This window comes from Ranitomeya variabilis, chromosome 3 (genome assembly GCF_051348905.1).
Source record: "Ranitomeya variabilis isolate aRanVar5 chromosome 3, aRanVar5.hap1, whole genome shotgun sequence".
In the NCBI taxonomy this organism is placed as follows: Eukaryota; Metazoa; Chordata; class Amphibia; order Anura; family Dendrobatidae; genus Ranitomeya; species Ranitomeya variabilis.
This window is the reverse complement of record NC_135234.1, coordinates 164,268,431-164,500,658: the sequence shown is the minus strand read 5'-3', so window position 1 is coordinate 164,500,658 and position 232,228 is coordinate 164,268,431. Positions and strand designations below refer to the sequence as shown.

General features: G+C 43.5%; 2 protein-coding genes across 2 annotated transcripts; both read left to right on the top strand.

The window, feature by feature from the left end:
- Window positions 1–8,658: 8,658 nt before the first annotated feature.
- Window positions 8,659–182,587, top strand: LOC143815527 (amine oxidase [flavin-containing] B-like). The gene is made up of 15 exons (XM_077294813.1): window positions 8,659–8,972; window positions 80,323–80,417; window positions 111,525–111,662; window positions 148,595–148,699; window positions 149,033–149,124; window positions 152,563–152,704; window positions 154,489–154,638; window positions 158,187–158,346; window positions 158,911–159,007; window positions 167,392–167,445; window positions 170,997–171,054; window positions 173,711–173,808; window positions 174,728–174,839; window positions 179,170–179,232; window positions 182,426–182,587. Exons 1-15 carry the CDS (start codon window positions 8,927–8,929, stop codon window positions 182,576–182,578), a joined length of 1,563 nt encoding a protein of 520 aa, XP_077150928.1. The 5' UTR covers window positions 8,659–8,926; the 3' UTR covers window positions 182,579–182,587.
- LOC143817238 (uncharacterized) lies at window positions 30,636–34,122 on the top strand. The gene is made up of 6 exons (XM_077298467.1): window positions 30,636–31,211; window positions 31,294–31,362; window positions 31,558–31,750; window positions 31,911–32,067; window positions 32,188–33,148; window positions 34,111–34,122. The coding sequence occupies exons 1-6, from the start codon at window positions 31,140–31,142 to the stop codon at window positions 34,120–34,122; spliced, it is 1,464 nt and encodes a 487-aa protein (XP_077154582.1). The 5' UTR covers window positions 30,636–31,139.
- Window positions 182,588–232,228: the final 49,641 nt, after the last annotated feature.

The following is a 232,228-nucleotide window of genomic DNA, read 5'->3' as shown; positions in this document are numbered from 1 at the left end:
AGATAGAAGAGAGATCAAGAGTATCTGCAATCTTGGACCTAATTCTTACCAACAGGGAGGAAATGGTTCATGAAGTAAAGGTGGCTGGGAATTTAAGAGGCAGCGATCATGCTATCCTCGAATTTTGGATTGCAAGAAAAGGAAAACCAGCTAAGACTTTAAGGTTGGACCTCAGAAAGGCAGATTTTATTGGACTCAGAAAGAGGGTAGGGAAAGTCCAATTGCTGGATGTTCTGAAGGACAGAAATGTCCAAGAGGCATGGTGGATTTTGCTAAATGAAATTCTCACTGCACAATTGGTAACAATCCCAAAAAGAAAGAAGAATTAGAAGCATTTAAAGAGACCCCAGTGGATGAATAGAGAACTTAATCACTTGTTAAAAAGGAAAAAAAGAAATGTATATCAAATGGAAAGAGGGGGACATATCTAAAATAGAATATAATTCTGTTTACAGTGAATGCAGGGCAAGCGTTAGAAGAACTAAAGCCAGTTATAAAGTAAGGCTTGCAAGTGAGACCAAAAGCAGTACAAAAAGATTTTGGAGGAACATCAAAAGCAAGAGAAAAGTCAAAGATGCTATAGGATTTTTACAGGATGAAAAGGGTGAAGTGGTCAAAAATGATGTTTAGAAGGCCAACCTTTGAAATTCCTATTTTGCATCTGTGTTCTGTAAGAAAGAAATTGAAACATCGACTGATCTTCACGGGGTCATCGAAGGAATAAAATAACCCACACTATCTATAAACAGAGAGATGGTGAGGGAATAGCTAGCTAATTTAAATCTCCTGGTCCAGATAAATTACATCCCAAGGTACTGAAAGATTTAGCAGAGGAAATTGTAGAACCACTAGCCAGAATCTTTGAAAAATCCTGGAGAACAGGAGAAGTCCCAGAAGATTGGAGAAGGGGAAATGTTGTCCCTATTTTCAAAAATTAAAACAGGAATGGAGCCAGGAAATTAAAGGGCCAGTGAGCCTTACTTCTATACCAGGAAAGATCTTTGAACAAATTAATAAGCATGTATCTTCAGTAAGTACATGGATAGGAATACAGTAATTAACCAGAGCCAGCATAGGTTTGTAGCAAACAAGTGATGCCAGACTAATCTAATTTCCTTTTATGATGGGATCACCAACTGGGTGGCTCAGAGAAATGTGGTAGATATAGTATATCTTGACTTAAGAAAAGCAATTGATGATTTTTTATTTGATTGTATCTCATACTATCCTTATTGAAAAATTGACCAAGTATGGGATTGACAAGGCTATGGTTAGGTGGATTCATAACTGGCTTAGTGATCATACTCAAAGAGTGGAAAAAAATGGTTGCACATCCAATTGGAAAAGTATTTCAAGTAGGGTACCACAAGGCTCTGTCCTGGCCTCAGTGTTGTTCAAAATTTCTATAAATTATCTAGATAAGGGAACTGAAGGTAAACTAATCAAATCTGCCAACAATGCAAAGCTATGAGTGATAGCTAACACTAGACAAGACCGAGAAAGGGTTCAGAAGGCTCTAGGAAAGTTTGAACAATGAGCAGCGACTAATAGAATAGTATTCAACAGGGAAAAATGCAAGATTCTACATCTGGGCAAAAATGAAAATTACATCTATAGAATGGGAGGAATAGAACTAAGCAACACCACGTGAAAAAGGCTTGGTTATACTAAAAGATCACAGACTACACATGAGTCAACAGTGTCATGCAGCAGCAAAAAAGGCAAACACAGTACTAGGATGTATTAAGAGAAGCATACAGGCTAGATAACATATAGTAATTATCCCCCTCTACTCCTTCTTAGTCAGGCCTCATCTGGAATACTTTATCCAGTTCTGGGCACCACGTTTTTAAAAAGATATTGAAAAACTGGAGCAAGTTCAGAAAAGAGCTACCAGGATGGTGAGTGGACTGCAAAGTATGTCATATGAGGAACAGATAAAGGATTTGGGAATGTTTAGCTTGCAAAAAAGAAGGCTAAAAGGAGACTTTATAGCTGTCTACAAATAGCTGAAGGGATGTCACAGTGTAAAGGGATCATCATTATTCTCATTTGCACATGGAAACATGAGAAGCAATGGAATTAAACTGAAAGGGAGAAGATACAGATATTAGAAAAAAAGTTTTGACAGTGAGATGATCAATGAGTGAAACAGGCTGCCCTGAGAAGTCGCAAGTTCTCCTTCAATGGAAGTCTTCAAACAGAGGCTGGATAGACATCTATCTGAGGTGGTTTAGTGAATCCTGCTTTGAGCAGGGAGTTGGACACGATGATCCTGGAGGTCTCTTCCATCTCTAACATTCTATGATTCTATGTCCGCTGTTCTGCCACTGTTATTTAATGCAAAGACAAAAATTAACCATTACACTCATTAGGGGTGCACATAGAAGTCATGGGCTCCATAGCAGAAGTATAATACACCCCCATAGTCCTCTATATAGTATAATGCATCCCATAGTCCTCGATATAATATACTGCACAGCTGATAGTCATCCACGTAGTATAATACATAGTCATCCATATTAGTAAAATACACATCCCATCAGGGGCGGACATACCGCCGGTTCAACCGGTGCAACTGCACCGGGGCCCAGAGTGGGAGGGGGCCCCGACGGAGATACAAAGCAATGAGGTGAATGACAGCCAGCGGCAGTATTATTGCTAACAGGAGAAGCAGGGGGCCCGCTCTGCTGTGCACATGTGATATGACGGTCAAAAGGGGCCCCCTTCCTGACCTCACCTGTAAGCATACATTTCGCTGCTGTCCGGCTGTCACTGGTGCTTCGCGGTGACAGCAGATGCAGGAAGAGAGGAGGGAGAGGGTCCCTCAGTGAGTCACTGAAGATGCGGCTCTGCTTGTGACTGCTGCTGTTGCACGTGCGCACTCTTCCCAGAGCCTCAGTGATCGGCAGGACTGGGATACACATGAAAATATGGGGAGGGGGAATCACTACTCTAGGTAGGTGAAGGGCCGGCCCGCCGGGAGTCTGTAAGGCTGAGAGCAGTGGACAGGCTCCATGTCTCCCCTGCTCATTTCCTGGGTTCTTCTGGGACGGACCAGCTCCCTGCAACTGCACTCTCTGTAGGTACACATTCCATGTGATGTATGTTGGTCTGTCTAGTGTGTGTGTGTATGTACTGCTGTGTGTATACTGCTCTGTGTGTATATAGGGCTAGTGTTTGTGTGTATACTGCTGTGTGCGTGTATATAGGGCTAGTGTGTGTGTGTGTACTGCTGTGTGTGTATATAGGGCTAGTGTGTGTGTATACTGCTGTGTGTGTATACTGCTGTGTGCGTGTATATAGGGCTAGTGTGTGTGTGTATACTGCTGTGTGTGTGTATATAGAGCTAGTGTGTGTGTATACTGCTGTGTGTGTGTATATAGGGCTAGTGTGTGTGTGTGTGTGTGTGTGTGTGTACTGCTGTGTGTGTATATAGGGCTAGTGTGTGTGTATACTGCTGTGTGTGTATACTGCTGTGTGTGTATATAGGGCTAGTGTGTGTGTGTGTGTGTGTGTGTACTGCTGTCTGCGTGTATATAGGGCTAGTGTGTGTGTGTATACTGCTGTGTGCGTGTATATAGGGCTAGTGCGTGTATATAGGGCTAGTGTGTGTGTATACTGCTGTGTGTATATAGGGCTAGTGTGTGTGTGTGTGCTGCTATGTATATAGGGCTAGTGCGTGTGTGTGTGTATCTTCTGCTGTGTATACGCATATGTTATGATAGGCATTTTATACACAGTGTACATGCATGAGGGGGGCCTCGACGTGTTTCCTGCACAGGGGCCCATTGCTGCTTGTGTCCGCCCCTGCATCCCATATCCTCCATATAATACAATGCACATCCCATAGTCATAGAAATATCATGCTCACCACATAGAAAAAATCCCAGAAAAACAACCACGACAGAAAATGTGATCATATAAGCATCAATTTATTAGATATCATTAATTTAAAACATACAATGTAAAAAATAAAGAGCAATAAAATATATATGTATAAAATATACAAGTGCCTGTAGCTATCTGGCTGCCGTATTAAATAATTCAAATATCCATAAGGTCATTAGGAATTGCCCATTTAGGAAGTAAAAAACATGTGCATAATTATATCAAGATAGTAACCACAATGTGCAAAATAAATATGGACCTTTACTTCCTAAATGGGCAATTCCTAATGACCTTATGGATATTTGAATTATTTAATACGGCAGCCAGATAGCTACAGGCACTTGTATATTTTATACATATATATTTTATTGCTCTTTATTTTTTACATTGTATGTTTTAAATTAATGATATCTAATAAATTGATGCTTATATGATCACATTTTCTGTCGTGGTTGTTTTTCTGGGATTTTTTCTATGTGGTGAGCATGATATTTCTTAGTAATTGTAGTGCCATACTACACCTCTAACACACTGGTGTTTCTGGGGGTCCTTACTTTACAGATCTTATATATTAGAATTTTAATAGTAATTTTTTTACACCCTGTCAACATTAGTGTGTTTTATTAAACATCCCATAGTCATGCATATAGTATAATGCACGGCTCATAGTCATCCATAAAGTACAATGCTCCCCATAGTCTGAGGAGGCACATTCAGTTGACGTTTCTGTTGGTGTCTGCGGGCCTCTGCCCCGCCAGGCCCAGTCGCAGCAGTGACTGCTATGACCACAGTCGTTACACCAATGCTAATACTGTAATAAAGTGTTAAATAATGTAAGTTATTTTATTTAAAAAAAAACATTCATGGCACTGTCCCTCTGACCATTTTGTTAAAGACATGGATCCCATGTAGGTCAAACTTCGTCCACCTAATCCAATGTTGACCTTACTAGAAACCTGTAAAAAGTAAAAACACAAAAACAATGAGATGAATGAAAGAAATCTCTTATATTTACTTTCATATGCTTTGTCCTAACATGGAAACTGCAGCAAAACAAAAGGTTCAGATTGCAGTACAGTCATCAATGTAAGTGCGGGAAGTGCTGCAGGTGCACAACACTCCTCAGAACATAACCACATACACCAAACAAGAAATAAAAGGACCATGAACAAATGCCATCTCCATAATAGCCTTCCAAAATATGTTAGTACACACTAAAAAAAAATGACAACACACAAGTAAACCATCTGTACACCGTGAATGGACCCACAATCCATCACTGACCCAATAATGCAACAGAACGCCAAATATAATAATAAAATAACAGGTCAGTATAGAAATAAGTACAATACAATAAATAGAACACTTGGGTAGGTGATTTTGATTTGTAACTTGGATCAAAAATTGACGTGCATAAGTAATTATTTTCAGATGTGGACACATGGTCTGCAAAAAACTCAGTGGTGTGAACAACTTCATAGTACATATATAAACTATATTCCGTCTGTGAAAAACGTGGATACATTCATAATGGACGTCTGAATGAGGTCTTAAGTGGGGACCACAGAAAGCTTTCATGTATCGCTGTCCCTGTTTTCTCAGGGGTGGTGCGTCTAACTGAAGGTTTCACCATAAATAATGTTTATGGACATAGTAATAACGTGCACAATTTTCACATCAAGTGAATAATAGCCCGCTGTTATTCTCCCCTAGTACACCTTGGTCTCATGGTGAACTGCACGTGGAATCAGCGCTTACAAGCAGGTACAGTACAAGCGCTAGATTTTTATCACATGCAGTATTTCTTATAATTACAGTGCAATACGAAAATTCCACTTTGTGTCAATTCTTTGTGTCAATTTTCTCTGAGGATTTAACCCTTTGCATTGCCTAGGGTAAAATGCGCAGTAAAATCTGCAAGTAATAAATGCGGTTATTATACTAATCAAAGTAGGATATGTGTTATGTTTTATTTTTCTTCCAAAAGTGATGAAAAAGCATATTTACTGTTATGGGTCCATGATCTAACTGCAAAAATAATTGATTGCACATGTACCAAAAAAAACTCATGTGTGAAAGAGCTCTTAATGATGGAGATTGTGGATGGGAGAGGGCCCTTATCCAATTATTATGGCTTTATTAGTATAGAAACTGAACATTTTTAACTCTCCAGCTCTATAGACTTCCTATGGAAAGTTTTTTTTACCACTTATAAGGTCATAACTGATTTAGGGCCCAGAGTTCAATCCACACAGCTGTCAGTAAATGTGAATGCGTACATGGGTATAGGGAGTATGAATGCTTATACTCATTTACAATGCATGTATAGCTGTCAGTGCGAGTTTGGGGGCCCTCATTCAGAAACGTAAGATGGGTGTTGTGGGATGGGAGCCCTTAGTCACTCATAACTGAGAGGTCCCTCCTCTACCACCCATATCACCCCTTACTGAATAACATTACACATGAGTATTAGTACTCACACAGTGTACACAATAAACACATGTACTCAATAAATACTTTCACTTTACACACAAAACCCCCCTGAGTTGCTGAGTGCAGGATAAAAGCCTCTACTTGTGTAGATGCAGCCTGCAGACCCCCCCCCCCTCTCTCTGCCCTTACAGCATGGAAGACAGAAGTGTGTATGAGTGGAAGGAAGGCGGTTTTAAGGCGGCACAGAGAGTTTATTAAGGTAGTACTGCAGAACTCAATATACACTGCTCAAAAAAATAAAGGGAACACTTAAATAACAGAATATAACTCCAAGTAAATCAAACTTCTGTGAAATCAAACTGTCCACTTAGGAAGCCACACTGTTTGACAATCAATTTCACATGCTGTTGTGCAAATGGAATAGACAACAGATGGAAACTATTGGTAATTATTATTATTTGCCACGGGTGCCCTGTGCTCTTCACAGATGAAAGCAGGTTCACACTGAGCACATATGACAGACGTGACAGTCTGGAGGTGCCGTGGAGAGTGATCTGCTGCCTGCAACATCATTCAGTAGGTCCTGCAAGATAAGGGCATGGAAGCTGTGGACTGACCCGCCCGTTCCCCAGACCTGAATCCGATTGAACACATCTGGGACATCGTGTCTCGCACCATCCACCAAAGTCACATGGCACCACAGACTGTCCAGGAGTTAGCGGATGCTTTAGTCTAGGTCTGGGAGGAGATCCCTCAGGAGACCATCTGCCACCTCATCAGGAGCATGCCAAGGCATTGTAGGGAGGTCATACAGGCACGTGGAGGCCACACACACTACTGAGCATCATTTCCTTGTCTTGAGGCATTTCCACTGAAGTTGGATCAGCCTGTAACTTCGTTTTCCACTTTGATTTTGATCATCATTCCAACTCCAGACCTCTGTGGGATATTAGTTATGATTTATGTTGATAATTTTTAGGTTTTATTGTTCTCAACACATTTCACTATGTAATGAATAAATATTTACAACTGGAATATTTCATTCAGTGAAAGCTAGGATGTGAGATTTTATAGTTCCCTTTATTTTTTTGAACAGTGTATATGTCAATACAACCTAAAGGTACCATCACATTAAGCGACGCTGCAGCGATATAGACAACGAGCCGATCGCTGCAGCGTCGCTGTTTAGGTCGCTAGGAGACGTCAGACACCGGCAACAGCAGAACGATGCAGGAGCGATCCAGTGACGTACTTATCGTTCTTGCTGGTTGTTCGCTCCAGTTCGCTCCATGAAGAAACATTGCTGGCATCGTTGCTTTTGCTGTCAAACACGACGATACACGCCGATCTGACGACCAAATAAAGTTCTGGACTTCTAGGTCCGACCAGCGATATCACAGCGGGATCCAGATCGCTGCTGCGTGTCAAACACAACGATATCGCTATCCAGGACGCTGCAACGTCACGGATCGTTGTCGTTCTCGCTGCAAAGTCGCTTAGTGTGAAGGTACCTTTAATTTTTGCTCCAGATTTCAGCTAAATTGTCTACATTCAGGATTCAGGAGCAAGTGGGAGGGTCCACCAGAGGAACGTTGGGTTCTCTGCAGGGCCAGTCTGACATTGGTGATATGTAATGGCCACTCTCTGCTCTCCTGATCTCACTGCAGAACTGCGTGTGATTATGCCTGACATAACTGCAGATTCCTCCCATCTTTCATCTCACAGGCAGACAAGGCTGCAATATTGTTGTAATACAGCGGAGCTTAGAGAGCTGCACAAAATGTGTTTGCAAGAAGACAAAGTTTAGTTCTATTGTTCTGTGTTAGTTACTTGTCCCACACTGTTAATGTCCTCTTTTACTTACAATAAACCCTGGGGCAGATTTTCATAGAAGAGTGTCCGGCCCCTAGTTCTGAACAGCTCATAAACATGTAAGAAAAATGTGAATTTCTTTGGATTAAACATCGAATCGCAGATATCAAGGCATCATTTTATTTAGCTTCCTATGACCTGCATGTCCGTATAGACAGCTTTGGAGGGTTGATCCTACTGACAGATTCCCTTAAAAACATTGCATGCTTAGACCATGTTTGGTCAATGCAAAATATTTACTCGCGGTTTTGTCTTTGTCCTTTATGCTAATTGCGCTGCATTAATCTATTAATCTAATCAGAATTATGTCTCCCTCTCAGTTGCTATAGCATTTTGTGGTTGTCAGGTAACACACACTGATTTATCACCTTGCTTTATTGCTGTCTTTTTGTGATGTGATATATTTCGGTTTCACCACTTGAGGGAGTTTGTGGCTACAGATTTGATTAGCTAAATAGATTGCACATAAAGCAGGATGATCTTTGTTGTGCACAAGAGCTCGGAGCTTCCAGGTTTTTATACTAAGAGGATCATTTCAGTTTCTCCATCATTGAGGGAGAAGGAGGAGTCCAGAGGAGACACACTGATAAGAATAAAACCACCTCCTGGAACACAGAACTGCTGACAGCTGACAGGGGGAGATCCTTGCCAGCTTCACTCATCCTGAGCATTAGTTTAGCTGCAAAAGGAACAGAAGAATCAGATCCGGTAGAAAATAACAATTTGCAACATGAGCAACAAATACGACGTGGTCGTCATTGGAGCGGGCATTTCAGGTGCGTAACAGACACACTTCATCTTGTATCAACATAATATTTTGGTTCAATAAATTGTGTCACTTGTTAGACCAAGTTTAGCACTATCGCCTTTGTTGGTCCTTTATAAATAGATCCATGACGAAGATACATAGTAAATATTCCTCTGTTGTCAATTCAAATACTGAGCTTTCTTTTCTTTACACATTGCTTAATCCACTGTGATCCTGTAGAAACTATCTTTGTAATCCGTCTAGGCTGCAGGGCTCAACCTGACAAAGAACATCAGTGTAGTGAGATTATTGTTCATTTGCAATACATGGGATTTTAAAGAAGGTGCCACTATTCATTATTCAGGATTGTGGGTGCTACAATGATTATCACAGATGTCTAGAAATGTAATTCCACAGTTTAACAAGATCATTTTGTAATCTGTATGGGTGAGATTTGTGGAAACAGATCACACTGTACTAATTCAACAGCGTTGGGCCTCGCCATTGTGAATAATGAGATATGGTTAAAATATGGTAAGTTTACAAAAGGGACAAGAATGGGCGCAGAAGAACTAAGTTGAGCAATAGAATGGGTACAAAACATACTATATGTAGCAACAAGTTGTAGGTAGCATTCAATATGTATGATTAGCTTTGTGGTAGGGTGGAGTCACTCCTTAGAGATCAGTGCTAGAACATGCACTGCTATTCTTAAAAGTAGCCATTCACATTAGAGTAATATCAACCAAACCCGCAGATATTAGAAGGTCCCACCAACCGTCTAATGTGTACGAGTGTGACCTCTGGCAGCATATGTTGGGGGAAAGAAAAGATTTGGCTGTTGGATTTTAATAGGTTCAATCTTTTTTGTGTTCAGAGGAAATAAGGAGAGGCTTAGTCCCCTTTCTCTATTGCTGTATGAAATGTATGCTTAGATTTAGTTTTTTAAACCCTTTTCAAACCTTATGTTTGCGGTCAAAGGTGTGTATGTTGGAGAAACTCTATTAAAATAATTAATTCCCTTTTTGTAATATAAAAGGAAAAGATGATCCTTCAAGACTAGCATTTCTTATCCATTTCTTATATTTGAGTACCGTAATTTGTGCAAAATTTAATGAGATGCACAAGTGTCACGCTCTGGATGGGTAAGTCCGGCGGACGACACAACATACACAAACAACGGGATGGAAAAAGGGAGAGGAAGGCCCTAACAGTAGGGAGCGAGAGATGGGGCACCTCCTAACTACAACCTGTGCCTATCCCTAAGCTCCCCAAACGCCCTATGTGAGTCCTCCCCCCCTCCACCATCATGTGCCTAAACCCTAGCTGTCACCTCATGATACCCTGGCTAGTGCACTGGCCAGCAAGGACACTACCCTCACTGCAGATAGTATCAACACAGGGGAAATGACAAACATGAGACAGACAAGGAAGTGAAAACGATACTTAGCTCTGCTGCCAAGCTCCAAACAGCAGAGGATACAGAACCAGGAACCCAAACTCCACAGTAGCAGCAGATACACTGCTAGCACCAGAGATCAACAAACTTCTAGGCTGATCTTCATAGAATAACTCTATTACCAACAGTCAGCTGATGCATCATGTGATGATTTAAAGAATGGTGGGAGTGGCCACCACCCACACCAGCTGACTAGCAACAAAGCAGCTGCCAGCAAGGAAACTGACATTAACCTTTACTGGTCTAAAAGGAAAAAAGGTTTAAATTATAGCAGAACCAGAGCTGCCACAAATCCAAAAATGAATCATGATAATAAGCCTCTAAAATAATTTTTCTCACCTTTGATTTGTCATAAACCAAAATCTATGCCAATTATTAACTGGAATAGATTTCTATTATCATTTACATCAATTTATAGCATAAACTAAAATAAATATGTTGGGCCTTTGTTTGCCACATCCCTCCCATTATGCCTTGACCGTTTTCTTAGAAAAGTGGTTGGGCCAGCATAAAAACACAAAAAGTCGCACTTTTTTGGAAGAACTATGAATTGTGCAATAAATGATGACTTTTATATTCCAGAAAACTGGCATAAAGTGCTTGATAAATGCCCACAAAAGTCTTGGAATAAAAGTATCCATGTACTTTAGCAATAGCTCCTGCTTCTTCCATTAACTTGCATAATTGAGAGTACAAGTGTTTTCAGTTGGGAGAGTAGAGAAGGCCACTACCATGCACTTCTGCCAGCAGCTGATGTATTGGGAGAATTTAAGGACTGATGTATATAACGTGCTTGATCTTTCTCTCCCCAGAAAGTTTGAAGGCTCCCATACACATTTTATGGTTGGTTGGTCCTTCCGAAATTGGCTAGTTTGTTTGTCTTTTTTTCTTAAGTGCATGAGAGTTAAAGGGTTATTCTCGTGTTGCAAAATAGGAAGAGAACAATGGACAGTGAGAAGTTAATCAAGTTTGAAATCTACTCTCTATTTCTATCTGTCTCTGTTCTTATGTTATCCCAATTTTCTTTTTTTTGTTTATTGCTTGTTGCCTAGGTTACCAGCCTCTGCTGCTGACTGTGAGTGATGGATGAACATATACAGAGCTTACAAGCTCTTTTCAGCTGAGTTTATAACCACTAACCTGATGATGGCAGGGATCTCTGAAGCAAATGGTTATCTTATGATCCTCGCCATGTTCAGTCTCACTGTGCTTCTCATGCTGCATATTCAAGATTGATTCATATAGATGTGATTGACAGGTGTCTGACTATATAGACGAGATGAAGAGACCTGTCAGTCATCTGCCCCAGCATTGGGAAGAGCTGGCTGGGGTCAGAGCTGGATTAGTCTGGTCTCCAACTATTGTCCCTGGTCGGCTCTTCAAAGAATATTTTCTCTCTGCCATTTTAGAGAATAATATACCAGACTGCTGCCAGCGGTTTGGGCAGCATGAATCAAATAACAGGTTCCCTTTAACCCCTTAGGGACAGAGCCAATTTGGTACTTAATGACCGAGCCAATTTTTACAATTTTGACCACTGTCAATTTAAGAGGTTATAACTCTGGAACGCTTTAACGGATCCCACTGATTTTTCAAGACATATTGTACTTCATGGTAGTGGTAACATTTATCGATATTACTTGCGATTATTTATGAAAAAAATGGAAATATGGCGAAAATATTTTAAATTTTTCAATTTTCAATCTTTGAATTTTTATGCCCTTAAATCAGAGAGATATGTCACACAAAATAGTTAATAAATAACATTTCCCACATGTCTACTTTACATCAGCACAATTTTGTAAACAATTTTTTTTTTGTTAGGAAGTTATAAGGGTTAAAAGTTGACCAGCGATTTCTCATTTTTACAACAAAATTTACAAAACCATTTTTTTAAGGGACCATCTCACATTTTAAGTCACTTTGAGGGGTGTACATGAGAGAAAATACCCAAACTTGACACCACTCTAAAAACTACACCCCTCAAGGCGCTCAAAACCACATTCAAGAAGTTTATTAACCCTAGATGTGCTTCACAGCAACTGAAACAATGTGGAAGGAAAAAATGAACATTTAACTTTTTTTTGCAAACATTTTACTTCAGAACTCATTTTTTTTCACAAAATGTGTTGTGCAATTTCTCCTGAGTACGTCAATACCCCATATGTGGGGGTAAACCACTGTTTGGGCGCATGGCAGGACTTGGAAGAGAAGGAGCGCCGTTTGACTTTTTCACTGCAGAATTGGCTGGAATTGAGATCGGACGCCATGTCGCGTTTGGAGAGCCCCTGATGTGCCTAAACAGTAGAAACCCCTGACAAGTGACACCATTTTGGAAATTAGACCCCTTAAGGAACTTATCTAGATGTGTAGTGAGCACTTTAAACCCCCAGGTGCTTCACAGAAGTTTATAACATAGAGCCGTGAAAATAAAAAATCACATTTTTTCTAAAAAAAAATGATCTTTTTGCCCCCCAATTTTTTTTTCACAAGGGTAACAGGAGAAATTTGACCTGAAAAGTTGTTGTGCAATTTGTCCTGAGTATGCTGATACCCCATATGTGGGGGTAAACTACAGTTTGGGCGCATGGCAGAGCTTGGAAGAGAAGGAGTTCCGTTTGACTTTTTCAATGCAGAATTGGCTGGAATTGAGATGGACGCCATGTCGCGTTTGGAGAGTCCCTGATGTGACTAAACAGTGGAAACTCCAAGTGACCCCATTTTGGAAACTAAATCCATTAAGGAACTTATCTAGATGTGTGGTGAGCACTTTGAACCCCCAAGTGCTTCACAGAAATTTATAACATAGAGCTGTGAAAATAAAAAATCCTTTTTTTTCCTCAAAAATGATTTTTTAGCTCACAATTTTTTATTTTCTCAAGGGTAACAGGAGAAATTGGACCCCAAAATTTGTTGTCCAGTTTGTCCTGAGTATGCTGATACCCTTTATGTGGGGGGACCACTGTTTGGGCACACATCGGGGCTCGGAAGGGAAGTAGTGACGTTTTAAAATGCAGACTTTGATGGAATGGTCTGCGGGCTTCATGTGGAATTTGCAGAGCTCCTGATGTGCCTAAACAGTAGAAACCCCCACAAGTGACTGCATTTTGGAAACTAGACCCCCCAAATAGCTTATCTAGATGTGTGTTGAGTACTATGAACCCCCAGCTGCTTCACAGAAGTTTATAATGTAGAGCCATGAAAATATAAAAAAAATATTTTTTCCACAAAATTATATTTTCACCCCCAGATTTTTACTTTCACAAGGGTAACAGGAGAAATTGGACCACAAAATTTATTGTGCAATTTATCCTGAGTACGCTGATTCCTCATATGTGCAGGGACCACTGATTGGGCGCATGGCAGAGCTCGGAAGGTGTGCCGTTTTGGAATGCAGACTTTGATGGAATCTTCTGCGGGTGTCACATTGCGTTTGCAGAGCCCCTGATGTACCTAAACAGTAGAAACCCCCACAAGTGACCCCATTTTGGAAACTAGACCCCGCAAGGAACTTATCTAGTTGTGTGGTGAGTACTTTGAACACCCAAGTGCTTCACAGAAGTTTATAATGCAGAGTCATGAAAATGTATATCTTTTTTTCCCACAAAAATGATTTTTTTATCCCCCAATTTTTTATTTTCCCAAGGGTAACAGGAGAAATTGGATGACAAAATTTGTTGTCCAATTTGTTCTGAGTACGCTGATACCCCATATGTGGGGGGACCACTGTTTGGGCACACATCAGGGCTCGGAAGGGAAGTAGTGACGTTTTAAAATGCAGACTTTGATGGAATGGTCTGCGGGTGTCATGTTGCATTTTCAGAGCCCCTGATGTACCTAAACAGTAGAAACCCCCCACAAGTGACCCTATTTTGGAAACTAGACCCCCCAAGGAACTTATCTAGATATGTGGTGAGCATTTTGAACGTCCAAGTGCTTCACAGACGTTTGACGCAGAGCCATGAAAATAAAAAATCATTTTTTTACCACAAAAATGATTTTTTTGCCCCCAAATTTTTTTATTTTCACAAGGGTATCAGGAGAAAATGGACCTCAAAAGTTGTTGTCCAATCAGTCCTGAGTAAGCTGATACCCCATATGTGGGGGTAAACCACTGTTTGGGCGCACGGAAGAGCTCAGAAGGGAGCACCAATTTACTTTTTGAACGCAAAATTGGCTGTCGGGTTTGGGGACCCCCTGATGTACCTAACAGTGGAAACCCCCCAATTCTAACTCCAACCATAACCCCAACACACCCCTAATGCTAATCCCAACCCAATCCATAACACTAATCAAAACCCTAACCCCAAAACACCCCTAACCCTAACCCTATGGCATAACCCTAATCACAACCCTAATGCCAAAACACCCCTAACCCTAATCCCAACCCTAACCCTAATTAAATCCCTAAGCCCAACACACCCCTAATCATAATCTCAACCCTAGCCTCAAACTTAACCCTAACCTAAACCTTAACCCTAATCCCAAACCTAACCCTAATCCCAAATGTAACCCTAATGCCAACCTTAAACCTAATACCAACCCTAACCCTAATCAAATCCCTAAGCCCAACACACCCCTAATCATAATCTCAACCCTAGCCTCAAACTTAACCCTAACCTAAACCTTAACCGTAATCCCAAACCTAACCCTAATCCCAAATGTAACCCTAATGCCAACCTTAAACCTAATACCAACCCTAACCCTAATCCAAACCCTAATCCCAACTCTAATCCCCACTTTAGCCCCAAACCTAACCCTAACTTTAGCCCCAACCCCAACTTTAGCCCCAACCCTAACCCTAACTTTAGCCCCAACCCTAGCCCTAACCCTAACTTTAGCACCAACCCTAACCCTAACTTTAGCCCTTACCCTAACTTTAGCCACAACCCTAACTGTAACTTTAGCCCTAGCCCTAACCTTAGCCCTAGCCCTAACCCTAACCCTAGCCATAACCCTAGCCCTAACCCTAACCCTAACCCTAATTGGAAAATAGAAATACCTACTTTTTTTATTTTATCATTTTTTCTTAACTAAGGGGGTGATAAAGGGGGGGTTATTTACTATTTTTTTATTTTGATCACTGTGATAGGATCTCACAGTGGCCAAAATAAAACAAGAGGAAGAATCTTCCTCTGCCGGCCTGCACATCACAGCGGGTGCAATGCGCATGCACCCGCCATTTGCTTCCCGGAGAAAGAAGCCGGCGGCCAGGAGAGGACGCAGGGGGACCCAGGGACACCAGTAAGTATGATGGTGTCCCTGAATCCCCCTATTTCTCTGTCCTCTGATGTGCGATCACATCAGAGGACAGAGAATGACAGCTTTTTTTTGCATTCACCGGTAAACGGTTAATTAAAAACAAACCCCGATCATGTTCTTTGGGGTCTCAGCTACCCTCGGCAGCCGAGACCCCAAAGATCTGCCGAGTGCCGCCGGTGGGCGCACTACGCATGCGCCCGCCATTTTTCACCGAAAAAAGATGGTGGCGCCCATCGGGAGCCACGAGGAGCATCGGGGTAGATGGGTGAATATCGGGGGGCTATCGGGGACCCCATTTCTCTGTCCTCTGATGTGTAATCACATCAGAGGACAGAGAAATTAAATGGGAAATCACTTTTTTTGCAGCCGCCGGTAAATGGTTAATTACCGGCGGTCGCAACCCGGGGTCCGTAAAAAAAACCAGAATCATGTTCTCTGGGGTCTCGGCTATCCTAGGCAACCGAGACCCCAGAGAAAATCTGACTCTGGGGGGCGCTATTCACTTTTTCCATAGCGCCATTAATTAACAGCGCTGTGGTTTAAGTACCCTTAACTGCCGCCGTTAAAAGGCGTATCGGCGATCGTTAATGGATTAAACTATTTTTTATGTTTTCATTGAAGATATTAGATGGTTTCCCACAGGCCAAATTTTCATAGGGAAACCCTCAAACTATAAAAAAAATCATACATAGGATTAATGTATTTTAATTGGTGAATGGTTTTGTTCACATCACTATTGACACTCCCATCAGAGCTATACTTTGCAAGGATTTTCTACCCTATACATTCGATGGAAGGTTCTGATACCACTTGTAAGATAGCGCTTACTGCGTGTCTTGGGGGACACTCGCTTGGCACGGAATTCAAGCACTCAGGCATGGTTTCACTTAAGCAGGCGATCCGGTTTATTTGAATCCAGCAAAACCAGATGGAGTACAGTCTGTTTCATTACATCCACGAAACATTTTAAGATATCAGTCAGTTCATATAGCAGATACACCTCTCTGCCTTTCGTACAACCCCTTTGTCTGAGGTTACTTTCCAGGAGCTCCTGCTCCACACACTGACCTCCTGTCAGTCCTCTCTCCTGGAGAACTGCCTTATGGGGATCACTGTCCTTGTGACCCGGGCACTCATGACAGTCCAGGCCCACCGAAGGTCAGTAGCTCCACAACACAGTGCCGTCACTGACTCTGCACACAGACCACTCTGAGGTGTCCAGCCTGGACACACATGGAAGTCTGTCCACACTGGCAGACTCACAAACACTCACATGTGCCATACACATCTCAATTAGGTAGCCTGTAACCACACCCACAGGTGAGGTAACCTCACATGCGCTGGTCACATGACCATGACATCACTGCAGGTGCTCAAACTCCTGCAGGGAAAAGGGTACAGTGAGCACCCCCACTCAAAGGTGAGGTATATGGGTAGCCAGACCCTCCCTTCTCTCATAGCTACCCGCAACCCAGACCCAGGTGCACTAAACAACATCTTTAGTGCTCACGTGCACTAAAGACTCCGGGTTGCATCACAGGGAGCATCCATCCCTGTGACACATACCTCCCATTAACCACGCAACCACCAGTCACACCGCACACTGTAAATTGTAGATGTATGGAGTAACGTTTCTCCTTGTAGAGAGTGACATGCCTGGATAAGGAAAACTATAGGCCATTCAACGCTCCTCTGGGAAATTAAATATGTTAATTGTCTCTTCAGAGAGGAAGAGAACTTGAACTAGATCCCAGTCAGAGGCCACTCTTACAGCCAAATCAGATCTCATGCTTTGCACTGAGGAGGGGCAACACCCCAAAACATATGTGTGCAAATTAAGATTCTGGTTTGGCTTTTATCCTAAGTCATAATGCCAGGCTCATGACTTTTAGGATTGCTATTTCCAATAGTTGGCAATAGAGATCAAGTCCTCCACCTATCTGAACAGACAATTTGAATTTAAATTGTAGACATATTATAGTGGTGGGTATTTCTAATCACTACCAAGTTTTAACCCCTTTCTGACCTTGGACAGGATAGTACGTCCGAGGGCAGATCCCTTGCTTTGATGCGGGCTCCGGTGGTGAGCCCGCATCAAAGCCGGGACATGTCAGCTGTTTTGAACAGCTGACATGTGCCTGCAATAGCGGCAGGTGGAATCGCGATTCATCCCCCGCTATTAACTAGTGAAATGCTGCTGTCAAACACTGACAGCGGCATTTAACTACCGCTTCCGGCCATCGGGCCAGAAATGAGCGCATCGCTGACCCCTTCACGTGATCGGGGGTCAGCGATGCGTCGGCATAACAATCATAGGTCTCCGTAAGAACTCTATGGTTGTTGATGCCGGATTGCTATGAGGGCCACCCTGTGGTCGGCACTCATAGCAATGCAAGAATTCAGCTACATATGAGCGATCTGAGCTTCGCTCCTATGTAGCAGAGCCAATCGAGTTGTGCCAGCTTCTAGCCTCCCATGGAGGCTATTGAAGCATGGCAAAAGTAAAAAAATAAATAAATAAATAAAATAAAAGTTTAAATCACCCCCCTTTCGCCCCATTCAAAATAAAACAATAAAAAAATCAAATATACACATATTTGGTATTGCTGCATTCAGAATTGCCCGATCTATCAATAAAAAAAGGATTAACCTGATCGCTAAACGGCGTCGCGAGAAAAAAATTCGAAATGCCAGAATTACTTTTTTTGGTCGCCATAACATTGCAATAAAATGCCATAACGGGCGATCAAAAGAATGTATCTGCACCAGAATGGTATCATTAAAAAAATCAGCTTGGCGCACAAAAAATAAGCCCTCACCCGACCCCAGATCACGAAAAATGGAGACGCTACCAGTATCGGAAAATGGCACATTTTTTTTTTTTTTTTAGCAAAGTTTGGAATTTTTTTTCACCACTTAGATAAAAAAGAACCTAGACATGTGTGGTGTCTATGAACTCATAATGACCTGGAGAATCAAAATGGCAGGTCAGTTTTAGCATTTAGTGAACCTAGCGAAAAAGCCAAACAAAAAACAAGGGTGGGATTGCACTTTCTTTTGCAATTTCACCGCACTTGGAATTTTTTCACATTTTCTAGTACATGACATGCTAAAACCAATGATGTTGTTCAAAAGTACCACAAAAATAATCCCTCACATGGCTATATTGATGGAAAAATAAAAAAGTTATGGCTCTGGGAAGGACGGGAGCAAAAAGAAAAACGAAAAAACTAAAATACCCCGGGTCATGAAGGGGTTAAAACTGGTGCTGGATGCCTCTGGAAAGAATAGCACAGTATACTACATAGACTTTCAGTACTTGCCTATAAGATGTAACTTTTTATCATATGATGGGTAAATATAACCCTAGTGAGATGCTAGAAAATGTTCCTATGTGTACCACAATAGTAGGGCCTGTTCCATCTACCGTAATGCATTTGACAAAGGGAGGTACATAACCCATTTCCCTATTTAGACCAACCCAAAATAAAATTTAACATGGTCTTTGCATTGCATAGTAAGCAGGAAAAAAATAGTGTTCAAATTGCTTTTTTTCCCAATCTACCACAAGAAGCAGTTAATAAAGTGAATCAATAAGCTGAATGTACTCCTACATAGTACCACTGAAAAATTATACTTGCATCTCAAAAAACACACCATCATATTTAACTATTTAAACAGAAAATTTTAAGTACTTATATCTACATATTGTGCAGCCGATAATAACAACTTTTTAATTCCCAAACATAACTTGGAAACAAGCAAATCTTGACTATAACAGGCTGGTGCAAATAGTTAGAGTCCTTTTCCAGCCACCTGCTATGTTGGAAACTGCAACATGGTAATATTCGACAGGTAATACTACCTTAGGTTGGAACTTGAATACTTTCTAATGAAACAGATTTAAGATGTCAAACTGCTTTGATACTTGGGCACATGGGTGGACACTCAGCAAACTCAACTTTAGTGACGAGTGCCAGGCAGCTGCTGCCAAGGTTAATAAAAATAAAGGAATGCTTTAATAGAGGCATAGATGCTCATGACGAGAACATAGTTTTGGCTCTATACAAGTCACTATTGCGGTTACACCTAAAATACAGTGTACAATATTGGTCTCTGGTGTATAAAAAGGTCTGAGCTAAGCTAGAGCGAGTGCAGAGAAGAGCAACCAAGGTCATTAAGGGTGATGGAGGACTGCAGTACCAAGACAGGTTATTAAACTTGGGGTTAATCAGTTGGGGAAAAAACAAAGGCTTAGGGGCGCTCTTATTAACATGTACAGATATATGAGGCTATAGTACAGAAATGTTTCTAATGATGTTTACACACCTAGGCCTGTAATGGTGACAAGGGGGCATCCTCTACATCTAGAGAAAAGAAGGTTTAAGGATAATCACAGACACAGAGTCTTTACTGTAAGAGCTGTAAAATTATAAAACTCTCTGCCATATGATATTGTATTGGTTGATGCAGTACTAAATTTCTAGAAGGGCCTGGATGCCTTTTTTGAAAAATCTAATATTACTGGTTATGGGTACTAGATTCTATGATGGGGTTTTGATCCTGGGAACTAGTTTGATTGCTGTATGTTGAGTCGGTAAGGAATTTTTCCCCTAATAAGGAGATATTTGTGTCTGCCCCATGGGGTTTTTGGATAAAAAAAACTCATTGGATCAACATGTTAGGCTATAGGTTGAACTCAATGGACTTAAGTCTACCTTCAAACTTAAAAACTATGAAACTATGAAACCTTAGCTCTTTAAATGCCAATAATGATTATATCATAGATGCTGGACCAATTTGCCTCAATCAGCGGAAAATTCTTTCCACCCTTCTTTTTTAATTAAATTTTACTATGGCCATGTTGAATTGAGTATAGAAAGTATAAAAATATATGTGCAAAGAGCAATATTTTCAAAACTAGAAAAGAATTTTCTCAACAGAAAATAATTCCCTCATTTCAACTTAAATTTTGCACATACAAAAATATAAAAATGGTTTGAACTTCGATAAAATTGCCCCATCCGTGGCCTGATTCACAGAACTCTATTTTTAAATGATCTTCGACAAAGCCATTTTAAACCAGATTCACATGTAAAAACTATGGTGCATTTTTTTTTTTACAGAATTTAAAATAGTGTCAAAAATCCCCACAGTCGCAGAATGTAAAACCCAACCTTATGAGATCGCAAGGAAAGAAATAGAAATCTGATAAAGTGGGGCAAAGTGCAATGTATTTGTAAATAAATGCTCATTCAGACAAGTATCTTATACATACGTGCGCTGTCCCCTTTATAATCAGATATCACATGGACTGCATACTAACAGCTGTTATTGATTAGGACTGTTCAGGTGACACTTTTTCACATGGACCATAAGTTATTTTTTTCCATTTTTTCCAATGATACTCGCCTATTCAAGAAGAATGCACACAAAAAAATCAGTTGCCATACTGATCATCAAAACTGCATCTAATTTTAAAGGAAACATTGCAATTTTTATCATAGGAATCGTATTTGATCCTGTAATTTTTTAACATGTGGATATAAATGGAAAACAGATGTCATATTGATGTAAAAAAATGGATAACATATAGATGACAATACGGATGAAATCACCCATTTTTACTGGCTGAAAATCAAATGATTATTTTATGTGCTCGTCTGAGCCTAGCCTAAAGCTGCTGGTAGAGAATAGCATAGTGATTAACAGAAATCCATACCATCAATAGAGTGAGTAAGAAGAAGAATAGGTTAGTTGTGATTTAGGTTCACGTTGCTATTAAAGCAAAAACAGCATGGATGATTTTCCAGGTCAGTTATAAATAGTATAAAAATAATGAGCCAAGCTCTTAGGAAACTCCTATAAGGAGATCAGTATGCTGCAAATCAGGGATTCACAATCCTTTCTATAACACCAAAGCCATGTTTAGGAATATTTCTGACTGTGCACGTGTCTATTAGGATTACTGTGAAAGTCCATAATTAACCTGTATGTGGTTACGTAGGGAATGATTCACAACACATATGCATTACTATCATTTTCACTTAAAGAGAACCTGTCAAGTTCCCCATGACTCCAACCTAGCAGCATTCACCTATGTATGAGCAAATTCCCTGTCTAATGAGCCCTGTATAATGTTACTGAGTGAAGACAAGGTATAAAGCATTTATAATGTCCCCCTTTCCTATGCTTATGAGGGCTCTGACTAGTCGATGGGGCATTAGTTGCCCCAGACTAGTCATCCCTCTTTCCATACTATCACGCCCCTGTGGGTGTGACAATGGTATCATTTTTCACTTACGTATTTTATATGGATTTGTAAAGGTGGCCTAATATTGTGCTGTTATATGTCTTTGTAACCTTATTGCTAGACTGTCAGGCTGTAAAATGTAGCTTTTCCAACAAACCTAGTTAGTCACAGAAGTTGACACTTGAAATGTTTTGTTTCCCAGCTCACAGCTTCAAAGAAAAATAAGTACCAGCACCTGAATGAGTTTATTACTACCATTGGTGAAAGTCTTACAATGTCAAATGTTGTGAATTCTGCTCTTGGGCTCCCTCTGGTGGTTATAAGTGGTAGCGCTTCTGTCTTTGGATCGCAGCACTCATCAGGGGTGTCCACTTATTGCAATTCTGACTGTGCTATTTAGTCTTGCTTGACCCTTTAGTTAGTGCCAGTTGTCCATTGTTTCCTGGAGGATTCACTTCCCTGCCTGGTCTCTCTTGCTTGCTGTTCATTTCAACAAAGATAAGTTCTGGCTTTGTTTTTTGCAGTCCACATGCTGTGGGCCTGATCGTTCAAGTTATTTTCCATGTTTTGTCTTGTCCAGCTTGGTCTGTATAAGGATTTGTTCAGCCAAGCTGGTATCTCTGGAGATGCAGATTTACCCTCCATGTCTTCAGTTAGATGTGGAGATTTTGTATTTTCTGTGGTGGATATTTTCTAGTGTTTTAATACTGACCGCATAGTACTCTGTCCTATCCTTTCTATTTAGCTAGTAGTGGCCTCTTTTGCTAAATTCTGATTTCAGTCTGCGTATGTTATTTCCCTCTCCTCTCACAGTCAATATTTGTGGGGGGCTGTCTATCCTTTGGGGATTTTCTCTGAGGCAAGATAGTTTCCCCTTTTCTATCTCTAGGGGTAATTAGTCCTCCGGCTGTGTCGAGATGTCTAGGGAGTGAAAGGTACATTCCACGGCTACTTCTAGTTGCGGTGTTAAGTTCAGGGTCTGCGGTCAGTACAGGTACCACCTTCTCCAGAGTACGTCTCATGCTGCTCTTAGGCCACCAGATCATAACACTCGAGTATCTGGGTGCTCGGATGTGCTCGTCCTTTGGCAAGCATTAGCTGATGCTCGAAACTGAAACTGGAATCCTCACTCCATATGTTTGGCGCCTGTTACACAGCCAAGAAGCATGCGGGGATTGCCTGCAAGTCACTGTAATTCCGTAACCATCTTGGTAGTGGCATTACTGTTATTGGCTGGCCGTATGACATCATCAGGGATTATAAATGGACAGTCACACTAATGCCATTGCACAGCTCAAGCATTAATTCCCTCTTATTCGAGGGAATGAATGCTTGTCCAGGCCTGTGTGTGCACAGTTGAAACAGTTGAACGAATCAGAGTCCTCTAGCGTTGAAACTTGTGCTGGTTTTGAATCATCATACTAACAGTATTTGTAAGGGCTGAATCTTTGCTTTGCTGTTTGTGTCAGATACATTCTGGAGAGGAACAGTTGCAAGAGCAGGGAGAGTGGCAGAATATAGTCTCTAGTCAGGGACTAGGGTTTGCAGTCCGTTACTAAATATATATCTGCTTAATATGACCACATCTTTTTCTTTTTGGGTGAAAAAATTGACTACATTTTCAGCCATAGAATATTACTTACTTTGTGGTACATTTCTGTGCTACATAACACTCAAAAAAAGCATTGAACATTTTTTTGGATTCAATTACTTGCCATAGAGTATTACGAGCTCTGTGAAACTCATCGATGGTATATAGCACTTCACAAAAGTGTCGACAAATTTTTCTAGATTTAATTACTCACCTATAGAGTATTACATGCTTTGTTGTATATTGCTGTTGTATATAACACACCAAAAAAGCATGTTTTTCTGGATTCAATTACTCATCCCTATGGTATTAAATGATCTGTGGTACATTACAGTGGCATATAACACTACAAAAAAGCATTGTTAATTTTTGGGATTCAATTACTCATTCATAGAGTATTACGTGTTTTGTGGTACATTTTGGTGGCATACAACACACCAAAAAAAGAGTGAAATGTTTTTTCTGGATTCAATTACTTACCCATGAAGTATTACGTGCTTCATGGTAAATTTGTGTACTATATAACACTCCAAAAAAGAGTTGAACATTTTTCTGGATTCAATTAGTCATCCATAGATTATTAGGAACATTGTTTTATATTTCAGTGGTATATAACACTCCAAAAAAAACATTGAAAAATTTGTCTGTTTCAATTAGACACCCATAGAATATTAGATGCTTTCCGTTACATTTCCGCGCTATAAAACAACACTACAAAAAAGCATTGAAAAAGAAGTTTGGATTCAATTACTCATACATAGAGTATTAGTATTAGGAATATTGGGTGCTTTCTGTGACATTATGGTGATATGTAACACTCCAAAAAAGCGTTAAATTTTTTTTCTGGATTCAGTTAGTCATCCATAAAGTATTTGGTGCTTTCTGTGACATTATGGTGGTATATAAAACTCCAAAAAAAAGCATTGAAAAATGTGTCTGGATAAAATTACTCATCCATAGAGTTTTACTTGCTATTCATTAAATTTTGGTGGTATATAAAACTCAAAAAAAGCGTTGAAAAATTTCTCTGGATTCAATTACTTATCCATATAGTTTTACCTGTTTTGTGTTCTATATCTGTGGTATATAACCCTCCAAAAAAAAGTGTTTATTTTTTTATGGATTTAATTATTTATCCATACAGTTTAACATGGTTCTTGTTACATTATGGTGGTATATAACACTCCCAAAAACCCTTCAAAATTTTATTATGCATTTAATTATTCATCCATACAGTTTAACATGGTTTTTGTAGTTATTGTTGCATTATGTTGCTATAAAAAACTCTCAAAAATCCTTCCAAAATTTTTATGGATTTAGTTAGGCATACATACAGTTTAACGTGCTTTGTTTAAAATTATGGTGGATAAAATTTTTATAAACTGATTGGTCTGCTACAGTTCACAAAATATTTTTGCTAAAAAATATTGACTTTTGTTATACATACTGTAGAACCTGCTTTGTGTGAAGTTTCAATGGTTTAAAATAAAAAAGCAAAATTGACCTGCTACAGGTGTACAAATTTGGTTATTCAAAAATTGACAATTGTTATATATACTGTAGAACCTGCTTTGTGTGAAATTTTGCTGGTTTGAAATAAAAGACAAAATTGACCTGATACAGGTATACAAATTTGGCTGTTTAAAAATTGACCATTGTCATATATACTATAGAATTTGGTTTGTGTGTAATTTAATTGGTTTGAAATAAAAACCAAAATTGGCCTGCTACAGGTGTAAAAATGTGGTTACTCTGTACTCGGTCCGCAGCCGCCACTAGTTCTCCTGGTTTGACATCCCTGCCTTGTACACTATGTGTCCAGGTCCAAGGATCATTATCCGTGTCCTTACCAACATACTTATTGGGATTGTCCACTTAGAGATCAACATGTTGTCAGGAATGTTACATTTCACTGACAGCACATTGGGTGAACATTGTGGAGGCTGGAGACGAGTCCTACCCTCGGCACATGTGCTACCGATGCCGAGGACTGATGGCCCTACTTCTATCAGGGTTTCCTCCCCCTCCTACACCAGTTCCTGCACTCCCTCCTGCTCCTCCTCATCCTCCATCTCCAACATGCTATCTCAGAGCACAGATCAGCTGGAAAGTCTGCAAGACTGCCTCAGCAAAGCAGCAACAGACTCTGCTGAAGCTAATTTGTCTAGGAGACAAACTGTACAATCCAGCACAGTTATGAAAAGGAATAATAGACCAGACAGTTCTGTGGCTCTTGCCGCTGAACCTACAACCAGTCATGGTCATGCTTGATAATGGCCATAACCCGGTGGCAGCTGGGAAGCTTAGCAAGCTCACACACATACAAGTACTATGCTTGGCCCACATGCTCAACTTGGTAGTTCATCAGTTTCTGAAAACCTTCCCATATTTGCCAGAGCTTCTGGTCAATGTCTGCCATATCAGAGTCCCTTTCCGCAAGTCAGGTACAGCTTCTGCCGCCATGGCAGTGCTGCAGCAGCGTATACAAATGCCAGGTCACTGACTGTTATGCAACATCACCACGCACTGGAACTCCACACTGCATATGCTGGTACGTAGTGTTGAGCGATACCTTCCGATATTTGAAAGTATCGGTATCGGATTGGATGGGCCGATATCCAAAAAATATCGGATATCGCTGATACCGATACCCGATACCAATACAAGTCAATGGGACACAAATATCGGAAGTGATCCTGGATGGTTCCCAGGGTCTGAAGGAGAGGAAACTCTCCTTCAGGCCCTGGGATCCATATTCATGTAAAAAATAAAGAATACAAATAAAAAATATGGATATACTCACCCTCGGACGGCCCCTGGCTGTCACCGCTGCAAGCGTCTGCCTCCGTTCCTAAGAATGCAGAGTGAAAGACCTTCGATGACGTCGCGGCTTGTGATTGGTCACGTGACCGCTCATGTGACCGCTCACGCGACCAATCACAAGCCGCGACGTCATCGCAGGTCCTACACTCACTGCATTCTTAGGAACGGAGGCTGCCGGTTGCACGGCTGAGGTCCGGGTCCGTCGGAGGGGTGAGTATATCCATATTTTTTATTTTTATTCTTTATTTTTTACATGAATATGGATCCCAGGGCCTGAAGGAGAGTCTCCTCTCCTCCAGACCCTGGGAACCATACGCACCACACATGCCTGGGAACTTATAGGAACTTCCGATTCCGATTTCCGATATCACAAAAATATCGGAACTCGGTATCGGAATTCCGATACAGCGAATATTGGCCGATACCCGATATTTGCAGTATCAGAATGCTCAACACTACTGGTAAGCATTTGTAAGCAGCAGAGACCAGTTGTGGAATACCATCTCCAACATGCTCAGCGGTATTCTGGTCAGCCTCTGTACATAATAACTGAAGAGTGGGCATGGATGTCTGCCATTTGTGCAGTTCTCCAAGACTTTGAGGACTCCATAAACATGGTGAGCAGTGATGATGCCATCATTAGCGCAACAATCCCACTTTTGTACCTACTTAAACAGTCGCTGCTGACAATTAAACATGAAGCTTTGCATGCAGACCAGGTGGAGATGGAGGAAGACATGAGAAAGGGACATGCTACCCAGCCCAGCCTCATCTCATTTGCTCAGCGCGGATTGGGTAACAATGAGAAGGTGAAGGCTGAGGCGGAGGAGGAACAGGAGTTGATTGTTAGCGTAACAGAGGCTCGTATCCACACAAGCTTAGTCCTCTCTCTCCTATGTGGATGTGCTGAGGAGGGGAATGAGGAGGTATAGATGATGGAGGAGGAGGTTTAGGAGATGGAGAGTAGTCATCATGCAGAGACAGGGAAGTCTGGCTATAAGGACCTTGGCACACATGGCTAATTTTTTTATGTACCGCTGCCTTTCCCATGACCCTCACATTACATTCATCTTGGCCAAAAAAAAGTAATGGTTGTTGACCGTGCTAGACCCACGGTACAAGAAAAACCTTGCATCTTTCTTTCATGAGACACAGAGGTCTACTAAAATGGTGCTATAGCAGAAGGCTATCATGCAAAACAAGTTTTAAAAATTCACATGAGACAATGCTGGCAGCAAGGGGCAAGCATCCTTGTCCAATCAAGAAGCAGAGGAGAGGGAGACACAAAGCACAGGTCAGATACACTGTGAAAGGCCTGGGCCAATTTTATTACACTATCCCAGTGTCCAGGCACACACTGTAGCAGGGATTTTGGCCCACTCCTCCATACAGATCTTCCTCAGATCTTTCAGGTTTCAGGGCTGTTGCTGGACAACATTGAGTTTCAGCTCCCTCCAAAGATTTTCTATTGGGTTCGGGTGTGGAAACTGTCTAGGCCGCATCAGGATCTTGAAATGCTTCTTACAGAGCCATTCTTTAGTAGCCCTGGCTGTGTGTTTCAAATCATTGTCATGCTGGAAGACCCAGCCACAACCCATATTCAATGTTGTTACTGAGGGAATGAGAGTGTTGGCCAAAATCTTGTGACATATGACTCCATCCATCTTCCCTTCAATACGGTGTAGTCATCCAGTCCCCTTTGTAGGAAAGCACCCCCAAAGTATGTTTCCCCCACCATGTTTCATGGTAAGGACAGTGTTCTTGGCGTTGTACTCATCCTTCTTCTTCCTCCAATCACGGTGAAAGGAGATGATACCAAAAAGTTATTTTTTTATCTCTTCTGATCACATGACCTTCTTTCATGCCTCCTCTGGATCATCCAGATGCTCACTGGTGAACTTTAAATGGGCCTGGGCATGTGCTGATACACATGTGCCAGTGCACAACCTTATATGCCTGTAATCAATGCACGTTCCAGAATAGTTAGAGCGGCACTTACTGTTATGTGCCCGAAGTCGCTGGTAATGAAGCTGGCTGAGCTGAGTCCACGGATGGGGAGCGTCCTCCCTTACTCCGGAACTAGCTCCTGGATTCCCCTCTGTAAGAGCCGGCAGTTTGCCTCGGCCTAAGGCGCCGCCATGTAGCAGTGTGGTGTGTGGGTGGCGTGGTTAGCGGTGACGTCACCTGCCCGTGAAAGACGGGCATGTACAAGGGCCAAATACCGACGCGTTTCGAGGGTACCGTCCCTCTTTCTCAAGGTTATAAGAGCGTGGCAAACCGCCGGCTCTAACAGAGGGGAATCCAGGAGCTAGTTCCGGTGTAAGGGAGGATGCTCCCCATCCGTGGACTCAGCTCAGCCAGCTTCATTACCAGCGACTTCGGGCACATAACAGTAAGTGCCGCTCTAACTATTCTGGAACGTGCAGTGATTACAGGCATATAAGGTTGTGCACCGCCACATGTGTATCAGCGCGGCAGCCCGCTTTTTCACTTACATTTTATACATTTGTTTGGGCAGATTTGCACAGCCTATCTGCCAGGGTGCCAGCGGCTTTTACATTATAGTGACACAGTACAGCGCCAGTGTGTTCTTTGTTTTTACACAGGGCCTGGGCATGTGCTGGCATGAGCAGGGGGACTTTGCGCACCCTGCAGGATTTTAATCCATCACAATGTTCCCAGCTCTCTTCAGGTCATTGACCAGGGCCTCCCAAGTAGTTCTGGTCTGATTACTGACCTTTCTCAAAATCATCCTTACTCCATGGGGCGAGATCTTGCATGGAGCCCCAGATTGAGGAATATTGACAGTCACCTTGTGTTGCTTCCATTTTCTAATAATTGTGCCAACAGTTGTTGTTTTCTCTACAAGTTGCTTGCTTATTGACCCATCCCAGCCTTGTGCAGGTCTACAATTTTGTCCCTGGTGTCCTTAGACACTTATTTGGTCATGGCCATGTTAGAGAGATTGGAGTATGATTGATTGAGTGGGTGGACAGGGTTCTTTTATATAGGTAACGAGTTCAAACAGGTGCAATTAATACAGGTAATGAGTACAGAGTAGGAGGGCTTCTTAAAGAAAAACTAACAGGTCTGTGAGAGCCAGAATTCTTGCTGGTTGGAAAGTGATAAAATACTTATTTCATGCAATAAAATGACATTTAATTAGTTAAAAATCATGCAATGTGATTTTCTGTTTTTTATTATTACATACTGTCTCTCACAGTGGAAGTGTACCTACAATAAAAATATTATTATCTTTAGATGTAGCCAAGGGGAAGGCACTTGTGCAGATTTCATCGAGTGCCATATTTTTCACAGAGCCAGGGCAGTTAAACATTACAGTTAAACAAGGTAGGAGACAGGTAAGCCATGTAAGACATTTAAACAAACTTGTGCCCCGTTCACTTGTACAGGGAAATGTATTCACCTTATGTATTTGTATCATTTATAGTCTAGCTGATGCAGTCACTCATATATACTGGCCCTCACACTTTTTCTACAGTCTGAAACTGCACAGATTCCTTACTCTCACCATACAACACAAGAGACGCTCTCACAAATCAGTTAACTATCTGTTCACCCTCTCTATTCTCCTTCTAGTTGCAGGAGATATCTCCCCTAACCCAAGCCCTTTTTGTAATAGTAACTTTAACTTTTTCCCTGTTACACTCAGAAATCCTACAAATATCATAAATATTCATTGCATGCCATCCATAACCTTTAACTCTTCCCCCTGGAACTCATGATCAGTGTGTAATTAACACTCCAACATCCATGACTTTTTTCTTTTAAACTCCCTTAACTTTCTGTCTCTTACTGAAACCTGGATCCAGCAGTCGATCACCACCTCCGCTGCTATCACATATTGTTGCCTATATTTTTCTCATACCCTGACACCTAACAGTAGACAAGGTGGAGCTGTTAGGCTGCTCCTTTCAGCAAAATGCACTTTTGAGGTCATCCCCCAAGTACCCTCACTTATCTTCCCTTCATTTGAGGTCAACACTGTCAGACTTTTCCAGCCCTTCTCCCAACAAGTGGCAGTTGTGTATTAACCTCCAGACCCCTCCCATCTGTTCCTTGATCATCTTGCCACCTGGCTTCAACACTTTCTATACATTTGGCATCCTCAGTCTCATCATGGGGAACTTTAACTTCCTTATTGATGATTCCCTCTCTCCATCTGCCACTCATCTTTTATCTCTAAGGCTGCTTTCACACTTGCGTTTTTGAACGCTGCGTTTTTTACCAAAAAAACGCATGCGTTTTTTTCCCCTATATTTAACATTGAAAACGCATGCGTTTTTTGGTGTACGCGTTTGCATGCGTTTGTGAACGCATGCGTTTTTTAACTGCATGCGTTCATTTTATAAAATGCAACTTGTAGTATTTTGAGGGGCGTTTTTTTTTCCTAAAAAAACGCATGCGTTTACATGCGTTTTTTTTGGACAAAAAAATGCATTGGAGTCAATGGAGACGCATGCGTTTTTTTTGACATGCGTTTGCATGCGTTTGCATGCGTTTTTTTGACGCATGCGTTTTTTTTGGCACCACTGAATTAACTGTAGATAAAGATGTCTAGACACTGATAAGACTCTCCCATAGCAGCAAGGTTATAAAGGGAAGGTGGGGGGAAGTTTCTGGTCACTTCTCATCAGACTCCAAAGAAGACAGCACCCTGCCCGTACGCATTCTTGGACAAGACACAGAGCAATGTGAGTATATCCTAGCCAATGCATTCATTTTCAATTTTTTGGATCTACATCTCCTAATTTCTTCTATTTTTTTTCTTTCAACACGCATCAGAATGTCTTCTCCGGTTTCCTCGTCTGATGAGGAGTTCCAGCCACGTCAATCAGAAGTGGATCACGTGAGCGAGGTATGTTTTTTGTACGTCAGCTTGGTAAGTATTGACTGTCACATCGACACATGAGGCAATTTTTTTTTTTTTAATTTTATAGAGCACTTCAACAGAGGGACAGAGAGGTACTGAGCAGCGGAGTCAAGGTCCAGGTGGAAGACGGCAGCGGGTATGTATACCAGGCAGACTGTCCTTATTGTAATATTCTTTTAACTTCCTTTCTGTACCCTTGTTTTTCTATACATATTTCTTATATCATCCTTTTCTGAAAGTTGTCTTTCATATTCCTGCCCTTTCTCATCTTCGTGTCTTATTTTTTACAAATGTGGTTGAGCAAACTTAAATGATTTTGTTTTAATTTTAGGTTTCACAACGGGACGACGACCGGATTGATAATGACCTGCTGATCAGTCTGGTCCAGGAGCGAGTCCCGTTGTGGGACAGCCGGGATAAACAGCACGCCGTCAATAGTGTTCTCCGTCGTTTGTGGAGTGAGGTGGCCCAAGCGTTGTGGGATGGCTGGGAGAATTCCACGCCACGGGTCCGTAATGCATTTGGTAAGTATTGCACGGTAGTGTGAAGCAACAGACCTTGGCCATGCTCTCTTGACTGTGTGTGATGAAAGAAACTTTTCGTAGTTTCTGTCATCACACACAGTCACAAGAGCACGGCCAAAAGTTCTTATTCTGACCATTATATTTTATTGTTATTTCACAGTGGAAAAAGTAAGGACACGTTGGCGTTCCATGAAGGACCGCTTCAACTGTGACCTACGTGCAGAGAAGACTGCAGCTAGTGGTTCCGGAGCAAGGCACCGGCTCTACAAATACCACCGTGTGTTGGCCTTCCTGAGACCGGTCCTTCTCATGAGAACGTAAGTATTTCTCACATGCCTCCGGTTGTATTGCATTGACATAATCTGTCACTTTTAATTCCACAGGATGTACCGTCTTGTTGTAGTTTGGTATTAATTTTCTGTTTTGTTTTTTCACAGCACACACTGCACGACTGTCGCCACAGGTGCTGGAGCGGTCCTTCAGCCGGAAGCCACGGACCCGTCCCAGCCATCCAGCAGCGCAGCACCAGGTGGGTCTTCCACACTCACTGGAGACCAGGGGGCTGGCCCATCAGGTCTTCCCCTTTCGCAGTCCTCTTTCGCTGCACCCATTTTGGCGGGCTCATCCCGGCAGCGACAGAGGGCTTCGGATAGGTCCCTCATGCCCGAGTTTTTACACTTGAGCTCGGTTTTACATGATGCTATCAAGGCTTTAGGTGACAGAATGGATGCGAACCATAATCTCTTAAATTGCCGCATCCAGGATGTCGCCAAAAGCGTTGATCAATTGAAAGCCGACCTCAATAAGCCAGCTCAGCATTTTTTCAATCAAATCCTAGAGGGCATGTCGGAACACCTTAGCCCTGATCTCCAGCTGAGTGTGATGCAGGCCTGCAATGTTGCTTTTGTGCAGGCTATGCAGCAGAGTCAGAGTCGTAATGTGGCGGCCTATCCAACTGTGCCGTCACTGTCACAAGTAAACACTATTCCTACCTCTGCTGCATACCACTGCACGGCCACCTCTATTCCCTCTACAGGTGTACTCCACTACAGCGCCAACACGATGACGAGTGCTGTTGGACATCCCACCGCCACCACCGTGACGACCGCTGCTCCGGCTTGGACCTCCTCCGCTGACACCACGAGGACGCAGGACCCTGGCATGGCTTATCGGGCCGGCACCCTCCCGATGCAGCAGGACCCATCCATGCAATATCGGACCGGCCCACCCCAGATGCAGCAGGACCGAGGCCTGGCATACCGGACCGGACCCACCCCGATGCAGCAGGACCGAGGCGTTGCATACCGGACCGGACCCACCCCGATGCAGCAGGACCGAGGCGTTGCATACCGGACCGGACCCACCCCGATGCAGCAGGACCGAGGCGTTGCTTTCCTGGCAGGACACCCCTCGATGCAGCAGGACCCATCCATGGCGTATCGCACCGGGCCCCCCATGATGCAGCACGACCAAGCCATACCTTTCCAGGCAGGACCCACCCTGATGCAGCAGGACACATCCATGGCTTTATGTTCCCCCCCACCAGCAATGCAGCAGGACACTGTTATGGGATTTGTTTCCCCCCCCCCCCCAACGAGGCACCAGGATCCTGGAAGGGTTTTTGTTTCCCCACCCCCAACGAGGCACCAGGACCCAGGCGTGAGTTTATCTTTCCCCCCATTGGACTCAGACATTGCCGAGCGCTCCACAATGGAGACTGACTGTGTGGAGCCGGGTCCTGACGTGTCTCCCGCCCACACTGTACAACATAGCCCAAGAAGACTTCCCCCAACCCGGAAAACCCAACGTAAAACTGGCAAAACGCATAAAAAACAAAAAACTTTGATTATTCCTCCCCCATCACCTACCGATGTGTCTCAACATTCCAGTGTGTCTCAAGCCCCTCATGTTTTAAGCCCCATCCCCGAACTTCCAGACCCTTCAAGTTTTGTTGCCCATTCTCCTGCCACCTCTGCCTCCTCCATGGTGAGCCAGGCTTCAGTTCTGAATACCCCCCAGTTACGTTACTCAACCCCAAGCCGGCGTGGTTCAACCCGGCGCGGTACCAAAAAATAAATTTGTTTTTTTTTTCCTCAATAAAAAAAAAGTTTATTTGAAAAAATTATGTTTGGTTTATTGTGTCTATCACCTCTCTCAATACACACCAATAAACTTCATCACACACTTATTCTTTTGGCCTACACATATCTCCAGTAGTATAAAATACAAGACAACATCTATATGTGTTTCTTTAGTATACAGATATGAGTTGGCCAAAAAAATAGTATTTATTTCCATACTCTTTTATTTTTGTACCTAGTGTAGTGTCACTGTACAAAGAGAAAATGGTGGAAATCAAGTTCAGAAATTAACTGAAACGGTCATATGTCAAAATATATACCTGACCGATTAAGTTGATTACTGCCTTGTATATTCACCATATTCTATATAGCTCATTATGTGACAATGGTTGTCAAACAGATGGGACAAGTGTTCTCACACTCTACATATCTATGCTCACCAGGCCAGGTGTAAGAAATTGTGAATTCATGATCATGTATATGTTTATCATGAATTTATTATTGCTTACACTTGACTTGATGGATATAGAGACCGTGACAGTCTTGACGCAATGACGTCAACAATATTAGAATTAATAAATAAAAATAATTAAAAATTTTGTACCATTATTATAAGTATGGGGCCCGTGGTTTATATCATTCTTTGAAAACCAAAATAGGGAGTGCAACATAGGTAAATTACGATGAAAAATTTAAAATTTATTACCTCAACAACTATCACCCACTCCTGGTTTTGGATTACAAAATATGATATACATATCTACTGCCCATCTTTGGTCAACCTTTGTTTAGACAGGAAAAAGATATTAGACATGGTGAACACAAAAAAGTTTATTAATTAGAAAAATGTTTATCAGTGTTTAATAATTGGTAAACATAAACATACAACAGGACATTTAAACAACATTGTCCTGCCATGACACACGTCCAATATCGGACACAAAATAGGCCGCAAATTGGTCCCGCATAAGACCAACGGCTGCAGTTGACCGCATCGGGTGATGCTGAAAATCAGGCAATGGGTGTGCAACAGGTTCATCAAGTTCAATGTGGGGTCGCTCCTTAGCCATTATATAATTGTGTAGCACCACACAGGCTTTGACCACCTCGTCCACTGTTTCCACTTTTAGATTGATGGCTGTTGCAAGAATGCGCCATTTAGCAACAAGAATGCCAAAGCTGCACTCTACGGTTCTTCTGGCCCTGGTCAGTCTGTAGTTGAATATTCTTCTAGTGTGGTCCAAGTCCCTACTAGAATAGGGCTTCAGGAGATTTTCACACATTTGGAAGGCCTCATCCCCAACCATAACAAATGGCAGCGGTGGGCCTTGAGTGTTGGGGAGAGGCTGTGGAGGGGGAAAATTAAAATTGTTGCCATACAACCGACGGCCCATATCCGAGCTCTTGAAGGTTTGGGAATCATTGCCACGGCCAAAAGCTCCAATATCCACGGCGATGAAGCGACACTCCGCATCCGCTATTGCCATAAGCACTACCGAAAAATATTTTTTATAATTATAAAACTCAGATCCGGTTCTGGCCGGTTTGACAATGCGGATGTGCTTTCCATCCACCGCCCCTAAACAGTTTGGGAAATCACACACGTTCAAAAATGTAGTTGAAATTTCCCGCCACATGTCCACGGTGGGTACGGGTATAAACTCCTCACGGAGTGCATTCCATAACGCACGACAGGTGTCCACAACAATTCCGGAGAGGGTTGAGATTCCAAGGCGATATTGGAAGTGCAGGGAAGATAAACTCTCTCCTGTGGCAAGAAATCTAGAAGAAAAAGAAACAAAAACAAAAAAAATTAAAAATCGGTTCTAATGGTGTGTTTTAAAAAAAAATAAATAATAAAAAAAAAAAAACATAGAAAACATGTCATAACAACAAAGTTGACGGTCATTGGTTTAGTTTAGGAACGTACCGTAATGTCACTAACAGACGTTCCTCAGGTGGAATCGCTCTACGGAGCCGTGTGTCCTGTCGCCTTATGGATCCTTCAACACGAGCCAGTAAATCCCGGAAAGAATCTTGAGACATTCTGGTATAATCCTGGAATTTCTCCGGGTTGGCATTCAGCTCCGCATAGAGCGTGTGATATGCTCCACGGCTCTCACGCACTTCAATGATGGGGTGCCTCCAAAAACGCCGACGCTGTCTCCTTCTCCATCTTTGGCGGTTTCGGTCTTGCTCCCAAGCAAAAACACAGGCAATGAAAATCTTGAAGCTGAACTCCAGTTTGAAATAAAAGTTATCCATAGAAAGATCCATCGTGACACCGGAAACAGTAGCAAGCTCTGAAAATTTCTGTTCCCCTAGGGTCAATATATTGAGAGACAATCATATACGCCCTCTCTATTCCCATTGGTTGTGTCTGGGGTTTTTTTTATTTATTTTTTTTTTTTTTTGGAAAAATGTTAAAAAAACGCAAACGCATGCAAAAACGCATGTAAACGCGTGTAAACGCTGCGTTTTTTGGACACACGCGTTTAACGCATGCGTCAAAAAAACGCAGCGTTTACATGCGTTTACATGCGTTTTTGCACCATGCGTTTTTTTAAAAAAACGCATGCGTTCAAAAACGCAAGTGTGAAACCAGCCTAACCTCCACGCTCAACGTTTCACAGCATACTAATTCTCCTACGAATGAAGACGGGAATATGCTGGATCTGATCTTCTCTTGACTCTACTTGGTGCATGAATTTATTAACTCCCATCTCCCACTCTCTGACAACAACCTTTTTCATTCTCTGTCAGGAACTGTCAACCACACTTACCACACTTATAGGAATATATGTGCCATTAATACCTAGAAACCTATGAAGGATTTGCAGTCATAATTGGCCCCAATCTCTTCCCTTACATGTGCTGATTCTGCTCTGAAACATTATAATAAAACACTGAAGCTGCACCTTCTACACATAGAACAGCTCGGCACAGATGGCGCCAACCCTGGCATACACTGTAAGTATGTTTTCGCTAGAAGTGCCCCAGGTGCGCCGAACGTCTGTGGAGAAAATCCAATCTGGCTGAAGATTTTATTCATTATAAGTTTATGCATAAAACATACAACCCTTTACCTCTCCAAACAAGCTTACTTCAACACCCTCATCACCTCACTATCCAACAACCCTTATTGACTCTTTGACACTTTTCATTCCCTACTCAGTCCAGTTCAGGCACCAACAACCAACCTCAGTGCTGATTATCTGGCCAATTATTTCAAAGAAAATATTCACCATATCTGACAGAACATATTCTCCCAATTCCCTAACATCATGTGGTCTCTTCCCTCCTATACTTCATCTAGATCACTTTCTGTCTTTGAACCCGTCACGGAAGAAAAGGTTACAAAGCTTATACCTCAAAAACATCTTTAGAATTTGACCTTTCCTTACATTTAACTCTGTAAAAACTCTTACTGTTATTCATTCTCATCTTGACTACTGCAGCTTTCTACTAATCGGTCTCCCTCTTACTAAACTCTCCCCTCTCCAATCCATCCTAAATGCAGCAGTCATTTGCAATGGTTTCCCATCCGCTATAGCATCCAATATAAATTTATCGCTCTTATGCACAAAGCTTTCCACAATTCTGCACCACCCTACATCTACTCCCTCATCTCTGTCTATCACCCTACCCGTGCCCTCCATTTCACTAATGACTAGTGTTGAGCATTCCAATACCGCAAGTATCGGGTATCGGCCGATATTTGCTGTATCGGAATTCCGATACCGAGATCCGATACTTTTGTGGTATCGGGTATCGGTATCGAAACAATATTAATGTGTAAAATAAAGAATTAAAATAAAAAATATTGCTATACTCACCTCTCCGACGCAGCCTGCACCTTACCGAGGGAACCGGCAGCGTTGTTTGCTTAAAATTCGCGCTTTAACTTCCTTACGTGAAGTCCCGGCTTGTGATTGGTCGCGCGCCGCCCATGTGGCCGCGACGCGACCAATCACAGCAAGCCGTGACGTAATTTCAGGTCCTTCAGGATTTTAAAATTACGTTCCGGCTTTGTGATTGGTCGCGTCGCGGTCACATGGGCGACGCGACCAATCACAAGCCGTGACGTCACGGGAGGCAGGACACGCGCGCATTTTAAAATGCGCGCGTGTCCAGCCTCCCGTGACATCACGGCTTGTGATTGGTCGCGTCGCCCATGTGACCGCGACGCGACCAATCACAAAGCCGGAACGTAATTTTAAAATCCTGAAGGACCTGAAATTACGTCACGGCTTGCTGTGATTGGTCGCGTCGCGGCCTCATGGGCGGCGCGCGACCAATCACAAGCCGGGACTTCACGTAAGGAAGTTAAAGCGCGAATTTTAAGCAAACAACGCTGCCGGTTCCCTCGGTAAGGTGCAGGCTGCGTCGGAGAGGTGAGTATAGCAATATTTTTTATTTTAATTCTTTATTTTACACATTAATATGGTTCCCAGGGCCTGAAGGAGAGTTTCCTCTCCTTCAGACCCTGGGAACCATCAGGAATACCGTCCGATACATGAGTCCCATTGACTTGTATTGGTATCGGGTATCGGTATCGGATTAGATCCGATACTTTGCCGGTATCGGCCGATACTTTCCGATACCGATACTTTCAAGTATCGGACGGTATCGCTCAACACTACTAATGACCTAAGACTAACATCCTGAATAATCCGAACTCCTATCTCCAAGACATTTTGCCAGCTGCCCTACCTAGGCAAATTTGATTAATTCAAAATACCCAGTTTTAATCGTACCCTAAAACACACTTAATAACAATCTTTATTTTTATATAGTGCTAACATATGCCGCAGCGCTTTACAGTTTACACACATTATCATCACTGTCCCCGATGGGGCTCACAATCAATATTCCCTATCAGTATGTCTTTGGAACTTTTTAAGACTGGCCTATAGCCACACCTCACTTATATAACTATTCCAGTTGTGCCCTTCCTAAATTTCCTAAATCAAGTTATGCAAATTGCCTCTGCTGAAAAAAAGAGGACTTAACTCTATAGCGCCACCTATTGGAAGTAGCGATCCTACAAGTCACAATCAACCCTTTAACGAGTCGTGCAATATGACTTAGGATAAAAGCCAAATCAGTATCTCAATTCGCAGACACGGTGTTTCGGGCTGTTGGCCCTCGTCAGTGCGAAGCATGAGAACTGATTTGGCTAGGTGAGAGGCTCTGGACTGGGGTCTAAGGGGTAACGTTTCTCCTTATGGAGAGTGACATACCAGATGGCTTGTCAAGGTAAGGAGGCTTATTCGCCGTGCAATGCTCCTCTGGGAATTTAAATATGCAAATTGCCTCTGCTGAAAAAAAGAGGACTTAACTCTAAATCAAGTTCACATTCATTTAGAAACAGCAATACTAATGTTTTAACTCAGGAAGAGTTCAGAAATCAATATTTTGTGGAATAACCATGATTTTTAATCACAGCTTTCATGCGTCTTGGCATGGTTTCCACCAGTCTTTCACACTGCTTCTGGAGCAAAAATTTAAGAACTTCTTCTTTGCTTGATAGCTTGTGACTATCCATCATCCTCTTGATTACATTCTAGAGGCTTTCAATGGGGTTTAGGTCTGGAGATTGGGCTACCCATGACAGGGTTTTGATGTGGTGGTCTCTTATTTTTTGCCAGAGCTGTATATGCTCGCCACTGGCACTTGGGAATTGTCAGTGATAGCTCTACTTCCTGGTTTGGTGGTGAAAAAGAAAGTTCAGTAATTGGAGGTGGTGGTTGGAGAGTTTTTCTGAAGATTGCTGAGTGGAGTTGGTTTGTGTTTTGTTTCCTTATCCTCTCACATTTGGTTTCCCCTTCCTATAACTCCTCTGTTTCCCACTCTGTAGTTTTGTGAGAGTATTTGTATGATTGTAGTTTTCTTGCATCCCTGTCTATTAACTCTGTCTGGCTGGTTAGTGTTTTCCTGTACACTTGATCTCCTTACCTCCCCGACTGAGGGAAGATCAGATAAGGGTTAAGTTAGGAGAATAGATAGGTATGAGGACCCGGCGTCTCCACCTTCAGGAGTAATCTGAGGGATAGGGATAGACTAAGGTGCCCCTAGTTCAAGGGATTGGGTAGATTCCCACAGTCCATTGACACTCCATTTTTCAAACTGTTACCATTTTGCTGCAATGAGAACTTTTATTTTATATTTTACTTTTATTTTGCACAGCTTGTTTCCACGGAGCTTGGCGATCAGTGCCTGCCCAGACCCTACCCAAATGTGCACATTACTTACTTTGATTTCTAAGCAGAAGTCAAATAATACCTTCTCTCTCTATTCCTGATAGAGCTGCTGTTATAAATCTTGCAAACATACCAGCCCTCACTGTTGGCTAATTTCAGAGCATTTCTCTTAATCTAGAGTCTCACATTCCTTAATTGTGTTCTTGTTCAATTGTGATGTTTTTTATATGCAAATATAGTGGTAAGAGTGCAGACCAACAATGGCTGAATACGTTATAGCAGAACTTATACTGAGCTTTACAGTTCTACTAATATTGCAGTTCTGCAAGTCACTGTATCTGTCACTCAAGAAGAAGTTCACAACCTACCAGAAACCCAAAAGTAAGGAGACTGCAGAATTGTGAGTTGCTCCAGAGATAATTTGAGAATACCCTTTTTAAGAATAGAGTGAAAGTGTATGAGACTGTTAGTTGGGAGGCCACATAGATGGATATTGTTGTAGTATATTGTTGCAGGAGATGATGAGGGCATTTACTAACATTCCTACCATTTTAGTTGATTTGGGGTTGAGAAAATAAAAGATTCTGGAAATACTTTGGAGTTGGAGATGGCAGGAGTTGGCAAAGGGTGGTTTGAAGAATAGCGCAGTGGCAAGGGTTACACCTAGATAGTGGACTTGTGATACAGAAAGTAGTGTGATATTATTTATTGTAATAAATCTGGTATGAGGCTTCAGGGACATTGAGGAACGATGATGAGTTCAATTTTTTCCAGATTGAGTTTTAGAAAGCAAGATGAGAAGAAGGAGACTATAGTTGATATACTCTATGAGATTCTGGACACTAGAGAAGTAAATTTGAGCATATAGGTTGAACTGAAAACTGTTGGACGTTATGAGATGTCCCAGGCCAAATGTATAAATAGACAAGAGGTCTCAGGACAAAGCCTTGAGGGACACCAGCAGCAAGAGGGCAGGAAGAGGATATAGTATGAGAATGGGAGAAACCATATGTGTGTTGGTTGCATGTGTGAAAGAGGAGGGAAAGACACCATAGGTTAATAAGTTGAAGAATTGGGTTAGGGATGCAATAAGCATGGTGATGAGTTTAAGGAGTTGGTTGGATGGGATAGGGTTAAGTTCACAAGGAGTGATGTGTGACTTGCAGAGAAAATGAGCAATATTTTCTTCAGTAATGGTGGGAGGGAAGGTTATGGGGGAAGGGCATTGGTCCGTTATACAGTAGGGTTGTGAGTGTTGTACTTTAGTTTTCTATTCTGTGATATATCTTATTTTTTAAATGTGAGGAAGAGTATTCTGGTAAAACGAGGGATGTAGGAAAAGGCAATGGAGAATAGAGAAGGGAATTAAAAGTGTTGAAAAAGTTTGGAATTGTGGGATAGAAAATATATGAATGTTGTGAAGCATTCCTGTTTAGCAGAGGTGAAGGATGATTTGAATTTGAAAATTGCTTGTTTGAATGTAATGAAGTTTTCCTGTGAGTGGGTTTTCTTCCTCTTGCTACTCTACAACTCTGGATGCCTGTCCTCACTCTTTTATGAGGCTAGCGTGCCAGGATTGTCTATTGATTCTTCCCATTCTATTATGCGTAAGAGTAGATACTCAGTAAATGGCTGATGCAAATGAGGCATTGCACAAAACTGTGGCTGTGCCTGCATTGTGGAGTGCAGATATGCCTGACAGTAAAATAGAGTTAGAGAGTGTATGAATGTATAGGCATGAAAAGTTTCCACAGTGTTGTGCTAATTGGTGGACTTAAGGGTCAGTTAATGAAAATGTGAGTAGAAGGTGGTCAGAAAGAGGGAGGGACAAGGTTATAAGATTAGAAAAGGCACAGAGACAGGTGAAGATGAGATCTAGTGCATATCTTTTTGTATGGGTGGCTGTGGAGGATCATTGTGTAAAACCAAAGGTCGAAGAGAGTGACAAGACTAGAGGCTGATGACTGGTGGGTCAGTGGGGATATTAAAATCACCCATGACAGTGGTGGGAAAGTCAGGAGAGAGAAAGTGTAACATTGAGGTGGTGAAGTGGTCGATAAAATCGGTGTCAGATCCTTGGAGTCAGTAAGTCCTTTGAAGTTTGAAGGGATCATAGATGTGATCAGGGTGAGCTTCCAAAGAAGGTAGAGTAATGGGAAGTAGAAGTGTGATTGGTTAGACAGGGGACGACCATATTTGACAGCATGCTTATTGACAGTGGAGCAATAACTGTAAGGGCATATGTTAGCATATTGAAATGGTGAATTTATGGAATAATTATTAAAAGGGAGGGTTCAGTTAGCCTTAGATAGTAGGTTTTACCTATTATTCGTTTGTAGTACATTTCTGCTATATTTTTCATGTACACTTAACAGAGTTGCACTCTGATTTTGCTCTGAATTGCAGCATCTTCTAGGTTTCCGTTTCCACTGTGGAGGCAAACACTGTGGAATCACACAATCTTTAACATTAATGCTTTCCATATATGCAAAAACATGTGAGACAGCTAACCATGCTGGTCCATGCTATAAATCAGAGCATAACTGAAAAGAAAAAGATTTTGAAAAATGATTAGTCAATATTCTTCACACTCCTGTACTACAGTTATTTTTCTGAAAGTATACATAAAGCACAGCATTATTTAAAAGAAATTAAGAAGGTTTTCAAAAATATCAGACAATGATTTAAAAAGAAGAAATATGTGTGTAGTTTGAGGAACTTTTGTTTTGCCATATTCTCAATTTTTTTATTTTACAAGGCAATACTACTACATGAAAAAAATGAATGTTTTCCCAGGCTTTCCTATTTCTATGAACTATGCTTGAGTGAGCACACTGTGTAGATTACAGTCAGGATCCTGACCTTTAACAATTCCTAGAAATCTTAGCAACTGGGATGTATATATTTACCTTTTCATCCACACTGCTGTTTGCTTTGCATCTATACAATTTTGTCAGCCTCTGATAGTGCAGGTGAAGTGAGTGAAAAAGCAAAGCATGCAACTAATAAAGCCTAATATTAGTCAGATAGCAATTTATTTATTTTTTACCAGCAACTAGCAGGCAAAAACATTGGTGGAAATTTATCAAGCCAAATTTGCCCAAATTCTGGTGAAATTTCCAATTTCACAGCTTGAACCATATTTGCATGTATTTTATATACTTTTTATTTCTCGCCTCACAAGTCGGCTTGGCCTCATTGTAAAAAAATAATATTGTCTAATTTGCAACAAAAATTGGGCCAAAATTGCACACATTTCTGGTATAACTGTCATGATCTCTGCAGGCAGAGATCATAGCAAGCCTATAGAGGGACAAGCTCTCGGAAGATGGAACTATACTGACCATGAACTAAGCCTGCCGCGCAACTAGAAATAGCCAGGTAGCATTTCCTATTTATCGCTAGATGCCCAGCTCTGGCCTAAGACCTAAATAGCTAGCAGAGGGAAATATAAGACCTGGCTCACCTCTAGAGAAATATTCCCAAGAAGACAGTAGCCCCCCACATATAATGACGGTGAGTTCAGATGAAACAACAAACGCAGCAGGAAAATAGTCTTAGCAAATTTGAGGTCCGCTTACTAGATAGCAGAAGACAGATAGTATACTTTCATGGTCAGCAGAAAAACACTAACAAAACACCATCCAGAGATTACCTTAAACTCTGGCATTAACTCATAACGCCAGAGTAGCAATCCCTGATCCACGAGAGCTTTCCAGACACAGTAACAAAACTTCAGCTGTGAACTGGAACAAATAGGCAAAACAAAACATGGACAAAAGTCCAACTTATCTAGTAGTTGTCAGAAGCAGGAACAAGCACTGAGAGGCATCAGATAACATTGTTGACCGGCAAGAAACCACCAGAGAAATGAGCTTAAATAGCGACACCCACTACTGATGGAATCAGGTGAAACAGGAAAGAGGATGACAAGTCCAATTCCACAAGCGGCCACCGGGGGAGCCCAGAATCCAAATTCACAACAGTACCCCCCCCTCAAGGAGGGGGCACCGAACCCTCACCAGATCCACCAGGGCGACCAGGATGAGCCCTATGGAAGGCACGAACAAGATCAGAAGCATGAACATCAGATGCATTGACCCAAGAATTATCCTCCTGGCCGTAACCCTTCCAGTTGACCAGATACTGGAGTTTCCGTCTGGAAACACGAGAGTCCAAAATTTTCTCCACAACGTACTCCAACTCACCCTCAACCAACACCGGAGCAGGAGGCTCAACTGAAGGTACAACAGGTACCTCATACCTGCGCAATAACGACCGATGAAAAACGGTATGAATGGAAAAGGACGCAGGGAGGTCCAAACGGAAAGAAACAGGATTAAGGATCTCCAATATTCTATAAGGGCCGATGAACCGAGGTTTAAACTTAGGAGAAGAGACCCTCATAGGGACAAAACGAGAAGACAACCACACTAAATCTCCAACACAAAGCCGAGAACCAACACGACGATGACGGTTGGCAAAACGCTGAGTCTTCTCCTGGGACAACTTCAAATTGTCCATAACCTGCCCCCAGATGTGATGCAATCTCTCCACCACCGCATCCACTCCAGGACAATCCGAGGATTCCACCTGACCGGAGGAAAATCGAGGATGAAACCCCGAATTACAGAAAAACGGGGACACCAAGGTGGAAGAACTGGCCCGATTATTGAGGGCGAACTCTGCCAATGGCAAAAAAGCAACCCAATCATCCTGGTCAGCAGAGACAAAACACCTCAGATATGTCTCAAGGGTCTGATTAGTCCGCTCGGTCTGGCCATTAGTCTGAGGGTGAAAAGCAGATGAAAAAGACAAATCTATGCCCATCCTAGCACAGAATGCCCGCCAAAATCTAGACACAAATTGGGTACCTCTGTCAGAAACAATATTCTCAGGAATACCGTGCAATCGGACAACATTCTGAAAAAACAGAGGAACCAACTCAGAAGAAGAAGGCAACTTGGGCAGAGGAACCAAATGGACCATTTTAGAGAAACGGTCACAGACCACCCAGATGACAGACATCTTCTGGGAAACAGGCAGATCTGAAATAAAATCCATCGAGATGTGTGTCCAAGGCCTCTTAGGAATAGGCAAGGGCAACAGCAGTCCGCTAGCCCGAGAACTACAAGACTTGGCCCGAGCACAAACGTCACATGACTGCACAAAGACTCGCACATCTCGTGACAGAGAAGGCCACCAGAAGGATCTTGCCACCAAATCCCTGGTACCAAAAATTCCGGGATGACCTGCCAATGCAGAAGAATGTACCTCAGAGATGACTCTGCTGGTCCAATCATCCGGAACAAACAGTCTATCAGGCGGACAACGATCCGGTCTATCCGCCTGAAACTCTTGCAAGGACCGCCGCAGATCAGGAGAAACGGCCGACAAAATTACTCCCTCCCTAAGGATACCTGTGGGTTCAGAATTACCAGGAGAGTCCGGGTCAAAACTCCTAGAAAGGGCATCTGCCTTAACATTCTTAGAACCCGGTAGGTATGACACCACAAAATTAAAGCGAGAAAAAAATAAAGACCAGCGCGCCTGTCTAGGATTCAGGCGTCTGGCAGTCTCAAGATAAATCAAATTTTTGTGGTCAGTCAATACCACCACCTGATGCCTAGCCCCCTCGAGCCAATGGCGCCACTCCTCAAACGCCCACTTCATGGCCAAAAGCTCCCGATTCCCAACATCATAATTCCGCTCTGCGGGCGAAAATTTGCGAGAAAAGAAAGCACAAGGCCTAATGACGGAGCAGTCGGAACCTTTCTGCGACAACACTGCCCCAGCTCCGATCTCCGAAGCGTCAACCTCAACCTGAAAAGGCAGATTCACATCAGGCTGACGCAACACAGGGGCAGAGGCAAAACGGCGCTTAAGCTCCTGAAAGGCCTCTACAGCATGAGGGGACCAATTAGCAACATCAGCGCCTTGTCTGGTCAAATCAGTCAGTGGTTTAACGACATCCGAAAAACCAGCAATAAATCGGCGGTAAAAGTTGGCAAAGCCCAAAAATCTCTGAAGACCCCTAAGAGAGGAGGGCTGAGTCCAGTCACAAATAGCTTGCACCTTGACGGGATCCATCTCAATGGAAGAGGGAGAAAAAATATACCCCAAAAAGGAAATTTTCTGGACTCCAAAAACGCACTTAGACCCCTTCACACATAAAGAATTAGACCGCAGAACCTGAAAAACTCTCCTGACCTGCTGGACATGAGAGTCCCAGTCATCAGAAAAAATCAGAATATCATCCAGATATATTATCATAAATTTATCCAGAAAATCGCGGAAAATATCATGCATAAAAGACTGGAAAACTGAAGGGGCATTAGAAAGACCAAAAGGCATGACCAAATACTCAAAGTGGCCCTCGGGCGTATTAAATGCGGTCTTCCACTCATCCCCCTGCCTGATCCGCACCAAATTATACGCCCCACGAAGATCAATTTTAGAGAACCACCTAGCACCCTCTATACGAGCAAACAAATCAGTAAGCAATGGCAATGGGTATTGATACTTAACAGTGATCTTATTCAGAAGCCGATAATCAATACATGGTCTCAAAGAGCCGTCTTTTTTTGAGACAAAGAAAAACCCAGCTCCCAAGGGAGAAGAAGATGGACGAATATGTCCCTTTTCCAAAGACTCCTTTATATATTCCCGCATAGCAGCATGTTCCGGCACAGACAAATTAAACAAACGACCCTTTGGATATTTACAACCCGGTATCAAATCTATGGCACAATCGCACTCACGGTGCGGAGGTAACGACCCAAGCCTGGGTTCGTCAAAGACGTCTTGATAATCAGAAAGGAACTCAGGGACTTCAGAGGGAATAGACGACGAAATAGAAACTAAAGGTACGTCCCCATGAATACCCTTACATCCCCAGCTCAACACAGACATTGCTCTCCAGTCCAAGACTGGGTTGTGAGACTGCAACCATGGCAATCCCAGTACCACATCGTCATGTAAATTATACAGTACCAGGAAACGAATAATCTCCTGGTGATCCGGATTGATACGCATGGTTACTTGTGTCCAGTATTGTGGTTTATTATTAGCCAATGGGGTGGAGTCAATCCCCTTCAGAGGAATAAGAGTCTCCAAAGGCTCTAAATCAAAACCACAACGATTGGCAAAGGACCAATCCATAAGACTCAGAGCGGCGCCAGAGTCAACATAGGCGTCCGTGGCAATGGATGACAAAGAGCAAATCAGGGTTACAGACAAAATAAACTTAGACTGAATGGTGCCAATGGAAACAGACTTATCAAGCTTCTTTGTACGCCTAGAGCATGCCGATATAACATGAGTAGAATCCCCACAATAGAAACACAATCCATTCTTCCGTCTAAAATTCTGTCGCTCGCTCCTGGACAGAATTCTATCACACTGCATACTTTCTGGCGTCTTTTCCATAGACACCGCCAGATGGTGCACCGGTTTGCGCTCCCGCAGACGCCTATCAATCTGAATAGCCATTGTCATGGACTCATTCAGACCTGCAGGCAAAGGGAACCCCACCATAACATCCTTAACGGCATCAGAGAGACCTTCTCTGAAAGTTGCCGCCAAGGCGCACTCATTCCACTGAGTAAGCACAGACCATTTACGGAATTTTTGGCAGAAAACTTCAACTTCGTCTTGCCCCTGAGATAGTGCCATCAAAGTTTTTTCTGCCTGAAGTTCCAAATGAGGTTCCTCATAAAGCAAGCCCAAGGCCAGAAAAAACGCATCCACATCGCGTAACGCAGGATCCCCTGCTGGCAATGAGAAGGCCCAATCTTGAGGGTCACCCCTGAGCAAGGAAATCACAATCCTAACCTGCTGAGCAGGGTCTCCAGCTAAACGAGACTTCAGGGACAAATAAAGCTTACAATTATTTCGGAAATTCTGGAAGCTAGCTCTATTCCCTGTGAAGAACTCCGGCAAAGGAATTCTCGGCTCAGATACCGGAGCATGTACCACAAAATCTTGTAAATTTTGTACTTTCGTGATGAGATTATTCAAACCCGCAGTTACACTCTGGAGATCCATTATTGTCAGGTGCACACAGAGCATACAGAGATTAGGAGGAGGGAGAGAAAAAAGACTGCAGCAAGGCAGACTGGAGGAAAAAAAAAAAAAAAAAAAAAAAAATTCCAGCAGACTTCTTATCACTCTCCTTTCTCAACCTGGGTCTTTAACACTTTATGGGCCGGTCAAACTGTCATGATCTCTGCAGGCAGAGATCATAGCAAGCCTATAGAGGGACAAGCTCTCGGAAGATGGAACTATACTGACCATGAACTAAGCCTGCCGCGCAACTAGAAATAGCCAGGTAGCATTTCCTATTTATCGCTAGATGCCCAGCTCTGGCCTAAGACCTAAATAGCTAGCAGAGGGAAATATAAGACCTGGCTCACCTCTAGAGAAATATTCCCAAGAAGACAGTAGCCCCCCACATATAATGACGGTGAGTTCAGATGAAACAACAAACGCAGCAGGAAAATAGTCTTAGCAAATTTGAGGTCCGCTTACTAGATAGCAGAAGACAGATAGTATACTTTCATGGTCAGCAGAAAAACACTAACAAAACACCATCCAGAGATTACCTTAAACTCTGGCATTAACTCATAACGCCAGAGTAGCAATCCCTGATCCACGAGAGCTTTCCAGACACAGTAACAAAACTTCAGCTGTGAACTGGAACAAATAGGCAAAACAAAACATGGACAAAAGTCCAACTTATCTAGTAGTTGTCAGAAGCAGGAACAAGCACTGAGAGGCATCAGATAACATTGTTGACCGGCAAGAAACCACCAGAGAAATGAGCTTAAATAGCGACACCCACTACTGATGGAATCAGGTGAAACAGGAAAGAGGATGACAAGTCCAATTCCACAAGCGGCCACCGGGGGAGCCCAGAATCCAAATTCACAACATATAACGTAAGCCAACTGATAGGTGGTGTAAACGTAGTTCACCACAGGGATCTCAACGCTCCGGACCCGCAGCTCTCACTGGGACCATGTCCCCTCCTCGTGCTTTGCTGGACTGTTGTATACAATACCAATAGCTCTCTCTAGGAGCCCCTACAAAAAAAAATGTTTTCTACTGCGGTGTCTCCTTCCTATAACTACGGTAACTCTACTTCAAGCGAGGTTTGATAAAGACCCACTACGGGGTCGAAGCGTTACCTCAACACTCTAATGTTACTGTGGTGACCTCAATAAATTTTGTCTATGTTATGCATCTGAAAACCCATATTTTGAGTGCAGCTGTTTTTTCAATTTTATTATTTATCTTGCTTAGATGCACAGTCAACGCAAGATAAATTGCACCGTTCTATGTATAGCATGCGGTGATTCCGCATGTGTTCCATGAACACATGCGGAATCATCGCGCGTAGAAAAGCCGGCAGAGCTTTGGACGTAGCGGGGATCCGCTGCGTACAAAGCACTGCCGGTACGTCATGTGGAAACATGGCCTAAGATGATGTCTATGTTATGCATCTGAAAACCCATTTCTTTAGTGCAGCTGTTTTTTCAATTTTATGATTTAACTGGATCTACTCCAGGTTCAGCCTGCACCTGTCCTATTTTATCAGAGTGCACACCATTTCCCTATAATTATAATTACGCAAGATAAATAGACATGCTATAAAGACATATGTGCATAAACACAGATTTGCCACCTGCGTTTTTGTACTCATAGTGGAGATGGGATTTTATAAAATCCCCTCCACTATGCTGTAACATCTGAATGCTGCGGCTGTATGCAGCGTCCAATACGCCACGTGGAAACATACCCTTAAATGTCATTTGTTGTTTAAACAAACTGCATAAATCAATGTTATAAAGAAACTTTGTAATACATATTAACAGAGAAATCTGCTTCTTTCTGCACTTATGAGCCACTTTTTCTGCCTAATGAACAATTATCATCCATTCTAAAAAAAACTTCTCCAATCTGTCATGATCAAAGCAAGACAAATTGACAACACAGTTAGTTGTCAGATTAGACAAACTATTGTATTTTATGTGGAGAGGAAAGGGGCTGAGGAGCGAGATCTCTCAGCACAGTGAAGAGACCAGGCAGACAGAGGAGACTCTGGCAGATGGAGCTGCACCTTGAAGTATAGTTTTAGCTCAATGCAGAGATGGATTCACAGCTACACAGCAAACAAGAATTTCCATGTTGGCACTGCTGCTTCTGTCTCACGCTACAGAGAAAGAAGAGTATGAATCCTTCTCTCTATGTAGTGGGTATGGAACACATCATTAAATAGAGTTCAAAATTGGAGCTAGAATGTGCAGAGGTGAAGCTAGCATATTCTTAAAGTTGAACACATATAATCAGAGGGATATACTCAGATCAGCATTTATAATAACAAAAGGTCCACTGGACTAAAAGTAGAAGCTGAACACTTCATACAAAAAGGAAAATGAGGACCAAGGAAGCAAACATAAATCAAAAAGATGTACTTTATTATTACATATGGTTGGACATAAAGGTAAAAAACATAATGACAGGACATTTACAACCATAGAAGGTGAAGGAACACAGCCAAATAAATACAGTACGTAGAGCTAGTTATAGACATGGAAATAATTACTAAGTGAACAAACCTGAATCAGTACAAATTATGCAATAATTAGATCATATATTAGAAACCACAATGAGCAGCAATAAAGTGCATAGTCAGTAGGGCATGGAGCTAAATATAACCTACTATAGGCAATAATGATAATTGAGTATAAATTCCAAAATTAAGCCAATGTGTCAGGTGTAAAAAAAGGTGGTAATTTGGAACAAGACAGGGTCTCTTTGTAAAAGACAGCACTAAAGGAACCCTATATTGTCAGGAGCATGAATCAACATTTGAAGCATATCATAGAATCAAAGATGCATAGAATGTTAGAGTTTGAAGAAAACTCCAGAGTCATCGTGTCCAACCCCCTCCTCAATGCAGGATTCACTAAACCTTCTCAGACACACTTCTGTCCAGCCTCTGTTTGAAGACTTCTATTGAAGGAGAACTCACCACCTTGGCAGCCTGTTCCACTCATTGATCGCCCTCACTGTCAAAAAGATTTTTCTAATGTCTAATCTGTATCTTCTCCCTTTCAGTTTCATTCCATTGCTTCTCGTGTTTCCATGGCAGATGAGAATAAAGATGATTCCTCTATACCAGAGGTGTAGCTAGGGGTTCAGCCCAGGGGGGGTGAGACATCAGCGTGGGCCCCTAACCTCTGATTACAACTAGGGTGATGCACCCTAATAGTGGACGTAGGAGAACCTCAGCAGATGATCCTGCTTCAACTAAAAAAAAAACATCGCCACAAGACCAATACTGATATTACCACCATATTGTGACCATATAGGGGTAGATACCAGTCCTACAAAGCATACAAGTGATTACAGCACAGTTACAGATGGTGACTTACCACTGACGTTCTTTCTGATGGAATCGTTCACTTTTCCCGTCTTTTCCATCTGGCCCAGACCGACATGGCGACTTCTTCCACCCAGGACTCAGCTGCAGAAATTACAACAAAGACACGTTTCACTTCTCATATTCCAGCCATCACCATCTATTCCCAACCTGCACAAACTCCTCATCCTGCATGTAGCCTGATACTGAGCCGCTGCCGTATGTGTCCCTATTACTGCACCTGCTGTGTGATACAAATGCAATGCTCCTCATACTGCCTCACATAGTAATGCCACCACTGTGCCCTTACATAGTACAAAGTCTCCTTTGTGCTCTCACAGTAGCCCCAAACTCTTTACAGGCCCCCACAGTAGTCCCCACACTGTATATAGGCCCTACACTGTATGATGGCCCGACAGCAGCCTTCAAACTATATAGTGACCCCTGCATTAGCTCCCACACTGTATAATGACTCCTGCCTTAGGTCCCATGCTGTGTAACGGCCTCCACATTACCTACCACACTTTATAATGACCCCTCCATTAGCTTCCACACTGTATAATGACCCCCGCATTAGTGTCCATGCTGTATAATGACCCCCGCATTAGCTTCCACACTGCATAATGGAACCCGCTGTAGCTCCCACTCCTTGGATTCTGGTCACTTTCTGTCCCTCTCTGTGGGCTGATACTTGCACAGCCCTGAAATATATGACAAAGACCTAAATTGAAGAAACTGCCAGTGGGTGTGTATAGAGGCCATCATATGGGTATAGCTCCCTGAATGTGTCCAGGTAACCCTAAAGGAATACTCTTGTCTGGACAAGACCCCAAAGAGGGAGACGGAAATGAGGGAACCAGAAAAAAGAGGGGGAGGTAGAATATTACCAATCTAAAGAAAAAAGTACACCCCCTGGCTCTTCTGTTCCTCTTTCCTCTTCTCCCCCTTGGGGATCTTGTGGTCTAGACTGAGTATATGTAAATGGACCCGCACCCATTTACCCATACACACACTGTATACGCCGTACGCACCACACACCCACTGTATACACCGTACGCACCACACACACTGTATATGCCGTACGCACCACACACACACCGTATACACCGTACGCACCACACACACACCGTATACGCCGTATGCACCACACACTCACTGTATACGCCACACGCACCACACATCCACACACACTGTATACGCCGTACGCACCACACACACAAACACACTTTATACACCGTACACACCACACGCACAGTATACGCCATACGCAACACACACTGTATACACCGTATGCACTACACACACAAACACACACTGTATACGCCGTATGCACCACACACACAAACACAAACTGTATATGCCGTATGTACCACACACACACAGTATACGCCATACGCACCACACCCACACACACTGTATACGCCGTAGGCAGTGCACACACACACACTTTATACTCATCCTCTTGTGCGGTACCACCAGCGGAACACCGTTGTAAACATGCCACTGCCGGGATCAGCCGAATGACTCACTGACCGCCGCCATCTTTGTACAAGAGGAGCGCTTAGCACATGGGGTAGACAGGTCAAAGAAGAGAGCACAGACGAGGGAAAGAGAGAGTGGATAGGTGGGTGAGCACATGGGGGGGAGAGATTCTCAACGCTGCAAAGCCTGCCCCCATCGTGACATTACCGCCCTCCAAATGCGATAGCATCGGGTCTCCATATAGTAAATATATATTCATCCTCAAATTTTTTAATAAAAGGTTTTACCTTTTATTTCTCATATTTCGTGTTTTTTATTTTTCGTGTTTACCACCTTAGATTTACTGATATGAAATCCTGCAGACACTGGTCTGATAGGATCCTGACCCAGGCTACAGGATAGAACTTATATATGGGTTGGGGTCTTATCAAACCAGTGTCTTTGTGTATGTGTATATACAGTATATATATATATATATATATATACACTGACAAGACTGGTCAGTAATGTGCACTCATGGACGTGACCCTGGCTGCAGAACCCCACACATGAGGATATTTGACTCTTTCCCATATACGGTATATATAGGAAAGAGACATACCGTATATCCTCATCTGTGGGGTCCTGCAGCCAGGGTCACGTCCATGAGTGCACATTACTGACCAGCCGCCATAAATCTTCAGTGCCTTAGAAACTGCAGATACAGCACAGGAATCCTGCTGGGTCTTATCAGGAGAGCAGCAGAGTAGAGTAGTAGTGGGAGCTGTACTTTCACCACTGTGTCCTGCTCCTCTCTCACTGGAAAAAGATGCTCCTTCCTGTCTGCCCTGCAGCAGACATGCGTGCAATGTGGGCGTGTCTTCAGTATACTGGAGGCAGGCAGCTGTCAGGTACAGTGCTGGCACTCAGCGTGTATCAGCATGGGGGGGTGCTTTGGGGAATATATTCCTCTCTCTTCAGCCACTGCCCGCGGTAGTGCAGGGAGATCATGTCTCCCTCTTCTCTACCACGGAGCTTACAGTAACTATATCGGCGGGCTGTGAATGCTGATATAATTAAGTGTAGCATAGCTCTGGGTGGGCCCCTGTGAACGGTGGGCCCGGGTGACTGCACCCTCTGCCCCCCTGGTAGCTACACTACTGCTCTATACTGTGATATCCCTTCAGATATTTGTAGACAAACTGTGCTGTGCAAAAAGTAAAAAAGTATGTGCGAAGAAAAGCAAGACAAGAAAATCCAGTTACATGAAGAAGTGAAGCAAAATATAGTCAAATATGAGTAATGGTGAAGGTTCAATAAGGTCCAAAATGTACAAATTAATGATGTGATACCAACCTGAACTCTCCATGTCCTAGAAAATGCTGTCAATATGGCCTTGGTGGCATCATCCACCAAGGTCCTTTCATCGTGTATGGAAAGTATTCAGACCCCTTTAAATTTTTCACTCTTTGTTTCATTGCAGCCATTTGGTAACTTCCAAAAAGTAAATTTTTTTCTCATTAATGTACACTTTGCACCCCATCTTGACTGAAAAAAACATAAATGTAGAAATTTTTGCAAATGTATTAAAAAAGAAAAACTGAAATATCACATGGTCATAAGTATTCAGACCCTTTGTCAGACACTCTTATTTAAGTCAAATGCTGTCCATTTCCTTGTAATCCTCCTTGAGATGGTTCTAGTCCTTCATTGGAGTCTAGTTGTGTTTAATTAAACTGATAGTACTTGATTTGGAAAGGCACACACCTGTGTATATAAGACCTCACAGCTCACAGTGCATGTCAGTCCAAATGAGAATCATGAGGTCAAAGGAACTGGCCAAGGAGCTTAGAGACAAAATTGTGGCAAGGCACAGATCTGGCCAAGGTTACAACAGAATTTCTGCAGTACTCAAGGTTCTTAAGAGCACAGTGGCCTCCACCAGAAGTGTTCTTAGACCTGGCCGTCCAGCCAAACTGAGCCATTGTGGAGAAGAGCCTTGGTGAGAGAGGTAAAGAAGAACCCCAAGATCACTGTGGCTGAGATGCAGTAGGGAGATGCGAGCAAGTTCCACAAAGTCAACTATCACTGCAGCCCTCCACCAGTATGACCTTTATGGCAGAGTGGCCCGACGGAAGCCTCTCCTCAGTGCAAGACATATGAAAGCCTGCATATAGTTTGCTAAAAAACACATGGCGGACTCCCAGACTATGAGAAATAAGATTCTCTGGTCTGATGAGGTGAAGATAGACATTTTTGGTGATAATTTTAAGCGGTATGTGTGAAGAAAACCAGGCACTGCTCATCACCTGCCCAATACAATCCCAACAGTGAAACATGGTGGTGGCAGCATCATGCTATGAGGGTGTTTTTCAGCTGCTGGGACAGGATGGCTGGTTGCCATTGAAGGAAACATAAATGCAGCCAAGTACAGAGATATTCTGGATGAAAACTTCTTCCAGAGTGCTCTGGACTTCAGACTTAGCCGAAGGTTCACCTTCCAATAAGACAATGACCCTAAGCACACAGCTAAAATAACAAAGGAGTGGCTTCAGAACCACTTTGTGACCATTCTTGACTGGCCCAGCCAGAGCCCTGACCTAAACCCAATTGAGCATATCTGGAGAAACCTGAAAATGGCTGTCCACCAACATTCACCATCCAACCTGACGGAACTGGAGAGGATCTGCAAGGAAGAATGACAGAGGATCCCCAAATCCAGGTGTGAAAAACTTGTTGCCTCATTCCCAAGAAGACTCATGGCTGTACTAGCTCAAAAGGGTGCTTCTACTCAATACTGAGCAAAGGGTCTGAATACTTATGACCATGTGATATTTCAGTTTTTCTTTTTTAATAAATTTGCAAAAATTTCTACATTTCTGTTTTTTCAGTCAAGATGGGGTGCATAGTGTACATTAATAAGAAAAAAATAAACTTTTTTGAATTTACCAAATGGCTGCAATGAAACAAAGAGTGAAAAATTTAAAGGGGTCTGAATACTTTCTGTACACACTGTACATGGTGAGGGTGCTATGAACCCTACACGATGCATGGACCTTGGTGGATGATGCCACCAAGGCCATATTGACAAGCGTCCATGGTGTTTTCCCAACTGATATTAGTGAAGTGTTCTCCCACAGCCGAGCGCTCAATGCGCTCACATACATAGTGACAGTGGCCATCTTATAAGAGTAAAATGCCCGTAGAGCAGCAAAAAAGAAAACAGATCATGGGATGTCCTATCATTATGTTATTTTACTTTTCTGTATTTTCGGAAAAAAAATCAGGCATTTCAAATGTTGATCCTTTTGTCCTCTCAGCCACCAGAAGTGCCTACATGTGGAGGAGCCAGGACTGATAGCTTGACTGACAACTGAATTATCTATGGTGTATGGGAACCTTACATGCAGACTTATTTGAAGGATGTGATTCAAATAAGTTTGTATGCTAAAATATTAGATTAATTTTACTAATATGTAGTCACAGAGGCAATTTGATGTAAAATTTGCCATAAAATATGATCGATTCATGTTTAAATTATAATGAACATTTTACTATCTCTAAATCAGTGTATACAAGGAAATATGATACCTCTATTATTTTGTGAACTGCCTAAGAGCTAAGAACATTCTGCAAAAAAATAAATATAAAAAATAAAGTTCTGGTTTATGCACTGGCAGATTGATTGCATGGATCCATAGCAAGTGAGACAAAAGCCAAATTTGAGACATTTTCTCTTAGTCCATTAGTTAGGCTACTTCACTTTTCCTTCACATTCACTAGGAGTTGTAGTTTTCACAGTATTTATTTCAACACAATGATGTAATGTCTGATCCTGTCATCGGAATCTCAAGGTAGTGAATCACAGAAGTAAAAAACAACATAGAATTGCCTTTATTAAATGAGCTAAATGTAGCAACCTAAATCCACTCTTATGCTCAATCCTTCTAAGAGCCGTATTTTATACATTGAATTTGACAAGTTATTCCTTCATCAAACCATCTGTTAAAAATGAAATAGTGCTGTGACTTGTATTGTCTAAGAAGAACAACAAAAATTGTAGCTTACTAAAATACCTTTCTGAATTTACAGATGGACTGTATACAAATTTTGTATAACTGTGTATCAAAATTAGGGACACTTGAAACCTACTACTTTTAGAAGATATGAAACTTCCTTTGTAGTTGGAGAGTTGAGTCTCTGTAGTTTAAATTTTTAAAGAAAAAAAGAGGCTATCGACAAGCACAAGCAGTCACTACATGATCACAGGAGCATACATACAAAAAAATGGCACCCTAGTCAAGGAGAAAGCATGATATTCTTGTTCCTTTTTTGTTCTACCATCTCTTTTCCATAAAAGTATAAGGAGCATATTTGAAGGTCATTGTAAAAGGAGGGAGAACAAGTAGAACTGCGAATTTACCTATTGTAATTGGTGGATCATGTGTTATCTGCTGTGTATAGAGGTAATACCTATCATTGTAATCCTGCCTGCTGTGATAAAGAGTCTGCTGAAAATACTTCCTTTAAGGATAGGAAATAAGAGTCTAAAATATTTACAGTGGCAAATGTGAAAATTACAAGATTTCTAATTTTGTTTTTGATATAGATTGATCACAGTATTCCATATATTTATCAATATACTTGCATCATAGCTTGTATTTGCAGAGAATACATTTTTCTTTGGTGGGAACAGTTTTAAGGTACTTTCAATATATTAACTTTTATTGTGTTTTTGTGTGTCTGTGTGCCTGAATTTATTTTCACTGTTCACAATACAAAATAAATACAATGTTAAAGGGGTTGTGAGGAATACTTTTACATTATTGTTATGGACCTGGTGGTTAGGAGCACCCGGAAAGACCTGATGAGTAAACTAGTAATCGGAACAAGCTCTGGGAAAGTGGGAACTCTGCTGACCGCAAACCCTACTCCTATAACACACACACTAGAAATAGCCGTGGAGCGTACCTAACTCTCCCTAGACGCCTCTTCACAGCCTAAGAGCTAACTACCCCTAAAGATAGAAATAGAAGCCTAACCTTGCCTCAGAGAAATTCCCCAAAGGTAAAGGCAGCCCCCCACATATATTGACTGTGAGTTAAGAGGAAAGTCACAAACACAGGAATGAAACAGGTTTTAGCAAAGGAGGCCAGACTTCACTAAATAGTCAGAGGATAGAAAAGGAAACTATGCGGTCAGCACAAAAAACTACAAAAACCACGCAGAGTATGCAAAAAGACCCCCACACCGACTCACGGTGTGGAGGTGCAACACTGCACCCCAGAGCTTCCAGCTAGCAAGGAAATATCATGATAGCAAGCTGGACTAGAATTTAGCAGTACTAAGAAATCTATTCAGGCAGCAGTAACAACAAATGAACTAGCAGGAACTTAGCTTCTGCTGGAGTAGACAGGTCCTCAGAGAAGTCCAAGAGAGATCTGAACCAATACTGATACATTGACAGCTGGCATGAAGTAACGATCTGAGTGGAGTTAAATAGGGAAGCCCGCATAGCAATAAACGAGAGCAGCTGATAAAGCCAACCTCAGTGACCAGCAGTTCCGCTCGAAGCCGCCAGAAGGAGTCCAAGAGCAGAACTAACCAAAGTACCATTCATGACCACAGGAGGGAGTCCGAGAACGGAATTCACAACACATTATATGGTTGCTGACATAAAAAATAACAAGCACACCAATACTCACCCTTCTCAGTTCCAGTGCTGCCCCTTTGCTGCTGATCCAATCTTTGTTGAAAGGCTGCAGTAAAGACATCACAACTACAGCACATATAAATCTTGTTGATAACTTGGCACTCAGGTAAATGTTGTAAGAAGATAATTTTATTGTGTGCAGGCAATCTAAAAATAAAAGATGTTTCGGTCATATAATGACATTCATCATACTTTATAAAATGCTTTGCTGAAGATGACATATAATATATCTACCTCATTTCACTGATCCACCCAGTCAGTGATTCCATCATACAAGTAAATTAAATTAGTCTAGCCTGACTTGTTTGCTACATTAAATTTGTTAAGTGTTCCCTCACCATCTCTCTGTTTATAGATAGTGTGGATTGTTTTATTCCTTCAGTAGCACAGTGAAGATCAGTTAATGTTACAATTACTTTCTTAGAGAAGACAGATGCAAAATTTGAATTCAAAAGTTTGCCCTTCTTAACATCATTTTTGACCACTTTCCCCTTTCCATTCTGTAAAAATCCTATAGCATCTTTGACTTTTCATTTGCTTTTGACATACCACGGAAATGCTTTTTTTATTGCCTTTGGCCTCCCTTGCAAGCCTCACTTTATTACTGGCTTTAAATCTTCTAACGCTTGCCCTGCATTCCCTGCAGAAAGCATTATATTCTATTATATTCTTTTTTAGATATGCCCCACACTTTTCATTTGATATACATTTCTTGTTTCCTTTTTATCAAGTGTTGAAGTTCTGTATTCATCCATCCAGGTCTGTTTAAATGCTTCCAATTCTTACTTCTTTTCAGGATTGCTACGGATTGTGCAGTAAAAATGTCCTTTAGCAAAAACTACCATAATTCTTGGACATTTCGGTTCTTTAGAGAATGAATATGGTATTGGTATTTATATGGTATTTAGAATATTTAGAATGGTGTATTATATGGTATGGTATATACATTTAGAATATGGCAATTAGATTATGATATGCCCTCATCCTTAAGGAGTCATTCTATAAAAATGTTACATTAGTTAACCCCTTCAGTGAACACTGTAAAAAAGGATACTTTTTCATTACACTGCCTAACAAAAAGTGGAATAAAACACGATCAAAAAGACAAATGGAAATAAAAATGGCATTGCTGAAAACACCATCTTGTCCCACAGAAAACAAGCTGTCATATACCTCAGATGGTGGAGAAATAAAAAAGTTATAGCTCTCAGAATACAGTGATGCAAAAACAATTATTTTTCTATAAAATAGATTTTATTGTGTAAAAGCAGCAAAATAGAAAAAAATCGTATAAATGTGATATCGCTGTAATCGTACTGATCCAAAGAATAAAGCTGTCTTATCACTTTTACCACATGCGAACGGCATTAAAAAAACCTTTAAAAACAAATCCTGAATTGCTAGTGTTTGTTAATTCTGCCTCCCAAAAATCTGAATAGAAAGCAATCAAAAAAATGTTATGTGCCTGAAAATGGTACCAATAAAACATCAAGTCATCCCGCAAAAAACAAGTCCTCACATGACTGTTGGCAGAAATATAGAAAAATTATAGGTCTCAAAATATGGAGATGCAGAAAATGTTTTTTGTATATAAAGTATTTTTTAGCGTGTGATAGCAGCCAAACATAAAAAAGAGAGAAATCTGGTATCACTGTAATTGCATCAACCCGAAGAATAAAATAGTCTAATCAATTATACTGCACGGTGAATTGCGTAAAAAAAATCAATAAAACCAATTCTTGACCTGCTGTTGAATTGTTCATTCTGCCTCCCCAAAAATTGCAGTATTGCTTGATTCAATTTACCATGTGCTATGTGCTGAGTGCTTACACCAGGGTTTCCATGTAAATCTCTGAAATATGTGATTCAGACATAAACTCCTGCAAAAGATTCTGTATAATGAGGCAGAAGGAGGCACTGTGGGTGTTGTTTGGCCTATGATCTTACAGTGTGCATCTTTTTAAGAGTGCGTAAAGGCATGGTTGTTGACAGTTTTGTGCAAGTCTGAAAAGAAGGACACCGCAGAACAGAGGCCAGACAGAGTCCAGAGCAACTCTGCTGCCTAATTATAGTGAATGGATCACTTGGGGATTTCATCTAAATCATGTCATTCAGAGATTTAGATGGAAACACCGAAGTGCTCAGCGTAGCGCGCAGGATAAATGTGATTCACAATGTTATGCAAAATGTTCCCAATAAAAGCTTTAATACCCACAAAAAAGAAAAGTCCCCAATCAGGTCCATCATTCTGCAATGGGAATAAAGAAAACCCACATTATTGGTAAAGGCTTTGGAAAAGTGCTATGCCTTCCTTTCTCTAAATGAAAAAAAATAAAATTCAGCAAATTCTCTGCTTCCAAATCCTCCCCTCCCTTCTGAGCCCCAGAGTGTGGCTAAACCACATTTAGTGTCCACATGTTTAGCATTTCTTTAGCGATGAGAGCCTGCTTAGTTTATGGGGTGTGTGTGTCTCTTGTGGGGTTTCCTGCTGTTTTGGCATGTCAGGGGCTCTTCAAATGTGACATGGCAGCCATTACATATTACAGTCAAAATGGCATCCCTTCCCTTCTGAGCTGTGCCGTGCACCCAAACAGTAGTTTTCTACCAATTATGGGGTATCGACATACTTAGAAGAGGTTGTACAACAAATTCTATGGTCCATTTTCTCCTGTTACCCTTGTAAAAATAAAAGAAATTGGGGACGTAATTTTTATTATTTTCATGGCTCAACGTTATAAAATTCTATGAAGCACCTGTGGGTTCAAAGTAATCACCACACCTCTAGATAAGTTCATTGAGGGGTGTAGTTTCCAAAATGGGGTACTTGGGGGGTGTTTTTGTTGCTTATGCACATCATAGGCTCTGCAAACGTAACATGGCATCTGCTATCAGTTCCAGCCAATTGTGCATTGCAAAACTCAAATGGTGGTCCTTCCTTTCCGAGCCCTGCCATGCACCCAAACAGTATTTTTCCACCACATATGGGGTATCGGTGTACTCAGGAGAAATTCTGCAACAATTTGTACAATCCATTTTCTCCTGTTACCCTTGCAAAATTTTGGGCTAAACCAAGTTTTTTTGGGGGGGAAAAGTAACATTTTAATTTTTTCCTTCAATATTACTTTAATTCCTGTGAAGCACTTGAAAGTTTAATAAACTTTTCTAATGTGGTTTTGAGCACTTTGAGGGGTGCAGTTTTTAAAATTGTGTAATTTTTGGGTATTTTCTGTCATATTGGCCCCTCAAAATCACTTTAAATGTGATGTGTCCTAAAAAAATTGGTTTTGTAAATTTTTTGGGAAAAATGAAAAATTGCTGATAAAACGACAAACGACAAAACAGTCTCAGAATCAGTGGGGTCCATTGAAGTGTTCCAGATCACACTGGAACACACTGGTTAGAATTAAAAAAAAATGGCCTGGTCATTAAGGTGAAAACAGGATCTGGCGCAAATGGTTTAAATCACTAATTCTGGCACCTTATATTGCAGTGTGGTGTGTAAAGGGGAATAAAAAAACCAGTGAATTAACAAATTGTAAAAGGTTAAAATAGCAACATAACATTGATTAAGTATAGGTCACAGTAACGATTAAATTATTAGTAAACATAAAAGTCACATTTGTAAACAGTTAAAGCCAGTACTACACAAACCACACAGAAAATACTTAATGAATAATTACTGGTTAAAAATACGAGCCAGAAAAATTATAAAAATTAAATCTCAAATGAAATATAAATACCAGAATAATCACCGACACATAAGGAACGGGACTAAGGAAGTCACAAAAAAATATTGGGCAAAATTAGTAATATTCCAATAATTGTTTGTCTCATGCTCTTACAAGTTTGCTTCCCGCTCTGCATGTGAAGCATAGAGAAAGATGCAGCTGCAGATATCCCTCTATCACTGTATCTACAAGTAGATACGTCTTGGTTTAGCGTTTCCATGGTAACCAATGAGAACCTGGAGCAACAATAGGTTTGTAAGATGATCTAAGCATATGTCAGCAATCAGCCTCCAGCTTCTAACGAGACATATGCTCCACTGTCCTCTTTCAACTAAACATACCCGGGTCATTTGGGGCAGCAATCCCTGATCCATCCACTTTTACAACAACTGAAATCAAATTATTATTATTAATTAATTATTATTGCTGCCAAGATCAAATAAATCCAGTTCTCTACCAAGCCTGGACAAATGTAATGTCACATATAAGTACAGTAAACGTGGGCTGCCAAACAATATTTCTTTGTTACTAAGAAATCAATTATCTTGCACAACATTGGGAATGTCAAGTATTTCTCCAACCACCTTCACTTCAAAGGAATTAAGAAAGTTAGTCACTTTTGTACACAGCTATAAGGGGCACTATATAGTCACCTACCACTTTGATTACACAATGGAATGAAAATGTGAACATTTATAATTTTATGTAAAGGCTGTCTAAGGGCTATAAATTGGACATGGGAAATCCGATTAAATATCAGATTGCACTCAGTCCTGTGTTATTCTATGGAGCAGCTCACATCAGCGATTATTATCTGATGCCAATTCGGCGTTATAAAACAGATGCAGCATGCTACAAGAGGCTGGGAGAATCAGATCACACGCAGCTATACAAGTCTATGGGTGCGTGTGAAACATCGCACTGCAGTCGGATGTCACCCAAGTGCAGTGCAATTGCTGAGGACACCGGCAATGGAGGAGATGGAGAAATTACTTTCTCCGTCTCCTGCACACCTGTGTTGTGATTCTCTCATACGAGAGGATTGGAGCACAGAGCACTGACACTCGGCTTCAGCTCACAGCAAAGTTTGAGCTGAGTGACGCTATATGCTAATGTGACCCCAAACTATGGCAGGCTTCACACTAGCATTCGGTAGGGCTGCGGACAGCAGCCTTCTTCCTCCATGAAGCCCCGTCCACTGCTGTGCCTCTTCCATCAGCTCCGCCTATGTCTGCATGCGTTCTGTGTACCCTATCTTTAACATTGGGTGCAAAGGCCATGCGGATGTATGCGAATGCCTCTGCATGCGTCGTCCTGACGCTGCGCTGACCTGCGTCAAACGCAACATGTTAAGATTTTGTTGCGGTTGGCGCAGCTTCAAAACGACACATGAGGAGGCATCCACATACATCCGCATGGCCTGCGTACCCAATGTTAAAGATAGGGTACGCAGGACGCATGCAGACATAGGCAGAGCTGAAGGAAGAGGCGCAGCATTGGGCAGGACTTCACAGAGGAAGAAGGCTGCCGTCCGCAGCCCTGCCGAACGCTAGTGTGAAGCTAGACTAAGAGTTAGAGTCTCTCCTTGCAGACAGAGCTAAGCTGATATAAAGGGATTGTCCCATAATCAAAGTACATTTTAAGCAATAGATCTTGGAATAATAATAAGTTTCACAAATAGATGAGTTAAAAAATGCTCTTGTGCTGAGATAATCTTATAAATGTGTCCCTGCTGTGTACTGTGTAATGGCCGTGTCTGACCGTGCAGGAACATGGTCTGATCATACCACAGCTCCTGGGCAGGGGAGGAAACAAGAGAGTATACAGACAGGACAGCATGGGGTCACTGCTGCTGGTTTCTGTGATGTAAAAAATTTCTCAGCATGTTTAAAAGCATGTTTGGTTTTTATGCTTAAAGCCATATTTAACCTCACAGAAATAATCAGTTGTGATCCCCGTGCTGTCCTGTCTGTATCTTCTCTTCTGCGTCCTCCCCTGCCCAGAACCAGTGGTATGATCAGACCATGTTCCTGCACAGTCAGACATAGCTATTACACAGTACAGAGCAGGGGAACATTTTTTACCTTATCTAATTGTGGAAATTGTTATTATTCCAAGATCTATTAACTAAAATGTAGTTTTTTCTTGAGATAACCCCTTTAGGGATACTCATAGGCCATATAGCGCTCCCCTGCCAAATTAGCCTCTTGAATAGATTGCCTCATCTTCCTAAACTGGGTAAAACTGCAAAGTGTTTTGTAAAAACAAGCAATTTTCCAGTACACTTGTAACTAAAAAATACTCTCAAGTACAGAATAATATTTAATTTTAATTTTATTCTTCACCTGCCATCCCTACAATTTATCGGCAGTCGTTAGTCTCCTAAGAAATCAGTGCAGCCATTACAAGCTTTTTACTATAAAGTTCGTAAGCGCTGCTCTGAAGTGTTACTGATCTCTAGATCTGGCTAGATTCAGTGCCACTGTCTCTTCCGATACTGCAGAGGCAGAGAGGCCACAGCTTTAAGCATCGGAGAGCGCACAGTTTGAGTAAACCGCACAATCAAGAAACTAGTCCAACCTGTCAATCAATCAGGAGCACAACACAACGGACAAACAAAAATCATTTGTCATTTTTGCACTTTCATTTTTTCCTTCACTTATTTCAAGAGCTATAACTTTTTTTATTTTACCACCTACACAAGTATATGAGCAGGGCCAGACTGGGGTGTCTGAGGCCCATTGGAGGAATTGTCTCTAGTGGCCCACACTACAGCTATGTTATTCATTATCCCCATTATACACTTAGAATATTGTATACAATTCTTGTGCTCCAGTGTTTAAGAAGGACATAGCTGAACTAGAGCGAGAACAGAGAGGAGCGACCAAGGTTCTTTTTGGAATTGGTGAACTGCAATACCAAGATCAGTAGTCAAACTCAAAGCTATTGTCTCAAAAAACAATGGTTTAGGGGCGATCTTATTACAATGTACAAATACATGACAGTACAGAGATCTTTCTAATAATCTTTTTTCACCTAAGCATGTGATGGTGAAAAGGGGGCTACATCTACATCCCCTACATCTATATGAAAGCCCGATTAATCATAATTACAGATTAAGATCCTTTATTATAGGAGCAGTGAGATTATGGAACTCTCTGCCACATGACATTGCAATGGTTGATTCTCTAAAAAAGTTCAAGAAGGATGCCTTTAAAAAATAAATAAATGTATCAATAAAATAATATTACACGTTATGAGTATTAGATTCTGTGATGGGGCTTTGGTCCAGGGAACTAGACTGATTGATGTATGTGGAGTCAGGAAGGAATTTTCCCAATAATATTGATCAATTCTTTTCTTCCATTTGAGATTTTAGCTTCTGCTAGATCAACATGTTAGGTTATAGTTTGAACATGGTGAACTTTTGCCTTCTTTACACCTTAAAGGGAACCTGTCATTTTGTTTTTGTGTTTTAAACTGGCCCGAGTGGGTTGTTATTGATGCCATGTGCATCACTAACATTGTTTTCTAAAAGAAAAGCTCCAAGTATAAAGATGTAAAAACACTTTATATCATTAGTAGATTGCATCACATACCTTTTGCTTCAGTTGTAGGGCTGGCGTCTTTTACCAGTTCAGTCACAGTTAGTCATGGTCCTGTTCACAATTATTCACACCCACCGCAATGTGATTAATTGCGTTGATTGGCCTGATGTCACGACAACGGCCTCGAAAATCCCGCTCATGCGCACTGCCAATCACAATGACAAGGGGCAATATCTCGAAACACTATGTCTGCAAATTGAGATTCTGATTTGACTTTTATCCTAAGCCACATTTCAAGACCCATTAAAGACTTGATAGTGACTCGTAAGATTGCTGCTCCCAACAAGTGGCGCTATAGAGTTCAAGTCCTCTTCCTCTGTGAAGAGGCAATTTGCATATACTGTTACTGTAAGGCACAAAGTTCTAACAGCATTTGCACATTACTGGTCCCTTTTTTGACTTGTACACCCCATTGTTTGTGTGTTTTTCTGATTTCCCATTTAGCTGCGGTCATTTTTCTTAATAAAAGTAATAGTATTTGATAAAACCAAAAGACAGATGTAATAAGGTTGTCGTAAACCATTATTCAATTAAAACAAATCTACAGGTCGCCCCTGGCACTTACTGCTGTGCTTACCATTAGACTTCTATATAAAAATAAAGCATTCCCCCGAGTGCCAATAAATGTAAGAGAAACAAATGTAATTTGATAGATATAAAATTGAATACTGTTGCAACTATTCAATTAATTATCTCCATGTGATCATGTTCTTAATGTTACAGAAAATGCTACAGAATAACGTATAATGGTATCAGGAAAAAAGAGGTAATAGAATGATTATGTGCAAAAATGGGCAAAACCAGAACCTTTTAAATTTTCTATAAATAATGTAGAATTACGGTGGTGCTTGAAAGTTTGTGAACCCGTCAGAATATTCCATATTTCTGCAAAAAGTTTACCTAAATCTATATCATATTTTCACACAAGTCCAAAAACTAGATGAAGAGAACAAAATACAGCAAATGAGAAATGAGTCAAAAATATTAGGCCTTGTTATTTTTTTTAAATGAGGAATATGTTCTAATGATGTCTGTGAGTGTCAAAAGTATGTGAACCTTTGTTTTCATTATCTGGTGTGACTGCTTTTGTGCGATAGGGGGATCTAAACATTTTTGGTAGGTGTTGATTTGTCCTGCACATCAGCTTGAAGGAATCTTAGCCCATTTTTTCATACAAAACAGCTTCTACTCTGATATGTTGGTGATTTTCCCATCATGAACTGCTTCAGATGTATCCACAAGAAGTTGACTTGGCCATTCCAAAACTTTAACTTTCTTCTTTGGTGAAACAACTTGTGTGCTTTAAAGGGAACCTGTCAGCAGTATTGAGCACAGTAACCTACACACAGGTCAGGGCGCGCCATTATACTGATTACAATGATACCTTGGTTGATGAAATCCGTCTTGTGGTTGTTGTGTAATCTTTATTTTCAGTTTTGAGCTAATCATATGCTTGTGCTCCGGGGCGGCCTGTGGGAGGTCTTCATGTGGTGCTCTGATTAGGTATAAATCAGTTCCCTCAGTGACCTGTCCCCGAGTTTACATAATGAATATTACATATACATATAGAAAAAAAACTTTCTGCAGGCCAACGCCAGCCGTGGCACCTGCATTATCACATATTTAATGTGTATATAATTAATATGCATGAGGTTATCATGATGTTACCCGTCAAAAAAAATCCACTTTAAAATGGTGCCCCCCGCGTCTACGCAGTAGCAGCTATCGGTGATCCAATAGCTGCTATTGCACAGGCACCGGCGGTGCCATCTTACTAGGGAAAAAAATGTCCTCCTCCAAGATGGCACCGCTGGTGCCTGCGCAGTTGCAGCTATCAGCGATTGCCAATAGTTGCTATTGCTCAGGCTTTGGAGGCGCCATCTTGGAGGAGCAAGATAGTGCTGCCTGCGCTGTAGCAGCTATCGGATAACCTCTAACCGATAACCTTCTACTGCGCAGGCTCGGCGGGTGCCATTTTCAAATGGATTTTTTTTCGTTTTGGAATATCAGGATAACCTGAAACATATTAATTATATACACAGTACACATGTGATTATGCTGAAGCTCAGGTGTCATTGCTGGTGTTGGCCTGCAGAAAGGTTTTTTTATTTTCAGTATGTACATATAATACTCACTATGTAAACTAGGGGGTAGGTCAGTGAGGGATCAGTGACCTGACAGCAGTCTTCAGTATGAATAGCTAATCAAAGCGGAGCACGAGCAGATCATTAAGTCAAAACTGAAAATAAAGATTAGACAACAACCACAAGATGGATTTCATCAACCAAGGTATCATTTTAATCAGTATAATGGCGCCGACCTGACATTGTCTGTGGGTTACTGTGCACAGTCCTGCTGAAAGGTTCCATTTAAGTCATTGTTTTGCTGCATGACCCATGTTTTCTTGAAATTCAGTTAATTGATATTTTCCTTTAGAATGTGCTGGTATACAGTAATTTAAGTTATCCTGGCGCAGATGCAACAAAACAACCTTAAACTATGATGATGCCACCACTTTGTTTCGCTAATAGTATGACATTTTTATGATGTAATGAATTGTTTTTCTTTTTCCAAACATAACTTTTTGCTATTTGAACCAAAGAACTCAATTGTAGTCCTATCCATCCACAATCTATCTATATAATCGTCTAAGGGGTACTTCCGTCTGTTTGTCTGTCTGTCTGTAACGGAAATCCCGCGGAAATCAGCGACAGGCTTAGTCTGGTCGCGATTTGGCACCTCACTACTCTCCTCCAGTCAGTGCTCCCCTCCCTAATCCCCTCCAGTCAGCGCCAGTGTGTCCCGAACCAACTTTTTACTATTAATGCTGGCTATGCAGCATCAATAGTAAAAAGATATAATGTTAAAAATAATAAAAATAATAAAAAATCATGCTATTCTCACCTTCCGTCGCCTCCGCAGCTTTCCGCTCCTCACGATGCTCTCGGCAGCTTCCATTCCCAGTGATGCATTGCGAAATTACCCAGGGGACCCTGAGGAAGCGTTATTTTGAACGTGAAACGCGCGTCGGGGTACGTGGCCGAGGTTAAGGCAGGACTTATCATCACCATGGGTAATTATTAAATACGCTTTTACATACTGAAGTTGGGGAAAGCAGCAATGATTGTTGTACTATATGTCATGGCGGCCAGTACGAGTACATCCAGCTGTATGGATACGATAAACTGCAGTCCATGGTAACATACTATATACTTGCTAGCTACACCCCACATATGCATGTGTCCTGACCTTCCTTCGGCCTCAGTTTTTCACACCTGTGGATTTAATCACCAATGATTCTAAAAAAAAACATATATTATATTTCTGTATTTTTGGTTTATTTGTTATGTATTGGTGCTATTTTTTGAACGAATAAAATTTTGATTTAATTTTATTGGCTATGTAAACTCGATTTTCTCCGTGATTATCTTACGTACGATGTATTGTATATTATATCTATTATAACACCTGCCTCATGCTTAGGCAGGCTCCTGGCCTCACCATCAAGGTCATAAATATCTGCAATTATGTATATATATATATATATATATATATATATATATATATATATATATACAGTGGGGCAAAAAAGTATTTAGTCAGTCAGCAATAGTGCAAGTTCCACCACTTAAAAAGATGAGAGGCGTCTGTAATTTACATCATAGGTAGACCTCAACTATGGGAGACAAACTGAGAAAAAAAAATCTAGAAAATCACATTGTCTGTTTTTTTATCATTTTATTTGCATATTATTGTGGAAAATAAGTATTTGGTCAGAAACAAAATTTCATCTCAATACTTTGTAATATATCCTTTGTTGGCAATGACAGAGGTCAAACGTTTTCTGTAAGCCTTCACAAGGTTGCCACACACTGTTGTTGGTATGTTGGCCCATTCCTCCATGCAGATCTCCTCTAGAGCAGTGATGTTTTTGGCTTTTCGCTTGGCAACACGGACTTTCAACTCCCTCCAAAGGTTTTCTATAGGGTTGAGATCTGGAGACTGGCTAGGCCACTCCAGGACCTTGAAATGCTTCTTACGAAGCCACTCCTTCGTTGCCCTGGCGGTGTGCTTTGGATCATTGTCATGTTGAAAGACCCAGCCACGTTTCATCTTCAATGCCCTTGCTGATGGAAGGAAGTTTGCACTCAAAATCTCACGATACATGGCCCCATTCATTCTTTCATGTACCCGGATCAGTCGTCCTGGCCCCTTTGCAGAGAAACAGCCCCAAAGCATGATGTTTCCACCACCATGCTTTACAGTAGGTATGGTGTTTGATGGATGCAACTCAGTATTCTTTTTCCTCCAAACACGACAAGTTGTGTTTCTACCAAACAGTTCCAGTTTGGTTTCATCAGACCATAGGACATTCTCCCAAAACTCCTCTGGATCATCCAAATGCTCTCTAGCAAACTTCAGACGGGCTCGGACATGTACTGGCTTAAGCAGTGGGACACATCTGGCACTGCAGGATCTGAGTCCATGGTGGCGTAGTGTGTTACTTATGGTAAGCCTTGTTACATTGGTCCCAGCTCTCTGCAGTTCATTCACTAGGTCCCCCCGCGTGGTTCTGGGATTTTTGCTCACCGTTCTTGTGATCATTCTGACCCCACGGGGTGGCATTTTGCGTGGAGCCCCAGATCGAGGGAGATTATCAGTGGTCTTGAATGTCTTCCATTTTCTAATTATTGCTCCCACTGTTGATTTCTTCACTCCAAGCTGGTTGGCTATTGCAGATTCAGTCTTCCCAGCCTGGTGCAGGGCTACAATTTTGTTTCTGGTGTCCTTTGACAGCTCTTTGGTCTTCACCATAGTGGAGTTTGGAGTCAGACTGTTTGAGGGTGTGCACAGGTGTCTTTTTATACTGATAACAAGTTTAAACAGGTGCCATTACTACAGGTAATGAGTGGAGGAAAGAGGAGACTCTTAAAGAAGAAGTTACAGGTCTGTGAGAGCCAGAAATCTTGATTGTTTGTTTCTGACCAAATACTTATTTTCCACCATAATATGCAAATAAAATGATAAAAAAACAGACAATGTGATTTTCTGGATTTTTTTTTCTCAGTTTGTCTCCCATAGTTGAGGTCTACCTATGATGTAAATTACAGACGCCTCTCATCTTTTTAAGTGGTGGAACTTGCACTATTGCTGACTGACTAAATACTTTTTTGCCCCACTGTATATATATATACAGTATATATATATATATATATATATATATATATATATATATATATAATTTTTTATATGTATGTTCAGACTCTCTGGTGCGTCTCTTTTGAAGACTAGGTAGTAAACTGCATCCATGCATGTGGTGAACATGTGTATGAGAGCATAGTGTGCTGAAAATGTGTGTATGAGTATGACCATGTATGTGGTGATTATGTGTACAAGTGCCTCCATATGTATTACAAATGTACTTGTATGAGTGTGTCCAGTGTATGTGCTTTGTTTTAGTGTGCTTGAGTGCTTCCTTCTGTGTTGTGTATACGTATGCGAGTGCATCCACATGCAGGGTCGGACTGGCCTGGCGGGGTATCGGGGAAATCCCCGGTGGGCCCTTGTCTCTGGAGGCAGGAGAGGAGAAGAAGAAAAAAAAGAGCCTGCAGCTTTTAGAGCCATGGGACCTTTAAAAGTGCAGACAGAGAGAGTGCAGGGGCGCGTGCATGCAGCAGTCATTACCTGAACCGCGGCGTTGCACGTCCCGATAGTAGCTGTCAAGTGTGCGCCCGTCGTCACCGGCGTATGGCGTTAGTGTCATGCGCCACATGCGACGGGTGCACATCAGCCACCGGCCTCTGCTAGGTTGGCGGCCATTTTACTATGTGCATGCCAACCTGCAGAGAGGAGAAGGAGAATGCCGCCCAACACTGGGAGCGCAGGAAGGTAAGAGGAATCTTCTGTCTCTCTCTCTGTCTGTCTCTCCATGAAACCAGGATAAGGTGCCATGATGGATATAGGGGGAGCAGGAAAAAGGACCAGGATGGATATAAGAGGGGTGGCAGGAATGGATGGATATATGGGGGGGCAGGAAAAAAGGACTAGGATGTATATAAGGGGGGTGGCAGGATGGATATATAGGGGCAGGAAAAAAGGACCAGGATGGATATAAGGGGGGGGGTGGCAGGATGGATATATGGGGCAGTAATAAAGGACCAGGATGGCTATAAGGGAGGCGGCAGGATAGATATATGGGGGCAGGAAATAAGAACCAAGATGGATATAAGGGGGCGGCAGGATGGATATATTGGATATATTGGGGGGCAGGAAAAAAGGACCAGGATGAATATATGGGGAGCAGGATAAAAGGACCAAGGTGGATATAAGGGGGGTGGCAGGATGGATATATGGGGGCAGAAAAAAGGATCAGGATGGATATAAGGGGGGCGGACAGATTGATATATGGTAGAGCCAAGATATATATGGGGGCAGGATGGATTTATGGGGCAGGACAAGGGACCAGGATGCATATATATGGGGGACCAGGATGCATATATATGGGGGTTCAGGATGCATATATGGTGGGGCCAGAATGGATATATATGGCGAGCCAGGATGGATATATATTGGGGAGTCAGGTTGGATATACATAGAGGATCCAGGATGGATATACAGTGGGGCAAAAAAGTATTTAGTCAGTCAGCAATAGTGCAAGTTCCACCACTGGAGCCCCAGATCGAGGGAGATTATCAGTGGTCTTGAATGTCTTCCATTTTCTAATTATTGCTCCCACTGTTGATTTCTTCACTCCAAGCTGGTTGGCTATTGCAGATTCAGTCTTCCCAGCCTGGTGCAGGGCTACAATTTTGTTTCTGGTGTCCTTTGACAGCTCTTTGGTCTTCACCATAGTGGAGTTTGGAGTCAGACTGTTTGAGGGTGTGCACAGGTGTCTTTTTATACTGATAACAAGTTTAAACAGGTGCCATTACTACAGGTAATGAGTGGAGGAAAGAGGAGACTCTTAAAGAAGAAGTTACAGGTCTGTGAGAGCCAGAAATCTTGATTGTTTGTTTCTGACCAAATACTTATTTTCCACCATAATATGCAAATAAAATGATAAAAAAACAGACAATGTGATTTTCTGGATTTTTTTGTCTCAGTTTGTCTCCCATATTTGAGGTCTACCTATGATGTAAATTACAGACGCCTCTCATCTTTTTAAGTGGTGGAACTTGCACTATTGCTGACTGACTAAATACTTTTTTGCCCCACTGTGTATGGGAGCCAGGATGGTTATATATGGGGGAGCCAGGATAGTTATATATGGGGGGCCAGGATGGCTAAATGAGGGAGCCAGGATGCATAAATAAGTGGGATCAGGATGGATATATGGGGGGAGTGAGGATGGATGGGAGGCCCGGACAATGGGCCAGGATGGATATATGTGGGCCCAGGAGAGATATATGGGGGGAGACCAAGTTACATATGGGGGCCAGCATAGATAGCTGGGGGGTAGGATGGATATCTGGGGGCCAGGCTGCACAAGGGACATAGGGGGCCAGGCTGGGGCATATTATAAAATAAAGGGGACCAGGCTAGGAGAGATTATTAAATAAAGAGGGCCAGGATGAGGGACATAATTACTGTTTGGGGGCCAGAATGAGGAACATGCTATATTAGCTTATGGTGACAAGTGGGGAGCATAATTTCTTTAGGGTCCAATTAGGAACATTATTACTACTGTAATATAATTTACTTTTTATTATACTGTATTTCATGGAGGGAACAAAATGGGGATACTGTTACTGTGCAGGGTGTCATTTTTTTCTTCATCTGACATAGTGTAGAAGTCAGGGAAAAAGTGGGGAAAGTGTTCTGGAAGCGATCAGCAATTGATGACTGTGTGTTATTTTTTGGAGAGATGAGTTCTGGCTGGAAGAAGTGATGGCAGTCTGTGCTGGCTGAGGAAGAAAAGCAAAGAAGAAGGATTTCAACTAGAGACGTCACCGGTGAGTCAGTGTATTACATGTACACGCACACTATACAATATATACTGTGTACAGAGTTCCTGTGTATAATGTCACTGGTGATCACTGTGTTACCTGTACACTGACACTATATACAGAGCTCCTGTGTAAAATGTCACTGGTGATCACTGTATTACCTGCACACTATACACTATGTACAGAGCTCCTGTGTATAATGTCACCAGTGATCACTGTATTACCTGTACACTGACACTATATACATAGCTCCTATATATAATGTCACTGGTGATCACTGTATTACCTGCACACTATACATTATATACAAAGCTCCTGTGTATAATGTCACTGGTGATCACTGTATTACCTGTACACTATATACTGAGCTCCTGTGTATAATGTCACTGGTGATCACTGAATTACCTGTACACTGATACTGTATACATAGCTCCTATGTTTAATGTCACTGGTGGTCACTGTATTACCTATACACTGACATTATACAGAGCTACTGTGTATAAAGTCACTGGTGATCACTGTATTACCTGTACACTGACACTATATACAGAGCTCTTGTGCATAATGTCACTAATGATCACAGTATTACCTGTACAGTGACATTATACAGAGGTCATGTGTTTAATGTCACTGGTGATCCCTGTATTACCTGTACACTGACACTATATACAGAGCTCCCGTGAATAATGTCACCAGTGATCCCTGTATTACATGTACACTGACAGTATATACAGAGCTCTTGTGTACTTGTGAATAATGTCACTGGTGGTAATAACAGTGTTGTTAGTATTGTAGTTTGTATTCATGATCAGTATTGTAGTATTCAGTCACTATGTGATAGTAATGCGTGGTGGTATTTATCCCCTGTATGTGATATTATTCAGTCACTATGGTGGAATATGTAGTCTAGTTATGGTGTGGCAGTATTTCTCCTTGTATGTGATACACATTTAGCGTTTCCCTCTCCCACACTACCTCCTCACCCCACCCCCTCTCTGTTGGAGTCCCTCAAGGCTCTGTCCTAGGGCCTCTACTTTTTTCCATCTATACCCTTGGCCTAGGACAACTCATAAAGTCCCATGGCTTCCAGTACCACCTATATGCGGACGACACTCAGATCTACCTCTCTGGCTCAGATTTCGCCTCTCTTCTGTCCAGAATCCCAGAGTGTCTGTCAGCCATATCCTCCTTCTTCAACTCTCGCTTCCTAAAACTCAATGTAGACAAAACCAAACTCATCATCCTTTCCTCATTTCGCGTATCCCCCCTACCTGATCTATCTATTATGGTAAACGGCATCATGCTCTCTCCCGCACCTGAAATCCGCTGCCTCGGGGTAACTCTCGATTCTGCCCTGTCCTTCAAACCGCATGTCCAAACTCTTGCCACCTCCTGTCGCCTCCAACTCAAAAATATTGCCAGAATCCGTCTCTTCCTCAGCCCACAATCTGCTAGAACTCTTCTGTATGCCCTCATCATCTCCTGCCTCGATTACTGCAACACCCTCCTCTGTGGCCTCCCCGCTAACTCCCTTGCACCACTTCAGTCTGTCCTCAACTCTGCTGCTCGGCTAATCAACCTCTCTCCTTGCTATTCCCCTGCTTCACCCCTCTGCAAATCCCTCCACTGGCTCCCAATTCCCCAATGAATCCAGTTCAAGCTACTAACACTGATCTACAAAGCCATCCACAACCTGTCCCCTCCCTATATCTCTGAACTAATCTCCCAATATCTTCCCTCACGTAATCTTTGATCCTCCCAAGACCTCCTACTCTCCTCCACACTTATTCGTTTCTCACACAACCACCTCCAAGAATTCTCCCGAATATCCAACATCCTCTGGAATTCCATGCCTCAACACGTCTGATTATCCACCACCCTCGGATTTTTCAGACAGAACCTGGAAACCAATCTCTTCAGGAAAGCCTACAGCCTGCAATAACCATTCTGCCGCCTCACCAACCGCCCGAGCTGCCGCCTCACCAACCACTCGAGCTGCCGTCTCACCAACCACCCAAGCTGCCGCCTCACCAACCACCTGAGCTGCTGCCGCCCCACCAACCACCCGAGCTGCCACGTCACCACCACCAGAGCTGCCGCCTCACCAACCACCCGAGCTGCCGCCTAACCAACCACCCAAGCTGCCGCCTCACCACCACCAGAGCTGCTGTCTCACCACCACCAGTGCTGCAGCACACCGACCTCCTGTCTCTTCCCCATTATCCCAAAGAATGTAAGTCCGCAAGGACAGGGTCCTCTCCCCTCTGTACCAGTCTGTCATTGTAAATTTGTTTACTGTTAACGATATCTATAAACCTGTATGTAACCCCTTTTCACATGTACAGCACCATCAAATTAATGGTGATATATAAATAAGTAATAATAATAATATTACTTGGTGCCTATGTGGTCAGGTTATGGTGTGGTGGTATTTCTTCCCTGTATGGGTATTATTTGTCTTGGTATAGTTGATTGTGTTTAGTGTTGAGCGATACCGTCCGATACTTGAAAGTATCGGTATCGGAAAGTATCGGCCGATACCGGCAAAGTATCGGATCTCGCCGATACCGATACCCGATACCAATACAAGTCAATGGGACTCAAGTATTGGAAGGTATCCCTGATGGTTCCCAGGGTCTGAAGGAGAGGAAACTCTCCTTCAGGCCCTGGGATCCATATGAATGTGTAAAATAAAGAATAAAAATAAAAAATATTGATATACTCACCTCTCCGACGCAGCCTGGACCTTACCGCTGTGAACCGGCAGCCTTCTTTGCTTAAAATCAGCGCGTTCAGTACCTTCCATGACGTCACGGCTTCCTAGAAGGGAATTTAGGACCTGAGGGATGACGTCGCGGCTTGTGTTTGGTCGCGTGGCGGTCACATGAGCGGCACGCGACCAATCAGAAGCCGTGACGTCATGGAAGGTGCTGAACGCGCTCATTTTAAGCAAAGCAGGCTGCCAGTTACTACCAGGGCGCGTCAGAGGGTGAGTATATCCCTATTTTTTATTTTAATTCTTTATTTTTTACATGGATATGGATCCCAGGGCCTGAAGGAGAGTTTCCTCTCCTTCAGACCCTGGGAACCATACACTGGGAACTTCCGATTCCGATTCCCGATACCACTAAAGTATCAGATCTCGGTATCGGAATTCCGATACCGCAAGTATCGGCCGATACCCGATACTTGCGGTATCGGAATGCTCAACACTAATTGTGTTGTATATGGCAGTCATCTGTTCTATTTGATATTAATTAGGAGAAGATTCTTTATTTCCATTAGAGATTGGATACTTGGATTACAGCATCAGAGATGCACTTACAGGGTTTTCTTTTGAAGAACGTAATCTCCTCTCCACAGGAATAGTGATAACGTATTAATTGGTGATGGTGGTGGTGGGGGGTCTGACTGCTGGGGGGTCTGACTGCTTAGACTAGAGTGGTATGTCCGACTTGACCACCGATCCATTAATTCACTCTGTGGCTGCGAGCGCTGCTCTTGTTTTTTTTCTGGAAGCCCCAAAGAAAATGAATGGAGCTGTGGTCAGACATCTGAACTGCTGCTGCATTTTAAAATGGGGATAAGTGTCCTGTCATGGATAAAACGTTCCCATTCTTCCGATTGGTGCAGTTTCTAATGGTCAGACCTAAGTGATCACCTATCCTGTGGAGCCCATGGATCGGTGATAACTTGTTTTAACCATCCCCATCCCAGTTATGGGGGCGCACATTAGATCTGCAGGAGCCACCTTTGTTTTACAGTCGATGCTCCACTATAATGGGGATAACGACTGACAGATATTTACATATAGCTGTCCACATTTGTGGTGAATGTGTGTATGAGTGTATCCGAGTATGGTGAATATGTGTACTAGTGAGTTCACGTGTGATGAATATGAGTGCATCCATGAGACGGGTGTATGTGTATAGAACTGTTTCCATATGTTTGATGAACAATTGTATGCGTTTCAATGATTGGATGAACATGTGTATGAGCACCTACATATAAATAATTTTGGACATTTATAAGGCCTGTGTTTTACAATTGCTGCAAAAGTCTTAAGATATCTGTTCCTTTGATTTCAGCATGGTGGTAGGGGGTAACCTTGTCTCAGGTACTGTTTCTATGTGATAAACTTGGCTCCAATACTGGATATGTATGAATGTTTGTTCTAGTATGTGTATTTTTTAGTAAACTTGGCAGTGTTACTATACCTATGCAGTAAGCTTGGTTCTGTTACCATTCCATAAATAGGTTTGGTCCTGCTAATGTGTCGCTGCAATAAGCTTGCTTCTGTAAGGCTATATTCACATCCTTAGGATTTTCCAATGGCATATTTGAAATGCATTTTTTAAACTATCTGCAATAAATATCCTATGATTGAAACTGGAATTTCAGCTATGGATGTGCCAATGGACCTACACATAAATAAAGTTATAAATGAGTATAATGTTCAGTGCTTTTTAAAGATATTGCTTAAATTACTAATTCACTTAGAGTAGCTAATAATTTAAAAATTCTGTACTGGAAGGGGACTCACACATTCTAAATAGCCTGGGGTCCATTAAGTAATCCACCCCTGCTTAAATTTCTAATGTAAGTGTAGTTGATTTTGTACCTGCCCCTCTACAACAGAACCTTTGTCTACGCTGTATCCCTGGTATCCCTGGGTTCACAAAGCCCCTATCATTTTTGGACTTCTCCAAGCCATTGCAATTGCCTTTCCACTTACTGTACCTCCAAAGGTCCTATGGCAAAGTTACACCATTCTGCTATTTTCCTCTGATCTAGCCACATCTTCTCTCCCAGAAAGCTTTGCCTTTGGCACTTTCCCTAGCCATCTCATTTTCAATACAGTCCCTGCCAGGTTATGCCTTCCCTCTGCCCTTTTTCGAACACCTGCCACTTTCCATTTCCCTAGACATTTATCCTACAGAGTCCTGCCACCTGTGTCTCCAAAAAGTATTTCTGTCCTGTTTCGACAGCTTCCTCTTACCTAATAAAGGCATTTAATGATCCCAAAAGGTCACTGCCAGCTAGTATCTAAACCCTGTCCTCCTCACACAGCCCTGCTACTTTGTGCCGTCCCAGGAGCATTTACCAATGAGTATTCCTCTTGTACATGGAACCCAATAGAGTAAAGAGGGAGATAGTAGGAGCCAAATCTCCTTGGCTGTGTGGGGTCCAGAAATTCCTGATGGTGGCCCTGCATTAGATACCAGCAACATCCAACAAGGTGCACCCCATAATATATTGTTGGCAACAAGTGCTATTTTTCCATTTTTTTCAGCAACTGTTTTCATCTTTATGCAACTGTCATAGATAATTATTTGTGTGTACACTGCAAGTATTCTCGAACTTTTAACTCACTACATTTCTCTCTGCCATTATTCATGTACTGTGTCTCTGGGTGTATATCAGTACTTTAGAGCTTTACCAGCCTATCCTGTTAGTTTCACAGTCTAGATGCCTAAATGCAATAGTATTATGGGGCTGGATAAAAAACTATTTTCTATGTTCTGAAGGTATACTTCTGGGATCGAAAACACGTTACGGGCATGGCTACATAAAACCAGACTATAAATACATTTAAAATCATTCATTAAAAAAACAGTTACAGCTAAATAAATCAGATTTCTAAAATCACATTCTCACAGCGCAAAGAAAGCCCTGCGTGAGCATTACCTAGTTGTCCAACTTCTTTATGTGAATATACAGCAGAATAACTGCTATCATGTAACTATAGGAAATGTGGACGTTGTATTCCTTGTACACAATATTATTGCAAGATATCAGCTGGCTGCTGGAAAGGTCAGTCGTACAGAAAAGCAGGAAATTGATATGGACAGCCAGCATTAAGCATTACTCTGTCAGATAAGGACAATATTTGATTTAGGTAAAGTCATAAAAAGCCACATCAGTGCTGCAGCCCGGTCTGCTCACACTACGTATTTACTTTGCACAACTAATTTACTATAATTTAAAGCTGATGGTAAGCTTTTTAGCTACATTTCATACAGAAGGTTATTTTCTTATCCTCACGCATCTAAAACCAAAGTAACGTTGTTTTTTGGGGGCAGTAATGGTAAACTATAATTTAAAAGAATTTCAGAGAACTTTACTAAAATATACTTGGATTCAATCTTACAAGCAGACTTTGATTCATGCAGCCTGTGGTATAGACAGCATTAATCTAGTGACAGGTTCCCTTTAATATGTACTCACTCAGCCTTCTTTTATGCTCTACTGTACTCATGCCCCTCACCAAATGTTTCTCTGTTACCCACACTGAGTTTAATTTTCAAAAAATAGCAATAAATGCATTAAAAAATAGCAATAAACCCTATTTATTAACCCATCAATCACATAAATGTGTCTATGAATTATGTTTTTTTCTTTCCTAGGTCTCTCGGCAGCTAAAGTGCTTGTAGATTCAGGTCTGAGTGTAGTTGTGCTTGAAGCTCGTGACCGGGTAGGAGGACGAACATTCACTGTAAAGGTAAGTTTGCTAAATATAAATAATGGCAAAGCGAATGGATCTATTAATTGGTTGTATAATGATTGAACGTGCTCGAGTGCTATTAGAGTATCTTCGGCGGGCTCTAATACTATGATCGAGTCACCATGGCTGCCTGTTTGTTAGAACAGTCGAACAGCTGCTAGACATGCAGCCACAGGACTTGAACCTAATATTAGAGCACACCGAAAATACTCAATCAGCACTCGAGCATGCTTGGATAACACCTTATCTGAGCACGTTCGCTCATCACTAGTTTTATTCCATTGGCTTCTAGTACATAAAAATAACAAATACAACTAAAGTTACAGCTATTTGAGTGTTGGCACTGGACCACCACTAGGGTATTGCTGTGTTCGGTAATTTATACACAAGAAGTCAATGGATAAAAGGAAAAAATAAGTTGGACCACGCCTTCAAGAAACTGGTAACTGTTGTTAAGGTGAACTTGACAGCTTATACATGTTGACTAGACCTTGAGCAGCACATATCAAACACTGACTCTTTAATTTCAGCCAGGTATGATTTACTCTGAAATGCTGTGACATTTGAAAGCTGGTCGAGGGCCATGCCATTCAAGGGACTTGTTCAAGAGGCTGGTCACCAGGAGTTTCTTCCCACTTCCCTTGAGTGACAGATGTCTCTCTCTATGTGGGTAGATATGGAGAGATATATCACTCAAGAGGAGCGGAGCAGGGAGAATTCACCAGAGACCAGCCTTTCAGATTAGTCACTAACGCAATATGGTTCCCGGACAGCTTATAAATGTTAGATTTTCCTTGAAATTACTCAGCTAGCTGAAATTATAAAGCCAGTATCTGATACGTGCTGTCCCCTGTCAGGTTCCTTTTAAGTAGTGTAAAAAATGTTAGACGCTAACCAGTACATAGAAATGTAATGGCACAGAAATTAAGACAAACTGATTTTCAAAATCTGTACTACTAGATTAGTGTAGTGTAAAATGATCTTGAAATGAAATTAGTTTTCAAATGCTAAAGAAAATGTCCACCTTACCAAACTCTTGGTTCTCACTTAACTTCAACCCAAGGATAACCCTCATAGATAAAATCTTAAACTGGTTGAGAATTTGTTTTCATATCCTGAAGAATCAGCCTTTAAAAAAAGAGGATCATTTCTAGAGTGATGTATCTGTGACAAGCAACAATTATTTATTGCCGATTCTGCAACATATTGAGATAATTCTATGTAAGGCAGAAACATGAACATAACATAGGATTTCACTACTAAGATTAAAACATTTTTAAATAATCAGTTTTACTACTGTCAAAACCTAATATTAACCTATACAACAAGCACAACTGGTATAATACAGCCTGGTGCAATAAACCATTCCACAAACTACACGTGCAAACACAAGGCCTTGTCAGAATAAAATTGGAAATCATTTTTTGCCAATAGTCCTCTGAAAATGTGTTATGTGATTTCCAAGATGACTAAAATAACCCCCTATTTCTTTGTCCTTAAAGGAGTTGTCTGTTCTAAAACAAAAAATCTGTAGTCACTCTAGGTGACAGCAGAGTTGTGAACCCTCACAAAGTGCGCACTGGACGATGTATAGAATCTCCAGTGTCAGCACCAGGAGCGGCAGTCACATGACCACAAGTATGTGATATGCATACTGCCTGCCAAAATCCGACTAGACTGTTTTGATCTTGGATAATATGTTTGCATTGAGTGTGCCGGAAACAGTCTAGTCCGATTCTGGCTGGGAGTACACATCGAGTATACTTGCCATCATGTGACCACTGTTCATGGCACTGACACTGGAGAATCCTCACAGCACGCAGTGTGTGCTATGTGAAGGTTCACAAGTAGTGTTGAGCATTCCGATACCGCAAGTATCGGGTATCGGCCGATACTAGCGGTATCGGAATTCCGATACCGGGATTCCGATACTTGCCGCGTATCGGATACCGGAATCGGAAGTTCCCAGATTCAAAATGCAGAAATTCAGCCAATGAGAATGATTCCAAGTGTGGGCACATCCTGTTTAGCATGGAGGGCATGAAACTACTGGCAAGGCTGTGATTGGCTGCTGAAATGATGTCATGATGCAGTTTAAAAGTCGCTGGCGCCATTTTGCGATCACTCTGCTGTGAATTCAGTTAGTGACAGGACGCTGTTTGCTGACTGAGGGACAGTTTAGAGATAGCGATTTGCTTCTTTGTGCTTTCCAAAGGCTAATTTAGCAACCGCTGTGTTCACCTACTATTCACCTTCCTTTTGCCTTGTAGCGCTGTTTTCACAGCGATCTGCAAGGTCTCTCTGTGTGTGTGTGTGTGAGTGCAGCCCACTCTCTAGTCTGAGTGCAGCCACATAGGCCATCCATAGCTGGTTGTATTCAGTTCAGGGAGGGTGGTTCATTGCCTCATACTGTCCTTTTTTTTTTTTTTTTTGAAGTAGTGCAGGCTGCTGCACATTTTTTCCAAAAATTCCTATTAGTGTCTTTCCACCCGTCTCCAGCTAATTTGTGGAAAAACACTACATAGGATAAAGTAGAGGAGGGTTTTTGGGCCTTGCAGCGCCGTTTACGGCTGTCTGCACGGTCTCCGTGTGACTGCAGCTCGCCCTGTAGTCTGTGAGCAGCCGTAGCCTGGTTGTCTGCAGCTCAGGGTTTTTCACTGCGTCATACCGCCAAATCAATTTTCTTTTTTTTCAAAGTAGTGTAGTCTGCTGCTAATTTATTTTAAAAAATCCTATTAGTGTCTTTCCACCCGTCTCCAGCTAATTTGTGGAAAAACACTACATAGGATAAAGTAGAGGAGGGTTTTTGGGCCTTGCAGCGCCGTTTACGGCTGTCTGCACGGTCTCCGTGTGACTGCAGCTCGCCCTGTAGTCTGTGAGCAGCCGTAGCCTGGTTGTCTGCAGCTCAGGGTTTTTCACTGCGTCATACCGCCAAATCAATTTTCTTTTTTTTCAAAGTAGTGTAGTCTGCTGCTAATTTATTTTAAAAAATCCTATTAGTGTCTTTCCACCCGTCTCCAGCTAATTTGTGGAAAAACACTACATAGGATAAAGTAGAGGAGGGTTTTTGGGCCTTGCAGCGCCGTTTACGGCTGTCTGCACGGTCTCCGTGTGATTGCAGCTCTATCCGTTGTCAGTTCAGCCCCAAAAAAATAAATAAATAATAAAGTTCACCAAACACACCAGTTACACACCACTTTACATTTGTGTAGGCCACATTAGCTCATATTCAAGTCTAGTCCACACTTTAGAAAATTAGTGTGTCTTATACCTGTTAGGAGGAGTTGCTCAGGAATAAGCACACAAAGCCGTTAGTACTTTTCTGCTTATCTTTATCAGTCAACCAAGATGAAGAAGGCAGTGAGTAAGGCACGTGGGCGTGGGCGTGGGCGCGGAGCAGGGAGGGGACGTGGGGATTCTGTGCCTGCTGCGGGCACCGGTGAGTCATCAGCACCCACTTTCACAAGGGAACAGTCGTTCATGCGCAGCTTTGTCGCCGAGCGCCGTACACCGCTGCTGCGTGAAGACCAAATTGAAGCCGTTGTGGGATGGATGGCAGCTAATGCATCAACTTCCATTAGTGCCACATCCTCTCAGACACAGAGCACGGGAGAGCAGCCATCTGTCTCTTCACCACCTGCAAAATTGCCCAGGCAGACAGAGATCCCAGGACAGGAGCAGTCTCTACTTCTGTTCTCTGAATCATCTCTTGGCTTGGAAACAGGGGGCCAGCCAAGCAGCATTGGAGAAATGGAAGAAGAGGCAGGGTGCAGTGATGCCCAACCGCTTTTTCTGTCTTCCTCTGAAGAGGCGGGTGGGCCAGTGGCTCCGGTCACCACCTCGCAGGCCGCATCAGCTGATGATGACACTCAGGTGCCACTTACTGGTGCGTGCTCTGCTGCTGAGACTACCCAGGAGGAGCAGTTGGGGGCAGAGGGTAGTGTAGATGATGAGGTCCTTGACCCATCTTGGCGTCAGGGACAGGAAGGTGGTGGGAGCAGCTCTGAGGAAGAGATTCCCCGTACGGCCCAAAGAGGGAGAGGGAGGGGGAAGACTGCGGATCCTGCAGCCTCCGCTTTGGCACCCGTAAGGAGCATGTCTCTTCCAAAAGTCAAAAGGGGGGCTCCCAAGACTTGCAGTGCCTGGTCCTTTTTTGACCCAGTTGCAGATGACATTTGCTATGTCAGATGCAAGGTGTGTCATCAAAAAATCAAAAGAGGTCAAAAAGTCGCCAACCTCAATACCTCCAACATGTGGAAACATGTGCGCAACAGGCACCCGGCGGAGTTAGACAAACACACTGAAGAGCTAGGCCAACCAACAGCGGCAGCTACCACCTCTTCAGCTCGTGTTGCCTCTTCCTCTAGCTCACACGCAGCTGGTTCGGCTTCCTCCCAGGATCGCCGTGGAAGAACCTCTGGCCCTGTTGTCCAGAGACCCGCTGTCATTCCACCCGCAGCACCACTTTCCCAGTCATCCACACACTCCCAGCCCAGTCTACAGCCATCGGTAGTACAGGCATGGGAGAAAAGGCGGCCTTTCTCGTCAAACCACCCACGAGCACAGGCTCTGACTGCAGGCATTGCCAAACTTCTGTCACTGGAAATGCTGTCATTCAGGCTGGTGGAGACTGACAGCTTCCGTGACTTGATGTCATTGGCAGTCCCACAGTACAATGTGCCCAGCCGCTTTTACTTCAGCAGGCAAGCCGTCCCTGCCCTGCACAAGCATGTGGAGGGACACATAAAACACGCGCTACTGAACGCCGTCAGTAGCAAGGTCCACCTCACCACCGATGCGTGGACCAGTCAACATGGACAGGGGCGATACCTTTCCCTCACTGCCCATTGGGTTAATGTAGTTGAGCCGGGTACAGACCGTGCGAGTGGCGCAGGACGTGTCCTGCCCACTCCAAGGATTGCAGGAATCCATTCTGTACGCATTGACTCCTCCTCTTACACCAGTTCCTCAGAATCATCGCTGCAGGAGCCGTCACAGTCCACCTCCACATGGACCCGTGATGAACGTGTACCTGTTACGACCGACATGAGCACAGCCGTGGCCAAACGTCAACAGGCCGTCTTGAAATTAATTTTTTTGGGGAATCGTAGCCACACAGCGCAGGAGCTCTGGAATGCCATCAAGCAGGAGAGCGATGTGTGGTTTGAGCCAGCGAATCTCCAGCCAGGCATGGTAGTGTGTGATAATGGCCGAAATCTGGTGGCAGCCCTGGGCCTCGGCAACCTCACTCACATCCCATGTCTGGCACATGTGCTCAATTTGGTCGTGCAGAGTTTTTTGAGGGACTATCCGGATCTTGATGCACTGCTGCACAAGGTCCGCCTAGAGTGTGCTCACTTGCGGCGTTCCAGCACGGCAAAAGCGCGCATTGCGGCTCTGCAGCGCCGACACCGCCTGCCGGAACATCGCATCATATGTGACCTACCTACCAGGTGGAATTCCACGTTACATATGTTGGAGCGGTTGTGTGAGCAGCAGCAAGCTGTAATGGAGTACCAGCTGTATCAGGCGCAAAAAAGTCGCAGTCAGCGCCGTACAGACTTCACAACCACAGAGTGGGCCACTATGAAGGATGTCTGCCAGGTTTTGCGTCCCTTTGATTATTCCACGCGGATGGCGAGTGCAGATGATGCACTAGTCAGCATGACTGTCCCCCTTATCTGCCTGCTTGAAAAATCACTGCAAGCGCTAAGGGATGATGTTGTGGAAGAGGTGGAGGATGAGGATTCACCACTTCCATCATCTTCTGGACAGTCAGCGCCACGTGGTTCCTCACAAACGCGTAGGCAGGGGACAGTTTGTGAGGAGGATGAGGAGGAGTCAATGGAGGAGGAAGACATCCGTCCAGAGGAGGGAGTTACACAATTGTCCAGTACTCAGTGTGTACAGCGAGGGTGGGGTGATGACGAGCGGGCAGAGATCACGCCTCCAGCTGGGGACAGCGTTTCTTGGGCAGTTGGCAGTCTGCAGCACATGGTGGATTACATGCTGCAGTGCCTGAGAAACGACCGCCGCATCGACCACATTCTCAACATGTCTGATTATTGGGTGTTCACCCTCCTCGATCCTCGCTACCGGGACAACGTAGAAAGCCTCATCACACCGTTGAACCGGGAGCGAAAAATGCGGGAGTACCAAGACACACTGGTCAGTTCCATCATCTTCTCCATTCCAACTGAGAGAAGTGCTGCTACTGCATTCCAAAGCAGCTCAGTGCGTCCAGGCAGTGGTGGAGGCTCTGCACAAAGAGGGAGCAGAAGCAGTGCCTCTGCCCAAGGCAAGACCAGTATGGCCCAACTGTGGCACAGTTTTGTGTACCCCCCACAAAAGTCTACACCATCACAGACGGCTCCAGTCAGCAGGAGGCAACGGTTCCGTCAGATGGTGACAGACTACATGTCTTGCCCTCTTGCTGTACTCCCAGACGGCTCTTCCCCTTTCAAGTTTTGGGTCTCAAAGCTGGATACATGGCCAGAGCTAAGCCAGTATGCATTGGAGGTGCTGTCTTGCCCTGCGGCCAGTGTATTATCGGAACGTGTCTTTAGTGCTGCAGGTGGTGTACTAACTGACCGTCGCATGCGACTATCCCCCGATAACGTTGACCGGCTTACTTTTCTGAAAATGAACAAGGCCTGGATCTCGCAGGAATTTGCCACTCCTCCTCCTGATTAAATAATTAGGTCACTGTATACGTTATCCAGGTCTCCTGTTGTGTTCATCTTTCTACCACCTGAACTTAAATTCCTGGGCTCCAACACCGCCAGTTGAGGCTCAGACGTGCCGTCTGCACAGTCAAAACATACGACCCAGTGTTATTGGGTTTCAGTAACGTCAGCTGATCCCCAGCTGTGTAGCCGGCAATGTGTCATGCGACCGCCACGCTGACACAACAACTGAAATGTAAGGGAATCTGTCCCCCCCCCCCCCAAGGCGTTTGTTACTGAAAGAGCCACCTTGTGCAGCAGTAATGCTGCACAAGGAAAAAGGTAGCTATTTTGGTTTTGCTCCTTGCACACGCAAAACTTAACACTTATAAAATGTGTCCACTGATACCGTAAAACCGTCCCGGAGGTGGGACTTTCCTTCGTAATATGACGCAGCACAGCCGTCATTCCTACCCCCCCAGCGCCGCGCCCCGGCTCCTCAGCGTTGTTTGATTCCGTCCCGGAGCCTGCGCTGTTATGTTATCCCGTGGCCAGGCACACTTAGCGCTGCCCGTCTTCTGGCATCATTTGGTGTCAGGCTGGCTGCGCCTGTGCGGCCACGCTGGCCGAGAGCCCGCCTCGCAGTGTCTTCTGATTTAATCCCACTGGGGGCCTGGGATCTATGGACATGCGCAGTGCATATCTGAACCTCCACCTCTCACTCATCTCCCTATGGCTTCTTCAGACTGTTCGGTGTCAGCTGGTCCCTAATAGCATGCCACGGCCGTGACACCGCACAGTCTGAAAAAGAAGCCGTAGGGAGGGGAGTGAGAGGCGAGGATATGCACTGCGCATGGCCATGGATCCCAGGCCCCCAGTGGGATTACATCAGAAGACACTGCGAGGCGGGCTCTCGGCCAGCGCGGCCGCACAGGCGCAGCCAGCCTGACACCAAATGATGTCAGAAGATGGGCAGCGCTAAGTGTGCCTGGCCACGGGATAACATAACAGCGCAGGCTCCGGGACGGAATCAAACAACGCTGAGGAGCCGGGGCACGGCGGCGGGGGGGTAGTAATGATGGCTGTGCTGCGTCATATTACGAAGGAAAGTCCCACCTCCGGGACGGTTTCACGGCTTCAGGGGACACATTTTATAAGTGTTTAGTTCTGTGTTTGCAAGGAGCATGATGAAAAGAGCCACCTTTTCCTTTTGCATCTTTTGTGCTGCACAAGCTGGCTCTTTCAGCTACAAACGCCTTGGGGGGGGGGTTAAAGGTTCCCTTTCGACTTTCTCAGGCTTCGGCCTACATTGTGTTCCTCTGCTTTTCCACCTGCCCCTGGGCTCCAACACCGCTAGTTGCCGTCCAGAAGTGCTGTACGCACAGTCAACAGTCGCTCCTCTGTTATTGGGGTTCAGTAACGTCAGCTGTTCCCCTGCTGTGTGTGTGGCAATCCCTCCTACCTCCTCCAACCTCCTCCAACCTCCTCCTCCTCCACCTGTCCCTGGGCTCCAACACCGCCAGTTGCCGTCCAGAAGTGCTGTACGCACAGTCAACAGTCCCTCCTCTGTTATTGGGGTTCAGTAACGTCAGCTGTTCCCCTGCTGTGTGTGTGGCAATCCCTCCTACCTCCTCCAACCTCCTCCAACCTCCTCCTCCTCCACCTGTCCCTGGGCTCCAACACCGCCAGTTGCCGTCCAGAAGTGCTGTACGCACAGTCAACAGTCCCTCCTCTGTTATTGGGGTTCAGTAACGTCAGCTGTTCCCCTGCTGTGTGTGTGGCAATCCCTCCTACCTCCTCCAACCTCCTCCTCCTCCACCTGTCCCTGGGCTCCAACACTGCCAGTTGCCGTCCAGAAGTGCTGTACGCACAGTCAACAGTCCCTCCTCTGTTATTGGGGTTCAGTAACGTCAGCTGTTCCCCTGCTGTGTGTGTGGCAATCCCTCCTACCTCCTCCAACCTCCTCCTCCTCCACCTGTCCCTGGGCTCCAACACCGCCAGTTGCCGTCCAGAAGTGCTGTACGCACAGTCAACAGTCCCTCCTCTGTTATTGGGGTTCAGTAACGTCAGCTGTTCCCCTGCTGTGTGTGTGGCAATCCCTCCTACCTCCTCCAACCTCCTCCTCCTCCACCTGTCCCTGGGCTCCAACACTGCCAGTTGCCGTCCAGAAGTGCTGTACGCACAGTCAACAGTCCCTCCTCTGTTATTGGGGTTCAGTAACGTCAGCTGTTCCCCTGCTGTGTGTGTGGCAATCCCTCCTACCTCCTCCAACCTCCTCCAACCTCCTCCTCCTCCACCTGTCCCTGGGCTCCAACACCGCCAGTTGCCGTCCAGAAGTGCTGTACGCACAGTCAACAGTCCCTCCTCTGTTATTGGGGTTCAGTAACGTCAGCTGTTCCCCTGCTGTGTGTGTGGCAATCCCTCCTACCTCCTCCAACCTCCTCCTCCTCCACCTGTCCCTGGGCTCCAACACTGCCAGTTGCCGTCCAGAAGTGCTGTACGCACAGTCAACAGTCCCTCCTCTGTTATTGGGGTTCAGTAACGTCAGCTGTTCCCCTGCTGTGTGTGTGGCAATCCCTCCTACCTCCTCCAACCTCCTCCAACCTCCTCCTCCTCCACCTGTCCCTGGGCTCCAACACCGCCAGTTGCCGTCCAGAAGTGCTGTACGCACAGTCAACAGTCCCTCCTCTGTTATTGGGGTTCAGTAACGTCAGCTGTTCCCCTGCTGTGTGTGTGGCAATCCCTCCTACCTCCTCCAACCTCCTCCTCCTCCACCTGTCCCTGGGCTCCAACACTGCCAGTTGCCGTCCAGAAGTGCTGTACGCACAGTCAACAGTCCCTCCTCTGTTATTGGGGTTCAGTAACGTCAGCTGTTCCCCTGCTGTGTGTGTGGCAATCCCTCCTACCTCCTCCAACCTCCTCCTCCTCCACCTGTCCCTGGGCTCCAACACCGCCAGTTGCCGTCCAGAAGTGCTGTACGCACAGAGCCAAACACCTCGCCTATGTGTTAGTGGGGTTCAGCACCGCCAGCTGTTCCCCTGCTGTGTATACGGCAACGTGTACTGCGACCACCACGCAGGCACAACAAGTTAAATTTAAGGGAACCTGTCCCCCCCCCCCCATGCGTTTGTTACTGAAGGAGCCACCTTGTGCAGCAGTAATGATGCAAAGGGAAAAAGTGCCTCTTTTCGTGGTGCTCCTTGCATATGCTGAACCTAACACTTATGAAATGTGTCCCCTCACAGCGTTCAACCGTCCGGTCGGTGGAACTTTCCTTTGTCATGTGACGCAGCACAGCCGTCATTTTTACCCCCTTGTCGCCGTGCGACGCCTCCTCAGCGTTGTTTGAATCTGTCCCGGAGCCTGCGCTGTTAGGTTACCCCTTGGCCATGCACACATTTTGCGCTGCCCGTCTTCTGACATCATTTGCTGTCAGGCTGGCTGCGCCTGTGCGGGTGCGCTGTCCGAGATTCAGCCTCGCGGTGTCGTCTAATGTAATCCCACCGCGGGCCTGGGATCCGTGTCCATGTGCAGTGCATATCCTCGCCTCTCACTCCCCTCCCTACGGCTTCTAAAGACTGTTCGGTGTCAGCTGGTCCCTAATAGCATGCCACGGCCGTGACACCGCACAGTCTTTAGAAGCCGTAGGGAGGGGAGTGAGAGGCGAGGATATGCACTGCGCATGGACACGGATCCCAGGCCCGCGGTGGGATTACATTAGACGACACCGCGAGGCTGAATCTCGGACAGCGCACCCGCACAGGCGCAGCCAGCCTGACAGCAAATGATGTCAGAAGACGGGCAGCGCAAAATGTGTGCATGGCCAAGGGGTAACCTAACAGCGCAGGCTCCGGGACAGATTCAAACAACGCTGAGGAGGCGGCGCACGGCGACAAGGGGGTAAAAATGACGGCTGTGCTGCGTCACATGACAAAGGAAAGTTCCACCGACCGGACGGTTGAACGCTGTGAGGGGACACATTTCATAAGTGTTAGGTTCAGCATCTGCAAGGACCATAATTAAAAGAGCTAAGTTTACCTTTTCCAGCATTAGTGCTGTACACGATGGCTCTTCCAGCTACAAACGCCTGGGGGGGGGGGTTAAAGGTTTCCTTTCAACTTGCTCCAGTGCAGGCTTCGGCCTACACTCCGCTCCCCCTGCTCCTCCTGCTGACCCTGGGCTCTAACACCGCCAGTTGGGGCCCAGATGTGCTGGCTGCACAGAGCCAAACACCTCGCCAATGTGTCAGTGGGGTCCAGCACCGCCAGCTGTTCCCCTGCTGTGTAGCCGGCAACGTGTCCTGCAAAAGCCACGCAGACACAACAGACCCAAAGCTGCCGCCAGTGCAGGCTTCGGCCTACACTCCCCTCCCCCTGCTCCTCCTCCTCCTGCTCCTCCTCCTGCTGACCCTGGGCTCTAACACACCGCCAGTTGGGGCCCAGATGTGCTAGCTGCACAGAGAAAAACACCAGCCAATGTGTCAGTGGGGTCCAGCACCGCCAGCTGTTCCCCTGCTGTGCAGCCGGCAACGTGTCCTGCAAAAGCCACGCAGACACAAGAACTGAAATTGAAGGGAACCTGTCCCCCCTCCCCCAGGCGTTTTTACGTTATCCAGCCACCTTGTACAGCGGTAATGCTGCATGTGTGCAAGGTGGCTCAGAAACGTATTCTCCTCGCACATGTGGAACTGAAAACACGTCTGAAATGTGTCCTCTGTGTGACCATTTAACCGTCCCGGTGGTGTGACTTTCCTTTGTAATGACACGCTGCAACCCCCTTGGTAGCGCTGCCCGTCTTCTGGCATCATTGTTTGGCTGGCTGCGCCTCTGCGGCCGCCCTGACCCACACAACGCCCCTCGGTGTCTTATTTATTGGGACTGCGAGGGTGTGATTCATGGGCAGGATCAGTGCATCAGTTCGCCTGTCCCTCCTCTCCTTCCGCCTTCTTCGGACTGTGCGGCTTCATGGCCGTGGCATGCGATAAGGGATCAGATGACGCCGCACAGTCTGAAGCGGGTGTAAGGACCCGAGTGTGAGAGGCCAACATATGTGCTGCGCCAGGCCCTGAATCCCAGCCCCGCAGTGTTTTAACAATGTTAAGACACTGCGGGGCTGGGATTCATGGTCATCGCGAACCGCACCGGCCGACATTACATGATGCCAGAAGATGGGCAGCGCTAACGGCGCTAGGCCAGGGGATAACACGACAGCGCAGACTCCTGTACAGCAAATAACAACGCTCGGGAGGCTGCACCCAGCACCAAGGTGGGATTCTTGACACCTGTGCTGCGTCTCATTACAAAGGGAACTCGCGCCTCCATTACACAGTTTGACTGTATAAAGGGCTGAATGTTATACGTGTTCCATTCAGCGTGTGCAAGGAGAAAAATTACAAGAGCAACCTTTGACTTGCGCAGCACTGCTGCTGCATAAGCTGTGGCTCTTCTACTTTGTAACCCCTGAGGGGGGGTTAAAGGTGACTTTTGAAATCGGTTCAATTAGGCTTCGGCCTACACTCTGCTCCACCTGCAGAGCCCGGGCTCCAACAACGCTAGTTGCTGTCCGGAAGTGCTGGCTGCACAGAGCCAAACACCTCGCCAATGTGTCAGTGGGGTCCAGCACCGCCAGCTGTTCCCCTGCTGTGTAGCCGGCAACGTGTCCTGCAAAAGCCACGCAGACACAACAGACCCAAAGCTGCCGCCAGTGCAGGCTTCGGCCTACACTCCCCTCCCCCTGCTCCTCCTCCTCCTGCTCCTCCTCCTGCTGACCCTGGGCTCTAACACACCGCCAGTTGGGGCCCAGATGTGCTAGCTGCACAGAGAAAAACACCAGCCAATGTGTCAGTGGGGTCCAGCACCGCCAGCTGTTCCCCTGCTGTGCAGCCGGCAACGTGTCCTGCAAAAGCCACGCAGACACAAGAACTGAAATTGAAGGGAACCTGTCCCCCCTCCCCCAGGCGTTTTTACGTTATCCAGCCACCTTGTACAGCGGTAATGCTGCATGTGTGCAAGGTGGCTCAGAAACGTATTCTCCTCGCACATGTGGAACTGAAAACACGTCTGAAATGTGTCCTCTGTGTGACCATTTAACCGTCCCGGTGGTGTGACTTTCCTTTGTAATGACACGCTGCAACCCCCTTGGTAGCGCTGCCCGTCTTCTGGCATCATTGTTTGGCTGGCTGCGCCTCTGCGGCCGCCCTGACCCACACAACGCCCCTCGGTGTCTTATTTATTGGGACTGCGAGGGTGTGATTCATGGGCAGGATCAGTGCATCAGTTCGCCTGTCCCTCCTCTCCTTCCGCCTTCTTCGGACTGTGCGGCTTCATGGCCGTGGCATGCGATAAGGGATCAGATGACGCCGCACAGTCTGAAGCGGGTGTAAGGACCCGAGTGTGAGAGGCCAACATATGTGCTGCGCCAGGCCCTGAATCCCAGCCCCGCAGTGTTTTAACAATGTTAAGACACTGCGGGGCTGGGATTCATGGTCATCGCGAACCGCACCGGCCGACATTACATGATGCCAGAAGATGGGCAGCGCTAACGGCGCTAGGCCAGGGGATAACACGACAGCGCAGACTCCTGTACAGCAAATAACAACGCTCGGGAGGCTGCACCCAGCACCAAGGTGGGATTCTTGACACCTGTGCTGCGTCTCATTACAAAGGGAACTCGCGCCTCCATTACACAGTTTGACTGTATAAAGGGCTGAATGTTATACGTGTTCCATTCAGCGTGTGCAAGGAGAAAAATTACAAGAGCAACCTTTGACTTGCGCAGCACTGCTGCTGCATAAGCTGTGGCTCTTCTACTTTGTAACCCCTGAGGGGGGGTTAAAGGTGACTTTTGAAATCGGTTCAATTAGGCTTCGGCCTACACTCTGCTCCACCTGCAGAGCCCGGGCTCCAACAACGCTAGTTGCTGTCCGGAAGTGCTGGCTGCACAGAGCCAAACACCTCGCCAATGTGTCAGTGGGGTCCAGCACCGCCAGCTGTTCCCCTGCTGTGTAGCCGGCAACGTGTCCTGCAAAAGCCACGCAGACACAACAGACCCAAAGCTGCCGCCAGTGCAGGCTTCGGCCTACACTCCCCTCCCCCTGCTCCTCCTCCTCCTGCTCCTCCTCCTGCTGACCCTGGGCTCTAACACACCGCCAGTTGGGGCCCAGATGTGCTAGCTGCACAGAGAAAAACACCAGCCAATGTGTCAGTGGGGTCCAGCACCGCCAGCTGTTCCCCTGCTGTGCAGCCGGCAACGTGTCCTGCAAAAGCCACGCAGACACAAGAACTGAAATTGAAGGGAACCTGTCCCCCCTCCCCCAGGCGTTTTTACGTTATCCAGCCACCTTGTACAGCGGTAATGCTGCATGTGTGCAAGGTGGCTCAGAAACGTATTCTCCTCGCACATGTGGAACTGAAAACACGTCTGAAATGTGTCCTCTGTGTGACCATTTAACCGTCCCGGTGGTGTGACTTTCCTTTGTAATGACACGCTGCAACCCCCTTGGTAGCGCTGCCCGTCTTCTGGCATCATTGTTTGGCTGGCTGCGCCTCTGCGGCCGCCCTGACCCACACAACGCCCCTCGGTGTCTTATTTATTGGGACTGCGAGGGTGTGATTCATGGGCAGGATCAGTGCATCAGTTCGCCTGTCCCTCCTCTCCTTCCGCCTTCTTCGGACTGTGCGGCTTCATGGCCGTGGCATGCGATAAGGGATCAGATGACGCCGCACAGTCTGAAGCGGGTGTAAGGACCCGAGTGTGAGAGGCCAACATATGTGCTGCGCCAGGCCCTGAATCCCAGCCCCGCAGTGTTTTAACAATGTTAAGACACTGCGGGGCTGGGATTCATGGTCATCGCGAACCGCACCGGCCGACATTACATGATGCCAGAAGATGGGCAGCGCTAACGGCGCTAGGCCAGGGGATAACACGACAGCGCAGACTCCTGTACAGCAAATAACAACGCTCGGGAGGCTGCACCCAGCACCAAGGTGGGATTCTTGACACCTGTGCTGCGTCTCATTACAAAGGGAACTCGCGCCTCCATTACACAGTTTGACTGTATAAAGGGCTGAATGTTATACGTGTTCCATTCAGCGTGTGCAAGGAGAAAAATTACAAGAGCAACCTTTGACTTGCGCAGCACTGCTGCTGCATAAGCTGTGGCTCTTCTACTTTGTAACCCCTGAGGGGGGGTTAAAGGTGACTTTTGAAATCGGTTCAATTAGGCTTCGGCCTACACTCTGCTCCACCTGCAGAGCCCGGGCTCCAACAACGCTAGTTGCTGTCCGGAAGTGCTGGCTGCACAGAGCCAAACACCTCGCCAATGTGTCAGTGGGGTCCAGCACCGCCAGCTGTTCCCCTGCTGTGTAGCCGGCAACGTGTCCTGCAAAAGCCACGCAGACACAACAGACCCAAAGCTGCCGCCAGTGCAGGCTTCGGCCTACACTCCCCTCCCCCTGCTCCTCCTCCTCCTGCTCCTCCTCCTGCTGACCCTGGGCTCTAACACACCGCCAGTTGGGGCCCAGATGTGCTAGCTGCACAGAGAAAAACACCAGCCAATGTGTCAGTGGGGTCCAGCACCGCCAGCTGTTCCCCTGCTGTGCAGCCGGCAACGTGTCCTGCAAAAGCCACGCAGACACAAGAACTGAAATTGAAGGGAACCTGTCCCCCCTCCCCCAGGCGTTTTTACGTTATCCAGCCACCTTGTACAGCGGTAATGCTGCATGTGTGCAAGGTGGCTCAGAAACGTATTCTCCTCGCACATGTGGAACTGAAAACACGTCTGAAATGTGTCCTCTGTGTGACCATTTAACCGTCCCGGTGGTGTGACTTTCCTTTGTAATGACACGCTGCAACCCCCTTGGTAGCGCTGCCCGTCTTCTGGCATCATTGTTTGGCTGGCTGCGCCTCTGCGGCCGCCCTGACCCACACAACGCCCCTCGGTGTCTTATTTATTGGGACTGCGAGGGTGTGATTCATGGGCAGGATCAGTGCATCAGTTCGCCTGTCCCTCCTCTCCTTCCGCCTTCTTCGGACTGTGCGGCTTCATGGCCGTGGCATGCGATAAGGGATCAGATGACGCCGCACAGTCTGAAGCGGGTGTAAGGACCCGAGTGTGAGAGGCCAACATATGTGCTGCGCCAGGCCCTGAATCCCAGCCCCGCAGTGTTTTAACAATGTTAAGACACTGCGGGGCTGGGATTCATGGTCATCGCGAACCGCACCGGCCGACATTACATGATGCCAGAAGATGGGCAGCGCTAACGGCGCTAGGCCAGGGGATAACACGACAGCGCAGACTCCTGTACAGCAAATAACAACGCTCGGGAGGCTGCACCCAGCACCAAGGTGGGATTCTTGACACCTGTGCTGCGTCTCATTACAAAGGGAACTCGCGCCTCCATTACACAGTTTGACTGTATAAAGGGCTGAATGTTATACGTGTTCCATTCAGCGTGTGCAAGGAGAAAAATTACAAGAGCAACCTTTGACTTGCGCAGCACTGCTGCTGCATAAGCTGTGGCTCTTCTACTTTGTAACCCCTGAGGGGGGGTTAAAGGTGACTTTTGAAATCGGTTCAATTAGGCTTCGGCCTACACTCTGCTCCACCTGCAGAGCCCGGGCTCCAACAACGCTAGTTGCTGTCCGGAAGTGCTGGCTGCACAGAGCCAAACACCTCGCCAATGTGTCAGTGGGGTCCAGCACCGCCAGCTGTTCCCCTGCTGTGTAGCCGGCAACGTGTCCTGCAAAAGCCACGCAGACACAACAGACCCAAAGCTGCCGCCAGTGCAGGCTTCGGCCTACACTCCCCTCCCCCTGCTCCTCCTCCTCCTGCTCCTCCTCCTGCTGACCCTGGGCTCTAACAAACCGCCAGTTGGGGCCCAGATGTGCTAGCTGCACAGAGAAAAACACCTCGCCAATGTGTCAGTGGGGTCCAGCACCGCCAGCTGTTCCCCTGCTGTGCAGCCGGCATCGTGTCCTGCAAAAGCCACGCAGACACTTGCTCTTGTACCTTCTGCTCCCCATCCTGGTTCCAGTACCGTCAGCTGGTTCCGGGCAGAGCCTTTGGCTTAGGTGCCTCCCTTTGGTATCCGAGTTCCACCAACGTCAGGTGGTCCTTGGTAGTGCTTTCAGGCACGGGTACCTCCTGCTTAGTAACCGGGTTCCAGTAACGTCAGCTGGTCCTCGGTAGTTCCATTGGCTCTTGGACCTTCGGCTACCCATCCGGGTTCCAGCACCGTCAGCTGGTTCTCGGCAGTGTCTTTTGCTCTTGTACCTTCTGCTCCCCATCCTGGTTCCAGTACCGTCAGCTGGTTCCGGGCAGAGCCTTTGGCTTAGGTGCCTCCCTCTGGGTATCCGAGTTCCACCAACGTCAGGTGGTCCTTGGTAGTGCTTTCAGGCATGGGTACCTCCTGCTTAGTAACCGGGTTCCAGTAACGTCAGCTGGTCCTCGGTAGTTCCATTGGCTCTTGGACCTTCGGGTAGCCATCCGAGTTCCAGTTCCATCAGCTGGTTCTCGGCATTTTCTCAGCCTTCTTGTACCTTCTGCTACATTTCCAAGTTCAAGAGACTAAACACGATGACCCGGAAGACCACCCCTAAGATGACGACGACACCAGAGACGACAACCACCGTGATGACGACGACCCTGGAGACGATGACCCCGAAGACCACCCCGATGACGACGACCCCGGAGACGACGACCCTGAAGACCACCCCGATGACGACGACCCCGGAGACGACGACCCTGGAGACGACGACGACCTGGAAGACCGAGAAGCAGAAGAACAAGAGGCTGCAGAACAAAGAGCAGAAGAACATTAAGCATAACACTAAATATCAGAGCAAAAAATATTATCTAAATTATAAGCAGAAGAAGACTAAGCAGTGTATGGGGGTGAGTCCGTTCCTCCTCGTGGTGCCCCTGGATAAAGCCTGATGCTGCAGGCCAAACTGAACGCGGACAAATGTAACTGTTTTGTGACAGGCAGAACGGAAGGTGTAATCTTCAAACTTTTATAGATAACAACTACGGGAATGCCTGTCACAAATAAGAATATGATGAAGAAGTTGAATATGATGAAGATAATAGTAAAATAAAAAGAATATGAACAATGTAACCCAAAAAATAATAGGTAGAAGATGAAGAAGAAGATGAATAAGGTGAAGAAGTTGATGTCAAAGAAGCTGATGATGAGGATAATTAAGAAGAAAGCGTGGGAGAAGTAAAAAAGAAGGTGAAGGGCGTGGAAGTAGTGAAACATCAATATCTGACATAGAAAAAAAAAAAAAAAACATAGTCAAATTCTTTCTAACGCCGAACTTCATAAAAAAAAATAAAAAATCCTGCTATTCTATTACATTGGGCTAAACCTCTGTCCCTTTAATATCTCCGCCACGTCCCCCAATACATCCTACAATATTCTTAGTTGTTTTCCTTCATGTAGAATGAACCTACAAGTGTATAAAGGGTTTATTTTAATTCCGATATTTTCGTCCCATTGACTTGCATTGGGATCGGGTATCGGTATCGGATTGGATTCCGATACTGTGACGGTATCGGCCGATACTTTCCGATACCGATACTTTCCGATATCGGAAAGTATCGCTCAACACTACTCAACACTATTCACAAGTCTTCTGCAGGCTTGTCGTTTTAGACTGAACAATATAACTAGGAAACCTCTTGGGCCTAAAAAACCCTTCAAAAAGTCCCATGATTTATTTCCATGTTTACTAGATAACAAATTGGTCTATTACATTCTCTACGAAGAAGCACATGCGTCATTTGCACAGATATTCTTTCTATTTTCACAAGCTACAATTATCAAGTTACTCATAAGTACAAAACAACTTTTGACAATTAATGTAACAAAACCAATTTGCAAATAAAGTTACATGGGTTCAACAGTTATTAGCTACTACATTTACAACTTGACTTTATAAAATCACTCTATTGGAGATGTTCCTCTCATGAAGGGACAATTATCTGCATTCGGTGGGATTAAAAGTTAATAAAACCTTACTATTCCAAAGATACTATTCTAAAGATACCAGCAAGGCCATCCATTTGCCAGCAAGCTCCATCAATAACTCCCAAATTGAAATTTCTACACACATCGTCAAAATTGTTGGTAACCGACAGACAGAAAAACCCACAATGGTGACAGAAATAGCTTGAATCTGACAAAATATTAATAATAAATAAAAAAAATCTATGAAAATGAACAAATGAAAGTCAGACATTGCTTTTCAACCATACTTCCACAGATTAAAAAAAATAAAAATTAAAAAAAAATCATGAAATAGGCCTGGACAGAAATGATGGTACCCCTGAAAATAATATGACAAAAGGGACATGTTAAATCAAGTTGTGTCCACTAGCTAGCATCACAGGTGTCTACAATCCTGGAATCAGCGAGTGGACTGTATATAGGGCTACAGATACTCACTGTGCTGTTGGTGACATGGTGTGTATCACACTCAACATGGACCAGAGGAAGCGAAGGAAAGATTTGTCTCAGGAGATTAGAAAGAAAATGATAGACAAACATGTTAAAGGGAACCTGTCACCCCCAAAATTGAAGGTGAGCTAAGCCCACCAGCATCAGGGACTTATCTACAGCATTCTGTAATGCTGTAGATAAGCCCCCAATGTATCCTGAAAGATGAGAAAAAGAGGTTAGATTATACTCATCCAGGGGCGGTCCCGGTCCGGTTCTGGTCCGATGGGCGTCGCGGTCCGGGACCTCCCATCTTCTTACGATGATGTCCTCTTCTTGTATTCATGCTGTGGCTCTGGCGTAGGTGTACTTTGTCTGCCCTGTTGAGGGCAGAGTAAAGTACTGCAGTGCGCAGGCGCCGGGAAAGGTCAGCGAGGCCCGGCACCTGCGCACTGCAGTACTTTGCTCTGCCTTCAACAGGGCAGACAAAGTACACCTACGCCAGAGCCGCAGCGTGAATACAAGAAGAGGACATCATCGTAAGAAGATGGGAGGCCCTGAACCTGCTTTGCTGCATCTGGCACAGGGTGTCTAGAATCTGTGCAGGGTACAATGAAATCTCAAGACTATCAAGGGATTCTAGAGAGAAATGTGCTGCCTAGTGTCAGAAAGCTTGGTCTCAGTCACAGGTCATGGGTCTTGCAACAGGATAATGACCCAAAACACACAGCTAAAAACACCCAAGAATGGCTAAGAGGAAAACATTGGACTATTCTAAAGTCGCCTTCTATGAGCCCTGACCTAAATCCTATTGAGCATCTTTGGAAAGAGCTGAAACATGCTGTCTGGAAAAGGCAACCTTCAAATACGAGACAACTGAAGCAGTTTGCTCTTGAGGAGTGGGACAAAATACCTGTCGAGGGGTGCAGAAGTTTCATTGACAGTTACAGAAATTGTTTGATTGCAGTGATTGCCTCAAAAGGTTGTGCAACAAAATATATTTCATGAGTTTTATTTTTTTTAAATTCTGTGGAAGCATGGTTGAAAATCAATGTCTGTTTTTCGTTTGCTCATTTTCATAGATTTTTGATTTATTATTACTTTTGTCAGATTCAAGTTATTTCTGAGACCATTGTGGGTTTTTTCTGTCATTAAACGAGGGGCACAAACAATTTTGACCACGTGTATACATATAGCCTCACAAGCCCCAAATCATCACAGTAAAGCACTATGTGGCTAGTTTCCAAAGCCATTTTTTTGCCAGAAAATTGGTGTTACAATTTTGCATCTTGAGTCTCTTGAGGTGTTTTTACACCAGATCCTCTGTTATTTATTAAGTAGTCAGAGCTTTTCCTTAAAAGGGAATGGCCAGATACTGCTAAAAAAAATTCACTATAACTTATTTCACAAAATCGACATGAGTTATAGCAGAAATTTAATCCACTCTATGACTTGGAGTACATTTCTGGCACACAGGCAGCTGAAAGTTGTGCCAAATTAAGAGATATGTACCTTTTCATCTTCATAAATTAATTGAATCTTACTCTAGTGGACCCGGAATCAACACTGGTGTGAAGAACTCCAGTCTTATTAAATTTACCCCCTTGATGAAAAAATACTTTGGCGGCATAGTCCCTGCGTACACAATGTTAAAGATAGGTACGCAGGACGGATGCGGATGTATGCAGATCTGAAGATAAGAAGTATGCAGCCCTATGCTGCATACACAAACGCTAGTGTCAGAGGCGTAGCTAGGGTTTCAACTTAGGGGGGGCGAAACATCTGAGTGGGCCCCTAACCAGCTAACCCTGATTACAGTTACGGTTGCGCACTCTAATTGTGAATATAGTGGAAACTCAGAATATGACCACTCTGTTATTGAAAATAAATCTATATACAAAAACGAACATTGATTTTACCGCCATATTGTGACGATATGCAACTTTGATGGTCGCAATACTCTGAGTGCCCCTATAACAATACAGTAATGCTTAAGTGCCCACTTTACATTTAATAATGTCCCCTAAGTTCCCTCATGTACTGCTCCATTATATACAGTATGGTGAGCTCAAAGCTTCCATATACACAGTATGGTGAGCTCAAAGCTTCCATATACACAGTATAAGGCCCCCACAGCTCCCCTGTACACAGTATGATGATTCTATAAGTCCCCGATACACCGTATGATGTTCTCACTGCTCCCCTTTGCACAGTATAATGCTGACAGAGCTCCACTATAGAAAGTATAATGCCCCCCAGAGCTCCCCTATATACAGTGTAATGGGCCAACAGCTCCCATATGCACAATATGCCTTCACAGTTCCCTATACACAGTATGGTGGGTACACAGCTCCCTTATAAACAGTATGATGGGCCTGCAGCTTCCGTCAAACAGTATGATGTCCCTCACCGTTCCCCTTTACACAGTATGATGGGGCCACAGCTTCCTTATACACAGTATGATGAGCCCGCAGCTCCCTTATACAGTATGATGGGCCCACAGCTCCCTTATCACAGTATGAAGGGCCAGCAGCTTCCTTATACACAGTATGATGAGCCCGCAGCTCCCTTATACACAGTATGATGGGCCTGCAGCTCCCTTTTACACAGTATGATGGGCCCGCAGCTCCCTTATACACAGTATGGTGGGCCCACAGCTCCCTTATCACAGTATGATGGGCCCGCAGCTTCCTTATACACAATATGATGAACCCGCAGCTCCCTTATACAGTATAATGGGCCCACAGCTCCCTTATCACAGTATGATGGGCCCGCAGCTTCCTTATACACAGTATGATGGGCCCACAGCTTCCTTATACACAGTATGATGGACCCACAGCTTCCTTATACACAGTATGATGGGCCCACAGCTCCCTTATACACAGTATGATGGGCCCACAGCTTCCTTATACACAGTATGATGGGCCCACAGCTCCGTCATGATTTGGCAGTCTGCAGTCACATAAAGTGACTGCAAACATTTATTCCAAGCCTTTATCAACTTTATAGTAATAAATTGCTTATTATTAAATTATTAAAGCACCACTCTAGCAGGGGTTTTTTTCACCGCTGGAGTGGTGTTTTATGCGCAAGTTCCCTGCCCCACTCATTTACTCATCCATCGGCGTATTCACTATTTTGCGGCACTGCTGCAGTCCCACGGCTCAAACTTGTGAGCACAGCATCTGACTGGCCAGAAGTTAGAAGCTATGTCACAAGCGCTCAATGTAAGACTATGAGGCTATGTGCACACGTTGCGGATTCGTGTGCGGATTTTTCCACACCATTTTTGCAAAATCCACAGGTAAAATGTGCTGCGTCTTACATGTGGATTTACCGCGGATTTCCTCCGTTTTTTTGTGAGGATTTCGCCTGCATTTTTACACCTGCGGATTCTTATACAGGAGGTGTAAAACACTGCGGAATCCGTACAAAGAATTGACATGCTGCGGAAAATACAATGCAGCGTTTCCGCGCGGTATTTTCCACACCATGGGCACTGTGGATTTGTTTTTCTATAGGTTTACATGGTACACCACATGGAAAACTGCTGTGAATCTGCAGCGGCCAATCCGCACCATGTGCACATAGCCTGAGAGTGAGAAAGAGGCCAGAACGAGGCTCCCATAGACTCACATTGATTAGTGACCTCTGCGCTGCTCCATGAAACACTGGAGCATTGGACAGGCCACAAACTGCAGGAGACGGAGCCGAGCAGAGACTAAAACAGATGAAAATGCCAGAAGAGGAGTATCAGACAGAGGGCAGGGGACTTGGATTTTCAGCACCGCTCCAGCAGTGAAATTAAAAATAATGCTGGAGTGGTGCTGTAAATGTGATGCAGCTCGTAGTTACTATATGGGGGCTTCGTATACTAATACTCATAAAAGACCCAGGTGGTACGTATCAATAGCCCCCTACCCCCTCATCTCCAGCCTCCCCAGACAGCAAATATTACATGTGATGGATCACATAGAATATCATAACAAAACATTATAATATTCAGCCCCCAGTGCCCTGCCCCTCCTCCCCCACTTCAGCCCCAATACCCCCATCATCTCACATCCACCCCCTCAGTGCCCTGTCCCACCTCACCCACCTTCAGCCCCACAACACCCCCATGGTCTTACATTCACACCCCAGTGTCCTGTCTCCCCTCCCCCACAATTCACATCACAGTGACATACCTGAATTTAATAAACCTAATAAGTTCCATCCCCACTTACTGATAAAGTTTGCAGGCAGGACCAGGAAGTGTCTAGGTGAAATGCAAGGTGTGGGCACTAGGACCCTGCGTGCCTGAGCCAATCCCAGCGTGCACAGAGAGAAGAAAACTGCAGTCGGGGAAAAGCTTCATGATCAGGCCAGATGGGCAGCACCATTCACTGCAGGAGGGAGACTGCAGCCGGCCACTGTGCTAGCAGCGTGCAGAGTCTCCGTCAGATAGGAGCAGACATTATACTGCTCTGCTCCTATGCGGTGTTCTGCCTCTTCACAGAGGTGGCCCTGCCCTGGCTCCCAGTGGGCCCCTTCATGTGACAGGGCCCGGGGCGATGGCCCCCTCTGCCCCCCCCAGTAGCTACTCTACTGGCTAGTGTGAACCTAGCCTTACTGCAGTATTTCATAGATCAATCAATTCACAATGGTTCTGACTATGTAGGTCTAGCACCTCCCTATTTGTCATTTGAATCTTTGGATTATTATTCACAGACTGAGACTAAAACTCACATTTCAATGTAGTTCATCACTGCAGCGGTAACCACAATCAAATTAGGTCTTTTTTTATTCCAATGTGGCATGACCTCCTATTTCTACAATGTACAAGCATAAATTGATGCTGCGACCATGGCAGCGCAAAACGTCGTTACCTTGCTCACTGATGCTTCAGCAGTGTGTGAAATTACACTGGCATTTTTTTTTCCAATCCTCATGAATGGAATTACAAAATTCTTGAATTCATGAAGATAATTTCAGCTAATCCGACTCAAAGTTGATTCCCCAGAGATTGGTTTCTTCATTTCTAATAATAAGGTCTCGTTCACATTTCAGTAATTGCCCTTCGTGTGCAGTCATTGTTTTTCAGTGGCAACAAACTGACACATTATGTTTCTTTGTGGCTGTTCACAGTCAATTTTTCTTTTTTGCTGACAAATGGTCCATGTAAAAAATGAACTACTGGTTCTGGTCCATTTTGTCAAAAGAGTTTGCCAGTTCAAATGAATGGGTCAGTGAAAAAATAATGAATAGCCCACTGATACCATCCACGTGCTTGATTGTGCTGTCTGATTATCACTGACTGGTTGGAAAACCCCCATCGGTTCTCGCTTCCTGCTGACAACATAATGGACACTTGACATCGCCTTGCATGGATATGCATAAGAATAGGAAAGACATTCCCATGTGGATGACAGATACTGTATCTCATTTTAGTCACTGCTTACGCTGATGTTTTTATCCTCTATTGAGCACATTTTCTAGTGAATAAAGAAAAGGTTCTTTCACTACCTCGTTGAGCTGCATTTTAGATTTCTTTTGAGTTTTGAACTGATGCATTGTCTTGCAGAAGCTGGACACCTTTTGAAAGAATGCCACGTCTCTTGGTTTTGATGGCCTCCCGCAATAGCCTCCTGCAATTTCTGCAGCAGTAAAGCATAGTATGCCCCAGTGATCATGGTACCCTTTGCAGGGCTGCCACTAGAAATTTCGGGGCCCCATACTGGCAACATTTTCGGGGCCCCCTTGAGACTCCACCCAGGCTCCACCCCAGCCCCGCCTCCACGCTCCACCCCTCGAACTGTCCACAGTCCCACCGCTCTCTCTTGGAAAAACTCCACTTCTCACCAATCACACATTGAGGGTACGTGTCCACCTTCAGGATGGCCGGCGGTTGCTGCGTCGGAGCGGCAAACCCGCTCGGCGCTAAGCCCCGCCCCCTACTGTGACGCGATGATGCCGGATGTGTTCATTGCACACATCCGGGATCATCGCACCCCACACATAGGGCCCTGTGTTATAGCTTGCGGCGGCGCAGCGATCTTAAAAGAAGCGCCGTATGTCCGGAGTCGCAGGGCCGCCGGGTGCGTGTTACCACGCATAGTGGAGACGGGATTTCATAAAATCCCCTTCACTATGCTGGAACATCTGGACGCTGCGTGTTTGACGCTGTGGCCCCACGCACCGTCAAACACGCAGCGTTTACTTAACGTGGACACATACCCTAAGGGTACTGTCACACAGTGCAATTTTGATCGCTACGACGGTACGATTCGTGACGTTCTAGCGATATCGTTACGATATCGCAGTGTCTGACACGCAGCAGCGATCAGGGACCCTGCTGAGAATCGTACGTCGTAGCAGATCGTTTGGAACTTTCTTTCGTCGCTTGATCTCCCACTGACATCGCTGGATCGTTGTGTGTGACAGCGATCCAGCGATGTGTTCGCTTGTAACCAGGGTAAACATCGGGTAACTAAGCGCAGGGCCGCGCTTAGTAACCTGATGTTTACCCTGGTTACCAGCGTAAACGTAAAAAAAACAAACAGTACATACTCACATTCCGGTGTCTGTCCTCCGGCGTCTCAGCTTCTCTGCACTGTGAGCGCCGGCCAGCCAGAAAGCGAGCACAGCGGTGACGTCTGACGTCACCGCTCTGCTTTCCGGCCGCTGTGCTTACACAGTGCAGAGAAGCAGAACGCCGGGGGACAGACACCGGAATGTGAGTATGTACTGTTTGTTTTTTTTACGTTTACGCTGGTAACCAGGCTAAACATCGGGTTACTAAGCGCGGCCCTGCGCTTAGTAACCCGATGTTTACCCTGGTTACCCGGGGACTTCGGCATCGCTCCAGCGCCGTGATTGCAACGTGTGACCGCAGTCTACGACGCTGGAGCGATAATCATACGATCGCTGCGACGTCACGGATCGTGCCGTCGTAGCGATCAAAATGGCACTGTGTGACAGTACCCTAACAGTTCCCATCACCAGATCACACATATAGCCGGCAGCTTTTGTTTTGGCCAAAAGATTTTGTAAGCCGCCACCATAACACGGTAGACTCTTTTGGTGAGGCCCTACTCTGCTGTAACCTATTAAATATTTGTTAAAATATGCAAAACAATTTAGGTATATTTTTATTTATTTTTCAATTTTTAAAATGACCAATAATATCACATAAAAAACAAATACCGCTACACCATGACCAGATGACATATTACAACCACAGTGATCGAATAATGTCACATACAAAGAACAAATACCGCTACACCATGACCAGACCGCATATTACCACCACAGTGATCGAATAATATCACATACAAAGAACAAATACCGCTACACCATGACCAGATGACATATTACCACCACAGTGATCGAATAATATCACATACAAAGAACAAATACCGCTACACCATGACCAGATGACATATTACCACCACAGTGATCGAATAATATCACATACAAAGAACAAATACCGCTACACCATGACCAGACCGCATATTACCACCACAGTGATCGAATAATATCACATACAAGGGACAAATACCGCAACACCATGTCCAGACCACATATTACCACCACATAGTGACTGAATACTACAATTCTGATCAGTAATAAAAAAAAAGCACCACACTATCACCATAAGGCCGGAGACACACTGGTGCGAGATACGGCCGAGTCTCGCTGGTTAAAAGCAAGCTGTGGCACCGGCACTCCGGAGCGGAGCGTGCAGCTCCATGTATTGCTATGCAGCTGCACGCTCCGCTCCGGAGTGCAGGTGCCACAGCTTGCTTTTAACCAGCGAGACTCGGCCGTATCTCGCACCAGTGTGACCCCGGCCTAAGTGCCATTATACACAGGAGAGCTGTACTTAGTATGCAGTGTCTGTGTACAGATAATACAGTGATCACTAGTGAAATTATACACAGGAGCTCTGTATATAGTATACAGTGTATAGTGTCAGTGTACAGGTAACACTGACTTACCAGTGACGTCTCTTGGTGAAGTCCTTCATCTTTCATCCAGCACAGACCGCCATCATGTCTTCCAGCCAGGACTCGTCTCTGCAGGAAATAACAGAGTTATCTCGAGCTCCGCTTGTAGAACACATTACTTAATTTTTCCCAACTTCTACATTACACCGCATAAAGAAAAAGAGGCGACATAGTGTCACTCTACACAGTAACAGGACCGCCCCCTCATTTAAAACAGTGTCCTCAAAAAATAAATACATCACTGCAGTAATAATATCCCTTAATTAGTCCCTATGGTAATAATATTCGCCATCCTGGCCCCGTGTGTCTCATTCCTGGCGTCAGCCATATGTTCTCCCATCCTGCCCTCATGAGTATCCTTTCTGCACCATATGATCTCCCCATCCTGCCCCATCTGTCTCCATCATATCCATCCTGCCCCATGATCCTGCACGATCTGTCTCCAGTTATGCCCCCATGTCTTTCATCATACCCCATATCTCCATTCATAGCCCCCGTGTCCAGCATCATTCATAGCCCCCGTGTCCAGCATCATTCATAGCCCCCGTGTCCAGCATCATTCATAGCCCCCGTGTCCAGCATCATTCATAGCCCCCGTGTCCAGCATCATTCATAGCCCCCGTGTCCAGCATCATTCATAGCCCCCGTGTCCAGCATCATTCATAGCCCCCGTGTCCAGCATCATTCATAGCCCCCGTGTCCAGCATCATTCATAGCCCCCGTGTCCAGCATCATTCATAGCCCCCGTGTCCAGCATCATTCATAGCCCCCGTGTCCAGCATCATTCATAGCCCCCGTGTCCAGCATCTCTGCCCCCGTGTCCAGCATCTCTGCCCCCGTGTCCAGCATCTCTGCCCCCGTGTCCAGCATCTCTGCCCCCGTGTCCAGCAGGGACACAAGGATACGGACGCAAGGATACTTTATATGTGTACCACCTCCACCTGTGCCTTGTTGGAATGTGCAGCAAACAAACCCCCCCTCCTCATTGAATCCATGCAGGCAGCAAACCAACCCCCCCCCCCCCCCGGGGCCCTGTTTGAATCCGTGCAGGCAGGCAGCAAACAAACCTCCCCACCCCCGGGCCCTGTTTGAATCCGACCCCCCCGTGCAGGCAGGCAGCAAATAAGCCCCCCCAAACAGGGCCCGGGGGTGGGGGGGGTTTATTTGCTGCCTGCCTCAGCCTGCACCACGGGTCGGATTCAAACAGGGCCCAGGGGTGAGGGCCCGAGGGTGAGGGCCCGGGGGTGTTTATTTGCTGCCTGCCTGCACGGGGGGTCTGATTCAAACAGGGCCCGGGGGTGGGGGCCCGGGGGGGTTTATTTGCTGCCTGCCTGCACGGGGGGTCTGATTCAAACAGGGCCCGGGGGTGGGGGCCCGGGGGGGGGTTTATTTGCTGCCTGCCTGCATGGGGGGTCTGATTCAAACAGGGCTCGGGGGTGGGGGCCCGGGGGGGTTTATTTGCTGCCTGCCTGCACGGGGGGTCTGATTCAAACAGGGCCCGGGGGTGGGGGCCCGGGGGGGTTTATTTGCTGCCTGCCTGCATGGGGGGTCTGATTCAAACAGGGCTCGGGGGTGGGGGCCCGGGGGGGTTTATTTGCTGCCTGCCTGCACGGGGGGTCTGATTCAAACAGGGCCCGGGGGTGGGGGCCCGGGGGGGTTTATTTGCTGCCTGCCTGCATGGGGGGTCTGATTCAAACAGGGCCCGTGCATTGAATCAGACCCCCGTGCAGGCAGGCAGCAAATAACCCCCCCCCCCCGGGCCCCCACCCCCGGGCCCTCACCCCCAGGCCCTCACCCCCGGGCCCTGTTTGCATCCGGAGTCCGGACGGACGGTACTAACCCTGCTCGCCCGCCGCCGGCTCCACTCGTCTGGTCCGGTCTGCAGAGCAGCTCCAGCATCCTGCACGTCCTCGGTCCTCTCATCGTGCGGTGGTCCCCTGCTGCCGCCGGCCTGCCTCTTCTGCTCCGCCGTCTGCTCCACCGCCGTCCGCAGCAGGCACGTGGCACACCGCACGCTGCTCTGTTCCGGAATGAGGAAGTGGAGCAGGGCAGCGTGTGACGTCACACGCCCATGATGCACCGGGCCCCTTAAAGCTACAGCGCTCATTTAGCCTGCATTTACACACGCCAGACGCGGAGACGCCAGCCCACAGGTAGTTAATCGGCTCAATGGCAGCGCAGCAGCTGCAGCAGCATGAATAAAATGTCAGAGGGGGCCCGAGCAGAGCGCGGACCGGGTTGTCAGCGTGCTCGGGCGGCGGGCCCCCCTTTTTGCTCCTCATCTCCGGGCCCCATACAGCAGTGATGCCTGTCATGCCCTGATGGCGGCCCTGACCCTTTGCTAGGAAATCTATCAATACTACCCCGTGCTGGTCCCAAAACACTGTGAGCACGACCTTGCCTGCTGAGTGTTGGCACGTGCCTTCTTTGGATGGGGTCACTTGGAATGCTTTCCAGGGCGGTGGGGTACTCGGTACCGGGTCCAGTATTTAAAGGGATGTGTCTCGGCGGCGGTGACTCGGTCCGTGGCCCTGGGCGCCCAAGTAAAAGGGACAGTCTTTAAAGGGGTTTGTGAAATAAAAGTTTGTGAAGCCACCTGTGGTACTCGGTCAGGGGTGGCCGATGCTGTTTAAAGGGGTCCTCTGGGGTGGTGTTATGGCAGCAGTGATGGTTTGGCTTCCCACAGGTGAAGCTGGGTTCCCAGGGCTCCCGATGTGTTTGGCAAGGATGGTGTGATGCTGGAAATAAATGGATGACACAGGGTTGCAGTCTCTTTACCTGGTTTACTGATAGTAGACAGCCTCAGTCCAGGGTACCAGCAACAGGTGTTGGTGAGGTCCGGCCGGCCTGGAAGCAATTACAGATCCCTTTCCCAGGTGAGATTCATAAGCCTTCTGTCTTGCGCTTTTAAGCGAGTTCCTTGGTGCCTGTGGCTTCTGTCAAGGTCCTCTCTCTCATGTCCTGGGACAGTACCTGCATGGTAGGTGACTCAAACCTTTTTACAGAGTCTCTCTCACAACACAGCTCTCACTCCTCTGGTCTCCCTGGACCAACTGCCTAACTCCTCCTCCAATCCAGAATTTATATATGGGGAAGCTCCCATGAAACTGGGTTCTGAGCTCCCCCTTCTGGCCTGGAATCAAAATGTGTGGCATGAAGGTGTACTACCTGTCAAAGGGATCTTCCTTGCTTCCAGGTGTGACATCACCCTCCTCGAAAGGAAGGCAAAATCACTGTAGCAACCGGTTACCTGGGTGTTACAGAGTCATGATGCTTCCATTGCATCAACTGGACTTTAGTCTCAGGATCATAGTGATGGACCCAGCTTTCATCCTGTGTTATCAGTCTGTTGAAAAAATCCTCTGGGTTTCCATGGCACATCGTTAATAGAGCCTGAGAGCATTCGACTTGTTCCTGCTTCTAGAAAGGTGTGAGCAGCCGGGGAACCCAGCAAGCAAATACCTTATGCATGTGATGATGGTCTTGGATGATTATTTCCATGGACCCTACACTAATCTTGACATTTTGGGCTAGGTGGCGAATGGTTATGCGGCGATTTTGCAAAATGGCCACCTCCACTTGTTGGATGGTGTGTTCATCAATAGTAGAGTGGGTTCACCCTCGAATTGGAGCTGTTTACACCAAAGTCCAACCACATTTGAATTGACGATGCCAGTTCTTGAATAGGTCTCCTTTGTTGTGTGTCCTTTCAGGTAAAGGAACTTGATGACTGCTGTGTATTCCACTGGTTCATTTTCAAACATCACACCACTTCAGCGCCTGTAAAATCAAGATCGTTATCACTTCTGAGTTGCAAATTAGAACACAACATAGAGAGACATATCATTGCACATGTGCAGTTTCAACGTCCTGTGATAAATAGAAGTGGTTCAGGGGAAATCTTTAATGAACGCCCCTCTTATTTATATCCTAGTTCGAGCTCTTTTGTATTAGAACAGATTTTATAAAGGTCCCATCTATGAATTATCATTTTACTTGTTTTCCTATCAGAACAGCAAAACAAAATATGTGGATCTAGGTGGTGCTTATATCGGACCCACTCAGAACAGAATCATAAGAGTCGCCAAAGAACTTGGAGTGGAGACATATAAAGTAAATGAAGAGCAGCAACTCCTTCATTATGTCAAGGTAAGGTTAATATTTAACACTGTGCAAAGTAATTGTAGTTAATGTGCTCGGATAAGATATTATCTGAGCACACTCGTGTCCTAATCAAGTATTTTCGCTGTGCAAAAAAAAAATGCTTGAATCTCCGAAGCTGCATGTCTCGCAGCTGTTTGACTGCTGCAACACATGCAGGGATTGCCTGTTGGTTAGGCAATCCCTGCATGTGTTGCGGCTGTCAAACAGCTGCGAGACATGCAGGAGCATGCCGAAAATACTTGATGCTCGGATAATACCGCTCTTCACTAGTACTAGTTTTCACTTACTATTATGACTTTAACCATCAATGAATTACAATATAATATTCTATGAGTTATATTAGTATTCCATTTCTATGGCTTCTTATAGTGAAAAGTTTTTAAAAACTATAATTTTTTGGTAGAATTTGAATTTTAAAATATCTATTTTTTACTCTGGAATAGGTGGCCTTACATAAACATATTTCCTGTATTAGTATTGTTTTCTTCACAGCACAGCACCTTTCTGGTAATTCATGCAAATGATGAAAAGCTTTTTTAAGGCTTAGCAAAGAGAAAATCTAAAATGGGTGAATATGACAAGGAGGCAACTAAGTATGAGAAAGAATGTGGGAAGTAGATCAAAGCAATAAAAGACCAGACAAGTGCTGAAGGAAAAAAAGTGATCAAAATAAAATAAAAACCAGAGGGCTTTGCTGGATGTCAGGAACAAATTGCAATCATATGCAAACACTCATAGCCCCATCTGGTGGCAAAGATATATTTCCTTACAATTCTTTTGCTTCATCAGCTACAGTTAATTATATATATATATATATATATATATATATATATATATATATATTTATTTATTTTTTTTTAATACATATCTACTGTATTTGTATCATTGTGATAAATATGGTAAATAAAATTGTGAAAGTATAATAAAATTTAAACATTAACATATAACATTGAAATTGCAACACCAAGAAGAAGTCATGGAATTATGGAGATCACTTGACAGAAAGACATATTAAAGGGAACCTGTCACATGATTTATGCTGCCTAAGTTACGGAAAACATGAATCAGAGTTTAACTGCATAATTGCAGCCAGGGACATTGTTCTGTGAACAGTCTAGCTTTTCAGAAAAAACATAGAACTTACCATATATATTCGTGTATAAGCTGTCCCGAATATAAGCCGAGGCACCTAATTTTGCCTCGAAAAACTGGGAAAACGTATTGACTCAAGTATAAGCTGGGTACGAAGGGCATCAGCCCAAGCAATGATCTGCCACAAGGTGAGTGACCTGTGTCCCTGTTCTGATCAATGACCACTTCTCAAACTCCTGTTCCAAACTGTGGTACCACTAGAGACTCAGCTGTACTTCCTGTCTATCCGGACACTGAATGGCTTGGTATAAGGCTTGAACATTGCGGAGCCGTCTGCCCAGCATGGGCACTAGGCCCTTACTCACTACAAACATCAAAGCTCTTGCACTTAACACAGAGAGCCCCTCATACATAACTTTGTATACTGTGGAGCCCCTTCTAGTTTCCGATAACAGGTTCTACACTTGCCCTATCACAACTACAGAAGACAAAATGGAATATATATACATAGCAGCATGACAAATGTACATCTTTAATGGGGTAGAGGCGTGCTGGCCCGCCGCTGTCCTGACTCCTAAAGGCCAGGCCCCCGCTCTGGAAGATGTTGAGGCTCCTTTTCCCACTGATGTTCTGGCTCTGCACGACGTGGATTGGGCTCCCGGGGATGGCATTCTGTCTCCGTCAGCCACCGGCAGCTCTTTTATGCAGGTAACGGGGATGTTTCCCCAGCGTCGTCTCTCTGTTGTCTGGATCAGGCCCTCTCTTCCTCATGCCGCCATTTCCATTCTATGTGGCCTACGCCCCCGCAGTGACGAGCGCAGGATTGATGCATTGCTGCCACTGCCGTGTCTCGTAATGACACCGCGCAGCTGCACCCAGGGTTTTCTTGTGGGCCCCACCCGTTCCGGCCTCTCTACCCATTTCCTAGTAGCATGTGCCAGAGGGTGAGGCCCTCTCCTCCTGCGACGCACCCACCACGGGCGAGGCAAGGGACATGGTGGGACAGATTTTTGCACAATCTTAAGGGAATCACGCCCACGAAGAGTGAAGTCACAGCTGTCATTCTCCTTGTTAGCGCCAAACTCCGCCATCTTTATAGCTGCCATCTTTTCCATGATCACATCAGTCACATTTAGGGTTTTAGACATGTCCATAATATCAGTCACATCCAGTATTTCAGTAACATTCACAATTTTTTCATCTTCATTCTTTCTAGTCGCATCAATAACATCTTCCACGACATTCCCACGCTGCACAGTTGCAGGATCCTGCCGCACTATGCCAAGTGTAAAAGGCCGGGCCAGGGCCGAAGTCGAGGCTGAGGACAACTGTTTACACGTGCCCTGACATCCAGTTACATGCACACAATGTCCCTTCTGCAGCATACCTTTCGCTTCACCCTCTGTACCATCTGGGTCCATCGGGCTGGCTGAAGTTCCGCTGTTTCCATTGAACAATAAGAGACAGAGTCTTTTTCCAACTTAAAACGATGAACTTTACTGTTTGCTTGTTGCAGCACATTCCAGTCAGTTACACCATCAGCATTAGGTTCCAAGCAGTTCACGTTCTCCACTCTCCCTACGCTTTCTCCTATGTCCTGCAGTACATTATGGGGACATAACACCTCTTGCAATAATGCAGCGTCCTCTCTGTGCGAGCTCACTACACTTGAGTATTCCCTCGTCTTCTTCGCCCGGTATGAAGGCCATCAGCCCAAGCAATGATCTGACACATGGTGAGCGACTTGTGTCCCTGTACTGGTCATGGACCACTTTTCCAACTCCTGTTCCGAACTGTGGTACCGCTGTTGCCTCCGCTGTACTTCCTGTCCATCCGGACACTGAATAGCTGGGTATGAGGCTTGAATGTTGAGGAGCTGTCTGCCTAGCACGGGCACTAGGCCCTCACTCACTACAAACAGGTAGGCTCTTGCACTTAATAAAGACAGCCCCTCCTACATAACTATGTATACTGTCGAGCCCCATCTAGTGTCCGATAACAGGTTCTACACTTGCCCTATCACCACTACAATAGACAAAATGGAATATATATACATTGCAGCATGACAAATATACATCTTTAAGGGGGTAGAGGCGTGGCACCCCCTTACACATGGCTCCTTATTCCCATCCTTGTCTGTATGGCTCCTTATTCCCTTCCTTGTCTGTATGGCTCCTTATTCCCATCCTTGTCTGCATGGCTCCTTATTCCCATCCTTGTCCGCATGGCTCCTTATTCCCATCCTTGTATGCATGGCTCCTTATTCCCATCCTTGTATGCATGGCTCCTTATTCCCATCCTTCCCTACATGGCTCCTTATTCCCATCCTTGTCTGCATGGTTCCTCATCCCCATCCTTGTATGTATGGCCCCATGAGAAAAGCATAAAAAAATCCTACTTACCTTCCCCGCATGCCCTCACAGCATCTCGTTAAAGTATCAGCAGCTCCTGCGGCCGAGCATCATGTGTCCCCACTCATTAACGGAATGAATATTCGCCTCTCTCCATGCCTATGGGAGTGGAGAGAGGTGAATATTCATTACTTTAATGAGCAGGCACCCGCGATAACCTGGCAGCTGCTGGAAGCCGGCGACTGCTGCTGACACTGTGTGCGAGCTATAAGAGAAATGAATTTTCACTGCAAGTGCAATGAATATTCATTTCTTTTTAGTAGCGGGCACAGGATCATCAAGATTTACTAATGGCAGCTGCCCTTGCAATTGCTGACCAATGATATCCCCAATGTGCTTAATGATAGTGCAGCGCCCCCACTGCCGCAGGGCCGAGGGGTACCCGGTGCCGGGCCTCTGAGTCTCTGCTCTGGGGTTGTCACGGTGGCTAGACCCGGTCCGTGACCCTGCTGAGGGGCGTACAGTAATAGATGTGGATAGTGGTGGTGGTGCGGTGCAGTAAATAACGAGGACACCAGGTTGCAGTCTCTTTACCTCTTTACTGAAGATCTCTGGGTCCTCAACCTGGAATACGGTTAACCAGGCTGCGCAAGTCTGGCCGGTCCAATGGCACCTCCAGAGTTCTCTTTGCAGGTGGAAATCTGTGCCTTCCTGCTAGCGCTATGTGTTGTGGTCCTTCCCTGCTGTGCTTACGGAAAGTCCCCACAACTGTTGTGTCTGTTTCTTAAGTTCCCTCACAACTCGATTAGATGATGTTCTGCTAATCTTCCGTCCCTCCCTGATGTTACGGTTAGGACGGCACCCGTATGACGGGTAGGCTCGGAGCTCTTCCGGGACCCTAGAGTCGCCCCTCTCCACAAGTTGCCCCCTATGTCTTCGTAGGTGATTTAGGTGAGACAGCCCGCCTATGACTGACTGTCCTGCCGTTGGTTTGAAGTATTGCTTGAAGCTAGATGTATGAATACTTCCTCGGCGTTCCGGCCGCCGTTTGTGCGCCTCAGTAGAATGTTGCCTCCGTCTCACAGCACGACTCCTACTGGTATTCTCCTTGTTGCTTTGATCTCGTTTCTCACTCAGCACAATCTATCTCGCTTCTAATCCTTCCTTGGGCACCGCCGCTATGCTGAGCAGGCACGGTCCCGTGACGTTCTCTCAAGTTGCCAGGCCTCTGTCAGGATCCCACCCCCGACAGGGGCCCTACCGAATCTTCCCCCACAACACCCTCTGCCACAAGGTGTTGCCTGGTTCCAACCCAGTCAGCTTTCTCTCTAACTTCCTGCCTGACCCCCAGTTTTACCAGTATGTGAGGAGTGGCCTAATGAATAGAACCCTTAGCTCCCCCTGGAGGCCCGACTGTGAAATGTATTGGTGTCTGTGATACCTGGTCAGATGAACTCCTTCAGTGCCATCAGACGTACCATAGCTCCCCTTAGTGGCGGAGCCACAGTACTGCAACGACCAGGACTCTGGGGCGCTGCACTCCCCCCCGGTTAAATCCAGTACTCCTGGACTGGTAAGAAAACAACAATACAGGTTAGCAAAAAGACATACAATTTTGAAAATGCAATAACAATAAGTAAGCTTGAACAGAGCTTCCCTTTATGGGAGGTGAGGACACTTGAATGTTACAAACATGGTTAAACATTATAAATTACAGGCTGTAAACAACTCCTGTTACCCAACCGGGTATTCTACTCAGTGCAAACTTTTGAATAATAAGTTAACATTGTCCTTAAGGACATACACTTCCTATCCACTAAAGACGTTACTTATAAAACATTATGAAACTGACTTCTTCTTCAAGGGCGTACAGACTAAACCCACTAAAGAATTATTCTGAACTCTTTCTCTTTCATTTTCCTTCATTAAATCTGCAGGACCGCCTGTCCTAACTGCTCCAGGCCTACTGCCTCTCCTTTCTTTACAGGACCGCCCCTTTCAGCCCGGGCCTACTGCCTTTTCAACTACTATACACAGTATAGAACATAACATTTACTTTCGGTTTGAAATCACTGAGCCATCCTTACATGGCTCCTAAGAGGACTCACTGACTAACCCCGTACGGGTTCACTCTCTGTCCTCATTTTTCTATCAACGTTACCAATCATTTCTTACAATCAACTAGTTGGATACATATAACTTTTACATGTAAGCATCATCATCACTTTCTTTTTGTCAAGACATTATTGCTATCTATCTGTCTTAAAGCAATACCATTCTTTAAGTGCAACAAGTGAACATCCCCTTTAAGAGGGGACCAAGTCTCTATGAGGTAGTGCAACTTCTCAAGCTGCAAATCCGTATGCAGCTAGGACTCCAATACAAGTTCCAAGAATCGTATCTTCGCAAAGAGTCCGTCTTTTGTATAAAACCAGTAGGGAACACCTTTAAGAGGGTGCAAACTATTTACAAGCAGTTTGTATCATGCACTGTTCATGATTGCGGCAGTTCTTGATAACGAAGAAGAAAATAGAAAATAACCAAAAAGCAGTAGGGATCCCGGGTCAACAAAGGGATCCCTTTAAGAATTAACCCTAAACGGGTTTAGCAGCAAAACAGTAGAACAGTAACTATTTACATTCTCATGGTATCGAGGTTTATCCTCATAGTAGGGTGCACGACATCAGCCGAAAGTGGACACCTCCTGACCGCGCAGGCCCCGGCCCCTGGTCCACGACTTATGCGGTGTCAGTGTCAATAGTTGGTCCCTCGGGTGCAGTCAGACCACCTGATGTCTGGATTTGAAGGCGGACTCTAGCCGCCAGCTCAGTTGCTGCAATAAGACGTACGGCGGCAATAGTAGTAAGGTCTGTCACGTCTGGTTCAATCCCAGTTGAAGTAACAGATGATGCCCCCTCAGGTTCACATCGGTGAACGTTCTGAGCGTACCATCCTTGCGCATTCCGATGACGGGTGTAGGTCACCTGATCCCCCTTTTGCAACGGGTCACCATCTCGGCTGCAGCAGGGGGTTTTCACGTTGTGACTAGTAACGAAGACGTCAGTTGGTAGCCCCGGTTCCTGTATGGAGCCCCATCCCCTCTTCGGGTGGAAGACCAACACAGTTCCCCGCTTTACCACGTCTTTCCTACCACGCGCACGAGGTGGTCGTTGTACTCTCGGTGGGTCAGTTAATTCTGCCTCTTTTTGTCTTCTCCAATGTAGGATCAAACATTGTTTGTATTGTTCCCAGGTAAGCACAGCAAGGGTGAAACCTTCCTCCCGAGCTCCATCTGGTCCAATCCGGGGAGTGTCCCACTGGAGAATCACCCCGTCTGGGCCCAAGTCTATGGGTTCTCCCATCCTGGTCGGCAGCGGTGGTACCAGCTTCCCCATTGCGTCGGGGGGTAACACCACTAGCTCTGCCGAGAGGAGGTGGCTTTTACTGGGGTGAGGGTCGGTCGCGAGAGCGGGATCGAGCGGGGGAGCAGGGGCGTCTTCCATACCTGCGCCTGATGTGATTCCACCGATGTCGATCCGGTCCACTAACGAGGACACTGGAGTCGGCTGCAGCCCGGACCGCGGCTCCTCCAATGCGGTCTCCGGATGCGGCTCCGCCCTCCATGGTTCCTCCTCCGCTGGCTTCGAGGTCGGGATGGGTAGGCTCAGCTCTGTTGCCGGTTCCAAGGAATTCAGGTACCTCCGCTGCAGTGGACGTGGGTCCGCCTCTGGTGGATGAGGGCAAGCCGGGATTGCTCCCTCCTCGTTCAGGCACTTGCTGTTCATCATCGCTGTCTGATAGTCGGTGGCAGTGCATGCACCTGACTCCGCCATTTCTCCGGGGCCGAGCTTCTCCGTCACCCACTTCCCGCCGTTGCAAATCAAGGGGTGGTCCTCTGCTTTGAGGTAGGTCCTTGCTTTGCAGCAAGAGTCGCAGGGGGCGGTCGCCGCTTCTGGCGCCACTTTGGTAGTCTCCTCCCATGGCACGCCCTCCTTCTTCTTTGGTGTAGCAATGGCGGCGATTTTTGGTGGGAACTTCTGGCGGCAAACAGCAATACACAATCCTCTCAATAAAGCACAGTCCAAGCACAATAAATCACAGTTCCAAGGCACACATGACCTGATTCTTCAGGCTTAAGTAGATCCTGTTTGTGACGCCAAGTTGTAGCGCCCCCACTGCCGCAGGGCCGAGGGGTACCCGGTGCCGGGCCTCTGAGTCTCTGCTCTGGGGTTGTCACGGTGGCTAGACCCGGTCCGTGACCCTGCTGAGGGGCGTACAGTAATAGATGTGGATAGTGGTGGTGGTGCGGTGCAGTAAATAATGAGGACACCAGGTTGCAGTCTCTTTACCTCTTTACTGAAGATCTCTGGGTCCTCAATCCGGAATACGGTTAACCAGGCTGCGCAAGTCCGGCCGGTCCAATGGCACCTCCAGAGTTCTCTTTGCAGGTGGAAATCTGTGCCTTCCTGCTAGCGCTATGTGTTGTGGTCCTTCCCTGCTGTGCTTACGGAAAGTCCCCACAACTGTTGTGTCTGTTTCTTAAGTTCCCTCACAACTCGATTAGATGATGTTCTGCTAATCTTCCGTCCCTCCCTGATGTTACGGTTAGGACGGCACCCGTATGATGGGTAGGCTCTGAGCTCTTCCGGGACCCTAGAGTCGCCCCTCTCCACAAGTTGCCCCCTATGTCTTCGTAGGTGATTTAGGTGAGACAGCCTGCCTATGACTGACTGTCCTGCCGTTGGTTTGAAGTATTGCTTGAAGCTAGATGTATGAATACTTCCTCGGCGTTCCGGCCGCCGGTTGTGCGCCTCAGTAGAATGTTGCCTCCGTCTCACAGCACGACTCCTACTGGTATTCTCCTTGTTGCTTTGATCTCGTTTCTCACTCAGCACAATCTATCTCGCTTCTAATCCTTCCTTGGGCACCTGTTATGACCCCAATGGCGAGGGTCTCAGAGAAACAAATAAGTCTGCGACGTACAAAAATCCAGCTCATAGGGCAGTGGTAACTGGGTTGACCATATATCTACTCCTAACGCCAACACTAGCAGTAGCCGGGGAACATGCCTACGTTGGTCGCTAGATGTCTCGCGCCAGCCGGAGGACTAACTACCCCTAGAAGAGGAAAACAAAGACCTCTCTTGCCTCCAGAGAATAGACCCCAAAAGTAGGATAGTAGCCCCCCACAAATAATAACGGTGAGGTAAGAGGAAATGACAAACACAGAGATGAACTAGATTTTAGCAAAGAGAGGCCCACTTTACTAATAGCAGAATGTAGTAAGATAACTTATATGGTCAACAAAAACCCTATCAAAATCCACGCTGGAGATTCAAGAACCCCCGAACCGTCTAACGGCCCGGGGGGAGAACACCAGCCACCCTAGAGCTTCCAGCAAGGTCAGGAAACAGATTATATACAAGCTGGACAAAAATACAAACAAAAACAAATAGCAAAAAGCAAGAAAGTAGACTTAGCTTAATCAAGCAGGAACCAGGATCAGAAGACCAGAGCACTACAGATTAGCTCTGATATCAACGTTGCCAGGCATAGAACTGAAGGTCCAGGGAGCTTATATAGCAACACCCCTGACCTAACGACCCAGGTGAGCATACAAGGGATGAATGACATACCCAGAGTAAAATCACTAGTAGCCACTAGAGGGAGCCAAAAGGTAAATTCACAACAGTACCCCCCCCTTAGTGAGGGGTCACCGAACCCTCACCAAGACCACCAGGGCGATCAGGATGAGCGGCGTGAAAGGCATGAACTAAATCGGCCGCATGCACATCAGAGGCGACCACCCAGGAATTATCCTCCTGACCATAGCCCTTCCACTTGACCAGGTACTGAAGCCTCCGCCTGGAGAGACGAGAATCTAAGATCTTCTCCACCACGTACTCCAACTCGCCCTCAACCAACACCGGAGCAGGAGGCTCAGCAGAAGGAACCACAGGCACAACGTACCGCCGCAACAAGGACCTATGAAATATGTTGTGGATGGCAAACGACACCGGAAGATCCAGGCGAAAGGATACAGGATTAATGATTTCCAATATCTTGTAAGGACCAATGAAGCGAGGCTTAAATTTGGGAGAGGAGACCTTCATAGGAACAAATCGAGAAGACAGCCATACCAAATCCCCAACGCGAAGTCGGGGACCCACACCGCGGCGGCGGTTGGCAAAACGCTGAGCCTTCTCCTGTGACAACTTCAAGTTGTCGACCACATGCCCCCAGATCCGCTGCAACCTATCCACCACGGAATCCACCCCAGGACAGTCAGAAGGCTCCACATGTCCCGAGGAAAAACGAGGATGGAAACCAGAGTTGCAGAAAAATGGCGAAACCAAGGTGGCGGAACTAGCCCGATTATTAAGGGCAAATTCAGCCAACGGCAAGAAGGTCACCCAATCATCCTGATCAGAAGAGACAAAACACCTCAAATAAGCCTCCAGAGTCTGATTAGTTTGCTCCGTTTGTCCGTTAGTCTGGGGATGGAAAGCGGATGAAAACGACAACTCAATGCCCATCCTACCACAAAAGGATCGCCAGAACCTGGAAACAAACTGGGATCCTCTGTCCGACACAATATTCTCAGGAATGCCGTGCAAACGAACCACGTTCTGGAAGAACACAGGAATCAGATCAGAAGAAGAGGGCAGCTTAGGCAAAGGAACCAAATGGACCATCTTGGAGAAACGATCACATATCACCCAGATGACAGACATGCCCTGAGACACCGGAAGATCAGAAATGAAATCCATAGAGATGTGTGTCCAAGGTCTCTTCGGGACAGGCAAGGGCAAGAGCAACCCGCTGGCACGAGAGCAGCAAGGCTTAGCTCGAGCACAAGTACCACAGGACTGTACAAATGACCGCACATCCCTTGACAAGGAAGGCCACCAAAAGGACCTGGCCACCAGATCTCTGGTGCCAAAAATTCCCGGGTGCCCTGCCAACACCGAGGAATGAACCTCGGAAATGACTCTGCTGGTCCATCTAGCAGGCACAAACAATCTGTCAGGTGGACAAGAGTCAGGCCTACCAGCCTGAAATCTCTGCAACACACGTCGCAGATCTGGAGAAATAGCAGACACGATAACTCCTTCCTTAAGAATACCCACAGGTTCAGCGACTCCAGGAGCATCAGGCACAAAGCTCCTAGACAGAGCGTCGGCCTTCACATTCTTAGACCCTGGTAAATACGAGACCACAAAGTCAAAACGGGAGAAAAACAATGACCAGCGGGCCTGTCTAGGATTCAGGCGTTTAGCAGACTCGAGATACATCAGATTTTTGTGATCAGTCAAGACCACCACACGATGCTTAGCACCCTCGAGCCAATGACGCCACTCCTCAAATGCCCACTTCATGGCCAACAACTCCCGATTGCCCACATCATAATTTCGCTCTGCCGGCGAAAAATTCCTAGAGAAAAAGGCACAAGGTCTCATAGTAGAGCAACCAGGGCCTCTCTGTGACAAAACGGCCCCTGCCCCAATCTCCGAAGCATCCACCTCAACCTGAAAAGGAAGTGAGATGTCAGGCTGGCACAAAACAGGCGCCGAAGTAAACCGGCGTTTTAACTCCTGGAAAGCCTCCACGGCAGCAGGAGCCCAGTTAGCTACATCAGAGCCTTTCTTGGTCATATCCGTCAGCGGTTTAACGACGCTAGAGAAATTTGCGATAAAACGACGGTAGAAGTTAGCAAAACCCAAGAACTTCTGAAGACTCTTAACTGACGAGGGTTGAGTCCAATCATGAATAGCTCGGACCTTGACTGGATCCATCTCCACAGCAGAAGGGGAAAAAATGAACCCCAAAAAGGGAACCTTCTGTACACCAAAGAGACACTTTGAGCCTTTTACAAACAAAGAATTTTCACGCAGAATCTCAAAAACCATCCTGACCTGCTCCACATGCGAGTCCCAATCATCAGAAAAAACCAGAATATCATCCAGATAAACAATCAAAAATTTATCCAGATACTTCCGGAAAATGTCCTGCATGAAGGACTGAAAAACTGAAGGTGCATTAGAGAGACCGAATGGCATCACCAAGTACTCAAAATGACCTTCGGGCGTATTGAATGCGGTCTTCCATTCATCGCCCTGCCTAATGCGCACAAGGTTGTACGCACCACGAAGGTCTATCTTGGTGAACCACTTGGCACCTTTAATCCGGGCAAACAAATCTGACAACAGTGGCAAAGGATACTGAAATTTAACAGTGATCTTATTTAAAAGCCGATAGTCAATACAAGGCCTCAAAGATCCGTCCTTTTTGGCCACAAAAAAGAATCCCGCACCAAGAGGGGAAGAAGAAGGACGGATATGCCCCTTCTCAAGAGACTCCTTGATATATGAACGCATCGCGGTATGTTCAGGTACCGACAGATTAAACAGTCTCCCCTTAGGAAACTTACTGCCAGGGATCAAATCTATTGCACAGTCACATTCCCTATGAGGAGGCAGTGCACTGGACTTAGACTCGCTGAAGACATCCTGATAATCAGACAAATACGCCGGAACTTCCGAAGGCGTAGAAGAAGCAATAGACAAGGGCAGGGAATCTCCATGAATTCCATGGCAGCCCCAACTTGACACTGACATAGCCTTCCAGTCCAAGACTGGATTATGGGTCTGTAACCATGGCAAACCCAAAACAACCTAATCATGCATTTTATGCAGAACAAGAAAACGTATTACCTCCCGATGTTCGGGAGTCATGCACATGGTAACCTGTGTCCAAAACTGCGGTTTATTTTTTGCCAATGGCGTAGAATCAATACCCCTAAGAGGGATAGGATTTTCCAATGGCTCAAGAACAAATCCGCAGCGCTTGGCAAATGACAGATCCATAAGGCTCAGAGCAGCACCCGAGTCCACAAACGCCATGACAGGATACGATGACAGTGAGCAAATCAAAGTTACAGATAGAATAAATTTAGGTTGCAAATTACCAATGGCGACCGGACTAACAACCTTAGTAAGACGTTTAGAGCATGCTGAGATAACATGTGTAGAATCACCACAGTAGTAACACAAGCCATTCTGGCGTCTATGAATTTTCCGCTCATTTCTAGTCAGGATTCTATCACATTGCATTAAATCAGGTGTCTGTTCAGACAACACCATGAGGGAATTAGTGGTTTTGCGCTCCCGCAACCGCCGGTCGATTTGAATAGCCAGGGCCATAGAATCATTCAGACCTGTGGGAATGGGAAAACCCACCATCACATTCTTAATGGCTTCAGAAAGGCCATTTCTAAAATTAGCAGCCAATGCACACTCGTTCCACTGGGTCAGCACGGACCATTTCCGAAATTTTTGGCAATACACTTCAGCCTCGTCCTGGCCCTGAGACATCGCCAGCAAGGCCTTTTCTGCCTGAATCTCAAGATTGGGTTCCTCATAAAGCAAACCGAGCGCCAGAAAAAACGCATCAATGTCAGCCAATGCCGGATCTCCTGGCGCCAGCGAGAAGGCCCAATCCTGAGGGTCGCCCCGTAAAAAAGAAATAACAATTTTTACTTGCTGAGCGGAGTCTCCAGATGAACAGGGTTTCAGGGACAAAAACAATTTACAATTATTCCTGAAATTTCTAAATTTAAATCGGTCTCCGGAAAACGGTTCAGGAATCGGTATCTTAGGTTCTGACATAGGACTTCTGATAACATAATCTTGTATGCCCTGCACACGAGCAGCAAGCTGGTCCACACTTGTAATCAAGGTCTGCACATTCATGTCTGCAGCAAACACAAGCCACTCAGAGGTAAAGGGGAAAAGAAAAAAAAAAATGAGAGAGAGAAAAAAAAACTCAGAACTTTCTTTCTTATAATCCCGCTTCTGCAATGCATTTAACATTTAATTCTGGCCTGGCAAACTGTTATGACCCCAATGGCGAGGGTCTCAGAGAAACAAGTAAGTCTGCGACGTACAGAAATCCAGCTCATAGGGCAGTGGTAACTGGGTTGACCATATATCTACTCCTAACGCCAACACTAGCAGTAGCCGGGGAACATGCCTACGTTGGTCGCTAGATGTCTCGCGCCAGCCGGAGGACTAACTACCCCTAGAAGAGGAAAACAAAGACCTCTCTTGCCTCCAGAGAATAGACCCCAAAAGTAGGATAGTAGCCCCCCACAAAAAATAACGGTGAGGTAAGAGGAAATGACAAACACAGAGATGAACTAGATTTAAGCAAAGAGAGGCCCACTTTACTAATAGCAGAATGTAGTAAGATAACTTATATGGTCAACAAAAACCCTATCAAAATCCACGCTGGAGATTCAAGAACCCCCGAACCGTCTAACGGCCCGGGGGGAGAACACCAGCCACCCTAGAGCTTCCAGCAAGGTCAGGAAACAGATTATATACAAGCTGGACAAAAATGCAAACAAAAACAAATAGCAAAAAGCAAGAAAGTAGACTTAGCTTAATCAAGCAGGAACCAGGATCAGAAGACCAGAGCACTACAGATTAGCTCTGATATCAACGTTGCCAGGCATAGAACTGAAGGTCCAGGGAGCTTATATAGCAACACCCCTGACCTAACGACCCAGGTGAGCATACAAGGGATGAATGACATACCCAGAGTAAAATCACTAGTAGCCACTAGAGGGAGCCAAAAGGTAAATTCACAACAGGCACCGCCGCTATGCTGAGCAGGCACGGTCCCGTGACGTTCTCTCAAGTTGCCAGGCCTCTGTCAGGATCCCACCCCCGACAGGGGCCCTACCAAATCTTCCCCCACAACACCCTCTGCCACAAGGTGTTGCCTGGTTCCAACCCAGTCAGCTTTCTCTCTAACTTCCTGCCTGACCCCCAGTTTTACCAGTATGTGAGGAGTGGCCTAATGAATAGAACCCTTAGCTCCCCCTGGAGGCCCGACTGTGAAATGTATTGGTGTCTGTGATACCTGGTCAGATGAACTCCTTCAGTGCCATCAGACGTACCATAGCTCCCCTTAGTGGCGGAGCCACAGTACTGCAACGACCAGGACTCTGGGGCGCTGCACTCCCCCCCGGTTAAATCCAGTACTCCTGGACTGGGAAGAAAACAACAATACAGGCTAGCAAAAAGACATACAATTTTGAAAATGCAATAACAATAAGTAAGCTTGAACAGAGCTTCCCTTTATGGGAGGTGAGGACACTTGAATGTTACAAACATGGTTAAACATTATAAATTACAGGCTGTAAACAACTCCTGTTACCCAACCGGGTATTCTACTCAGTGCAAACTTTTGAATAATAAGTTAACATTGTCCTTAAGGACATACACTTCCTATCCACTAAAGACGTTACTTATAAAACATTATGAAACTGACTTCTTCTTCAAGAGCTTACAGACTAAACCCACTAAAGAATTATTCTGAACTCTTTCTCTTTCATTCTCCTTCATTAAATCTGCAGGACCGCCTGTCCTAACTGCTCCAGGCCTACTGCCTCTCCTTTTTTTACAGGACCGCCCCTTTCAGCCCGGGCCTACTGCCTTTTCAACTACTATACACAGTATAGAACATAACATTTACTTTCGGTTTGAAATCACTGAGCCATCCTTACATGGCTCCTAAGAGGACTCACTGACTAACCCCGTACGGGTTCACTCTCTGTCCTCATTTTTCTATCAACGTTACCAATCATTTCTTACAATCAACTAGTTGGATACATATAACTTTTACATGTAAGCATCATCATCACTTTCTTTTTGTCAAGACATTATTGCTATCTATCTGTCTTAAAGCAATACCATTCTTTAAGTGCAACAAGTGAACATCCCCTTTAAGAGGGGACCAAGTCTCTATGAGGTAGTGCAACTTCTCAAGCTGCAAATCCGTATGCAGCTAGGACTCCAATACAAGTTCCAAGAATCGTATCTTCGCAAAGAGTCCGTCTTTTGTATAAAACCAGTAGGGAACACCTTTAAGAAGGTGCAAACTATTTACAAGCAGTTTGTATCATGCACTGTTCATGATTGCGGCAGTTCTTGATAACGAAGAAGAAAATAGAAAATAACCAAAAAGCAGTAGGGATCCCGGGTCGACAAAGGGATCCCTTTAAGAATTAACCCTAAACAGGTTTAGCAGCAAAACAGTAGAACAGTAACTATTTACATTCTCATGGTATCGAGGTTTATCCTCATAGTAGGGTGCACGACATCAGCCGAAAGTGGACACCTCCTGACCGCGCAGGCCCCGGCCCCTGGTCCACGACTGATGCGGTGTCAGTGTCAATAGTTGGTCCCTCGGGTGCAGTCAGACCACCTGATGTCTGGATTTGAAGGCGGACTCTAGCCGCCAGCTCAGTTGCTGCAATAAGACGTACAGCGGCAATAGTAGTAAGGTCTGTCACGTCTGGTTCAATCCCAGTTGAAGTAACAGATGATGCCCCCTCAGGTTCACATCGGTGAACGTTCCGAGCGTACCATCCTTGCGCATTCCGATGACGGGTGTAGGTCACCTGATCCCCCTTTTGCAACGGGTCACCATCTCGGCTGCAGCAGGGGGTTTTCACGTTGTGACTAGTAACGAAGACGTCAGTTGGTAGCCCCGGTTCCTGTATGGAGCCCCATCCCCTCTTCGGGTGGAAGGCCAACACAGTTCCCCGCTTTACCACGTCTTTCCTACCACGCGCACGAGGTGGTCGTTGTACTCTCGGTGGGTCAGTTAATTCTGCCTCTTGTTGTCTTCTCCAATGTAGGATCAAACATTGTTTGTATTGTTCCCAGGTAAGCACAGCAAGGGTGAAACCTTCCTCCCGAGCTCCATCTGGTCCAATCCGGGGAGTGTCCCACTGGAGAATCACCCCGTCTGGGCCCAAGTCTATGGGTTCTCCCATCCTGGTCGGCAGCGGTGGTACCAGCTTCCCCATTGCGTCGGGGGGTAACACCACTAGCTCTGCCGAGAGGAGGCGGCTTTTACTGGGGTGAGGGTCGGTCGCGAGAGCGGGATCGAGCGGGGGAGCAGGGGCGTCTTCCATACCTGCGCCTGATGTGATTCCACCGATGTCGATCCGGTCCACTAACGAGGACACTGGAGTCGGCTGCAGCCCGGACCGCGGCTCCTCCAATGCGGTCTCCGGATGCGGCTCCACCATAAATGGTTCCTCCTCCGCTGGCTCCGAGGTCGGGATGGGTAGGCTCAGCTCCGTTGCCGTTTCCAAGGAATTCAGGTCCCTCCGCTGCAGTGGACGTGGGTCCGCCTCTGGTGGATGAGGGCAAGCCAGGATTGCTCCCTCCTCGTTCAGGCACTTGCTGTTCATCATCGCTGTCTGATAGTCGGTGGCAGTGCATGCACCTGACTCCGCCATTTCTCCGGGGCCGAGCTTCTCCGTCACCCACTTCCCGCCGTTGCAAATCAAGGGGTGGTCCTCTGCTTTGAGGTAGGTCCTCGCTTTGCAGCAAGAGTCGCAGGGGGCGGTCGCCGCTTCTGGCGCCACTTTGGTAGTCTCCTCCCATGGCACGCCCTCCTTCTTCTTTGGTGTAGCAATGGCGGCGATTTTTGGTGGGAAGTTCTGGCGGCAAACAGCAATACACAATCCTCTCGATAAAGCACAGTCCAAGCACAATAAATCACAGTTCCAAGGCACACATGACCTGATTCTTCAGGCTTAAGTAGATCCTGTTTGTGACGCCAAGTTGTAGCGCCCCCACTGCCGCAGGGCCGAGGGGTACCCGGTGCCGGGCCTCTGAGTCTCTGCTCTGGGGTTGTCACGGTGGCTAGACCCGGTCCGTGACCCTGCTGAGGGGCGTACAGTAATAGATGTGGATAGTGGTGGTGGTGCGGTGCAGTAAATAACAAGGACACCAGGTTGCATTCTCTTTACCTCTTTACTGAAGATCTCTGGGTCCTCAATCCGGAATACGGTTAACCAGGCTGCGCAAGTCCGGCCGGTCCAATGGCACCTCCAGAGTTCTCTTTGCAGGTGGAAATCTGTGCCTTCCTGCTAGCGCTATGTGTTGTGGTCCTTCCCTGCTGTGCTTACGGAAAGTCCCCACAACTGTTGTGTCTGTTTCTTAAGTTCCCTCACAACTCGATTAGATGATGTTCTGCTAATCTTCCGTCCCTCCCTGATGTTACGGTTAGGACGGCACCCGTATGACGGGTAGGCTCGGAGCTCTTCCGGGACCCTAGAGTCGCCCCTCTCCACAAGTTGCCCCCTATGTCTTCGTAGGTGATTTAGGTGAGACAGCCCGCCTATGACTGACTGTCCTGCCGTTGGTTTGAAGTATTGCTTGAAGCTAGATGTATGAATACTTCCTCGGCGTTCCGGCCGCCGGTTGTGCGCCTCAGTAGAATGTTGCCTCCGTCTCACAGCACGACTCCTACTGGTATTCTCCTTGTTGCTTTGATCTCGTTTCTCACTCAGCACAATCTATCTCGCTTCTAATCCTTCCTTGGGCACTGCCGCTATGCTGAGCAGGCACGGTCCCGTGACGTTCTCTCAAGTTGCCAGGCCTCTGTCAGGATCCCACCCCCGACAGGGGCCCTACCAAATCTTCCCCCACAACACCCTCTGCCACAAGGTGTTGCCTGGTTCCAACCCAGTCAGCTTTCTCTCTAACTTCCTGCCTGACCCCCAGTTTTACCAGTATGTGAGGAGTGGCCTAATGAATAGAACCCTTAGCTCCCCCTGGAGGCCCGACTGTGAAATGTATTGGTGTCTGTGATACCTGGTCAGATGAACTCCTTCAGTGCCATCAGACGTACCATAGCTCCCCTTAGTGGCGGAGCCACAGTACTGCAACGACCAGGACTCTGGGGCGCTGCAATAGACATGCCAGGAGGCTCTGCAGGCTATGAAAGCAAAAGCAAAATGTGGCCCAGTGTTGTCGTGTTGAAAACAGGTCCTAGTACACTTGGACAAATAGCACTAACACTGGTTCCACCATTAAATCAATGTATTGACAATTTGTTGGTGTACCTGGAATGAAGCCATTCCCTTGTGAAGACCTCTTCATGGCACTGCCCATGTGGTCTCCAGAGATGAGTCCCACTCTTATCTTGCGACTATCTTGAGAGCAATGATAGCCCCATAGTGATATGGAGACCAAGTGGGCCACACCATGAAGAGGCCTTCACAAAGAAACTTCACACCGGTCTTACTCCAGGGATTATGGTGGGGAATGGTATTATCTAAGGTCGCTGGACCCCTCTTATCTTCATTCTAGGTGTACTAACTGCTCAGCATTGCGCTGATTTGTTCTTAGAAACAGTGATACAGCCATTTCTCCAGAGTGTGCAAGGTACTGTTCATGAACATGACATTGCTGGGCCACATGTTTCTCTTCATATTGTGAGCAGACTGTGTGGCCTAAATGAGCTACCATGTCCTACAGAATCTCCAGACCTGTTTCCCATGAAACAAATTAGAGACATAAAAGATTGGCAATCGCAAACAATGCTGCCAGCAGCAGATCTTGATGATTTACGTACTTAAGTGCATTCAGCGTGGTAAAACATTCCTCAGACAACCAAAAATACCATTATGGATAGCAGTCAAGGTGTGTAAGTGCTTGTATTTCTGGACATGATTCTCATACACAATACTGAATAAATTGAGATGTTTTGAATTTGTTGTTTCCATTTTTTCATTATTTTCATATTATTAACATGTCTACTAGAGTTGAGCGACTTTTACTTTTTTCGGATCGAGTCGGGTTTCGTGAAACCCGACTTTGTCAAAAGTCGGGTCGGGTGAAATCGGCCGATTATTGCGAAAAGTCGGGGGGCCGACTGAAACACGAAACCCAATGCAAGTTAATGAGGAATCAAAGTCGGCAGTGAGTGGAGGACAGGAAAACACCTACAGTGCCCATTTTAATGCCAAAAACATCAATTCTTATTACTTAAGCTTGTCAATCTTAATTTACTTTATAATAATAGATAGGCATTGAAAACTGGGGGTCATTTGGCTAAAGTTGTGGGGGGGTAGGGCTGGCTCAAGATTTTCGTGGGTCCAGGAAATGCGGAATACGTCACTGCGGTGGAGCAGGGAGAGGTAAGTATTTCAACTTTGCAAGTGCTGTGATCCTGAGCAAGCAGGGGGGCCCACTCGTTGGCACTGGCACAGGGCCCCTCATAGTATGACGGTGTGTTTGACGGCGGGTGGCGCCTCCCACCGGCAGAGACACTTTTGCGTACTATGAGGGGCCCTGTGCCAGTGACGTCACCAACGAGTGTGCCCCCCCACCTGATGAAGGAACCTGCACTTTTACCTGCACCTTCCTCCTTGTCCCTGTGTAAGGTGATATAGTATTCTGGAATGGGAACCTGACTTTCAGCAGGGTCAGATTCTGGCTGTGTAGAGTGCAAAGGGAATGTAGTGGTCTGGGTCAATGTACCAGCAGACTCATCTAGCAGTGGCTGGGCAATGGGCAGGATGAGGAGGAAACACAGATATTGGTCCAAATAATAAAGTAGGCTAAATGCAGTTCAAATGTGGTAACAGGACTAAACAGGCGGCATTGCTTTGTTCAGTGGAGGAAAACTGTAATGAGTGGCAGACACAGTTAGTATGCCCAAATAATAAAGTGGGCTAAATGTCTGCTAAAAAATTGTTCATAAATAAACAGGTGGCATAGCTAGGTACAGGGGTGGGCTCCTCTGCTGAGTAGCAGACAGTGGTAGTAGTCACAAAGTATTAACTGGTCTAAATGGAGGCCAGGGCCCCTGTATATTTTAACTATCATCTATCATTTCAACAAATTTGTATTGGTAGTGCCATTGAAGGATTTAACAGCACAGACTACACAGTGGTGGAGCAGGGAGAGGTAAGTATTGCAAGTGGTAGAGCACTGTTCGAGCTGGAGGGAACACTCTCTTGTGGGCGGTGGTACTGGCACAGGGCCCCTCATATTACGACGGTGTGTCTGACATTGGTTGTGCACCACCACTGTCAGAGACACTTCATTGTACTATGAGGGACCCTGTGCCAGTGCCGTCGCCCAAGAGTGGGCCCACCCACCTGTCCAGGCAAAAGGCACTCGCACGGGTGCTTGCGCCAGGTGGTGACCACGGCCCTGTGGGGGGAGTCAGCCCATTTAGGGAGGTATAAAAATGGCATATGGTGGACATTCAGCAGCTGCAAATGGAGGAATTGGAGAAGTCAGTAAGAGGAGGCCAAAAGCAAAACATTTTTCAGGCAAGCTACGTGTCAGCAGGGGAAGGTGGGGCCAAATAATTTGAAATCCATGATTGGTTCATTTTAATGAAGGTTAGATCATCGACATTTTGGGTAGCCAGACGTGTCCTTTTTTTGGTCAGTATTGAACCAGCAGCACTGAAGACTCTTTCTGATAGCACACTAGCAGCATGGCAAGCGAGCTCCTTTTAATGCATATTCTGCCAATTCAGGCCAGGTGTCTATTTTAGATGCCCAGTTATCAAAGGGGAATGACCTGTGAGGGAGAACATTGATAAGGGAGGAAAAGTAGTTCGTAACCATACTGGACAAATGCTGTCTCCTGTCACTTTGAATCGATGCAGCAGTACCTGTCGTGTCAGCGGTCATTGCTAAATCACTCCACAACCTGGTCATAAAACCCCTCTGTCCAACGCCACTTCTGATTTGTGCACCTCTAACACCTCTGCCATGTTGCCTCCTACGGCTCGTGTGAGACCATCACCGCCGCTGTCTGCTGGGAATGCCTGAACCAAACGGTCTACAAGAGTTGCTTGTTTGGTAGCCAATATTTGCTCAAAGTTCTCATGTGGCATGATATTTTGTAATTTTCCTTTATATAGTAGATCCAGGAGGCAGGTCAACCAGTAATTGTCATCGGTCATCATTTTGATAATGCGGGGGTCCCTTTTTAGGATATGCAAGGCATACTCAGCCATGTGGGCCAATGTTCCAGGTGTCAATTCACTGCTTGTGCTGGGTTGAGGAGCACTTTCTTGCAAATAAACATCACGTGTGTCCCGCAAAAACCCTGTACCTGACCTTGCAACGCCACCAGTTTCTATTGCCCCCTGAGAAGCATCCTCCTCCCATAAATATTCATCCCCATCATCCTCCTCCTCCTCCTCTTCATCCGCCACCTCGTCCAGGAGAGTTCCCTGAGCAGACAATGGCTGACTGTCATCAAGACTTCCCTCCTCCTCGGCTGCAGACGCCTGCTCCTTAATGTGCGTCAAACTTTGCATCAGCAGACGCATTAGTGGGATGCTCTTGCTTATGATGGCGTCGTCTGCACTTACCAGCCGTGTGCATTCCTCAAAACACTGAAGGACTTGACAGAGGTCTTGTAGCTTCAACCACTGCACACCAGACAACTCCATGTCTGCCATCCAAGTGCCTGCCCGTATATGTGTATCCTCCCACAAATTAATTACAGCACGCCTCTGTTCACACAGCCTCTGAACCATGTGCAGTGTGGAGTTCCACCTTGTTGCAACGTCGATTATTAGGCGGTGCTGGGGAAAATTCAGCGATCGCTGATGGTTCAGCATACGGCTGGAGTGTACGAGCGACCGGCGGATGTGCGAGCAAAGTCTTCGCACCTTCAGGAGCAGGGCTGGTAACTCCGGATAGTTTTTGAGGAAGCACTGCACCACCAGGTTCAATGTGTGAGCCAGGCAAGGTATGTGTTTCAGTTCTGAAAGGGCTATGGCAGCCATAAAATTCCTTCTGTTATCACTGACTACCTTGCCTGCCTCAGGATGTACACTGCCCAGCCATAACTGAGTTTGTTGCTGCAAGTACTCGGCCAGTTGTCGCCCAAACACTTCATTTGTAACTCAGCCTGTTGATGCTTACCACTAGCTGTTCAATAATGGTACACCTCGTGTGCAACACTGGCAACTGCGGATGGAGTGGAGAGCCTCATTAGGGTCAGATTCTGGCTCAGTACACTGCGAGGGCAATGTAGTGATCTGAGTCAATGGAACAGCATAATAATCTAGCTGTGGCTGTGCATCAGTGCACTCCATGTCCGATTCATCTTGTAATGGGCAGTTAACAATTTCCCTTTCAAACCCAGGCATGGTATGTGTAAAGAGCTCCATGGAGTAACCTGTAGTGTTGCCTGACGCATCCTTCACTTTTGGTTTGGGTGAAGGACACAAGGAAACGTCTTGTTCCTGACCGGGAGCATCCACTGACGACTCCCTGCTTTTATATTTGGAACTTTCTGAAGAGGAGGCGAAAGAGCTAGAGGCTGAGTCAGCAAGGAAAGCCAAAACTTTTTCCTGCTGCTTCGGCTTTAAAAGCTGTTTTCCTACTCCCAGATAAGGGAGCCTTCGAGGCCTTGTGTAGCCAGACGATGATGCTGGCTCAACACCTCCAGCCTTAGGTGCTATTGTGCTTTTGCCACTACCACCAGATGCACCACCACCACCACCACCATCAGTACCAGCTGGCAACCACCGCCCACGGGCTCTTCCACCAGACTTCCTCATTTTTTTGAAAATCTAACCAAAATAACAACCGTTATATGGTACTTTAAAACAAGGTAGAAGGTGTATATAAACTTGTTGAGAATTGAAATCTCCCCTTTTTTGGGGGAGACTGAACCAAAACTCAGGCCCTGTGCATAAAACAAGACAATGTAAGTGGCAGAAAGTGGCTGGCTGATGTACGACAAACTAACAGGACTGAAGTATATCCACTTTGTGAGAATTTGAATCTCACTTTTTTTGTTGGGAGACTGAACCAAAACTCAGGCCCAGTGTATATAACAACGCAATCTAAGTGGCAGAAAGTGGCTGGCTGACATACGACAAACTAACAGGACTGAAGTATATCCACTTTGTGAGAATTTGAATCTCACTTTTTTTGGGGGAGACTGAACCAAAACTCAGGCCCTGTGCATAAAACAACACAATGTAAGTGGCAGAAAGTGGCTGGCTGATATACAACAAACTAAAATGACTGAAGTATATCCACTTTGTGAGAATTTGAATCTCACTTTTTTTGTTGGGAGACTGAACCAAAACTCAGGTCCAGTGTATATAACAACGCAATCTAAGTGGCAGAAAGTGGCTGGCTGACATACGACAAACTAACAGGACTCAAGTATATCCACTTTGTGAGAATTTGAATCTAACTTTTTTTGAGGAGACTGAACCAAAACTCAGGCCCTGTGCATAAAACAACACAATGTAAGTGGCAGAAAGTGGCTGGCTGATATACGACAAACAGGACTGAAGTATATCCACTTTGTGAGAATTTGAATCTCACTTTTTTTGTTGGGAGACTGAACCAAAACTCAGGCCCAGTGTATATAAGAACGCAATCTAAGTGGCAGAAAGTGGCTGGCTGGCATACGACAAACTAACAGGACTGAAGTATATCCACTTTGTTAAAATTTGAATCTCACTTTTTTGGGGGGAGACTGAACCAAAACTCAGGCCCTGTGCATAAAACAACACAATGTAAGTGGCAGAAAGTGGCTGGCTGATATACAACAAACTAAAATGACTGAAGTATATCCACTTTGTGAGAATTTGAATCTCACTTTTTTTGTTGGGAGACTGAACCAAAACTCAGGTCCAGTATATATAACAACGCAATCTAAGTGGCAGAAAGTGGCTGGCTGACATACGACAAACTAACAGGGCTCAAGTATATCCACTTTGTGAGAATTTGAATCTAACTTTTTTGGGGGAGACTGAACCAAAACTCAGGCCCTGTGCCTAAAACAACACAATGTAAGTGGCAGAAAGTGGCTGGCTGATATACGACAAACTAACAGGACTGAAGTATATCCACTTTGTTAAAATTTGAATCTCACTTTTTTGGGGGAGACTGAACCAAAACTCAGGCCCAGTGTATAAAACAACACAATGTAAGTGGCAGAAAGTGGCTGGAAGATATATGAAAAAATGCAAGGACTGTAGTACAATTTCAATCTCCCTACAATGATCTCAGGACAAGTATGGCAGTAATAAAAAGGACTGCTGCACACAAAAGTGTGGACAAATAAACAAGATAACTGTGCAGAAAGGAGCAACAGGATTTTTGCTTTTAAAAAAGCAGTTGGTTTGCACAGCAGCGTGCAAACAGCAATGCAGCTATCAGGGAGCCTTATAAGGCAGCCTAATAAGCTACAGAGCTGATGCACAAAAATATAGCCTCCACTGTCCCTGCAAAAAAAAGGTGGTGTTGGACAGTGGAAATCGCTACAGCACAAGCAGTTTGGGGGTTGATCTTCCCTCCCTAACTATATCCCTTCTTCTGACGAAGCTGCAGCAACCTCTCCCTATGCTAAGATCGGCAAAAGTAAGATGGCGGTCGGCATGCACGCCCCTTTATAGCCCCTGTGACACCGCAGAAAGCAAGCCAATCACTGTCATGCCCTTCTCTAAGATGGTGGGGACCAAGACCTATGTCATCACGCTGCCCACACTCTGCATCCTCGTTCATTGGCTGAAAAATGGCGCTGATAGCGTCATATGAAACGCGACTTTTGCGCGCAGAACGGCGACCTCATGGCCGATCCCACAATAGGAATGGGTCGGGTTTCATGAAACCCGACTTTGCAGAAAGTCGGTGATTTTTTAATTTGTCCGATCCGTTTCGCTCAACCCTCATGTCTACCCATTCTGGGATTCCCATAATTGCATGATTTTTCCATTTTGGTGTTGTAATTTCTATGTTGAGGATTATATACTAATAAATCTGAAGATAAAGTTACAGTCTTTGGCCATTTTCTCTACAGCTGTGGCTTGTTATTTAAGTGTACCCATATTGGATGTACACTCACCGGCCACTTTATTAGGTACACCATGCTAGTAACGGGTTGGACCCCCTTTTGCCTTCAGAACTGCCTCAATTCTTCGTGGCATAGATTCAACAAGGTGCTGGAAGCATTCCTCAGAGATTTTGGTCCATATTGACATGATGGCATCACACAGTTGCCGCAGATTTGTCGGCTGCACATCCCAAAGATGCTCCATACAAGGCAGGATGGATCCATGCTTTCATGTTGTTTACGCCAAATTCTGACCCTACCGTCCGAATGTCGCAGCAGAAATCGAGACTCATCAGACCAAGCAACGTTTTTCCAATCTTCTACTGTCCAATTTCGATGAGCTTGTACAAATTGTAGCCTCAGTTTCCTGTTCTTAGCTGAAAGGAGTGGTACCCGGTGTGGTCTTCTGCTGCTGTAGCCCATCTGCCTCAAAGTTCGACGCACTGTGCATTCAGAGATGCTCTTAGGCCTACCTTGGTTGTAATGGGTGGCGATTTGAGTCACTGTTGCCTTTCTATCAGCTCGAACCAGTCTGCCCATTCTCCTCTGACCTCTGGCATCAACAAGGCATTTCCGCCCACAGAACTGCCGCTCACTGGATTTTTTTTCTTTTTCGGACCATTCTCTGTAAACCCTAGAGATGGTTGTGCGTGAAAATCCCAGTAGATCAGCAGTTTCTGAAATACTCAGACCAGCCCTTCTGGCACCAACAACCATGCCACGTTCAAAGGCACTCAAATCACCTTTCTTCCCCATACTGATGCTCGGTTTGAACTGCAGGAGATTGTCTTGACCATGTCTACATGCCTAAATGCACTGAGTTGCCGCCATGTGATTGGCTGATTAGAAATTAAGTGTTAACAAGAAGTTGGACAGGTGTACCTAATAAAGTGGCCGGTGAGTGTAGATTTGAATCTAGAACCCGATGGTAAATTTAATTACAGGTTGAAAAAAATGCCAGTATCAGTAAGCAAAGAAACATTGTCTTTTACCATACTTCTAAATAATTAAAGGGGCTGTCTGGGCAATTTTAATTACCTGCCTTTGAGATGGGTCATCCATGTTGGGTCGGTAGAGATCCAATATCTGGCACCCCAGCTGTCATTACCTCTGGTAGGATGTAAACATTGAAGAGCACAGCTCCATTCAATGTGTAGCAGCCACTGCCAGGTACTGCACTCCTATACTCCTAATGACCTTTTTTAAGGAAGGGTCTTTTTTAGATGACTGGACACTCCTTTTAATAAAAGATCACTTTTTAAAACTTGCTTGATAAGTGAAAAACATAATCCAAGACCACATGGCTAAATGGAACATCCCATCCTTTCTTTTGTTTCTGGTTTTCTTTCTACATGATATAAATGAATTATTAGCCACTAGTGATGGGCGAGCACTAAAATACTCGGGTGCTCGTTGCTTGGGTCTAGCAAATTGGAATACTCAATTACTCGACATGAGCAGCGAGTCCAATGCAAGTCTATGGGAAACCTGAGTATTTTTACCGCGATCCCCCTGGGGGTCCTTTTAAGGTCTAAAAACGTCTGAAAATGATGGAAACACTGCTCAAATTACACAGGAACATAATGGGGATCGCCTCTGGAAGCATTTCTGACTCCTAGGTTACAGCTGTAAGCAATGTTGTCAGAGTTTCACGCCATTTTTACAGGTGCACACAGAAACATACAAAAACGAAACCAAAATGGATTTTGCTGGGAAATATGTTAAGGAACATCCTTTCCAGGGTAATGAGTTGTATATATGGCAAAATAATTAACCCCAGACCAAAACGTTCCTCCACCACTTGGGATATGTTCACACGCAGTGTTTTTATGCGTTTTTCAACTTTAACATTGTTTTCAACCAATACAAATGCATTCACTGGGAAATATCATTATAACATTTAACAACACTAGCTGGCCATGTGTTGTGTGACACATAAGGAGAAACATCTTGTTTGATTTATGAAGGATGGACTCTTAAAGTCACAAAGCCTATTTTTAGAGGGGCATCAGGCAGCATTAATATTCTTAAAGGGCCATTATTAAACAGTGGGTCTCCTATGCTGTTACTGCCTATGCAGTGAGTGACTTGGCTGCCAAGAATTATGACTCACCCCAATACCACTTTCACGAGAGGTACAGGAGGGCTTCCTGAAAAAATGTTGCATTGAATGCAAGGCCTACTATATGCACCCCAAGAATCCTTTGAAGTCAGGTACTGGATGGCTACACGAAAATCCACTTCACATTATTCATTTTGTAACCCCATACTTTTTCTTATGTATTGACTGCAAGGCTTGCCCTGCTACCAAGTCTTATGCACCCCAATAGGCCTTTGAACCCAGGTACTGAATGGCCACAGGAAAACCTACTTCACATTATTCAGTTGGTCCTGCCATACTGTTTTCTTATGTATTAATAGCAAGGCCTGTCCTGCCCCAAGTCATATGCACCCCAATAAGCCTTTGAACCCAGGTACTGGATGGCCACAGGAAAACCCGCTTCACATTATTCATTTTGTAATCCCATACTGTTTTCTTATGTATTAAATGCAAGGCCTGCCCTGCTACCAAGTTATATGTACCCCAAAAAGCCTTTGAACCCAGGTACTGGATGGCCACAGGAAAGCCCACCTCACGTTATTCAGTTGGTCCTGCCATACTGTTTCCTTATGCATTGCATACAAGAGCCTCCTTGACCCAAATTTGAACGCAACACACTCCCCCCTTGGAAGAAGCATGGAGGAGGGCCTCATAGAAAAAACTGTCCCATTACAAAGGAGCGGGTCTCCTAGACTTGTAATGCCCATACACTAAGTGCATGGGCTGACAAAATTTCCCCAAGGGGGTACATTTTAAAAAAACATTTTATGGGGATCATAGACACCCTTGCCCAAAAATTGACTGGCTGTAGCAGCATAGAACACGTTAACCCTGGTGATCTAGTGGCGGAGAATGATGAGACGTTGAGGAAGGCCTCATTAAAAACTAGGCCCAATGTAAAGGAGCGGGTCTCTTAGACTTGTAATACCAATACACTAAGTGCATGGGCTGACAAACATTTCCCCATGGGGGTACATTTTTAAAAAATATTTTATGAGCATCACAGACACCCTAGCCAAAAATAGGACTGGATGTAGCAGCACAGAACAGATTAACCTTGGTGATCTAGTGGTGGAGAATGATGATACGTTGAGGAAGGCCTCATTAAAAACTAGGCCCAATGTAAAGGAGCGGGTCTCCTAGACTTGTAATGCCCATTCACTAAGTGCATGGGTTGACAAACATTTCCCCATGAGGGGTACAATTTTAAAAAATATTTTATGGGCATCATAGACACTCTTGCCAAAAATTGACTGGGTATAGCAGAGAGGAACACGTTAACCCTGATGATCTAGTGGTGGAGAATGATGAAACGTTGAGGAAGGCCTCATTAAAAACTAGGCCCAATGTAAAGGAGCGGGTCTCTTAGACTTGTAATACCAATACACTAAGTGCATGGGCTGACAAACATTTCCCCATGGGGGTACATTTTTAAAAATATTATATGAGCATCATAGACATCCTTGCAAAAATAGGACTGGATGTAGCAGCACAGAACAGGTTAACCCTGGTGATCCAGTGGTGGAGAATAATGATACGCTGAGGAAGGCCTCATTAAAAACTATGCCCAATGTAAAGAAGCGGGTTTCCTAGACTTGTTATGCCCATACACTAAGTGCATGGGCTGACAAACATTTCCCCATGGGGGTAAATTTTTTCAAAATATTTTATGGGCATCATAGAGACCCTTGCCAAAAATTGACTGGGCATAGCAGAGAGGCATCATAAAAACACCATTGAACAAAAAATTTGTGGCTTTTGCATCACGGAATACGTTCACCCTGGTGTTCGTATGGTTGTGGATGATGAGGATAAGGAGGAGGATAACACCAAACAGACCAAATCAGGAAGCGTATACCCATGTATGGTTGTGAAGAGGAGCATGAGAATACACTTCCACAAAAAAAGACAATGTATTTGAGGTTATGTTTTGCTGTTTTCATTCGGTGGTGTACAGAAGTCTTGCCCATTCCGGCCCTTGTTTATTTCTATAAGAGTCAGTCTGTCAGCACTTTCAGTTGACAGGTGGATGTGCTTATCTGTTATAATTCCACCAGCAGCATTAAAAACCCGCTCTGACAGAACGCTAGCAGCAGGGCAGGCCAGGTCCTCCAAGGCGTAGAGAGCCAGGTCATGCAATGTGTCCAGCTTGGATACCCAATAATTAAAAGGTACAGAGGAATCACGGTGAACGTTTGTACGATCAGCAAGCTACTCCCTCAGCATCTCCCCAAACATTGCACATCGTCTGACAGCACCCCTTGCCTCTGTGCCGGCACAATGGGAGGGTCTGAGAAAACTGTCCCAAAACTTTGCCATTGTTCCCCTGCCTGAGCTGGATTGTACTTCTGTCTCTCTCGCTTGGACTCCTTGATTGTATAACAAACTCTGACGTCTGCTGCCAGCATTCTCAGATGGGAATTTTTTTAGTAATTCCGCTACAAGGGCCCTCTGGTACTGCAACATTTTAGTACACCTGTCTACCTTTGGATGAAGAGATTGAAAGTTCTTCTTGTAGCATGGGTCTAGAAATGTCACCAACCAGTAATGAGTGTCACCGGAAAAATTTTAATAATGCAAGGGTCACGGGAAATGCAGCGCAACATAAAGTCAGCCATATGTGCCAGACTGCAAACAGGCAAGACTTCCATGTCCTCACCAACAGGATGACTGACCATGCTGTCCTCCTCCTCCTCCCTGTCCTCAGGCCATCCACGCTGAACAGATGGTATGACAGCTGTGCTTGTAGTACCGTCTATAGCGTATGAAAGTAGCTCCTGTTCTTCCTCCTCCTCCTCTTCCTCATTGTCTACCAATCCACGTTGGGACGACATGAGGATGGGCTGAGTGTAATCACACTGTATGGTTCCTTGCTCCATGTCCTCATGCTCTGCCTGCATTGCATCCTCTTTAATTGTTAGAGAGAGGTTTTCAGAATGCGGATAAGTGGGATGGTGATGCTAATTATGCCGTTATCCCCGCTCACCATCTTGGTGCAGTCCTCAAACTTTTGGAGGATGGTACATATGTCTGACATCCATGTCCACTCCTGATTTCTTATGTGTGGAGTCTGAACTGAATAACAACAGCCTTGTTGGTGCTTGTAGTCAACAACTGCCCTCTTCTGTTTACAAATCCTTTCCAACATATGCAGTGTAGAGTTCCAGTGCATGGAGACATCACACACCATTCGGTGAGCCGGAAGATGCAAACGCTGCGGAAGCATGGCAAGGGCGGCTGAAGCTGTAGCTGACTCTCTAAAATGGGCAGACAAGTGGCGTACTTTCACTAGCAAATCCAGCAGCTCCGGGTAGCTTTTGAGAAAACATTGAATGACAAGGTTAAGCACATGGACCAGGCAAGGTATGTGTGTGAGCTCACCTTGCCTCAGAGCTGCCACCAGGTTCTGGCCATTGTCACACATGACCATACCTGGCTGTAGGTTCAGCGGTGTCATTCAAAAATCTGACTGCTCTTTCAGCGCTATCCACAACTCTTCAGGATTGTGCGGTTTGTCACCTAAGCAGATTAGCTTCAGCACAGCCTGTTGCCACTTGGCTGAGGCAGTGCTGAAGTGCACACTGCTTCTGACTCATGTGCTCATTTCAAAGATGGAGGCTGAAGAGGAGGAGGTGCAGGAGCTGTAGACTGTGGGGGCAACCCTGATTGACGTAGGGCCCGCAATCCTCAGCATGGGGAGGTTGTGTTCCATCCTAAGGTCCGACTGGGTCCCAGCTTCCACTATGTAAACCCAGTGTGCTGTCAGTGAGATGTACTATTGCTGCTCACAAGCACTTGTCCACGTGTCCGTGGCTAGGTGGACTTTCCCAGCAACAGCATTGTTGAGGGCACGGGTAAAGTTGTAGGACACATGCTGGTGTAATGCCGGTATGGCACACCGGGAGAAATAGTGGCGACTGTGACCGAGTACCATGGGACAGCCGCCACCATCAGGTGGCGGAAAGCTTCTATCTCAATGAGCCTAAAAGTCAACATTTTGAGCGCAAGCAGATAAGAAATGTCAGAATTTAGTACTGTGGCCTGTGGGGCATTGGCTGGGTATTTCTGCTTGCGTTCCAATGACTGGGGTATAGACAACTGAAGGCTGCACTGGGACAAGGACGTGGACAAGCTTGATGATGGTGCTGCTTGACTGCGGGCAACAACAGGTGCAGGGCTCTAGGCATCTTCAAATGCACTGTGGACTGGGGATTGGCTTCTACGCAAAACAGTGGAAGAAGCAGTGGTGTCACCTGCACACAGTGTTCTTGGAGCCTGGGGTTCAGCCCACAAAGTCGGGTGCTTTGCTGCCATGTGCCTGATCATGATGTTGGTGGTCAGGCTGGAAGTTTTGCTACCCCTGCTGATGTGGGCATGGCAGATGCTGCAAATAGCCTGTTTGGGGTTATCGGCAGAGTCTTTAAAAAATAGCCATACCCTGGAAGATCTAACAGTTGGAATGGCAACTTCCATCTTGTTGGTGTTATGGGGAATGGATGCACGCCTTCTGTCTGCGGCCACCACACTGCTTCTTCCTGCCTGCTGGGGTGCTATGCTTCCTTCCCCATGTGTGCTGCTGTCCTCGCTCTGTGTGTCCTCCTGCCAGGTTGGGTCAGTTACTATGTCATCCACCACCTCGTCTTCCATATCTACACCCTGCTCCTCCTCCTGACTTTCTGGCAATTGTGTCTCATCATCGTCCACCTCTTGTGACACTTTCCCACCATCGCCTTCGTGTGACCGTGGCTGTTCAAATCTTTGGGCATCACTACATGTGATCTCATCTGGCCCCACTTCAAGTTGACCGGCCGAGAGTCTGGAATCTTTAAAGTGAAAACTGAACAGCTCTTCGGAGTGTCCAAGTGTGGGAACAGTTGTCTCAGGGAACTCGGCATGGTGGGACGAAGGAGGATCAGGGTGAGTAATATGCGGTCCACACTTATGGCTACTCAGACTTGACCGTGTGGAAGACGTGGTGGTGGCTAAGTGATTGGAAGCATTATCCGTTATCCAACCAACAACCATTTCACACTGCTCTGGCTTAAATAGTGGTGTGCTGCGGTCCCCTAGAAACTGGGACAGGAAGGTCGAGTGAGAAGACATGTGTCTTTGGTGGGGCCCACTTTCACCTTGGCCACGGCCTCATCCTCTGCATGCACCATCAGCATCACATCCACTTCCCCTTGCCTTGCCCCTTGCCTTGTCCATTTTAAATGGACTACTGAATTATTTGAAAAGTTCAGTACAAATGGATTAATTTGGAGAAAACAGATATGTGATCAATATGTCTTAAAAGCAATTATTTAGAGACCACAAATAGACCGGGCATCTGACTGAAATAACAGATTGTTTCAATGTGTGGCCTGGATTTTGCTAATTTTTTTTAACCAACAAATACTGTATAGACCAAGGATAGCAGACCAAAAAGTGGAATGTATGCCTGAAAAGCAAGGATTTGGAGACCACAGATAGACCAGGCATCTGACGGAGATAACAGACTGTTTCAATATGTGGCCTGTATTTTTTTAAATTTTTTTTAACCAAAAATACTGTATAGACCAAGTGTAGCAGACCAAAACCTGTAATGTATGCCTGCAAAGCAAGGATTTGGACACCATAGATACACCGGGCTTCTAACGGAGATAACAGACTGTTTCAACATGTGGCTTTTTTTAACCACAAAATGCTGTATAGAACAAGGGTAGCAGACAAAAAATTGGAATGTATGCCTGAAAACCAAGAATTTGGAGATCACAGATACACCAGGCGTCTGATGGATATAACAGACTGTTTAAATATGTGTCCTTTTTTAAAAAAAAGTATTTAAACTACTAAATACTGAGTATACCAAGGCCAGCAGACAAAAAAATACAATGTATGCCTGCAAAGTGAGTATTTTTTACACCACAGATACACCAGGCATCTGACAGAGATAACAGACTGTTTAAATATGTGGCCTTTTAAAAAAAAAAAAAAAATTAAACCACTAAATACTGAGTAGACCAAGGCTAGCAGACAAAAGAATGCAATGTATGATTGCAAAGCGAGGATTTTGACACCACAGATTGAACAGGCGTATGACGGAGATAACAGACAGTTTAAATATGTGGCCTTTGTTTAAAAAAAATTTTTTTAAACCACTAACTACTGAGTAGACCAAGGCTAGCAGACAAAAAAAATACAATGAATGCCTGCCAAGTGAGTATTTTTACTCCACAGATACACTGGGCGTCTGACGGAGGTAACAGACTGTTTAACTATGTGGCCTTTTTTTTTTTTTAACCACTAAATACTGAGTAGACCAAGGCTTGCAGACCAAAAAAATGCAATGTATGCATGAAAAGCAAGAATTTGGAGACCACAGATAGACCAGGCGTCAGACGGAGATAACAGACTTATCAAAATGTGGCCTTGATTTTTTGGGGCCCACCAAAATTGTGTCAATAAGTAGGCTATGGCACTAAAAAAAAATTGGAGTACTACAATTGTAAAATATTTAGCGCAATGATATGCGATGCGTGTGGCTTACAAATCACAGTGATAAATATAAGGACTGTAGCTAAATATTTTTGGGACAGCAAAATGATGTCCAAAAAGGTTGTAAGACACTCCTAAAAATAATACAGTACCAAAAAAAGGCCAGATTTTTCTGTGTACTCACATCTGATACCTTGGACATAATTTTTTTTTTAAAGTTTTTAGATTTACACGCTCTTGTATTGCAATGACCTAGCTGTAGTCTGAAGCGTGACCAAGCAAATAAATGTAGAAAAAAGGGGGCTATGGATTGCTTTCTAATAAAATTAGCAGGTATGAGCTGCAAAAAAAAAAATTGCCACTGATACCTGCAGCTACGTATATATATAAAATACACAGCAGCAGACAGGAATGGAGCTTTTTGAAGTATGCAATGAGATCTATGTACTCACATACAGTGCCTGCAGGCCTTGCACTGATGTGGATATGTGCACATAGACTCCCCTGCCTACCTAGTGCTGCAATCTATGTACCCCCAAAATAGCCCTAAAAAGGACAGTTGGTTTATCTGGATTTGTGGATTGAACACTAGTAGACCCACACTAACTAATAAATGTAAGAATGTGACCCCATCTCAGCAGCAGCTCTCCCTACACTAGCTGAGTCCGGAGAAGAATGCGGCGAGCAGGGTGGCGCCAGGTCTCTTATAGACCTGATGACGCTGTGCGGCCAGCCAGTCACTGTAATACCACATCAAATATGGCTGCGGTATTACAGTGCATGGCAGACAATCCCTGCATGCTGATTGGCGCTCTCAAAAAGCGCCAAAATTAAAAGGAGGAGACCCCAGCTCCCGCCGAATAATCCCGGAAATACTCGGTGCTCACCAAGTACACTGAGCATAGTGATACTCAGGCGAGTACCGAGTAGTGGCGAGCATGTTCGCGCATCACTATTAGCCATAATAAAGAAGATAAAGTGGAAGATAGATTGAGATGCAAGAGATGAGCAATTTGATTTCTGCTGAATTAATCCGGCATCCAGCATCTGCTACAACACTTTAGAGCAGTGTTCCCCAACTCTGGTCCTCAAGAGACACCAACAGGTCATGTTTTCAGGATTTCCTTAGTATTGCACAGGTGATGGAATTATTGCCTGTGGAGGTGATGCAATTATCACCTGTGCAATACTAAGGAAATACTGGAAACATGACCTGTTGATGGCTCTTGGGGACCGGACTTGGGGAACACTGCTTGACTGTAGATACACCATTACTTTTATGGTTTTGAGATATTATTGTTGTGCTGAAAGGGGCCTGGTATCAGTGTTCTATTGCTAGTGGTTGATTCATGCAGAGTAATCACACGTGATTACAGACTGTTCAGTTTGACTGTCCTTTTGATAAGGCGAACTCAAATGACTGGTGAAAATAACTAGCACTTGAATACATTAGGCAACGTTCCCACAACGAACTTTTGATGAGTTTTTAATGTTGCAGATTTGCTGTACCATTTCTGCACCTGTTAGGTAAATTAGGCTACTTACGATTACTTATATTTTTTTAATTGCATCTTTCAATGCGTTTTGTTAGTGATTTTATCTAGTTTTTGATGCTAGAGTTTTGGTGTGTCATGTTTTAAGTAAAGCTGCTTTGTTTTTAAAACTTCCTGGTATTTAGTGTTAACAAAACTTTATTAATATAGGCACGTGCAGACACATGTGTTCTTGATTTGTTTCTGCCATGGCAACACACTAAAAACGCATGTGCATTTTTACCTGCAAATTCTTTGCATCTATTGCAAGTCTATGGCATAAATTTGCACAGAAAACTCAGTGTGCCCGCAAGAGAAATTAACATGTTGCAGATTTGAAACACGTACCGCAGGTCAGTTTGCGGTGACTAAAAAAGTAGCACAGTGGGCATGAGATTTTTATAAATCCTATCCACTTTGCCAGAATTGTACGGTCACATGCACAATCTAAGTATTTGGTGAGTTTTTTACCTCAGTATTTGCAAACTAAAAACCAGGAGTGGGTAAAAAAATGAAGAAGTGGTGATGTGTTTCTATTATACTTTACCTCTGTAAGTTCCACTCCTAGTTTTAGCTTACAAATACTGATTTAAAAAAACACATAAAATACTCAACATGTTCATGAGGCCTTAGACGTGAAAATAAGCCGCATCAAAAACTCATTGTGGGCACACAGTCTTATAGTGTTTACTATAGCAGTGCAGTGTGGTGCTCCATGGTGGGGGTACCTAACCATACTGGGATCAGATGTGAGTGGTAGTATTTTAGTGTGTATTTTAGTTGTTTTATTAGTGCTTTTTTCTATATAATTTAAAGATAAACTTTATTACTGTTGTAGAGATTTTATTTCGATTATTGGATGTGTCTTACTTGTACAATGTATCTTTTTTGTATGATATTACTTAGCCTGTTGTGCCTCGGGACGTTCTTCATAGGCACAGAGTGGTCACAGACCGCTCCTTCCAGTGATTCAGCTGCCACTGCTGATGTCACATCAACACAGCAGGAGCTTGTTTTCCGCTCCGCTCTATTGACAGGGTGGGACTGCCAATGTCTTTCAGATTCAAAGCCATATCCCTTCTGCCTAACTGGGAGAGACAACTGTTAATAAGAATGATGTCTGAAGTCCCACCCTGTCAATATAATAGGGAGGCAAAGAGGCCACCACTTTGTCAACGCGATGTCAGCAGAGGCAGCTGGATCCCAGGCAGGAGCGGTCTGTGATCGGTACGTGCAGGCTAAGAATGGTGTTGAGCACAACAGGCAGGTAGGTAGCAACATTTTTTGTCGTTTACAAAGTCCCGGATACCCCCTTTAAAGCATTTAAATAGTAAAATTAAAACCAATGTACTCTCTAGTGAATTTTTCTACAACAAGTACATATTTTCTTCTATGAATTCTTTATATGCTTCCTGGCGATAATATTACATTATAAGTGATATCCCTGATTCGTAAGAACCATTTTCTTCCTCCTGTTTTTTACTGGCGATCAGATTATCCGATAAAGGTCGCATGACTGAATACATTCATATTTAATTCTGATAAGTCCAAAAAAATGTATCCAACAAAAATGTGTGAATCTCATATTGTGCATGAAGAAATTTTCATTATAGCATTCTTCACACGAATATATATTTTTTTCTTAATTCACTGTCTTCTAGGGTAAAGCATATGCCTTCAAAGGTCCTTTTCCTCCAATGTGGAATCCAATTGTCTACTTGGATTACAACAATCTCTGGCGAACTATGGATGAAATGGGAAAGGAGGTAACGTTGAATAAAATTTGAATAATTATATCATAATTTAAAAACAAATCCCAAAATATATAAAGTGTTGTAGTTTTGTAGAAAAGTGCTGATAGACTACGGAGTGATAATTCCATAATAGAAAACATTTTGGGGTGCCATAATGATTTACTTTTTGCTGTTCTCTGGGTACACGGCTACATATTTAGGATACCTCAAACCTAATACTTTATTTTTGCTCAAATATCAATTTTCTTTTGGGCATTGGCAAAATAACCATATAATTATTGACAGTATATAATGAGTAGGGGGAAAAAAATCATATTTTTACTAGTTTAAAACTGTTTATTTCAGATTCCCAGTGACTCTCCTTGGAATGCGCCACATGCTGAAAAATGGGATAAAATAACAATGAAAGAACTGATTGACAAGTTATGCTGGACCAAGTAAGTGTAAAAAACCCTACAACTCGAAAGTAGGCATTTGCCATCAAATAAAAGAGTGGGCAGCCCCAAAGTGGTGATTTGATTAAAAAAGTTTTTGCCAAAGGTGCTCATAAGTAACTCCAATGCCCCCGAAAAAGCCTGACTTTCTAGCAAATGTCCAAACTGCAGGGTTTTGGGATTCTAATATACAGAGTGGGATCCCACAACACTGTGCAGTCGCTCTCATAGTGGGAGAGCAATTTCTGGCTCTTTGTACTAACCAGGCCTGTGGAGAAATTTACTAAGCTGTTAATGGTAACATCATTAGAGCGGTTACAGTTTGGCAACAGTATTGCAAAGTGTGGGGCAGTACTGAGTTACTGCAAATAGTGAGATCTTGCTCTTACTCTGTGAGAGGATTTGTGGAGAGTGGCGAAATCCCATGCCGAGTGCTAGGATCCCATAACCCAGAAATTCAGGCCCAACTTTTGCAAGAAAGTTGGACCCTTTTGAAGTCATTAGGGTTATTTATGAGTACTTTTTAAAAATAAATTTTATTTAGGAAAATCACCAATTTTCGGCTGCGCACTCTTTAATTAAATAAAAGGGCAACCCCAGATTGATGATAGGAACACCCGATATGGCTTGATGGCTTGCTATTAATACCAAAATTGTTCAAATAGATTTTAGCTCATGACATCCCATTTTCACTTACTATTTTAGATGTTTATCACTTTGATTGTAATAGATGACTAGTATACTGTATATCAATATGTGGAAATAATGTACATAATAAATAATACAGAGGTGAAAATCTTTACACTATAATTATAAGGAATATGTTATATATAATATCAACACATCAAAACACATCATACTGTATGTAAATGAAGATTTTTTTTGTTTTTGATAGTCGATTCCCTTTTGTATGGTATAATATGTGTACTTTAACCACCATTTTAAAGTGCATGTATATAGTTACTCTGCATATAATTCTGCAAACAACTTTGAAAAATAGCTATTTTGTACTGGTATTGAGTTGCAACCTGTATTTTAAGTAAGTCATATTCACAAATCTGCAATCACTCAAAAAACATTCAAGACATTTCTTAGCCCTAGACATGTAGACCCCACAACCACGAAATTAGCATGGAATGCTGATGAAGAGATTTCAATTGTGACAGATAAAAGTATAAATGAAGAGTCTGACTATATTACAAGCGGTTTCAAGTTAAGTGATGCAGTGCATATACAAATTTGGCTTGTTCTTGTCTACATTGTGACTTCCAGTCATTGTAGATTGGTTGTTAGGTGGACACCACTGGCACTCGAAGGACCTCATTGACTTTTAATGGGGACCATAGTTTGGCCAAGAAGAATAGCACAGTATTTTGTGATAATTTTTACTGTAAAGTCTAGATAAATTTGTAACAGATGCGCAAAATGTGAACATAGACTTACAAATTTTTTGTGTCAGTTCATTTCAAACTTGTGTAAAACTAGTGATTAGCGAACATGCTCAGATAAGAGTTATCCTAACATGATTGTGTGCTAACCGAGTGACTTTGGCGTGCTAGAATAAGGCTGCCATCACACTTGCAGTATTTGGTCAGTATTTTACATCAGTATTTGTAAGCCAAAACCAGGAGTGGGCGATAAATACAGAAGTCGTGCATATGTTTCTTTTATACTTTTCCTCTAATTGTTCCACTCCTGGTTTTGGCTTACAAATACTGAGGTAAAATACTGACCAAATACTGCTAGTGTGACGGCAGCCTTATATGTTCGAGTCCCCACACCTTCATGTTTCGAGGATGTTCAACAAACGCAACACATGCAGGGATTACCTAACAAACAAGCAATCCCTGCATGTGTTGTGGCTGGCGTACAACCACGAGACTTGTAGCCATGAAAACTCGAACATATTTTTCAAGCATGCCGAAGACACTCTGTTAGCACACAATCATGCTTGGATATCCCCTTATCTGAACATTCACTCATTACTAGTGTTAACCCATTCACGACTTTTCAATTTTCCGTTTTTTGCGGTTACATTTCTTGTTTTCCTTCTTCTCAGAACCATAACTTTTTATTTTTCCATCAATATGGCTGTGTGAGGGCTTGTTTTTTGTGGGACGAGTTGTACTTTTGAACACCATTTAACAACACCATATTGTGTACTAGAAAAACAGGGCAAAAATTGCAAGTGCAGTGAATAGCAACAAAAGTGCAATTCCACAATCTTTTTTACCATGTTCACCAAATGCTAAAACTGACCTGCCATTATGATTCTCCAGGTAATTCCAAGTTTGCATATAGCAAGCATGTATAGTTCTTTTTTTATGTAAGTGGAGAAAATTGACTCCAAGCTTTGTAAAAAAAAAAAAAAAAGATAGTGCCTTTTTATGAGACCCGTAGCATCTCCATTTTTCCAGATCTGAGACTGGGTGAACTCTTAGTTTTTACGCACCAAGCTGATGTTTTTATTGATACCATTCTGGTGTAGATATAAAATTTTGATCATATGTTATTTAATTTTAATGCAATGTTTTGGCGACCAAAAAAACTAATTCTGACATTTTGATATTTTTTCTCATTACGCCGTTTACTGATCAGATTAATTTACTTTATATTTTCATAAAGCAGACATTTCTGAATGCAGTGATACCAAAGATGTATTTATTTTTTATTATTGTTTTATTTTCAATAGGGCAAAAATATTTTTGGAAGACCTACATTGACAAGCACACCGGTCTTCTGAAGACCCCTGGCTGTGATGCCACATCATCTGCACCCCGTGATCATGTGACAGGGGCGCTGATGGGCAGGTCTTATGACATGCTTTCGGTGCTCTTACGTTACATGCCGCTGTCAGGGATTGACAAGTTACAGCAGGAGATGAATCTCGATTCCACAGGCGAATGTTAGAGGTACATGACAGCTGATCAAATCAGCTGTCCTGTGTCGAGAAAGATGCGGGTTCAGCACCAGAGCTCGGAGCTCGCATGTAAGCGAGAGACATGAAATTTGACGTATAAAATTCCCCATGCAAATTAGACTAAAATTGTCCGAACCCACCAATGTCGGGCAATCTAATCTATATTGAGGCTTCCTGACTTTTATCCAAAATGATTTTGGGGGAGAGAAGAATCCGGTCTGTTGAATTTCTGGTGGCCAATTTTTTTGGTTATCCGGAGAGATAAGACAGAGGCTAAGCCAAGTTTTTCTTTGTGAAGTTGTGGGAGATAGTTGTCAGCCAATAATTAAATCTATTGTGTAAATGGGGAACTCAAGATATGAATGCAAATGCTTATACTAAAGTCAGTATAGTAAAGAACACAAAACAATAACATGGCTAGACTATACAATACCACCTCTATTCTTCAGAATCAAGACATACATACTTAAATGATGTATATGTTTTAAAGCATAGTATATTAATTTCTTATGATCTTGCAGCACAGCCAAGAAGTTTGCAACACTTTTTGTGAATGTAAATGTAACATCAGAACCTCATGAAGTTTCAGCACTTTGGTTTTTGTGGTATGTAAAGCAATGTGGAGGAACCACAAGAATTTTTTCGACATCTAATGGTGGTCAGGTAAAGCTAATACTATATTAAATTATAATTATAATTTAGATGACAGTTTTAAATTCTTCAACTATAATTTCATTTCATTATGTTTCATCCTGAGAGCTTAAAGAAGTACTCCAATGGAGATGTTTTTTTTTTAATCTGTATATATGAGTATATAGCATAGTGTGTATGTGTGTATGTGTGTATGTGTTAATATCCTCACCTACCACTGCCTTCTCTAGTGACGTCACTGCACTTCAGACTATCCGGCTAACTATGCTCTATCCGTGAGCCAGAAATCTCTTTATGTTCTGATGCTCCTTAGGCTTACATTGTAAAATCTGTTTCTGGGTCACCCAGGGTGCAATGTGACCCAGAAAGTCTGAAGAGCGGTTACGTCACTCTGAACAGGAGCAGACACTGGACACTGAGGAAGGCGACTGTTGGTGAGTATATTAAAACTATACACTACATGCAAATATAGACACATTTATTAACACAATTCTTCATGGGAGTGTTTCTTTAAAGGAAATTTGTCAGCTAAATTATGTTGCATGAACCTGACTCTGTCATGACTCTGGTATTGGGTGACCCAGGAACAGGGGCTCCTCCCTGTCTCTAATTCACCCTGTTCCCTGGGTTACTTACTTTGCCTTGTCTCCTGAATCCGACCTCCGTCTGTACTTTTCTACCACCTAGTGAAGAGGGGAGTAGCAGTGCACTGTAGTACACCAACCTGACAAACAAGGTAACACGAACAGGGGAAACGGAAAATACAAGGCATACAAATATACACTCACATATAACAGAGGAATGCATTAGGGAGTGGAGGATAAGATGAAACTATAGTAGGAGAAGAAAGAGAACTATCACACTCAAGCAACAGTCACAGATAAACCCACCAAATGCTCACTCAAATAACCACCAACTACTATCCTCTCACACAAGCAGCATAAGCTAGATCTGACGATGAGTGTCAGTCAGGACCCAGATTATATAGGGGATAGGAGTGGCTAACCGTGCTCAGCTGAGAGCCCTAGCTCTCAGAGCTGTCAACAGAGCAAATACGCCCCTGCACTGCCAAATGAAATTTACACCATTTAAAAAGAAGTTGAAGTGCTTCTATTCAGAGCAGGTGTAGGAGCAATCAGACGCTGTCGTGTTCTGGCTCTTCTCAGTCGTGGTAACCCCATGACAAATGTATACTTGTATGCTTTTACTCTGAAAAGCTGCAGTATTTCAGATAAAGCCTACTTTGAAATGCAGGCTGGAGACTTTGCATTTCAAACGACTAGCTTGAGGCAGGTCCTCAGATACTTCTGCCTGCCCTGATCCCCATGATTGACAGGTCTGTCCCTATGTGTGCTGTACAAAGAGAGACCTGTCAGGCACAGGGAGTGGGGCAGAGAGATGCCCCCAGGGCTCTGCCTCGGACTAGTCATCCAAGATGCATTGTCAATGACCTCCTTTTCAAAGTATGTTCAGGCAGCTGAAATCAGCTCTCAGGTTCCCTTTAAAGAGGCCTTGTCAGTATTCATGAATTAACTTGATTAGCCAATGAAATAATAATTTTGAAGCACGTTTTAAGAGTTTTGTATTGTCTATGCCATTTCTATTACTCCTCAGAGTATATGAATAATTTGGTATCGGGACTTTAACAATTAACAGGGCACTGACAGTTTATTAATACATTTTCAGGAGAAAAAAAAGGACACCATAAAACATATACAATACAAAGTACTATTAGTCTTTCATTATATTCTTAACCATTATATTATTGAGTCATTATAAATCCCATTTTGTTTAAGGAAAGAAAATTTATCGGTGGAGCTGGACAAATTAGTGAAAAAATGACAGAACGCTTACAAGGTCGGGTAAAACTACAGAGGCCTGTTGTTCGTGTTGATCAATCTGCTGAGAATATTACAGTAGAAACTGTCAATCATGAAATATATGAGGTAGGAATTTAATTTTGTTTTCAAAATATCTCGATTTTCTTTATTTGTTAAAATTTGAGTCAGATTCCTTTGTTAGCAAGTTACAGTGTACACGCCCAAAGACCTTTGTAAACATCAAGTTGCAATTGTACATGCATAAAAACTTAAAGTTCATGTGCATCTTTGCACAGATTTATTGTCATTGTTCATTTAATTGTTCAGTTGCTTTCTACATGTAAGGGAACCTGTCACCTGAAAAAATGTTATTAACCTGCAGATATCTTATATCTCTCTACTGTCCCCTTCTCTTATCAATTATACTGAAAAAAAACTGAAAAAAAAATAGTTTAAAAATAATAATGTAACAATTTGATTAAAAAAAATTAAAAAGATGTAATATTTATAAACATATTTGATATTGTCGCATCAACATATAATATTGTCTAACCCGTATTATAAAGAAAGAAATAGAAACCCCATTTTTTCAGTTGTCGCTCCATTACTAAACAACACAATAATAGGCATTCAAAACATAATTTTTTAACAAAATTATACCAATAAAATAACCTTACTGCCACTCAAAAAACAAGCATTCACGCAGCTCAGTCGAAAGAAATGTCAATTTGTTTCAGGTTTTGTTTTGCCACACAAATCAATGTGTTTTTTTTTATTACAAATTTTTCAATTTTATCACATCTTAAAGGAGACCTCTAAGGATGAGCGGACCCATGGAAAGTTCGGTGCGGGTAACAGTGTTGTAGCCAAAGATTCAAGGATAGGCAAATGAGCGGTACATCTGTCCACAATGTATAAAAATTAGTTTATACTTTATTAAAAAGTCATTAAAAACATTGAATCCAAAAAATGTATATAAAAATCTGATGCATTTCTGGTGTCCAAGCACCCTTAGTCATAGGACCAGCAGGAGCGGCACCCAACACACAGATTTCAGCCTCCAATATTGGACGACATGGCGTGGTGAGCGCAAAAAAATCACCTCCTCTCTCCTTACAGAATTGTACCCGAAATTGAATCATAACCAGAACATCATTGAAAACAATAGGGACCCAAACTTGAGATGGAAAATATTCTCTCTCTCTGTCTCTCTTCCCGGAACTACAAACATTGTAACAGACTTCCAGTACGAATCCCAAACTTTTACGGGTTTGCTCATTTCTAGAAACCTGTTAGGTCCGATAACACTATTAACCTGAAGGTATATAGTTAATCTGTATGTTAATAATGTTATGAAAGAGCTCAGCCCTTACTACTGAAAGTGTGGCACCCAGGAGAAAAAGAACGTTATTTTTCAGTCATATAGTTGTGCCCGGGGTATAGTCATTGCTCTGCACTGATGCACTGCAGAACCGGCTGTCAATAAGCTCTCCCTGTTGCCAGACACTTTCATAATGCCATTGACCTGCAACTTAACCCTATATCGGCTGGTTAATAGCATCATCAGACCTGACATACTCAGTTTAAAAAAAAACCTGTTATGTAATTGCATCATGTTGTTAGGAAACTTTTATCGCATAGTGAGTTCCATAAAAACAAAATCCCCAAAACAGTGGCAGAATTTCTTTCTTTTCTCAATTTCGCTGCACTTTTTTTGCATTTTTTTCCCATTTTACAATACATTTTAGGCTCCCTTTGCATAAAAACACTTCCATGTGGAAAAGTTCTGTATTGACCATTCGTGTGCTTATTTTTTCAACGCCCATGCGTACATTTTTTCAATCCATGTGTCATCTGTGTGCTACACGTCTCCTTGGTAAAGTCTCTACAAATTAGCACTAACTAAAGTTCCATATTTTTGGAACCGAGGCAGGTTTAAAAAAAACTGAATTAATCAGGAGAGCAGCTGAAATAAAGTAAAAGCAAAAACTAATCACTTTTAACCTGGTGACAGATCCTTTACAAATTATCTGAAAACCTGAACAAAATTAACAAAAAAAACAAATTATCCTACAATAGAATCCTTGTAAGTGTAATATGAAAGAGGCCTAACAGGTAAACAGTTTTAATTTACAGTAGGGAAAATAAGTACTTGATACACTGCTGATTTTAGTAATTTCCCCACCTACAAAGAATGGAGAGGGCTGTCATATTTATCGTAGGTACACTTCAACTGTGAGAGACAGAATAATAATAATCTTTATATAATAATAATCTTCATTTATATAGCGCCAACATATTCCACAGCTCTTTACAATTCAACAGTTCATATACAAGTCATAAGAAACAACGTTAAAGATAATACAATAATAAAGAAAAGCTAATGATGGCCCTGCCTGTACAAGCATACAATCTACAACTAATCTAAACATAAAAATCAGAAAATCACATTGTATGATTTTTACATAATTAATTTGCATTTTATTGCATGAAATAAGCATTTGATACAATAGAAAAACAGAACCTAATATTTAGTCCAAAAACCGTTGTTTACAATTACAGAGGTCAGATGTTTCCTGTAGTTCTCTGCAGGATTTTAATCCATTACGATGCAGTGTGTTACTATTGCTAAAGTTTGAGCTTGTGGTCCCAGCTCTCTTCAGGTCATTGACCAGGTCCTCCCATTTAGTTCTGGGCTGATTCATGACCTTTCTCAAAATCATCCGTACCCCACGAGTCGAGATCACACATATAGCCCCAGACTGAGGAAGATTCACAGTCATCTTTAGTGATGAGCGAGTATTCTCGTTGTTCGGGTTTTCCCGAGCATGCTCTGGTCGTTTCCGAGTATTTGTGAGTGCTCGGAGATTTTGTTTTCATCACCGCAACTCCATGATTTATGGATGCTAGACAGCTTGAATACATGTAGGGATTCCCTAGCAACCTGGCAACCCCCACATATATTCAGGCTGTCCAGCAGCCGTAAACCATGCAGCTGCTTCAACAAAAACTAAATCTCCGAGCACTACCAAGTACTCGGAGACCACCCGAGCATGCTCGGGAAAACCCAAGCAACGAGTATACTCGCTCATTACTAGTCATCTTGTGTTTCTTCAATTTTCTAATAATTCTGCCAACATTTGTTACCTTCTCACCAAGCTGCTTGTCTATTGTCCTGTAGCCCTTCCCAGCCTTGTGCAGGTCTACAAATTTGGCCCTGGTGTCCTTACACATACCCAGCTCTTTGGCCATGATGGAGAAGTTGGAGTGTGATTGATTGAGTGTGTGGACAGGTGTCTTTTATACAGGTAATGAGGGCAAACAGGTGCAATTAATACAGGCAATGAATGCAGAGTAGGAGGGCTTCTTAAAGAAAAACTACCAGGTCTGTGAGAGACAGATTTCTTGCTGGCTCATAGGTGATCAAATACTTATTTCATGCAGCAAAATGCAATTTAATAATTTAAAAATTATACAATGTGATTTTCTATTTTTTATTTTTAGATTTTGTCTCTCACAGGTGAAGTGTACCTACGATAAAAATTGCAAACTCTCCATTCTTCGTAGGTGGGTAAACTTGGAAAATTAGCAGTGTATCAAATACTTATTTCCTCCACTGTAGAAAGCATTCAAACAATATTTTTTGTGTTTAAACCACTTTTATATTGTTACAGGCCAAATATGTCATCAGTGCCATTCCACCCGCTCTTTGTCTTAAAATTCATTTTAATCCTGGTTTGCCTCCGCTAAGGAATCAGCTAATTAACCGTGTTCCTATGGGCTCAGTTATAAAGTGCATGGTTTATTACAAGGAGGCCTTCTGGAGAAAAAAAGGTATGAACTCTTAGACATTAGGGACTGCTTTTATTGGTCTAAATATGTATACAGTACATACATAAAAATGTTACAATTAACGCCCCATGATTACTTTCATTCTAAGTTGACACATTATTATTGAAAAAGCCATGGAAAATGGTTAGATTTAAATTCTTTCATTTCGAAGAATAAGGCATAAAACTACTTGGACTGAAGTCAAAGATTTCATCTAAAGAGACTTAAAAGATCAATTTACCACTCAGAAAACACTGCTTAATCCATTTTCTCAGTTATAGACATTTAATTGTTTAAATGTAATTACTAGAGCTGGGATGATCTATTTGTAGGGCCCCATCTTATAGCCACAACAGTAGTGACTGCTGGATGTGAACCCTGAGAACCTTCCTACTAAGATCAGCATGTCATGCATGGGAGATCGCACCAGGTTGGCTAATCAAAAGAAGAGCCATAGATAACTGGCCAAAGATTACTGACATGGCCAATGGATTGGAGCCTTCAAATTATTTCACACCAGCTCCAATTATTATAAGTTAGTAATTATTCTGTTTTTTAATTCACTAGATTATTGTGGGAGCATGATTATTGAAGATGAAGAGGCACCAATTGGTCTAACCTTGGATGATACAAAACCTGACGGCACAGTGCCAGCTATAATGGGGTAATATGTCTTCTGCATTAAAAAAAAGTAAATTTAATTCCTCAGAGTTGATATCTCTGTCTCTGATTTAATCTTATAATATGATAATACAAATATATACACTCACCGGCCACTTTATTAGGTACACCATGCTAGTAACGGGTTGGACCCCCTTTTGCCTTCAGAACTGCCTCAATTCTTCGTGGCATAGATTCAACAAGGTGCTGGAAGCATTCCTCAGAGATTTTGGTCCATATTGACATGATGGCATCACACAGTTGCCGCAGATTTGTCGGCTGCACATCCCAAAGATGCTCCATACAAGGCAGGATGGATCCATGCTTTCATGTTGTTTACGCCAAATTCTGACCCTACCATCCGAATGTCGCAGCAGAAATCGACACTCATCAGACCAAGCAACGTTTTTCCAATCTTCTACTGTCCAATTTCGATGAGCTTGTACAAATTGTAGCCTCAGTTTCCTGTTCTTAGCTGAAAGGAGTGGTACCCGGTGTGGTCTTCTGCTGCTGTAGCCCATCTGCCTCAAAGTTCGACGCACTGTGCGTTCAGAGATGCTCTTAGGCCTACCTTGGTTGTAACGGGTGGCGATTTGAGTCACTGTTGCCTTTCTATCAGCTCGAACCAGTCTGCCCATTCTCCTCTGACCTCTGGCATCAACAAGGCATTTCCGCCCACAGAACTGCCGCTCACTGGATTTTTTTTCTTTTTCGGACCATTCTCTGTAAACCCTAGAGATGGTTGTGCGTGAAAATCCCAGTAGATCAGCAGTTTCTGAAATACTCAGACCAGCCCTTCTGGCACCAACAACCATGCCACGTTCAAAGGCACTCAAATCACCTTTCTTCCCCATACTGATGCTCGGTTTGAACTGCAGGAGATTGTCTTGACCATGTCTACATGCCTAAATGCACTGAGTTGCCGCCATGTGATTGGCTGATTAGAAATTAAGTGTTAACAAGAAGTTGGACAGGTGTACCTAATAAAGTGGCCAGTGAGTGTGTATATATATATATATATATATATATATATATATATATATATATATATATATTCATGAGGTTTTACTGGTAGTTTAACCCCTTCCCAATGCGGCCAATTTTACCACATAAATGTACTGGAAAACGTTAAAAAAATTCCAAGTGTAGTGAAATGTGAAATAAACAGAATTTTGACATTGATTTTTAGAAATTGTTTTTATGGCGAGAGTGAGAGAAAGAGGGAGAAAGGAAGAAAGAGGGGGAAAGAGAGGGAGAAAATGAGAAGGACAATGAGAGAAAGAGAAAGATTTTCCTGCTCCATATATGGGGTTCGGGATCAGGTTCAAGTATGGGTTGTACTGAAGTTTGGTTGGGTACCAAAACCTGAATTTCCACGGGTCTGCTCATGCCTACTTTATAACATTTTCATTTTATTTGGTCAATGGGGCTGCGTGAGGGCTTATTTTTTGCGAAGCCAGACAATGTTTTTATTGATAGTATTTTGGGATAGATATGACATTTTGAACTCTTGTTACAGCATTTTTCATGGTATTGCACTGACCAAAGAAACCTAATTTTGTAATTTTTGTATTTTTTGACAATGTTTACGGATTGGGTTACTTATTTTTATACAGAAAACAAAGGAAACGTGGCGATACCGTATATGTGTATTTTTTTATTTTTGCTTATCTTTATTTTTAAGGCGGTAAAAGGGGAATTCACTTTTATATTTTTTATTTTTATCATTTTTTTTTCTTTTGAATTGTACTTGTTAGTCCTTTAGGGGATTTGAACCTACGATTGTCTGATTGCTTGTGCTATATGCAGCAATAATAATAAAGCAATATCTGTGTGTGGAATGCAAATCCTACAGATAATCCAACTGTTAATTAAACATATCAAAGCAAAAAAGTGGAAGATAAAACATAACTTTTAATACTCTAAAGTCATAAAAAACAAATCATCACCCAAGTGAACATGTAAAACGGGGTCAAGTCACTGCCATATAAAATGGACTCTCTGAGAAAGTGACAAGCCCTAAACAGGATTAAAAGCTCCCAACAATATATGTGGGAACAAGCTGAAAATAGAGTATATAGAATGGCTGTACAAAAAATATTGTTAATCAGCCACTAACCCTATATATACAGACGCATATGATCATAGTAAACAGTAATAGACCTTTATGGGAATTAATCACTGTAACTATTAGAAAAAAAAGGAACGGTCTCACCAATTCCAAAGGCAGGCAAACGGAGCACCGAGTATTCCCCAGTCAGACGAATAGCCGGTTATTGATGGGATGACAGTCCCTATGTCAATCCCTACGGGGCTACAATAGTCTATCCCCAAAGCTCCCGCCCTTACAAGGGCAGTCCACAGCTACCCCTGTATAATCATGCCCTGCACTCTCCCTCTGTCGTCCCCAACGCGTTTCTTCCAAGTCTTCAGGGGAACTGCTTGTGTGAGGAGATTATGTGCTAGAAAAAAGAGGGACAAAAAGTCCTGCCACCCTCTATGCTATCCTGCAGAGAGGTATATATGCAGCAATATCATAACAAATAGGGGACAAAGGAAATATGTATCTCTCTATGTCAAAAAGTATACGGAATACTGATTAATGAAATATGCATATAGAAAGACAATAATGCCAACTGAACAAGTCAGTAAAATACAAAAACTATAGAAATAAGAAAACCCAACCTAATAGTCCACAAATCACTCGAATCTATAGAATGGATCGTTTATTAGGGATCAAGGTGGTGAGTAGTGGATGCACAAAAATAGAGGGTGCACACCTAACCAAATATAAAATTTGGAAAGCATCATATGTTTGGAGGGAGACATACAGCTCTGGCAAAAATTAAGAGACCACTGCACATTTTCATAAAAATCAGCTTCTGACAGCCATTCCATTCCAGTGTCAGTTGAATTCCAAGCAGAGTACACCTCATTCTATTTAATGTGCTTCTGATTAGGTGATCACCTGAACCAAATCTTATTCAACGAAGGAAAGTATAAAAACACTGCTGTGGTGTTCACAATCCTCTGGCAATAGGACAAGCTGAATGGCAAAACAAGTGCTAGTAATATCCTAAAAGTAATAGGAAAGAAAAAAAAACTTTTAAACATGCCAAAGGAGTTGAAAAGAAAAGTCTTGAGGGAGGAAAAGAAGGGCTCAATTCTGGCTTTACTAGCAGAGGGACACAGTGAGCATCATGTTGCCTCCATCCTTAAAATTTTTAAGACGGCAGTCCATTTGTTGTGGTTCTGTCTATTTCATGGTTGTGGTATCTTTGGGGTTAATCTTTGGGAGCCTCCTTTCGGCATCAGTGTGGCATTTTATAGCCTCTCTGTGGGTTCCGACCTTGTCAGTTATACTCGTGCCCTTGGCTGAGGTGGTCGACCCCGCTGTGCCTGTGCCTTTGTGCCTGTATTTTGTGAGATTGTTTGGTTTTGTCCCAGTCTGTCTTCCTGTTGCTGATTCTGCCTGCTGATTGTGTACTTTGCTTGCTCTCTTGGTTCTGACTTTTGGTTTGTCTCCTGGTTTCTCTTTTGGCTTCCCTTTTGTACTGTCTGTCATGTCTGGTAACTTTGACCTCGGCTTTGGTTTGACCTCCCTTTGTTCTCACCCACCCCAATGCGCTTACCCCCATTGCGGTGTCCTGTATCATCACCGCCACGCTCTCCTGTTTGACGCTGCAGACCTGCGGAGACTCCGCCTCCATATCATGTGACTGGTCACGTGCCACAGGTCCTGTTGCAGCATCTAGCCAACTTTCTTACTGCTCGGCTCTGCTGCTCAGACCCCTTGCCCGCTTCAGCTACCTGGACCCCTTAACTCCCTGGTGAGTCAGTTTTTAGTACCTTGATTCCAGCTATAAGTCTATCGCAGGGATCCTGACACTATTATTATTATTACTATTATTATTATTATTTATTTATATAGCACCATTGATTCCATGGTGCTGTACATGAGAAGGGTTTACATACAAATTACAGTAAATAGGCTAACAATAACAGACTGATACAGATTGGAGAGGACCCTGCCCTTGCGGGCTTACATTCTACAGGATGGTGGGGAAGGAGACAGTAGGTTGGGAGTTGTTGCACTTCCGGTGTTGAAGAGGCGTTTGCACCATTAGTGGTGAGGAGGCAGCGGGGTCATTGCAGACTGTAAGCTTTCTTGAAGAGGTGGGTTTTCAGGTTCCGTCTGAAGGATCCGAATGTGGATGACTTTGTAGATCAGTATTAGTAATTTGAACTGGATATGCTGAGGGAATGGGAGCCAGTGACAACAAGGTCAAGCAGCAGACATTGGGGACAACAAAGCTACAGACCGGCAAAGGGCGAAAATGACTCTGCACTGACCGGGATGACCGTCATCTTATTCGAATGTCACTCGGTAACCACAGGATGACATCAAGTGACCTACAAAAGGAATGGCAAATGGCCGCTGGGGTGAAGTGCACTGCAAGAACAGTTCGTAACAGGCTCCTAGAGACAGGACTCAAGTCATGTAAAGCTAGAAAAAAGCCTTTCATCAATGAGAAGCAAAGGAGAGCCAGGCTGAAGTTTGCCAAAGACCATAAGGATTGGACCAAGGTAATCTTCTCTGATGAGTCTAATTTTCAGCTTTGCCCAACACCTGGTCATCAAATGATGAGACGGAGGCCTGGAGAGGCGTACAAGCCACAGTTTCTTGCACCCATTGTGAAATTTGGTGGATGATTGGTGATGATCTGGGGATGCTTCAGCAAGGCTGAAATTGGGCAGGTTAATCTTTGCGAAGGACGTATGAATCAAGCCGCATACAAGGTTATCCTGGAAAAAAAACAGTTGATTCCTTCTGCTCAGGCAATGTTCCCCAACTCTGTGGACTGGTTTTTCCAGCAGGACAATGCGCCATGCCACACAGCTAGGTCAATCAAGGTGTGCATGAAGGACCACCACATCGAATCCCTGTCATGACCAGCCCAATCTCCAGACCTGAACCCTATTGAAAACCTCTGGAATGTAATCAAGAAGAAGATGGATAGTCACAAGTCATCAAACAAAGAAGAACTGCTTACATTTTTGTACCATGTGTGGCATAAGGTCACCCAAAAGCAGTGTGAAAGACTGGTGGAAAGCATGCCAAGACAAAATATTTATTTTGGAACTCTTCCTAAGTTAAAACATTAGTATTGTTATTTCTAAATGATTATGAACTTGTTTTTGTTTTTGTTTTTTGCATTATTTGAAGTCTGCAAGCAATGCATTTTTTCGTTATTTTGACCATTTCTCATTTTCAGAAAATAAATACAAAATTTATTGCTTGGAATTTCAGAGACCTGTTGTCAGTAGTTTACAGAATAAAAGAACATTTTACATTTTACTCAAAAATATTTCTATAAAGGGAAAAATCAGACAAACTGAAAATTTTCCAATGGTCTCTTTAATTTTTGTCAGAGCTGTAGTTTAGAGGGAGGCATTTTAACAAAAGTTGAGATACCGCATATAAGTGAAGTGGATAAAATGTAAGGTGCAGATAGTTATGTACTTATAAGCGGTAATGCATGAATGATAGTGTATCACTAAGAACAAATATGGATTACATAACATAGATGATTCTGTGGCCCAATGCTATCCTTGTATGTATTCTATTTAATTGACAATGCTGTCAAATACATCAATGATATGGAGATAAATCACTAATGCCTGAAGTAGTAGAAAAAAATGGAGGCAGCAACCCAGCTTGTAAAGGTGACAAAAGTACTATTTAATAGCCCATAATGTCATCATTTCGGTTCCAAGCTTGAGAAAGGCTCACAATTGGAGCCGAAACGTAACTATTATGGGCTATTAAAAAGCACCTTTTTTTCCAACTTTACAAGCTGGTGTGCTGCCCCCATTTTTTTTCTACTATATTGAAGATTAGGTTTTTGCCTGGGGGCATGGCACCCAGATACAATGTTAAGGCCCCGTCACACACAGCGACGCTGCAGCGATACAGACAACGATGCTGATCGCTGCAGCGTCGCTGTTGTGTCGCTGTGTGGTCGCTGGGGAGCTGTCACACAGACAGCTCTCTCCAGCGACCAACGATCAGGGGAACGACTTCGGCATCGTTGAAACTGTCTTCAACGATGCCGAAGCCCCCCTGCAGCACCCGGGTAACCAGGGTAAACATCGGGTTACTAAGCGCAGGGCCGCGCTTAGTAACCCGATGTTTACCCTGGTTACCAAAAAAAACAAACACTACATACTCACCATCTGTTGCCCATCAGGTCCCTTGCTGTCTGCTTCCTGCTCTGACTGAGCCGCCGTACAGTGAGAGCAGAGCACAGTGGTGACGTCACTGCTGTGCTCTCACTTTACGGCGGCAGTCAGAGCAGGAAGCAGACGCCGAGGGACCTGACGGGCAACAGATGGTGAGTATGTAGTGTTTGTTTTTTTTTTACATTTACGCTGGTAACCAGGGTAAACATCGGGTTACTAAGCGCGGCCCTGCGCTTAGTAACCCGATGTTTACCCTGGTTACCAGTGAAGACATCGCTGGATCGGTGTCACGCACACCGATTCAGCGATGTCAGCGGGACCTCAACGACCAAAAAAAGGTCCAGGCCATTCCGACACGACCAGCGATCTCGCAGCAGGGGCCTGATCGCTGGTACGTGTCACACATAGCGAGATCGCTACTGAGGTCGCTGTTGCGTCACAAAACTTGTGACTCAGCAGCGATCTCGCTAGCGATCTCGCTATGTGAGACGGGGCCTTTAGAGGGGTATTCCCATTTTGTATAATATATTTATGGCATATGAGCCATAAATGAATAAGAGATGTGGATCTTATCAATAAGACCTACGTACATCTATCTTGAGAATGGGGCAATGAAGTGAGCTGCTTTTTGGGGACAGGTGGTAGAAATTCTTATGCAAGCCAATGAGAATTCTAACCATCTTGTGGATGAAGGTAGCACCCAAGAAAACAGCTAAAACGCACATTAAAAATGGGTTTTAAAATAGAAGCAACAATTTCACTTTTAATTGTGTCCATGAAATACAACCAGTTTCATTCAAGTAATATGCTACAATACACAGACCGGACTCATGAACTTACCGTTCTTGCTTCTGGGCTTCTGCTAATGTCCAGGTGCTGGTTGAAGCAGGGTCTAGTTGGAACTGAAGAGGAGTCTAGAACAAGGTTGTAAAGTATCATTTGAATTTAACTGTTGTATAAATGTACTGTAATAACCTCCCTCTAAGGGTCTGTCCATTACGCCTGACTGCCCACAGAGTGCTATCTTTAGGCACTGTGAGGCATAATTTCCAGCAATGCAATAATAGTTATCACTTTGTATATATACATTGTTTATAGATCTTATATATGTTATCACATATACTAGGGACACTTTATACTTCACACGGCATTTGCGCGCTGGAAATTTTGCCCCCTGCACACATCAATAACACAGTAGATCACACACTGTTGTCGAATCATAAATTGAATTTACTTGGGCCTGTAAACTGCTCAAAATTTGTCTCGTAGTCGAGCATATTTATTATTAATACCTGATAATTATCTTTCAAAGTTGATCATGCACATTATATAATGTCAAATGAGCAATTGTTTTACTGACAACAATCTCTCTCAACTCCCAAATACATCTAGAATTCTCAGCTCGGTATGTTCAGCTCAGTACACCGGAGCATTTCAGTGTTCTCTATGGGGGAAAAGGGGTAGTCACTGCCAGGACCATTGGAAATGACTAATTTTCCCAGAACAAATGAATTGGGTAAATTAATTCTAACCACCAGATCCTTATCTCCTACCATATAATTGTGATAATGTGGTGGAGGAGTCGGGAGGCAAGCATATTCATTAAATGGTTGGCCGACCTCAACAAAATGATTACGTTCGGCTAACTGTTATATAATATGTATGGGGGCTTTAAGACCCAGGTAGGCAGTTAGACAGCTTAAAGGTGTTAACCCAGTCCAAAAAAAATGGTTATCAGCTATTACTTCTACTTCATTCACTGTCTAAGGTACTGATTGAAACTAATGAGTACAAAACATCTTTGTTAGACTCAAAGACGCTGCATAGAGGGTAGTGCGCATGTGTGGCCATGCCTTTTTCAAATGATGCACACAGGAGCCCTGTTCTCAAGAATAGTTAGCACGTTTTCATTGGGACGTCCAGCAAATACAGTATACTTTTATTCCCTCTCATTTGGATAACTGCTGAACATCGCTCATATGCCAACACCTTTTGGTAAGAGTTACCAAAAGGTGTTGGCATATAAGCGATGTTCAGCAGTGTATTACTTAGGTAGTTTGTTAAAAAGCCAAAATAAACAAAAATAAAATCGAATGAGTAAACAAATGCTGAAGATATTTATCAGCACTTTTCATTTCATTGTAGATTCATACTTGCCCGCAAGTCAAGGAGGCTGGTTAATCTTACCAAAGATGAACGGTAAGAGAAGTGTATTTTCTTCTGATTTGATTGTTTACAGTTCAAATTTTATTAGTATAGCTCCATATTACTGTATATGCGAATAAATTAATTACCCTAATATATTCTCTTGTTTATTTTTTCATGTGTTTCATGCATTTTATGTTTATAAAGATAATATCTTTTACCTTATACAGTGGAACACAGACACTGATGACCAAAAAGGTAAAAATGTTTTGAACGTTTGACTTTCAGCCTCCTTATCTCACCATCTACTTCTACTTCAAATGTGAGCCTAAGATGATTTTATAGACAATCATCTTGGCTATCTCATACATAAATTTGACTTGTAACTATTTAGCTTATGATTTGTTATGCAGGTTCTTGTCTTGTCACTGCATTGTTACTGTTTTGCCCCTTAAAATCTAAATTTTTATTTTTATTATTTTGTCAGTATTTTGTAAATCCACCCTTGGTTTTCAACACTTCCAGAATTCTTCTGGTCATGCTCTCTGTCAGATTCAAGCATGTATCTACCAAAATCTGATCTTAGGTCTCTCTGACACATTCCCAAAGTTTGTGCATAGTGGTCGACTTACTTGGGTATGTAAACAGTTTTTTCTTCAAGTCTACCTACAAGTGTTTGATTGGGTTGAGGTCTGGGAACTGGGAATCCTGCACCTCTACTTCACTATCACTGAACCATTTCTTCGCCAATCTTGATGTATGCTTTGGGTCATTGTCCTGCTGCTATAGTACTCAAATGTTTAAAGTAACTTGTCTTGTAGAATACTCACATATAGCTCAGCATTGAGACCCCCATCGATCCTGGTCAAATATCCAACAGCTTTGGCTTTGAAACAATCCCATCTCATCAGGCTTCATCCACCAAACTTGACAGTTCTTTAAATTTCTCGATTTGTTAGTCCCCATTTCCCTTGTTTCTTTCAGACCCATTTGCACCTATCAGAGCCTAATCTATTGACTTTCATCTCATCACACCAAATCACCAGCTTCTAATATTCTACTGTCCACTTTTCATACTCTTTTGCAAACTCGAGACAACGCTTCTTATGATAATATTGAACTCAAGGCTTCTTCACCTTTTTTTGAGCCTCCATTCCAGACTTGTGTATCGTGCATCACACGGTGCTTGCATGAATATCTGTGACCTCACTATTATGAAGCATGTGATCTACCAGAACTGACAGACCTTGTGATGAGCCAACTTGTTGACTTCCAAATTTTGCCTTGACGTCCACCTCTTGGCTTTTGAATGGACGGACTTCCAACTGGCATGGCGCTCACATGTTGTAGTTTTCTTTTCCAAGAGACAGGAGCAAAACAGTAACAATGCGGTGACATGACAAGATTCTGCATAACTAATCATATGCTAAAAATTTGTAAGTCAAATTTATGTATGAGATAGCTAAGATGATTGTCTATAAAATGATGGTAGTCTCACATATGAAGAAGTAGTGACTGTTGAGATATGGAGCCCAAAAGTTAAAAGTTCAAAACATTGTTACCCTTTCTCTTGTCAGTGTAGCCCTTATGGGTTTGTTGGATTATGGAACTAAAGGAACTGATTGTTCCACCATTTGATGTTTTGAGGTACTTTATTTTACCCTATAAACAAATACCTGCATAACATTATATGTGTGCAGACAACGAGAAAAAGGAGTACAGATAACCTGTTTAAAATCATTACAAAAATCTTTAATTAAATTATATCAAAACATCATAATAAATAGTTAAGAGAAAATTACATGGACAAAGGAATTCCGAGAATGAAGGACACGAACAATACAAGGTCATAGGCAAACACAAATTATATGGACCGGGAAGTTAACCTCCTATGGACACTATGCCATAACATTGTATATTATGGTAATCCCACTGCAAGATGGCCAATAATAAGAACACTTCAATTGTAAACACTCCACATAGGAATAAAAATTGCCACTATTGCTGAAAGTGCACTTAGACACCCATCATCAAATAAATATCACAGAGCCATATAGAGGGATCTTACCCATATAAGTCCTTGTATGCCAACTGACCTCGCAGCCCAAAGTTCTGTACCATAATATGTGGCAAAACTTAAGCAAACTTGTTTGCTTACTATCTGTTTGGTGGATCAGCAGCAGTCATCTTTGCTTACAAGTTAATAAAGGTGATCAAACCCTTATTTTACTTTTTCCTTTGTAAAGTAGATAAGATCATATTGCATTTTTTGGTATTCCAGCTTTTATGTACACATGTGACAGAACTTGACACACTTTTTTGAATAAAAGTCTTTGTGTGCTTCTGTGTAATATCAGAGGCCTGCATTGATACAGAATAACAGATTAATGGAATGAATAATGAATTTGTAATGCAGTCATGTGAATAAGCTTTATTGTATTTTTACTTTTTATGACAATGTAAAGTCATTATTGTATTTAACTAAATAAATAAAAATAAATATTTTGTCAGTATAATCAACAGCCGTTTTGGCAAGAACTATGTTTTACTTTTGCCAGATAATAATATAGGCATTATATTATGTTTATGTTGTATAAAGTTTATAAGCGGGAGAGTCAAAAATTATGTACACTCTGATTGTAAAATCTATTATAATCAACTTTCAGAACAGATTTGTACATCATTTTTTACATAATGTCCCTGATTTCCCTACACTTTATTAATCTGTCATCAAACTTTGATATTTCCTCTTTAAAAGTATTTTAGACTGAGCTGTGAGCCACGAGTGCCCCACTGTATTCACTTTTTAATTAAAATTGAATCTCCATCCTAGGAGAGCTTCTTTCAGAGGAAATAGTCTACTGTCACTGATTTATCCAACAGGATCAGTTCACATGCACTCTTAATGTTGTCTTCAGTCAAGGAAGGGCATCTGGCTCTTCTTCATAGCGCCATTAATTCCACAGCGCTTTACAGACATTACCGGCACTGTCCCCTTTGAGGCTCACTGTCTAATTTCCCAATCAGTATGTCTTTGCAGTGTAGGAGGAAACCGGAGAATCCTGAGGGAGCCCACACAAACATGAGGAGAACATACAAACTCCTTGCAGATGTTGTCCTTGGTGGGATTTGAACCCAGGACCCCAGTTCTGCAGGACTAGTGCTAACCACTGAACCACCATATTAATGTACATTTTTTCATGTCAAAAGTCTTTTTTCATACTGTCCTCAAAGTGTTCGATAAATAAAGGCACCAGACATACCCTCATACCACAAAATATTTAATTACAGTAAGCTGCTCATCTTTCTTGCAAATTACAAGTGAGGAGCCATTGTTTCTCACATTACAGTCACAAATGAACTGATATAACATATTAAAACCTGAAACGCCAGTGATTGCAGATACATCAGTCTCATACGGAAAGCTCTGATAAGACAGTGCAGTAAACAGACATTTTAATATAACCATAGTGTGGCATTTTTGACTCACCCTCGTACATTTATCGGAGTTCAAAAGGTAACATATACTTTATCACTAGAAACATGTGTCCACTTGTTATAAACAAACTTGCATTTAATAAAAGTGTCCTACCTTTTTTGTTTAGAAAAAGAAAGATATGCGAGCTGTATGCAAGAGTATTGGAGTCTGAGGAAGCCTTACATGTAAGGTCATTTATTTCATTACAAGCTTTTTATACTGGTGCTTAACAAGGGTTAATATATTACAGTAAGAACTTTATGCTAATAAAGGTGCCAATAGAGATAAAAAAAACAAAGAAAAATGGGTAAATAGTGTTGTGATCCATAAAGGATAAAATCAGTAGATGCCCACAAATTACTTCCATAAAATACATAAGAATATTGCATGTATGATCACAGTGCAACTCGCAATGATTTTATGAATTTTAAGAAAAACTTATTGCATATAAAAAGTTGCCTCTCCTTAAATGGATGGGCCAAAGATTTGCGATGCCCCTTTGAATGGCTGCTAGAACTGAATTACATCATCGAGCTATTGCAGCATACAGTGGGTACGGAAAGTATTCAGAACCCTTTAAATTTTTCACTCTTTGTTTCATTGCAGCCATTTGGTAAATTAAAAAAAGTTCATTTTTTTTCTCATTAATGTACACTCTGCCCCCAATCTTGACTGAAAAAAACAGAAATGTAGTAATTTTTGAAAATTTATTAAAAAGAAAAACTGAAATATTGCATGGTCATAAGTATTCAGACAATTTTCCCAGTTTTGAGTAGAAACACCCTTTTGAGTTAGTACAGCCATGAGTCTTCTGATGAATGATGCAACAAGTTTTTCACACCTGGATTTGGAGATCCTCTGCCATTCTTCCTTGAAAATCCTCTCCAGTTCCGTCAGCTTGGGTGGTGAATGTTGGTGGACGGCCTTTTTCCAGTCTCTCCAGAGACATAAGTATTCATACCCTTTGCTCAGACACTCATATTTAGTTCACATGTGGTCTATTTCCCTGTGATCCTCCTTGAGATGGTTCTACTCCTTCATTGGAGTCCAGATGTGTTTAATTAAACCTATAGGACATGATTTGGAAAGGCACACACCTGTCTATATAAGACCTCACAGCTCACAGTGCATGTCAGACCAAAAGAGTCATGAGGTCAAAGGAACTGGTCAAGAAGCTAGGAGACAGAATTGTGGCAAGGCACACATCTGTCCAAGGTTACAACAGAATTTCTGCAGTACTCAAGGTTCCTAAGAGCACAGTGGCCTCCTTAATCCTTAAATGGAAGAAGTTTGGGACCACCAGAAGTCTTCCTAGACCTGGCCGACCAGCCAAACTGAGCAATTGTGCGAGAAGATCCTTGATGAGAGAGGTAAAGAAGAGCCCCAAGATCACTGTGGCTGAGCTCCACAGATGCAGTAGGGAGATGGAAGAAAGTTCCACAAAGTCAGCTATCACTGCAGCCCTCCACCAGCCTTTATGGCAGAGTGGCCCAACAGAAGCCTCTCCTCAGTGCAAGACATATGAAAGCACGCATAGAGTTTGCTAAAACACACATGAAGGACTTACAGACTATGAGAAATAAGATTCTCTGGTCTGATGAGACGAAGATAGACTTTTTTGGTGATAATTCTAAGCGTTATGTGAGGAGAAAACCTGGCACTGTTCATCACCTGCCCAATACAATCCCAACAGTGAAACACGGTGGTGGCAGCATCATGCTATGGGTATGTTTTTCAGCTGCAGGGACTAGACGACTGGTTGTCATTGAAGGAAACATGAATGCAGTCAAGTGCAGAGATATCTTGGATGAAAACCTCTTCCAGACTGCTCTGGATCTCTGACTTCGCCGAAGGTTCACCTTCCAACAAGACAATGACCCTAAGCTAAAATAACAAAGGAGTGACTTCAGAACAACTCTGTGATCATTCTTGACTGGCCCAGTCAGAGCCCTGACCTAAACCCAATTAAGCATCTCTGGAGAGACCTGAAAATTGTTGTCCACCAACGTTCACCATCCAACCTGACGGAACTGGAGAGGATCTGCAAGGAAGAATGGCAGAGGATCCCCAAATTCAAGTGTGAAAAACTTGTTGCATCATTCCCCAGAAGACTCATGGCTGTACTAGCTCAAAAGGGTGCTTCTGCTCAATACTTAGCAAAGGGTCTGAATACTTATGACCATGTGATATTTCAGTTTTAATTATTAATACATTTGCAAAAATTACTACATTTCAGGTTTTTTTTCAGTCAAGATGGGGTGCAGAGTGCACATTAATGAGAAAAAAATGAACTTTTTTGAATTTACCAAATGGCTGCAATGAACCAAAGAGTGAAAAATTTTAAGGGGTCTGAATACTTTCTGTACCCACTGTATATCAGCCCCTAAACAGTCTACAGAGCCATGCTGTTCCGCTCTGTACAGTGCATACACTGGTGGCTGCAAACAGCTAATTGGTGTGATTGGTGTTAGACCTCCAAAGATGTGATATTAATGACCTGTCCTAAGGATTGGTTGCAAATAAATAAGTCCTGGACAATCCACTTAAGTGGCAGCACCATTTTTAATCTTAGGGGAAAAATCTCGGAATGAGAACTAACTAATACACTGAAATTGGTACAATATACTAACAAAGTCTGATCAGCAGTATTCCAAGCACTGTGATCTTTGAGTCTATCTTTGCACTTGATACCAATGTTTATTAACTTGCTAAAACAATGAATACAATAGAGAATTTTTTAATACCGATGTCTTACTATTGTGTGTCAACAAAACGGGTTTCGACCCTTTAAAAAAAGAGTAGAAATCTATTTTAAGTACATAACTGTAAGTCTATTAACAGCCGGTGCATTATGAGGAAAAGAACTGGTGTGAGGAACAGTATTCTGGGGGATGTTATACGGCTTATTTTCCACCAGGAATCCTGACTCAGTATGGAAGGTAAGTTTTAGAGTTAACTCTTACCAAACAATGGCATTTTTATAATGGCATTTACATCCTTTTATCTTATCATCTTTCATAAAAAGAAGAGAAAAAATGTGCATCTTTTACACTTAAAGGGGTTGTCCACTACTAGGACAACCCCCTTCTCAATCTGAATGTTTACCTCATGAAAGTAAAAACACTTATACTCACCTACCATGCTGGTGCTGTTCCAACGGTGTCAGGACTTGCATTCCCGAGGCTCACGTGCGGTTGTTATGTCACATAAGCCCTATGAACATTCTTAGCTCCTGAACCATCCGTCAGTCTGTACCCTTCCCCCACCCAGGGAAGAGGGGAGTAGTAGTATACCGTAGTACACCAATCAGACTAGCAAGGTAATACTAACGGGTAACGAAAAATACGAAAAACATACAAATATACTCACACATATAACACTGGGGAATGGAGGATGGGGTTAAACCAAAGTAGGAGAAGAAAGGGAATTATCACACTCTCAAAACCTAGTAACAGTCACAGATAAACCCAACAAATGCCTTCTCCTATAATAAACACTAACAACTTCCAGCCATGCAGCATAAGCTACTCTGACATTAAGTGCTAGCCAGGGCCCAGATTATATAGGAAATGTGAGTGGCTAACAGTGCACAGCTGAGAACCTAAACACTCCAGGAGCTCTCAACAGGGCAGATTAACCCCTGCACTGCCAAAACAATTTACATTGATTAATAAGAATGTGAAATGCTTCTAATCAGCGCAGGAGTAGGTGAAATCAGGCGCTGCAGTCTGGCTCCTCTCTGTCGCAGTAAACCTGTGACAATATCATTAGTGAAATATAAGGCTGCTGATAGAAATACCATTATAATATACATAGGTATATCCCAGAAATTGAATAACTTTCTCCTCTTTTTTTAAGGGTTCTACGACAACCTTTTGGTCGGCTCTTTTTTGCAGGCACAGAGACAGCCACAGAGTGGAGTGGATATCTCGAAGGAGCAATCCAAGCTGGAGAAAGAGCTGCTAGAGAGGTCTAATTTTATATTTTCTTTGGGGTCATTGATTATTGATAAGTGTTAAATGATCATTATAAGTGCAGTGAAGAGTACACTCTGCATACTGAGAACTTTTTTTAACCTTTCCAGACTAGCGCAGCTCCGATACTGAGATTGAGGTTACAAAAAAACTCAACTAGTGTAAGCACCACAATATAGCACTTGTGATGTACAGTATTTTGCAGACTATAAGACGCACAGGACCATAAAATGCACCCTCAATTTTAGGGAGCAAAAGAGGAAAAATTGGTAAATAAAATGGTGGTGCATCTTATAGTCCAATTTTATGATACTTTTATGGGGGGTGACTGTGGAGGAGCGGGGTCACGGGAGGCAGAGTCACTCCTGTGGGAGGCTGGTAACGGTGGCTACAGGATTGAGGGCAATGCTGCAGGTCCCTTTTCCCGAGATCTTAATCTGCTCAGGCACTGCCTCCGGTAGCCATTTTCCCAAAGCCTACTGCAGGAAAAGCAATGTAAAGGAGACTCTGCTAAAAGCCCAGGGCCCGTAGCCTTGCACAGCCGATACACACCGTGGGGTCCTCAGCATCATCCCACTACTGTCGCCGCTGGCCTCCTGCAGCAGCAACCCTCCTGTGACCCCTCTCCACCACAGCAAGGTAAGCTACATTCAGATTATAAGACATACCCCCATTTTCCTCCCAATTTTTGGGGGGAAACAAGTTTGTCTTATATTCTGAAAAATACGGTATGTCCCTTTTGCACAGTTTTATAGTTTTTAGATTTTACTGATAAGAAATAATCACATTTACAGTACAGATCAAAAGTTTGGACACACCTTCTCATTTAAAGATTTTTCTGTATTTTCATGACTATGAAAATTGTAAATTCACACTGAAGGCATCAAAACTATGAATTAACACATGTGGAAATATATACTTAACAAAAAAGTGTGAAACAACTGAAAATATGTATTATATTCAAGGTTCTTCAAAGTAGCCACCTTTTGCTTTGATGACTGCTTTGCACACTCTTGGCATTCTCTTGATGAGCTTCAAGAGGTAGTCACCGGAAATGGTTTTCACTTCACAGTTGTGCCCTTTCAGGTTTAATAAGTGGGATTTCTTGCCTTATAAATGGGGTTGGGACCATCAGTTGTGTTGTGCAGAAGACTGGTGGATACACAGCTGCTAGTTTTACTGAATAGACTGTTAGAATTTGTATTATGGCAAGAAAAAAGCAGCTAAGTAAAGAAAAACGAGTGACCATCATTACTTTAAGAAATGAAGGTCAGTCAGTCCGAAAAATTGGGCAAACTTTGTCCAAAAGTGCAATGGCAAAAACCATCAAGCGCTACAAAGAAACTGGCTCACATGAGGATCACCCCAGGAAAGGAAGACCAAGAGTCACCTCTGCTTCTGAGGATAAATTTATCCGAGTCACCAGCCTCAGAAATTGCAGGTTAGCAGCTCAGATTAGAGACCAGGTCAATGCCACACAGAGTTCTAGCAGCAGACACATCTCTACAACAACTGTTAAGTGGAGACTTTGTGCAGCAGGCCTTCATGGTAAAATAGCTGCTAGGAAACCGCTGCTAAGGACAGGCAACAAGCAGAAGAGACTTGTTTGGGCTAAAGAACACAAGGAATGGACATTAGACCAGTTCAAATCTGTGCTTTGGTCTGATGAGTCCAAATGTGAGATGTTTGGTTCCAACCACCGTGTCTTAGTGCGACGTAGAAAAGGTGAACGGATGGACTCTACATGCCTGGTTCCCGCCGTGAAGCATGGAGGAGGAGGTGTGATAGTGTGGGGGTGCTTTGCTGGTGACACTGTTGGGGATTTATTCAAAATTGAAGGCATACTGAACCAGCATGGCTACCACAGCATCTTGCAGCGGCATGCTATTCCCTCTGGTTTGCATTTAGTTGGACCATCACTTATTTTTCAACAGGACAATGACCCCAAACACTCCTCCAAGCTGTGTAAGGGCTATTTGACCATGAAAGAGAGTGATGGGGTGCGACTGATCCTCAGAAGCAGAGGTGACTCTTGGTCTTCCTTTCCTGGGGCGGTCCTCATGTGAGCCAGTTTCTTTGTAGCGCTTGATGGTTTTTGCAACTGCGCTTGGGGACAGTTTCAAAGTTTTCCCAATTTTTTAAGAATATAAGACATATTTTTTTATGTTTTACACTTTTTTGTTAAGTATATAATTCCACATGTGTTAATTCATAGTTTTGATGCTTTCAGTGTGAATGTACAATTTTCATAGTCATGAAAATACGGAAAAATCTTTAAATGAGAAAATGTGTCCAAACTTTTGCTCCGTACTGTATATATTTATGTATTTGCCTTTTGTTACACTTAGCCTAATTTTTTAGGGAAATGTGGGTTTATTAAAACCTAAAAGCATTATTGAGAATAGGTATAGATGCTTTATGATAAGGTTTAGTTCAAATTGTTCTATAATCCTAAAGATATTAAAGGGAATCTGTCAGCAGGTTTTTGCTTGATGTAGGCAAAGTGACCCTGAATCCAGTGATGTATTAGTTAGTTTACTGTGTGCAGCATTTTTTACTTTTGAGGTTTTTTTTTGAGTTTTTAGATTTAGAAATGCAGCATAGCTAAGAAATTTAACCCCACACATACCAGCCTTTCAGTGTACATGTTTAAAGACAGTGGGCTGCTTATCACAGAAGGTGGCAGAGTCAGACCTGAAAGTGTGTGCCAGCTAGTCACTGCAATAATAATCACCAGGTGATTAAATCTTAAGTCTTGGTAAACAACATCACACAGCTTGATATATGACACATTGTTGGATTCTGTGTTTTAACTTCTACCTTATGCTGTCCTCAGATTACATAGCAAAATCCTGCTGACAGTTTCCCTTTAATGGTTATTGTTATGGTTCTATGCTGACAAGAGATGAGCAAATCACTTCAGTGCTAATTGAATTTCAGTCAAATTTCATGATATTTGTAGATCCTGGTGAATTCAACTAATTGTGATTTGATTTGTGTGGATCACAAAAAAACCCACAATGTTTTCCGCCTTTTCACACATTGTGGAAGATTGAAACAGCCAGTGAAGGCTGAAATGACCTCAGGCATGATCGTGCTGGTGTCCCCATAATGCCTTGCAGCTGTCACATCACATGTTGTAGTGCAGCCAATCAGGAGGTACTATCCAGCCAGTTTACACGCCTAGGTAGGGAATGCAGCAGCAATTTTAGAGTGATATAAGATAGTGAGAGGATGTCAATGCTCAAAGCTGAGCAATAAAGTTGGGAATAGAAAGCTCTAGAAAATTGGACAAATTCTCCAGTTAGTAAGGTGTTGTATACCTGCAGCAATGAAGATAATTATAGTAGTATGTGAATAATACAAAAATGCAATTAGTAGGGAGAGAGAGAGATAGGTGAGGTACCAGCAGCAACAATTACAGAGAGTGGTGTACCTGGCATCTAACTTGCTGCATTCAAATAATAATGACAACATATGTTTTGTTAATTTTAACGTAATAGAAAGCAGCAGCAAGCAAGCACAATAGTTTTTACCAAATAAAAAATGAAACCTATGTCAGTCAAAGTGGATTTACTTACATATCACAAGCAACTTTACTGAATTTTTGCATTTCTTGTGCAATTCTGTGAAGAGGTGTGGGGTAATTGTTTTTTTAAAAACCACTAAAGAAATTCCCTAACAAATTGGGCATGTTGCAAACACTTTTTTTTCCACATCTGTTTTACTAGTCAAATTTTATATTTATACACGCTGCACTAATACATCCCCCCTGTTGAAAGTGCAGCTAGAAGAATCACCTGTTTCTTTGGTGAGGTATATTTGACTTTATTAAGGCTTTGTTTCTGGTAGAGAGCTTGAATGGGTTGGACACAGGAGATGTCAGAGTGTGGCACATGTCTTTTTAGGGCAATTAGAAGCTTTGTAGTATTGCAATTCACAGAAAATCTATTTGGTTCTAATCAAATTTTGGGCAAAAATTTGTCGAACCTGGTAAATTGAATTTGATCATTGCATTGCTGTATGCATTTTTTTAATAACCCTGTGATCAGGGATGGTATCTGAATTAGATGAACCTACTAATAAGAAGTAGTGTTTGGATATAATTAATTCAGTTATCAATAGCTATTTTTCGTATAAACCTTTTAAAGTTGACATACTGTAAATGTGATTTATCTGCATGTGTATTGTCTAATTAATTTGTTAACTCATAAAATGTTGATACATTTCTAAAATAATGACGTTATTCTTGCATAATTGTTATTACATTTTTATTACACAGTCTGGCTGTAAATCCTATAACTTTTCTTATTAATTCTGTTTTAGATTTTATTTGAGCTGGGAAAAATTTCTGAGAATGATATTTTGATGACAGAACCACAGTCATTGGTAAGAGCTGAATTATGTTTCAGAATATTAGGTCCCTTATCTTGGTTCAATACAAAACTGTGTACCTAGGGATCCAGCTAGAGTCGGTCTTGGTATACTATTTTATGTGCAAGAAATAGGCTTTGTGGAACAGTATTAAAGGATAATATTAAAAAATCCCTGTAATATCTAATTGTCAGAATTTCCCCTTTCAGCACCACCGGTGATCAGCTTTAGGGGCTGCATTGCTTTGGCAGGAGTCACACCGCTTGTAGTGTTTAAAAGGCTCAATACATCGCAGCACTGTACTTTTAGTAACAGTTGCATCTGGCATCATTTCTCATTTCACTTGAATAGGACAAATCTGTAGTGCATTTCAATACCAGGCACAACCTGTCGTAAATATATGGTGCTTTGACTGGTATTCAATAGAGAGACCATTCAACTTGTCACATCAAAATGACTCATGGCAAAAGCTGATTGTCTCCCCTTTCCCATTAATCTAATATTGATGGCCTAATGATAGTAAATTGAATTGCACACATAAATACAGCAGGAAAAGGCATACCAGATGCTACCTTCACTTGCAGAATAGCAAATGATGTTGAAAATGGTCTTAAGAATTAAAAGCCCATATATCGGTCATTCCACATTCTTTGTTAGTGAATTCCTGGGTTACTATATGTCAGATTATGGTCATGCATGTGTAAAATATTGCTTTATTATGAACATTAATCACTTTCCCTTCAGGTCTAGTGATCTAAACTTCTAGCGTCAGGGATGCCTATGACACTGTTAGCTCAGATCATTAAACTTGCTGTGACTCGCGGCCGCATTATAAATACATAGTGCATAAGTATCGCACTTGTTTGAAACGTCTTGTTGAGAGAGAGGATGCATTTCTCCAGCAGTGTTTGTTATATGCAGATTATTTATCCCCTGCATTGTTTGTCCAAATTTAAGCTTACACTTAATTAACTTTATGAAGAAAAACCTTTTGTTTGAGTTGTTATATTTTTCTTTCAAATCCAAAACTCCAAAATTAGCACAAATGTGACTAGCAGACTTCAAAAGAACAAAATGAAATAGATCTCAAATCTGATGATATTGTTGTGCACTGTACAACCTTGTTTCCCTAGTCTTCCCTCATTTTCCTTTATATTGAAGGGAATCTGTCACATTTGACCTATCTAAACTATTAATATGGGCATGCAGGTTATAGACTGCTGAGGAGAGTGATACCTGTATGCCTCATACCAGATGTGTTGTCAATACATTTTCTTATATCACGTTATGTAAATTACCTCTTCCAGGTTATGGGAAGGATGCTGCCTGGAAGATAACTCTTCCTCCATAGCTTATTTTAAATAAAAGGTGGATTTCCCAGTGTGAGACAAGTAACTATCACAGAACCGGAGAAATTAAATTTGTCTTCGTGCAAACACATTTTTTGCTTCTCTCTCAGCTCTACTGTATTGCAGCAATATTACAACACTGTCTGCCTGTGAGATGGAAGCTGAAGCTGAGAGGAACTTGCAGATGTGTCTGGTATAATCACACACAGCTCTGCAGGAGAGCAGAGAGCAACCATCACAGATCTCACTGCTAACCCCTACTTCATGTAAAACAAGCTCTGGAAGCAGAGTTCTCTTCCAGACAGCATCCTCCTCAAAGCCTGGAAAAGGTCATTTACATAAAGGGATAAAAGAACATTTATCAACAACACATCTGATATGAGGCATACAGGTATCACTCTCCTCAGCAGTCTATGGATTTCTCTTAAATAATACATCAGATCGCAGATATCAAGGTATCATTTTATTGAGCTTCCTATGACCTGCGTGCCCATATAGACGGCTTAGGAGGATTGATCCTACCGACCGATTCCCTTTAACACCCCTGTTCCCTAATCACTTTTGGCTTTGGTAAAACAAAACAGATTTATTGATACAAACTATATATAGGTGATATAACTAAAAATTGACAATTATAATACATTCACAAGCCTAGTAAATTCCCTTTATTGACCCACATCCCAAGTCCCAGGTGTTTTGTTTTATTTCCGATAAAAGACTTTATTCTGGCTGTCTTTATTTCCAATACAACTATTGAATTATTAATGGATAGGTATCTTATATCCGCTTCTCCATTACTAATCCATGGATTTAACGTCACCTGACAATACAAAGGTGACATCAACCCCACAAATATGAAACCCACTTGCCACCATTACAGGGCAAATGGGAAGAGTCGGGCAAAGCGCCAGAATTGGCGCATCTAACAGCTGTGTCTTTTCTGGGCAGCAGTGGGCTGCTATTTTTAGGCTGGAGGGCCAATATCCATAGCTGCTTACCTGCCTGAGTATACCAGCCCCCAGCTGTCTGCTTTAGCTTGTCTGGTTGTCAAAAATGGGGGGGAACCCACAATGTTTTTTAAAATTATTTATTTAATTAAAAAATACAGTTCAGAGACCCCTCTATTCTTGATATCCAGCCTTACTGAAGCTGACAGCTGAGGGTTACAGCTCTCAGCTGTGAGTTTTGCCTGGCGGGTTATCAAAAATACGAGGGAAGCCATGCCAAATTTTTCTATTATTTATTTACAGCACAGGCGCCGGCTGACGAAAACTCCCAGCAGCGGCACCTGCTCTCGCTGTTTATAGCGGCAGCAGGCGTCATCTGATGGGAGCAGTAACCCCTTCAGCTGACATCAGTGACCGGAGGTATACCTCCGATCCCAGCCGCATGCTCATTCTGTCTTTTGACAGTGGGGGAACCATGGCTGTCTGACCGGTGGGGATGATTTGACCACCTATCAGAAGCAGTGTTTGCCACTGTATCATGCACATGATAGTGTGGCAAACACTGGATGTTCGTGCCCGGACCCAAACTTTTTGCAACTCTTCAGCCGAACCCGCCGGACCCAAACATCCAGGTGTCTGCCCATCTCTGGTCAGGAGCTGGAGTATGCGCTGACCATGTTCCTGCACGTTCTCAGCACAGGAACATTTCTTTTACCACATCCAGTTGTGGAACCTATTTTTATTCCAAGATTTAGTGATTAAAATGTACTTTGTTCATGGGACAATGCCTTTAAGCATGACTAATTTAACCACTCCCTTTACAGAAATGGAGTTACACTTTAATAAATATTTTGGAATGTTGAGAATTGATTTGTGTTTAACTTGTTCTTTTTTCTTCTCACTTTTTTGTAGGATATTCCAGCAATTCCAGTTACAACTACATTTTTGGAAAGAAACTTACCTTCTGTTGGCAGTTTACTGACTCTTTTTGGATTTTCAACAGTTATAACAACAGTCGTTTTAGGTTTAATCTTTTACAAAAAAGGACTTCCTATTCGGAATTAAAAGTTGCTTTATTCCAAAGATTTAGTTCTAGTCTACAATTCTAGTCTGTGAAATATCATATTGTATCTCATTTCATAAATGAACAGTTAATTTGTGTTTTAATAATCCCGATATAGTTTAAAAATAATTTTCAAGTCAATGATTGAAAATGTCATTAACTTAGTGTTGGATTATTTTGTAGCTCACTTTTTTAGTGTTGATTTTTGTTTAGAACATATTCTTTTTGATATTTCCTAAAAATTTTGTAAAGCAACAAATTTTGACAAAACTGCTGAATACCAATTCTACATGTATTTTCTTTTTTGTGAGGTTTGTATAAGACACAATTGATTGACACTATTCAACGTAAGGCTAAGAGTCATTGCCCAAGTCAATGTTTAATGAAATCTAAATGTCACAAGCTATGTTTCAACTATTTTTTAAAAGTCAACCAAATTTGATTTATTTTAAGTCGATGTTTCCTATTAATTGAGTAATGAAAATAGCCCATAGAGATAATATCACCTGAGAGATATGTTATAGTATAAATTCCTTAAAGGTCAAGGCCCCATTAGATAGTAACCCGTACTAGCAGGTTATAAAACATAACTTTTAGTTCATTATGTTAAAAAATACAAACTAATTTTGGGTATGAATAAAATAGTTGGATTTGCTCTAAAATAATGGAGATAATATTAGGATTGATGGAGTAACAATTGGTAGTTAGAGGTAGATGCAATAGGTTTAAAACTAAACACCAGACACGTGCCCCCGCATCATACTTCACCAAATACATAGTATCCTCAGGGGATGGCTCAATGCCGAATTAGTTTACATCTTTTAGAATAATGCATTAGAAGTTAAGTTTTAGTATCTGCTAGTGAGGGTTACTCTTTAGTGAGGCCTAGTCCATTTAGGAATTTACACATGGTTGCTACTACTTTTTTTTTTTACAAGGAAACATTGATGATGCCCCATGGTTGCGACAATCCCAGGTCTGTATTGCTGCTTTCATTTGACTATACTTAGCCTGGAAGAGCTAGTCAAAAAGTATACAATTACCTCAGAACATTTATAATAAGATATCTTTTTACATGTATCCACAATACTACATGTATAATGAACTATATTTTGTAGATATAAGTTTCATTTATCCATTTTACATGTGCTTCCTTTACCAGTATAATAAGTTTAAGATACTCTTTAGGAATTACTCTCTAAAAAAAACCCTTAAAGAACAGTTATATTATTAAATTACTTAAATTTGGTCACTAGACGTATTATTGTGTACATTGTGTGTTACATACACACTATCCAAATGTAGCACAGAATATATTAGCATTTGATGTTATTTACTTAAATAGTGGTAATTGGCTTAAAACTGAGAACACAGAGGTTAAGCTCCAAGATTAAATTTCCCATGAGATACTGTCAGGGCCGCCATTTGGGGCAGTAGCTCAGGGCTCCCAAAGGGGCTCCTAGCGACAACCTATACAGCTGCAAGCTTTGTCGGCTTGTCAGTCTAAGGCGTCATCCCTTTTCAAGCTGAAAACTATGCTAACAATGTATTATGTCCTGTATTACCTGTCTATATAAGGAACATGCAATGTGTGTGTGTGTAGCATGGAGTGTGTGTGTTTAGCATACAGTGTGTGTAACATGCAGCGTGGAGTGTATGTTAGGCATCCATATATAGGGATGGGCGAACCCGAACTGTAAAGTTCCTGAACACAGGTTTCCATGGGCTCCAGATCAGATCCAGGTCCTGTACAAGAAAGAATAATATAATAATAAACATTATAAATATTGTACTTACCTGTCCAGCGACGCTTCCTCCCGTCCCGCTGTCTCCCGGCCACATCTGTTGTGAATTTGGATTCTGGGCTCCCCCGGTGGCTACTGGTGGAATTGAACTGGTGTCTTCATCTTCTCTGTTCACCTGTTCCCATCAAGATGTGGGAGTCGCTATATAACCTTGCTGCTCTGTTAGTTGCTTGCCGGTCAACAATGTTATCAGAAGCCTCTCTGTGCTTGTTCCTGCTCCTAGACAACTACTAGATAAGTTGGACTCTTGTCCATGTTTGTTTTTGCATTTTTGTTCCAGTTCACAGCTGTAGTTTCGTTACTGTGTCTGGAAAGCTCTTGTGAACAGGAATTGCCACTCTGGTGTTATGAGTTAATACCAGAGTTTTAAAGTAATTTCTGGATGGTGTTTTTGATAGGGTTTTCAGCTGACCATGAAAGTGTCCTTTCTGTCTTCTGCTATGTAGTAAGTGGACCTCAAATTTGCTAAACCTATTTTCATACTACGTTTGTTATTTCATCTCAACTCACCGCCAATACATGTGGGGGGCCTCTGTCTCCTTTCGGGGTATTTCTCTAGAGGTGAGCTAGGACTAATATTTTCCTCTGCTAGCTTTATTTAGTCCTCCGGCTGGTGCTGGGCATCTAGAATCAACGTAGGCATGCTACCCGGCCACTGCTAGTTGTGCGTTAGGTTTAGTTCATGGTCAGCTCAGTTCCCATCTTCCAAGAGCTAGTTCCTATATATGCTTATGCTATGTTCTCTTGCCATTGAGATCATGACAGTTTGACCGGCCCTCAAAGGGTTAATTGTTTGGGCTGAAGCAGGAGAAAAAGAAGTGTTGAAGGGAAATTTTTTTTTTTTTCCCCTCAGAGTTTTGCTGCCTAGCCCTTAATTGCTGTCTAGCTGCTTCTTACCTCCTCTTAACCCTTGAATGGCTCTGTGTCCACCTGTTTGTAATGGATCTTCAGAGTGTAACTGCAGGTTTGAATAATCTCGCCACGAAGGTACAAAATTTGCAAGATTTTGTTTGTCATGCACCTGTATCTGAGCCGAGAATTCCTTTGCCGGAATTTTTCTCGGGGAATAGATCCGGGTTTCAGAATTTTCGAAATAATTGCAAATTATTTTTGTCCCTGAAATCTCGCTCTGCCGGAGACCCTGCACAGCAGGTCAGGATTGTGATTTCCTTGCTCCGGGGCGACCCTCAAGACTGGGCTTTTTCATTGACACCAGGGGATCCTGCGTTGCTCAATGTGGATGCGTTTTTTCTGGCCTTGGGGTTGCTTTATGACGAACCTCATTTGGAGCTTCAGGCAGAAAAAACTTTGATGTCCCTATCTCAGGGGCAAGATGAAGCGGAAATTTACTGCCAAAGATTCCGTAAATGGTCTGTGCTTACTCAGTGGAATGAGTGCGCCCTGGCGGCGACTTTCAGAGAGGGTCTCTCTGATGCCATTAAGGATGTTATGGTGGGGTTCCCTGTGCCTGCGGGTCTGAATGAGTCCATGACAATGGCTATTCAGATCGATAGGCGTTTGCGGGAGCGCAAACCAGTGCACCATCTGGCGGTGTCCACTGAGAAGTCGCCAGAGAGTATGCAGTGTGATAGAATTCTGTCCCGAAGCGAGCGGCAGAATTTTAGACGGAAAAATGGGTTGTGTTTCTATTGTGGTGATTCTACTCATGTTATATCAGCATGCTCTAAGCGCACTAAAAAGCTTGGTTCGTTACCTCCGCACCGAGAGTGCGATTGTGCCATAGATTTAATCCCGGGTAGTAAATACCCAAAGGGTCGTTTATTTAATCTGTCTGTGCCTGAACATGCTGCTATGCGAGAATATATAAAGGAGTCCTTGGAAAAGGGACATATTCGTCCATCGTCATCTCCCTTAGGAGCCGGTTTTTTCTTTGTGTCAAAAAAAGACGGCTCTTTGAGACCATGTATTGATTATCGGCTTTTGAATAAAATCACTGTTAAATATCAATATCCATTGCCGTTGCTGACTGATTTGTTTGCTCGCATAAAGGGGGCCAAGTGGTTCTCTAAGATTGACCTTCGTGGGGCGTATAATTTGGTGCGGATCAGGCAGGGGGATGAGTGGAAAACCGCATTTAATACGCCCGAGGGCCACTTTGAGTATTTAGTGATGCCTTTTGGTCTTTCTAATGCTCCGTCAGTTTTCCAGTCCTTTATGCATGATATTTTTCGCGATTATTTGGATAAATTTATGATTGTGTATCTGGATGATATTCTGATTTTTTCGGATGACTGGGACTCTCATGTCCAGCAAGTCAGGAGGGTTTTTCAGGTTTTGCGGTCTAATTCTTTGTGTGTGAAGGGTTCTAAGTGTGTTTTTGGGGTACAGAGGATTTCCTTTTTGGGATATATTTTTTCCCCCTCTTCCATTGAAATGGATCCTGTCAAGGTTCAAGCTATTTGTGATTGGACGCGGCCCTCTTCTCTTAAGAGTCTTCAGAAATTTTTGGGCTTTGCTAACTTTTATCGTCGATTTATTGCTGGTTTTTCGGATATTGCTAAGCCATTGACCGATTTGACTAAGAAGGGTGCTGATGTTGCTGATTGGTCCCCTGATGCTGTGGAGGCCTTTCGGGAGCTTAAGCGCCGTTTTTCCTCTGCCCCTGTGTTGCGTCAGCCTGATGTTGCTCTACCTTTTCAGGTTGAGGTCGACGCTTCTGAGATCGGAGCTGGGGCAGTGTTGTCGCAGAAAAGTTCTGACTGCTCCGTGATGAGGCCTTGTGCCTTCTTTTCCCGTAAATTTTCGCCCGCTGAGCGGAATTATGATGTTGGGAATCGGGAGCTTTTGGCCATGAAGTGGGCTTTTGAGGAGTGGCGCCATTGGCTTGAGGGGGCCAGACATCAGGTGGTGGTATTGACTGACCACAAAAATTTGATTTATCTTGAGACCGCCAGGCGCCTGAATCCTAGACAGGCGCGCTGGTCATTATTTTTCTCTCGGTTTAATTTTGTGGTGTCATACCTACCGGGTTCTAAGAATGTTAAGGCGGATGCCCTTTCTAGGAGTTTTGAGCCTGACTCGCCTGGTAACTCTGAGCCCACAGGTATCCTTAAGGATGGAGTGGTATTGTCAGCCGTTTCTCCAGACCTGCGGCGGGCCTTGCAGGAGTTTCAGGCGGAGAGACCTGATCGTTGCCCACCTGATAAACTGTTTGTTCCTGATGATTGGACCAGTAGAGTCATCTCTGAGGTTCATTCTTCTGCATTGGCAGGTCATCCTGGCATTTTTGGTACCAGGGATTTGGTGGCAAGGTCCTTCTGGTGGCCTTCCCTGTCACGAGATGTGCGAGGCTTTGTGCAGTCTTGTGACGTTTGTGCTCGGGCCAAGCCTTGTTGTTCTCGGGCTAGTGGATTATTGTTGCCCTTGCCTATTCCTAAGAGGCCTTGGACGCACATCTCGATGGATTTTATTTCAGATCTGCCTGTTTCTCAGAAGATGTCTGTCATCTGGGTGGTGTGTGACCGTTTTTCTAAGATGGTCCATTTGGTTCCTCTGCCCAAGTTACCTTCTTCTTCCGAGTTGGTTCCTCTGTTTTTTCAAAATGTTGTTCGTTTGCATGGTATTCCTGAGAATATCGTTTCTGACAGAGGGACCCAATTCGTGTCTAGATTTTGGCGGGCATTCTGTGCTAGGATGGGCATAGATTTATCTTTTTCGTCCGCTTTCCATCCTCAGACGAATGGCCAGACCGAGCGGATTAATCAGACCCTGGAGACATATCTGAGGTGTTTTGTGTCTGCTGACCAGGATGATTGGGTTGCTTTTTTGCCATTGGCGGAGTTCGCTCTCAATAATCGGGCCAGCTCTGCCACTTTGGTGTCCCCGTTTTTCTGTAATTCGGGGTTTCATCCTCGATTTTTCTCTGGTCAGGTGGAATCTTCGGATTGTCCTGGAGTGGATGCTGTGGTGGAGAGATTGCATCGGATCTGGGGGCAGGTGGTGGACAATTTGAGGTTGTCCCAGGAGAAGACTCAGCTTTTTGCCAACCGCCACCGTCGTGTTGGTCCTCGGCTTTGTGTTGGGGACTTGGTGTGGTTGTCTTCTCGTTTTGTCCCTATGAGGGTTTCTTCTCCTAAGTTTAAGCCTCGGTTCATCGGCCCGTACAAGATATTGGAGATTCTTAACCCTGTGTCCTTCCGTTTGGACCTCCCTGCATCCTTTTCTATTCATAACGTTTTTCATCGGTCATTATTGCGCAGGTATGAGGTACCGGTTGTGCCTTCCGTTGAGCCTCCTGCTCCGGTGTTGGTTGAGGGTGAGTTGGAGTACGTTGTGGAGAAAATCTTAGACTCTCGTGTTTCCAGACGGAGACTCCAGTATCTGGTCAAGTGGAAGGGATACGGCCAGGAGGATAATTCTTGGGTGAATGCATCTGATGTTCATGCCTCCGATCTGGTTCGTGCCTTTCATAGGGCCCATCCTGATCGCCCTGGTGGTTCTGGTGAGGGTTCGGTGCCCCCTCCTTGAGGGGGGGGGGTACTGTTGTGAATTTGGATTCTGGGCTCCCCCGGTGGCTACTGGTGGAATTGAACTGGTGTCTTCATCTTCTCTGTTCACCTGTTCCCATCAAGATGTGGGAGTCGCTATATAACCTTGCTGCTCTGTTAGTTGCTTGCCGGTCAACAATGTTATCAGAAGCCTCTCTGTGCTTGTTCCTGCTCCTAGACAACTACTAGATAAGTTGGACTCTTGTCCATGTTTGTTTTTGCATTTTTGTTCCAGTTCACAGCTGTAGTTTCGTTACTGTGTCTGGAAAGCTCTTGTGAACAGGAATTGCCACTCTGGTGTTATGAGTTAATACCAGAGTTTTAAAGTAATTTCTGGATGGTGTTTTTGATAGGGTTTTCAGCTGACCATGAAAGTGTCCTTTCTGTCTTCTGCTATGTAGTAAGTGGACCTCAAATTTGCTAAACCTATTTTCATACTACGTTTGTTATTTCATCTCAACTCACCGCCAATACATGTGGGGGGCCTCTGTCTCCTTTCGGGGTATTTCTCTAGAGGTGAGCTAGGACTAATATTTTCCTCTGCTAGCTTTATTTAGTCCTCCGGCTGGTGCTGGGCATCTAGAATCAACGTAGGCATGCTACCCGGCCACTGCTAGTTGTGCGTTAGGTTTAGTTCATGGTCAGCTCAGTTCCCATCTTCCAAGAGCTAGTTCCTATATATGCTTATGCTATGTTCTCTTGCCATTGAGATCATGACACACATCTGCTTCCGGGACTCATTACCTTCTCATTACAGGAGGACGCATCGCTGGACAGGTAAGTATAATATTTATAATGTTTGTTAATAATTTTATTCTTTCTTTTACAGCCCCCTCCCCGCCCCATCCCATATCTGTAAAGTCCAAGTTCGGGGTTCGGACGCAAGTTCGCTTCATCTCCGGCCCCGAACTCGAACTTTACAAAAAAAACTCAGGCAAACCATATCATCGGGGGGTTCGCCCATCACTATCCATATATAAAAACACTGGCAGCACAGATGAGCATTCTTAAATGTAAACAATCACCTAACATACAAGTAAAAGGTTAATTCATCGGGTGATTGGATCGTATATGCAGGAACAAAAATCATTGTTCTCAGCCGCACATTTCTGTGTAAATAAGAGATGTGGCTCTGATGACATGAAACTGTACCGTATATAAAACCATGTATTAATAATCATTCTGTCCCTATAGTTTTTCATTAGCCTGCGTAAGAGCCCGATAGAAAAGCGCCAAACAACTTGAATATAACCAGTTGGTGATCATTTAATGGACTGAAAACTACTTCCTTAAATGCAAACTGTTTCCATATTATGGTGCAATATGTTAGTACTTGGGGGCCCCACTTTTAATTTTGCCCAGGGCATCATATTATCTAAAATAGGTCCTGGCTTTGCAGAAAGACTTTTGGCAATGGTGGTCACAGACTGCTTCTTTAATTCAAAATGAAGTCACTAAAGGCATCATGATAACACTCAGAACCCGACTTGAAATCACCACAGGGTTCTATGATGATGAAAATTTGGTAGAACTATGTAGAGTTCAAGTTTTTTGCTGTGTTATGAAAGTGAAAACAACTGAAATGTATTTTTAATTAATGACACATTGGTGTAGGAATTAATAACTTCTTCCTTCCATCGTCTGGGTACTGGGTATGTTGATAAAATTTTATTGGCCATACTCTCAATGATTTTAAGACAATGTCTATTGTAAAACTGAAGTTGTATATTACATTTTTGAATTTGTGAACACTTTTATTTGACTTTACAATATTAAAATTGTGTGGTATAAGAAAGAAAAAAAAACAAATACTAACCTTTTAAATCCCTGCTACTCTTCCACACTGTTATCTGTGAACTTTGACAGTCTTCTAGCCCTCTTTTATGATATCACATAACTTTTGCAACCAATTAGCTTGGAATGATCAATTCTAACTTTAACATTCTGTACACCAGTCTCCCTTTTTGTTAGTGGGGGCCCGGTAAGTGAGTATCTTGAGTTTTTTCAATTTATACACCACACAATTTAAATATAAAATTTAATAGTGGACAACCTCATTAAATGCCAGGATACTTGCCCATTTTATGACCTTGGTAGCTCATAAACCTTCTTTTCATTGATGATGTCACCATGTTTGATTTCTAAATCTACTCTTGATAAATAAGTGTTAAAACAAAATTTGTTACTGCATAGTTCTTTTGTAATCCACTTGTCCTTTATAATTTGCATGTAGCATTTAAAAAAAGATAAGATGAGTGAAAAGAAAATGATCAATGTTCGTATCTATAATTAGAAATATCATTTCAGTAGTGGATATCTATACATATATTTAGACATATGTAATTGTGACTAATACAATTTGTTGAAAGTCAGACATACTGATGGTCAAAATTAGTATTAATTTACTTATAATTACAATGTCAAATTATTGACTACTACTGTGCTTTCAAATTAAAGAATACAATGTAATAAAGATTTAGAACTTGTGTCGTGTACTGGTGAATCTATTCATGTTTTGGGTATTGGTTAATCATTATACATTGTGTCCATTGTGTAAGTTAGTAAATCTATCAATGTTTGATAAAGTATTACCATGTTAAAATAATGTGTTGGCTAGAGAGAGTTTTGGTGAGGATAAAGTAAGCTGTCAGTATTTATCTCTACTCCCACCTCCAAATTTCATAATAGGTGATTTTTACTCTATGGACTGGCACCAGGTAACATTACGTATGTTCCTAAAATGCTATGTCAAATTGACAGTGGTTAGAGAAGAAATTGGGGCCCATACACTATACAGATAATGTACTAATTCCTGCACTATTAGCCCAAATGATACATATGATTGATGGGCTATTGTAAAGCTTTCTGTAGCCAGAGTCATAAAAGGTGGAGGAGCGCTTAGCTGGAAAATACAGGGACCTCATAACTTCTTTAATACTTGCTGTTAGTCAAACTGACAACATTTTCGGAACTTTCATCATATTATACTGAATTGTATTAAGGGAAAGGTAGCAACACTGTCCGACGTACCGATGGACAGTGTGTTAAAGTAGCACAACGTGGGCAGCGGATGCAGTTTTACAATGCATCCGCTGTGTTCTGTCTTCATACACGTTGATACGGTGTGTGATCCAACATACAGCATAAACCACTTCTGTCTTCCAAAATAAGCAGACTGTTCTCTGTAGTCTAACTTGTTTATTGGTAACAGGTATTGAAATGCGGTAAAACTATAAGAATACAAATGATTTGGGTAAGTATTGGGCAAGTAACAGCACAACTGATACTTATAACTAGCAGGGAAAGCATACAGGATGATGCAACTTCTACATGCAACTACATACAGTAACTGACAGATAATAGATTTCCCGGGTACTAGTTGCTATACAGTAATCACATTCTATAGAACACTATATTGCAGGAACAGGGATAGCAATCTTACCGGATAAACTAACCAGGGTGGCAAGTAAGTGAAGTAGTTCCAACACAGCAAATTAACACGAGTGTACAGGAAAATACACAGAGAGAAAAATGGGAAATTCCCCTATCCCATGATGCTTTGGTGCAACCCAGAATGCAACACTCTAATGATTACTAAGAAAAACACAGGTAATAAATTTATCCACCACTGGGTGGTGCGATAACACAGCAAAACCTAAAACTATGATAATAGTTAACCTTTTAATGCTTGAAATGAACCCCTGTCCTGTTAGAAGGACAGAACACTCCCCGCTTGGCATCAACCGATGCCACACACAGCTCTTTTGGCGAAAACGATAAGACAAGTTCCGCAACTGGTCTGAGGAATTAAACGGACGAGGGCACGAACAAGCGAGTTCCAAGTTGAGAACCTATTGAAATGGTGGGATTTGAGGTGATTGTCTTTAGTCACCGTACGTAGAACGGATACCTGAGGGCAGATTTCCTCATCTGCCTCTGGATCTACCAGTTCAAAGATGATTGACTCGTCCATGTATGGCGTCAAACGGTATAAGAATGTAGGGCCAGTAAACCAGGTCGTGTCCTTAAGGTGACTTGCTTCAACGGATCTGGTTGCGTGGTCCGCAGGATTGTGGTTTGTGGACACATAGTGCTACTGTTTAGGTTCAGTGGGTCTCCTGATCCTTAGCACCCGATTCCTGACATAGACATAGAAGCGATGAGTTTCATTGCAAATGTACCCCAGCACTACCTTGCTGTCAGTGTAGAACTCGACTTCTTTGATTTCCAGGTCCATTTCTGTCGAGATAAGCTCAGCTAACTCTACTGCTAGCACGGCCGCACAGAGTTCCAGTCTGGGTACTGTGTGTTCATGGAGTGGGGCCAGTTTTGTCCGGCTCATAACAAGCCTTACGTGGCATTGTTCATTGATGTCAGTTGTTTTCAAATACGCCACTGCTGCAATTGCTTTGGTTGAGGCATCGCAGAAGATACAAAGCCTTTGCATCTTGATTTCTGTTGATGGCACAGAAGCATATGGTCGTGCCACGTAGAGACTTGACAAGGCTTCTAAAGAGTTCTTCCATCTTACCCACAAGTCTCTTTTTTCGCTGGGAAGCGGATCATCCCAATCGGACGTCTCTCGGGTGAAGTCTCTCAACATCATTTTACCTTGGATAGTCACAGGGGTTACAAATCCCAGAGGATCGTACAAGCTGTTCACAATGGACAGGACGCCTCTACGCGTGAAGGGTTTCTCTTCTTCGCTGATCTGGAAGGTGAATGCATCCTTTTTCAAATCCCAGAGTAAACCCAGGCTCCGCTGCATGGGAAGGGAGTCCGTGCTTAAATCCAAGTCTTTTAAATCGGTTGAGTAATCTTGAGAGGGAAAGGCTGCCATTAGTTTCTGGCTGTTGGAAGCAATTTTGTGCAACCTCAAATTGGATGAAGCGAGCATTTCTTGCGCCCTTTTCAGGAGACTGACTGCCGACTCCTCTGTGGGTGTGGATTTCAGGCAGTCATCTACGTAGAAATCCTTTTGCACAAAAGATCTTACATCCGATCCATACTTCGCTTCACCCTCTCTGGCTGAATGTCTAAGGCCATAGATAGCGACAGCAGGGGAAGGGCTGTTCCCGAAGATGTGTACCTTCATACGATATTCCACGATGTCCTTGTAGGGGTCATTATCACGGTACCAGAAGAACCTCAAGTAGTTTCTGTGTTCTTCTTTAACAAGGAAGCAGTGAAACATCTGTTGTATGTCGGCCATAAATGCTACTGCATCTTTGTAGAAACGAAGAAGTACTCCCAGAAGTCTGTTGTTGAGGTCTGGACAAGACAGGAAGACGTCGTTTAAAGAAACACCTTCGTATCTTGCACTTGAGTCAAATACCACTCTTATCTGACCTGGTTTCTTCGGATGATACACGCCGAAAATAGGTAAGTACCAACGTTCCTCGGAATCTTGAAGTACAGGTGCAATTTCTGCGTGGCCACTCTGGAATATTCTCTCCATGAAGGTAAAGAAGTGTTGTTTTGTTTCTGGTGCCTTCTGCAGTTTGCGCGTAAGGGAGACAAATCGACTGTAGACAAGTTCTCTGTTGTTGGGTAAGCGTTGCCTCTGTGGTTTGAATGGTAAAGGTGCGACCCAACTCTTTGATTCGTCTCTGACTATCTCTCGCTCCATGATGTCCAAGAACAGTCTGTCCTCTATGGACGTTGCTACCTGGTTGTCTTCTCTTGTCCTGTGGAAAACTGTGCACCCTATATGATCTTGCTCACCATCGCATGCATGGTCTTCACAGGAAGGATCAGCTAACGGACAAGGTGGAGGGGTGTGGTGTGGCAATTCTTTAATCAGGAAACTGCTCTCGCATGGCTGGAAGAGAGACGGGCGTCCATTCTCGAGGGTATTGGTGAGCATGCTGTTGACTGATGTCGGCCTGTGTGCTCCACCCAAACAGACATCTCCCACAATGACCCATCCTAGGTCAAGTCTCTGAGCGTATGGGGTGTTTTGTGGGCCGTTGATCTGTCCTCTAGCCTTGTGGACCCGTAGTATGTCTCTTCCGAGAAGTAAGACGATAGGAGCTCCTTGGTCAAGCTCTGGTATCAGGTGAGCTATACATCTCAAGTGGGTGTGATAAGCTGCTACCTCTGGTGTAGGTATCTCAGACCTGTTGTCGGGAATCTGGTTGCACTCCAGTATTGATGGCAAGGATAAGCAGGTTTGACCGTCTATAGACTCTACTTTGAATCCAGTTGCTCTCCTCCCCGCCGTCTCGACAGTACCTGCACATGTCTTCAAGGAGTACGGAGAGCCGGGACCAGCAATGTTGAAGGTATCGAAGAGAAAGGACTTAGCTAGAGACCTGTTGCTCTGATCGTCCAAGATTGCATATACCTTGATTGCCTTATCCCGTTGGCTCGCTGGGAATACTCTGACAAGACAGATCTTTGAGCAGGATCTTCCTGCTACGAGTTCCTTGCAGATCTCTGTGCACTGAGAGGTGACCACTGGGGTGTCCATGTCAGTGTCCATCTGTTTTTCGGCAGGCTCTTCTACTCGCGACGATACCCCTGAGGGTGGTCCAGGATGTAAGGCCGTGTTGTGCTCCACACTACTACATTCTGTGCATTTCACACTGGTTTCACAGTTGGCAAAGTGTGAGGTTGTCGCGCAGCATCTGAAGCATATCTTGTTTTCCTTTAGGAAACTCTTACGATCTTCTAGAGACTTCTCCCTGAAGGCTCTACATTTTAGCAGAGGATGAGGTTTCTTGTGTAGGGGGCAGTGTTTGCTGAGATCCTGCGGTTTGTCCTCTTCTGGAGAAGACTTACTTGCCCTGTAAGGAAAACCTGTGGAGGCAACATTAGTTTTGTGGACTGCCACTGGTGTTTTACTGGGTTTTACACCAGAGGCAGTGGTACATGACATAGTGAAATCGAAACTAGGGTCATTTCTAACTTTAGCCTGCTGAGCAACAAAGTCTACAAACACCCTGAAAGGAGGAAATGGTACCTTATTAGCCTGTTTGTAACGGGACCCGTGACTGACCCACTTTTCTTGTAAGTTGTAAGGGAGCTTTTGGACAATCGGGTTGACACCTCTGGCAGTGTCCAGGAATGCCAACCCTGGTAGATCACCTTCTGCCTGAGCAGCATGTACCTCCATTAACAAGTCGCTCAGTTCCCTGAGCTTTTGATAACCCTTATTTGCTATCTTGGGGAAATCATCAATTCTTTTATACAAAGCATTTTCTATAGCTTCTATTGACCCATAACATTCTTCGAGTCTCTCCCACACCATACGAAGTCCTGTGTGTGGGTACTTTATGTTAATGCTCCTGATTCTTTTGGCGTGTTCAGCTGACTCGCTCCCAAGCCACTTAACCAGTAGATCTAACTCTTCACTACTGGAAAGATGCAAGTCTCTGATGGCATTCTGAAAAGAGGCTCGCCATGCTCTGTAGCTTTCAGCTCGATCAGTGAACTTTACAAGTCCCTTGGTCACCAGCTCCTGGTGGGTAAAGAACCTTGCAAAGTTCATAGTGGCTGAGTCAGTGCTGACGTGAGCTGGTGTGCTGTTGTTATGCGGTGTTTGTGGTGCATCCTCATACCTGGTAGGAGCTTCTGGCTTAGGAAAGTCTGTGTAAACCCGTTCAGTGGCAAAGGGTGTCCCTGTCAGTCTGGGCGGAGGCCGTACCTTCTGTTCCGTAAGACGGTAGTGGTGATCAATGTCGTTTCGCAGTATACTTTCCTGCTTCCAGTACGGTGTTTGGAGGAAGGATCTCTGGTAATCTGAATAGGCTGGTTGGTGTAACGGATCAGAGTCGTCTTCTATTTTGGGATGTTGGCGGACATATTCTGAGACGCGTTGAGCAGGGTCCTGATGATCAAGGTTTGGTCCGCGTATGTCGCTGCCTCGCTCGGATTCAGGAAACTCCACGGCTTCTAAAAACTCAGCTTTGGCTATTGCGGCTGCTGCTTCTTTTTCAGCGGAAAGCCTTTCTAAGGTCGCTTGCAGGCGAGCTCTTTCTGCTTCTTGCTCTGCTTGCAGGCGGGCTCTTTCTGCTTCTTGGCGGGCTCTTTCTGCTTCTTGCTCTGCTTGCAGGCGGGCGCTTTCTACTTCTTGGTCTGCTTGTCTTAGCTTTAACTGCATCTCTTGTGCAGCGAAGGAGGATCTTACTTTTGCCGCCTCAGCTTCTGCTCGGGCGAGGGTGACATACCTTTTCGAGGAAGACTTGCTAGAGCGGCTTGTTTGGGACCTCGTCCTGAGTGAAGATGCTCGACTTGCAGACATTTTGTGTCCGTTTGCAGGCTGTAGGACGTCTCAGAGCGGGTAGGAATGACTTCAGCGTGGACTGAGACGTGTCGTGCTTAGTGGGCTGCACTCTCGGTACTTGTGACTGTATGGCGGCCGCTGCGGTATCTGCAGGCAGTGCGGTATGGTACAAGCGGCTCCGTAAGAGTTATTTGCTATCGCTGGCGTCTAGCCTCCTTTACTGTCATCGCCGGCGTCTAGCTTCCGTTTTACTGTTCTGTCTTCATACACGTTGATACAGTGTGTGATCCAACATACAGCATAAACCACTTCTGTCTTCCAAAATAAGCAGACTGTTCTCTGTAGTCTAACTTGTTTATTGGTAACAGGTATTGAAATGCGGTAAAACTATAAGAATACAAATGATTTGGGTAAGTATTGGGCAAGTAACAGCACAACCGATACTTATAACTAGCAGGGAAAGCATACAGGATGATGCAACTTCTACATGCAACTACATACAGTAACTGACAGATAATAGATTTCCCGGGTACTAGTTACTATACAGTAATCACATTCTATAGAACACTATATTGCAGGAACAGGGATAGCAATCTTACCGGATAAACTAACCAGGGTGGCAAGTAAGTGAAGTAGTTCCAACACAGCAGATTAACACGAGTGTACAGGAAAATACACAGAGAGAAAAATGGGGAATTCCCCTATCCCATGATGCTTTGGTGCAACCCAGAATGCAACACTCTAATGATTACTAAGAAAAACACAGGTAATAAATTTATCCACCACTGGGTGGAGCTATAACACAGCAAAACCTAAAACTATGATAATAGTTAACCTTTTAATGCTTGAAACGAACCCCTGTCCTGTTAGAAGGACAGAACACGCTGCCCATTGTGAGTTCCGGGGAGGAGGGGGCGGAGTTTCAGCCGAGCATGCGCGGTCGAAATGTCAGACTTGACGCACAAAAAAAGTTACATGGAACGTTTTTTTGTGCCGACGGTCCGCCAAAACACGACGCGCGTGCGACGGATCCGACGTGCGGCCATACGTCACAATGCGCCACTAATGTAAGTCTATGGGGAAAAAACGCATCCTGCGGACAACTTTGCAGTATGCGTTTTTTCTCCTAAACGACGCATTGCGACGTAGGCAAAATGACGCTAGTGTGAATGTAGCCTAAGCATTTCAAAGTCCAAATGACTTCTTCATCAGAAAATTACCACATACATCATGTGGTATTTTCCATTTATTTTCCATTACCACATCATTTGGTAATTTCCTGATGAAGAAGTCATTTGGACTTTGAAACGTGTAGATTAATCCACTATTTTCCATTTTTTAACACGTCTGGACATGCATTTTTTCAGCAGCACGGATTATATCCACAGAACTTAATTTAACTTTTCTCCTTGGCTCACCGAGGTATGTGTACTTATGATACAGCACTTCTTTCAGTTGAGATACAGGATTTGGGAGCTAAGTTTCTTTAAACTACAGTCCATCCTGATATCAGACTAAGATGGGCTACCATTGTAAGTATGCGATGGGACCATTTAATTATGTTCTTGGAGAACTCCTTAACTTTACTGCTTTAACATACAGGGATATAAGGAGCACCAAAATGAGGATCCACTATATGTGTATCTATGCCACAAAAAATAACTTGGTGACTTTTTAAAAAAGTTTATGGCCCCAAATCATTCAGAGTGACATTTTGCATGTCAGTCTTGATAAAGGTTGTGTTGGGGGTAAGATAGGCCAAATTCTTTAGGAGGATGGCAACTCTTAATGAATTTAGTGGATCTTTTAGCTTCCATTAGTTACCACAAAAAATGTACACCAGTCAGGAGCTAGATTACATTTCTGTTGTAATTTATGGCAACAAATTATTAAGAATTTGTCAGCTATGCTTGACTATGTCCCTCCGAGATAAGCATTGATAACTAGTGTTGAGCATTCCGATACCGCAAGTATCGGGTATCGGCCGATACTTGCGGGTATCGGAATTCCGATACCGAGATCCGATACTTTTGTGGTATCGGGTATCGGTATCGAAACAACATTAATGTGTAAAATAAAGAATTAAAATAAAAAATATTGCTATACTCACCTCTCCGACGCAGCCTGGACCTCACCAAGGGAACCGGCAGCGTTGTTTGCTTAAAATGCGCGCTTTTACTTCCTTCCGTGACGTCACGGCTTGTGATTGGTCGCGTGCCGCCCATGTGGCCGCGACGCGACCAATCACAGCAAGCCGTGATGTAATTTTCAGGTCCTCAATGCCTAATTCTAGGCATTCATGATTTTAAAATTACGTTCCGGCTTGTGATTGGTCGCGTCGCGGTCACATGGGCGACGCGACCAATCACAAGCCGTGACGTCACGGGAGGCAGGAGACGCGCGCATTTTTAAAATTACGTCACGGCTTGTGATTGGTTGCGTGCCACCCATGTGACCGCGACGCGACCAATCACAGCAAGCCGTGATGTAATTTCAGGTCCTGATGCCTATTTCTGCATTCAGGACCTGAAATTACGTCACGGCTTGCTGTGATTGGTCGCGTCGCGGCCACATGGGCGGCACGCAACCAATCACAAGCCGTGACGTAATTTTAAAAATGCCCGCGTCTCCTGCCTCCCGTGACGTCACGGCTTGTGATTGGTCGCGTCGCCCATGTGACCGCAACGCGACCAATCACAAGCCGGAACGTAATCTTAAAATCATGAATGCCTAGAATTAGGCATTGAGGACCTGAAAATTACGTCACGGCTTGCTGTGATTGGTCGCGTCGCGGCCACATGGGCGGCACGCGACCAATCACAAGCCGTGACGTCACTGAAGGAAGTAAAAGCGCGCATTTTAAGCAAAGAACGCTGTCGGTTCCCTCGGTGAGGTCCAGGCTGCGTCGGAGAGGTGAGTATAGCAATATTTTTTATTTTAATTCTTTATTTTACACATTGATATGGATCCCAGGGCCTGAAGGAGAGTTTCCTCTCCTTCAGACCCTGGGAACCATCAGGGATACCGTCCGATACTTGAGTCCCATTGACTTGTATTGGTATCGGGTATCGGTATCGGATTAGATCCGATACTTTGCCGGTATCGGACGATACTTTCCCGGTATCGGCCGATACTTTCCGATACCGATACTTTCAAGTATCGGACGGTATCGCTCAACACTATTGATAACTTGTCAAAAAGTGAGTAGAGCTATCTGTGCCTGGCATAAAAATGCCCCAAATCCCAAGTTTTTTGCAGAACACACAAAATAGTTTTACCTCTGGAAAAATTATTTGATGAATGATGTGGTAAATTTCTAAGATGACTCATATCTCCAACCTGTGATGACATCTCTGATCCAGATCTAGGGCTCACCCTTCAGCTATATTTGTGACTTCATATGTAGTTGAAAATATGGAGGAAGAGAAAAATCTGGGATGCGTTACTTTCCTCAAGAACACATCCGATTTCTAGATCTGTTTCTTGAAAACAGTAAGTTTATGATTATATTAGTGGTAATATAGTTATTCTGGTATTGGTAGAAAAGTACCTACCATAAGTGTTAAACCTGTTCATGCTACATATACAATAAAAGAGACTCTCTCACATACAAAATTCCCCCTAAGCAACAGTAATCAGTAAATAGATTAAAAAGTAAATCACAATCTGCCTTTTTTATGTTTGTACTCAATTTCCTTACCCACCCATGTGCCCACAAGAAGGCTGTGCTATACATGTTGGTGAACAAGACCTAGAAGTCCTTTCCATTATAAGCAGACTAGTAAGAGTGCTTTTTATGTATTAACATATGCTGCACTACACATTTGTGGGAACACAGCAGGCCATTTGTGTGCAGAAGTAAGTGAAACAAAAAATTGATGGAATCAGAATCAGTTGAGTAGATTTTTTAAAATGTACTTATTTTTAAGACTTAGACTAGACAGTCTTAAAATACTCACAGTAGCTCGTGCTGGATATTAGAGCTTGTGAAAGGTTAGACTGTTAAGTCTAAGGGCCTGATTCATCATTTGCATTATTTTAAGTGACTTTTCTATTTTTGCTTTTTGGCTTTTGTTGATTTTTTTATGCCAAATTCTAAAACATGGTGGATATGGTTAATATATTTAAACTATTTAATAATTATTGTAGTTTAGTGAGTTTTAGTGAAAAAGAGTCTCTTTTGGATCCACTTTATTGAGCAACCTTTTTTTAAAAAAAAAAATAATCAAGCAGTGTGTAGCTAGAATGAACCATAAAGTTAAGGATACCACATAACAAAAAGAACCAGAGATAAATGTTTTAAAAGCACATAATTACAAATGTTGGAAACTTTTAAGATGACTTTGCTAATGGGCGGTGTTTGTGGTCCTGTAAGTGTCAAGTTAAAGTATGATACATCTGTAAATGTGTTTTGCCTAAATTTATGAGATCCAATGCTGCCTATCATCCTCTTGTGTTCTAGATTTGTTTTAGTAGATGCTGAAATGTTGAATCATAAGAAGAGGGACCTGTTATTACCATAATACTAAAGCTAAAATGTGCATTACAGTTGTGTGACACCAGATTAAAGGGGCTATCCTAACCAGTAATGAATCTTGAGACTGTTAACTGAGAATAGTAGGATCATTAAGTAGTCCACAAATGGAGCCCTGCCTAAATCATGTTCTAGAGTTTGAGTCCTAGCACAGTTTACTATTAGTAAATATAGTCATATATTTTTCAGTTAGGATCATATTATAAATAAAGATTGAATTTGTAAAAAATATTTTAATGAATCCAATGAAGAAACAGAAAAGCAGCACTCACCGATCCTTCCAAGACAGGTATCTTTATTTGTGCATGATAAAACTCTTCACGGGGGGCGCGAAACGGCCGTCGTCAGGCTTGCCGCACACTTCATATCTGTACTCCCGGCCGTGAAGAGTTTTATCATGCACAAATAAAGATACCTGTCTCGGAAGGATCGGTGAGTGCTGCTTTTCTGTTTCTTCATTGGATTCATTGGCATGTGTCTTTGGCCGAAGCACCCGGGATCCGGCGGTCGCATTCCTGTTGCAGGGGGGCAGGCTCAGCTGGGATAATAGGCGGTAGTGCGGTCTACTGTGTTTCTCATAGATAAAAAATATTTTAGCCCGAGCAATCATTGTTACATACATTTCACTTCATGATAAATTGCAATAACAATATTGCAGAATGTATTCTAAGTACTGTTGTGAATTCTGTTTGTGGGCTCCCCCGGTGGTGTTCTATGGTAGTGCCACTTATTTGCCTTCTTCTATCCTTGATCACCTGTTGACACCCATTAGGGGAGTTTCCTATTTAAGGCTGCTTGGCTGCTGGTCTGATGCCGGCCAACAATGTATCAGTAGCATTCTGTTGCATTCTCCTGCCTCAAGATCCTGTTCAGCTAAGTTGAATTTTGTTTCTAGTTAATGCTATTTTTGTCCAGCTATTTGCAATGTGACTCTCTGTAGCTGGAAGCTCTCGTGGACTGAAATTGCCACTCCAGTGGCATGAGTTGTCACTGGAGTTTTAAAGTAATTTCAGGATGGTGTTTTTGAGTAGTGTTTTGAAGTTGACCGTGAAGTGACTCTTTCCTGTACTTCTGCTATTTAGTAAGCGGACCTCACTGTGCTAAATCTGCTGTTCATCCTACGTATGTCTTTTCCTCTTGACTCACCGTCAATATCTGTGGGGGGCTGCTATCTCCTTTTGGGGTTCATCTCTGGAGGTAAGGCAGGCCTGTATATTCCTCTGATAAGAGTAGTTAGATCTCCGGCTGGCGCGTGGTGTCTAGGGCATCGTAGGAAACACTCCCCGGCTACTTCCAGTGTCGTGTCAGGTTCAGGTCACGGTCACTTTAGTTCCCATCACCCGAGAGCTAGTCCGTTGTTATTTTGATTTCCCTGCCATTGGGAAAATCATAACAGTTTGGCCGGCCACATGTGTTAAAACTATGCACTAAAGCAGGAAAGGATATGAAAAGGTTTTTTTTTTCCTTCTGTGTTTGGAAAGTGCACCTTAGTGCTTATTTGTACTCCTTGCTTAAACTGCAGTCTTCAGCCTTTTTTTTCCTCTCCTCTTAATCTCTGAATGGCTTTGGTTACACCTGTTTGAATCATGGATCCACAGAGTTTGGTTGCAGGTCTGAATAACCTGGCTACAAAGGTCCAGAACTTACAAGATTTTGTTATACGTGCTCCAATGTCTGAACCTAAGATCCCTATGCCTGAATTTTTTACCGGAGACAGATCCCGTTTTTTGAATTTCAGAGAGAATTGTAAATTGTTTTTGTCTCTGAAATCTCACTCTGCTGGTGATCCTGCGCAACAGGTTAAAATTGTTATTTCTCTATTGCGGGGTGACCCACAAAGTTGGGCATTTGCATTGTCGCCAGGGGATCCTGCGTTATTAAATGTAGATGCGTTTTTTCTGGCTTTGGGGTTGCTTTATGAAGAGCATAATTTAGAGATTTTGGCTGAGAAAGCCTTGATAGCTCTTTCCCAAGGGCAAGATGAAGCTGAGATATACTGCCAAAAATTTCGTAAATGGTCGGTGCTTACTAAATGGAATGAGTGCGCTCTAGCAGCTAATTTCAGAGAAGGTCTCTCTGATTCCGTGAAGGATGTCATGGTGGGGTTCCCTGTGCCTGCAGGTCTGAATGATGCCATGAAATTGGCTATCCAGATTGATCGGCGTTTACGGGAGCGCAAATCTGTGCACCATATGGCGGTATCTTCTGAGCAAAAACCTGTGCACCATATGGCGGTATCTTCTGAGCAAAAACCTGTGCATCATTTGGCGGTGACCTCTGAAAAGGCACCAGAGCATATGCAATGCGATAGTGTATTGTCTAGAGGCGAACGACAGAATTACAGGCGCAAAAATGGGTTGTGCTTCTATTGTGGAGATCCAGCTCATGTTATATCAGCATGCTCTAAACGCATAAAGAAGGTTGATAAAAAGGTTGATAAATCTTTTTCTATGGGTACCTTGCAGTCTAAATTTCTTTTGTCCGTGACATTGATTTGTACTTTATCATCTGTTACTGTGGATGCTTATGTGGATTCTGGCGCCGCTCTGAGTCTCATGGATTGGTCCTTTGCCAAGCGTTGTGGGTTTGATTTAGAGCCTCTGGAGGTTTCTATTCCCTTAAAGGGTATTGATTCTACACCTTTGGCTAGCAATAAACCACAATATTGGACACAAGTGACTATGCATCTTTCCCCAGACCATCAGGAGATTATTCGTTTCCTTGTGTTATATAATCTACATGACGTATTAGTACTTGGATTACCATGGTTACAAATTCATAATCCAGTCTTGGACTGGAGATCAATGTCTGTGCTGAGCTGGGGATGTCGGGGGATTCATGGGGATGCACCTTTGGTTCCCATTTCTTCATCTACTCCCTCTGAGATCCCAGCATTTCTGTCAGATTTTTATGATGTCTTTCAGGAGCCTAAAACTGATTCTCTCCCCCCTCACAGAGAGTGTGACTGCGCTATTGAGTTGATTCCCGGTAGTAAATTTCCTAAGGGTCGCTTGTTTAATTTGTCTGTACCTGAACATACTGCTATGCGGGAGTATATCAGAGAATCTTTGGAAAAGGGTCATATTGGCCCTTTTTTGTCTCCACTGGGGGCGGGGTTTTTCTTTGTGGGTAAAAAGGATGGTTCATTGAGACCTTGTATCGACTATCGACTTCTGAATAAGATTACAGTTAAATACCAGTACCCGTTACCTTTACTGACTGATCTTTTTGCTCGCATAAAGGGGGCGAAGTGGTTCACTAAGATCGATCTACGTGGTGCGTATAATTTGGTGCGGATTAAGCAGGGGGATGAGTGGAAGACCGCATTTAATACGCCTGAAGGCCATTTTGAGTATTTGGTAATGCCTTTCGGTCTCGCGAATGCCCCTTCCGTTTTTCAGTCCTTTATGCACGATATTTTCCGTGAATATCTGGATAAATTTATGATTGTGTATTTGGATGATATTTTGATTTTTTCGGAGGACTGGGAATCTCATGTTCAACAGGTCAGGAGAGTTTTTCAGGTTTTACGAGCTAATTCTCTATTTGTGAAGGGCTCAAAGTGTATTTTTGGGGTTCAGAGAATTTCCTTTTTGGGATATATTTTTTCCCCTTCATCTATGGAGATGGACCCTGTTAAGGTTCAGGCTATTTGTGATTGGATACAACCTACTTCTCTAAAGAGTCTTCAGAAATTCTTGGGATTTGCTAATTTCTATCGCCGATTCATAGCGGGTTTTTCTGCCATTGCTAAACCTTTGACTGATTTGACCAAGAAGGGTGCTGATGTTGCTAATTGGTCCTCTGCGGCTGTGGAGGCCTTTCGGGAGCTTAAGCGCCGCTTTTCTTCTGCTCCTGTGTTGCGCCAGCCTGATGTTTCGCTCCCGTTCCAGGTTGAAGTAGATGCTTCCGAGATCGGAGCAGGTGCAGTTTTGTCGCAGAAAGGTCCTGACTGCTCAGTGATGAGACCATGTGCGTTTTTCTCTCGAAAGTTTTCGCCCGCTGAGCGAAATTATGATGTTGGAAATCGGGAGCTCTTGGCCATGAAGTGGGCATTTGAGGAGTGGCGTCATTGGCTTGAGGGTGCTAGACACCAGGTGGTGGTCTTGACTGACCACAAAAATCTAATTTATCTTGAGTCAGCCAGGCGTCTGAATCCTAGACAGGTGCGCTGGTCGTTGTTTTTCTCTCGATTTAACTTTGTGGTTTCATATCTGCCTGGGTCTAAGAATGTGAGGGCGGATGCCCTCTCTAGGAGTTTTGAGCCTGACTCGCCTGGTGATTCCGAACCTACTGGCATCCTGAAGGATGGGGTGATATTGTCAGCTGTCTCCCCAGACCTGCGGCGCTCTTTGCAGGAGTTTCAGGTGGATAGGCCTGATCGCTGTCCGCCTGGTAGACTGTTTGTCCCTGATGACTGGACCAGTAGAGTTATTTCGGAGGTTCACTCTTCCGCGTTGGCAGGTCATCCTGGAATTTTTGGCACCAGGGATCTGGTGTCTAGGTCCTTCTGGTGGCCTTCCTTGTCTCGAGATGTACGTATTTTTGTGCAGTCTTGTGATGTTTGTGCTCGGGCTAAGCCCTGCTGTTCCTGGGCCAGCGGGTTGTTGTTGCCCTTGCCTATTCCTAAGAGGCCTTGGACGCACATCTCTATGGACTTTATTTCTGACCTTCCTGTTTCTCGTAGGATGTCCGTCATCTGGGTGGTGTGTGACCGTTTTTCCAAGATGGTTCACTTGGTACCTTTGCCCAAATTGCCCTCCTCCTCTGAGCTGGTCCCTCTATTTTTTCAGAATGTTGTGCGTTTGCATGGTATTCCTGAGAATATAGTGTCTGACAGGGGTACTCAGTTTGTGTCTAGATTTTGGCGGGCGTTCTGTGCCAGGATGGGCATCGACTTGTCTTTTTCGTCTGCATTCCATCCTCAGACTAATGGCCAGACTGAGCGTACTAATCAGACCTTGGAGACTTACTTGAGGTGTTTTGTGTCCGCTGATCAGGACGATTGGCTTGATTTTTTGCCATTGGCAGAGTTTGCCCTTAACAATCGGGCCAGTTCTGCCACTTTGGTTTCTCCATTTTTTTGTAATTCAGGGTTTCACCCTCGCTTTTCGTCCGGTCAATTGGAGTCTTCGGATTGTCCTGGAGTAGATGCTGTGGTTGATAGAATGCATCAGATTTGAGGACAGGTTGTGGACAATCTGAAGTTGTCCCAGGAGAAGACTCAACAGTTCACTAATCGTCATCGGCGTGTCGGTCCTCGTCTTTGTGTTGGGGACCTGGTTTGGTTGTCTTCTCGATTTGTTCCTATGAAGGTTTCGTCTCCTAAGTTTAAGCCTCGGTTTATCGGCCCTTATAGGATTCTGGAGGTTCTCAATCCTGTGTCCTTTCGTTTGGACCTCCCAGCATCTTTTACTATTCATAATGTTTTTCATCGGTCATTGTTGCGGAGGTATGAGGTGCCGGTTGTTCCGTCTGCTGATCCTCCTGCTCCTGTGCTGGTTGAGGGTGAGTTGGAGTATGTGGTGGAAAAGATCTTGGACTCCCGTGTTTCCAGACGGAAACATCAGTATCTGGTTAAGTGGAAAGGCTATGGTCAGGAGGATAATTCTTGGGTGACAGCATCTGATGTTCATGCTCCTGATTTGGTTCGTGCATTTCATAGTGCTCATCCAGATCGCCCTGGTGGTTCTGGTGAGGGTTCGGTGCCCCCTCCTTAAGGGGGGGGTACTGTTGTGAATTCTGTTTGTGGGCTCCCCCGGTGGTGTTCTATGGTAGTGCCACTTATTTGCCTTCTTCTATCCTTGATCACCTGTTGACACCCATTAGGGGAGTTTCCTATTTAAGGCTGCTTGGCTGCTGGTCCGATGCCGGCCAACAATGTATCAGTAGCATTCTGTTGCATTCTCCTGCCTCAAGATCCTGTTCAGCTAAGTTGAATTTTGTTTCTAGTTAATGCTATTTTTGTCCAGCTATTTGCAATGTGACTCTCTGTAGCTGGAAGCTCTCGTGGACTGAAATTGCCACTCCAGTGGCATGAGTTGTCACTGGAGTTTTAAAGTAATTTCAGGATGGTGTTTTTGAGTAGTGTTTTGAAGTTGACCGTGAAGTGACTCTTTCCTGTACTTCTGCTATTTAGTAAGCGGACCTCACTGTGCTAAATCTGCTGTTCATCCTACGTATGTCTTTTCCTCTTGACTCACCGTCAATATCTGTGGGGGGCTGCTATCTCCTTTTGGGGTTCATCTCTGGAGGTAAGGCAGGCCTGTATATTCCTCTGATAGGAGTAGTTAGATCTCCGGCTGGCGCGTGGTGTCTAGGGCATCGTAGGAAACACTCCCCGGCTACTTCCAGTGTCGTGTCAGGTTCAGGTCACGGTCACTTTAGTTCCCATCACCCGAGAGCTAGTCCGTTGTTATTTTGATTTCCCTGCCATTGGGAAAATCATAACAAAGTACTAAAGGTGGGTCATTGCTGAACACATTGCTGAAGTATATGTGGTATGTCTATTAGTGCTAATGCATCCAGACACCCATTTTTTTCTTTTGAAATACAGAGGCTTGTGCCTTAAATGGATTATGCTTTCTATAAGTGCCTCTGTGGCAGTGTTCTAAACCAACTTGTGAAATCTTATTGATTAAAATAAAACTACCATTTCACATGTGTGTCATTTTATGTTCGGTTTAACCTTAGTGACTATTTTAATAAATCAAATATATCATAAATGGGAATTATATATATTATATATTAATATTGTACTCCATGTGGTGAGTAATATGTTTTACCGTGATTAATATATATACGTATATACTATATATATATATATATATATATATATATATATATATATATATATATATATATATATATATATATATATATATATATATATATATATATATCTCACACACATATATACAGTATATGTGCTCTTAAATATATACAGCAGGTGAAATAAGTAATGAAAGCGTCACCAATATATTTTTATAGGTGCTATTGACATGAAATTATCACAAAGTGTTGGAAACAACCAATCCAATCCAAAGAAGCAAAGACATAAATCAAACCATAGATGGACATAAACTAAGTTATGTGTAATAATGAGAAATGACACAGAAAAAAAAGTATTGAACACACTTACTGAAATTTATTTAATACTTTGTACAAAATCCTCTATTGGTGATGATAACTTCAAGACACCTTCTGTATGGAGAAACTAGTCGCACCCATTACTCAGATGTGATTTTGGCCCATTCTCCCACACAAACACTCTTCAAATTCTGAAGGTCCAGTGGGCTCTTTCTATGAACGCGGAGCTTTACATCCTTCCATAAATTTTCTATTGGACTCAGGTCAGGTGATTGGTTGAGCCATTCTAGCAGTTTCCACCCTCCTTCCATTTTCATCATCCTTGTAGATAGCAGCAAAGTTTTATGAAAAATGTCTCTATACATTTGTCCATTCATTTTTCCTTCATCATGAAGTTCATCAGTGCCATGTGCTGAAAAACAGCCCCACACCAAAATGTTCCCACCTCTAAACTTCACTGTTAGTATGGTGTTTTTAGGGTGATACAAAGTGCCTTTTGGCCTCATAACTAGTGTTGAGCGATACCGTCCGATACTTGAAAGTATCGGTATCGGAAAGTATCGGCCGATACCGGCAAAGTATCGGATCCAATCCGATACCGATACCCGATACCAATACAAGTCAATGGGACAAGTATCGGACGGTATTCCTGATGGTTCCCAGGGTCTGAAGGAGAGGAAACTCTCCTTCAGGCCCTGGGATCCATATAAATGTGTAAAAGAAAGAATTAAAATAAAAAATATCGCTATACTCACCTCTCCGACGCAGCCTGGACCTCAGCGAGGGAACCGGCAGCGTTGTTTGTTTAAAATTCGCGCTTTTACTTGGTTACGTGAAGTCCCGGCTTGTGATTGGTCAGGGCGGCCATGTTGCCGGGACGCGGACCAATCACAGCAAGCCGTGATGAAATTACGTCACGGCTTGCTGTGATTGGTCCGCGTCCCGGCAACATGGCCGCCATTAACCAATCACAAGCCGGGACGTCACGGGAGGCTGGACACGCGCCCATTTTAAAAAGCGCGCGTGTCCAGCCTCCAGTGATGTCCCGGCTTATGATTGGTCACGGCGCCATGTTGCCGGGACGCGGACCAATCACAGCAAGCCATGACGAAATTACGTCACGGCTTGCTGTGATTGGTCCGCGTCCCGGCAACATGGCCGCCATTAACCAATCACAAGCCGTGACGTCACGGGAGGATGGACACGCGCGCTTTTTAAAATGGGCGCGTGTCCAGCCTCCCGTGACGTCCCGGCTTGTGATTGGTTGCGCCGCGGTCAACCAATCACAAGCCGGGAGGCTGGACAAGCGCGCATTTTAAAATTTTAAAATGGGCGCGTGTCCAGCCTCCCGGCTTGTGATTGGTTGACCGCGGCGCAACCAATCACAAGCCGGGACGTCACGGGAGGCTGGACACGCGCCCATTTTAAAAAGCGCGCGTGTCCAGCCTCCCGTGACGTCACGGCTTGTGATTGGTTAATGGCGGCCATGTTGCCGGGACGCGGACCAATCACAAAGCCGGGACGTAATTTTAAAATCCTTAAGGACCTGAAATTACGTCACGGCTTGCTGTGATTGGTTGCGTCTCCCATGTGACTGCGACGCAACCAATCACAACGCCGGAACGTAATTTTAAAATCCTGAAGGACCTGAAATTACGTCACGGCTTGCTGTGATTGGTTGCGTCCCGGTCACATGGGCGGCACGCAACCAATCACAAGCCGGGACTCACGTAAAGGAAAGAAAAGCGCGAATTTTAAACAAAGAACGCTGCCGCTTCCCTCGGTAAGGTGCAGGCTGCGTCGGAGAGGTGAGTATAGCAATATTTTTTATTTTAATTCTCTCTTTTACACATTTTTACATTAATGTTGTTTCGATACCGATACCCGATATCACAAAAATATCGGATCTCGGTATCGGAATTCCGATACAGCAAGTATCGGCCGATACCCGATACTTGCAGTATCGGAATGCTCAACACTACTCATAACATGGTGTGTATTAGGGCAACCAAAGACTTCAATTTTGGTCTTATCTGACCAGACTGTATTCTCCCAGTATTTCACAGGCTTGTCTAAATTTTGTAGGTTTGCAAATAGGTTTCATTCTAGATACATGCATAGAAAATAATTTGCAGCCGCCAGCAGTATTGTTCTGGCACCATTGATTCTTAAATGCAACTAGTTTTACAGCGGCAAAGCCTTAATCTTTTTCATATTTACTCTTTTAATTTTAACTATTCCTGATTTCAACAAAAATGCAACGTAAGTTAAATAATACTGAAACACTACTTGTGAAGTAGCTACCCATAGATTTTTCATGTGCATGGTCGTGCGCTTTGGTTAATAAATTGGACAATTAAAAAAAGCACGTGTGGTGCACATGTTTCTTTTATAATTTTGCTCCGATTATTCTACTCCTGGTTTTGGCTTAACCCCTTTCTGACATTAGACGTACTATCCCGTCGAGGTGGGGTGGGCCCGTATGACCACCAACGGGATAGTACGTCATACGCGATCGGCTGCGCTCACGGGGGGAGCGCGGCCGATCGCGGCCGGGTGTCAGCTGCATATCGCAGCTGACATCCGGCACTATGTTCCAGGAATGGTCACGGACCGCCCCCGGCACAGTAACCCCCGGCACACCGCGATCAAACATGATCGCGGTGTACCGGCGGTATAGGGAAGCATCGCGCAGGGAGGGGTTTCCCTGCGGGCTTCCCTGAGACCCCCGCAGCAACGCGATGTGATCGTGTTGCTCTGAGGGTCTCCTACCTCCCTCCTCGCCGCAGGTCCTGGATCCAAGATGGCCGCGGCATCCGGGTCCTGCAGGGAGGGAGGTGGCTTACCGAGTGCCTGCTCAGAGCAGGCGCTGGTAAGCCTGCAGCCCTGCACAGCAGATCGCCGATCTGACAGAGTGCTGTGCACACTGTCAGATCACCGATCTGTAATGTCCCCCCTGGGACAAAGTAAAAAAGTAAAAAAAAAAAATTCCCACATGTGTAAAAAAATAAATAAAAAATAAATTCCTAAATAAAGAAAAAAATATATATATTATTCCCATAAATACATTTCTTTATCTAAATAAAAAAACAAACAATAAAAGTACACATATTTAGTATCTCCGCGTCCGTAACGACCCAACCTATAAAACTGTCCCACTAATTAACCCCTTCAGTAAACACCGTGAGAAAAAAAAAAAAAACGAGGCAAAAAACAACGCTTTATTACCATACCGCCGAACAAAAAGTGGAATAACACGCGATCAAAAAGACAGATATAAATAACCATGGTACCGCTGAAAACGTCATCTTGTCCCACAAAAAATGAGCCACCATACAGCATCATCAGCAAAAAAATAAAAAAGTTATAGTCCTGAGAATAAAGCGATACTAAAATAATTATTTTTTCTATAAAATAGCTTTTATCGTATAAAAGCGCCAAAACATAAAAAAATGATATAAATGAGGTATCGCTGTAATCGTACTGACCCGAAGAATAAAACTGCTTTATCAATTTCACCAAACGCGGAACGGTATAAACGCCTCCCCCAAAAGAAATTAATGAATAGCTGGTTTTTGGTCATTCTGCCTCACAAAAATCGGAATAAAAAGCGATCAAAAAATGTCATGTGCCCGAAAATGTTACCAATAAAAATGTCAACTTGTCCCGCAAAAAACAAGACCTCACATGACTCTGTGGACTCAAATATGGAAAAATTATAGCTTTCAAAATGTGGTAACGCAAAAAATATTTTTTGCAATAAAAAGCGTCTTTCAGTGTGTGACGGCTGCCAATCATAAAAATCCGCTAAATAACCCGCTATAAAAGTAAATCAAACCCCCCTTCATCACCCCCTTAGTTAGGGAAAAATAAAAAAAATAAAAAAATGTATTTATTTCCATTTTCCCATTAGGGTTAGGGCTAGGGTTAGGGTTAGGGCTAGGGTTAGGGCTAGGGTTAGGGCTAGGGTTATTGCTAGGGTTAGGGCTAGGGCTAGGGTTATTGCTAGGGTTATTGCTAGGGTTAGGGCTAGGGTTATTGCTAGGGTTAGGGTTAGGGCTATGGTTAAGGCTACAGTTACGGTTGGGGCTAAAGTTAGGGTTAGGGTTTGGATTACATTTACGGTTGGGAATAGGGTTGGGATTAGGGTTAGGGGTGTGTCAGGGTTAGGGGTGTGGTTAGGGTTACCGTTTGGATTAGGGTAAGGGGTGTGTTTGGATTAGGGTTTCAGTTATAATTGGGGGGTTTCCACTGTTTAGGCGCATCAGGGGCTCTCCAAACGGGACATGGCATCCGATCTCAATTCCAGACAATTCTGCGTTGAAAAAGTAAAACAGTGCTCCTTCCCTTCAGAGCTCTCCCGTGTACCCAAACAGGGGTTTACCCCAACATATGGGGTATCGGCATACTCAGGACAAATTGTACAACATCTTTTGCGGTCCAATTTCTCCTGTTACCCTTGGGAAAATACAAAACTGGGGGCTAAAAAATAAGTTTTTTGGGGAAAAAAATATTTTTTATTTTCACGGCTCTGCGTTGTAAACTGTAGTGAAACACTTGGGGGTTCAAAGTTCTCACAACACATCTAGATAAGTTCCTTGGGGGGTCTAATTTCCAATATGGGGTCACTTGTGGGGGGTGTCTACTGTTTAGGTACATCAGGGGCTCTGCAAATGCAACGTGACGCCTGCAGACCAATCCATCTAAGTCTGAATTCCAAACGGCGCTCCTTCCCTTCCGAGCTCTGCCATGCGCCCAAACAGTGGTTTACCCCCACATATGGGGTATCAGCGTACACAGAACAAATTGTACAACAACTTTTGGGGTCCAATTTATCCTGTTACTCTTGTGAAAATACAAAACTGGGGGCTAAAAAATCATTTTTGTGAAAAAAATCATTTTTATTTTCACGGCTCTGCGTTATAAACTGTAGTGAAACACTTGGGGGTTCAAAGTTCTCACAACACATCTAGATAAGTTCCTTGGGAGGTCTAGTTTCCAATTTGGGGTCACTTGTGGGGGGTTTCTACTGTTTGGGTACATCAGGGGCTCTGCAAATGCAACGTGACGCCTGCAGACCAATCCATTTAAGTCTGCATTCCAAATGGCGCTCCTTCCCTTCCGAGCTCTGTCATGCGCCCAAACAGTGCTTCCCCCCCACATATGGGGTATCAGCGTACTCAGGACAAATTGTACAACAACTTTTAGGGTCCAATTTATTATGTTACCCTTGTAAAAATACAAAGCTGGAGCCTAAAAAATCATTTCTGTGAAAAAAAAGAGGAATTTTTATTTTCACGGCTCTGCGTTATAAACTGTAGTGAAACACTTGGAGGTTCAAAGTTCTCACAACACATCTAGATAAGTTCCTTGGGAGGTCTAGTTTCCAATTTGGGGTCACTTGTGGGGGGTTTCTACTGTTTGGGTACATCAGGGGCTCTGCAAATGCAACGTGACGCCTGCAGACCAATCCATTTAAGTCTGCATTCCAAATGGCGCTCCTTCCCTTCCGAGCTCTGTCATGCGCCCAAACAGTGCTTCCCCCCCACATATGGGGTATCAGCGTACTCAGGACAAATTGTACAACAACTTTTAGGGTCCAATTTATTATGTTACCCTTGTAAAAATACAAAGCTGGAGCCTAAAAAATCATTTCTGTGAAAAAAAAGAGGAATTTTTATTTTCACGGCTCTGCGTTATAAACTGTAGTGAAACACTTGGAGGTTCAAAGTTCTCACAACACATCTAGATAAGTTCCTTGGGAGGTCTAGTTTCCAATTTGGGGTCACTTGTGGGGGGTTTCTACTGTTTGGGTACATCAGGGGCTCTGCAAATGCAACGTGACGCCTGCAGACCAATCCATTTAAGTCTGCATTCCAAATGGCGCTCCTTCCCTTCCGAGCTCTGTCATGCGCCCAAACAGTGCTTCCTTCCCACATATGGGGTATCAGCGTACTCATAACAAATTGGACAACAACTTTTTGGGTCCAATTTATTATGTTACCCTTGTAAAAATACAAAGCTGGGGGCTAAAAAATCATTTCTGTGAAAAAAAAGAGGAATTTTTATTTTCACGGCTCTGCTTTATAAACTGTAGTGAAACACTTGGGGGTTCAAAGCTCTCAAAACACATCTAGATAAGTTCCTTAGGGGGTCTACTTTCCAAAATGGTGTCACTTGTGGGGGGTTTTAATGTTTAGGCACATCAGGGGCTCTCCAAACGCAACATGGCGTCCCATCTTAATTCCAGTCAATTTTGCATTGAAAAGTATAATAGCGCTCCTTCCCTTCCGAGCTCTGCTATGCGCCCAAACAGTGGTTTACCCCCACATATGGGGTATCGTCGTACTCAGGACAAATTGCACAACAACTTTTGTGGTCTAATTTCTTTTCTTACCCTTGGGAAAATAAAAAAATGGGGGCGAAAAGATCATTTTTGTGAACAAATATGATTTTTTATTTTTACGGCTCTGCATTATAAACTTCTGTGAAGCACTTGTTGGGTCAAAGTGCTCAACACACATCTAGATAAGTTCCTTAAGGGGTCTACTTTCCAAAATGGTGTCACTTGTGGGGGGTTTCAATGTTTCGGCACATCAGGGGCTCTCCAAACGCAACATGGCGTCCCATGTCAATTCCAGTCAATTTTGCATTGAAAAGTCAAATGGCGCTCCTTCCCTTCCGAGCTCTGCCCTGCGCCCAAACAATGGTTTACACCCACATATAGGGTATCGTTGTACTCAGGATAAATTGCACAACAACTTTTGTGGTCGAATTTCTTCTCTTACCCTTGGGAAAATAAAAAAATGGGGGCGAAAAGATCATTTTTGTGAAAAAATATGATTTTTTATTTTTACGCCTCTGCATTATAAACTTCTGTGAAGCACTTGTTGGGTCAAAGTGCTCAACACACATCTAGATAAGTTCCTTAAGGGGTCTACTTTACAAAATGGTGTCACTTGTGGGGGGTTTCAATGTTTCGGCACATCAGGGGCTCTCCAAACGCAACATGGCGTCCCATGTCAATTCCAGTCAATTTTGCATTGAAAAGTCAAATGGCGCTCCTTTCCTTCCGAGCTCTGCCATGCGCCCAAACAGTGGTTTACCCCCACATATGGGGTATTAGCGTACTCAGGACAAATTGTACAACAACTTTTGGGGTCCATTTTCTCCTGTTACCCTTGGTAAAATAAAACAAATTGGAGCTGAAATAAATTTTGTGTAAATAAAAATGAACATTTAACTTTTTTTCAAACATTCCAAAAATTCCTGTGAAACACCTGAAGGGTTAATAAATTTCTTGAATGTGGTTTTGAGCACCTTGAGGGGTTCAGTTTTTAGAATGGTGTCACACTTGGGTATTTTCTGTCATATAGACCCCTCAAAATGACTTCAAATGAGATGTGGTCCCTGAAAAAAAATGGTGTTGTAAAAATGAGAAATTGCTGGTCAACTTTTAACCCTTATAACTCAATAACAAAAAAAAAATTTGGTTCCAAAATTGTGCTGATGTAAAGTAGGCATGTGGGAAATGTTACTTATTAAGTATTTTGCGTGACATATGTCTGTGATTTAAGGGCATAAAAATTCAAAGTTGGAAAATTGCGAAATTTTCAAAAATTTCGCCAAATATCCGTTTTTTTAACAAATAAACGCAAATTATATCGAAGAAATTTACCACTATCATGAAGTACAATATGTCATGACTCACGAGAAAACAATGTCAGAATCGCTAAGATCCGTTGAAGCGTTCCAGAGTTATAATCTCATAAAAGGACAGTGGTCAGAATTGTAAAAATTGGCCTGGTCATTAACATGCAAACCACCCTTGGGGGTGAAGGGGTTAAAAATACTTAGGCAAAAACCTCACCAAATACTCAAGTGTGCACAAGGTCTAACAACAGAAAAGTGTACAATAAAATATATTTTTTTACAATGTGCACACTTTGCGTGGTAGAAAATTGTGTTTCATTTTTGCCCGTTTTACAAGGCAGAACGCACAACACAGTGCTGAGAAGCTTTGTAATAATTATATGGGTACTACGGAATCTGATAGCATGGGATAAAGCCAGTCTGAGAACAAAGTTGCAGCAAAAGATGTATTTACTCAAAAACAGAAATGTAAACAGAACTAACAGATATTTCTGCAATTGTAACGAGGTCCTCAGCTCTATATAGAAAATCACAGCAAACTGAGTAGCGGGGCGCGACCACTAATGTGAACCAGTCCAGCACGGAAATTATGTGGAAGCAAACAAGACACTTGAACAAGGAAGTCCAATAAGGTTACAGTGCAAATGCACACAGTATTTAAATGATGAAGTCCAGCAACACTTGCTCATACGTGTGCACAGTTCTTGTTAGTAGGAGTCCAATAGTTCACAGATGATGCGTCATGTGGATGACGTCCTAGAAAAGAGAGGATGAGGGGAGAAAGAGGGAGAGCGCCATCTAAGCGTAGTAGATGAGTAGAACTTTCTTGGAGAGAAAACACAGCTTGAATCTTGCTCACCTGGTGTGGTTGTGCAAAGAGGCACAACACTGGAAAAAGTTTTGTACACAAAGGAAATCCTTCCACTGGTGTGCTGCACTTCGCAGCAGTTCCAGAGGCGAGAGGTAGCTGAATGAGGTGAGGCAGACCACCGAGTAGTGAGCAGCAGAAGCAAGGAGTTAACCAGCAAACAGGCAGATGCTCAGGAGCCAGCAGCACAAAATATTCAGGCACAGGTGAACACAAGACCCGGACTTAAATAATCAGGACAGACAGGAAGTTCCATGACAGGGCGAGATCCAAGACTCCATCTTGGATCAGGGCAAACAGACACCAGGAAAGTCCGGAATCCTTACACGCTTATTACTTCCATCCAGGGCTGCCACCAGAAATTTCAGGGCCCCATACTGGTATAATTTTCAGGCCCTCTTGAGACTCTGCCCAGGTTCCACCCTAGCTCCGCCTCCACCCCTCAAACCTTCCACAGACCCACCGCCCACTCTTGGAAAAACTCAATTTCTGCACAATGTCCTCATTAATCACACATTAACAGTTTCCATCAAACACCACATCACATACATAGCTAGCAGCTTTTGTTTTGGCCCAAAAAATTTTAAGTCACCACCACAACAAGGTAGATTCTTTTGGCAGGGCCGCTCTCTGCTCTAACCTATTAAATATTTCTTAAAATATCCAGTACTCTTTTTAGGTATCTTTTTTTTTTTTTTTAAGGGAATGTATCGCATACACTTTTTCAAAATGACCAATAATACCACATACAAGGGACAAATACAATGAGACCATGACCGGACCAAATGTTACCACCGCATAGTGACCGAATAAAACCACACGCAAGGAACAAATACCGCCACACCATGACCGGACCACATATTAACCCTACATAGTGATGGAATAATACCACATACAAGAAACAAACGCCGCCACACCAAGACCAGGACACATATTCCCGCCAGATAGTAACTGAATAATGCTACATTCAAGGAATAAATACCCCCAACACCATGACCAGACCACATACCACCACCACAAAGTGACTGAATACTATAATACTGATCATTAATAAACAAGACACAATAATAATATCAAAAGTGACATTATACACAGGAGCTCTGCATATAGTGTACAGGTAATACAGTGATCACCAGTGACATTATACACAGGAGCCCTGCATATAGTGTATAGTGTATAGTCTACAGGTAAACAGGGTTCTTATACTCAGGAGCTCTGTATGTAGTGTCAGTGTACAAGTAATACATTGATCACCAGTGGCATTATACACAGGAGCTCTGTATATAGTGTATAGTGTACAGGTAATACATTGAACATCGGTGACATTATATACAGGAGCTCTGTATATAGTATACAGTGTATAGTGTCAGTTTACAGGTAACACACTGATTTCGCTTTTCTTCATCCAGCGCACACCACCATCACTTCTTCCAGCCAGGACTCATCTCTGCAGTTATCTAGAGCACTGCTTTCAGAGCACATTCCCCACTTTTTCCCCAACTTATACACTACACAGCTAAATAGAGACGTGCACCCACCATTAATATATAATTTATTTTTATGCAACACACCATTCCAATTATAAATTGTAATCCATCTCTGTGCCCCCTCCAAATATAAATAACCACTTTCCCCACCCAATAAATATATAAATTAATTAGAACCTGTACTTTTCCCCCAATTTATTACCAGTAACACTCCTACATCCTCAATACCCCCACTCTGTACCTCCCGATTCCCTGATCAATAATTACATGCCTCGCTCCACCTCAATTCATTATGTCATGACCTCTCAGGTCATCATTTGCTGTCCCTCACCCTAAATTAACCATTGTTTGGTCTCCCCACCTCAATTGATCATTTGCTGTTCTCCACCCTCAATTGATAATTTCCTGTCCCCACCCCAATTCATCATTATTTGCTCTCTCCACCCTCAAAATCAATTCATTATCACTTGCTATATCCCACCCTCAATTCATCATTATTTGCTCTCCCTACCCTCCCAAAGTCATCATTTGCTGTCCCCATCCCCCAATTAATCATTAATTGCTCTCACCCTCCTCAATTCACTGTCCCCCATCCCACATCCAGAATTCATCATCACATGCTTCCCCAAACCCATTTAATTCATTTTAATAAAAAAGTTTGCATACTTACCTCTCGTGATCCCCTTCAGGAGTAGCTCCACTTCAAATATCCTCCTGGAGAGTGGCATGCATATATGCCGTCACCAGCGCATCACAGAAAAGGTAGAAGGACTCCTTTGGCGCTGCATGGATGTTACGTGGAGCTTCAACGAAGGCTCCCTGTGCCAAAACTGATTCCGCCCCTTTACTTTTCATCGCTGGGACCCATACAATAGTAAGGACAATAATGCAATGATGGCGGCCCTGCTGTTATCCATGTTTGCATTTGTGAAGAATAAAAATAAAACTGTCATTATAGTGCTGTTGCTGCAATAAATCTCAGATCAATCAATTCAGTCATGCTGAGTGACTATACAGCTACCGAACTTCCCTATATGCAGTATCACTTACATCTTTGGATTAATATTCACATACAGAGACTAGCACTCCCATTTTTAATCTGTTTGAGCACTGACACTAGTACACCACAGTCAAATTAGGCCCTTTTCTTCAATCTCTAAGTGGAGTGAGCTGTGTGCTCCTATCCATACACTGAACAAACAAAAAGTGACAATCCTTGGCTAGTCCACATCTATTATACTCAATCACAATAGTCCAAAGAAAATTGTAATGCTAGACACTAGATAAATATATCACGAACACACCAAGGAATAATACATATCTACTGTAGATTCCAGCAGTTAAGATTACAAATACTTTTATAAAGTTAACACATAAAAATGAATACAAAATAATAAGACAGGGAAAGAAAAAAACTCCAAAAATGATACACAGAAATTCCCACAAAAGTATAGTTTCTCCTTGCTCAACCCTTTAACGAGCCTTGTCACATGACTTAGGATAAGAGCCAATCCAGATCTCAATTTGCACACACTGTGTTTCGGAGTATTGCCCCTCGTCAGTGCAAAGTGGAGATCTGGTTTGGATGATTGAGAGGCGTCTGACGGGGTCCAAGAAGGATTGTTTCTCCTTGTGGAGAGTGACATATTAAGCATGTTGAGGTGAGGAGACTTAAAGCCGCAATGCTCCTCTGGGAAATATGCAAATTGTCTCTTCAGAGAGGAAGAGGACTAGAACTCTAGTGCCATCTATTGGAAGTAGCAATCCTAACAGTCAATGTCGACCTTTAAGGAGCCTTAACATATGACCTAGGATATGAGCCAAACCAGATCTCAATTTGCGGACACTGTGTTTTGGGGTACTGCCCCTCATCATAAGTCATGTCTGAATTGTGTTTTTTCACAATTTCACCTCACTTAGGATTTTTTTCCCATTTTCAAGTACACTTTGTGGTAAAATGAATGGTATCATTCAAAAGTACAACTCGTCCCACAAAAAACAAGCCCTGATGTCGATTTGGAAATAAAAATAAAAAAGTTATGGCTCTGAGAAGAAGGAAAGGAAAAAAAACGGAAATGAAAAAACTAATATGGGCTGCGGCGTGAAGGGGTTATAACCTTATTCACATAATATAGTAGAAAAACTATGGTTTTGACTGCATTGAAAAACAAATTTTATACATTACCAAAAGAATTGGGAAGGTCCAATCATGATTTAGTCACCTCCAATCACTATATTCAACTCATAATCATCAGAAAATAGCTAATGAAATACCGAGGCTAAGACAGATATAGATAAAATAAGTATAATTTTATTAACAATAATAATGCGTAAAAACATATATAAAAAAGACAAGGGAATTTTCAAAGATACGAAATAACCAATGGTCACATCTATGTAAGGGTCCAAAGTATCATAGGACTATGCAGCTACAAAGAATATACACTCACCGGCCACTTTATTAGGTACACCTGTCCAACTTCTTGTTAACACTTAATTTCTAATCAGCCAATCACATGGCGGCAACTCAGTGCATTTAGGCATGTAGACATGGTCAAGACAATCTCCTGCAGTTCAAACCGAGCATTAGTATGGGGAAGAAAGGTGATTTGAGTGCCTTTGAACGTGGCATGGTTGTTGGTGCCAGAAGGGCTGGTCTGAGTATTTCAGAAACTGCTGATCTACTGGGATTTTCACGCACAACCATCTCTAGGGTTTACAGAGAATGGTCCGAAAAAGAAAAAAAATCCAGTGAGCGGCAGTTCTGTGGGCGGAAATGCCTTGTTGATGCCAGAGGTCAGAGGAGAATGGGCAGACTGGTTCGAGCTGATAGAAAGGCAACAGTGACTCAAATCGCCACCCGTTACAACCAAGGTAGGCCTAAGAGCATCTCTGAACGCACAGTGCATCGAACTTTGAGACAGATGGGCTACAGCAGCAGAAGACCACACCGGGTACCACTCCTTTCAGCTAAGAACAGGAAACTGAGGCTACAATTTGTACAAGCTCATCGAAATTGGACAGTAGAAGATTGGAAAACGTTGCTTGGTCTGATGAGTCTCGATTTCTGCTGCGACATTCGGATGGTAGGGTCAGAATTTGGCGTAAACAACATGAAAGCATGGATCCATCCTGCCTTGTATGGAGCATCTTTGGGATGTGCAGCCGACAAATCTGCGGCAACTGTGTGATGCCATCATGTCAATATGGACCAAAATCTCTGAGGAATGCTTCCATCACCTTGTTGAATCTATGCCACGAAGAATTGAGGCAGTTCTGAAGGCAAAAGGGGGTCCAACCCGTTACTAGCATGGTGTACCTAATAAAGTGGCCGGTGAGTGTATATACTAGTGCATCATAAATTATCCACTATGGTAAAGATATATTTCAAATGTATATTATTTCAAGTATAGGTGGGCCAAGCTAAGCACAATTGCTAACCAAAAAAGATTTAATTCTTATGGACTTCAATGTATAATCTCCACGTATATGGAAAAAGTTTTAAAGTGTCTAATGCTGTGCAAACTATTCACTTTATTAAGTTTTAACCCCTTTCTGTCATTGGACGTACTATTCCGTCCATGTGGGGTGGGCCCTACTTCCCAAGGACGGAATAGTACGTCCAGCACGATCGGCCGCGCTCACGAGGGGAGCGCGGCCGATCGCGGCCGGGTGTCAGCTGACTATCGCAGCTGACATCCGGCACTATGTGCCAGGAGCGGTCACGGACTGCCCCCGGCACATTAACCCCTGGCACACCGCGATCAAACATGATCGCGGTGTACTAGCGGTATAGGGAAGCATTGCGCAGGGAGGGGGCTCCCTGCGTGCTTCCCTGAGACCCCCGGAGCAACGCGATGTGATCGCGTTGCTCCGAGGGTCTCCTACCTCCTTCCTCGCTGCAGGTCCCGGATCCAAGATGGCCGCGGCATCCGGGTCCTGCAGGGAAGGAGGTGGCTTACCGAGTGTCTGCTCAGTGCAGACACTTGGTAAGCCTGCAGCCCTGCACAGCATATCGCAGATCTGGCAGAGTGCTGTGCACACTGCCAGATCAATGATCTGTGATGTCCCCCCCTGGGACAAAGTAAAAAAGTAAAAAAAAAATGTCCACATGTGTAAAAAAAAAAATAAAAAAAAAATTCCTAAATAAATAAATAAATAAATAAAAAAAATTATTCCCATAAATACATTTCTCTATCTAAATAAAAAAAATCAAACAATAAAAGTACACATATTTAGTATCGCCGCGTCCGTAACGACCCCACCTATAAAACTACATAACTAGTTAACCCCTTCAGTGAACACCGTAAAAAAAAAAACAAAAAAAACGAGGCAAAAAACGCTTTATTCTCATACCGCCAATCAAAAAGTGGAATAACACGCGATCAAAAGACAGATAAAAATAACCATGGTACCGCTGAAAACGTCATCTTGTCCCGCAAAAAACGAGGTGCCATACACCATCATCAGTGAAAAAATAAAAAAGTTATAGTCCTCAGAATAAAGCGATGCCAAAATAATTATTTTTTCTATAAAATAGCTTCTATCGTATAAAAGCGCCAAAACATAAAAAAATGATGTAAATGAGATATCGCTGTAATCGTACTGACCCGAAGAATAAAACTGCTTTATCAATTTCACCAAACGCGGAACGGTATAAACGCCTCCCCCAAAAGAAATTAATGAATAGCTGGTTTTTGGTCATTCTGCCTCACAAAAATCGGAATAAAAAGCGATCAAAAAATCTCCCGTGCCCGAACATGTTACCAATAAAAATGTCAACTCGTCCCGCAAAAAACAAGACCTCACATGACTCTGTGGACTCAAATATGGAAAAATTATAGCTCTCAAAATGTGGTAACGCAAAAAATATTTTTTGCAATAAAAAGCGTCTTTCAGTGTGTGACGGCTGCCAATCATAAAAATCCGCTAAATAACCCGCTATAAAAGTAAATCAAACCCCCCTTCATCACCCGCTTATGCAACTTGCTGCATCCTCTGCGCCATGATGCGTGCGCCGCAGTGACGCATGCGTCGCAAAACGCAAGTGCAACGCATGCCCATGCGCCCCCCTGTTAAATATAGGGGCGCATGACGCATGCGGCGACGCTGCGGCGCAGAACGCTAATGTGAACGTAGCCTTAGGGAAAAATTAAAAAAATTTAAAAAATGTATTTATTTCCATTTTCCCATTAGGGTTAGGGCTAGGGTTAGGGTTAGGGCTAGGGTTAGGGTTAGAGCTAGGGTTAGGGCTAGGGTTAGGGTTAGGGCTAGGGTTAGGGCTAGAACTACATTTAGGGTTGGGGCTAAAGTTAGGGTTAGGGTTGGGGCTAAAGTTAGGGTTATGGTTTGGATTACATTTACGGTTGGGAATAGGGTTGGGATTAGGGTTAGGGGTGTGTCTGGGTTAGAGGTGTGGTTAGGGTTACCGTTGGGATTAGGGTTAGGGGTGTGTGTGGATTAGGGTTTCAGTTATAATTGGGGGGTTTCCACTGTTTAGGCACATCAGGGGCTCTCCAAACGTGACATGGCGTCCCATTTCAATTCCAGCCAATTCTGCGTTGAAAAAGTAAAACAGTGCTCCTTCCCTTCCAAGCTCTCCCGTGCGCCCAAACAGGGGTTTACCCCAACATATGGGGTATCAGCGTACTCGGAACACATTGGAGAACAACTTTTGGGGTCCAATTTCTCCTGTTACCCTTGGGAAAATACAAAACTGGGGCTAAAAAATAATTTCTGTGGAAAAAAAAAAATTTTTTTATTTGCATGGCTCTGCGTTATAAACTGTAGTGAAACACTAGGGGGTTCAAAGCTCTCACAACACATCTAGATGAGTTCCTTAGGGGGTCTACTTTCCAAAATGGTGTCACTTGTGGGGGGTTTCTACTGTTTAGGTACATTAGGGGCTCTGCAAACGCAATGTGACGCCTGCAGACCATTCCATCTAAGTCTGCATTCCAAATGGCGCTCCTTCCCTTCCGAGCCCTCCCATGTGCCCAAACGGTGGTTCCCCCCCACATAGGGGTATCAGCGTACTCAAGACAAATTGGACAACAACTGTTGGGGTCCAATTTCTCCTGTTACCATTGGGAAAATACAAAACTGGGGGCTAAAAAATAATTTTTGGGGGAAATTTTTTATTTTTTTATTTTCACGGCTCTGCGTTATAAACTGTAGTGAAACACTTGGGGGTTCAAAGTTCTCACAACACAACTAGATAAGTTCCTTGGGGGGTCTAGTTTCCAATATTGGGTCACTTGTGGGGGGTTTCTACTGTTTAGGAACATTAGGGGCTCTGCAAACGCAATGTGACGCCTGCAGACCAATCCATCTAAGTCTGCATTGCAAATGATGCTCCTTCCCTTCCGAGCTCTGCCATGCGCTCAAACGGTGGTTCCCCCCCAGATATCAGGTATCAGCGTACTCAGGATAAATTGGACAACAATATATAGGGTCTAATTTCTCCTGTTACCCTTGGAAAAATACAAAACTGGGGGCTAAAAAATATTTTTTGTGGAAAAAAAAATATTTTTTATTTGCACGGCTCTGCGTTATAAACTGTAGTGAAACACTTAGGGGTTCAAATCTCTCACAACACATCTAGATGAGTTCCTTAGGGGGTCTACTTTCCAAAATGGTGTCACTTGTGTTTTTTTTTTACTGTTTAGGTACATTATGGGCTCTGCAAACGCAATGTGATGCCTGCAGACCATTCCATCTAAGTCTGCATTCCAAATGGCGCTCCATCCCTTCCAAGCCCTCCCATGCGCTTAAACGGTGGTTCCCCCCCACATATGGGGTATCAGCTTACTCAGGACAAATTGGACAACAACTTTTTGGGTCCAATTTCTCCTGTTACCCTCGGGAAAATACAAAACTGGGGGCTAAAATATAATTTTTGTGGGAAAAAATTTGTGTTTTATTTTTACGGCTCTGCATCATAAACTTCTGTGAAGCACTTGGTGGGTCAAAGTGCTCACCACACCTCTAGATAAGTTCCTTAGGGGGTCTACTTTCCAAAATGGTGTCAGTTGTGGGGGGGTTTCAATGTTTAGGCACATCAGTGGCTCTCCAAACGCAACATGGCGTCCCATCTCAATTCCTGTCAATTTTGCAGTGAAAAGTCAAACGGCGCTCCTTCCCTTCCGAGCTCTCCCATGCGCCCAAACAGTGGTTTACCCCCACATATGGGGTATCAGCGTACTCAGGACAAATTTCACAACAACTTTTGTGGTCCAATTTCTTCTCTTACCCTTGGGAAAATAAAAAATTGGGGGCGAAAAGATCATTTTTGTGAAAAAATATGATTTTTTATTTTTACGGTCCTGCATTATAAACTTCTGTGAAGCACTTGGTGGGTCAAAGTGCTCACCACACATCTAGATAAGTTCCTTAGGGGGTCTACTTTCCAAAATGGTGTCACTTGTGGGGGGTTTCAATGTTTAGGCACATCAGTGGCTCTCCAAACGCAACATGGCGTCCCATCTCAATTCCTGTCAATTTTGCAGTGAAAAGTCAAACGGCGCTCCTTCCCTTCCGAGCTCTCCCATGCGCCCAAACAGTGGTTTACCCCCACATATGGGGTATCAGCGTACTCAGGACAAATTGTACAACAACTTTTGGGGTCCAATTTTTTCTCTTACCCTTGGGAAAATAAAAAATTGGGGGCGAAAAGATCATTTTTGTGTCTCCTGTTACCCTTGGTAAAATAAAACAAATTGAAGCTGAATTAAATTTTGTGTGAAAAAAAGTTAAATGTTCATTTTTATTTAAACATTCCAAAAATTCCTGTGAAACACCTGAAGGGTTAATAAACTTTTTGAATGTGGTTTTGAGCACCTTGAGGGGTGCAGTTTTTAGAATGGTGTCACACTTGGGTATTTTCTATCATATAGACCCCTCAAAATGACTTCAAATGAGATGTGGTCCCTAAAAAAAAATGGTGTTGTAAAAATGAGAAATTGCTGGTCAACTTTTAACCCTTATAACTCCCTAACAAAAAAAATTTTGGTTCCAAAATGATGCTGATGTAAAGTAGACATGTGGGAAATGTTACTTATTAAGTATTTTGTGTGACATATCACTGTGATTTAATTGCATAAAAATTCAAATTTGGAAAATTGCAAAATTTTCAAAATTTTCACCAAATTTCCATTTTTTTCACAAATAAACGCAGGTAATATCAAAGAAATTTTACCACTATCATGAAGTACAATATGTCACGAGAAAACAATGTCAGAATCACCAGGATCCGTTGAAGCGTTCCAGAGTTATAACCTCATAAAGGGACAGTGGTCAGAATTGTAAAAATTGGCCCGGTCCATAACGTGCAAACCACCCTTGGGGGTGAAGGGGTTAAAGTGTCTAATGCTGTGCAAACTATTCACTTTATTTCCATATATACCTGGACATTCCATATATTTCTACCTGATAAGGTGCTTTGTGCTACATAGCAATGCCCTTACAATATATCAGGCAACAACAAGTTGTAACCCAGACACCATATAAAGTGCTCCGTGCTGTATCCACAATGCCTAATGAGGACATATGAAGCAGCTCAATCACAACAGGAGAAACAGAGATATAAAGGTGCCGCAAAAGTGACCGTGCTCCAACCTATAAATACTGCTACTTACACTTTTAGGAGACCATTAGTGACCCCGACAGCGCCGTTTCGCCATATTGGCTTCCTCAAATGGCGTGTTCGTGTGTTAGCTAGATCGTGTTTTTAAGCCCACACAGGGCATATGTTCGCAGCTGATTCAGGTATCTGCATTACCGGTATTCAATTGCGCATGCGTCGTTTCTCGGGCTTCCTCTCTTGAAAAAGTGACTTCCCTTGCCGCACGCCTGGAACGCAGGCGTGGAATGCACTGCATCCAGAAGAGGGCGGGGTAGGAAGTCACGGAGTCGCCCCAAACTGCGCATGCGCTAACCGTATGCTGAGTGAACCGAAAAAAATGCAAGAGTGGGAAAAACAAAAGAATAAAACCACCACTATGGAGATATTGCGCCAGCTAAAGCATTAGGATAATCCAGTGCTAGAAGGTGAATTTAGTATAGTACAAAAACCTAAAGTGAGTTAAATAAACATTTTAACTAAGTGAAAAAATATACAAAATATATATATATATGAATCTCTAATTTAGATTAAATACAAATAAATAGTAATAATAATTACTATAGAATTAATAACAATAAACAATTTATCTGTGAATAAAAGCACATATAAGTGTACAATGGAGAATGGATAGATAAATGTGAACTAACAAACATATTGCTATCAAATATTGTGTAAACATATGCAAAGTGACTTCATCATCTCTAAATTGCGTATCTTCCCCAATCCGGGACACCTCTATGGACAAAAAATTTCGGATTATCCAAATATAAAATTAGTAGGCCATCCAAAGTGTATCATTCTGAACTGGATAAGTATTCCAGATATACATTTTCTCACTATTAAAAAAAGAACAAACAAAATGGGTTAAAATCCAAGACACACAGACACAATTATTTAAAACCATATAAAAGGACAAGAATATAGGAAGAAATCTTTTTAATATTTTATTCTGTAAGATTTCTACCCTGCAATATTTTTTACAAAAATGCTGTAAACCCTAAATTCTCATTTAAGCCGTCTGGGGCCATGGTACCCAGGAGGTAAATCCATTTGCTTTCTTTCTGTGCCAGGATTTTGCTTAGATTACCTCCTCTTGGTCCCAGACAGATTTGGTCAATGGCTTGAATCCTCAGGCCAGATGGGTCACATTGATGGAAGGACTTAAAATGCCTTGGGAGAGTTTTTAAGGAGGCAATATCCTCTACTACCGACGCTTTTTCTATGTCCCTTACGTGTTCTCTAGTTCTAATTCTGAGTTCACGGGTAGTGAGGCCTATGTAGACCTTCTTACAGGGGCAGGACACGTGGTACATGACCCCCTTTGAGGAGCAGGTAAGTTTTTTCCAGATCCTAAGTACTCTTGTATTATCATGATTATAGAAGCTTGTACTTTTAAAATGATTGCTACATGCCTTACAATCATTACAAGGGAAAAATCCCTGGAGTTTTGGTTCCACCTTTTCTCTGGATTGATTCAGGTAGTGACTGTGTACCAAAAAATCACCCAAGTTCCTTGATCGTCTGGGAGTTAGAAGTGGTCGTTTTGGTAAGATTTTCCTCAAAATAAGGTTAGATTGTAAAATAGCCCAGTGTTTCTCAAATATCGTCACTAATTCAGGCCATTGTTTGTTATTTGCAGTAATAAATCTTACATACTTAGAGGTCTCAGTTGTCTCTTTTTTATTCATGTTCTGTTTGTATAGAAGCTCTTCTCTAGTATATCTACTTGCCTTTTTGAACCCTCTTTTTATAATCCTCTTACTATACCCCCGGTCAAGTAGCCTCTGGGCCAGATCTGATGCCTGCCGCATAAAATCATCTTCCGTAGTACATATCCTTTTAAGTCTCATGAATTGGCCAGTCGGAATACCTTTTATTGTAGACCTATGATGTGCTGAAGCTGCATGTAGCAGACTATTGGTTGCCGTTTCTTTTCTAAAAACGTCCGTAACTACATTTCCATCTACCAAGGCCTCAATTTTGAGATCTAGGAATTCAACTTTCCTCCCATAGTTAAAGGTGAGTTTTATGTTGAACTCGTTCCGATTAAGCCTTTCCATGAGAAGAAATAAATTTTCAACTGAGCCCTCCCATATGAAGATTATGTCGTCTATGTAGCGACTCCACCCATGGATGGAATCACTACCGACGACAACCTCTTCCTGAAAGATCTTCCTTTCCCAAAATCCCATGAAAAGGTTCGCATACGAGGGGGCACAAGAGGCCCCCATTGCTGTACCTTGTTCCTGTACAAAGATCTCATTATTAAAGGTAAACACATTGTGCTCTAGTACAAACTTGAGAAGTAGTAGTATAAATTCAATTAGAGGAGGGTCCAGATTGCTCTCATAAAGAAAGTGAGAAGCTGCCAATATACCATCCTCATGTCTTATGGACGAATATAAAGCTTCTACATCTGCAGTAACAAAAATGGCCCCCTCTTCCAGTTGTAATGAATCTAGTCTCCTCAACATACTAGTCGTGTCCTTAATATAGGAGGGTAAAGAGAGTACAAAAGGCTGTAGATAATAATCAATAATTGCACAGATATTTTCACAAAGGCCTCCCATAGCTGACACTATAGGCCTCCCAGGAGGATCTATTGGATCCTTGTGCAGCTTAGGTAGGATGTAAAAAGTTGCTAATCTAGGTTGTAATTTTTTTATTTCATCTACCACTTTTTTAGGGATAATACCATCCTCATAAGCTGTCTCAAGTATGTCAATCAATTTTTGCTGAAATTCCGACAAGGGGTTATAAGGTAGTCTCCTATAGCATTTATCATGATTTAGGATTTTTGCCACCTGTCTTTCATATAATATACATGGCCAAATTACCGTGTTCCCCCCTTTGTCCGCCTTTTTGATTACTACATCTTTCAAAGACTGTAGTTCTGCAAGTGCTTTTCTATCCTCACCATTCAAATTTGAGACCCACTCGGGAACCCGGGGCAAATTTTCCACCTCCTCAGTCACCAGTTTTGTGAAAATTTCCACGGCCGAGCTTGTGCTCAAACTTGGAAATTTACGTGATTTATTAATCAAATGTACTGGGAACTTACCCTCTTCTAATGTTTTATTCTCCTCCAGGAGGTCTTCTAGGTCCCTCAAGGTTTCTTTCTCAGCCTCAGTGAAACCATCCGAAACACCATCATTTTTATAATGTAATTTTTGCAGAATGACTTTTCTTGCAAAAAGGTGAAGATCCTTCACTACCTGGAAAGTATCTAGATGTGAGGAGGGGGAAAAATGAAGACCTTTTTCTAGTAATTTCAGTTGAGAATCACTTAAGACATGATTTGATAAATTGATTACCTTTGGTTTATCCGTGAATTTCCTATTCGTCCTTTTATGATTGAAGATATCAGGGTACTTTTTGTTTTCACGATTGCCTGCCCTGGTTTGCATGCGACCATCCCCACTGCTTTCAGCTTCACTACATGAGGTACTACTTTCAGCATAAGACCTCTGTTCACGTCCCGTATTGAAATCCTTAAATCCATCCATTGCAGATTTTTTCTTTGGAAGTTGCCATCTGAATATTTTATCTGCTTCGAAGTCAGCTGTATCCCTCAAAAAATTTTTAAGTTTTAATTCACTAATATCCTTCTCCCACTTATCTATATCCTTCTCCAAAGTTGTTATGAAATTCTCCATTCTATCAGCAGCTAGTTGCCCCAGACGGCTTAAATGAGAATTTAGGGTTTACGGCATTTTTGTAAAAAATATTGCAGGGTAGAAATCTTACAGAATAAAATATTAAAAAGATTTCTTCCTATATTCTTGTCCTTTTATATGGTTTTAAATAATTGTGTCTGTGTGTCTTGGATTTTAACCCATTTTGTTTGTTCTTTTTTTAATAGTGAGAAAATGTATATCTGGAATACTTATCCAGTTCAGAATGATACACTTTGGATGGCCTACTAATTTTATATTTGGATAATCCGAAATTTTTTGTCCATAGAGGTGTCCCGGATCGGGGAAGATACGCAATTTAGAGATGATGAAGTCACTTTGCATATGTTTACACAATATTTGATAGCAATATGTTTGTTAGTTCACATTTATCTATCCATTCTCCATTGTACACTTATATGTGCTTTTATTCACAGATAAATTGTTTATTGTTATTAATTCTATAGTAATTATTATTACTATTTATTTGTATTTAATCTAAATTAGAGATTCATATATATATATTTTGTATATTTTTTCACTTAGTTAAAATGTTTATTTAACTCACTTTAGGTTTTTGTACTATACTAAATTCACCTTCTAGCACTGGATTATCCTAATGCTTTAGCTGGCGCAATATCTCCATAGTGGTGGTTTTATTCTTTTGTTTTTCCCACTCTTGCATTTTTTTCGGTTCACTCAGCATACGGTTAGCGCATGCGCAGTTTGGGGCGACTCCGTGACTTCCTACCCCGCCCTCTTCTGGATACAGTGCGTTCCACGCCTGCGTTCCAGGCGTGCGGCAAGGGAAGTCACTTTTTCAAGAGAGGAAGCCCGAGAAACGACGCATGCGCAATTGAATACCGGTAATGCAGATACCTGAATCAGCTGCGAACATATGCCCTGTGTGGGCTTAAAAACACGATCTACCTAACACACGAACACGCCCCCATTTGAGGAAGCCAATATGGCGAAACGGCGCTGTCGGGGTCACTAATGGTCTCCTAAAAGTGTAAGTAGCAGTATTTATAGGTTGGAGCACGGTCACTTTTGCGGCACCTTTATATCTCTGTTTCTCCTGTTGTGATTGAGCTGCTTCATATGTCCTCATTAGGCATTGTGGATACAGCACGGAGCACTTTATATGGTGTCTGGGTTACAACTTGTTGTTGCCTGATATATTG

What these genes read in the sequence shown, in the direction of transcription:
- LOC143815527 (XM_077294813.1), top strand. Translation starts at nt 8,927, where the DNA reads ATGAGCAACAAATACGACGTGGTCGTCATTGGAGCGGGCATTTCAG. An exon ending in GACAAGTTATGCTGGACCAA is followed by an intron (nt 149,125 to 152,562) that starts GTAAGTGTAAAA and finishes ATGATCTTGCAG; the next exon opens with CACAGCCAAGAAGTTTGCAA. An exon ending in ACAGTGCCAGCTATAATGGG is followed by an intron (nt 159,008 to 167,391) that starts GTAATATGTCTT and finishes ATTTCATTGTAG; the next exon opens with ATTCATACTTGCCCGCAAGT.
- LOC143817238 (XM_077298467.1), top strand. Translation starts at nt 31,140, where the DNA reads ATGTCTTCTCCGGTTTCCTCGTCTGATGAGGAGTTCCAGCCACGTCAA. An exon ending in AAGTGGATCACGTGAGCGAG is followed by an intron (nt 31,212 to 31,293) that starts GTATGTTTTTTG and finishes TTAATTTTATAG; the next exon opens with AGCACTTCAACAGAGGGACA. An exon ending in CAGGTGGAAGACGGCAGCGG is followed by an intron (nt 31,363 to 31,557) that starts GTATGTATACCA and finishes TTTTAATTTTAG; the next exon opens with GTTTCACAACGGGACGACGA.